The 288358-nt window shown below is 42.3% G+C and overlaps 3 protein-coding genes across 11 annotated transcripts in view; 1 reads left to right on the top strand and 2 right to left on the bottom strand.

Annotated features, from left to right (window-relative positions):
• Positions 1-106211, bottom strand: part of KANK1 (KN motif and ankyrin repeat domains 1) — a 126071-nt gene extending 19860 nt beyond the window's left edge. The window contains exons 1-5 of the mRNA XM_072860258.1: positions 106182-106211; positions 105578-105676; positions 76891-77024; positions 31759-31875; positions 5557-8211 (exon numbers count right to left, since the gene is read on the bottom strand). Of these exons, the coding sequence (XP_072716359.1) occupies positions 5557-8211; positions 31759-31795 (2692 nt within the window). The 5' untranslated portion in view covers positions 31796-31875; positions 76891-77024; positions 105578-105676; positions 106182-106211. The remainder of the gene's footprint in view (positions 1-5556; positions 8212-31758; positions 31876-76890; positions 77025-105577; positions 105677-106181) is intronic.
• Positions 106212-131011: 24800 nt separating this feature from the next.
• DOCK8 (dedicator of cytokinesis 8) lies at positions 131012-225084 on the bottom strand. The gene is given in 48 exon segments (XM_072858859.1): positions 131012-131939; positions 132576-132743; positions 133598-133704; positions 134736-134879; positions 135507-135743; positions 136181-136270; positions 136799-136933; positions 137701-137832; positions 138734-138877; positions 143615-143807; positions 144266-144366; positions 145155-145313; positions 146378-146530; positions 148374-148508; positions 149790-149886; positions 152520-152607; positions 153198-153333; positions 153998-154180; positions 154916-155061; positions 156672-156841; positions 157432-157571; positions 160355-160510; positions 161546-161659; positions 164145-164294; positions 165071-165166; positions 166492-166587; positions 167849-168024; positions 169809-169973; positions 170926-171160; positions 172264-172359; positions 173124-173225; positions 174722-174860; positions 175503-175573; positions 177255-177372; positions 188809-188971; positions 190130-190223; positions 190456-190595; positions 191204-191363; positions 192172-192252; positions 192887-193036; positions 193290-193356; positions 193922-194007; positions 194538-194750; positions 194974-195097; positions 198487-198558; positions 201574-201749; positions 205985-206087; positions 224949-225084. Coding segments are annotated over 48 exon segments (6369 nt in total). The 5' UTR covers positions 225002-225084; the 3' UTR covers positions 131012-131824.
• Positions 225085-233667: 8583 nt separating this feature from the next.
• On the top strand, positions 233668-261950 carry LOC140650637 (zinc-regulated GTPase metalloprotein activator 1A-like). Of its 9 annotated transcripts, none has more exons than XR_012042105.1 (16): positions 233668-233795; positions 233952-234108; positions 235349-235435; positions 236331-236427; positions 237644-237735; positions 238969-239028; positions 240107-240144; positions 243257-243303; positions 244130-244216; positions 245044-245088; positions 249069-249125; positions 252936-252987; positions 257312-257380; positions 257480-257545; positions 259397-259507; positions 260262-260314. XR_012042105.1 is itself a non-coding variant. In XM_072859236.1 (16 exons), exons 2-16 carry the CDS (start codon positions 233997-233999, stop codon positions 260333-260335), a joined length of 1080 nt encoding a protein of 359 aa, XP_072715337.1. In that variant the 5' UTR covers positions 233668-233795; positions 233952-233996; the 3' UTR covers positions 260336-261949. The 9 variants fall into 9 exon arrangements, 6 of the variants coding, with proteins under 6 accessions (XP_072715337.1, XP_072715335.1, XP_072715338.1 ...); XR_012042103.1 differs by lacking the exon at positions 260262-260314 and adding an exon at positions 258742-258833 and having other exon boundaries at positions 259378-259508; XR_012042104.1 differs by lacking the exon at positions 260262-260314 and adding an exon at positions 258742-258833.
• Positions 261951-288358: the final 26408 nt, after the last annotated feature.

Here is a 288358-nt window from a genome sequence, read left to right as displayed (position 1 = left end):
AACGACTGATATTAAACCATCCACCTGATAAATGTGTTACCTTCAGAAAACTAAGCACAGTTTCATTTAAAAGGTACTTTTGAGCCATTCCAGCTTAAAAGTCAGTGAATTTAAAATTTCAGAACAAAAATTGCCACACACGGACTTTTTATATGATAAACTAACAGAACCCAGATTCACTTGCGGCCCAGGTGTAGGTGAATGTTGCAACTACCATTTGGCTCCAGGAAAAATGCTCCTTTCAACAGGATGGCTCCTTTAACAGGATTGCAAGAACAATCTCAATTTAATTTTCACTCTCGCTTTAACCATTTTCTTTGTGTTGAGAAGCTGCTTTCCATCCCCAAACTAGCTTGTGAAGCCAGTTTGTTGAAACTGGCAGTCAAACCCAATTCCTTTAATTGAGTAAGATTGAACACAAAAAATTACATGTCTGTAAAGTTGTTAATCATCTTATTTATGAAATGCTCTCTTTTCCAAGACCACTGCGTGTGAAGCTCGGTGAAAGCCATCCTTAATTTCCCTGATGAGTAGTGGATCAAAGCATCTCATGATGCTGGGCAGAGCAGGAAGGTAATCTCAGAGCTTTTCTTTCTCTCTCATTTATGAGGAGCTGATCTCCTCAGCTGATGCTTTATTGTTGCTGAAATACGATAACACTTCCTTGGAAAAGCGGAAATCTCCTGCCATTAAACATTCATAGGTGTGCCTGTTACCATGGGAGCTGAACTCTGAACAAAGCGCAGTGCCTGAACATCGCGTCCCTGTGCCACAGCGCGGGGAGGGAACCGGGGTTTTACCAAAGGCCCTCTAACAGACAGGCTAGCAGGCTGGAGCTTGCCACTCTCTAAGCAGCAATAGATCTGAAAGAAAAAATTATTTATAGTGTGGCAGATTATACTTTTTATTAACTGAAGCAGAAATGAGGAGATAGAGCAGCTTTCAAACACTCCATGTACTGCTGCCACAGAACGAAAACAGCAAATATTCTAATGATAAGAATGATCATAGCAATAAGCTTGTGTTAACACATGACCAGGGGAGGTACATCAAACCTCTTTAAAGAGATTTATGGAGTTCCACTTGAATAATGTCTTTATAGGACAATTACTGACCAAGTCTCTGCTTCTCTTCTGATACAACTGGGTGTGTATTTAAAACAGAAAAAAAACCCCAGCTAGACACCTCAGCTCGTAATACAGAGGTCACTACCATTTTCAAACACATAAGCATTTGAGCTTTACATGTCACAACTAGCAGGTCAATAGATACCACCTGCCATACGAAAAACGCAGAGGAGGCAGTGTATTCTTTGAGATGCCAAGCAGACACATGTGAATAAACAGTACTCATCTGGCACACAGATGGGACCATCTGCATGACCGTTTTGCATCATGCACTACCTTCCAGGGAATATTAAAACTGCTTCACGTACGTTTGTCACCCTCTCCCCGGCAGAGAGATGGATTGATCGTGTTTGTTACTCAAACAAGCACATCTACACAGAAACTTAACCTGGTGATTAAGGCATGCATCTGTGGCAGAGATGAAGCTGAGGGCTTCATTCACTTGCCTAGACATAGACGACCAGTGTGATTTGTAGGAGCCCACATCTTTGCAGGGTCCACTGACATGCCTATGCCTTGAACCGCACCGGCTCCTGAGCCTCAGGCAAGCCTCAAGTCTTCCACTGCACTAGCATGGTCCATGCTGCCAGAAGGGGGGCTACCAACCCATCAAGCTACAGTCTTCAAGAGAAATGGCTACAAACTTTGTCAAACAGAAGAGCTATAAAGAGAAAACAGCTTTCTCCAATTCTCTGCTGGTTTTGCATTACGAATGATGACACAGAGAGAGACAACCATGACCACGATACCTCATTAGTCCTATATACCAGCTTTGGACAACCAGAGGCTTCTCGCACCACTATCATTCCTTTGGTCTTTCCATCGTCCCTCAGCCTGCCTCCCCAGCTCTGGGTGAAAGTCAGAGTTGAAAACCTTGAAGGATCTTTCCACCAGATGGCACATCATGTTTTCCTAACCCCCACGACTTTCCGAAACCACCCGCTTCCTACTTCCTTTCACTCCCTCAAGGCTTAATTCAAGAAGTTGCCTCCTTCCTCACAATGATTAGTGTAATGCTTTCAATGGGGTGCTCAGTCAGGACTGCTCCAAAATTTGACCGTAAAACTGATACTCCAAAGATCAGTGAGGCAAAATAACCATGCATTTTCAGGTCAAATACGCTCTGGTAATTTTTCAGGGCAACAGTAGAGCAGTTGTTTTTAAATACCATCCTTGCAAACTCCTTGCCTGTGAAAGACATCCATCTATAAGACTTGTGAAAAGTCCATGTAATTAAAACCCCTGCAAGTGACATTAGGCCTCTGGCTGATATTTTGCAAAAGGCATCACACACACACACTCAAATGTAACTTTCTGAAAGTTCTCAAAAATTCTGTGACAATAAATGGAGAACCTGAACGCGCTTGCCTCTCTTAGTCCTCCTATATGCTGTCTAGTCTAAGAATAAGGATCAGTTAGCACCTAGGTTTGTAATCCACATCCACATGATCCAGCTGGACACAGACAGGGTGCCAAAGCTGGCTAACATAACTTTGCGGAGTGGAAATCAGCTTATCTGGCCAGTGGATTTGATTTCCCTGACACCACTAGGGCTTCAGAAAGACAGTGCATATGTAAATAGGAGTTGCTTAGTTACGGAAATGAAGATGTTTATTTTTCTACAAGCAATATACTAATTGCTAATAGACCCGGTTCAGAGACCATCTCAGATGTCCGCTTGGCTTGCGTCTAAGGATGCCAGCTGCAGAGCCAGCCCGCGTCCCACTCAGCAGACTCCAGCTCTCATGCCTGCGTCCCCATCGCCTGCCACAAGCTCTGTCACGGGCTGTGAGATGGCAGACGTCCCTGCAGCACAGCCCCATCTCCCCAGCACTACCAGAGAGAAAAATCTGTAAAGCTGAGAATTTGACTGATGTGCTACCTCAGGTATCAGAAGCAGTATGGACCACTAACCCTTTAACACGGCAGACTGGTACCCAAATCACACACCTCAAAGCCAGCTCAAGTATTTTTGCCCTAAAAGGACCTGGCTCTAAGAGGAGCTTCCTAAGGATGCTCTTTGAATAAAATATTAAAGACTACACTACTGCCGCTAATCTGAAACCAGACACTTCTGCCTCTATTTTCAGCCTGTTCTTCTAAGAAACTAAGGCTTGAGAGGTCATGCTTATTTCAGTAACTTAAACCCCACTGCTCATTTCAACCAAACCAGACTAGAGACTCGGTGGTCTGAAGGATTTTTATATTCATACAAGCTCTAGAGAAATCACGCTGAGATGCCAGGCCTGGAGAAGGGGTGCTGGCTGAGTTCACACACAAGACACTTGAAAAGCTACATCCAAGAGACCATGTGAGAAAAACTCACAAGCTATCATGAGATACTGATGCATGGAAAAAAAGAGGCTTTATTAGTTCCAGTGCTTATAGTATTATTTAAGTTAGTGCTTCATCCAGCAAAAATCCTTTTACAGAAAAAAGTAACACATGATCTGTAAAACCACAGGAACAGGCAGCAGGACCAGCAGATAAATGTAGTAAAGACAATATTTTCGAAATCAGTAGAAAGACAAGGGGAAACATTTCAGGCTTATGACCTCCTTCCCACTCCAATTCTCCATGGGCCTAAACTGTTATAGCCCAGAGCTTGATTTATGCACGCGGTTCTGGCACGTAGCTCTCACCAGGGACTAAAAATAAAGAGATTTTACACTCAGCATCCACAGCTAAAGATAATGGCATTGCAAGTTAAAATAAAATTATTCCAAAATAATTTTATCAAGAATGTGAAATCTGAATCCAAGTAACAACATCTTTAGTAAAATACGATCCACTGCTCCACCTGTGTCTAAATACTTTCAAGTCTCTAGACTACACATTTGATACTGTGCAGTAAAAGCAGGGAAAGGAATTGACGATTTACAGCTCGTAAAAATTCTGGTTCACTGTTTTTAAGGACACTTCTGGTGTCTGCTAGATACTCTTACTATTATAGTATCATTACTTATAAGAAGCCCAAAATATAAAGTGCATACCACAAAGATAATAATATTGCATATATAGTATCATATTACATGTATGCAGACACGGTATCATACATTTTCTTTACTGCTACATAAAAGTTGTTTATTGCTTTACTATGGGAAGCTAACATTTTTACTTCAGCTCATTTAATGGATGGTTCCATTTAGCACATGAACGTTGAAAAGAATCAGATTTACCAAGCTGCCTTTTTAAGAAAAACAAGTACATTTTAAGACCGTAAATAAGCTGCAAGAGCTTTATACAGCAGTGCATTAGCCAATAATATTATGCTGGCATTAAGTGGTATTTACTCAGGATTTTTTTCCAGTTCAGCACCCACAATACAGATGAATTTGCACAAGTTTTTCCTGTTTCCTTAACCTCTTGTTTCAGTCACTGTATGGCACCAAGAAGATGGTATCTAACAGTCACTGCTAGGCATTACATATTGGTTTCCAGTAAGCCAAGATTTATAAATGTAATAGTAATGTGGTTGTGGTATCACCAATAAGGTATTAGAAAAAATGGCTAAGTTTTAAACTAGACTATCAGACACCCCAAAATAAAAATAAGTAGCAACTTTAATAAAAGTAATAAGAAAATAAAAGTAATAATAAAAGTAAGCAACTTTACCCCAGGGAATAAAGAAATCCCTCAAATTAATTGTATAGATCTTAAAGTTAATAAATAAAATGCAAGGAGTATTTAAATCTAAATTCTTGCCTTTCCTGAGTGTCACCAAAACCTCCAGCAGTAATTACAGCTTATGCCTTTCAAACATGAGGCTGTAATTAGGGATTAGGACAAACAGTTATTGGAACAGAAAAGATGCAAGATGTGGTTTCTGTGAAGCGCTCTGGAGCTGCCTTTTCTAAAGCAATCGGCCCTGCTGCAATGGGGAAAGCACCCCACAGCTCTCTGGCTGAGACACACAAGGAACGAAGGCAATGGCAGAAACACTGCAAAATCCAGGGAAACACCTGTGGAAACGAGTCAGTTGGATACAGACCTTGAACGTGACTTTCAACTCTTGTCAAATCTGACACCACAGTTTTTAAAAACTGCACGCCAAGTGTGAAGGAAGGACAAAATTCCAAATCCCCAGGCATTAACCTCAAATACTCTTAAAGTTATAATATGGAGCAACACCTTGCACAGTGGTCAAACCCTGCATATTTTGAGATACCTCTCTTGCATGGTCAGTCATCATCATCAGGCCCTTCAGAGCCTGCTGGACTGGGAGAGGTAAAACCACCTCTGGTTTTTCAGCTACCAGTGGTGGGCTGGAGAGAATACCCAACGGGCACGTCCAGCAACAACTTTATGTTCTGCGTTTCATCAGGGAGGATTACACGCTTGCTTCCAGACTAAGCGAGAGCCTAGCAGGTGACTGACCTGTGGCACCGGCAAGGAGAGGACCAAACGCGTGTCCCAAACGCGTGCTTACCTGACGCGGCGCTTCTCTCCGTGCACTGCTTCTGAAGGTCCATGCTCCGCAGCTCCTCCGTGCTGGCGTATTTCATGACGGAGTTGATGGAGGTGAGGGTGCTGATGAGCTGTGAATTGAGAGATCCAATCTGGGAGTGGGGCTCCCCAAAGGCTTCTGCCAATTCACTGTAATTTTCGGCAAGCAGCATCTGCTGTTCCTGCAGCAGCTTCTGCACGCACTCGATGTAGTGATCCAAGCCCAACCTCATCTCCGGCGGAGGCAGGGAGCTTTCCAACAGACCACTCACGGGCTCGCACACAGGCTCTCCACCAACACCGATGCTCCTGGTGCCAGCTGGCACAACCGGCAATGGAGGGGGTCCACAGGCAATGCTCCTCATTTTAAGACCAACCAGGTAGTTCTCATGAACGCTTATCTGCCCAACACCACAGTCTTTGGTTTTTATTGCAGAGGGCTTTTCAAAGCCAGGGTGGCTAGAGAGCAAGGTGCCCACTCCCACTGAACGCGTTTTAGCAGACACGTAGATGTCCTTCACCCGTCCATCTCCTACTGCCACGCTCCGCGTCTCCACGCTCTCCGTGTTGGTCTGTTTATCGCAGCTGCTCAGCGAGGTGTTTGTCCCGCAGTCTGCCAGGGAGGCCTCCTCTGTGCTGGTGCACTGGCTCACCATCTCCAAAGCGGTGCTGGTCTGCCGGCTAGCCATAGAAGGCACGGCCATCACTGTTGCCTCCGCCCTGGCCACAGCCTCCGTGGCCGTTTCGCGGGACACGCGCTCCTTGTGGGCGCAAACCACCACGTCCACCGAGCAATCCCCACAGCCCACAGACCTCACCGCTCCGGCCGACCGCGCCGTCTGGCCCGGGCTCGGAGCGCCTGCCGGCTCCTCCGTGTTGACACCTGCCTCACGGACGCTCGTCTCCGCGCCCACCGCCTTATCGCGCAGCTCAGCAGACCTCCCCGTGCCCTGGTCTCGCACCTCTGCCCTCTCCCTCACCAGCCACCGGCTCATCAGCAGCTCGGGGCCCGCAGCTGCGCTCCGCACAGCAGGTCTGCAGGACGTGCCGATGCTGCTTGTCTGCAGGTGGTTTCCCACCGACGAATCGGCAACGTCCACGTGGTCTCCCACCATTTGGTCTCTTGTTTGTACGACGGCCTCCACCATCCTGCTGACGACATGGGGCTGAGCCATCACGGCTTTATCCACTTTTTTCCTAGACCCAGCCGCCTGCAGCTCCTGTTTCAATCTGGTCATTTCCCTGTCATGGGTCGTTTCCTTTAACTGAACTTCTAGTCTGTAAATCTTCTCCTTAAGGGCTTCGATGGTCTGCTGCTGAAGCTCTATCTCCTTCTCAACCTCCGTAGACAAGCCAAGCATGGCCTCTGTCACCCCAACCCCAGACTCTCTCATTTCTTTCTCTGTCCCCACAGCTACTTCTCTGTGTTGCCTCACTGATCTGTTGTATATAATCACATCGTTCATGTTCTCATCAGCACCTACAGCAACAGATCGGGTTTCTTTTGTCAGGCTTTCTCTGTTGACCTGAAAGTTTGTTGGACTTTCATAGTTGCTATCCTGGATTTTTTTCTCCAGGGCTTGCATCTCAGCAGTCAGCTGCCTGAACTCCGCTATCCTCTGAGAGCTCTGCTCCACGCTCTCCACCTCCTCCTCACACTCTATATACAGTTCTCCACCTCTTCTCACCTGAGACATGTGTTCCCACTGCTCTGCATTTCCTGCACTGTAGGATCGCTTTCTGAAACCGTACATGTCATTTGGAGCGGCTTTCCTCTGGTTTTTGAGTTCGGCCATCATGTGCCTCTTCTCCTCCTGTAACACTGAAATTTTGACCTGCAGCACAGGAATGGTCTTGACTTGCTCCTCGAGCTCCTTGAGACGCTTGAGGGCAACTGCCATTTGCTCCCTGATGTGCTGCAGATGCACCGGGCTCACGTTGGTGACTGGCGTGGATATTCCCGAGCTCATGGGGCTGTGACGAATGGAACTGCCCAAGGAGGGGCTGAAGCAGGCGCCGTAGTCACTGTTCCCCTGATACCCATTCTGCAGCTGCTGAGACATGTGGCCGTACCCGCTGGATCCCACAAAAGAGGGGAGGGAGCTCGTGGAGCCCATGCCTCCAAAGCTGGAAAGCCGGGGCCTGCGGACATCTCCAAGCGTGACCTGCATCATCCTCTCCTGCTCAAGTCGCCTCCGCGTTTCCATGAGGGTTTTTGTTACATGGAGGTTGTGCCGGGGAGGCTCGGGGGAGGGAGGCAGAAGATGCTTGCTCTCGGGGATGGTTAAGTAGGAAGGAGATGCTTCAAAGGAAACTGAGGGTCTCGCAGCAACAGACGAGGTTACTTGCCTCCTCGCTGCCAGGCAAGACTGCTTGTTCTCATCACTGTTCGATGAAGAGAGAGACTCCGTGGAGGTCCAGCCACTGCACTGGCCACCAGGGTTCTTGGTACCCGCCGAGGCTGGTATGGCTTTCCTCTTCTTTCGGATGTTTAGTTTCTTAATGGTATTCCCCTTTTGTATATCATCCACGTACTTCAGAAAATCCAAGTCTAGCTGGTAGCCGTAAGGTGTTTCCACAAAATAGGGGTATTTCCGTTCTTTTTCATCTTCTCCATTTATAATAACTTCCTCTTTTTCTGGAAAAGAAGAAACAAAATCAGCATTGGAAAATAAACTACGTCTCAGTAAACTACACGCTGAAACACAAGCACAGAAAGATGGGTGCTCACAGCACGACGGAGGCACAAACTGCTGCTGCAGCTCAGCAAGCAGACCAGCTTTCCGCTGACTGACCCTCAACACTAAATCCCGATTAACTTTTTAAAAGTTAATCAGTAGGTTTTCAAATGCTGCGAAGTGCATACCCACATAAATGTGTACACACGCACATACACAGACAATGTCTGTTAACAAAGGGGCACAGAAGTGGCACAGCTATAGTAGCTCAGAGCTGTCCTTCCCCACCTCCCTCCCGTCTTCCCGTGTCACTCCAAGCTTTCACACACACTACGCCGTCACGTAAAGACCACAGGATTACAACGTACCGCACAAACCGCCCGGAGACCAGCTTCTCCAGAGGGTGCATTCGAGCAGGCGACGGGAACTCCGACCCCGCTGCTTACGCAACCGATGCCGTTAGACTTTACACAGATCTGCAGCTGTTTTATGGCTTTGGGAACTGCTGCCGCAAGAGCAGCAATACCAGCTTGCTCTCACCTCAGCTCACGTTACTTCCCCCAGCGCCTCTGTTCTTTCATGTCAAACTGCGCCAAGCCCCCGCGCGGAGCCGGGCAGCGGGATCCCCTTCCAGCAGGGTCCCAAATCCCACCGCTGAGGGAGACTGCCGCCTCGCACGCGAGGAACACCCGCCTGCCCTCCAGCCGCAGGGCTCCCTGTCCCCAGAGCAATCTAAATAAAGCTTCACCAGATCTCCTGGGCTTCCTTGGGCTGAGTATTTATACGCAGTGCTGCTATACAACCTGCTCTTCCCGTCCCACTTGAGGGGGGGGGGGAAGAAAAAAAGGAAAAACAACTGTTGCGAGTTATGAGCTGGAGGAATAATAAAAGCCAGCTTTCCGGTTACCTGAATTAGCCACATGCCTCTGCCCCCACACTGCAAATTTTCCAGCCACGTATGGCTGCCCCCGCTTCATGTGTCACACGCCGAAGCCCTGCCTCCCTCCCCACTTTCTCCTTCTTCATCCCGTAAGGAAGAGCCGCCCGCACCCGCGCAGCCCCGGCCGCCCGCGCACACCGGCTCCGCCGCCCCGCTCCGCCAGCGCGCCCTGCCTGCCTGCGTCCCTGCCTGCCTGCCTCCCTGCCTGCCTGCCCCCCTCCCTCCCTGCCTGCGTCCCTGCCTGCCTGCCTCCCTGCCTGCCTGCCCCCCTGCCCCCCTCCCTCCCTCCCTGCCTGCCTGCCCCCCTCCCTGCCTGCCCTCGCCCGCCCGGGCCGCTGCCCCCCTCCCGAGGTGCGGGGTCCGCCCCGCGCCCCCCGCCGCCGGGCCCGTCCTGCCCGCGGGGCACGGCGGGCTGCTACCGTGGCTGGAAGCGAATGTAGCTCTCCGTTTCGTTTTTAAAAGGCGAGGTTTGCAAGCCGCGTCCTCTTAAAGGAATATAAGCCTCGGGGAGGCGCGGGGGGGAAAGAGCAACTCTCGACTTACTGCAGCTACAGGAAGTGACTTAATGTTGTACTGAAAAGGTTTAGGAGAAAGAAAAAGAAAAAAAGCTCCTGTTTTTCCAGTTTGCTTGGCATGCTTAAGAAAAGCTTTGTCTACAGACAGGATAACTGCTTTCATGGCGATCCTTTACGCTTTTGGCTACCACAGGACACCCCGAGCAGTAGATGGAATGAGGATGCTGCTCAGGGAAAACCTACCTTCCCCGGCATGGGAAAATAGGATGGAGACACAGACACAGGCAGGCACATGTGAGAGCAAGAGAAGTGGGGCTGACCTGCGCACATGGGTATCTCAGTCCTGCCGTGTGGACAGACTGTTCAGCAGACACAAACAACCCCCCCCAGACCACATGTTTCTGCTGAAAGACCAGAGTCTCAGTATGCTGTGGTATTTACTTACAGACGCACCCAAAATAGCCATCTAAATACCAGAGTGGAAGCAAAAATACATGCATACACACATACTTTAAGCACATAAGCACACACAGCTCCTTCGACTGCCTTAATGTCAGGCAGGGAAAAAGTCTCCAGGACTCCCACTGACAGGGAAAGAGACAGAGCATACTCTCCAAATTACTCCTCTTCCTCCCCAGATTCAGTGCTCTGTTCCCAGATTCTCATCCTGGCTCCGTTCCCTACAGACCGACAACTCCCCTTTCCACACCCCACAGCTCCTTGCCCTAGGTTGGTCACCCCTCCTTCCTGCCTGCACCCTAGGTTTGTCCCCACTCTCACAGTGGCCCACCATCTCCTGTAGTGTCCTGGTCTCTTTCTGCCTTCTTCCCACAGTTTGGATTTCTCACCCATTTTCTCTACTTACATCCATTTGCTTGCTCCACTAATTCTAACCCAAAATCTGGTTATACTCTCGCCCCTCATCCCGGGCTTGGTTCTAGTCACCATGAGTCATCCAGCTCATGTAAACTCAAGCTCTGCCAATTTTACCTGTTCTCCCATTTTCCCCAGTTCCTTTCCTCTGCTTGTCTCGGTCCTTGTCTTCCTAGCCAGCAACATCTCCGATTCTCCCATTGCTACACCAGTGAAGTCAGGCAGCTCCCCTAAGCTGTCCTTGGGCACAACGCATAAGTGTTGGATGGGGGAGGGAGGAACAGACTCTTTGGAAGTCCCAGTACTTAAGAATTAATGCATCTTTGGAAAAATATTCATAAAACCTCTAAAAAGACATGCAAATCTTATGTTAAGTCATAAGAGCCAAACTGGAATCTCAGATATATTTTCTTCTTCTTCATGGAATAGTATTAAGATTGCTTAACAGAAACCCATTAAAAATAAATAATAAGAAAAAAATAATCACACTGACACTGGATCCCTCACTAAACCTCTCCACAACACCTGCAGGCAGCTCAGTGTCTTCACAATGAAATCCCTTTGGTCCTCACCTTAAGCTGGCAGCACTGCCAGGACACAGTTCATATCTGCCGCTCCACAAGCATGAGACTGTGTGCAGAGCTGACTGCCTATTACTTCTCCTTAAAACAACACAGTGAGCACTCCACCAACACAATCCCAGTATTCTGAGGTGATCTCCGGAGACATTTCTTGGTACATTAAGACCAATGAGGATCAGGCATGCAATCTACCACCAACAACACAACACTGTGATACTGTGTGCAGGAGCCGCGCCAAGACTTTGTGCACTTGCTGTCTCAAAGAAAGGGCCAAAATGGGTGTGCCTGTTAAGCAGGGAACAAAGCAAAATGGATGGCTGTTTTCAAGCAATAAAAATTGTTTTGTTGGTTCCAAAAGAAAAGAAAATCTAAAAAAAGGAAATTAATAAACACCTGATAAGAGTGCAGCCCTTCTTCCTTTCAGCCGTTAGGTCCTGGATGAAACATGGATGCCCTTACTTCCTAGCTTTGGTGGGCAAGTACAAAGTGCTACACAAGCAGGTACCTCAGATTAACCTCAGAGGCAGCTGTATCTATTTGCCCTTCAGCCAGAAAGGCAAGCCTTAATGCCCAGAGACCTCAAGCGAGCAAAAGATTCCTACCCCCTTCACCCCAATGCACACAGAAGTATTGCAGCAAATACCGGGCAGTACAAACACTCTTGTTAGGTGTCTTGTCTCATCCTTGGCCAGCTGATCATGGGCGCTGCTAAAATTAGAAGAACTATTCCTCAGTCTCTGTAGTAGCTCAGGCAAATATTAATCACATCATTGTGTTACGCTGAAACAGTACGTGCAGACACATAAACACATACACTTCTGTCTGTGAAAATGGTGGAGACACTCCGGTTTTCTTCTGAAATGTCTTTAAATGCAACAAGACACAAACACATCATGCTTTTCGGCCAGTACCTGTGAAGTAAAACACTCTGTGAAGCATAGAGGCCTCGTTGTGGTGCTGTCGTTATTAATGCATTTCTCCAGAAGTATGCAAAGACTTCATTTCCCTCTCCCTCCTGCAGGATAACCACAGGCAGACACAAGCAGCATTTTAAAAATGCACTCTTCAATTCTCACCTCCTGCACTGCTGGGACTGGCTCTGTCCAAACATTCCAGTCTTGCCAACTTCTATTAAATTACATCCTATCCAATGCACTACACAAGAACATCAGTATATTAAAATATTGAGTCAGCCCTACCCGAGTCCACACTAATCATGTCTGCTCCCAGACCAGGAGAACTGGAAAAAATAGGACATTTAGTTGATGTGCTTCAAGACTTCTGAGGGAGAGAAAAGCAGTGAAAATGGGGGCAGACATAGAGTTTTGGTTCTGCAAGCTAGGAAAACTTTATTGTAGAGCCGCCTTGGAGGGTCCAGGAAGAGCAAAGAGAAGCAACTGAAGATGTATTTCTGAAGCTAAAAGTCTAAGGTGCCTTGAAAAATACAGACATCACATCTAAAGCCTTCTCTCCCCATCTGGTTATGATATCTGCTCTAAGGCATTTTTATCTTGGATCTGACTGCTCTTAAAGAAGTCTTTTCCATTGAAATAATGCTATGAATAACAGAGTCTCCTTCCAGAGTTATGGCATAAGACAATTCATAAAGAATGCTGCAGTGGAAAAATACAGAGGCAATAGCTGGCATAAATGGAGTCAAATCAGTATTTTTACATGCTCAACTTCAGTTTCAAAGGTTACCTGGAGCAGGAAAAGAGGGGATAAAAAAAAGAGTTCTGACTTTTTGATTCTTTACTGCAACACAGAAGAAATTGATGCTTTTCCCTTTCTCCTCCCACCCCCAATACTACTTTTGTTCTTTTCTCTTTCTATTCTTCAGCATATATAAATGAGTATCAGCCTCGCCTTCTGAAAAGAACCAAAACACATGAGGCTGAGCACTTGTTCAAAAAGAAAAAGCAGAATGGAATAATTAATAATTTTTCTTTCATTCTCCTTTTCAGGTGTTGAGATTTCAATGCAAGTTAAAAACAACAACAACAACAAAACCACTTGGAAAACAGACCTTAGCCTTGCAGCACAGTCATTGATCGGCTTTCTCTTGGCTGGCAATATACAGAAGATGCCATGAAATTACTAGCTCTCCAACAATTCAGCCTAGCTCTCCAGTATTTTCAAAGGTGGGTAGAAAAAAGCCCCCAACCCAAAGAATCGATCAGATTTTTATTTTATTTTATTCCAAAAACTGAGAGGGAAAAACTTACAGAAACAGAAAGTTGTTTCTGTACTTTTCCAATACAGCAGGAGCATCGAGTGTCTTATTTCTCCCTTTGCAATTAAAGCACGCAGCGGCAGCGTGAAGCACGCCGCAGGTGCGCAGCACAGACTGCCTCCGTTGGCTGCTCGTCTCCCACAAGGAGGAGAGCCTCCGCAGCAGAGCAGGGTCAAGCCACGAAGCCGCCCATGAGGATGCCGTGGTGCTGGCCTCAGCCACCCTTCCTGCGGTGCCAGGCTGGAGTGCCTGTATGACCCAGCTCAGCTTGTACAAGCCATGGCACAATTGCCCAGCACGCTACACTGTAGTGTAGACGTGGCTGATAACGCCTTCCGCTCTTTTTCCGCTATGGGAAGACAACCAATAAATGCTGCCTTGTAAGAAAGGTAATCTGTTTTGCTATTACTCAGCTACAGCTATGCCCGGAGCAAACGGGTTTTAACTCCTGATGCACCCGAGGCTGTGGGGTATGGGGTACGACAGTCCAAATCCAGCCAGAGAGGGATGACCGACCCTGCTACCAACCCTGCAGTTACAGGTGCGGAGGATTCTCCTGTTACAGAGGAATTGCATTTACTGCGTGTTTTACTGAAGAAATAAATCTCCAGTGTAAAATGTTTGCTGCAAATTTAATCTTAAAAACGAGGAGCAGAAAAATGGTATTTTTATAAGCTTTTTAGATTACTTTTTAAAATTTATGTGTCAATACCCCAACTGGGGAGCTGACTTTTAAATCTGACATCTAAATACTCAGTACTTTGTGTTGGGGGTTGTAATAAAAAAATGGGGATAGCAACTTCTCTGATAATACTAACAACAGAGAAAAGCTGAAGCTACAACACTGTGTAATAAATAGGCTTTTATTTCAAGATGTAGAAGCTCCAGCTCAGATATTTGTAGTGGCAAGCCTCACAGGAGTGAATTAAGGACACCACCTTAAGTCAATGAACATAAGCAGCAGCAATGTTGAAGAAAGATGGTTCAGAGGGCTGCTGTGTTTTGGTTGCACTGTGAATGCAAACACGAGGGCACTGGGCTATGATGCCACATTTACCACACAACGCTGGTAAAAGAAGGTATTTTAAGAATGGATCTGCCGTCTTAACACCATGCTCTTTCTAGAAGAAGAAGGACCATTAAGGGAGTAGAAGAAAAACTCAAAACAATCACAGCCACAATGCAAAAGCCCTTAAAAGCGTCAAAAGTCTCCATTGACTTAACTGTGCTTTTCCATTGACTTGATCAACCCACAGTGAAAACAGTCTCTCAAGCAGTTATGTTCCTCTGAACCTGAAAAATCGTAGTTCCTTAGCATTATACTAAGATTATCATTAGAATAAAAACATAATAAAAATGTATTTGTTTAGCATTATAGCAAAAACAATGAGCCAGCTCTCCCCTTGGTACTGGGGATCAGATGGATGCACTAGTCTGGATGTCCCACTGTCACTTCCTCCTCAAGGGTCAACTCCCGAACCACAGAACCATTTATTAACCTTGTAGAAGAGCCTCTGGCTTTTCTTATTCTTCTCCTTTTGCTGCATGTTTGCTAACTACGTGCTGACTACTGTTCATAGCTACAAAAACCTGAGCATTTTGGTATCACATAGAAAATGCTCAGAATGCTCACCAGTCTGCTGCCCAAAGGCATATATATATATATAAAAATATATATAGATATATTAAAAAATATATATATAGGCACATATATATATAAAAAAAATAGCCTTTTTATGTTAGGAGGGGGTCTTTCAAGTTTACATTACCTTTTTTTACACCATTAGAAGTTTTCTTTCACATAGTAAAAAAAGAGTTACCTACAGAGCTTATATCTGAACATCACATAATCACAATTAAAAATTACTTCTGTGAGCTGAAGGTAAAAACTACCTTTCACAAAACACACCTCCTAACCCTCTCTACTCTTTTTAATGTCTAAAACTTTTACTTCTACAATCTCTGAACTGAGAACTTGCAGCTGAAACAAAGTTAATTTAAAATATAAAATACAGGCTATAAGAAAGTTGTGCAAGTTAATTAACCCCGAATAAAGGATTAATGTTGTTTATGAGAAATCTATTCGGGCGGGGGGGGCGCAGAGCACAACCAACTGTCCTGAGAGTGACTGTAATGTGTCCCCCTACCAAAATTCACAGAATCTGCTTTATATTCTTGACAACTCCCTTATTTGAGTCTGATAATAAGCCTCCTTTTCAACTGCTCTCACTTTCTGGGAATAGCTCTAGATCTGGCAGTTCTGTGGTGGGACATCTCTGTACGTGTACCACCTCAAGGACGCTAACCACAGAAACTCAACACTAAGAGGTGTGTGTTTTGCCTCCATCCCAGTTTCTGACTCACAGCTCCCAGAGGAAATCAAACTACAGCTGGCAGGGAGCAGGGCATGGGTGGGAAGGGATATAGTCATTAGCTTATTCTGCTAACGGTCCCAGCAGCAGCAAGGAAGAGCAGAGCAGAAACCATGGTGGGGGCTGCTGCTGTTGTCAACAGCACTGCCACCTCTGGGTAGAGACTACTCTAAAAACAGTGGCCACTTGGGCAAATTGCTGTCACAAGTCAGCCTGTGGGTGCACTGTGGCTCTGAGCGTGACCAGCGGGTCCACCATCAAGCAAGTCACAAGCAAGTGGCAGCCTTAGTTGCATTGCACTGATGCATCTCCCAAATCATCCTCCGCAAATGCCACTTTAACCAATATGCTGTGTCAAGAAATGTAACTGAGGAAGAAAGAGCTTGCCTTACATTGAAAGCAAACCATTGAACTGGTGACGGGGGCTTAGTTGGCTCAGCCACAGAAAATGCTCTTCCCTCAAAGACGCTAATTTCCTCATAGTAAAGTTAACCTCCTGCTCTCTCAGCTGTCACTGGGAAGAGTGACGAGGTGTCAACATTCATCCTTTACTTTTGGGCTTGAAATGGGGGGCATCTCAGTCCTGTTTACTTATGTTTGAAAACCAGATGCCAACAAGGCAAGTCCAAATCAGTATCAATTAATTCTTTCCAAGCACCTGCATTTGAGAGCATGTGCTCTCAAAAAGCATGTGCATTTTTTTCATCTTGCAGTATTTGTCTATTTGAGAGCTGCCCTTCTTCATTCCCGGAAGCATTTCTTTCATTCACTTTCCACTGCACGCACACTTATTGGCTCCACGCACATTTGTGGCAAACGAAGAGCATTCAATTTAAAGATACTTTCCAAATCAGACTAACTCAGGCCTGGTAAAATAATGTAAGTTATGGCAAACAGTAGATACCAATCACAAGCTCCTCGCAGCCTGGGAGAAAGCCATACGATGTGCTCTACCGACCACAGTAGGAGAGCAGCTCAGCTTCAGACCACCATAGCCCTGCTTTCCAAAAATACATCCCAATAGATCTGGGCTAACTGGTTCAGCCAGCGATGCTGATGAAGGTGAGGTTGAGTCCCAGCGCTGGTAAGGCAGCTTGCTCTCCTCTGCTGCACAGGAGAAACCCCAAAGCTCCCCTGCCTCCCTTGCCAACCCTTGAAAATGTGGCATACCTGCCCCGCTCTTCCAACAGTACATCATCCCCTGTTTACACCACTTCACTGTCACAAGGAAAATGACAAAGGCAAAAATAATTACAAAGACCAAGGCTTGCATCCACATAGTAGGATGGGCTGCACAAAACCCAGATAGAGGGCTGGCAAAGCAGAAGAGGAGCAAACCCCCAAATATTTCTCTTCCTTCCTCACTCATCCAGATCATCTCCTAACTCCCCATGGGGGCCAGAAGGAGTCATGGATGCAAGCCAGGTGTTTGCCTGAAAATGTCTTTTAACACAACTGTGCATCAGTGTTACCTGCTGAAGCCTGAGCAAAGAAGGCTGTGTTTGCTTTCTAGCCAAGAACAACTGAATCACAAAACCAAAATATTTAGATTTATAATGTCATTACCCTTCTGTGCCTATAAATCTCTGAAGAGGTGAGAAGCGGAGAACAGATACATAGGGTTATTGTAACAGGAGTAACCATCAGGAAAGAACCTGGACTCCTGGGATATAAACCTGCCGTGGAATATTAAAACTGATTTACAGTTTCAGTTTGGTCTTACAGCTGTGCACAGGGTGGAAAAAACTGAAGAATTGTCTTCTGCAAGAATAGTTCTACAAACATTTGCATTTATGAGTCCCGGAAGGACATTATTTTGTCACATGCTTACCTCCGTAAGGAATATGGTTTATGCTGCATAATCAGTATGAAATTTCAAATACCAGGAATTGTTCCCTCCTACCCCTTTTTATATTAATCTAGTACTGATTCCTTGTGTGAGATAAGACGTGTGTTGCCTTCCAAACTTCAAAAGCATAAGCAATCTGCATTTTCCAAAAACACTGAAAGCTTTTTCTCTGTCCTTAAAATAGTTCAGACCGATGAACTGATTTTCTCCAAAAAGTTAAAAAAGTGATCATCAGAGAAAATATTGAAAAGGTCATTATTAGAAGTAATTCTTTATGCACATTCTAAATAGCTAAAAACAGTGGCTTATAATTGAAAGTCTATGAACAATATTCAAAATGAGCAACTTTAAGGGTAACAGCTACCTTTCTGCCATTGAAACGGTGCCTTACAGTGAATAGGGGCAGCGCTCCCTTCACATGAGCGTTCACAACACCGATCTCCCACTAGAAACCCTGCATTTGTTGAAGGAAACAAACTACTCTGTATGTAACAACAAAAACAAAGAGGCTACCAGAGGTGCATGAAACCGCAAGTGCAAACTCCCTTCAGACAGTAGCACTTGCGAGACAACCCAGCTAACCCGGCACTGTTAAAAAACAACAAAAAAAAACCCATTCCAACTTAATATCCTAAAAGAACATCGAGGGCTGGTTTCAGCTGTGCTTCCCTGGGGTGCCCCCATCCCTTTTCTCAGCCGGCCCGCGGCGCTAGCAGAGCCAGCTGCTCGCATCTCGCCTCTCCCCACCCCGTTCGAGGGTCTCACTCACCGATCCACCCAGAAGCAAGCCCTTGGACGTTGCCGCGTTTAGTTTTTCAGGAAATTAAGTCTGAAGCACACTTTCCTTTGCCTTAAAGGGAGTGCGTATTCCTGACACATCAGCAGGCAGGGAGCCCAGAGGTTGCTACAGAGCATTTATTTATACTCATTTGGAATTTCCTGAGACAGTCCCAGCCTGGCAGCCAGCCCAGCGCAGCGCCAGTGGTTTCCTTCATGGCACTTCAGATGCTGCGCGACGCCTCCGGCTCCCCAAGGGTTAAAATGCATGAAACGGGCAGCAGAGCAAAAGGAACCATACCAAACGACACACTAACAAGATAATTTTTTTTTCTCTGATGAAGACAGATTTAATTCCCAAGAGGGAATTAAAAGTTCAGGTGACTTCTCTTCCACCCGCTCTCCCTTCTTCCCGAAGCCCTTCACCCCCACCCCCCTCATTTCTCACTCCCACATGTGGACTGAGAGCACAGAAAGGTTCATTGATATAATTTGGGCAGAACAATTACCTCTGTTGTAACCACCGCTGCCTGCAATTCTGCCTGTGTTACATTCAATCTCATTTTGTTTACTCTTCTGAAATGCAACTCATAATTTGACGGTTAAAAATAAAAACTTTTAGTATAAAGTTACAGACACAAACAGTTTTCTTTTTTTCTGAAACACAACCAAAATACATGAGACATCCTTCATGCTGGTACAAGCACTTTCAAAATGATGCACAAACATATTTGATTTTTGCATATTCAGTTTTCTTGTTTCCACATAACGCCAAGTATTAACTCAAAGTTACGAGAACTGGGATTCCAGATGCAAAAAGCGTTGCTTCTCAGCATCATAAAGAGACCCTCAAAGGCCTCAGCTCCACTTCTCTTCACTTCTGCTTACAGTAACAGTTGCTGTAGTATAGCCAAACAGGGACTCCAAAAGTAAATGGGCAAGGGGAGAGGCTAATTTAACACGGATAATGGTCCTAAGACTTCACAGGACTAAAAGAAAAGAGTTTTATTACCGTGCCTTCCCTCCAGATTCCCAAGAACACTTAAGATGAAAGAAAAAAAGAGGCATGAATTGTTGAAATAATTTCCAAGATCACTGCAGGTGGGAAGAGTTGTGCTTCAAACAGAAGTGAGATCTTCTGCTGAAATGACAGGAGAGAGGCTCAAGTCCTCCACAGCGCCTTCTAAAAGTGTTTCCTGAACATGTCTAGTGGCTTCAGTGGTATTTAATATGAAGGAAAGTAATATTTAATACTTACAGGCATCAGCTTTTGGACTATAAACTAGGTCCTGCCCTCTAGGTAATTTTACATTTATTTCCTTGAATTACAAGTCACTGATGCATACACTATAAAACATGAGCTCCCAAAAAAAAGTCCGAAGGTTTCTAGACGTAGCCAACTTGTTACATCTATGGACCATGAAGGTACTGAATTTTAAGTGAACTTGGTTTGGTTTGGTCTTTGCTCTAACCACCCCATCCATAAAGAAAAGCAGCTCTCCATAAACAGTGCTTTGGGAACAGCTTCTAACCAGGCTTTGAAGTTTCTCCTAGAAGACAGAAAAACTCTTGGGCAGCTGAAACCCCACCCACGCTTTCTGTTCAGGGAAACAAAAGCAAAAATTCAGCCCTTGAAACACTGCCCGGAGCCTGCAACCACTGCATTGCTCTTGCTGGCCTTCAAGCCTGTCTTTTCACGTGCAGAGTGAGTGACCAGCCAGGTGAGGACACGCAGTACACAGCAGCACTGGGTGTTACTGGTGGGCATCTCCAGCTCCATTAGCAGGTTCTTCACAGCAGGAAGGGGAGAACATGAGAATACCCATCTAGTTTTCTGCTGTGAAAAAATGCATTACATCCGGGATAAAATATGAGAATAGAAGGTACAGCCAAAACGTCCTTCTCAAGAGTTAGGATTCTGCTCAGAGAAAAAAAAAACAAACCTCTAACATTATATGATTTCATTTTTCTAAAAAACGACAGCATGATATCCTGTTTAGAGAAGAACAAATTTTAGCAGCTGTCTCCACATGCTCGATCTGTTTATCATTACTCTGTGGTTTCAAGGGCTTGACATCTGAATGAGCCCTGCATCAAGTCATGCACCTTCAGAGGACTCTCCTCAAAGCTCGGTCAACACTGCAGGCTGAAAAAGACTTGCCGCGAGTGCAAGCAATAACCCATAATGTGTATCAGCACTTTGTCCCTTGTCCAGCAAATCAAATATGGAGGCACATGTCTGGGTTGGCACCAGTAAAACCTAAAGGCAAAGAGCACACATGTATTTATTCTCGAGGCCTTCGAGACCATTATGGTGCCAAATAAACTCATTCAGCTACTGTTTACAGTAGAAACAAAACTGAGGTCAGAGCACAGCTCCCCAGTGACCAGAAAACCTGGCTTGGTCTGCAGCAGAGCAAATGCAAGATTTGGTGTGTGGGCAGCCATCCAGCTGGTAAATTCTTATCTAAAGAGCAGGTTATTTCACACCCCTTTTGAAAACAAAAGGCAGAGAGGGCACAATGGAAGGCGATGGATGAAACAGAGCTCTTTAAAACACTCGCCCCAGCAGACCATTTCCTCAGCACCAGAGTGGCTCTGCATGGAAAGAATTAAATAATCTGCCCGACGACAATGATCCGGTCTGGGGGAGTGCAGAGCTTGGCCTGACCCACCACCGTCAGGTTTATGTTCCCCAAAACCACAGCTGTTGCATTTTGGTGAAGATTGGATATGGGGTTCTTCTCAGTTTTATTTTGGTGGATTTTGTCTTGGGAGAGAGGGGTGGAATTGATGTGGGTTTGGGTTTGTTTTTTTTTTACAGCCTTTCAGAGTTTCGCAGCTCGTTTCCATAGAATGATTTAAAACCCACTAGTCATTCAGGTCAGACCTGAGACTGATCTGGCCTACCCACCTTCTCCCCCTAGCAGATGCCTCTGGAAGGGCATAAGAAGAAAGCAAACATACAGCAACATTTCTCCTCTTGGCTTCCAGAACACTGCGACCCAGAGACTGCCTGGGCTGGGGGGGGTCCAGGATGGGTTTTAAGTGGTAGCGTCAAATGTTTATTTTCAGGGTAGCTGGGAGGTATTCAATAACTGGGTTCAAAATGTCAGACTGCAGCTAATGTGTTAGTACTGTAAGGAGATCTACCGGTCAAGTGCCTGGAGATAGAGGTATGGATGATTAATCTGACCCAATGACTACGTAACACTCAAAACCTCCATATGAGAGACTTTGCACGCTACAATTAGGTCCCCCACTAGTTAGCATCTACGCACAGAGAGGATGCAACTGAAAAATGAGCCCTGTTTCATTGTTAAGTGTCCACCTGGTTTAGCTTCACACAGAATGAACTTCATCTACTTGGTATTTTGTGTGTCATGAGGCAAGTCATGATCTCTACTGTTCTCCCAACATGACTGCTTGGAAAAGCTTATGGTAAGAAGTCTTGTTGTGGGAGTGAGTAGACCATTCAAGCCTTCAAACTTGGTAAAAATTTTTTTTTTCTTCTTCTTTTTTGTACGGATGGTCAGACATACTTGTTTGTTTCTGTGCAGATGTTAGAACTGCGTGAGCTAGCTACTTGGCATGCAGCTTCCCAGCAGGGCTTTATGGGTCAGCTTTGCTCCCCCATTTTGCAGAGACGAAAAGTGAATGACACTGAACATGAACACAAGAGAAAGGAAAAATCCATGGCTGTAAAAGAAAAATGCGCATTCTCAAATCTGGAAATACATGTATAGGCTTCTAATGCCACAGACAAGGATGCGAAGTTAACTTCTATTGGGTTGGGAACTCAAGTGGAGGTGTCAGCCTAGCGACTGTCTCCTGGTGCATTTGACAAACGCAGGCTGAGTCATTTGGGCTCAGGTGGTGGATCCTGCCAGTGTGGAAGGCATCCCGTGTCCTTCAGTCCTCACCCCCCACTTCCCCAGCTGAGCAGAGGCAGGGGGTGCAGGAGGGAACTCACGGCTTTGCCAGGGAGGCTGCACAGGCTACGGTTTTAGGCATCTCTTTCCCACATGGATCAAGACTCTGCAATCAAACACCATGGATTTCTAGTAACAATTACTAATCCAGAAATACTGCACTTCTACCCATAGTAACATACTGATTATGCAAAAGGCTGAGGCAAGGAAATGTACCACACAAACTGGGCAAAAAAACAAGTGCCATGCATAACTAAAGGAACCCATGGGCAAGACTACGCATGTCCATTATTAATGTGCCATGTAACTGATAAACAGTGCGTGCAGTATGTCATGCAGCAGCAGGATTGGAGAAGGACGGTAAAGCTGGAGCGGAGCAGGAGATGCTACACTCAGTTTCGCACAGAGATGTCTCTCCTGCTGCTGTGGTCTTGGCTGTACCTGGTGTCTTGTCCTACAGGGATACAGGGTGACATGGTCTGGCTGAGCCACGCAAGTGCTTGTAGAGTTGTAGCCTTACAAGTTTTCTCTGCAAAGGGAGAGGGAAGTAATTTTCCCAGAATTGTCAACAGTGCATTTTCCAGAGCACTGAAGATGGGTTGCGAGGAAGCCTCTGAGCGTCAAAGGCAGAAGCGGGGGGCGGAGGAGGGTTGGATATCAAGGGAGAGGTGCAGGCTGTGCTCCCCAGGGACTGCAGCCGGGGAGAAGTCCCGGCGTGTCCTCAGGGAGAGCTGGGGTGAGACCAAGCACTGGAGAAAGGGGCCGAGAGGAATACCAGGGAACCAAGAGGAAAGGACGAGCATCCTGGATGGCAGACACGCTGTCTGAGAGCGCAGGAAGGGAACAGGACTGTAACTAATGATGGCAAGGGAGAATGGTGAAAGTCTAAAGGGCGATGCAGTGGATGCACAGCCTTGTGAGCACGTTCAAGTACTGGCAGCTTAAAAGCTATGTAACAGCCATCTGTCTCCATGTAGAAAAACAGGACAGGAGCAGAAGAGAATGAGTCTAAAATATCCTCTTTTTTTTATCCTTTTAAATTAAGATAAGGAAAAACATATCTAAAATTTAAGGATCACAATTTCTGATAGAGGGAGGGGGAAGAGGGGGAGAAAGGGCTTAGCCATGGACTTCTTGAAGTGAAAAAACACTGTTGATCCTCGTAATCTCTTAAAACATGACTGCTCTGATCTTGTCTTTGTGCTTCTATCATATGCAAATGTCAGTCCACTTTTTCAACCACAACCATGCATTTTATTGTATTTTCTTGCACTGTACTTTTTTTTTTTTTTGAAAGCTGCACACTTTAGGTTTATCAAGCAGTGTACGTAAAGTGTTAAAACTTGACCTGTTTGCTAGGATTAGACCTGAAATTCCAGTAACAGCTAAATTGCACAAGTGTTTTCTTTTTATTATTAGATCTTCTGCAACCCATAGGATGGTGCTCCAGGCAGAGGGGTTGGTTGTGTGAAGAGAGGGTAGGGCAGGGGCTAGGAGTACATCAACAAACATGCCCCTCAGCAATAAGAGACTACTCCAGACCAGCGATGTCAGGTTTACACAGGGAGAACAATCTGTTCCCAATTATCAGTTAATTTGATCCTCACCCTAATCTGACCAAACCTTCAAACCCAGCTATTAAAAACAGTTTCCATCCCCTCCCTTCATCCCTCCCTCTCCTACTTTCAAACAAATACTGAAGGACAATACAGAAATATCACAGACAGGTCCTGCATGTTGAAGGAAAGCAACATATTGTTATGAAGAAAAACCATACAGGAATATACTAATAAAAAAAGAGGATACAATTACATAAAACACTCATTACAGTCTGAGATAACTAGGGAGGAGAAATTGGGCAAGAAAAAAGGATGGGCTGTGAGAGGGTGTAAGGGTCACATTACCTACTTCTACAGGGAAGAAGGCTTTGCAAGTGGGGAAGGATGGACTAAAAGCATGAAAGAATACAATGGGATCTCACACTCACCTATCTATCTCTCCAAGCGTCTGAGCACTTAGTTTTGTCAAAGTCTGTGTGAAGAGTCAGGTGAAGTAAAATCTCAGGAGATTGTACCTAACGCAGACTGAGTATACGCTATGAAGAGTTTTAAAGAGTTAGAGAGACGGGAGAGGGGGAGAGCCCTATTTGGACCCAGTTGATCTGCTAACCCCCAGACACTACAAGCTGCAACATGAATTCCCACAGTGGAGGTCAACCATTGCTTTCAGCCTATATAGCAAGTGCGATTTCCAGATGAAATCAGAGGAGGGAATGGGAGAAAGAAAGGGGAGAATGGCCACAAGCACACTTCTGTCCCGAAGCTGGTCACACGGGGACATCCTGGCAGGAGTCTGTACTCTGCCACCAAGGGGAGTCGTGTTTCCAGAGGAAGGAAATGAAGATACAGCAGCAATGCCAACGTGGGCAGCCTGAGCGCTCCCTCAGCCCCTAAAACTGCTGCAAAAACATGATACGGGAAGGGCTGCCGCTCTGTCATCTCTAATCCAAAGCCTTACAAATGGCACGAAAGGGGGGGGAGGAGAGAGGTGGCCATTACAAGAAGCTTCCCAAGGACTTCTCTGCCCCAGCAGTAGCCCTTCTGCAAGGAACATGTCTAAATGCAGGCACTCAGTGTTCATGAACAGAAGACAACCAGCTGTAATCAGGTTATTTCCATCCAAGCCATTTCCCTGGGGGACCGTATCCTTTAAAGGCAGCAAAATCCCCTCCCTTCCCACAGGGAGGAGATTCATACACATGATTCATAAACTGCTTTCTGCAGGAGAATCTGGGAACAGATTGAGGAATACTGTAGAATAGTTTTGGGGAAAAATACACTCTTTTGAGTTAAATGGCCACAGGAAGATTTGCTGAGTTGTGTATCTTGAGAGTGGAGGGAAGGAAGAAGATGCAGAGGGAATAATTTTTCAAGTCTGGAACAAGTTTATTCTTGGGTGTTTTTCCTGTGACACGTGCATGCCCCGCTACCCGTGCTTGCCCCTCACCCAGCCCCACGGGCTGCTCCTCCACACAGGCACCGACCGCCACCAGATCAGTGCAAAGCAGTGATTTCCATCACAAGACCTAAGGGCTTTTATCACTGTTAATCGCCGCCACTTCAGTGAGGTTGCGAGGTACCATAAACAGCAAGGCATGCCGGTTTAGTCCCTAGAGCGTAATTGTCTTTAAAATACAAGATCAGGACCCTTAGCTATCTCCGAGGATGTAGAGGGCATGTATTTCCACAGGGAGCAGCAGCAGGCCACATAAGAAGGTCCAGGTGCTGCCCATGCAAGTGCATCTCAACCGCTCAGACAAGGAAAGCGTGCGTTACTCCATGAGCAATCCTGCGTCAGAGAAGAATGAACACAGTCCTCTGTCTAGGTGAGATGTAAGAAGCTTCTGGGCAGCTGCAGAACATAATCCAGAACACGACACAACTGCAGTAATCTCTGAACAAAAGACATTAAATCTGTTCTGCGCTTTGTCCTTCTGCACAGCATCTGCATCTTCTATTGCTTTGTGTCTTGGGCCATCTGCTTCCCACCACATCCAATTTCCACTTTTAAGGACTGGGCTATCTGGGACAGACTGCTATGTCCTCAGCTCCTAATGACACTGTATTTAATGTATCCTTTCTAACTCTTTCCTGCCCCTTCCCTTTCCAGCAGATTCCAAAATCAGGCCTGAAGGGCATTCTTCAGGCAACAAGTCCTATGTAAAGGAAGGTGCCTGATCCCTGATCCTCTGTGCTCTAATAAAGGCTTCTAGGCTGGGCAAATGCAAGTCAATGTGTTTTCAAGCTTTCTGTTGCAGTGGCAAATGCACCCTTGGATCACAGGTATCAACTAGCAATTGCAGAAGAAACAAGTATTAATTCATGTAGAAAGTTGGCATTGGCTGTGAGATCATGTGCTCCATCTCCATCCATCTGTCCTTAAGGCAGATCTGGCATCAGTGAGTGTACTACAGCATACTGATGGAAATTTTGATATGCCTTATAACAGAGCTGATGTGAAATCACCGGAGGCTCACTCACCCTTCACCCCACAGATTTCAGGGTCCCACCCCAGCTTGTTTTTAAATACTGGGCACCACCAGAGTGACTCACTAGATCGCTCGTGGGTGAGGCAGGAGCAGGATCCCTGTGACAGCCATGCATGCCATCTGCCCATCCAGAAAGCACAAGAGGACATGGCAATTCAGCAGGCTCTCCTGATGGCAACAGTCTCCCACCAGCTGCCAAGGCATACCTTCAGCATACACCCGTTCCCATTAACTCTGATGGTTATCGGATGCAGGCTTGGAGCAGGGAGCATGGTAGGGGAGCAAGCCCAGGCTTAAATAGCCTCTCGTCACACAGCCCTGACTCAACCAAATTACCATTGCTTGCACAGCTGATTTGATAAAAATACAAACTCACCTGAACCCTGGCCATTTGCATTTGCTAAGCTAAGCAAACTCAGTGCATTTAAGGCTGCTAAGCTCAGCTTGGGGTGTCAGTAGCACTGCAATGATACCTTGGTGACACCTACCCTGCAGGAAGGCAGTGGAGAGCAGCTGTCAGCTGAGCTCTTGTGGCAGGCACCGGCAATACTCGGGACTAAAGGCTCCATCGGATTGACTACTACCTAGCAATCAAACACCTCCAATTGCTAACTTCTTCATGTCTGTAAGTTCCCATTTATTGACTGAGGGTCTGTAATGAAAACTGGTGGATATTCTGCTAAAATTAGTAATAATGGTAATGTTCTGGTGCACAGCACTGTCTTCTTAGACTACACTTCAGATCATTAAGCAAATCAATCATGCAAAACTCCATGCATATTGCCTAAGATGATATACATCAGGAAAATCAAATTGTAGGAAAGACTCTAACACACATAATCCAGTAACTGAAAGGAAAGTGTGTCTACAAATATTTGGTAAGAGTTGTTACAAATCAATGCAGAGGACGTGTATGATAAAAACATTTCCTCTAAGCAAACGTGTGTTCTGTTTATGGGCTTCAATAAAAAGGGTTAATAAGTCAAAACAGGGGTTTTCATAATACTTTACAACAGTTGCTTAAGCATTTATATACCAGCAGATGGAAAACACATTTATTAAACATTTGGTCTTTGAGTCACGCTGACGTTAGTACCTCAAACGACACTAATTCACGCAACAGCCTCTTGTAATGGCCTCATTCTCCAACTAACCGGTGCATAGTTGTAACTTCACTTAGGAGTCAAGAAAACTGCTCAGATACAAAGAAAAATCTAACCAGAGGCCCACGGGGTGCTGCAGAGTAACTGCATATATAAAATAACCAGAGGGACACCAGGCTGCTGCAGGGGAGCCAGCGCTCCAACACAGTTTGTATCTGCCACCAAACCGCCGGCGGTCCCACAGCCCCTGGCACACTCTCCAGCGTGGAGGGGGAAATAATGGGAGTAAAAATGATGGTGAGTTGCTACAATGCCACTGCTTTAAGAACTGTGTAGGAATCTGAAGGAGGTAAAGCACATAGCCGAGTTAAACACGGAGAGAAATAGCTCAAATGAATCTCTGTAAAATATAGTACTCCTGTAAGTAGAAGCACATTAAAAGTGCGACGGGAAGACATGGAAACACAAATCTTTGAACAAGAGTGAGGGGGAAGGCGCAGACAGAAGGGAGAAAAGAGAAAGGATTCAGGGAAATCTCAGACACCGTGTACAGAAAACAATATGCATTTGCTTCACAGCAAAGCGAAGAAAGGGTTTGTGCTACAGCCTTGCTATACTGACCCCTGCAGCCCGTCCTACTCAGGAAAACTGGAAAAGCTTTTCTTGCGTTAAAACTCTTTTTGATGTCCCTGTTAAAGAGATGACTGACAATTCTGCGGTCTCTGGATACAGAGCATGAGGTGCTTAGGGAAGTCCAATAAAACAGATGTTTTCATTATGGTTAGAAACAAACACGGTTTTTAATCCTTTATCTTTTTTAATCAGTCTCCTCTGTTTGTTTTGCTGCTTCCTTGTCTTCTACATCAGAATAAATGGAATTTCACACTATTCAGTGCTTTTCAGAACATGTGTTTTGAAAACAAAGTTTCAGCTAATCAGGTATTAGTGAAAGGAATGAAAATCCAGCCAGAAGTATTTTCAAACTGCGGTAAGTTTTAGGCTGGTGTGCATTGTGCTTTTTGTAGCTGACTGGAGGACCTTTCTACAGATACCACTACAGAAATATTTGCAGAGCCTCATTAAATAGATGATTTATGCATCAGTCCTAGCAAGCACAGAAGCGAACAATTACTGGAAGTTTCACCCAGCGGTTAATGAAGACACTAATACTACTTTGAGAAACAATCACCTCATTTTTTTTTTTCTTGTACTATGCAAAGAGAAATTAATTTGTACCATGCACCAAAACAAGTCCAGCCTCCCAATAGCTCCCCACAGACACAGGGTATTTCCCAGCTCCTGCTGCAGTTCCTTGGACGAGTACATGACAGACTGTGGGCTTCCACTGCACTCCTTAACCCTGCTGAGCTTACCGGACTGAGCACTAAGCTTACATGCCACCAAGGCAGACTCGAAGCAGCAAACAGTTGTGACTACCCAGCACCCAACTGATAAAATAAAGCAAATTTTTCTGCAAGCACCAATTTATCTATCACTAGTGGTGGAGAGACTTCAGCTATTTTCTGAGCAAATGGCTCAGAGCCTAGTCCAAAATCAGTACCAAGTCTCTAAACCAACTTCAGAAATGTATAAAGATAAACAAATAAGCTTGCAGCTCACAGAAATACAGTTCACTACAAGACCTCTGTGCAACGAAACTGGGAACAGAGTGATAAAAATTTAAGTCAGCAGCAAACAAAACTATTGACAAACAGTACTGAAGTCTAAATCACAGCCTCTGTTATTTATTCACCACATTTAAAGTTCACGTCTTCACCGAGATATGCAAGAGGCAGAGAAATTTATGATACGTGGCTTCATGATAAAGTCATCACTTGCTTCGTAGCTTATCTTTCATACACACTCACTGAAAATATTTACAGCAAATGTACTTCCCATAAACATCCTTAAAAAAAATAATCTCTATAGAAATGCAAAATAGCTTGATCCTTTCCTAGAAACAAGTTCCAAATTCAAGCATTCCCCTACAGATTTTATCTGCAGCAGCAGTAGTCCATACAGGCTTGTATACTGAAAAAAATTGACCGAAATGGCACATAGGCATAATAATTTAACAGTACAAGTACTCACATTCTCGAGTTAACCAAAGCAAACCACTGCTCCTTAGTCACCTCGTACTTGAATGCAGCTGAGCGTGTGGTCAAACTTGCCAAAATATTCAAGTAACATAAACGCAGCTTAGTAGTCCATAGCAAGTCTTTCTAGTTCTTTTTCCTGCTGCTGATTGATTCAGAGGGTGCAGAAAACACCACCCCTGAAGTTTGTCTTTCCACTCTTAGAGCTCCATGCAATTAAGAATCTTGCTTCAATACCTCCAACGCCCAAATCGGTTCCTGCTCATCCAAAGGCATTCTCTCCCAGGCAGCACGGCAGGATAACACATCACAGGTATTTGCAGCCCAATACTCTGCCCCGTACGATCCGCTGAGGATTTGGAGACACGGGCGTACATAGCTACATGTTAGAACGCCGGCCTCAAGGGTTTGTAAAGCCAACAAGTCCTGACAGTCTCTGCAAAATGTTGTCCAATTTAGTTTTGAATTAAATACTTGCAATTCATTATAGCGTCTTTCTACGAATAAGGGAACAAACAGCTTCTACCCTGCAAGAAGCCTTGTTTGCATAACAATCTTGAAACTAAAACTTCCATCTTGCATTAACACATCCCCAGTAAAAGCATTTAGCTTCTTTTAGAGTTACATGTCAGCTTATCAACTTTTTCAATAGACAGTTCTACCGCAGGGAGGGTGGCAAATTAGTAAACCAATCAGTAACAGTTCATGCACAATTTTTCTTTCCTTGTAAGCAGAGAATTGTTCTGCACTACTTAAGTTAAAGTGTATTACTAAAAAAAGTCAAGTTACGTGGGGGGTTAGGCAGTAAAGTTCACCTTCCCAAAAGGATTACAAAAAGTTACAAAAGGATATAGTTTATTTCTTAAAGAATATACTTTTAATTGTAGGGGGGGGGGGGGCAGAAATCCCTTTATCAGTGGCCTCAGGATTTAACAACATTGGTAAATTAAGCCTTAAATCATCAACAGATAACAGTAACTCCGATGTTTTCAGGTAACTTCCACTAGCCTTCAAAAAAAGACTTCTTCTTTTGCATAAAATGCAGATAATGACACTCCATATTTCTAATTTCCTGCGCACAAAATGCTTTAATCCCTTGCACTAATTAGAACAATTCTACAGTGAGCACAGTGAGCAATTCAGGATTTGTTTCCATACCAGAACATACTTTCAAAGGAGGTTGGTTCTAAAATCCACCAGATAAGCCAATTCTCAATACGTGTGTGTCGTGATCTAGCAAGTAGCATTTGAACACAAGGGCATGAGCCTTAAGGGAAAAAAAAGCTCAGATTTCGATTTACATGCATAACAAAAAAGATACTTAATGTTCCTTCCCAGGATATTCAAAGTGCTCCCAGCCACCCCAGCCTTCATTGATAAATCCATTTCCCATCATACCTACATTAGGAGGTCTCAAAAGCGGACTCACAAGCTCCTGCCATGCACTTGAAATTTTCCGTGTAATCCCACTGTAGCAGCCTCAGCTGTCGTGGGCTAAAGCTATGTTTGTGCAGTGATCAGGAGAACAGGAAAATATTGACACAACCACAGGAGGAACGCTGCTGCTGTGCTGTTATCAATCGTTCTGCAATCTCTGCCCCCTCCTGACCCGTCAGTCTTCCTCAGCAACCTTTGAACATGCCAAGCAATCTATTTCAAAGACCAGCACCCAACCAAAATAGACATCTCGAGAGCTTCTTAAAATAACGAAAAAGTGAAATGAACTGAACACCTCCTCTTGATGTTGCTTGAGAAATGCTTTTATGTTTTGCTGAGAAGCAAGAAACAAAAATTAGCCTGACCCATAAGGGTGACCAGGAAGGGCTGGGGATTCAATGTGTAAGAGCTGGTTAATCTCACAAGTTAATTACAGACACAGGATAACAACCACATGACTTTTTGCAGCAAACGCCTAGGCCTCTCCGAGTCAGTCAGCGCTGCATGCTGAACAACTGAGTGCCAGCCCTTACATCTTTGCAAACAACTTTCCACACTTTTAATATTTAAAAGATTATCAGGGGTGGTGGTGGGGGAACAGGCAGGCTCTGATCTACCAGGAAGTTAGTTTTCACTGTTTAGTTTTAGCTGCTGCTACTTCCCTTTTCTGCTACTTTCACGATTTAAGAAAAAAGTTTTTTAAAAAATAAATTAATAATCCAAACAGGGAAAAGTGTTCCCGATTAGTTACCTGTAGCACTGCTGTTAGTATTTGCTGGGTAGGCCATGTTTGCTCAGTGACACATCCAGAGCTAGGCTGTTAGGTGTCATGCAAATGCCATGCATCAAGTCCAACCAGACATGCAACCTGAAACAGACAAGAAAAAAGGCAGTTAAAAACGTACAGTTTTAAGAAGTTAGGTACATTAAGCAGTAGGCATTTCTGAGTGTTTACATTCTCATCTTCAGTGCAAACTTCACTGTAGCAGTAAATATATTCCTCTTAATCAGCATCCTAGCTGTCACACATCCCACCGCTGTCCTGGCGTCTGAGGTTGAACTGCGGCGCTCTGATGACCTCCAGGGAGGACTGCTGCTCCAGATCTGTCCTCAGTGAGGACGTAACCAGCTGAATTTGCAATTGGCCTCGGTTTTTTTGTCTACCCTGAGCTTGTTTGCAATTTGTCCGTAGCCTCCCTTGTACCACAGCAGCTTCCTCGCATTTGCTGGCACCTGTGTAAGTTCTAGCCTACCCAAAGGTTTGCGTAGAAGATTTTTAGGTGAAGAGCACCTACGGAAGAGCTGTACCAGCGAGCGGGGGACCAGCTGCAATTTCCAAGCTCCAGTGTCCCCCAGGGAGGTGAGGGCAGGGGGACCCCACCGCAGACGCAGCCACAGCAAACACGTGCATCCCCGCTGCCTGACAAACCCGGCAGCCGACGGCTGCTGCACCGAAGCCTGCGGGGTGGGGTGACCAGAGCTGGCACAGACCTGGGGCTGGAACGGTGCATGCCTGACTGTGAGACCTGTCCCCTGCAGGTCCCAGCGGTGACAGGTTTTCTGGGTGTGAGGCTTTCCTTCAACCCACATGTGGCAGATTCAACTGAGAAGCCGTGCTTGCCTGAAGCTCAGGCTGCGGGTACAGAAAAAGGGCGCTGTCGCCCTGGGCGGGTGGCTGCCGAACAGAAGCCAAGCGAGAGGCAGAAGCAAAATCGGCAGCAGTTTTGTGGCTAGTTGGCTGCTGGCTGGCTCTGCACAGCCCGCCTTGCTGGCTCTGCAACGGGGCTCCTGCTCCTCCTTCCCTGCCCACCATGCGGGCAGCCTGATCACAACCCTCATGCTCAAAGCAACACATTTCACTCGTCCAGGGCTGCAGGGACACCTCCTCTTGGCTCTGCTTCAAGTTTTCTACAATCCAAACAGCATTTCATTTTGTTGACTCAGATAGGTGGAGCTTAGGTGTATGAAGAACACCCTGCTTTGCAGACCCCAGACTGACTTAGGCTGACAGCTCCTCAACAAACCAGTCACATTTTTCCAATTATATTTGATTTGTCTCTGACGGTACATGCATGAAGTATTTGAAAGCTAAGCAGATTAGCAAAGGAAAAGAAAATCCAGAAGTGAATTAGTGCAAGCACCATGTGAATCTGAGTCAAAGGTATACCTACTGAGAGAGAAGCTGGCTGTCTCACAACTGACAGAGCTCTGCCGCGCAGGCTAATATAGCTTATATTTCCCCTTCAAGGAACACAAGCACAAATCACTTCATTTTTAGTACAATCCTGACATCAATTTTCCAAGAACGCAGAAAGACCTCCATTGCAACTCCTCCTCCCCAAGCTCTGCTGTATACTCTTAAATTTATGATCTCTTGTTTAATGGAGGGCAGGACATGAAGCTGTCATAAAGACTGTGCAAAGCAAAAGGCTACAAACAAAATAAAGCAGGCATCCAACACAGACCATGACGCAGAGAGGCCCATCACAAGATTCCAGGCATAACAATAATTATCAGATTTCTGAAACAATGAAGCATGGCAAAAAAAAAAAAAAAAAAATAGAAAAGCATGTTGCTGGCTGAGTTTGCAGCCAGGACTCAAGTTTGAAATCTGTGAGCTTTTAGGAAAATATTAACTACTTCCTTTCAACGCAAGAGATTTTAAAGCATCACTCCCATCTCTGGCATTGCCATCAGGATATAAAGTTATGGTTTAAGTTCAAGAAAGGCAATTTTTACTGAGTCACAATGAATGCTTACTGAAAAATTATCATCTGTCTCCATGTTAAGTTTCTCGGGACAGCCACTGTCTCAGGGCAGGCTGCCATTAGCTGGACATCAGACTCTACCAGCAGTGCACCCAAGGGTAAACAGGGCTGAATTAATTCACCTGCTTCTAATTTGTTCAGCACAGCTCTGTGCTTCTCACTGGCACTGTAACAGGCGTGCTTCCCTGCTTTCACTATATACGTTTATTGTACGCTGCTGCAGCAGAAGTCTTGCGCTACTGTAAACCTAACCAACGAAGCATGGTAAAATACACACACCATCTAATGTAGCCCTTGCTTTATCAGGCACCTCATGTTCTGCCAGTCTGAAGCTTCCTATCCCACCAGAAGCAAAGAGGGCTCAAGGGAGGCTGCTCAGGAAACCTGACACAAGATTTGCATCCATCTGGCCAAGGTCCTCCAGGGTCTGTCTCAGCAATTCTGCAGGGCTGGATGTTAGCTAGTTGCCTGAGCTTGCTCAGCTCACACCACCAGCTGCACCGCTACTAACACTTGTAGGAGGGGAGACGTGAGAACATGCACCAAGGCATGGGCACGGGCAGATGGGTGGGAGGGGGCCCTGTGGGGGACCCACCTCTTCTAGGTGTAATGCAGTCCCAATGAGAGCAGGTCAACCACAAAAGTGAGCCCCGACTTAAAACCCATGCTGCGGCATGCCTGGAAACCCGTCATGGGTTTAAAGTAAAATCTGTTAAGCTTCATCCTATCAGTTTTAAAAACACTAGTCACCATCACGGGCACGCATGAGGAGAGCTTCCTAATAGCGAGAAGCAAATGCAATTGAGGTAAGAATTGACATAAAATTAATAAAGACACTGCTGAAAGCCAAAACAGGGCCTCAGGTCTACATTTTGTTGTGGCTTAGAGATGTAATTGACCTGGTACAAACTCCCTTCTGGGTACGCTTCTATTGGTTTCAAAGCTGTGCAGGCTTAAGTACCTCCATTAAGAAACAAACTCACCTTTAGTTAAAACAGTGATGCTTCTGAGCTTAAATGAGGATTAATAAAATAATTTAGGAAGCAAATTCAGTCCAACAGAGAGGAGAAAAGAAAAAATAAAGAGAAAAACATAGGGTCTAATAATTTGCCACCTAAGGTAAGTGGAAGAATTGGTTCCTTTCTTTTTTTTAGATGAAATGTAACTACAGCTGACAACCTGCCTATTAAACAGCTGCGAAAGTATGGAAAAAATCTGATCTAGCTCAGCAGACTCATGTAGGAAGGGAATTCATACTGCTTTGAGCCACAACAATACATGGGGAACTGAACCGACACGTACATGGACCATTTTTAGAAAGGTATCGCATGTGATTCTCCAGCAACGCACACCCCAATACATGGACTTTGACAGAAGTCTCTTGTGTGAGGAGGCCAGCTAGAATACACAGAGGAGGAAAACTTAGCCTGCTCTACAGTAAAGCATGTTCTCCAGTACGGACATCTTACAGAAGAAAATTAGTAGAGGAGCTTATATATTCCATTCCCAACTCTTCAACTTTCTGCCCATGTGTTTTTACATGCTCACCCCATGCCTGCCTGTGAATACTGCGATTTACAGACCCTAGGGCAAATGCAAAACAAGCAGAGACTAGCTATATGAAGTGTTATTGCTCAATGAAGCAGTTGTTTAAAGTGTTTTGAATTAGATATTAAAACTCTCTTCTGCCCTCAGGTTCAATACCAGAAACCTGGAACACACATGATCCTCAGTTTCAAAAAACTATCACGACACCCCAGCTTTTACAGGTTTTTCCAGAATGGTGATTCTTTAGGCAGAACATAAAGGCTATGTCCTAATCCTGTCCTAATCACAAGGGACAAGAACCTTGCTCCTCCTTTGTGCTGCATCTTGTCAGGTCACCTACACCTATGCTAGTATTTTTGCACCAGAAATATCTGAGTATATATACACCAGTTCTGGCATCCACACAGCAGAGCTGTAAACTCAAGACCTTGAGGAAAATCCAGGCTCCCACTTTAGTCTGATGTTTGCAAGAGAGGCTTAAAACAGAAAACAGTTGAGGTTTGATCTAAGAGCAGTTGTAGAATGGCATGTTGGCAACACAGTAATTAGAAGAGAAATATAACTCAGCTTTTAACCATAAAAGTCCTCCTGTCCAGGGGCCACAGTCACATGTGGGAAATGGTGATGCACACACACTTGTTTGTGGGATTCAAGAAGACAGGCCTTGGCTTCCCAGGCAACGGGGCTTTAGGCTACGTAGATATGCATATAACTTTTCTTTTTTCTCATGGCATGCACAGACTGTTAAGAGTAAACGGTCACATCAACCACTCAACACAAGCTCTGAATCTGCAGATATCTTGAACTACTCACAGGGTGAGCGTGGCTGAGACACTAAGATGCTATTGCTTAAGATCTGGACTAAAAGTGGGAGCAGTGTGGGGCAGAGCCATGCAGGATTTGGTCAAAGGTACTGGCTCCCAATTCAAAGGTACTGGCTCCCAATTGTTCAGATGAATGCAGTCAGAGGATGGTCCCAGGAGGGAAACCAGCTCTGCAATCCTATCCAGCAAGTGCAAAGCAGTGGTTAAGTAGGCCTGGGATAGAGGGGTTTGACAGAGCAAGCCGACTCACGAGATGCAACACTCGAGAAAGAACTGGTACTGCTCCATTCCTGTTATGTATCAGTGCACCAAGACTTCTCCCTGACAATTCCCTCTCACATGTGGGTCATCACGGCAGTAGAACTCGCCCAGTTTCATTCTGCAAGATACTGATAACATTTGCAAACATGACCCAAGATACATGCAAAACCCATCTAAAAACATGGATGGTAATTTCTCTAGCTGCAAGAAGAAACTGGCACTGGAAATCCCTTCTCCTGCTCAGCCAGAGGGGCAAGCACTTTTCAAACTTGTGTGGCTCTACAGGAAACAGGAATGTCTGCAACCTAATTTGTATCCTCAAACAAATATGCCAGGTGCAATTTAAATGAAGCAAGGGCTGAAGCCAGCAACAGCAAAAGAGAAAGTATGTGGGGAGTTGCTCTGTGGTTGGGATCTTCCCTGGGAGAATGACTATCTCACTGATACTTTCTTTTCAATCTTACCCCTACTGTGGTTGTGTCCTTCTTATCCATATGTTTATCAAAACAGGTGGCCAATAAACTGGCCAATAAAATTTGTAAAGGATAAATTTTTTTGTTGTTGTTTTTTATAATTAAAGTTAAAAACCAAGTAAGAATGCAGGCATATGAGGATTTTTTTCAGGTCAGACAGAGCAGTCAACTTTGAGATAAGGGTAAACTGTGAATGATTTTAAATTTCACTTAATTATTTAATCATGTAACAATTCACCCATTCACATACTTTCTCGAGCGAATGTCTTTTAAATGTTGCATCCAAATAACAAGCAAAACTATGCAAGTTCAGTTGCTGCTTAAGTCTCACTAACTGAACAAAATAAATCACTAGCGCAGGCTGTTTGCCTGGGCCACCCTAAAATGCAAAAGTAAAAATTCCCTGGGATCACTGTTTCCTGCAGCCTCTCTCAGGCAGCAGTCTGTGTGATTCAGCCTCCTCCATCAACAGAGATGATCCAGAGACAATTCTTACTATATGCAATATGACAGGCAATTTATTTTGGACTATGTTTAAGCAGGCGACCAAAAAAAAGCCACCTCTCACTATGGTATGTTTTTTTTCTGCAGGATCTGCAGTACGATGGGAGTGAAAGAAGCCTTGTAAAATCCTTTCAACAGGCAAGTTAATGAACAAGATATGGCTACGGTCAGCATGAATTTACCTGCCTGCCTTCCTCACTCCCTCCACTTATGGCATTGGCCTGTAAAAGGTCTCTCTTTACAGCAGAGCTCCAGGCAAAAGCTGAGCTAAGCTCTGTTAAGAAAAGAGTGATGGCTCAGAAACTCTGGGACCTGAGTCAGCAAGCTGAAGAAACGAACAGCCAGAGTGCTCCCAGCCAGAGCACGTGCTTCCCTTCTGCCACAAAACCAAAAAAAATCAGACCTGACTCTGAGCTTCGTTGCTTTTGAACAACATACTCCCAACTACTGCAATGCCAGGCTCCAATTCTCAAGTTATGTTGTAATTAACCATTAGTCACTTTCATGGGGATGTCCTAAACTGTCTTCCCCCCCACATCTTAAGCAGACTTGCATTAAGCTGTCTGCCTGCCTTGTTATTTCTGCAAGCAGAGAATAAATGTACAACCTTCAGTAACATAAGGGTCTGAGGGGTTTTCTTCTGCATACTTGAAAATGGTCTTCTCCTCATCTCCTAAGCTGAGCTTCTACCAAGCTTCTACTTCAGCCTCCCAAGCCACCTACCTCCTGGACAGGAGCTGGACTTTACTGAACAGCTTTCAGTATGCCTCAAAAAATGGACATGTATGAAAATCTTTCAAAGGCATCGGATCCTTTGAGCTACCCTAAATAACCAGCAATTTTTTTAATTTCCCCCAGTATTGCTTTGTCACGTTTGTTAGCAATGACAGCAATGCTCTACCATCAGCTGTTGGGTTTTAGTTTCCCTTCAAATGGAGTTATCCCAAGTGGGTCTGGAGGATCCAGAAAAGAAATCAGCTGTTCTACACAAGCCACTCGTTGACTTGCCGGTACCAAGCAACAGGGGAAGGATTTCAAAATACTACCCAACAGACACAAACATAACAAGCATCCTGTGGAGCCAGACAAACGGTCCACCTAGACTATCTTGTTTTCAATAGTGGCAACAAGAGATACTATTTAAGGAGAATACACATGCCTGATGACAAGTCCATGCTTCTGTGCTCTCCCAGCACCAACAATGATTGGACTGGGAATATCTAAAAGTATATCCTTTCTGTGTCATTTTAATATCCACATAAGCCACCTGTGAATTTGACTAGCCCCTTTCTGACCCTGCTGATGCCACCTGCCTCTGCTGCCTCATGAGGCAAGAAGTCCCAGGCTGTCAATACCTACTGCATACTTTTTTCTTGTTTTAAATTGATGTCCTACAAACTTTACTGAGTGCCACCAAATTCCTGCATTTCAGGGCTTGGTGAACATCTGTGCAGATTCAGCTTATCCACACCATTCGTGATTTTACAAACCTCAGTCTTCTCTCCCAGCTCCTATGGCAACTCCATCCCCAGATCATTTTACTTGCCCTATTTGTACCGTTTCATGTATACTCACCATGCGGAAGACCCTTGTCATGAATAGCATCTTACTAAAAAATTGTCTGCAAGAATGATCTTACAAAATGCGGTAAAGTACATTCAATACTTTTCTTAGCATAACTGAGCTTGGCTCTAACAACCAGCTAATACATGGAAAGGAAAACCTCAGTTTTAGTAATTTTTGTCAAGCAAGTGAAGAGTTAAAACAAAACAGAACTTACCTGCAGCACTAGCAGCTTTCCCTAGTATAGGGCAGAGGTTGGACACAGCCCTCCCAAGTATCCAAATGCACATCAGGTCAGCCTAATGGACTTTAGGTAACCATACCTGTTCTCCGAGATCCAGCAGACTCACTGTCAGCCAGGAGTGGCAGCTCTCGCTATTTTCTCACTATCAGGATCAGCGTTCATTGGTAAAAGGAATTCTTTGTATGGATTCTGTACATCACAGGTGGCATGCTTTTGTCACTCCTGATAAAGAGGATACCCCATCTATATAGAACTGGGCTAAAATCTTCTTGCTTTGTCCAGTCTGCTGACTTGGTGGCCCATGTCTAAAGTGCCAGAGTGTGATCTTCACTCACATGCTGTGAGCCTGAACACGGACAGGTATGTTGGGATGACACCCATCACACAGTGCTGCGAGGTCCCCCACACCCTGCAAATGTTCTCAGACCACCCATCTCTTCTGGAAGTCATTCCTGACAGCATCGCTGTCATCACGTTACATTACAGAAGCAAAAAAAAAAAACACCTTCAGAAGGCTACACAGTGTTGTAACTCAGAAACCACTTTCTGTTTATATGAGAGAACAAAAAAATCAACTAGAAAAAGAAACACAATCCAGGGTAGAAAGAAACAACTTTTTTTATACCTGAAATTCCTAATGGGTGATGTAGAAGACACTCCCTTTGGTTTATGCCAGTGAATAATGAGTCACATGAAAGTACATGAATTCAGGCCAGTATGATATTGCTATGGGTTGTAATGCTTGCTGTGACAGGGAGCCCAAAGGATGCAACTGGGCTATCCACATTTTTCTTGTGGAGAAGCGAGATGGCTGAGACTTCCATGGCTTGAAGTAGTTCAGTCTGATGATTCTTCAAGACGGAAATGAACCAACATGTGTGCTGAGCAGCGTTTTCATCCACCGTGACAAAGACCTGAATCCAGCACGAATAACAAATGAAAAGGCTTCCAAAACAGGTGTTAGGTTAGGAGAGGAACAAATGCATATTGGGGATGATGCGTGCGTGCCAGCTGCAGTATACCTGTGGCCTCCCAGTACTGAGAACCCTGGAGCTACTGTGCCTGGCACAAGAAGCAGTTTCACCTTCTCCTCTACAGCACGTACATAAACTGCCCATCACATCTGTTCACTCAGTGGGGCAGGACGAAACACAGCATCCTTTTTGCTCTCTTGGCTTTAAACATTAAAAGTTGAGTAACAGTTGTAAAAACACATCTGCAGATCCCAATACTTTAAAATGAATTCACTTATTTAAAGTGAATTTAAAGGTAGGTGAAGGTTGAGATTAATAAACCAATCAAGGAAGTTTATAAACAGCTCATGAAATGCACTATGATCTCATTTAGACTTTGCATCTAAGACAAGCTGCAAGGCTTTTAAGGCACAAACTCTGGTAAATAAAAAAAATTAACTCTTTTACAACATGCCCAAGTACTTAGTTTTCAGTGACATTTCATACATAGTGGCACAAGCATGAAACATTATTTAGAGGTAGACAGCCAAATCTCAGTCTGTCTCTTCTTCTGATTTTAGGTCTGAGATGCTATACATAGTCAGAGCAACCATAAATCTGCTATGACAAATGGGTGGCATGCATTGCAACCATGATCCTGTGGGACAGTTGGCAAGTTCAAAGACTTGTCTAGCAGCATTTGTCCATGTAGCTATTCCATGGTGGTCCCAGCTGAAGGTGCATCTTTATGTGAGACAGCTCCAGCAGCAGATCAGCTTTGTCCCCATCTAGCCCTAAATGCTGCTTCCTGACCCAAAACAAGACCTAAATCCTGTAGCTCTTTTCTTGTTTTTCCCACTAATAAGGGTAGTGTGGACTTCAGTATCAACCAGTCCTTACCATACAGGAACAGGAAATTATAGGCTTTTTGCACAGTGAAAATGGAAAACTCTAGGGTCAAGGAGACAATATTGCAAGGGCCGGCCTCTCACTTTTCCTCTATCACAGTTTACAACAGAGGACTGTGAAGTCCTACTCTCCATGCAACTCTACAGCCCACACTCTCAACATCCATCACTACCAAGTGCTAGACTGCATCTACAAACTCAATATTAACATGGGCCCATTCCTCTTTAAGTTGCTGTGGCCCTTCGGAAACGCAGGAGGACCCCACCCCCCCGCAACTTTTCCATTGAACTGAGACCACAAACACACAGCTTCAGCTTGGCCAGGGAAGACACTTGAGACATCCTCCAGGCTGCTTTCCCCTCCACCCCATCACACAGCATCCCTCAGGAACAGCCAGCATGTATGCACAGTTTTTCTTGCCTCCTCCCCTGGCCACAGACCATCTCGCTGAGGCTTTTTGCATTCATCCCAGGGGTGAGCAGGTTTCTCTGGTCCCTCCTCCAAAGCCACTGTCTCCACACCACAGCCTGTGGACTGCAAGCCTGGATGCTCTGGTGGGAGGGACATGGGATTTCATGTCAGCAGAAACCTGCCAGCCACCCCACCACATGCAAAATTGCCTCTCGTTACTGAGCATGCAAAGAGTCACCAAACCTAGCTAACATTTTGATCTGGAGCTGGCATGAGCCAACTGGAGACTGTCTGGCAGCACCTGCAGCAGAGCGCGGCAGAGCCAGGCTAGCTGTGTATTTCCAAGCTCTTCCACAGCTTGCAGAGAAAGACTTGTCAGCTTTCTGCAAGTGTCACACTGCCTCTGCCTTGCATGAGGCCAAAAACATCTTGCTGCATGTGGCCACCTGCAGAGAACTTACCCACCCAAAGGAGGGGACCACAAGCTGGGGCAATGCGCTTGTCCCTCACCGGGAGTGTTCCTCTCTGCTGGCTAGCCAAACCAACATTAAAACAACCTGTTCCTAATGCTCAGGGATTTTGCCATTTAATCCGAGTAATTTAAGTTCACATAACCTGTCTTCCTCCTTCTCAGTGAGAGGGTGAGCTAATGCTTGTATGAATTATTCAAAGCATCTTCTCATGCTCATGCCCCTCTTCTTTTTCAAGCAGCTGTACAGTGGCAAGTTCTGAGAGTGCCAGTGCACACGGAAGCGTGCCGATCAACTAATTGCACAAGAACTTTTCACTGTAGGAAGCCAGGCATTAAAACTTGGTGAATTATGTCTCTTACCTACAAATTCTAATCTAAAGCCCTGTATGTGGTTGCTGGCATGAGGCACACACCGCTCCACCACAGGGTGCCAGGAAGGAGAGGTGCTCACAAGCAAGCGGGTGTCCAGCTGTTGGGACATGTGTCCTACTACTGCCACGTGCAGCACTGAGGCTCGCAGCGCTGATGCTCATTTTTGCACCAGTCAGTCACATCCCAACAAACTCGGCTTTCATTCAAATTGTCTGTCAGCCAAAACTACATCTCAGCACTGACACGAGCAGACACGCTCTATGAACAAGGGGACATCTATATATTACAGCACACGTCAAGCTAGAATCAAATTTGTAATTCCCCAAATGACGCATGGATCTGAAAGTCACCTTCCTATAACCCTGAGACAGTGGATCGAGTCCAGCACAAACTACAAGAACCGTACCTTTCTATGGAGATCCATAAATACGTTACCTTTAAAATTTTTTTGGTTGATTTATTATTGGATAGCAGCACATTAACAAAGAAATAGGAAAATAAGATGTATCTTTATCAGTCACCATATGAGCACACAGGCATAAACAGATGGCAGTGCATCTTTCACCACTAAACAAATTCTGGGAAAAAAACAATACAAGAACTTAATCTTCTGAAGAGCAACACAGCAGGACTGTCAATGAAACAATGCATCTTCAATGTGATTCATGTGTTTCTTCGCAGAAGGCCACTCCTAGGCAGAAAAGTATGTGGCATGTATAAAACTAAAACTAAATCAGATGTTCTTAGTAACAAAAGAATGGCTTTCATATTCACTCACATTATCTGGAGAGCAAAATAAGCCGCTGCGCAATTAGCAATGCCCTCCTCAAACCACACCACCAAGGCCCTAGCAGAGGGGCACTTTCTTTGTTGAGATTAGTTCCATCCACATCCCGCTTCCCCAGGAAGCTAAGCCATATTTCAAGCTTTCCCCAGCCCCAGTGCCCATGGATTTGTGATAAACACCCAGCCATGGTGAACGAACCGATACAGAGCTAAAAGCAGATCCATCTGTCTTCTTGGAAGAACTGCAAAACAGAAAATATACAACTTACTTATACCTGTCCCCTTTTCCCTCACTCCATGCATAATCAAGAACAGAGCAGATGAATTTGAACGAGGTCTGTCCCAGTCAGATAAAAAGGAAAAGTTTTTGAGATTTAGGTTCTGGTTTTCTGGGTCAGAGCAGAACTTAAAGGTCCCTTCTGCAGCCAGTGTAATTTCCCTACAAAGTCTAAAAATACCCTTTTTTAGTGATACAGATAATATTTTACTGATTCTAAATCTTGAGAAATGTTTTTATAGGAGAAGGGTGTTACAGCAGAAGTTCTCTCCCCATTAGATATGCTGAAGCTCTTTCCCCCCTACCTCACTTATTTGGATGAACTACTTATTTTCACTATTTCTGTCACCAAGGATGCATGCACCTTATCTAGGGCTAAGCAGCCCTAATTTTCATCTGCTCCCATTCCTCAGAGCAACAGATCCAGTGCTGAAAAGCAAGCAATGGGAATTGTTACACTTCCATACATTTTTACTGAGAAGGAAGAGAACAGACAGCCGAAAATGTTACAAGGCAGCACAGCATGTTAGGATTAAAGACCTTTGCAAATACTTTTCCTCCTACTACTTTTAATTTCTTAATTTCTAAAGCTATGTAATTACCATATGAGGAAATACTAACTTTTACCCTTTGCGCCTCTCTGCTGTACTGGAATGACTTTTTTTTTTCTCCTCACAAAACAATAGCAGAAGCAAGCACAGAGGTTACAATTGAACTTCTGTTGACCATTTAATGCTAATTATTAGTCCATATTTTGCCCTTTGTTTCTGACAATGTACATCCAGTAGCAAAATGTCGCCAAGAAAATTAACAAAAAGAAGGCAGCATGCTGATGTTAGCCTGCAGTGAAGTTTCAAAAGCAGAGAAGGTGTAAGTTAGGCAAAAGTTTCCTTAAGTAAATATTTCCTTTTCCATTCCCTATTTCTAAATGCCATTATATATCTTATATATACATACTTACACATAGGGCATATCCCATGTTGTATGATTAAGCAATACAGTTAAATAAAAGACTAAGAAATTGGATTGCACAGTATTTAGAAATATTCTACATTTCCCTACTCAAAAAGCAGTTCCACTTTCAGGGAGGAAGGCTGCCACCAAGGGTGAAGCTCTCTGCGATCGTTTAAGCTGGGGAAACACCTTGTTGAGAAAAACATGATCTGATTTTCAAAGACCACAAAAGTACAGCATACAAAACCTGCTAGTTTACCTCTACCAGTACAGAATTACCAGTACAAAATACTAGCTTGTAAACAGGATAACAACTTTTCCAGCACAGGTATTGGGTTTGCGTGGCAAGGTTTTGGTAGCAGGGGGGCTACAGGGGTGGCTTCTGTGAGAAGCTGCTAGAAGTTTTCCCTGTGTCCAATAGAGCCAATGCCAGCCGGCTCCAAGATGGACCCGCTGCTGGCCGAGGCTGAGCCCATCAGTGATGGTGGTAGTGCCTCAGTGATAACATATTTAAGAAGGGGAAAAAAACCTGCTGTGGAACAGCAGCCAGAAGAGACGAGTGAGAATATGTGGGAGAAACAACACCCAGATCAGTGAAGAAGGAGGGGAGGAGGTGCTCCAGGCACTGGAGCAGAGATTCCCCTGCAGCCCGTGGTGAAGACCACGGTGAGGCAGGCTGTCCCCTGCAGCCCGTGGAGGTCCACGGTGGAGCAGATATCCACCTGCAGCCCGTGGAGGAACGCATGCCAGAGCAGGTGGATGTGCCCAAAGGAGGCTGTGACCCTGTGGGAAGCCTGTGCTGGAGCAGGCTCCTGGTGGGACCTGTGGCCCCGTGGAGAGAGGAGCCCACGCTGGAGCTGGTTTGCTGGCAGGACTTGTGACCCCACGGGGGACCCACACTGGAGCAGTCTGTTCCTGAAGGATTGCACCCCGTGGAAAGGACCCACACTGGAGCAGTTTGTGAAGAACTGCAGCCCATGGGAAGGACTCATGTTGGAGAAGTTCATGGAGGACTGTCTCCCGTGGGAGGGACCCCACGCTGGAGCAGGGGAGGAGCGTGAGGAGTCCTCCCCCTGAGGAGGAAGGAGCGGCAGAGACAACGTGTGATGAACTGACCGCAACCCCCATTCCCGTCCCCCTGCGCTGCTGGGGGGGAGGAGGTAGAGAATTCGGCAGTACAGTTGAGCCTGGGAAGAAGGGAGGTGTTCTAAGATTTCATTTTTATTTCTCATTACCCTGCTCTGATTTGATTGGTAATAAATTAAACTAATTTCCCCAAGTGGAGTCTGTTTTGCCCATGACCGCAATTGCTGAGTGATCTCCCTGTCCTTATCTTGACCCACGAGCCTTTCGTCATATTTTCTCTCCTCTGTCCAGCTGAGGAGGAGAGTGATAGAGCGGCTTTGGTGGGTTCCTGGCATCCAGCTTAAATAACAAAACTCCTACGGAAACTTCCTGAGTTTACCTTGTCTCCCCTCCCACCAAAATTAGGAAAGTGGATGGTAAACTCGGACAGATGTAAACTGTTTTTCAAGCCTTACTGGGCACCACCATGCACCTTGCAAATTGACGTGCCAAGTCACACCACATTCTTCACTGCGAACTATGCTCACAGCCGATAGCGAATAAAGAACTGAATGATTGCAAAATTTATCCTTGACTGAAGTCCTGTAGCTGCAGCATAAAACCTCACAACTTTGTATGCATGTATTTGTTCAACTAAAGCCAGCTGTCAGCTACTTTTAAGAGAATTGTGGTATTTGTCTTTCAGTGCATAAATCACACAGCAACAGTTGCTTTAGAATAATAACTAGGTAGCTATGATTTGCTAAGACTTGTAGCAGGTGGCTTTTTTTTTTAAAACACAGGTTGGGGCTTAACATGCTGCAGAGCATCACAACAAAGTCACCAGCCACTACCTTATATTACATCTCAGATACCAGAATACGTTCTTGAATTAGTGTGATAGAAACAGGAAAAGTTAACTTAGCAGTGGACAGTGCAACTACAAAAAGTAGACTGCAGATCTTCAGAGGTATCTGGCACTTCATTTGCCTTAGGGAGTTCATGCAGGACTTGCAGAAGCAGCAGAGGACTTTAAAAGCGTACTCAGAGGACTGCTGACAATTACAGCAGGAAATCCCCAAGCCGCAAGAGATGGGAATATCCCTCTCTGTGACCTAGTCTGCTCCCAGGTGCAGGGAAAGGAGTAGCATAAAAAGCAGTCAAAACAAATTTCTTAGCACCGGTGTTAACAGCAAGATTTCTTGTTCCATAACTAATGGCATTTTTGTCTCAAGTAGGAGGTGACCTTTCACACAAGAGCTATAAAGATGCATCAATATTTTCAAGGTGCCTCCCACCATCATCTCCCCATGAGCTCAGTGACACCCACAAATGCACTACATGGTGTTTACCTCTTTCTGCTGAGAGCTCGAGGCAGCTGGCCTTGCTGCAGGTGCAGGACAGGCACGTAAACCCTGACTCCCTATATATATATGGTGACCTACAGTTGCTCTGGTGGTGCTCACTTATGGTAATGTATTTTGGAGTTTGGCAGTTTTTAGCTCATATCAAAATAAACACAGCTGTGCATGTGAACGCCACTCTATCACCTCCCCTCCTGAAGCATTTTGCATGCGGCTGCTATGCCCCAAAGAGCTACAGACACAAACCTTCCCAAAAGTGCCAATTAGCAAGTATGTGGGAAGGTGAAACCTGAAGAGGCATCAGCTCTTCACTGGGAAAGCAAAAGCATTAAAGGTAAAAAAAAAAAAGGCAGCTTTAAGAAATTCCACTTCGTTTTATTGACTTGCAGCAATGAACAGTGGCAGAAGGAGTGCGACCATCGGGAGAACATTTGGTTCTCAGCAGCACAGAGGTTGCTGAGGCAAGGTGGGACAGAACAGCAGAAATCACTTCATATACTCTCCAGACCTGTGAAGATGCCAGCCAGCCCCTCCCAGAAGCTGCGAGATTAGTACGTATTTACATTGCTACAATAATAAAATAGCGTTCAAAAGCAACAATGAAGATAACACACTTTAGAAAAATATCTCTAGGAATCACAGCTGCTCTATGCATATGAATATTATCTGTAAATATAAATTTCATCTTATTAAAAAGTGTTGATAAATACTGCAAGTTAGTGTTGACTTATGATGGAAAGAGACAACCACTGTCTAAAGACGTAATTAATTTCTCCCTGTCAACAACTTTCAAGGCCTTAGTTACAGTAAAAATAAATATTGCAGACTGAGTTTTGTAGTTAATTAAAAATTATACGTTAATCAGTTTGCCTGTTTCTGAAGGAAGGACAAAATAAAATCAGAGACACAAGGAGCAGCTCAAAGATATTTGGACACTCCTTCAGAAACATCATTAGTTTCATCCATTCATCGTGCAGAGCGAAATACCTGTTCCACAAGCCGCTGTGCTCATCCGTGTTATCACTCGCTATGAGGATAACAGATGCTTGAACTCTTTCTTCTGCAGCACTGAGAAGCGCTGGTATCGGTACAAGCTGCTGCACAGCTGAGTACTAAAGAGAGCTCATCCTAACAACACCCAGTTGAGGCTACCAAATGCCATCCTCTCTGCAAAAATGGGACACACTTACTCTCCACAACGCACTTATAATTCTGCATGCTATCACTGAGTGGTAGCTGTATGGCTTGTCTATGTATAAATGAACTTTGATAAACCTGACCACAATGAAAAATAGCATCTCAGAGTAAGATTTCAGAATAATACCAAACCAGAATATTTCAGAACAAAAGAAGATAGTGTCCACAAGAACAAAAGTTATGTCCCATGTACCCAATGGTGATCACATTTTCTACAAAAATTAGCTTTTTAAACATTTTTAAACAAACTTTCTTAATTCCAGAAAGTGACCTCATTAAAAAGCTTATGGTATCCTCCTCTTCGGTGTCCAAACACTGATTAATGGCAATAAAAATTCACTTTTAGCTTTCAAGCCACAACACTTGAAACCTGTTTGTGGGACACTATGAAGGAATTAAATTTTATTTTCAGCTTCTGGTGTCAAGGCAGGTGGCTTCTGATCACCATCAGATGGAACCTACACAGTTTATTCCCAAATTTGCCAAAATCTATCAGTGGGCATAGCAATGCATACCTCTACACAGCAGCCACTAAAGGGAGTGGGGGGGGAACAGACATCAGACTTCTCGATATTCCTCAGAGCCAGCTGTGTTTTGCACCAGCTTGTTGTTACAGCATGGGTGGAAATTTGCATTAGTTAGAAGTAGGAGGAATAAATAACAGGAATAAAAGGTATCTCCCAGTGAGTGTGTTTTAATTATTTCCTGCCAACTCTCTCACACCAACCTCTAATCCTAGACGAGATTATTTATTAATTTTATTGATGTAGTCTTTATTCTTTATGTCCTAATCAGTCCTATTCTTGACCTTACCAGATCTGCTGATTAAATTAAGGTTATTTATGTATATTACAAAATCACAATACACAAAAAGTGTATCACGTTGACCTGTGGCAGACTTGTGCTAGATTTAGCAAACTTTCTTCAGAAAATTTCTGAGTCTCTATATGGGTGTAATCAGGAAAATACCTCTGCTCTTGGCAAGGCTGTAGCTCCTGCCCCTACACCACAGGTGCTGCAGTAGACTGCCTAATATTCCAAGCCAACGCAATTCAAAGTAAAACAGGATAGGGAGATGTGTTGCAAGCCAAGACGCATGCCATTTTTCCCAGGAACATTTTCTATGTGAATATGGAGACTCCTCAGCTAACAAGGGGCAGATTTAAAGGAACCATGAGGACCCTGTTTGATTTTCAAAAGGCAGGAATCCACTAGAGCAGTTGCATGTTATATAGAAAGTGATCTTAGGAGAGTTAGGCTAGTAACTTGCTAGGTGTGCATGCTACACCATTACACTCCTAAAAGCCTGTGAATTTTGGCCCAAATACCTACAAGATCTGTAAGCCTCCCCTGGCTTTAGGGGGGGGAGTTTCACAGGAGATGGTGAAGAGATATTGCAAGCGGTCATCACCAAGACCAGCCCCACTCCAGCCTTCCCAGCTAGCTGCTCCCATGAAGCTTGCTGGTGGGCTGCACCACTACTAGTTTGCACTACCTTGCCTTCGCTCCTGCAAGATTATAAGATCCCACAGCAGGCTCATTCCGAGAGTGAAAACAGCAGCAAAAAAACCCACAAGACACTGCTCATTTAGCAATTGAGTAATTTAGTTTCCTGACCAGCCTGCAGCGATGGGACCTGCTCAAGGCAGCATTCACGATGCTGCTCGCTCCGCATACACCCCGAAACCAAAGCCTGTGCTGCCCAGTCCTGCCCCCAGCCCAGCCATTCCTTTTAGCTTAAGCCAGTGGGTACTGGGAGCTGATAAACTAAAAGCTAACGGCAAGCGCCAAGGTATTATTCCCACCTATTTCACAGAATGTCCTGGGGAATATTAACAATAGGTAAGTACAGGATGCACAAACACCCAACTTTCCCAGGCATTAGTGGTAAAAACGTGCAAGCAGCGACCCATGCCAACTGATAAGCAGCTGTTTCAGGAAATTCACAGCAGTGTCGAGCCTAGGTTAAGAGCAGTCGCTGTGCACACACTCCGCTGAGATCAGAGCTCCCACGTGAACAGCACGGCGGACCTCATATGGGTCCGTTTCTTGGTATATAACCCACTCTGAAAATGTTTTAACTGCCCAAAAATTCACCGATTGATTGAACTCCATTAAGTGAGGATAAAACTTTCAGACAAAGTCTCTCTCAGCTGGCGAAGAGAAGTCCTCAAAGTTGTAAACCCTGACTTTGCTACTCACTTCCTAAGCTTGGTCAGCCCCTCTGGGCAAAGCATTGAAAGTGATGACCAACCAACCCATCCAGCTGCAGATGCCTCTGACATTTTGCAAGGTGTGACCATTTTCCACTAAGTAGTCTGAGTTTCAAGACTTAGAAAAATAAAAGGATATATATATACACACACACATACATATATATCTATTCTCTGATCAGCCTGGAAAATAGGAGTTTTTCAGTACAATTTCAACTATTGAGGACAAAACTGGCTAAGGCAGTGTAAAAACTGGCAGTAATATCAATCTTATTTACTGCAAAATGGTGAATAATCAACAGATAGGTGAAAGGACCACAAATCTCCTTTCCCAGCATTGTAGATACTCCCTCAGGGAACTGTATGCTCCTCTCAGTTCAAATTAATTCAATCAGTATTGAATCAAGACAATTTCCTAAAAATCTGTGCTGAGAGTACTGGGCAGAGTTTTCTTTGGAATAACCCAGGCTTTTCCTACAAAGACTTCACTTCTGCAGGAGGCATCATATCAGCGAGACACAGCTGCACAAATCAAGCTTCCTTTTGCTCCTGGTCAAAGCACTGGCGTTTAACAATTGTTCCTGTCAACAAATTCCTCCTCTCTTACTCACAGGAATATACTTGGCTTCGAGCACACTCAGCCCAGTGGTTATGGCATAATATAAAGCAGTCATTACCCAATTTTCTGTAACTTTTATATTATAGCATGTATGTATTTCCATTTATCTTTGGTAGACCACAACCTTTTCATTGGCACTGCTAGCTCTCTTTAAGGTCATCTGTCACTCTAAATTGGGAGGAGGGGTTGAGGTTTCTGTTTGTTTGTTTAGTACTGCAGTGTGAAACAAATAGCAATGACTCTTAATAAGCACCCCTAGGGAACCAGTTTTCCAGAAATATTCCCCTATAATGGTTACAGTGCAAATAATGTACTGGTGGAGGAGATCATGAAAAAGAAATAGGGGGGGACCGTGGGATTTTTTTTTAAAACTTAAAAAGGGGTAGGGGAAAAAGTAAAACATACTAGCTTTGTTACCCTTTTCCAATACAAGACAGGCAGAGAAAAGAGAAGGTTAGTATGAGGTGAAAACTTAAGCACCTTTTCTCCAGATATTTTTTTTTAAACTTGGACATGCTATTCAGTTTATGGACAAACCCAACCGCATTTTCTTTACCCAGAATATCTTTCCTAACTTTTTCTATGAAACCTGTCACTGCTTATTCGCTTCAGAAGGTCAGCTGGACACTTACATAAATGTACACTAATCTGACTACATAATATATTGTGGCTCTAACCTCATTATCTATCTCAAAACAAGACAGTAAGGTTAAGAGATTGTTTTATTCCGTATTTAATTAAGCAAAATCCTGGCTATTTAAAAGAAATAACGCAGTCTCTTCTCATGATGACAGCTGAATGAATTGCACCTTTGACTAAACCACAGCATCAATTAGTTTAACAGTTTAGCAAAAAGAGACATTTGGTAAGTGGTTGGAAGCCCGATTTTATTGGTAGCATGAAGGACGGCAACTTTCAGCGTGGCTGTGGATTGTGGCAGAGACAGATTTAAGGAGCGAGCTAAAGCAGGGCAGTGATAAACTGGGCAGGTACCAGCAGTACCACCCAGGGACTGATACCAGCCCTCTGCTCAGGAGCCTGCAGAATTGCCAGAAACGTTAGCTGAGGCTGCAATCACAAACTGTGCTTAGATGTGACATGCTCCTTCATCGGGAGCCTAATCTTTGTCTATGTTTTCAGTTATCTCCTACTTAAAACAAGGGGCCTTTTTCAAACCGCAAAGATTCCCTGGAGTAGCAAGATAAGAGTTTCACGTTCAAGTGGTAATTGTTTTACATAGTCCTCTAGCTTTGCTACTCAGTCAAAGCAGAGAAATTGCATAAGAAGTTCCTTTGTAAAGTCTGTGCTCCTAATTTGCCTGTCATGTCTTCCCACAGCTATACTTTAAATCACTGCCTACGAGGACAGAGCTGTGACAGAGCATCCGCATTTTGTAAATTTTCGTTCAAGGCATTGTAATCCAGACCATTTCACAGCAGTGCCCCTTTCAATTGCTTAGAGAATGCAAGTAAATGTCATCCAGTTTGCTCTCTTCGCTTGAAAGAAATGCAATTTTTATCTGCATTTGGGTATCTAATCCAGCCTCTATCACACTGTGATTTCTGCCTGATTAAGAAACTTAGTATTAAGAAACTTAATAAAAAATAGGCAAAGATCAATGGGCAATAGAGAAATAACTACTCATTCCAATACCACACGTTTGTGGATAAACTCTCAATTGTATTCAAATTAATGAATAATCCAATGTGTTAACTAGCAGACATCTAAACAAGACAAGCAAAGAATATGGACCCTGCAAATAGGGAAATGAAGCTTGTTTAGTCAAGCATTCTGACCATTTTATTCCTACTTAACTGGCTTTAAGGATTAAAACATTTTTGCATTAAATGCATTGTCCAGGTCAAGAACTTCAATTAAATAAAATTATTTTTCCCAAACCTGCTTGCTTTCCTCTCAGTATCACTACAAAAACAAGGTGCATTTTTATTTGAAAGCTTTTGTTATATAGACACACATAACATTACATGTATTAATTAGCTTTTGCTTAATAGATGTCAGGTTTGATAGTCTACAAGCCAAGGCTTATTCCTTCTGTTGATTGTCTGCTTTTTTTTTATTTTATCTTTTATACTTTAATCTCATGCAGCTAGCACAAGTCATGGAAAGATGCTGTCAATTCGGCGTTAAGAGCATCTGGATACTGGCTGCCTCTTTGCAATTAAAAATTTCGTAATTCTCTCTCCTACCAATGTAATTAACTTGACCTTAAAACCTTTCTGATAACCAGCCTCAAATCACTAATTTTAATTTCTTATTTGTGTTATGTATGAGAGCTAAAGGACATACCACAAAATACCTGATGAAAAATACACTTTGCATATCTAAGACAAATAAGTTTTCCACAGAAGTGCCTGCATGGTACTTTTTCTACTCAGGCTACCTCTTGTGCATAATTAGAAACAGTTTCTTACACTTGATAGTGCCTTCTTTTCCTAACTCATAAAAGATTGCCAGTGTTCACCAGGATTTTACTCTCATGTTGATGCTCACGTACAGGACAGGCACCTTGTTATTTAACTAAGCTTCTATTGTGCTTAATATGTTCAAATCTAGAAGGATGCCATATTTTTCTTAACTACGGCTTAATTTTGGTAGTTCCCTTCAAGATATCTGCACTTGATACACCTATTTATCCACTGCTAATCCTTGGCCAGGAATGTGTAATCACAGCCAATAATTTTAGCATAATTCTCAATGTTTAGCAATTGTCCCTGTTCCTTCAGCAGAATCCCCCTCAGGGGTTATGCATGCAGACGGCAGCAATGCATTTCTAAAAGTGAACAGCTGAACACTCGGCCCTCCAGGACTTTAGGTCTTCTGAGATAGAAGAGGAGGAAATGAAAAGTAGAAAAATGCAGTAATTTACAACTCTGAGAATGGGCACCTCCTACCAAAGCTTTTCAGACCTGGAATACGCATTCCTCCTCAACATGGATGTGTGGCGGACAAGAAGTGAAAGGTGCTTTTGTCATCACTACAGAGTGCTTTTTATGCTGAATACTGTTTACCATCATTCTTACGATTTTTGCAAATAAACCAAGTTTCCTACAGAACCATCCACACTGCCATCTAGTGCAAAGAGTTGCTTTTTAAAAAAAGAAAGATGAAACTGCTAGTTTTAAGGGAGAAGGCTGTTAGTGTGTTTCTCCCATACATAGCAGCAAAAGCAGATAAGAATTGCAAAACTCTTCTCTCCTTTCTTTTCAATGGCCAACACAGATACCTCCTACTGTTGTAACTGCAGACCACAATACCCAAAGATATGAGATGAGGGTTGGGAAGAAAGACTTGTTCACAGACAGAAATGAGAATTTATTATTAAATCAGGTATTGGGAATAGAAAAGGTTTTTCTGTTCCTTTTTAATAAGCACATCAATTATACAGAAACCAGGGTGTGTCTGGGAACCTAATGAAATGCATCCAGCAAGTGTCAGCCCACGGGGAAAACACACAGCCTCACCCCAACAGGGTGGCAGATGTTACGACAAAATTATTATTTGCGTGTTACGCTAATCATTATGCTACATCTGAAGCCAAAGCACCGCTGGCTGTGGTTGCTGTCAGAAGCAAACTGCACAGGATGAGGCTTACGCAGCTGCTACATGGCAAAACTCAACGCCGGGGCTCGGCCGTGGCTGCTTCCCGCGGCAGTTCGTGAGCCACCACTGCCAAGGGGACAGAGGGACAGGAATGAGCGCCCAAGGCAGCGAGCAGGACGTTGGGCCGGTTTCTGCCCCAGCTACCTGCCAAGGACGAGGCAGAGCCGTGGGATGCGGCGCTCGGTGCCCCACGCCCTGGCAGCCAGGTCATCGTGGGATGCTGAGGGGTCCACACCAGCTATTTGGCCTCCTTCTGGTCAGCAGGATGAGTAAGGAAATCATATTGCCTGGCATATCATAGGTCTGGCTGCTTCAGTCATCACTGTCTAGTACCCAAAAATGTGCATCTTTTTAGTATGGACTGTTTCCTAACCAAGGGATTTTCATGTCTCTAACATTTAGCACCCCACTTACACAGTTAAGTGTGGAGGCCTGCCTCGGTCCAGAGGAGGGGGAGATGCAGCTCTTCCCAAGAGCAGGAGTCAAAACTTCCAGTAAATGCTGTAACTTATCCACTGCAGGAGTCTGTCTGCTTCCCCCACCAACTCATAAAGGGAAAATAATGAAACCCATCTCTTTGATTAACTGCCCAAGTTACATTATGTTAATATGCCATGAGGTTTGCGTTTCACTTGGGCTTGAGTGATACCTCTGCAGGAGCCCTGAAGGCATCCAGTTTTTAGCATTTTGAGTTTTTCTAGATGAAAAGCAGCAATGTTTGCACACAAAGTGTGATGCCCTCCTGCAGTACTGCATCTGCAAGAGACACCTGTAAAAATGAAAAAAAAATCCTTAAATCAGCAGCCTCCTCACTGTCATTTTTATTATTTGTTATGCCCTGGATTAGTCACCAAAAATTATTCCAGAAGATCTGGTGTCCAAATAAACCTGCCTACCCACGGCTCTCAGGCAGGACGCTCACGCAGTTACTTTGCTCAGCACCCCTGTGAGACAAACCAGAGTGGTTTTCCTGCTAGGGAAAGACAGCTCTCCTTACTAGAGCCAGTCCTGTGCATGAGTTTCCTTTCCACCTTGGGGCTGGAGACCTTGAGAGCAGCGACCCAGTGATGCTTGCTCTCTCAACGGCACCCCAGAAGAGAATGGAAAGTTCTTTGGTTTTGTTATAAAGAAACAAGGTCCACCAATTTACAAAAAAACATACAGGTGTGGAGCCTAAAGCTTTTTCAAAGAACAAATACTTTGCTAGTAGTACAGTCTGAAGGAGACTCTGCATTTTGATCAACTGCCAGAGGTTTTCTGTGTTGTGCCCTAAAAATCCTTGCAGAGGAACCCATGGAGCCCATGTACATTTGTACACCATGGAAAGTGGTTGCTTTCTGTGCTGCTTAGCTCATCCGCACTGCTAAACAGCCCTGAAAGGCGAGATCAGCAATCAGCAGACATGCCCCAGTCTGGCACCTTTCTTTCAAGTGGAATTACAAAGTTTTTTTTTCCTTGGTAATAGGAAAGAGTTCGCTTCAGGGGAGTGGATGGCACTGCAGAGAGAAGTAAACTATTCCCCAGCACAGACAGCTGCCTGGTAAACCCAGTCACCTTTGTGACCAGCACACCAAGCCTTGCTGCGTGTGGACAAGGCAGCAGTCACTTCTATCTACCCTTCCTGCTGTCCTTCAGCAACAGAAAAGCTTTGTCTAAAACCTAATAGATCCATTACCTACAGCTGAGCCTTTATCTAAAAATAAAAAAAAGACTCACCTTTCCCAACTTAATGAAACGTAAGGGGGGAGGAGGCTAATGTCCAGTCTGGAGGAGGCTAACTTCCAGTCTGGAAGCCACCATGGTAAGAAAGATGATAGCGGTAGCCTCCCAAAAGTGGTCACCACGCATTGTGCCAGCTCCAGGGGCCATGGTGGTCATCTGTTACAGCCTCTCTCAAAGTCACAGTGGTCAGCTTATGCCGTGAATTTAGGAGGCATTACCTTTATCTGCGGCTCCACTCTGCTGTACCTGGGTCCAGGCTAGCCACAGCCCATCAGTGGCCACCTGGTCACAACCCAGAGGGACAGTACTCGGGTCACTTGGTACCAAGGAGACTTCTCAGCAACATTTTACCCTGCCAACAAGTCCTACTGAAAAGTTGATCAGCCATAAAGCTGGCACGGAGGGAAACAGTCTTTTGGTCTGGGAGGAAGGAGGACTCGGCAACTCCTTGGCCAGCTCACCACATTGGCAATTCAGGTCTCACCATCTGAAGGCAGAGTAGATGAGTAGTGACACTGATGATATCATGGCAATTAAGAGACCAAACCTGAGCAGCAAGGAAGGAGAGGAATTTCACCAGCAGAGAGTAATGTTTCCTCCTCTCTCAGACTACCAAACGCTATGAAAAAAGAAGCAAGTCTTTGTTAAATATGTAAAACCCCTTGTCTCTGATAATGTATGCACAAACAGAACAGGATCTCCTTGATTCCTGCTCTCCTCGATTCCTGCTCTCCTCCTCCTTGTTCAGGGCTAGAAATACTCAAAAGACTTCAAAATGGAAGACAAAAGAAATAAATTTAAAAGTTCCATGATCATATTTGCACCAGTTTAACAACAAACCTCTGGCAACAGCAAGGAAAACCAGGTATTTTTCCCAGTAGTCATCTATCAACACAAGATTGGGCAGGAGCGAGAAATTCTTTACAATAAATATCAACACCACCCACCCCCCTGCCTTTTCAGTATTTTTTTAAATTTAAATTTCAGTCATTTTTTAAATTATGATTTGGGTTTTTTTACTGGTGTATCCATCTGAGAGAAAATTGAAACTTTAATTAATAAAAAGGCATATTAAATGTGTGGCTTGAAAACTATGAACAGGGACCAAATGTTTCCTAGGTTTGCAAAAACTAGGGCATGTCAGGCAGGATAAAAAGAGACAGTAAAAATTAGGTGCATTCACACAACCTAAGTAACCCATGAAATATCTTGCCACAGGATGTTGACAGATATTTAAAAACCCTGGATGGAAGAAAAATACAATGTATTAGTCCACCAAGGGCTATTGAAACAAACAAACAACCTACCTGTGGCTTGAGAAAGCTCTGGACCACAGATTGTTGGAGGCTGGTGGTATATTCTGGGAATGCCTTATGTGCCTGCCCTGTTCTTATATTATATTCCCTGGGCACTTTGGTCACCACCAGAGAACAGACTGAACCCTGTGGCCCTTGACCTGATCCAGTACAGCCACACCTGCATAAATAAAACAGAATAAAGTGACAGAGGGAAAGCACCACTTCAGATCATTTCTTCCACTAGTAGCAGCATTAACAGAAGTGGTTTGAAGTGACTGTGTTATTTTTAAGTATTCAACCTCATCTTTTTATGGACAAATGCATGCTAAACTCTGCAACTCTAGAAAGAGCCTAAGGATAGTGTAGCGAGCTTGCACTTCTCTTAAAGCTTTCCAGACAGCTGGCTTTCTGGTTTTCTTTTTTTAAAATCAACACTTAGCATTTCCAAGCGATTTGGAACGACATTTCAAAGGAGACGCAAGCTTGGTATCCTATCTCCACAGACACATGCCAAAACTTATCCAGAATTGCTAACTAAATTTCAAAGGCATGGAAATATTTGACTAGCTCTCCATCAGGTTGTGTGAGAGTGCCCACAGACAGAACTTGTTTATGGGGGTGTTGTTTGTCTCCAAATAGGGCATTTTGCTAAGGAATGCCTAATGTAAGCTACACATTTCTTGAGAGAAGCCTAGCAAATCTATGGATTATCACTGACTAGGAGATAAAGGTCCTTTTCACACCCACAGCATATTGTGCTTCTCGGAGAAGAAAATCTGCTCACCTTTCTAATTAGCATGATTTATTTATATACACAGCATGTTATGAAAAACAGTGTTTGCAAAGGAGGCCATCCTGTTGAACAGAGAGAGAGAGAGAGAACATCCTTCAGGGCATACTCATGCAGATTGACAGAGATGTTACCTGATACCTTAGTCCTAAAGCAGCCTGGCTCTTGAGAAAAACAGAGGTGCTTGCTGCCAAACTGCTGTGGCTGCTCACCCTCGCGACTGTTACAGAGACTCCTGGGAACCTCTGGAGGCTGCTTTGTTTATTCTTGGCTTTTCTTCCTCACTTTAACCTGTATATCTTGATGATACGCTCCATGCAGCACCTTCTTCTCTGCCGAGCTACCCACTGCACACTCCAGGACTTTCGTCAGGGGAAAGGCAGAGCCCTAAAGGAAAGCCAAGCCTCTGGAGTGTTTTCTGCCAAGAATATTCTAACATTTAAAAAGCAAATACTTTAACGTATTTCTGAAAAGACTGTTCACGCAGGTTTACCAGGAATAAAGCATGAGTCCCAAACTGCATCACCTTCCATCCACTGAAACCCCCGGGGCCCCACAGCAAAAGCCCGCTGGGTTAGGGAGGCACTGCAGCCCTCTGATCAATGGAGGCTGTCCTCTCATGCACAGCCCTCCCTGGAGACTTGTCACAAGCCCTTTGGGGATGTAGGGATGCTGCTCGTTTCCCATGGGGGCTCCTGAGGCAACTGTTCAGCTGCCCACAGTTCAACTCTGCAGGCAGATGGGCATCAGGCAGCGGACTCGGATGCGCAGTGGGGGATTCTTACCCCAACATCAGTTGTGTCCTTGTCACAAATGCCACGGGCAAATATCTGGGTTCCAGTAACTGCGCTTACTGTACAAGCTTATGAAATCCAACTACTCACCTTTCTGCCCAGCTTGGTCCTTGTGGTTTCTGTACTAGGAGATGGGGAGGCTAGGAGGAGACTTTGATTAATGAGTCACATCCAAATCCTTGGACTAATTCTCTTGCATAGGATATTGAAGCCAATGCAGAATGATTTGTACAGTATTATTGACACCTATTCCCCCCTCCCCCCCCCATCCAATGCAGACTAGGTTAAGAACAATCCTACTTCCACATGAGTCAAAACTCTGGCAGTCCTGTGGGGCATCTGAGCTAATAGATGGGTTCATGTGGACTATCTTTCTTGGGGGCTGTACTTCTTCCCTAGACGTGTTCAGCACATGTTGGGAACACTGACCAGGGACACTCCACCCTGTAAAAGAGACTGCTGGGATGTGTGGGAAACACTAGGGTGACAGAAGGGAGGGTGTGTGGAGCAGCCCTGGGGTAACAATGCATTGAGGGGATGCTGCCAAGCGCAACGGTGTAGGCTATGCCCCACTGCAGCCAAAGGAGGCTGGGTGGCCTATGTAGGGACCATGAATTGCTACATTCATAAAGACACGGCACTTAACAAAGTACTGCACAGTGATAAGAAAACCCCATGCTTGTCTCATTGGGTTTCCAGACTTACTCTGCAGGCAAGCACTGAAGGGGACTTAAGGATGACACAGCATTCAAAGTGCCTACCAGTAAAGGGCTGTCATGCTTGTGAGGCACGCCTTTGTCGGGAGCTCTGAAGGCGCCAGGAATTAGAAGAGGTATTGAAGCAGCATGACGGCACCAGCTCCACTACAGAGCAATTGTGCCAGAGAAGGCTTTGTGTAACTCCAGGGACAACTGCAGCAGTAGGCTGGGATCCAGCCCGCTCGGGCATTCCTGGGCTGAGGGGAAGTACCACAGCGTACCTCTGACTTCCTTCTAGTTCCAGGCTGTAAGCCTCAGTGGTCCATAAAGGAATGCCAATGTCCACCTGCTCCCCTCTTCCCCCTAGCAAGAACATTCTTGGCAGTGTTGATATGGATGGCTCAGAAGCCCAGGAAACCGTCCCACTGTATATCACTGCCTTTAATGCTTTCAGCGTGACGTGAACCATGCTTCTGAAACCTAACAGCCGAGTTTCAAAACTTGTGACTATTTTCGAAGCAAGTTGTGCTTTTATGCAGAAATACCAGGAGACAATAGAAAGACTGACAGAATTCATTAAAGAAGCCAATAGACACACCCGGAGACACTGCTTGGATGACACTTTTAAACTTCTCATTACTCAAAACTTGGACACACAAATATATGCAAAGCCTAATACAAAAAAAAAAAAAGTACAAGGAGATTTCTCTGATATCTGTTCTTGCTGTCATCAAAACCCTAGAACAGCACTGCCAAGATAATTCTCTTTAAGGACAACGTCTGCAGTAAACACAGAAAAATGAGTTTCAACTCACCCAAGAACATTAAAGCCACCAAATTGTCTTTCCTGTTTAGACAGAGTTTAGACTAATTTTCCCATAATCACTGTGTGCCTGAGGTATTCCGTTCCCTTCATACATTATATGCATCTGATGACAGGCTTGTAACAAAGATTTATGAAAACGCTCTTGAGCATGAAGTATAACACTGTTGGGATTAACATTAAATTCTTATAACAAAAGAACATCCCACCAGGGGAACCGTTGTCGATTACTAACCTGCAAGGACTGAAGCTGTACAGCAAACTCCTATTATATTTCCATATATCCTATGTAGAGTATCAAATAAGGACAGAGTACACAAGCTGCCTTTTAGAAATTAAACCATTTTGGCAGTGCTGCATAGAATGTGCATGTGTGTGTACTGTCACAGAAGACACATGGGGAATCATATATACCAGATCCGGTATAAAATTTGTATGTTTGCTGAAATAAAAACAGCAGTTAAGTTTATCTGCATACCGTCTCTCAGTAAGGCACCAAACCCCACAATAAATAACACTATTCCTTGTAGTTTGTCTCTACTTCGCCACCGATATGTGATTCTCAGGATCTCAGTTTCTCTAAAGCTTATGTTCTCCCTTACCCAAGCCACCAGCCCTACTTTCCTTCAGAAAGACATTTGATACAAATGGCTGAAAAGGAAAAAAGTCCCCGTTTCCTCTGAGACTTCTTCCTTCAAGAAGTGTGGCCTCTGCACAGGCACATGAGTTGCTAGGAAAGCCACCATCTCTGCTCCCTGGACAAAGCAGGAGAGCACAGCAGACAGCAAGGAGTCCCCTTGCAGACAGCCAGCAGCAGTCCTTCAACCAGGAGTCCGGCAGCACACCTCGGCTGATCTCACCGCTGGCTGCTAAAAGCAGAGGTCTTGCCAAACCCCACCACTCCGCCCGGATCCACCTGCTCCCTGGGCACCTCACTGTAAGCTGATCACACAGATGAACAGCTAGAAAATATTGCGTTTTTTTCCCTGTAGTGCTGGTTTTATTCCCGTTTAGTCCTCTGACCCAGCTCACACGCAGGCAGGCAGATGGGCTGGTGTCCTGGCACACAGGGAGGTCACAGAGCTGCACTATCTGGGGAGGGTTTAATCCAAATTAAATCTGAAAGGCTCAAACAGGTGCCCCTCTTCACCAGCCAGATCTCCTACCCGCTCTTCCGTGTGTCTGCTCTCAAGATGACAGTGAGGAACCCAGCAGGAAACTTGTGCCCTTCCTCCCTCCACTGTCCACCAAAAAGGTTTGTTTTTCCTGCTTGCAAAGCACGGTCAAGGCAAGTCAATGCTTCCAAGGCTTCTCCTTGGGCTCCCACAGATATCCAATCTGTGGAGGGATCTGCAAGACGTAGAAATAAAGCCTGTGGCTGTGCCGTATTGCTGCAGCCTCAGGGAACGGGGGACTATCACACACAGCCTTGATCTTATTCCTCTCTTCCACAAATCGTCAGAGCAGCACCCGTGGCAGTATCCACAGTGTTGTGGCAGGCAGTTTCATCAGCATTTGCTTTGCATGGAGGACAGCATCTAGAAATCAGCCTAACCATCATGGACAAAGCATGTAACCGTGCATGTGGTAATTATCATGTATTTGAATTGTAATAATTATTCTCCAGGATTAATTGCCCAAGGAACGGAAAGGGACAGATTAGTCCACTCAGTGGTTGCTCCAGCATGTCTGCACATTCAAAAGTGTGAATATCACCTGATGCATTGAACGGGGCTTCCTCATTTCTGTACCAGATTTTAATTTAAAGAGCAAACAAGAAAGCAGCTTGAATTTTGCAGCAGCCTTGCTCCACTTAGGAAGGAGTCATAACCCCCATTAGTGCTTTCGTTACCTTTTCAGCTTCTTATGAAAAGGATATTTTTCATAATGAAACCGCATAATCATTTTCCAGTGCCTTGTAACAGACAGTAATGCTATCTCCAATCGTCTTATCTCACTTGTGAGAACAGTTTATAAACAGTGGAAGCAAGCAGAGATAGGGCAGTATTTGCAGAGCTGTTCAGGATACCAAAAGCTGCCTGCTTTTGAGAAAGTCTGAATTTATGGCCTCTTGATTTGTTCCAACTGCGTGGCAAGACACAAACACAGCTAATGCTTTTTAAAGGTAGCCTGCACGTAGTTTAAAATGCATGTACCGTAACCGAGAGCCACCTAACGGACACTGCCTGCTACATCCGCCCCGAGCCCAAGTCCTAGCCTCGAAATAATCATCTCCTTTATAGAGCAGACATAGGGTAACCCCCCTGCTCCTGCAGAGCTGTCACGGGTTTTGTGACTTTGGGAACTGTGACCTCAAAATCTCCTGAATTCCACAACAATTTACCACTTTGGAAAATAGACTCACACAGATTAAGCGACAAAAGCATACCAGTAGTTTGCTGGCAAAAAGTTTATTTTCTTTCTAAACATGCACATTTTTATATGCACAGAGTGTTAGAGTCAAGAATAAAATAATCCCTTGCTTCCCAATAGAAGCGGGAAAGCAATCAGACTTAGAGTATACTAATAGCTATTAGTACCCCAGACAGAAATGCCTGAAAAACCTCTGCAGGGATTCTAACTTTTCCTGATCATATAGGAGGAAAGAAGGTCAGAGGTCCCCAAGATTAACAGTAGTCAGATGAAAACAGCTTTTACTGGTTACAACAAATGAACAAAAGAATGAACCCATGATCTTCCACACACCTGAAGGTCTTCTCTCTAAGAGACTGCGTTTATGGACTGAAGCATGAACAACTACTGCCTCCTAAAATGAAACTGAGTAATTTTACATTTCGCTTTCCATTGCCTAAGAACTAAACTGACTTTTGCAACTGCACACTGAAACGCAATAGGCATAATTTCCCTGAATTCCTCTATGTGGAGAACAAAACAGTGAGTGTCAAAACAGAAAACAATTAAGATAAATTACCATTGCCATGCAGTTCTGTCCTATTCCTTACCCAGGCTCTCCCTCTGAGTCTTACTCAATTGATTCATTTCACTAACACAGAAGAAATCTTTCTGTTGTCAGGTTAGTTTTCTGCTGAGCAGCACGTTGAGTTAGTGTTGCTTGCTTTCCGAACTATGCATTTCTCCTGCCCTCCTTGTCTCTCCAGGGCACAACTGTCCAGCCTTGACCCAGAGTGGGAAACTTCTCCAGCTGAAGAATAACCTGCTGTAAGCAGAATTCTTACACATGCCTGCTTTCTGTTTTCCCTAAAGAAGAGTTTTTTCTAGTATTCCTCTCTTCCTTTGACACCCCCCCACCCATCTGTTCCTTCCAAAACCACAATACAATATAAACATGCATTTCCTGTACCAAAATCCTGCACTGAATAACAGCTATATCTACTCCATCCAAAAACACGACGCTAAACATATGCTAAATATTTACAGGGAAAGCAAGGCCATTCTAGTTTTAAAATCCAATGCTAAAGAAAGGTGTATGTTTTATAACCTCAGTAACTATGAGGTTGTCAGTAGGGTAGGATATACAACTGTTAGGCCTCATTAATAAGTTCAAGAACAAGAAAAAGCCTTGCAAAGATCATGAATCACTGGCCATCTGCTAAGGTACTGTCACCTGAGGCCACTCATCCCCCTACCCACTGAAAAGCTCATAACCAAGGCTGACCTCCCAGATCAGTGCTCCCCTGTCTTTGCAGCACCCATGGCTGAGGGCACTCAGTAAACACTGGGCATGAAGCTGTGGGGGGACAACTCCACACATGACCAATGCAGCAAAAATTTTACTACATTCTAATGCCAGGTGATTGCTTAAAATCTGCGTTATTGCTTTCCTGCACCTGTTTTGTGATACGGTGTACTAAGAGAGATAGGGTACTAATACAGCTCTGTGAATGACAGCTCCTTTAACTTATTTGTTAATCCACTTTATGGCCACTGCTTCTCACTGCTCTACAGGGAACACCTGCAAAATATCATCCTGTAGCAACATTAATGATAAAATACAATTACTGAAACAGAGGGCCTTTCCAAAGCACTTGGTGGAGAAAATACGAGGAAGATTGAGAGATTATAGAATATACAGAGAAAACAGAAGAAAAATTTACGGAACATAGAAAATCTTTTACTTCCCCCCTCTTTTTAAACCTAAATTATCTCAGGAGGAGGCAGGAGCCATCTGCAGCAAAACAACAAATAAAATCTACTGCAAAGTTCTGGTGTTCTCAATGAAGCTTTTTGCTTTTCCAAAGTTATTAATTCCTCTAGTCCAACCATTGTATTTATTGAGGTTTACAAAGACAAAAACAGCTGCAGGCTGTACAGATTAACCAAGTATCAACACATTCCCTACTATAAACTTTTTTTTAACTGCATCATTACTACAAAGAAACTCTCATAACTTACATTTGGGATTTACAAACTAGTGACAACCTGAATAGCTTTCATAATTTTAAACACTTTTTTTTTCTTTTTTTCAATTCCTCCCTGGCCTGATCAGAGACAGTTGTTCCCTCTCTGAGGAGGCATCTTCCCCCACTGCTAGTAACTCATACAAAAGACAAGGTCATCTCTGTTTTGCTATACTTTACTTTGTTTTTTTTAAATTTATGATGAACTGCTTACCTCCTAGGTAAAAAAAAAAAAAAAAAAAGTTTCTCCCACTTTATCTGAGAATTGTTCCACAGAGGCAGGGAAAAACCCCATTAAATTAACCTACAGAGAAATGTGCAGGGAAATGGGGAAGTCACCGTCTAGGCACAGAGTGATACTGCACCACTGGGAACTACTTTTGACTTTGTTTTTTGCCTCAAAATTACTGGAATGGGAGATTAATGGACTATGACCTATTTCATGTTTATTGGGATTAAAATGCTACATAGATTTTTATCTTTTGGATCCTTAATCTCTTTCTTCTCAGTCTCTTTACAAGCTAGCTGCTGCTGAAATACTCAGTGTGTTCAATCTTCTATTTCAAGTCCTGTAAGGAAAGATAGAAAACTATCCCCAACCTTCCCAGAAGACTGGTTTTCCACTATGATCCACACACCATCACAAGCCTTACACTGCATCAAAAAAGTCTTCACAAGTGGAATAGTATTGTCGTTTGCTGTCTTCTCTGAAGTCCTGTTACCTCCCACATATCCTTCCTTCACACCGGTCTTCTGGTTTTACAGGCTTTCACATTGTCTTTTTATGTATGCCTGTATATTCATTACTCCTATGTGAAGGGCACATGCATTTGGAGACAAAGGTTCAGAGTGCAGAGTTCTCTGGATAACAACTGCTGTCATCAGCTCATATCTGACTTAAATTAATTATCTGTACCATCACTCTGAGAGCGCCTTTTCAGAAGTGCCCTAGTCAAGAATAGAAGATTTTGTAGTACTATATTAGACAACCCTTAACCACCTACACTAGAGAAAGCATTCAAGTCAACCTCTGAAGCTCTTTACAGCTGAAATAATGCTTATGATATTCCTTTAAAAATCTGGACTTTTATTGCTAATATATCGAGCAATCTCGAAATTAAAAAACCAATTACCCATCTCTAAAGCACATGCACAAATCTTTACATAATTGATATTCAAGTCACTTCACGTGTTCAAAAAACGCTGTGCAGGCAGGTTAGCACCACAGCTAATGCTGGGCTAGCATGAGTTAAGCAGATACTCCTCCTCTGAGGGGCAAACCTGATACAGAAGACGTGCTCAAGGCTGCAGAGTGAACCAGCAGAAGAAAGCTCCTTTTCCTCTCTCAACTCCTCTCTCAACTACACAGTTCATTCCCATGCACATCCCCAAGTTCTCCTGTGTTTGTAAGACTCCTTTGCCTTCAAAATTCCTTGAACTTCTGAACACTTTTTTTCCTAGGGGTCTAAAGAAAAAACCTATTTCCAACACGGTTCAAACAATTACGCAGTGACCACTGATAGATCATAATTTGTTTCAGATACCTAGGAAAGTACACAATGCCTCAGTAACCCCCCCTTCTTTTTAACATAAAGAAAAATTGCTTGTGCTGTCCAAAAGGATATTTCAGTTTTAAATAAATTACTGATTCTTATTTCTATGCATTTTCAATTAATTGAAAGCCAAGCCCAGTTAACCAACCTCAGCCAAGCCACGCTATTATGCATTTAAACCGATGCTTACCTGCTTAGTCTGATCTCAGCCACGACTAAAAGGAATTTTACAGGCACCTTAAAATGCACAGCCAAAAGTTAAATAAATATAGACACATAAAATAATGAGATGCATACTTCTGCTGCAAAATTACCCTAAACAAGCCAAACTCCTCCCTGAATAGAAAGCCCATCAATTATTGACTTTGAAAGGCAGTCTCTTGGCCTCTCTATTTCTCTTTAAAACATCAAGAATCCTGCTGAAAGACAACTTTTTTTTTCCTTTTAAAGCAGAGGGAAGTTGGTACATAATTTTACACTATAGAATTTGGAGCAAAATGAAGGGAGCAGCTAACTTTAAGTGATGTGACAGAGAAACAAGTTTCGGATGGTAGCATTACTCACAAATCAGGGGTAACCTGGCAGAACACACTTTCCTTCTTTCCTACAATTTTTAATTTGGCCAGTACAAGCAATAATCCATCCTTTGCTGAGGACAGATTTAAAATGAGATGTCTTGCCACTCTTTTGAATTTGGCATGGGAACTCTTTTACCATTTGGGAACCATGGACACATTCCAGCAACTCTGAAAATGGATTTTCCACTGACCCTTTTAAAGTTATTCTGAAGTTTAAAAATTGGTTCAGAAAGTAAAAAATGCCACATTACCTGTTTACCTCTCAGAGAATTAACTTTGAGGTTTTTGAGGAATATTTCAAGCGCAGTAGCTATTAGCCTTTCAGCAAAGTCAATGATAAATTTTCCTTTTATGCCCCGAGGACTGACAGCTACATTCAGCTATAACAACTTCGAAATGCCTGTGCCTAGATCTGTCTCACACGCCCATGACATTGTTAGCATCTGAACCTTCACACTGATCTTTGGGAAGCAACAGTACGCATCTTTCCCTTGCATCCTTCTTTATCAGGGAAGATAACCATAGGCTCCATCTCAAGGTGGTGACTCCTTAAAAGTTGTACTTACCTCAAAACTACTGGGGGGGAAAATTCCTTGGGTATAAGACACATTAAGCCCTATCATTCATGATGTCCCCTTAAAATGGAGTTCTCCAGCCTATTCTGTAATTTTTAACCTCACCTGCCAGCATTGCCTTTCCTATAAGCACACTACACAAAGCTTTCAGGAATACAATTTGTCTAGAAAATAAATAAAACAATACAAACAAATCAATATACACAAAATTCTGCATTTCTATAGCACAGTATTCCAGGTGCACAAGAATATCCTGGGTTAAACAAGAAGGAGGAAGGGTGAGGAACCCTGAAGAACAGCTTAGGATCCTGCTGGATCCAAACTGTATTTACTCCATTTTCCATTTCACAGCAAACTTCAGCACTAAAAAACAGATCATGTTTGAGATACTTAAAGCTTGCAGTGAGGCAACACATAACTGTTTATTCAATCATTTTGTAATTAGTCAGAGGCGCAATCATTTTCCCAAACAACATAGCTCAGTTTCTACCTACCCAGCAATTCTTCTGCCATTTCTAACTATGTTTGTTTATACTGCATACAGCTTAGCCATGTTTGCATTGATGCATACTGGGAAAATCTGTGCAGCCATCCCTGAGCACCTCATTAAGAGCAGCATGAAAGGGAGGAGGAAAAGGGGAAGAGAACGGGAAAGCACCCTCAGGCTATATGTGCTATACATAGCAGATGGGTAACATGCCTTGGCACACCACATTTCATGGAAACTGCATGAGAGTTGCCAGCCAAAATGGTTGTTGGGAGAAGAAGGGTTAAAAAGTGCTTGCACTCTGCAAAAAAGAAAGGCCAACTTCATCGTGGAAAGATAATCAATAGAGGCCTCTAGAAGGACAAAACATGACTAGTTATCATGATTACAGACATTAGGCAAGGACATAGCTCTACTTAAAGCAAGTTTTGCAGAAAATTAATTACTTTTACAGCTGAAAGTTAGTTTGGGCTAGGTATCTAAGTGAATGCATTAGATGGTCCCACTGCAGAACCCCTCAGAGCAAACAACAGCATTGTTATCATGGTAATTCGCTAAAATCAGCATGTAATTCATTATCCTCCCCCTCTCTTTCGAATTAGTGGAGGGCGATACAGCATAACAACAAAAAGAAGAAAAAAACAAAGATTTTGTTCATGATGATGTCCCAGTGATGCACAGGATGAGCGTGTCCTGCAACCTAGCCAGCAGAACTGGTGTTGGTACTGCAGACGGGCTGAACTACATTCTGCAATAAGCACTAATCCCACCCAAAGCTTCGCCTGGCTGTGTGGCAACGGCTGCCACACTGCAGATTTCAACGGTGAGGTAATCGGAGCACAAGCCATCTGCGTTATAACCAAGACAGGTTTTGCAGCACTGATCAAACCTGGAAGAGGCTGCTGAAGTTTGTCCCACCCAAACAAGTTTTATACATCTTTTTGTACCAAGAGAAGGGAGAACGGAAAGAACAGGAGTTTTGTTTCCCTTATAATAGGGCATGCTGCAACTTGTCAGAGACAAAGTGCTTGGCGTTACACCTGGGTGGGGATGGATTCAACCACACACGTTTTACCCTCCTGCCCTATGCTTTCAAAAAGAGACTATTTTAGGCAGTACCTTTCAAAAATAATTGAAGGATGTCTCACACACACACACCTTAATTCTTATACTGGAAGAAAAAAAATTTAACATCATATTTTGATGCAGTTGAAAAGGAACTGGAAATACCACCTTAAAAGTAATGGAAGGTTGTCAGATAACTTTTGTTCACAAGCCAAGCCCACCTGCCTCACTGCTCCCCTACCACTTTGCATTTATACTGACTGTTAGGAAAGTCTCTCCATGTTTTCCCTTGGGAAAACTATATATATATATATTTTTTTTTTTTTTTTTTCATCAACTACTTTCAGGTCCTTTTGTATTATGCCATTTCTGCAAGACCTGCACTGGCTGTATGGGATTACAATCAAATGCTAATTTTGTTCCATTTCTCTTCCTCATATTTTTAAAAGCCATACTGATAGGGGATAGGAAGAAGATTTTGCTGTAGCTGCCCCTGTATTTTGAGCATGGCCTGCAGAGATCAGTCACGTGAGGCTGATCTCGTAGTACCTCATCCATCCCACTGTCAAGGCCTCCTCCACAACTGCTTTCCCCAGGGTAAAGAATTTGGGATGGTAGCACGCAACACTCAGGTCACTTCCACAGTAGATTTCTAATCTGGGTAACTTTCTGAAAGTCACTTGACCCTTCTGGACTAAGGCATATTTTGTTAGTATGAAGAAATTAAGAAATGTCAAATTGCATTAAAGGTCTTTTGTGTTTGTCGGACTACTTCTGATTGACTTCCAGGGGGTAAATGAAGAGGTCAGAGTAACTTCAATCCATGCACTGCCTGCGGAGAGTGTGCAGACGCAGAGGAGAATCCATCCCCACTGTACTTTGTGATGTTTCCTTATCTTACAGTTTCTCATTACAGTAGCCACTAACAATGCCAGTGAAAGACGCTCTTTTAAACAAACACCAGGAACAAGGAATTTTCAAAATTGTATTTCACTACCGAAGTATACTTGTTTCAGAAAAAATTGCACACACACACTTATAGTCCAAAACCATCTGAATAGAAGAAGGTTGTAACAAACTCAGAATCGTAGTAATATGTCTGAAGTCTGTCCTTCCTTATGAAAACACAAGCAGCTGCACACTTGCTCCAAAAACAAAATCACAGGCATGTCAATGTCCAATTGTTTCTATTTTCTGTAAGATCAAAAGTATCCTCTTCAACCAGCACAGAATTTTTAGTTGCCCATATTATGTCTGAATTGCATAAACATTTAAACTACTGGGAAATTTGCCACTTTGATTAGTCAAGTGAATTATCGCAGACCTATCAGATGACCTATGGAAAACCTCCCATTCACGTTCCACAACAGCTTTCTATGCATCAAGCAAGCCACAAAATTAATGATCTTGAATATCAAAATAGTCTTCTTCAAGATGTTGAAGGTTTCATTTAAATCCTCACAGCCCCAAGACCCCTTTAAGATAAATGATTTTGTATTAGCAGTGAAGTAGTTAGAGCTTTACAAAGTCAGTAGGAAATCATAACTTTCGCATTTTAATCATTCATAGCCACCGTGTTTGATTTACCCCACAATTTCCATCAGAAAATGAAAAAGTTTTGAAGAATGAATTATTTTCAATGTAAATCTCCAGCAAGCCTCTGCCAATCATGTTAGTCCTTTCCCCGTTAGTTTTTCCTGCCTGCCGATTGAAACTATACAACCAGTTTAATTACTTCATTACTTAATGACTTCTTACCTTAAAAGGCTGTAAATACATGGAAAGCTAAACTAATACACAGCAATTCTCCATGGAAGAGAGGAAACCATTATAAACATCAGTATAGCTCGTGAAGATCAACTATATTCATACTTTTCACTACCTTAACACTTTTACAAAGGAAAAAAAAATAATCCATAGAGGTCTGGAATGCTTCTACCAAAGGATATGTATGCGCACACATAAAAGAGGGAAATAAACAATTCCATACTCAAATACAATATTCACTTGTCACAAATTGTACATTCTCTCTGCCGTATTAGAATAACAACCTGTGGGAAGCTACCATTCCAGAAACTATAGCTTAAAAAGAAGTTTCAGTGTTGGACATTTGATGACAAGACTAAGCCTTTGATAGTTTTGCTAGCAAGTTTTATTTTTTTACTCATTTATTTATTAATTTCCAGTGTGTTGAGCAGCTCATTGTACCTTTGTTCAACTACAGGGAAAGAACCATTTAGTTTACAGCAGTTTTATATGCAAATTATATTCAGTCAACTCTCTACTCATCATAAGTGTCAACAGGAAAAAAAACATGACAGATTTAAGACTGTTGAGATTTTTTCATAAACTTTGAAGGAACACTGAAATTACAAAGCATGCCTAACTCACTGTAAAGCATTTTCTCTAAGCATGTGCCAAATCATGTATATTAAAGGATTTTATTTTTTTTTTAAATGTACTATGACACTTTATGCTCCATTTTCCATTTCTAAATATTTGTGACGATTAAAAAAGTCCTGTCTTCTGCATACAGTCAGACTTACTGTTTGCTTAGCTCTCCCAGAAATGAAGCTTGTTTCTACTGTGGAAACATTTCCAGTAGATGTAGTAGCACTGGAGGAAAAGCAAGTTTTCACCCCCACACAAATCAAAATTCAGGAGGAAATTCAGAGTTCAAAATGAAGCGATATTTTACTGCCAACAGGGGAAAAAAGTCTTAACAAATCAGCCAGCTGTTGCACTAACAACATCAAATAAAGAAATTGTAGAGCTTATTCTACCCTTTATCAATAATGCATGGCTGTGCACAGACAATTTATAGCTGTTTTCCATCACTGGGTATTGTGTAGTACTAAATTAAGTCTACAAAATTCAAGGACAGTCCACCCACACAGCTACTGTAAGCCAGCCAGGCCACTTTGAATAAACATTTTAAAGGCATAAAGTGAGTTTTATTAGCATGCTGAGCCACAGTTCCTAGTGGACAAAGCATCTCCTTTGAAAAAGTAAAAGTACATTTAGCAGGAGAGATGCATTACTCTTGTGCCTTAAGTGTAGAGAAATAGCAAAAAGGAAAAAAAATATTTACATGCAACAACTCAAACCCTGAACTTATTAAGATTAAAACATGAAGTAAGAGAATTTATTTTCTATACTAGAAACTGATTGTCAGTCTCAGAAAATCCTGAGAGGTGCTGAACAGGTCAGGTTCTTAACAAAAGAGCTAAAACCCAGAGACGGTTTTGACAGGTTTTGCTTACATTTAGGTAGCTCCGAAGATTAATAGACTTATTTTTTAATCCTTCACAAGTCATATAAATCAGAATAGCACAAAAGGCTTTCATCAAGATAAAGAACTAGTTATCATACTGAAATAGCCTCAGCAACATTTACGACACCAGTAAAAGAGTGAGAGGTGGGGTCCCTTCCACAGGCCTAACCAAGAAATGGTATGGCACAAGTTGGTCACTTGCAGTCAGTCCCACCTCTTCCTACCACAGCAGTCCCAGCACTTGAATGCCTGAAACACAAGAAAGCGTCAAGGAACTTGGAGCGCATGAGCTGGCCACCAGCAGCAAAAGGATGCAGATGCCAGGTCTATGCATCCAACAGTTTTACCCAGGCTCTGCTCTGGCAGTGGCCAACATGCCACCTGGGTCCTCCACCAGGGTCCTTGCTAGCTTGGTTTCGGGTGTGGAGTCAGGTATAATCAGCCACAATGTGGATGGCAGCACCACCAGGAGGTGGGTTTGGGTCACACTGCAGACTCCTCTTGCTGTTTCTTTTACAGTCGTGCTGCCCAGCTCCCCTCTAAAAAATATTGGCAGGTATGAGGTTTGTGACAGCCTTTTTATAACTAAAGCACCATTCCAGGCGGGACTCTCCAGGTCCCTTTGGTAACTGGCATGACAAGATGATGTGCCTGCCTGGGAAAACTGCTTTTGTACAATGCAGGAACGTGGAGGATGTAGCACAACGTGGCTGGGCAGCTTAATGGCTTTGTGAGGTATTTAAGCACAACCACAACTAAGAGCAGGAAGGATGCAAGAGACAGGACTTAAGCCACATCTGTTGTAAGTCAGTCAAGTGAAAATATCTGGCCAAATAAAAACAACATGACTGCATTTATTGTGCAGGTGTGGAGAGAAAAAAATAAACTCCAATCAGTGGTACTTGGATTTGCAGACACCTTTAATTTTCTAGTTACGGCGTATACTACTGTACAGCAAAGTTTAACTTCACTTACAATAGGCGTGCTTTCTCAAAAATCAGATCCCCTTTGCAGATGCAAGTATCTCATGGACCTCTGAAGCCAGCTAATCAGTGTGTAAAACTCTGATTTAACTGCTCCAGCAAGCCCAGAAAATACAGAAAGCGAAGAGCCAGACTTGACTAAATCTTCTCACTACATTGCTGTGCCAGGGTAACCATCCCCCAGCTTTTGGTGAAGCTTCTTCACCCCTGTGAAAGCAGAATCCGTCTGCTCTGTTCTACAGGCAGAAACTATCCCAGATGAAGCTGTACTCAGATCTATTAATGCTTTTTTATAAAATCTTTTTTAAGATTTTCAAGATAAGCAGAAGTCTAAAGAACCTACAGCTTGAGACTTAGCTAAGGAAAGCAACTGCTGGGTATTTGTATGTTCACCTGTCAGTGCAACATTTTCTTCAGAGGGTTGGTTGGGGTTTTTTTTCCATTTAATAGGTTGAGTTTCTGCCGTGAAAAGTGAAACTGCTGTTTTGAAGTCTGATTATATTGCAGTAAAACCCTTGGCTAAATCAAGGCCACAGCACACAGCTTTGAGAAACCCCAGACAATCCCACTGAAGCAACCATGGCTTTAGAAATGGAAATTAATTTTAATAAGTGCGTTGCTCACCTCACATTGCCAAAGTCTGTGATCCAATTAGAAGCGCACTGCTTTAATGACCTGCACAGGGATCACATTCAGTGAAGTTCAGAGACACACAAAATGCTCTCGGGCCCTCTCCATGAAGTATGTTGCTCCAGTGGGATGCTGGCTTTGTAACTCACAGGCAAAAAGCACTGAGGTGGTCCCGTTAGTATTTCAAAGTAGCAGTTATCTGTACAAATGCAAAATGCCTTGAGCACAACGAAATGTTACTGTGTTACATGCAATCGTAGGCACACATGGTCTTCAAACACTGTATTTTATGAAGACAAATTGAGCCCACTTCTCCAAAGACTTGCTAAATTAGTAGCCCTAGTGTATAGACATTTAATTTGTAGTACCTCTCTACAGTGATGGCTATTGCCATTGATGCCTATACTTTCCTGTCCTCTGTAACACCGAGTTCCAGCCCAGCACTACTCAAATGTACAGCAGGACAGTTTGCTATGCCACTCGGTGTAAGGATATGCAAAGAAGAGATGTATGTATGTATATAACATGAGGGGTACTTAAATTCAGAGCATCTGAGAAGCCCGTCTCTTCATCCTGCTCCTCTCCATAGCCACAGCCCTGTGAAAAGAGCTGACATTAGGAGCTGCCTTGACTGTCCATTTCTTAGTGACTGTACATGGTGCTCCCGTGCTTTCTGAGGAGCCGTCAGGCAATCAGCAATCATTGCTGCTTTGGCTCCCCGACAGCAGATGGAAGTCTGCTCTGGGTTTTCCAGCCTTTCTGCAATCATACTCTTCCTCTCTGTCCGCATGCGTTTCCTCACAGCCTCCTCCCCTCTTCTCCAACCCTGCACCTTGCACAGCCACGCATGCGTCCCGCTGGACATCCAGGCTGTGACTACACTAGTTTACTGACACGTGCTGCAGTGCACTGGGCAGCCAGGTCTGGGGACATGCAAGGGCAACCTGAGAGTCCCTCTACACATATATCCACATTTCCTTCGCTTAGAAGCCCATGCTTGGCTGAGGGTGCACAACTCCACAGCCAGGACATGGCTGTGGCACACAGCCACACAGGAACTGGAACAAGCCTCGTCACAGTGATAATAAGTTTCCTTATTTAGCCTTTTCTAAGCATTTCTCCTCCCTGCCAGCTACAGCCCTGCCTCGGGGCCCAGAAGCAGTTGGGGCTGCTTTCCCCCAACTCCTGTACAAAGCACTTCTTTGCCACCAGCAAAGACAAAATTCACCTACAAATGCTTTTCCCAATGAAAAGGAGAAGCTCCGGAAGAGTGAAAGCCCTGGTATGCTCAAGTGAAGAACAGCATCCTGCAGGGAAGGACAGGCACCGCTCTGCGAGCAAAAGCCCAGGGCCAATTTGAAACGTGCTGGCATGAGGTCTGCAGTGGAAGTGCAGGCAGTAGACAGGTCACAGTAGCTTGCCACGGATGCATTGCAGCACCCTCTGCCCCCTCTCTGAACTGAGTTTTGCGCAAAAGAGGCAAAGGGAGAGATAGTGGCATTTGGCTGCATGCACGTATGCGCCCGCCATCTAAATGGCAAGTTCAGGGAGTAAGGAAGAAAGGCAGGAGATCTGCTCTTCCACACTTACTGACTTTTGCAGTTTGGGAAAAACAGCTGGTACCCCTGCATCTTTGGGATCACTAGATTCAGTAGCCCTCTACCTGTCCCAACAGCTGTCAGCAATTCAAGGCCACATCTGTAAACACAAGATTTACTCCACCCTCAAAAGCCAAACAAGCCGTCCCTTGCTGCTTGGCTTCACTGTGATTAAAGCAGTGAAAGCAGCATGAGACAAGAGTTAATCTGCAGTGAGCTACCCTAAATAGTCAGAATGGCCAAGGGACTAAATCTCTGCTCTTCAAGAGATGAGTTCAGTTTTAGGTGTGTCTTATCTCTCACCTGAACCTGTAGCACATTGCAGTGCACATAAGGTGAGCAGCAACAGTCACGGACAGTAAATAAAAACAGGCGTCAGCTACCACTTCAAACAGCAGCTGTCAAACCTGAGGGAATCCAGGAGCCAGTAGCAAAGAGAGCCTTTACACAGGGATTACCCGTCTGGATTTCTTTTATTACAGATTTCATTCAGGCCCTCCCTTTGTTGTTGCTCTTAACCTGATTTGTGTCATTGCACAGCAGCATTCTATATAGCCCTGTCCCGCCGGGGTGCTTACACCCAGTCCCTGGTCACTGGAATGAGTCTGCAGCAAGAGAAGACCGTGCTGTGCACTGGGCATTGCGCAAGCATACTCTCCGTTGGTTGAGTCTGTGGCTGGTCTACTGTGCTACTGAGAAAAAGCAGCGGCAGCACTACAGAGCAGCAGACAATCCAGCTGTGAATCTAAAAGATGGGCACAAAATATGGGTAATTAATTAATTAATGAAAACGACAGCAGCAGCAACTGTCGTCAAAGCAGAATGATCACTTTTCCAGCTACAGTTGCGTTTAGCTTCTTACCCATATTTTTCCTGGTGAAGAATTTGTCTCAGCCTGACACCCCACAGGGTGTCAGAAGACTAAATCTTTTCACTACTAAAACATTTTTAATACATAGATGAAGGACTAAGGCATTCTAATGGAAAGGTATACAAGCACTTAAGGATGTAGAATTGGTGATTTAGGAAAAGAAACCAAGTCGTTTCTTCATTGCATCAATTTTTACCTTACTGAAGTCAGTGAATGTAGTCATAACTAACAAATACTGATAGTCAGGTCCAGCCTAAGACTTCATGTTAGTATGGTTTATTACAGAGCAACAGGTGGAGCTGGGACAGTCCGTGGGACCATGTCTATCCTCTTCCCTCTGCCCCCCGCAAAAGAAGTCACAGCGTACCTTAAAACATTGTAACAGAAGTGCCAGTCCTCTACTTTCCTTTAGGCCTTTTAAAGCATCAGAAATAATGCAGAGGATTCAGCTAGTTCAATGCTTCAGCATTTGGCAGCACATTCAGGAACCTGAGAGTCATCCTACAAGAGAAATGAAAAGCACCAATTAGTCATTGTACATGTTGGGCAATAAGCTTGAAAAGGCTGATGCCTGATAAAGTCATGGTGCTAAACAATAACGAAATTACCAACAATCACAAATAGGAAAGGCTATGTCATTTTTCCTTCCACGGTGAAATGCACAAGCAATATTTTGGTTACAGCACTCCGGAAAGAAAGCATGCATCTTGCAATAGATATGTCACCCTGCACTGCCTTCCCAATTTAAATTGTCTTTGTTCAAACAACAGTTCGTGTGAATGCATGGAAACAAAGCTCCAGGCACGTCAGGATACACCAGCCATACCAGTTACAGAAACACAACAGTAAGTTTTTACGGAAAGTTAACCTGGTACTAGTTTGAACTGGGAAATGCAGTAGAAGCCCATGTGAGCTAAGTAGTAGCAGTACATAAGCCTGGATGTTGGTGTACATGAAAAGACACATGGAAGTATTTTATAGACTGCAGTAAAAGGGGAGACATCTACAGAATGGTTTGTCTCATTTCCCTCAATAGGCTTTTTAAAAAATTCTCATCTTGCAAGGACTCACACATACTCTCAACCCTTACTGAGTCAAGACACTCCAACTGCAGCTAAGTTCATGCCTGCACCACTACAGCACATAAGACAGGTCTTTTCCTCCACAGCAATTCATCTAAGATGTTCTGTGGGTTTAGACACTTATTTTTCGGTTCCAACTCACTTGGCATGTTTAATCCCCCAAACGAGCAAACTTCCCCAAACCACAGGCACACGCCTCTAGAGACACGGTTCCCGCACCAAGACACCCCGCCTCACAACCGCTCGCAGGTACGGTCCAAGCCAGCTGCGCTGCTCCCTGAGGCTGTGCTGATGCTGAGTAGTTGCACAACGACCCTGCTAGGACATTTGACAGCTTTGGAGGGATGGGACGGCAGAACAATTTATCTATATCTAGCATGGTTACTCAAGAGAGTTTTGCAGATTATTTTCAGGGAAAAGACACTTCTTATCAGCCAGGTTTTAATTAAGTACTTCCCTAAAGCTTTGACATGAAAACACATAGTGATCGTTGTCCCAGTCTATAAAACTATAAAGGTGTGTGGGCTTAATGCAGTACTAGGGAATCATACCAGGTAAGAATTAAAGAGTTTTTGTTGTAAATTAATAAATAAACTGGCATGTCACAGACCAGTGCCCCTACATATAAATACTGTTCTAATCCTACACTGTTTACAAATCCCTAAAACAGCCTCCTAAGGGTTAATTCTCTTCATAAACCAAAATATATAACAAGTAGCACTTGAAGGGAAACTACAACAGTCTGCCTGTGGGAGGAGGGGAGGGGGGATTAAGTGGGAGACCTTACACTCTGGAAAGATAAACCATAAATGTAATGTCTGTTACAAAACCAGAAATCCAAAAGCCCCAAGCTTAGGTGAGCTTTAAAATAGTATCCAGTGCTCTTAAGTTACCCCAAGGAAATGGGAGTCAATTTCCCCCCTCTGTCTAACACTTCCCCAATATGTTTAGTTATACTTTCAGCTATATATATAAAATATGAACTTGTTTACACTGCATGTTAGCTATTCATGATACCCTAAAAATGCTTTTCTTGCATTTCAAAGGGAGTGCATTCCAAGATGATTACAAGTATCTCCACTTACATAATATTAAAAACTTTAAGATATTAGGAAACTTGAGATGATAGAAAACAAATTATATCCTTGGAGCTATATATTCACAGATAATAGGAGGTACCACAATAATTGTATTTCTGTATATCCTCCTGCTCTACTCTTCTGTTTAAAGTGTTAACAGCAGTTTCCTGTAAAAATTCCGAATACTTCAAGACTTCAGCCTTTATCTTCAAGTTGTTCAGTCGATAGTTACACATCCTGGACCACTGTTCAAGGACACCACAAAACTGACTTTCAAACTCCTACCACCATACCCAGCATGCTGTGTCCCCATGACATGGTGTCAAGATCATTCAGGTATTTCTCATGGGTTAATTTTTCTCCAACAGATTTCACCTTTGCACATTGTCCCACAGCTAGCATAAACTCTATACCAGCTACTCTGTGTAATTCAGCTGAAGGGAGTGTTTATGCCCACACCTGACCCAGATCAGTTTGAAAGCACAATAACTGTGCAACACCAAAGGCCAGGCCTAGGACATGGCTTGAGCTCCAAGGTGAACTGGTGACAATTTTGTGGCAGTTGCTCCTCTTTCTCAAAGAGGGCTGAACAAAAGTCAGAAATCCTCCGGGAGCTAAGATTTACCACATACCTTATCATTTTCCACACCAGATGGAAAGAATGCTTCAGTTTTGCTTTTTACCCCAAACAAATCATAGCATACATGCATACACAGTCATCTGACTCCTACACATCCAAGCCCAACCAAAACAAAAAACATTACGCTGCACACCCATTTTTTCCCTTCAGGAGAGAATAAACCACACCTAACAGGTATTAACAAAAACACCAAACATTAGAAAACATTCTGATACAATGGGGATTTAAAAGAATATATGTAATACTGTAAGCAAAATTTGAATCTGTATAAAATAGATTTACGTATCTCATATCAAAAACTAATTGTTCTTCTAAACTGCCTCGCAAATGGCAATCTAAATGCATTCCCAGGCAGAAAACTGACGCAGTGATTAGCACAGAGTGCTAAGTAGAAGCAAAGAAAAGCAGAAATGAAAACAAACATAGTAAAACAGTTAAGCAGAGATATTACATACACAAAGGGAGCACATTTGCTGATAAAGTTGTCATTTTTACAGGAAGCTTTAACCTTGATAACATTTTACATTTAAACAAAGCTTGCTATGCAACAGGTATTTCTTAAATTCCCAAAGACATGGTTTCACCAATTTTTCATGGAAAGTCTACGTACTTCACAGCATACTCTAGCTTGACAAGTTCTCCACAGGCGGGTAACACACGTATTCTATCTTCTCCCCTTTTCCATTTTAATATTGTTCAACACCTCCTCCCACACACTCCTCCAACACACGCACCTCCCTCCAGCAGCCAGCAGCCAGATTCACTTATCTAAAGAGGAATTTATGCTGGTCTGAAAAAACACCAGCCCCCTCAACTGCAAGGGCATGCCTGGATAACTTATTGAGATATGCCTCAGATGTTGCATCAAACACTTCAAAGTCAGTTAAAGATGCACTGCATCGCACCAGATGGGTAGTTACATTCTTGCTGGGAAGGAGACATTATTTAAAAATAAATGTGAATCCGAAGGTAACATTTCCAGTGATAAAGACACTATTTCCTGGTGAATACATTCTAAATTTTTGGATAGAAAGCCTTTAAGTAGTGAAAAGCAATATTCAATCTTGGTACACCTCACTGGCATAAGTTCTCATAATTGCTAAAGGAAATAAGTAAGCCTATGTCTGCATGGCACAAAGCACCATGCTAATTAACCCTGCAGAGACACTAATTAATCTGGGCAGGGTGCCAAGGTAACATGATGACTCTGCTGCCTCGGGAATCTCCCCGCGCCGATGTATCGTGCCATTGGGTTACCCCCACCGCCCCCCCAAGCGGTCTCTGTCACCTGAAAGAAGTCTTACACCAAAGATGAACCCCCCATGGAGGGGTGCTTCCCCTCAGAAGCTGTCATACAGCTCTTTTTTATTTAAGCATATGACCTGCAGCAGACAATACCGGGCTGCATGTTGCACTAATTCTTAACAAATAGTAAAGTAATTGACCAGTATTGCTGAGGATCCTAGGCTGCTAGGACAGGGTCTATGGACAGTTTCCCTGGCCCCAGCAGAGGTGGTCCAGGACAGCATCTCAGAGGAGCGATAAGGGCGACTGTCTGCCCATCACCTGCGGCAACTCACCCCACAACAGTTCAATTTCTCAGCTGGTCTCAAAACAGAGCAAGGAGAGACCCTGTAGTGCTAGTGTAAATGTTCGCGAGTTAGCAGGTTCTAAATAGCAGGTAATGGTGTGGTTGTTAGCAGATTAAAAAAAGTTAAACTGTTGCCAAAGCAACTTTCCTTTCAACATTCCGGTGATAAAACAAATCTCAGGCTAAAGCCAGAACACCTTATCTGCTGTACCTGATGCCACCTCTTGGTACAGAGACCAGCTCTTCACGTACTGCAAATGGACTTTGAGCTTCTTGTGACTTGTTAAAACACATGCCATAAGGAATAATGTACTCAGCAGTAGCCTGAAGTGCCTGTCCCAATACGAACTGGTTTTTGAGCAGCCAGAGAGCAATGAGGAAGGGGAACATCTGACATACAATACAACCTGCAGCAGAACGTAGCCTCGTAGCCTGCCCAACAACACAGGATGGAAAGGTGCAGCAGGGTCATTCACTGTGGCACAAACAAGCCAAAGTCAGAGAAAAGTGTTTTACTGCCAAGCAGAACAGGCAATTTCAGAGTCTGAACAGCCCCTGTCCAGTCCCCGCTTCCTCCTCCCCACAAATCCACATCTAAAAATGAGGCATTTCTGAGACAATCCTGTTCGTATGGCCTCCCTCAAGAAATGCAGACCTTCTGCAAAGCACAGCTCCATGAATTTATGCATGAGTTCTTTAGCGAGGGGACTCACGTTGCTGGTAAATGGGATACACAGCTCAGCTAGAACCTGGTGGGCAAGGCTGGCTTCTCACATTTCAGTCCCTTTGCACAGGCAGAGGTCACAGCGTGAGAAAGGGTGGCTTCACCTTGGTCCAGGGTTTGCGCTACAGCAGTCAAAAACCGGTGACCGGTTTCAACAAGTAGGCTGTTTCTCGTGGCAAAAGCACAGGGACAACTGTTAGTCCAGTATATAGCGTGCTGCATTGAGGCAGGGAAAAACCACATCAAATAAGCAGCATCAAAACCCTCTTGAGCCTTTCATGCTCTCATCAGAGTGGACAAGTACTCAAATAAGTCTGCCAGGTCCAGCAAGGATGAATACAAATCCTACACCATTGTAAAAAGCATAATCATTAACTTATGAGAAATTAAATTGCATTTGATAAGTAGGTGTTAAAGCAGCAGTTCTCACACTTAGACCCAAAGTACATCAGCTTGTGAAAAATGGAAAGGTGTCATAAGAGACACATTTGCTACCCAATTGCTTTCAAAAACAGTAAAACTTTTTTGCAGGCATCTGGTGCACATGTAAGTTTGAGACTGACTAATAAAAGGCTGTCTCCCTCAAAACATTTAGTTTTGTTTTGTTTTGACCCAAAGGCTGAGTGTTTGTGAATCATACACAGCAAAAGTGACAATCTAGGTAAACACTTCGGTCTCCAACCGACAAAAAGTGGTCACGATTGTGACAAAACAGTAAAACCCAGCAAGCCATAAAAACAGATGTGCTGAATCTTAACACCTTTAGCTGACAAGTCAGGGGAGACTGACTCACCATTCACTGCACCCTCAAGGCCAGATATATGTCCCACTCCCTCCTCCAGTACCTTCCCTATACAAACTGTGGAGTTCACCATGGGCTTTCTGAATGGAGATCTTTGCGTGGCAGGACAAAGAGTGCCATGAGACAACCACCACTGCAATGGAGATCTTCAGCTGGCAGACCGCAGTCCGAGCTATAACCAGACACGGGCAAACTTCTGAAAAGAACTGGCACAAATATCCACTCTAACAACTGAGGCTGCTGCATAGATGAAGCTTCACTGACAGTGCCAGAGCTCACCCAGTGCTTTCTTTTATCCCATCTGCAGGGAAATCTCTGCTCATGGACTTCTTCACCCATATATAGGGACTCATGTCCAGAGAGTAAGAGGAGGTGAAGTCATTAGCACACCCAAGTTTTGTTTGTGGGGATTTTTTCCCCTTCTTTTCCAAGTCCCCTTCTGCAGACAGACCTAATTCTTTGTTCTCTGTCTGCAAGACTAAGTTACCAAAACTCAGGCCAGATTTAAAAACATAATGCATTTCCTAGGGTTCTAAAGCAGGATGGGCTTTACAAGGCCAGTTTAGTTGAGATATTTGATGTTAGGCAAGGAATGGAGGGAGAGGGTGGTGTCACAACTGAAGCACTGGTGTAAAGTTACCTAAAAGTGCTTCAAGAAAGAAGGAAAACTGGGAAGACCTTCAGCTACAGATCGTCTTAATTTCACCTTTCTCAATACTCTGCTTATATCCTATACTACATCCTTTATCCAGTTATATACTTTGCTTGTTCATATTACCATATCATGAAACAGCTCTGACAAGCAACAACACACATGATAAATCTGTGCTTGCTTCCTTAAGGAGAGCAGAGATTAGGAAAGGGCATGAAGGTCATCCTTTTGTCTTGCAATGAAAAGGAACTGGAAAGGTGGAGAATCAAACTGAAAGGGACCATAAAACACTATCTTGCTTGCCTGGTTGCTAGGTCAGATGGCCTCTCACCTGCCTGTGGGACACAGGCACAGAGATACAAGCTGCTCCTGATGAGAGCCACCTGCTTACTCCTCTGGTCCCATCCAAGCTGGGCACGCAAAGGAAGGGAGGAAAAGGGGCCTGCCAGCTTTTAAAAGGAAGAAGGCACTTCACCAAGTAATCTTATCCTTCAAAATTAAGTTAAAGATACAGAACTGATTGCCATTATCTCCAGAAACAGCAGCCCAGAAACACTAGTAACCTTGATGGACCCCAAAAATTCTTAATTGCTGGATTTCAAGTGACAAAAGCCAACCTCTGTAAAAACTGTGTTCTTTCTTTGTGCTATTTCCCCATCCTCATAGAAAATGAAAACATTCCCCAGCTGTCAAGCATCACTACATATCTTCATTCACTACATATCTCCATAGTGAAGCTGTCAAGCTTCACTACATGTCTTCCACACAGCTATAGCTGACAACAATGAAATAGGCAGTTGATATGCTCTAAAACCACGCCAAGAACCTGCATCTTAGGGAATCCATATCCCTCACATATCCATCTCCATATCTAGGCCTGGAGGCTGAAGCTCCCCTTACTTTGGGACAGGCTACATCCTGAGGCTTCAAGTTGGCAGGAAAAAGACAACAGGACTCTTGTCCTCCTCTGGCACCAAGGCAAACCTTGTACCAGGTCACTTGGCTTTGCAGCTCAGGCTTTCCATGTGCACGGTGCCTAGATGCCTTTGGGATTTTCAAACGGATCTTACCACCATCTCCCTAGTGATATTCCAGAGCTTAAATTCCCAAAGGATGGGATTTTGGGGAGGACTGTGGTAGACCAGCCTCCAAAATCCAGGACTGTTTTGGAATGACCCTCAATGCCCACCACACACTCCTGTAATAGCTCTGAGAAATTTCCAGTACTGAACCAAGGTGAGAATAAACCTCTGTCATATTTCAGCCTAAAGCTTTGAAAATGCAATGAATTGATGAACCCCAAGCTGCACAGTGCTATTGGGTGGTATGCTCCTTGCTACAGCAGGCTACAATGAGGGGGATCCTCAAAAGTGTAAACATAGTCACATATCACTGAGGGCTACTGTCACAGCAATGCTGTTTCCCTTGTGCAAAAGGAAAAAAAAAAAAGGAATATGACAGCTGTCTAATCAGATGTTCTGAATCAATGACTTGAACAAGAAAAGCTAAAAATAAAGTCATGTTGAATTTACCTCCTGTGAAGCAAACTAATCCAGAATAACCACTGTATGTCCTTACACCTTCAAGAGCACCACATTCTAGACATGGCTATTCATTTTGGACAAGGGGTGGTAGACAAAACTGAGCACTTTCAGGGATTCAGTGACCAGGAAAATTAAGCAAACAAGCATGTGGCCTCCAAAGGAAAGGAGAGATTATTCTCCAGAGTCCCACCGCTAGCTCTTGAGAGATGGCTTTCCCCAATTTCATTTCAAGGCCTATCACTGTGCAAGACATTTGTCTGTGTCCCTCAGAAGTGAAGCAGGAGAGTAGCTGGTCCTAGCATAAGCTAGAAAGACTAGCAAGGGGAGCACAAGCGTGAGACATGCGGTGCCGGTCAGGATGTTCTTCTCTGCTGAAATTGTTATCATGGCTCACATATTCAGCAATGGCACAGATTAGAAACTCCACAAAAGAAGGCATATACAAACAGCAGTATTCCTGTCCCTTCTACCAAAAGGGAAGTAGTACACATTATATGTATATATATACACATACACACTAAAGACCGGATTTTCAGGCTCCATCTCAGACATTAAGGTTGTAATCTAACAACCTAATCTCTCAAACTAGACTGGGGGAAAACACACATGCGAACTGTGTGATCTTCAACATACGTTTCCATCGAACAGCCAAAAGAATAATATAAAATTGCAAAAATGCCCTCTATGCACACAGTCCATAAAACACGAAGGTCACAGAGCAAAGCGACCTCAACCGATTCCGCCTGAAAAGTTGCCTGAAAAGAGACTCTCATTTGCAAGCGCAGCCAGCAGAAGGCGGGGGAGGGAGAGGACGGAGTGGAAAAGCAGATGAAAAAGCCAGTGCGAGCTTTGCAACACTGCTTTATCATGTCAGTGTGAAGGCTCAGCGTGCTTGCGGCTACTCAGGGTCACTGCGGATGAAAAATCGCCAACTTAATCGTCATCCCGCCACGGCGTCTGCCTAGCAGACTTTGATTTGTGTGGGACTATCCGGGTTGTTGCAGCAGCGTGCAGTTTGTCCACCAGAAAGAGATACTCACAGAGGGATTTCACACACCCATACACACTCTCTGTAATACTTCCTCGACATTAAGTACTGCCATTCAAAAACAAATCACCACTTCAAGCCACAAGCACTCTCCCGTTTAGATATATATTTAAATAGTCCATTAGATTGTAACACAGAAACCTACTCAGCGACACAAACCAGATCAGATTTTACTATTTCATGAAAAAGCAAAAAAAAAAAAAAAGAAAGACTAAACTTACAGGGCTGTTAGTCCACCGTTTCTCTCTAGCACACCGTACATCATTGAACTGCAATGCCTGAAACAGTAACTTGACCTCTCTGGGAAGGTGGGCGGTATTATACAAGCTGAAACATTAGAAACATGCATAATTACGCTGGGTATTTGCCACACATTCTTTCATCCGTGAACAAATATGAATGGAAAAGTCACACTGACACTCCAGGCTTAGATTATGTCCGAACCATCAATTAAGAAGATTTTTCATGAGGCCTTGGGAGAACAAAATTTTTTAGGGCAGGAGAAATTTTCTTTGGACTTAAGCTGTGCATACGTTACAAAGACACAATGACAGTTCTGCCAGCTCAAAGCCATGAAAACAGCGGGCTACAGCAGGGATTTTCAGCTTTCTTCCCCACCACCAACAATGTAGTGTCACTTTGTTCTCCTCTGACCCCATGCACCCATCCATGCAGCACTTCCGAGGATGCCTGCCAGGGCATCAGCTGCATCGTCACTAACCATCCACCCGTTCCTGCATGGTGACTCCTCTCTTACACACCTGTGCAGTGCCTGCCTGCTCCTCAGCACAACCACGCACCTCTATCAGACCAAGGACCTTTAGCAGAAGCTGTCTATCCATAGGGCTGGTTGGGATGAAAACACCACTGGAAGCACAAATGGGGCAGATGAATGAAGAGAAGAGACCATGCTTGGTCCTAGCTGCATCGGCAACCACAGCTCACATCACAGCTGCTTACGCTGATAGCAGTATCCCCTTCACACCAAGCATACAGAGTGCCCTCTGTATGTAGCCTTCTCTTCCCTTCAAGGAAAGCAGCATTCACCTTTTGAGTTTTGGGTGGCAGAATCAGAAGACGACAAAATACCGCAAGCCAATATTAACAGCTGGAGCCTAGCAAAATACACACTTGCAGAACTTTTAAGGCTAGAAGACAACACAAAATGCAATTTTTTCTTAACAGGGAGAAAATGCTGTTTCCAAAGGCAGAAGAACTCTGCACAGGTGTCTAACTACAGTCTTCTCCTGTTACACTAAGTTCTCCTATTCCTCAGACTCAAGACCTAGCCACCCTCCTGACCAAGTGAGATGCAGCAAGATCTGTAGTTGCTGTGATCCTAGTTGCCTCTCAACTTATTTTGATACAAACATCCACACATTGCTGTTCTGGGCAACTAACTTGCCCATCCCCTTTCCACAATGAAACACTTCCAGCGCTCTTGATTCAGCCCATTTCATTCCTGGTGCTTGCCACAAATAGATGTGGCATACACAGTATTTATTTCAGCTAATTCCCCATGCACTAGGGACAATGCATGCATCTGGAACACTGTTCCAGCAGAGACACATGAATAATTCTAGAATAATTCTTCTGTTTTGTACTTCAAGCAGCCCAGCTCCCTCTGTCTTTTCCCCCTCATTATATACTTCCAAAACCTTTGAAGATTGTAGCAGTGCATATAGTGAAATACCTCTCAATATCTGTAAATCAGATTTTGCAGTTTCCAAGATCTTATGCAAGATAAGATTTCCCCTTTATGCAGGATAACCATATCCTGTTTCCCTGTTATGCAGGATAACCATATATGTCAGGGAACGTGAGTTGCCCCAATGACCACATGGAAAGAAAGGAAAAACTTAAGAACAAATTTTTTCCACATGTATCTGAAATTTCAAGATATGAAAATTGGTCAGTGTCAAGTTATTAAGACAATACAAGCAGAACTTGCTAGAGATGTTTTTTTGTTAGTTTTAAACCTGCTTTTGCAAATAGTGGTTTATTTAGGGTTAAACCCTGCATACTTTCTTACACACTTCTGAAAACTGCGGGCAGCTTTATTTTGAAGTTTCTCTCCCTCTTCCACATAACCTAAAAATCAATTAAAAGATGAAAGAGCAACTCTCTTAAGCCTTACCTAAAGTATCTACTCAAAATGTCTGAGCTATATGATGAAAATGCTTTAAGTCAAACAAATGTGATTTGTGGTGAAAAAGAGAGGAAAACTGATGTGCATTTCACCACAGAAACTGCTACAGAGCAAAGATCTGAGTTTGTATCAAATCCTGGTTGGAATCATTTAATTGCCACTATGTAAGAGCAGGAATTTCTCAAGTCGTTTTCATTGTTTGCTTTTCCAGTAAACATAAGAGAAGGGAAAAGTCAAGACTATAGTTTAAGATTCCAATTTAGAAGTGGTTTGATAGCAACCTTCCCCAGGTCATTCTCCTGGGAAAGAGTTGTTAGAGCACAGAGCTAACTAGGGCTCGTCAGTTAAGCTCCTTCTCCTGCTTTGTTCAGAAAACCTAGACAAATAGCTTATCCATGGATAGAGCTGGGGGCCTTCCACAAATATTTTGTATTCCACTGCAGGCTTAGGCACATTACATAAACATCTGGCGTACCCACTAGAAATGTGAACACCTCCTCCTCTGCCCTGCAGTGAGTGTCTTCATGACACTGTTTCATCAACAGTGACAGAAAGAAAACAATATTATAGAGTGCTTCCATCCAAAAAAATGCTGTAATCTATAGCTTGTCTATACATACATGAGGGTTTGGGGGAAAAGGGAGGAGGGGAAATTCAGGTGCATAAACAAGTTTTCCAATCCTCCTTAGCAGTGCTTAATCTCTGAGAAAAAGAAAGAAAGAGCCTTGTGTCATTTTCCTGGTTTTGGCTGGGATAGAGCTTTTTTTCTTCCTAGTAGCTGGTATAGTGCTGTGTTTTGGATTTAGTATGAGAATAATATTGGTAACACACTGATGTTTTAGTTGTTGCTCAGCAGTGCTTACAGTAGCCAAGGACTTTCCAGCTTCCCATGCCCTGCCAGTGAGAAGCTGGGAGGGGGCACAGCCAGGACAGCTGACCCCAACTGGCCACAGGGCTATTCCATACCATAGGATATCATGCCCAATATATAAACTGGGGGGAGTTGGCCGGGGGTGGTGACCGCTGCTTGGGGACAGGCTGCACATTGGTCGGAAGGTGGTGAGCAATTGCATTGTGCATCACTTACTTTCTATATTCTTTATCATAATTATTTTCCCTTCCTTTTCTGTCCTATTAACCAGTCTCTCTCAACCCACAAATTTTACTTTTTTTTCCCCAATTCTCTCCCCCATCCCACTGCAGGGGAGTGAGCAAACGGCTGTGTGGTGTTTAGCTGCCTGCCGGGTTAAACCACAACAGTCCTTTTGGCGCCCAGCGTGGGGCATGAAGGGTTGAGAGAACAGATCTGACCAGACCATGTTAACGCAAATTTGCTATAAGTATTCATTATATTGGTTTAATAGTCGCTGGCCACACTGTTGATTTATTTGCTCTCAAAGTTGTTGTGCTTGCCCTCGAAGTTGTGCTATGTAACACCTTACTTGCAGTATATGCTCCCTGTTGTGCTGTTTATCATCTCTGGGGGCTGGATCCAGGTTATTGTTTTGCTGCACTAACACTGGCTTATCCTACTATAAAATTATCGGTCATGAGACTAATCTGGTATTTTTACTCGGCACTGCCATCATCTCCGTACCTCGGGAGCCACCTCTCAGAAACTATTAATAATTATACTCTTTACCTTTTCTCCTCAGAGAACCAATCTATGGGGGAGACGGGGGGATGCTTTCCCCTGCTCCTTCACCTTCCCTTTTTCCAGTTACAACAGCTCTTGAGAATTTTGAATATCCTTGGGATGCTCAAACCAGCTTGTTCCTCTTGCTATGACTACTCAATGTGGTTCATGTCTTGTTTATGGTTAAACAACTGTTTAAGAATACCATCCAGAGATCTACCCCCCTGCAATGGGCACTATGGCTACTCCAGCCCCGGCGACAGGCACTGCAGCTGAACCAGAGAATGAACCTGTGCCGGTATCAGTCGCCCCTATACACAAGAAGAAATACACAAGAAAATCAGCTCATTTAGTAAGGGATGAAGATGAACCAGGGTGATTAAGAGAAGAGGCAGGACTCAAACGAGACGGTAACCACCCGACCCCTATCCCTGAGTGAGCTGCAAGATACGCGAAAAGATTTCAGCTGTCGTCCAGGTGAGCACATTGTCACCTGGCTGCTCCGATGCTGGGATAGCAGGGCCAGTAGCCCGGGATTAGACGGTAAGGAAGCCAGGCAGCTGGGATCCCTTTCTAGGGAAGGGGGCATTGACGAAGCAACTGGAAAAGAGGCATAAGTCCTCTGTCTCTGGAGGTGAATCCTGTCAGGAATGAAGGAAAGGTATCCCTTCAAGGAAGATGTTATGTATCACCCAGGCAAGTGGACCACCATGGAGAGAGGTATCTAGTACTGGAGGGAATTAGCCATGCTGTGGTGATTTATGATGACCTGAACAACGAGCAGTTACCCAAAGATCCAGATGAAGTCAAGTGCACGCCACCCATGTGGTGGAAGTTTGTACAGAGCGCACCATCGTCGTATGCCAGCTCACTGGCAGTAATGACCAGGAAAGACGGAGAGGGACAAACGGTGGATGAATTGGCTGGCCAACTCTGGCAATATGAAGAAAGTCTCTCTTCCTCCCTACGGGCCTGTGTCTCGGCTGTGGAAAGAATGTCCGAAAAACTGTCCTGGGAGTTCCAGCAACTCAAAGAGGATATGTCCTACTCCCCACCTGTATGGACCAGTATCTCAGCCATTAGAAGTAAATGTCCCTCTGCTCAAGAGAGAGGATGTAGTGGATACACACCACTGTGTGTTTTTACCTGTGTGACCACGGAGAGGACATGAGGAAGTGGGATGGAAAATCTATGTTGACCCTAAAGGCACACATGTGTGAGCTGCAAGGAAAAACAATCACACAAGGGGGTTCTTCCAGGAAAATTGCTGCTCCAGTTTCCAGTGAGCAGCTCCCCAGACATTAAAAGGGCTAATTTTGCTTCCGATCTTAATAAAGGGACTTCTGATTTGCATTTACAAGAAGTGAGTAATGAACACTATGAGCAGCACTAGAGGGGCCCTGCCTCCAGCCAGGTGGAGGAAAGGGACAACCGGGTTTACTGGGCTGTGTGGATTCAATGGCCTGGCACATCAGACCCACAGGAGTATAAGGCTCTAGTGGACACTGGTGCACAGTGTACCCTAACGCCATCGAGCTACACAGGGGCAGAACCCATCCGTATTTCTGGGGTGACAGGGGGATCCCAACAGCTGACTGTATTGGAGGCCAAAGTGAGCCTAACTGGGAATGAGTGGCAAAAGCACCCCATTGGGACTGGCCCAGAGGCTCCGTGCATCCTTGGCACAGACTACCTCAGGAGAGGGTATTTCAAGGACCTAAAAGGGTACCAGTGGGCTTTTGGTATAGCTGCCTTGGAGACAGAGGAAATTAAAGAGTTGTCCACCTTGCCCAGTTTCTTGGAGGACCCTTCTGTTGTGGGGTTGCTGAGGGCCAAAGAACAACAGGTGCTGATCGCTACTACAACAGTGCACTGGGGGCAATACTGCACCAACTGAGACTCCCTGATTCCCATCCATCAGCTGATTCGTCGACTGGAGAGCCAAGGAGTGATCAGCAAGACTCGCTCACCCTTTAGCAGTCCCATGTGGCCAGTGCAAAAGTCTAACGGAGAGCGAGGACTAACAGTAGACTACCATGGCCTGAATGAAGTCACGCCACTGCTGAGTGCTGCTGTGCCGGACATGCCAGAACTTCAATAGGAACAGGAGTCAAAGGCAGCCAAGTGGTATGCCATAACTGATGTCGCTGGTGTGTTTTTCTCAATCCCATTGGCAGCAGAGTGCAGACCACAGTTTGCTTGCACTTGTAAGGGCGTCCAGTACACCTGGAGTCGACTTTGTGGCAGGATGGACATAGAGCCCTACCATTTGCCATGGACTGATCCAGACTGCACTGGAACAGGGTAAAGCTCAGGAACACCTGCAATACATTGATGACATCATCGTATGGAGCAAGACAGCAGAAGAAGTTTTTGAAAAAGGGAAGAAAATAGTCCAAATCCTCCTGAAGGCCAGTTTTGCCGTAAAACAAAGTAAGGTAAAGGGACCTGCACAGGAGATCCAGTTTTTAGGAATCAAATGGCAAGATGGACGTTGCCAGATCCCAATGGATGTGATCAACAAAACAACAGCCATGTCCTCACCAGCTAACAAAAAGGAAACACAAGCTTTCTTAGGCATTGTGGGTTTTTGGAGAACGCATATTCCACATTACAGTCTGATGATAAGCCCTCTCTATCAAACGACCTTGAAGAAGAACGATTTCAAATGGGTCCCTGAGCAATGACAAGCCCTTGAACAAATTAAGAAGGAGATAGTTCATGCAGTAGCCCTTGGGTCAGTCCAGGCAGGGCAAGATGTAAAAAATGTGTTCTACACCACAGCCAGGGAGAATGGCCCTACGTGGAACCTCTGGCTGAAAGCACCAGGGAACACTCAAGGTTGACCCCTAGGATTTTGGAGTCGGGGATGCAGAGTATCCGAGGCCTGCTATATGCCAACTGAGAAAGAGATATTGGCAGCATATGAAGGGGATTGAGCTGCTTTGGAAGTGGTTGGTACTGAAGCACAGCTCCTCCTGGCACCCCGACTGCTGGTGCTGGGCTGGATGTTCAAAGGGAGGGTCCCCTCTACACATCATGCAGCTGATGCTACGTGGAGTAAGTGGGTTGCACTGATCACACAACGGGCTCAGATAGGAAACGCCAGTCACCTAGGAATCTTGGAAGTGATCATGGACTGGCCAGAAGGCAAAGATTTTGGAATATCACCAGAGGAGGAGGTGACGCGTGCTGAAGAGTCCCCACTGTATAATAAACTACCAGGAAATGAGAAGCAGTATGCCCTGTTCACTGATGGGTCCTGTCGTATTGTGGGAAAGCATCAGAGGTGGACGGCTGCTGTATGGAGTCCTATATGACAATTCTCAGAAACTGCTGAAGGAGAAGGTGAATCGAGTTTGCAGAGGTGAAAGCCATCCAGCTGGCTTTGGATATTGCTGAAAGAGAAAAATCGCCAGTACTTTATACTGACTCATGGATGGTGGCAAATGCCCTGTGGGGGTGGTTGCAGCAATGGAAGCAGAGCAACTGGCAGCGCAGAGGCAAACCCATCTGGGCTGCAGCACTGTGGCAAGATATTGCTGCCCATGTAGAGAACCTGGTTGTAAAAGTACGTCACATAGATGCTCATGTACCCAAGTCGGGCCACTGAAGAACATCAAAACAACCAGCAGGTGGATCAGGCTGCTAAGGTTGAAGTGGCTCAGGTGGATCTGGACTGGCAACATAAGGGTGAATTATTTATAGCTCAGTGGGCCCACGACACCTCAGGCCATCAAGGAAGAGATGCAACATATAGATGGGCTCAACCATGGACACTATTGCACAGGTTATCCATGAATGTGAAACATGTACAATCAAGCAAGCCATGCGGTTAAAGCCTCTCTGGTTTGGAGGGTGATGGCTGAAATATAAATATGGGGAGGCCTGGCAGATTGATTATATCACACTCCCACAAACCTGCCAAGGCAAGCGCCTTGTGCTTACAATGGTGGAAGCAACCACCGGGTGGCTGGAAACATATCCCATGCCCCATGCCACTGCCAGGAACACTATCCTGGGCCTTGAAAATCAAGCCCTGTGGCGACACGGCAGCCCAGAAAGAACTGAATCAGACAACAGGACTAATTTCTGAAACAACCTCATAGACACCTGGGCCAAAGAGCATGACATTGAGTGGGTATATCACATCCCCTATCATGCACCAGCCTCTGAGAAAATCAAAGGATTCAATGGACTGTTAAAGACTACGCCAAGAGCAATGGGTGCTGGGATGTTCAAACATTGGGATACATATTTAGCAAAAGCTACCTGTTTAGTCAACACTAGGGAATCTGCCAATCAAGCTGGCCCTGCCCAGTCAAAACTCTTACATAGCGTAGAAGGGGACAAAGTCCCTGTAGTGCATGTAAAAAATATGGTGGGGAAGACAGTCTGAGTTATCCCTGCCTTGGGCAAAGGTAAACCCATTTGTGGGATTGCTTTTGCTCAAGGGCCTGGGTGCACTTGGTGTGTGATGTGGGACGATGGGGAATTCCAATGTGTACCTCAAGGGGATTTGATTTTTGGTGAAAATAGCCAATGAACTGAATTGTATTATGTTAATTGCTATATAATACTGTACGTCATCATTTCTGTGGTGGCTATATGCCATATCAATGCAAAGTGTAGCGATGATAGAACCAGAGAAGCACAGAATAATGGAACCAGAACTGGCTTCAGCATGCAACAATCCAACACCACACACCATCTCTCCTGCCCTGAAGGACTGTTATGACAGATGGAGCCCAAAGTCATGGACTAAGTGAACTCAATGAACATTTTCTAGGGATGGCCCATAGACTAAGGGAATGATATTTGTGTGTATATACCAAAAGGCAGAAAAAGTGGTGGTTCCAAAATTGGAATGTATTGGAAAGTGTGGGACCTGGGCATGACATAGATGGTATAGAATAAGGGGTGAATACTGTCCTGGTTTCAGCTGGGATAGAGTTAATTTTCTTCCTAGTAGCTGGCATAGTGCTGTGTTTTGGATTTTACTATGAGAATAATGTTGATAATAGCAACAATTAAAACATCAGTGTAAGTAGTGCTTACACTAGCCAAGGACTTTTCAGCTTCCCATGCCCTGCCAGTGAGAAGCTGGGAGGGGGCACAGCCAGGACAGCTGACCCCAACTGGCCACAGAGCTATTCCATACCATAGGACATCATGCCCAGTATATAAACTGGGGGGAGCTGGCTGAGGAGTGGCAACCGCTGCCTGGGGGTGAGGTGGGCATCAGTCGGCAGATGCTGACCAATCGCATTGTGCATCACTTACTTTCTATATTCTTTTATCATTATTACTATTATTATTTTCCCTTCCTTTTCTGTCCTATTAAACTGTCTTTATCTCAACCCATGAATTTTACTTTTTTTCCCCAATTTTCTCCCCCATCCTGCTGTGGGAGGATGGGGAGGAGGGGTGGGGGTCAAGTGAGTGAACAGCTGTGGTGCTCAGCTGCCTGCCAGGTTAAACAACAATAATCATTAAGAGGCTGTTTCCAGAAGGGTTAGAAACTAGACTGCTCTGGGGGGAAACAGCAGTGAGAATCAGGTATGTTAATCTTTTCCGTGGAGGTGCAGTCCAGTTGGAAGTCCTCTGAGCATCCAGAATCTAAGACAACGTCAAGTCATCCTGGTGTACTCTGACACCACCGCAGACCAAGAGCATAGAGAAAAGCACAGACACTGTATGAAACATGGGCATCTACAAAAGCTCCCAGCTGCATTGACCATGCTAGGGCCTATAATTAATAAACCAGTTGCTCACAGTGCAGCAGATACTTTGGTACCACATTTCACAGCATAGCTGGATTGGAGCCAAGGAGGTACTTGCTGTGTGAGCCAAGCTATAAGAAGGGAAAGGCTTGCAGTTCTCTCTGGGATGCTTTCCCCCAAGTCCTAAAAAAGAAACATCAGCACCTTCAGATTAGACTACAAAGATTCCTGCAGAATTGCAGCTATCAAGCCTAACCACTGGGCAATTTTTTATGTATTTGTTTATTTTTTGAACCTGTAGAGAAGCTGCACCTTACTGTACATTTCAGCAACTGCGTAATAGGTGCAGCTTAGTTACCTCAAAGCAATCCCTTCACAAAACCGGGGAAACAAAATCTTCCTCTTCACTGCTACTCCACGGAAGAGCACTGAAAGCTTCTGGGGAGACAAAGGTAGTAGCAGACAACCAGTGCTGTAAACTATCATTCACATTTTATTCCAATGAGTAACAACCACATGGTTTGAAAATACACAAAATCCATGCATATGTTAAACATGAAGGAAACCGTCCTCAAGAGCTAGATGCTCTGAGATCACATTTCAAAGCAATGTGGTATCATTCTGTTAATCTTTTGGGAAAACCAGCATGGATATTCTGCTTCAGTGTGATTAACGCAGGAATTCCAGCCTCTCCATTGTGACGTTCCACAGAAACCTCAGGGGTCAAGCGTAGCAGCTTGTATGTGTCATGCTCCAATGCTAATATATCTGTACTATCAACAAAAGCCTTCTGTAACGATAGGATCAACAAGTTTCAGAGGGGAAAAGGGAGATCTATATATACATGCTCTAAGACTGCCACAAAAGAAGCTTCTATGCAACCATAAGTGAAGAGTTGCTCTTCTAAAGGTAGTTGCAGTAATTTCATTTTTGCTATTATGCAGTTGGAAAAAAGTTTACAGATTTACTTCCATGTTTTATTCTCAACAAATACCCATACCCTATCAAAACAGTAACACATAAAAGACTGCTTTCTTAGAGCAATGGTTAATGAACAAAATGAAGCCGAGAGAAAGGCTACTTCTTGCTCCAACAGTGAAGTGCTAGGCAGAGGGAGGGCGGATTTGGGGGAAAGGCGTTGGGTTTTTTTCCCCTTGAGCCATATCACAGTAAATCCTTGGTGAAACCTGACAAGCACAAGCAAACCTGCAGCAACAATGCTGGTTCTTGCCCTTCATAACAAAGTGGTCATGCCCTCCTCCCAGCACCTCTCAGCAGAGTGACCGACAGGGACTACTCCAGAGGAAGGGAGCAACGTGGACAGGCAAGGAGGCAACAGCAACTGCCCTGCTCTGCAAAGGCCCTGGGCTCCATGAGAACAGCCGGTGAAAATTTAAACTGAACCCCACTCAGCGTGCCTGGCATAAATAGCCTTAGGATGGCCAGGATCAAACCATGAAAAGAGATCATCAGATGAGTTTCTTCTCCACATTCTTACCCTTTGCAATCTGAGAAGGGTGAAAGAGGACACCAGCTAGCAAGAGGGCTGCTAATTAATTCCCCCTCACCTAGGCACTGCAAAGCTTCTACCTGCGAAATACCTGCTTACCTAGGAACAGGCACTTGACAGCATTTTAAGGAGGCTTGATTTGTTCTGAAAAATGCCATTAAGAGATGCAATCATCTCACAAGATCAGTTTGTAACATTTTCCCTATCAGCAGCGAGAAAAGATGAAAGAAAAGCAGACTCTTGCCTATGTTATTTTAAGCCTGGTTAATTTTCAGAGCACCAACTTCAGTTGCACAGCAATTTTGATGAGAGGTCAGCATGCCACAGGCATAGATGCTTTCAAAAGGATGACTTTACATGAGGAAGAGTCCTCGCATCATCTCTTAGGTGAACAAGTTTTCCTGAAATAAATTATGTCTGAATAAGTTGCAACAGGGTAGAAATGTCTTGCTGTAAGGGCAGGACCAGAATGCAGATTGCAGGTGACATGCCCGTTTAAGACACAGGCAGCTAAAGCACTTTAAAGCTAAGGAAGCAGGACTCTGTTGTCTTAGGTGCCCAGTTAACCAGGATAAAAGGCTATAAAAAGCTCTTTGGAAATAGCACTAAGACAAGAGATAAGTCAGAAGGAATAATGAAAAACACACCAATGGACCTCAAAAAGAGATTTCAGCACACTTTAACACTGAGGATATCAAGGTTTGTGCGACAAGCAATAGTTTGTTCACCTAGCAAGGCTGCTCTGTTAGTACTATCACAATACAAACAAGAGAAGTCCTGACAGCAAGAGTTAAACTCTTGGCTGTCAGTAGGCAGATACAGCCATAAGTCAAGTATCATCTGGAACAACTGCAGCTCCACTGTAGCCTTTTGGAGTGCCAAAGGGACATCACAATAATTAAAACTTTAAAGAACAAATCCACCTGCAAGCACCAGGACTCAATAATCCAAACAACTTTCATCCTTCTCACTCTATTTATGACTGTGATGTCCCTCATTTTAGGTAGGACACAAAGCATGGAGTTATTTAAATTAGTATTTTGGGTTTTCGATGAGGCAGGACAAGCTATAAACTTATGCAACACCCAAAGTAGCTCTAATCTCATAATCCTTTTCCAGTGATGTTTAAATGCTCCCAACACTATTTCTCTTCACTACCTGCTTCTACTCAGGGCAAAGTGGGAGCACCAAGACCACCTCTTCACACTGCATGGGTACAAGTGGGCAACAAGCCAACTGGACAAACACAGGCAATGGAAAGGACTTTTTTTACTGTGTTATCACCTCTTGGGTGCACAAAGTGCATGTTGGATGCATGCAGATGTGCAGCCTAGCCAGCTGTGTCTTCTCACATCAATTTTTAATCCCTTTGTCCCCATCCTGAAACAGCTTTTCTTCCTACCCACACAGCAATCTCAGCCACATATTTTCCCCTGAAAAAAAGGATTATAGGTTCTGGCCTTACCACAGCACACAAACTTCATTGAAATCTGAGAAGCAAGAATGTTTTACTTGGTTTGAATCTGAAGACACCTGCAGTTCTATCTCAGGTGTGCAATTCAGAGCCAACAGCAAAATAATGGAAATGGCAAGGACCAGGTACTTTCTTAAACATACCAGATTTTGCTCTGGGCAAACAATGGGAATACAGTTTGTTTTGTTTTGTTTTTCTTTTTAAAGCAGAGATCCTCCAGAATGTAGGATACACCATTGTAGGTTAATCAGTTCCCGTGTACAAGCTCCTCTCTGACGAACTGGCTTCAAGCCCTTCTTTGGACACATAACCTGGAAGAGGTCAGCCAGAGGACTCTGAAGATGCAGACAGGCTGGATCAGGAATGCCAGTGGCCAGAACCCAGACTGGGTAAGCAGGAATTACACAGCTATCCTCTGGGTGGTTACTGAGCATTTCACACCAATGCTATCAGATCTGAAGCACGGGACAGAGAACAAAATGCATGGGGACACATTTCCTACTAAACCCTGTTGCTCCTTCTCAAAAGCAATAAAATGCCAGTTTTTGAGTGTAAAAGTGAGGGCGAGTCCTTCCCTACTTGGAATAAACACACTTGTGCACATTCCTTCCTTTTATACTGTGTACATCTCTACTTGGCATTGCAAGCTGTTGCAGGATGACTCAGTTTGTTACTGATTAACAGCTCACTTCAAGCCTTTCCTGTGTGCCTCAATCCAAGTCTGCTCCTATCAGTCAGGCATCCTGACACCATCTATTTCTTACGACTTTGCCCTCAGGGGTACCAGACAAATACTAACCCAACAGCCTAGAGTTCACCATGTACCAGCAATCTTCTCCCTCTCTTCAGAGAACAAGCCCCACCTCCTTGCAACTACATAGTCCTGCAGCACAAGCCTTTCACATCCCCAAAGGCTCTGCAGGCAGCAGAGCAGGGCTGTGGTCTTGCTGCCATCCCAGATTGCCATGCATGAAGAGACTAAGCTGTGAGTCAAGAAGAGGTGTCCTGCCAAGGGAAGGCTCTGCCTGCTCAGGTACCTGCAGATACCTGACAGATACCGGTAGATGGTAGACGGCTGGACCACCATGCAGTATATCAACCATTGACTTCTGGAGAGCAGGGCCAGGGCCCTCCTGACCAGAAAGGGTGTGTGTGCATGAACAGGGAGGGGAGTTACTTTAGGGTGACTGACAAACACAGCGCTTCAAGTCAGACACCAGGGTCAAACAAGGTACTTCAGTTTTGGTGTATTTGACCCAAATGACATGTATTTTTTAAAGAAAAAACCCACCCTTTTCCTACATATTGAAGACAAGGTGTCAGTCCTTCATAAATACTGGGACTGCTGTCTTGAATAGTCATCCAGAGCTATGTCCTGGCATGGACAAAAGGCAGCACCCCCCAGCAAGCTTTGCTGTAACAGCTGCTGAAAGGTGATGTTATCCAGCTGGTACCTCACTGCCTTCCACCCTGACCCCCATGACCACCACACCTTCCCCCCAGGCACCAACACGACCTTATTCAGCTTCGTTTGCTCGCAGCACACAGCCTCTAACCGAAGACCACCTCCATCAGTGCCTGCAGCTCACGCTTCTCCCACCAGCACTGCCACCTGCACGAGCATGCACACACCTGCCCCTACAGCAACACCCTACCTGCCTCCCACGGAAAGAGGGAATCCCAAGCACAGGATCTCACCCCTTCGCTCACTCTTCTTCCACAGTGTGGTATTTCCAATAAAATATTTACAAACATACACACACACACAAGCTGTGCACACTGCAAAGTCCTGCCCAGGGGTCTTACCCTACCACATATTTCCATCGCGCAATGAGTGTTCCTAAGCACTGCCATTGGCACAAGCCCTGAAAGCAGTGCAGGGGTGAAGTCACATCTTCATAGCCTCACAAAGCCTCCAAAGGCCAAGGCAGTGCCAAGTGACATGCAACTGTCTTTCGGAAACGGAGGCAGAAGAGGAGACAAAGAGACAAGTCGCTGCCAACACTGGAAGCCTGTTTGCTAGTTTAAGAGTTGTATCAGGAGATAAGCTAAAAGACCTTCTCCTGCCCATCCGCATGCAACTACTGGCACACCTGGTCTTATTCCCAAACACGATCTCCAACAGTCCATGCAGGCTGCTCCATGCAATTAGTCATGCCAACCCCTGGTTTGGGCGATAGCCAGAAATCACTCCTGTGTCAGGAGCACTGGTAGTCCCTATAAAGATCAGGCAATATTTACATCTGTGTCAAACTCGTGGTTTGGCAGAAAAAGTTAATTCACCCAAGAGCGCTTTGATCCTCTGACAAATCATTTCCTGATTCAAGTTGAAACAACACAAAGGATTTTGGACACCAACCAGCTGTCACCCTTGTGTTGTGAGCTGGCGCTAAATCCCACACAGCCGGAGAGGAAAGATTTAGGTGGTGGGAGGGGAGCAAATAGTCCATTTGCATTCACAGCATGTGAGAAGTTCCTTCTGGAGAAGCGATTCCTTCTTTTGCTACATATCTGATGTACGGTGACAAAACAGGGATCCATCAAAACTCAAACAGGAAAGCAGACGCAGGACACTTCGACAGTACTGAAGTACAGCAAAACCTGTTGGATGTACTACAACCAGGGGGGCTGAGAGGAGATGGCTTTTCTTTGCTTTGCTCTCCAAAGGATGCTTAGACACTGACAGATCTCCAAATGCAATGACCCCTTTGCGACCTTTGGGCCTGAGCTGAGTGAGAGAGAAACAAGAAGTGATCTTAACAAAGATCTGAGACAGCAGCTGGGAAAAGTGAAGACAGAGCTGAGGTTTAATAGCCATCTCCTTTTGTCCTGTTTAAAATGAAGCATTCATACACTTACAACCTAAAAAAAAAAACAACACAAAAAAAACCCACCTGATGCTAGCAGACTGCTTTCAACATCCTCCCTCAGATATTTTTTCAGTACAGATATATTCATATTTTCCTGTGTTTCTACTAGCGAATACAGCATTTTGCAATTAAAAAGAAATGCAGCTTGGAGGGAAGCAGATTAGAAGCATAACTTGGTACATAGTTCTGGTATGACGAACTCTTAATTAAAAAAACATTATTAATTCAAGGTGCTGAAAGAAACAGTCCACAGAACTAAGTAGTTTCTTCCAGTCTCCATCCTCATTTTAACTGATGTGTTTTATTACCAGGCTTTGAGAAACTGATTCTACAATCTCGTTGAATGAACAGGCCATAATACACAAGCCAAAAAGAAGTGACTGACTAACCCTTGAGATGCTCTTGGTGTTTATTAACTTATTTTTACTACAGGTGGCATAAAACTGAACTCCTGAAACTTCTTGTGACAGACTTGTTACTCTTCTGTTATTTCTCATTAAAACAAGTTTTGGTGGCCAGGCCACTCTCAGGTGTGCTGCTTGACCTGCCTAGTTCCAGCTGGATCAGTGTCTTCGAACTCAGCAGCACAAAGGGATCAACTTGACAAAACTCATGCCTGGTGCTTTGAACTGCCCAACGCCAGATCCAGAGCTGACATGACTCCAAGTCTCTCATGGGGCTCTGTTGTGATGCAAATAACGTACAATCCTCAGACAAAAAAAAAGTCATTAAATTGGAATTAGGAGTTATAAGTAACAGGCAACTTGAAGGAAAAATCAGGGTTAAATGGAACACCGAAGAAAGACGTACAAAGAAAAAAGTAGGAAATGGCTGTTTACAACTACACTTCAGCAAACACTAAGGGAACACAGGTACAAGGACAGCACGGCTCTGCGGCAGGCAGCCTCCACCACAGGCTCAGCCTGCTTTCCTTGCCCAGTGCAAGGCGTGCACCCACGTCACCCTTCTCCCCCCACACGCCCAACAGACTTTGCCATACAGCCCTGCCTGTGGGCCGAGAGCACCAACAGCGTTTTAACTTTGCAGCCTCCTGCTCAGCCCGCCAGTCACGTCGGTCGGCAGACAAGGCTAATACTAGCAACAGGCCAGCTCTGTGTGCTACCTGGAGCCAAGGCCAACCCATCTCCAGCCAAGCTCCCAGCAGCTCCCCAGCTGCTGACCGAACAGGGAATTGAGCAAACTGGGCAAGAGCAGAGGAAACGCTCGCATGGTATTAGGTCAGGAGTTAAAGTATCTTAATGACCTGCAACTTCCATCATGAACAAGACTGATGAATGCCAGAGCCACACGGAAGAGAAACTCATCTACAAAAAAAACCATCCAGCCTCTGATGCAATTTCTGTCACTTCAGATAGCCAGCAAGGTGAAAGTAAAGAAGGGTCTCCCCCTTTCAGACAGAAATTAAACCATGACTTAAAATGAAGTTTTCAAGAAACAATCAAGGAAATGGATGAAGCTAGTGCAGACTTCCTAGATCACAGAGAAGCTCAGCATCTCAGTCCAGCAAGACAAATATTACCCCTTTTTCATGATAGGAAAGATAACTAGGAGCCTTCTTTGCCTGTAACTCCATCTTTAGCTTCAACGTCAGCACTGACCATCATTCACCTCAGGTGACGTCAGTCCCAATCGGGCCATCCAAGATTAATTATAAGCCAGTCATGGAGCACAACAGCTTCTTTCCACAGTAAGAAAACACAATTCGTACAGGAATGTACAACACAAATTGTGGCTATTCTTCATCCAGAATGTAAGCAGCCTTGTGACAACCAGCTCTCAATTAAAAGGTTAACAGTGAAAGGAAATCAAAAGTTCAGTTAAAAAAAAACATGCATAAATCAAGCTAGAAGAGTGTTCATAGCTAAGAAAATACCAGATTCCTGCAGAAAGCAGGAAGAGCTTAAGAGAGCAGCTGGCAGAGCAAGCACATGCTTTGTGCTGCAGGCTCAGCTGGTCACAGCCCATGGCCAGAGGGGAGGGCAGCGAGCGGGCTAGTCCACAGCCCACACTACCCAGCTGCAAACCACCAAGACTAGAGAGTACTCAAAAGCACCTGTGGCACCTCAAATTGTCACCTCGAATCGTACAAAAGCATTTGCGTGTTGTGACCTCTGGCCACTATGTGGTTTATCCCAGGTTGGATTCTGCTCCGTTTCTGAGAAGATGACAAAAATGCAAGTTCAGACACGCACAGACAAGACAAGATTCAGGCCAACATTCCTTGCCAGGAAAAGTTTCCTCTCTGCAAACTGCCATGAAGTAGTATGTGTATCTTTTATTAGATAAACATAAATTTTCTTTGCAATGCTGAGGCTTGAACTTGGTACCAAGAATAGCCCAGCATGTCGTCTTTTTCCATTTCCAAAGCAGAACATCTTGTAAGACTGCAGCAGCCTGAAAAGTCACGGTAGTTGCCCGCTGCTTCTGCGTTACAGTGAGAGGCAGCTATGTCTTCCTCCCCCGCCACCCTTGCAATGAGGAAACAAGGAATTGCATGGCTGGCTCATCACCTCTGCTCCTGCAATAGCCCCCGAGACAAAGTTCAAAACTAGTGGAAGTTTGATGACAGGCTGAAAATGTGAAGGGAAGGAGAGTTTCTCAAGAAAGTTTTACTTGTCAGATTAGACAGAGGAGCTTGAATTCTGTCAGGGACAGCTCTTTCACTTCTCCCTTTTATTTCTTCCATTTTCTTCTGTTACCCTCCTTTTCTGTACTGTCTTAGAGACTTTGAATAAACAGAGCGAGCATTCAGGGGCAGGGTGAAAGAGGAGGAGCAGGCACAACTTGACGGGCAGCAAACAAAGCGTGCGCTAGATAGAAAAGTTACAGGAAATAAAAGGAGTCTGGAGAGCTGAGACAGAGGAATAGCAAAAGCATGAGAACAGCTGAGATGTGAGATGCTTCACAGACACGTCTGGGCAAACATTCAAGGCCACGAGGTAAAACTACCAGAAGCCAGGAGTTACATCGTGCTTCTTCGTACTGCAATAAAAACTACCTTGAACATCTCCCAGGAGGGACCCACAGGCAACCCACAACTTCCACTCCAGCGACTTGTTCAGAGCTGGGAGAAACCAGTTGTGTTAGACATCCAGGCCTCCCCTAATCCCTCTTAATCAATAGGGGTCTGGTAATCAACCTGGCTTAAATGGTCAAGATGAGGCGATGGGCACACATGGGATGATGAACTCTCAGGCTTAGTCAGGAGGGCGGTCAGCCAGCGTGGACCAGTTAGAGCTGCACATTGAGTATGTTTAACCTCCAGTATCGAAACTAGTATTTCTAGCAGGGATATTTTAAGGACAGTCATAAGCTTCCTGATGACTCTCCAGAATTATTCTCCTAATTCTCCAAAACCAGCGGGAAATTGATTTCAATTTTTCTCAGGACACTGTGCTGAAACCCACATCTCCATGTTCAGCCATCCCACTGTTGGCAGGTAGCTCTTGCTGAGTGGCAGGCTAAGCAGGTGAGGGGAAGTACCATTTCAGCTATCTGACTTTAATTTACCTCTGCATGCAAGTCAAAACCATCTCAGCTAAGGCCAATCTCTTTCTAGCAAAAGCTAGGATAATATACAGCAGTTAAATCCTCACCTGCAAGCCACCATGCTTTAATTAGCCTCAGTCAAATCCAGGTCTTTGCAGTCTAGACATGGTTTGGCAAGTGCTTTTATGTGAGTAATTCATTGTGAGAGAACACAATTCTTAAAGGAATTAGTAAGATAACTCATCACATGTGAAGTTTTATCTGGAGCTTACCTCAGTTTTTGGCAAAGAAAACCTCACTGGATTTTGACAGGGCAAAGACAGCCTAATCTAAGTATTCAAGCATCAGTCCAAGTGAAGATTTTACTTGGAGAAGGAAGGAAAAGAAAATGTTCCTCTTTGAGCCTAATGCTTTTCCAAAGTTTAGCCAGCCGCAAAAGGCCTTCTGTTCAGAGCAAGAGCTTTAACATTACAATTTTGCGACACAGCACAGAAACATGAATCTTGAGGCGATACAGAATACAGACTTCCATCCCTTACTCTGGCCCCTTCTGTAGACTCTGTACTACTCTGGATTTTAGGCAAAGGTACAAAGATTTATACAAAGGAGAGAGAAAAGGCACATACAGAGTACCTACTGCTTCTGACCTACAGTACAGATACACTGGTCACGTTTTCAAGGATCTCCCATGCTCACACACCTATTTACAGAAACTTAAGGCAGGAATATCAGAGCAGCTTTGTGGCTTGACAACTTCTGTGTTGAAATCAAAGTGATGAGATGCTCCAGCTCCACCAAAGTCAGTTTGACTAAGCTTTAATATATATATACAAAATGGCTGTTGGATGACAGAAAATTGTAAGTGCCAGCACTACTGTGCTCCTAGCTGTGCATAAATACATTATTTTATTGCTATTTTTTATTTGCTCAAAGCTCTGGCATAGCATTAGTAAGACATGGGGAATATCAGCCCAGTGTTTCTGAAGACTGGATGCGCAGGAGAAAAAAGTCCTTACATACCCAGCTAGTTCTTCTACAGGGCAACACCAGTGTCACAGGCCAGCCAGTCCTCCTCCTTGCAATGAGACTCTCTCAGCACTGATGCAAGAATGGCTGTAACTGAACATTGCAGTAATACAGTATTAACCAGTTCAATTAGCAATTGTACTTGAAGGCACCAGTAAGCATAAAGCAACCCATAAATCGTCTCATTTTTACTTAAACAGTTGAAGAGATCTTATTTTCTGCAGCTTACTAAGGAGACAACCCCGGCTCACTTTTGTGATGCAGATCAGCAAGTTGCTTGGAGGAAGAGGGGGAAAAAGGGTCTTTTAACTGACATTACAATGAAGCTTCCTCCCTATACAATAGTCACAGAGACACCAGCACCCGCTGAGCCTCCTCCAGGACTCCACTGCTCTCCTTCAGACCGTGCGCAGCCAAACCTGTGGCCCTTGATGCACACTCTCCTGACTGCTGCATGCCTGTCACCTCGCTCACCTGCAGTCACCAAAAAGACCTGGAACCACCCAGAACCAACACCAGATGTGTTGAACTGCGCTTGAAACACGGACGTAAACCACTGCCCTTCCATGAAAATATAGCTACAAAGAAACTCCTTTACCAAGCAGTAACAGCCTCCGAAGTGCGGCTCAGGAATGTGAGCTATGTGGGCAGGGGGGCTCTGATGGATATTGAGGGAGGACAGGAGCAGGCAGGCTGCTTTCACAACTGACAGTGGTTTCCTAGCCAGAGCAGAGGACCAGCCTAGCTGCCCTCCCTTGCCCCACACGTGTGCACACACAGGCACGCCGGCACACGCAGAGCTCGGGAATGTCAGCAATGTGGACCAGGGCCCGGGGGGGCTTTGCTGCCTGGGAGGGAGGGATGGGAGCGGGTACGAGGGAAACAACACGAGACCAAGAGGCAGCTGGGGTTGCTGCAGAGTTGCCGGACTCCCTTTAAGGGGGAGTCTGTGGAGAGGTCGCAAGGCTCGACTGCAGGCTACAAACCAGCAAAGGTCCCTTCTTGTCCCACTCAGCCCATGCTTGTGGAAACAAAACTTTACATGCAACTTTGCAATAAACCTGTCTCATTAATTTCTTCCAGCTAAAACAAACTGCAGGTCCCCTGGTTTTTGGCTAGTTGCTGACATGAAAAACATACCAGCATTAAGAGTAATAAACACATGCACTTAACACTTCCTGAGCCAGGGATCTGATATCCAGCTGTACAAGCACAAGCCTTTTCTCCCCCAGGCTAACAGTAGATGGAATTGCTACAGATAAAACAGACCTGAAACCCTCCCAAGTCTACTTCAGCCAAAACCAACAATTCCTTACAGCGTGAAGAACATACTCAGTCACCTGCTATTTTTAAGGTTCTTGAAGAACTCCATTTTATTTCTACCATATTTTCTTGGTCCACAGGTCTCGGTCCAAACAGAGCCAGTGAATGAGCACTGCCTATCTGACTGGCGCCGCAGCTACCCAGGAGGGCTCATGCCTGCAGCCAGTGGCACCTCCCGCCACCGGGTGAGCACCCACTGCATCTCCTTAGCACGCCTGCCGCAAAACTCGTGACAATCATGATGTGTGCACGGACACAAAGAAGGGTTTGTTTTCCTTAAATTTCCCCAGCTGAGAAGGCTCCCAGCAGCCACTAGTATTTTCATTGATTTGACCGATCTCACACATTGCTTAAAAACATGACAGTGGTCACAAGCAGCAGCAGTGATGGGGTGAGAAACTGCAAGAAAAACACAAGAGAGATAAAGACCGAGTGATAAATCACACATGGGATCAGGATCAAGACTAAGGCGACTCCCACTCCACACACAGGCACACATCAGAGCCCTTGTCTACTCGAAAAAAAACATGAGTAAAACAGCCCACAACACTGCAAGAACAAAGTAAGAAGCATGAATTGTTTGTCAGCCTGGTTAAACGATGCTGACAAGATACATAAACTGCAACTAATCATGCCTACATCATTTTCAGCACCTCCTGGTTTCAGAGAGATTCAATTCCAGGTCTTCTTGCAGGTGATTTTATCTCATCTGGGAAAGTTACTGACTTGCCATGCACAGAAAAAAATCCAAGCAGACTGCTGATAAAGTACACGTGTGGAGAAAATGGTCAATGACACCAGAATAAGACTAGCATTCATCTGAGGAAAGAAAACTCTTCAAGAGCTTACCATAAAAAAAAACAAAAACCAAACAAACAAAAAAAAGCCCAAGTCAAAAGTTTACGAACAAGTTCAGCACCACATGTCAGGAAGGAATGGAACTTAAACTAAACTAAAAATCTCTTCTTGTGTTGCTTTTTGTAAGTCTTAAGATAAGTCTAGGATAAAGACTGTTGTTTTAAAAGCAAAGTTGTTTATTGAAAAATGTGAAGTGTGGTTTTAGAAAAATACCACAAAGCAGCTTAATTCTAATCACACTCATGTAAATCCACACTGAACACCTGAAAAGAGCCAGATGACTTAATACCTTTAAAAAAGAAACGAAAAAACTGACTCCCCTGCTCAAGAACCCTAATGTTTTACAGCTTTTTCTTTCTTTTTTTTTTTTAAATACTAAAACTGGCTTTTCAGCAAAACTGTCCAAGGGCTAGAACTGTGAGAAATTATAGTAAAAAAGGGGATTTTCTGCTTTTTGGTTTGTCTGTGGAAAACTGGAGATTATGAACAGAGTTTAGAGCAACTTTAAAACTTACATTTCTATTAACATCTTCATTATGAAGTGGTTTCAAAACCAAGTGACAACTGCTCTTCACTCAGCAAGCTCATTTTTGGTTGCCAGTCTCCACAAGACAAGGTGTTACGTTTGGCAGGTGCTTCCTGCCAAACGGACAGAAAGCTGAAGAACACAGAGCGGGTTTAAGAGAGCAAGAGAAGGGCTCTGAAAAGCACAGGCGCTATAGAAATCCTACTTTGATATAGCTGTAAAATCCCACCTTGGTATAGCTGCATGAGATTCCATAACATTCATATGCAGTTTTGACAACTGTCCTCCACTTCGTTAGGATTTCTCCAGCCATTCTGCACCCATCTTTTACTTCTGCTCTTCTGTGCACTTAGAGTGCACGGAACAAAAAAAGCTAAGCCTACCTGGCCTGCCAAATTACTTCTGCTTCCTGTCCCCATTTGCCCCAGAAACCCAATTACAAAGTTACCTCATGCTAATGGAGCCTGAAGGGTTGTGCACTCACGCTCAGCTACATGACAGGTCACAATGAATGAACAGCCTGATTTTCACCCTGGTTTGGTATCTGAAATGTAAACAATGCACATTGAAGTTATCTATTGCGGAACTGCAGATACATCTTGATCTGTCTGTGGGTAATTGGAGTGAAAAGTCATATTCCAATAGATGAGTCATTATCCATTAAAGTGCTCTGCTCAAAAAAAAAACCAAAACCCAAACAAACAAACAAAACCAACCACAAACCCACAGTAGGATTGACCCCAGCATTGGTTTCTACTCTGCAGAAAGACTCAGCTAAACATCTTCTCTCAACAGATATTTTGCTGTGTCTATTGAGGTACATCCACTCAGAAGAAAAATAAGGCTCTGCTCTAGTGCAGCCCTCCACAAGCTGGAGTGCAGTGCGAAGTGGCTTATGTCTTAACATACCAATCTACTAACATTGCAAGGATACTGAAAAGAAGGAGTTGAAATAGTACATCCTGTCTACTAGTAGCTGGGTTAATAACAAAGCACTGGTGAGAAAAAACCCAAAGGCTTAAAATTGTGTTTTCAAGCTGCAAAACAGAGAAGACCTATCAACTCTTTTGTTCCAATTTCTCTTCTGTCAGAAGTCTGGAAATCAGAGACAAACTCTGCAATATCGTTTCAGTTAGTAGTTATGCATGGGTCATGTCCCCATACTTTTGCCTCATAATCAATATCTTGACTGTCCTTTGTTACTTTTTATACTCTAATTTTAAAACATTCAAAAGCCAAAAATAGAGAGAAAGGCTCTCTAGTCTGAATCCAAATATTCCCACCCCCGCCCCCCCCAATCACTGCACTTCTTGGCAAATTCTCTCTGGAGAAATATTGAAAAGCCACATAAAACACTCATGTATCTTTCTTTCTCTGTCCAAACCAGAGCAGTTTGGAGTTACTCTTAGAGATCCTCTGCATCACCATATGCCGAGACAGGGATGAAAAGAGCAACATTTGCAGAGAGTTCACTATTGTCTGAGGTCCCTGGGGTTTTTTTGACACAGCTGTTGCAAAACAGCTCAGGAATGAGCCCCATCCTTTTCTCATTTAACAGCTCATGAAGTGAATGAAAACACTGTGACGGAAGCCCCACCATGCACAGCCATGTTTATGCACCTAAACAAACATATTCAACCTCTGACACTGTCTCACTCCAGGGGAGACTCCCAGCCGTTAAACTGGGAAAACAGTTGCAGTTAAAAGAAAAGGCAAAGAGTCAGAATAACTCAGGGGAAATAATTGTTTTAAACTAAACTCTTCCATCTTTGAGACTAACAAGTTGCAGGCCGGTGGCGTGCATGAATATGAAACACAAGGCAAGGAGCTTTGCCAGTCCCACCCATAGAGCAGTATGCTTCTGATCATCATCTGCCAAGATGGGCCTAATGGACCAAGTTTTAGAACAAGTCACGTTGGTTTCCAACAGCTCACAGGCTCGAGAGGGAATCATAGTACCATGATTTCATGCCTATTAATTTCTGACACAACCCCATACTGCCTCTGAGAGGCTTCCCACCCTCTCCTGCTATGCTGGCACAGCGCGTGGGATGCTGTGCACACAGAGAATAGCCTGGGGGGGGGTATTTTAGCACGTTTGTTTCCAGCCAGATCAGTGCTCCGATCTGTTTCGTCCCACAGCCACATAAATCTTAGCACCATCACAAAGAACCTGGCAGCAAAAGTGCAAGAGGAGAGCTCGCTGCTTTCAGCTGGGCACAGATTTACTGCCTACCTGCAGCCCCTGTAAGGCCCCTGTGGCACAGGCAGCTGCAGTCAACAGGAAAGAGCCAGGACGTGCGGAGATTCATACGGATGCCGAATAAAACAGAAACAGTTCTGATGCCACTTTAGGAATTCATGGTGCAAAATCAACTGAGTCAATCTGGGCAGCATCCTCCCCCTTAATAATGACACTGCAGAATCGGGAAGGGATCAGAAATATGTAGAAATCATTAAAAAGGCTTTGAAAAAACACTTCAGTTTTTAACAAACCAAGCAAATATTATTTGGAAGGGGCTGGATAATTAGATAAAATAACAAAAGGCGCATAAAAGCTAAATCAGTGTTTCTCCTTATCTCAAGAATGAGCGATGATCAAGCTATGTAATTAGAAGGCTGAAATGTGTGCACACACTCTACAGAAGTCATTATCACTGCACAGCAGCCATGAAGGCTACCAGCTCAGCAGGACCAAGAGAAGGATTGGACACTTGTGTGGGTAACAGCTCTATCTGGAGCTACACTTAGGAATAATAATTAAAGTCTTCAGGAAACAAAAAAAAAATTAAGTCCAGGGACTTCGGGCTTAAAAGTCAATGTCCACTAATTACAGACCCATACAAGACATAAGGTAAGGGACAGATTAGCCCTCATCAGTCTTAGGTGTATGTATATTGCACATTTCTCAAAGCCTCTGGTACAAAACCTCTCAGCATAAAGCAGCCTTACGAGGGCCGGCGCCTCGTCCAATAATGAACATTTTGACTGTTTCCGCCTCCTTCGAAAACACAGCACCAAGGCAATCCACTCCTGCCAGGGCACTACTGCTTCATGTCACTTCACTGGTCACCCTTTGGGCTGAGAAGATGGTAGACCAGTAAGAAAATCCCAGGTCCTTGGGAAAAGGCATGAGTACGTTTGTGCAGTGAAGAACTCGACACCAATGCCAGCACTTCAGCTCTGCAAAAGCAGCTGCAGTGAAACCCTTTTGTATTTTCTCGGCATCCCCCACCAACAGCTCAGGGCACCTGCAGCCAGGAAGGGCATCCTTCAGAGAACTAGCACATGATGAAGCAGGTTTAAGAGATCACCAAGCCAGAGCAGACCAGCAATCCATCCTGGGAAGTGTGGTGCTATGAACATCTGCCCAAGAGACCCAACGAGGTGTCCCCACTGCCCTCCTGGACATCAACCACCACCAACCACCAAGTCAGAGATGCCTATAGCTCATGGCATACACAGCTGCAGAGAAGATGGGGAAACAGCCCGCATTTTGCATGTAAAAGACTTTTCTTGCCCTGCCATTTCTTCCTCCTGGGCTCTGCGTGCCATGCAGCAACACCCCAGTGCTTCAGGACAGCACAGACAGCTCCCTCCGAGAGGAATGGCACGGAGGCACCATCCCTGACCCCAGAAACAGGCTGGGACACCCCCACCCCCCAACACCCTCCCACCATCACCTTCACCAGAACATTTTCTGGAGGTGCCTCGTTTCAGGGAAATACGGTTACAACCTCCAACCCATCAGGGCAGGTATCTGGGTCTAGTTTTGACTCCTGTGTGCAATAGGGAGCCAGTACACCGAACAAGTACGTGAACAGTAGTCGGGCTTATAGGAAGGCCAGACTCACTTTGACAGATTTGCTTACCCACAATTAAGTTCCAAATGTTCTTGTTGGACTCCTCCATCTTCAGTCTACTCACATCTCTAAAGAATTAAAGGGACATTCAAAACACACATTCATGACTCACATTTAATTGTCAGCTGTCCTTCCCCAGTACAGCTCTAATTAGAAATCAGAAACACATTTTTGAGCACAGAAAGACACAAAAAAATTGGCATTAACTGCCAAGGGAAGCCTGTGGGAGCATTTTAATTCTAACAGGATGCCTTCTTCTAAGTTGTGCTTTAGCCAAAGTAGTTATTGGGCTTAATACAGGGGTAAGAGCCTAGGGCCTGTGACAGCCTGGAAGTGAGATCAGACGCTTTTGCCATCCATCCTGAATGACAGAAGTCTTTTCATTACTAGCAAAGCTCAGAAAAGATTTTCAGTATTCACTACAGCACCTTAAAAGTAATTTTGTCTTTTCCTCATCACAGACAAGTACATCTTTAATGCTGAAGAAGTGTCTATTGCCATAGACATCTTTCTGCTATTTTGCAGAGTTTGCCAGGGAACCTTTGGCAAAGTAAAAATATAAATATAGCCTAAACCAGTATTCAGATTTAACTACAAGTCTCAACACTGCTGTCATGATTGCAGACACAATTTCCCAAAGTAAAATACATGAGCAGCATTTAGAGTTAGAGAATGAGCTAGACGTTAGAGTATAATTCACAGTACAACACTGCTAGGAGTAATCTGCATAAAACATATAAACTGCAAAAAAATAATAAATTGTGCTGGTTGTTCATTCTTGATGTGTATTATTACTTCCCTTCAGGTCCCTGGTCTTTTTGACAGCTGGAAACAGCCATATAATTTGCATGTTACTTCCCCTCGATATGTAGCTTCTATAATGGGAGCAAGAAATAACTGTGGAGTGTCAGAGTTGACAAGCCTAAGTGGTTTCCCCGATTTCTCCATGAGATGCCTAAATGCCTTTTTACAGCACCGCCAATTATTCAACCACGCAAACAGATACTATTAAGATACTTAAAATGAATCATTTCCCACTAGAACCAAACACGTTATAAGTTTGATCATAAACCTCAATCTCTAGTCAAGTCAAACTTATTTCAGTGCTTACATAAGGTTTATAAAAAGATATTGTGACTTCATATATTTTTATACAGCTTGAACAAAAAACTTTTCAAGTAAATCCTGTTAAAAAATCACAGCTGGCATTTCAAACCACCTGTAAACTCCATGTGCTGCATCTTTAAGAAGACAGGTGGAATCAAAATGTTTCACAAGTTGTCCATTGCTACTTCATGTTGCAATTCCACATGAACTTCTCCTCATCATTATGACATAACCTAGTTATTAGCTTAACACTTGTCATCTTGCCACAACCCAAAAAAAATTAGATAAAATTCATACCTGTGCATGTGTATACACACAAGCTTTCAAGCCACTTCGCAAGTTCTGTGTTTCTTCCCTTTCTAAAGCCCAAAGGCAAATTCAGATGGATCGGACAGTCTGAGCAGTAACACCTAAAACTTCTCCTATGGCCCATTAGTCAATTCCATTAGCTAAATGACTAGGAAAAAACCCTCCTTCTCCATGACCTACCACTACAATAGGTGCTGACACCGCAGGAAAATCTGCAACTGTCCTCAATTAACAACTAATGCTTTAGTAACTAAAAGCACAATCAGCTGCCTGATTCTGACAGCTCTTCACAGTGGCTCTGCATCATTTGGAAAAGAGACTCTTCATTTAGATGTCTTCATTTCACTTTCAGCATCTATTATTTAGACATAGAGGACACTGCAGAAACTGAGACCACAAGCTGTACCAGAGGCTTACAAGCCTGAGAAAACTGCTAGAGTGGGAAAAGGCAAACAGATACTGAGGGGGAGCGACTGAACAGACTCATCTCATACAGAAGTCATTCGTGGTATGAGAAATACCTCCATTGCCAGGTCTCCCAAGGAGGTGACTCTCAAAGAGACCCACTAAACTGCCACCTAAAAACAATCCACATTCAGTTTTCTATCTAAGGACCCCATTTTATTCTCAGTTTCTCCAGTGCAATTTTAAAGTAAAGCTTAATCTCAAAGCAAAGCAGGTGTGTACAAACTTAAAAACTAAGACAGTGGGGACTCCCGTATAGGCTGGAGTGCTGCAGAAGTTGTCACCAAATTACCCGGAGTGGTCATCAGTAATTTATTTAATGGCAGTATCGTGTTTGCCACTAAAAAACCATTCACCTCAGTTGATAAATTTCCATCTAGTTAGAGCTCTGGCAATAAAAAGGGAAAAACGTCACTGTGATGTCAGACAAACAAACCAAGAGTGCACCGTGACATGAAATCCCACCAAGCACAGGGTCGGCAAAGTCACAGATTTTGAGGCGCACAAGAGCCTGTATCCACCTGCACTTCTGCCCAAGCTGCTCTCTGGCAGCCGGAGTTGTAATGCTGCTGGGGGCTGCTGCCCCCACCATTGGTGTGACCCACATTTCCCCACATCCAGCACTGTATGGGATGCTCACGCAACAAGCTCCCACACCCAAGACCCCTCACACCTCGTACAGTAGAGCTGGAACCTCTCTCACTCAAAATGGATGGAGGCAGGACCCAGGCTTCCCTACCACAGGGCAACACCTCGTCTTCTGTTGAGGAGGCAGTTTTGGGGTTAAGATCCCATTTTACCCAGTCACTAATATGAGGCAGGTGTTCCCAGCCAGAAAAGAGACAAGACTTCAAAGATGGCACTGGCAGTATGGATTGGGAGCAGCCCCACTGCTGCCAGCCAGACCCACTGTCCCCCACTGGCACCCGCTCCCTTTGGAAAACTGATTCCAGACCTGAAGACCCAAGCAGCACTTCCAAGGGCTTAAAACCCCATCTGAATGAAAATGTCAGGGCTTTCTTTGCACACCTTGGGCACTTAATAAATTCGTTCAGCCTTTCTAAAACTCACATTAACCTGATCAGCCTCCTCTCACTTATCTCATATTTTCCTTTCTTCACAACATGCACCCACACAACCTTTAATCAGATCCAGTCACCTTGCCAAAAGGGGTGAAATAAAAGGGTAAGGTACATCTGATATTTTTAATCAGCAAATTGTCATGGTCACCTTTCTCAGCTAGCCAAGATGCAAGGTTGTCAACTAAGCTACAGAACTGCCAGATGGGCTTTGCTGTTAATTAAATGTTTGAGAGCTTTGATTTAACAAAAAGCACACTACACCTGACCTTAACGTCAGTACAAGAAAGTTAAATTTAGCTTGGTCTTACGTGAAACCCAGGGCCAAAGAAGTCACAAGAAAGTCACGGTCGCTACTGAGCGTTATAATTATGCCTGAATCAATTTTTACACATAACTGTGTACCAAGCTATAAGGCCTTACAATGTTCTTTGTTTCAGAAGAAATAAGACAGTTTTCAAATATTTAGGGATGTCTTTAAGAGCTTTTTAAGATCCATGAAGAACAGCCAAAGTTAAGGCATATTCATAAGCTAAGCATCAAAGCCCAAGACACCCACCCTACCCCCGCCCCAAAAAAAAAAAAAAAAAGAACATTCTCTACGGTCTTTTTAAAGTGCCAGCTCACACGTTAGCCTATATCCAAGGTAGTCCATTTAAACAAAGCACCGACGAACACAACTCCCGCCGTGGATGTGACCCAGCCCCACACGCCGGTACCCGCTCTGCCTCCTCTCCCCCGCACAGCCGCTCCCCACCCCGCCTGGCCGCACTTCCATCCCCCGAGGAGCAGGGAGGAGGCAGCCAGCGCTCAGGGTCGGGGGGAACGGCCGACGCCTGCGGCGGGCGTACCGCGGCTGCTCCGAGGGGCTCACCGGCCAGACCAGCACCCTGCGAAGGGGCGGGCTGGGACGCACCTTTGCCGCTCCGAAGGAGAGAGGGGATGTAGCGACGCACGGAACACGCCCCTCCGTGCCCCCCCAGGCGAAACCACGCAGCGTGACTCAAGCCGGGAGCGGGTACCGCTACCAACAACTCTGCCGCACGCCCGCAGACCGCTCCCCCGGCACCGCCGCCTTCCCGCCAGCGGGGCACCCCGCGGCAGACCGCCCGCTCCCCGCGCCGGACGGACCCACAGGCCCCCGCCCGCCCCATCCCCATCCCCATCCCGATCCCCATCCCCCTCCCAGCCCGCCGCTCACCTCCGGGCTCCGGGCCCCGGCGGGGGGGTGGGGAGGCGGTGGTGGGGCGCTCGGGAGCCCCGCAAAACTCCAGCGCCCCCCCGCCAGCCCGCACCGCCGGGAGCCCGCAAACTCCTCTCGCAGCCGCTTTGTACCCGCCGGCGGCCTGCACTGCGGCTGCGCGCTGCCCAAAATCAACAAGGCGCGCTTCCAAGCCCCCCGCCGGCACCCTCGGCCCTCCCGCCCCCCCCACCCCCGCGCATCAGGGCCGTCCCTCCGCCCAGGGCCATCCCTCCGCACCCCTAGCCGTGCAGATCCTCCACCCCCGCCGACAGCAAATCCTCTGCCCCCGGACAGCGCAAACGCCGCAGCCCCGGACCATGCCCCTCCGACGGCGCAAACCCTCCCGCACCCCCGGCAGCGCAACCCCCAGCTCCCACCAACGCAGCCCTTCCGCACCTCAGCGCACCCCCGATGCAACCCTTCTGCCCGCCGCGGGAGGGGGCACGGTTTCGGGCCGGTTTGGGTCCCCGGCGGGGCGTGGGCGCCGCACGTCTGCCCCGTGCCGCCTCGGGGCTGCGCCGGAGGGCGAGGGCCGGCGGCGGCTGCCGAGAGGAGTTTTCTCGCCTCCATCCAGCAGCCCGGGTCAGCGGGGTGCGGGAGCTCCCTGCCAGGGAGAGCAGGGCTGCCGTCGGGGCTGCGGCTGAAAATACAGCATCCTTGGGAAACCCCGTCTGGAAGTCTACCCCGAGCTCGGGCTGGAGGGACTGATTCGAAGCCCGCAAAAGGGGCGTTGGCCTCGGCAGGGTGTGGGTCAGATCCCATACCTGGTCAAGGCCGGCGCTGCCCGGTGCCAAGGGCCTGGGATTCCCCACCGGGGGCTGGCATGGGAAACGCTTTTTTCGGTGTCAGAGGCTCGGCAGAATGTGCCCACCCGCTGCCAGCTATTCTGCTGTGCGGGCCTGGACCTGGATGGGGTCCTCAGCCAAGGCTGTCAAAGGAGAGCAAAACGTGCATCAGCTCCCTCTGCATCGCTTTGTGAATCTCAGCTTGGAAGCAATGTTTTTAAACTTGTGCCTTGACCTTCAGTGGCCAGAACAGGCTGTTTCTAAAGCCTTTTCAGCTGTGGAAGGTTACAGTAGTCCCTGTTTTGAGAGCCTTGAGTTTTTTGCTTAACAGTTTGAATATTCGGTATGGGTTGATGCATGGTTTCTTTCACTCCTCCCACTCTTATCTCAGGTGCTATCCTCATTGCCCCGGGGCTCCCAGATCCCTGGGAGCAAATGCTTCAGAGGCTTTGTGGTGATGCCAGGAGGGGTTTCACAGCTCAGAGCTGGGCAGTCCCTCCCAAACACAGAGAGGTCAGCAAATGAATCCACAGGCCAGGAGTAAGCAAGATGCAGGAGACTCAGCAAAGTCAGGAGTGATCTGACTTGATCTTCTTTTCCAGATCTGGACGTGGGACCCTGCAAGGTGATTATTCTGAGTTACTTCACAGCACAAAAGGACGCAACTGTGGCACATCTATCCTTGCTTTTTCTGGTTTTCCCTGTAGTCTGCTGTCAAACACTGGCACCTCCCTTCTCATTTCCTTCTTTCTGTGTCTTTCCTCTGCTTTTCTTCTGACTTTCCCTGGGTAATTCTGCTGAAACTCTGCATATTTCCAGATTTTTTTTTTGCAGACATGATACCTGAAGCTCATGAATGGAGACCAGCAAAGATTGGCTCAATGAATATTGATTCCAGAATAGAGCAAGGAGGATATTAAGGAAATTTGAAAATCTCTCTGTCTGTTTTTCCCAGTGGACCACACTCAAGTAATGGCAGAAAACAAATGGTAGGGTTTTCTTGTTCTATAAAAAGCTAACAGGCTTGGTGATATTTCCGCCTAAATCATTTCCAGTATTTCTTCTGAAATCTCTGAAACCATTAAAACATTTTAGAAATTAAAACACATCAAGTATTTTTGTAAGTAAAGCTGCTATGACATTGCTATAACCATGTCTCAAACCACTAAGCTTTTGTTAAAAAAAAAAAGCTTTTATAAATTTCAGTTCAAGAGCACATATTTTTAGAAATATTTGCAGTCCAAATCTGTGACCAGACCCTGTGGCTCTTTAAGATGCTAATAACTATTAATCCTGACAGTGCTAACTTTTCATCCAGAGGCTATTTTTTATGGCTGAGTTACCAACCCTAGAAAAAATGGGGGACTGATGAAAGAAATAGTTGAGACAACAGTGTAAGCACCACTTACCATTATTTATATTAAGAACCAAAAAGAAAGTATACTCAGGCCAACAAACAACTCCTTAGCATCAGTTTATTCATCTGAATAGTTGGGTCAGGACCATGTTGTACCAGAAACTGTATAAACACAGAATGAAAGCACTCCAGACTATGGCAATGAACAGAGCAAGCAGATAGGGCTCTTTCCACTTCTCCCACTTAATCCTTTCTTTCAGGAGTTGCCAGCTCTTGACAGTTTAAACAAGTGAAATTAAATAAAGAAGTCAATTGTTGCGTTACCTGCATAAGGGTGACAGGAAAAGACTTTCAGCGTGGTCATGGAGTAGATGGGGCTTTTTTCTTTGATGGTGCAATTAAAACTACCAGGTCTTGGGTCACCCTTCAGCTCCTTGGGGCTTGTGTGGCACTGCAAAGAGCTTGCAAAGTGCACTAACCAGGAGCCTGAGGATTTGCCAAATGGGGCAGAGGGGGGATATAAAGGAGCAGAAAGTGAGGAGGGCCAGTAAGCACCTGCTGCTCTGCTCCGTCCGCCCCGGCCCCGTGGGCACATGCACATGGGGGAGGTTGGGAGAGCAGACACAGGTGCTCTATAGACTCCCTGTAAAGTACCGAAGAGAGAAGCTGGCTTCAGTCTAAACCAACCCCGGCAGAGCCTCAGGGAGAGAGGGGGATGAGGATGTCAGTGTGTTCCTACCCCTCCACAGGTGGGAGCGGTGAGGAGCAGGGTGCTGCTCCCCAGCTGGGCGTGCCCTGGCTGGGGCACTGCCACTGGCCGCGTCACCCTCGGAGATGCCTGTGCAGCCCCCACCGTCCACCCAGGGCTGTGGGAGTGAGTGAGTTTGCCTCACCTAGACCAAGCACCAGAAGCAGCACAGAGCAGGGAATAGGTGCTTTTGCAAGGCTTTTCCAGCTTCCTGAGGTGTTTTTCATTTGGGTCTTGCTCTGGCAGGTAGGAAGGCTGGACATGCCATTACCATTTAGCAAAAAAACCCCCATCCTCCCCAGAAAAACCCAAACTCACCTATTTCCTTCGAAAAGCCAGTTGCCCCATGTCTGTGAGTACGTAATCATAAGTGGCATGTCCAGAAGTAAGTAAAGGTAATACTGGAAGAGAGAGAGCACGTTGTATTTTTTCATGATCTGGATCTGGCCCAGATAAATACTGTGTATGCTTTGGCAGAGTTTTCTGTGACATTTTAGGTTTCACAAAATACAGATAACACCTATGCACACATAGCACCTATGTTAAAAACAAGAAGGGCTTGAGAGATATCATCCCACCCAATGTCATTTTTGGTGCATTGACCAGGGGCTCAGGCAGAATGAGTTCCTGGGGACTCTCAGGCCCCATCCCTCTGGGTTTTAACACTCACCATGCCTGAAACCTGGTTTGTGTTGAACATCCCTCACAGCTTACTCAGGAGCCATGGGGCTGCTAGAGCATGAGAGTTACATCAGCAGCCTCGGAGGCTGGAAGTGCAGCTGAATGCGGGTGGTCTGGGGGCTAAACTTAGAGGCAGGTTGCACCAACCCTACCCCCAGCCATGGCCCATACCCGGTGGAAAGGAGAGGGATGAGGCGTCCCCCCTGCTGCTGATTTGGCAGCAATTCTTCACTTAGCTGCAGCCATACAGGAGCACAAGAGGCTACACTTATCTTAGATGAGTTCCCCTAGGTCTTCCTCTAACTGGGATGGACACCTGTGGCTCCACAGCAAGCAGCTCCTCAGTGGGACAGGGTGGAAAAGGCTGAGGCTAACTCACTTTTTGCACAATGCCCCCCTCTCCTGTCTTCCCCCAGCATTCCCAAAATCTGAGATGCCTCCAGTCCCACAAGGCTCACAGCTCCAGGGAAGCCCCTGAAGCCACAGCAAACTTCACTTGATTTGTTGGGGTAGTGGAAACAGCCCTGCCCTCTAAACAAAACAATCCCATTAAAATTTTGTAAACAGAATAATTCTAGTTTTGCCAAAACAAAACAAGATGTTAAAATGTTCTGTCCATAGGAAATGGCAATGCTTTCCTGTGCCTTATTTTGTCCAGTCTAGAAATACCACTTACCTGAAAAAAACCCCTTATTTTTACCAAAAAGAAGCTTTGGCCTCACAGCACCTGCCTAAGCCTGACCAGACCGCTATGACTCCCTGCCCCCGCCAATTCCTCCCAGCCTTTGTAGGGTCTCACAGAGAGGGGGGCTGAGAGGGGCAGGGCTGCACTGTTGGGAGCACTTCTGCCTGTGAAGGACACTTTGAAGTGCCAATCACTGCCAAGCAGCTGCAGTTGCCAAAGCTGAGTAGCAACCTAAGGAATTAAGTAAAACCCAATTTTAAAAGCACTGGACCTTTGCTGCCCTGAATATTCTGCAAACCCTTGTGAAAAGGAGGGGTAACACATTGCACTGGTGTGAATGACCCCACACAGTGGGCATGGCAGCTGAGAGATTAATCCTCTCCACTGGCAAGCCTGTAAAAGCCCAGCTTTTTCTCTCTGTGCCTCTGCTGTGGTGACTTGCTTTTAGGGAAGCAGTGGTTTCAGCAGGTGTACACACCGTTGCTCTTTTCTCAGCGTAGCACACCGCTAGCAAATCACACCACATGGCTTGTTTCGGAGCACCATCTGCAAAGGAGGGATGTTACACAAACACAAAAGAAGGCAGAGCATTTTTTCTGCCCTGGTTCAGGACTCACATCAGTGGCAGCCTGGAAATAGTACCACATGTTTGTCTGTCTGTCCAAAGTGGAATGAAATGATGCAGCATGCGGCTGAGGTTCCATCATCTGAGTTTTCAGTGCTGGAAGGTATGTGTTGCTGTTTGTCACACATTGTCTTGGATCTCACCATTAGGCCTACAGATATTTGAGGCACAACAGTGTTCTTGATTTGTGCATGAATGCACAGGAATGCAACTCCAGAAATCATTTACTAGATGAAAAGTAGCACTTGCCTTTCCCCTTATCTTTAAAGGAGCAGTGTCAAAATACTATACTCCCCAAGGTCTGACCAGCTCTAATAAGGTAGAGGAAAAGTTGCCACAACTTTGCCTTCTAGATTTTATCTACCTTTTATGACGGAAATATTTTAAAGAATGCTTGATTCTCCAGAGCTCCGAGACCTTTATTTTACCTCTGAGCTGGGTGAAGAGGCCACTGCAGTTTAAGTTGAATCAACAGGATCATGCAGTTGTATTACCAAGCTTAGTCTCCACAAAAAGCTTTACTTGGACTTGATGTCTGCCATTAGTTGTCTGAGAGATTAATATCATAATTTCCTTAATGGGTATGTGCATACAGCAGCTGGGGTCTAGAACTACATTGGGGAATCACGCTAAAACCTAAAGTTACCACCAAAGTTCTATTCCAACACCTGTGCTGAGGGAGATGAGCAAGTCCACATGCCAGCTCATGAGAGGGAGAGTTGGCTTGGACGAGTTCACAGGATACCTGTCTCACATGCCAGGGCAGGCAGAAAACATTTCACAGTACCCCACCAGCAAACTTGAGACCCATAGTAAAAGACAAAAGCAACAACTATAGGAAGAAAACAGGAGATAAAAAGCTTTGGCAATTTCTTGCTAGACCAAGGAATTTGTTAAATGAACTCTCAAAATTAGACTCAGTTGGCGTGATCCTAGATTTGTGCATGTTCACCCCAGGGAAAGGCAGAATCAGGAAATTAACGACCCCAGTATTCGTCTCCCTCGTGCGTGGCTCCTTGGAGGAGTTCCTCCCTCATCATGGATTTTGGCTCCACAGCAGGAGAGAGGTAGGACCTAAGGGACACTTTGAAGGACCCGTGCATTTTACATACGAGACATTTGGAGTTTCCTTTCTATCTTTGTACACTGCAAGTTCTCAAATTAAAATGTGCTCTGTGCCAGAATTGGGCTAGCAAGGACCGCTCTTATGCACAGACAGATTAATTTACTTTGTATAAATGGTGATTTGATTTCTGTGATGATGATTTGATTTCATCAAATTCATTAGTCAGTTGTCCTCTTAGACTGGGGTTTCTCAACCTTCATCCTAGTTTCAAATTCATAAGGGAATTTTAACTTAGAGGCATGGTACCTTTTTTTTAATAATGTGATTAGGATATGGAGGGCCTTGATTGTAAAAGTGCAAGCAAAAAAACTTGACGTACTTGGGCATTTTGTTGAGAAGGGTGGTCAAGCTATCTTCTCCTGTTTTTCTCGCCTGCTGACTGACTTAAGAACTAAGGGCTCATCTGATGGTTATTCAGTGACAACTCTGAACACCAAACATCTCATCTTGACCAGTGATCAAGCTGAAGAAGGGAACAGGTTCTTTGTTCCTGTTTCGCAGATATCAGTGTGAAGCTGCTTTGGCAGAGACTGGGGAAAGTTTTAGCTGTTCTTGAAATGCATGCCTTGCTGATTAATCTGTGATTTATAGTGCTGCAGGTGGATGTAGATCCTCTCTCATAACTCACAGAGATTCTTCATCCTGAAGCATCTGATACTGGCTGCTGCACGGGTAGGAAACTGGACGAGCTGAACAGCATGCCAGGTCTAATAACTATATTTATGTTTCAACAAACTCATGACTACCAGTGGAAGTCTTCAGCCTTCCAATGTACCTCCTGACAACACAACCTGGCACAGACAGTAAGTATAGATTCCTCCATAAACTAAGCTGACCTACTGCTTTATTTTTGCTAGCCAGAGGCTTAATCTGGGATCTGGCAGTTGTTATATAGACACAGGTACCCTCTCACTATTTCAGACCATCCTGGAACATATGAAGAGTCCCCATTTTTAATGCATGGTGTGCAATTCTCCTCTCTGGATGCAGTGAGTGCACTTTGGTATTCTACTGATGCAGAGCGCTGCTAAGGATTCAAAAAATGTGTTAATCCCCAAGGCATTTCTTGGGTTTGGGCAGTTTTCTGCCCTTCTTCCAGCAGTGGCGATGAGCGTTCCCTCAGTGGCACATGCTGGCGTGTCCCAGCTCTTCTGCGCAGTCTCACAGTGCTCTCCTGCAGCCGTGCCTGCAGAGCTGAGAGCCACACTGACGCCTTCGTGGCCGCTCCCTCCTACGCTGGCCTGTCCTACTCAACCCATGTGTAGGTTCACAGTGGTCAGGTACAGGGATCTTGGGCAGGGGGTGAGTTACAGCAGCGTCGTGGAGAGCAGAGATGGGAACTGTTTGAAGGCGAACTGCTGAAGTTAAACAGAGGATTAAACAAGCTCGTTTTGCAACCACGAATACTGTGTGTTAAATGCTTTTCCTTACCAGGCTGTGGGAATGATCAGCAGTGAAGGAAGGCTTAGCTGGCCTTTCTAGGAAGATTGCCTCCATCAGTGAAACACTCTGAGCGCCGGGACGGCAGCTGGGGCCGCAGGGTCAGTGTCCTGGTGATGGTGCCTGGCTCGTGAGCAGGATCCCAGTAACTGTGAAGCCACTGGTGGGTGCATTTGGGTGCATTCTCCATTGGTTAGTAATGGAGAAGATTAGCAGTGAACCAAAATTAGCAGAAATAACAGGGCATTGTGTCTGTGCCCTCTGTGTCCTCAAACTATGCCTGTCTATGACTGTATTTCCAAGCTGAATAACTTCTGTCCACAGTATCCCTTTTGTGCACAGGCCATGGAACCAGCAGTCACTCTCAGCACCCATTACCACAGGAGGTGTGCAGGGCCGTGCTGCTGCTCCCAGCCGTCCTGAAACCCTCCCTGGAAGTAACAATCCTGACACTTAGTCTGCCTCCTTCAAAGGAACAACGGGAAAGCATAGTATGCCTTTTGTCTGGTGCTTTTGCAGTTCCCCAGGTCTTGATGGAAACTGGCAAAATCCAGGAAGTCAGCATTAAAAAACCACCACCCCCCAATCCACAAAATCCTCCCAAAACCTAAGAATATTTTTATTAGAAAAATTAGAGTTCTCACTATTTTATTGTTATTACTTTTTAATCTTTCGTGATTACTTTTTGCCTGACAGCTTCCATTAAAGCACAGCAGCCCTCGATTTGGTGCTGAGTGCCCCACACGGTCTAGAAAGTGAGATGCATTCAGCGCTTTAACCTGCCCTTAATTTCATTTCCATGGTACTACTCCCTTTGTCCCCGCAGTGTGTTGGGTTTTTAATCTTTTGCTCTCTGATTGCTTATTTATTTCTTTATGGATGGATTTCTTTCACTCAGCTGCAGCCTTTGTCCTAGGCTGCAGCAGGCCTTGGGGGCAACTGAGTTTCTCTACAACCTGAGCTGAGTAATCCTTTCTACACAGTCACGGAGGACTGGTTTTATTCTCTTTAACCTGCCCCAGATTACAAGAGTTTTGTTCTTCCTAATTTAATCAATGCTTGAGGTCTGTTACATAAGCCAACCACTTTGAAATATTTTAGACCCTGTTGATTTAATATTATTCTGCCAATGTTAAAAGCTGGCAGCAGGAAGTTACAGTGAAAATGGCATCCTTCCAGGCTGCCGAGAAATCTCCAACCTCTGAGGCAAGCCCCTTCCCTTCCCTTCCCTTCCCTTCCCTTCCCTTCCCTTCCCTTCCCTTCCCTTCCCTTCCCTTCCCTTCCCTTCCCTTCCCTTCCCTTCCCTTCCCTTCCCTTCCCTTCCCTTCCCTTCCCTTCCCTTCCCTTCCCTTCCCTTCCCTTCCCTTCCCTTCCCTTCCCTTCCCTTCCCTTCCCCTCCCTTCCCTTCCCCCCACTGGGAAAAATGCCACCCCGAGGGTTTAGGGTTTGAGCCCAGGATTTTATGCCTTAACTCAAGAAGGAACACACTCCTTTAGGAACACTTCCAACCTTTCTTTGATACCTGAGAAGGGATTATTCATTTCTCTTAAAGTTGAGCTGCAAACAAATGAAAGGATATGGTTTTGTGCCTACTTCCTTTCTTCACTGTTTATTAAGTCCAGAAACACTTGTTTGCTTGAGGTTTTAAGATAGCTTTCTGGCACTTTCAAGTTCTAGATGTATCAGCAATGCTAAGTGTGCTTTTCCTGTTTTTTCCTGTAGCTCTCCTTGGGGAACAAAAATTTGTACAGACGTTCACATTTGGGAAAGTCAGAAATGTGTGGTAAGAAATCTTCCCTTGCAGTTGTTTTACAGGTGTTTGTTAAATAGTGCAAGACATAGTCCTCCTGCCATCCAGCTGAAATAGCTTGTCCTTTTGGTTATTAGAGTTTAACTTTCTTTGTAATTTGGATTTCACCAGTCCTAGTAGACATCTAATACATGTTTAAAAATATTCTGTGAATAGAGGCAGATAGGGAAAAACCTTATTCCCGTAAAAATAAATAGTTCTAAAAGAAGTATTAGATCCACAGATAGAAATATAAAATCAATTTTATAGCATAGGGAAAAAAGTGTGTAATGATTTAGGGCATTTACATTTGCATTTAGGTATCTTTTCATTCTGTACATGTAGCACTTAATCAAGTACATAGTAACTTTTCTTCTCACAACTGTTTTCATTTAGAAGGTATATAGCTTATAAACAGTGCATCTGTGTAGTAATCGGGACTAAATGCACACTTAGCTCTGGACCCCACAGCACATGCTGTGTAAATTAATTAAGGGAAATTTAAAAAAAAAAGTATAATTCACCTTTGCCTTTTTTTTCCTAAAGGGAAAACTTTGTTTTGAAGGGTGCAAAGCAGCAGATTGCTTAGAACAGACAAACAGAACAAAACGTTACAACTTTCAAGGCTGGGTAAACTAATCCTAGAAAAACTACTATTGAGGGTCTTCAGGTATTTGGTTTATTTGTTCCGATCAGCTAAACATTTAGTTTGATGTTTTCAGGATTTTTTACTGAGCAATGCTGAGTGACTACATTGTTTTAAAAAACTTCATCAAGGTTAGTTTTTTAGTTCTTGAACACTTGGCAAACAGTCAGTTTTTGAATAAAAATGCTTCACTGAAACCAATCCCTCACTGAGAACATAAGGAGTCACAGAAACGTACTCGATTCACTATGTCAAGCACTCAATTAGTGCCAGATTTTACTGTTACCTTCCCAAATGCTAATTGAGCTCTACTGTGAGTGTGCATTGCCTTTATTCATGTAACCAAAAAGGACTTTTTCTACAGGGGCCCTTTCTCCTTTCAGTGCACTGATTAGACTGGAGCATTACCCAACCTGAGATGACTTATCAAGACCTGTTGATTATTTTTTAATCACTTCGTTTAAGTGGTTTAAAAGGTCATTAAAACATAGTCAGCTGAGCTACTCCCCAAATTACCCCGCTCCCAAATTTAGCACTAATGGCAACACCCTATGAACACTCCTTGTATATGTTTCTGTCTTGCAGAAGGCAGCTGCACTGTAGTGCAGTAAAACATGGTAAAACACTGTTATCATGTGCTTAATTTTCATAACAAGCATCGCTTTGAGAGATTATAACACCTTAAAGAGTCCTAGCTGGCTCTACGTCATGCTGTCTGCTAAGCTTTAATTCCTCTTTCTGAAATATTTGAGATGATGATACTTTAAACAGACAAAAAGGAAAAACAAAAAAAGGAATTAAAACATTCGCTTTCATTTTTCCAAGTCTTCACATCAGTGGGAAACCTAACGAGGAAGCGTTCAGCTTCCAGAGAGAGGTCATGTAACCCAGACCTGCCAGTTTTAAGTGACAACACTGCATTTCTCTTTACCCAGCACAAGTGTGGCTTACAGCTACTCACAGTCATGCCTGCTGAAGCCTTGAACGCACAACTGGAGTGCGGCGATGGATGGCTATAAACTCTTCAGGAGGGATAGGTGAGCAGGAGAGGTGGTGGGGTAGCCCTATATGTTAGGGAGTGTCTGGATAGTTTAGAGCTCGATGATGGTGACGATAGGGTGGAGTGTCTACGGGTAAGAATCAGGGGGAAGGCCAACAAGGCAGATATTGTGGTGGGAGTCTGTTACAGACCACCCAACCAGGATGATGAGGCAGACGAACTATTCTATAAGCAGCTGGGAGAAGCCTCACGATCGCTAGCCCTTGTTCTTGTGGGGGACTTCAACCTACCAGGTGTCTGCTGGAAATACAACACAGCAGAGAGGAAACAGTCTAGGACGTTCCTGGAATGTGTGGCAGATAACTTCCTGACACAGCTGGTGAGTGAGCCAGCTGGGGAAGGTGCCCCGCTGGACCTCTTGTTCACGAACAGAGAAGGACTTGTGAGCCATGGGATGGTTGGAGGCCGTCTTGGGCAGAGTGATCATGAAATGACAGAGTTTTTTATTCTTGGAGAAGCAGTGAGGGGGGTCAGCAGAACTGCCACCTTGGACTTCCGCAGGGCAGACTTCAGCCTGTTTAGGAGACTGGTCGACAGAGTCCCCTGGGAGGCAGCCCTAAAGGGCAAAGGAGTCCAGGAAGGCTGGACATTCGTTAAGGAGGAAGTCCTAAAGGCACAAGAGCAGGCTGTCCCCAGGTGCCAAAAGATGAGCCGGCAGGGAAGAAGACCGGCCTGGCTGAATAAAGAGCTTTGGCTGGAACTCAGGAAAAAGAGGAGAGTCTACGACGTATGGAAGAAGGGGCAGGCAACTCAGGAGGACTACAAAGGTGTAGTGAGGTTGTGCAGGGAGAAAAGTAGCAGGGCCAAAGCCGAGCTAGAGCTCAATCTGGCTACTGCTGTAAAAGACAACAAAAAATACTTCTTCAAATACATTAGCAGCAAAAGGAGAGCTAAGGAGAATCTCCAGCCCCTGGAACTGGGGTTGTTTAGCCTGGAGAAAAGGAGGCTGAGGGGAGACCTTATTGCTCTCTACAACTACCTGAAAAGACGTTGTAGTGAGGTGGGTGTTGGTCTCTTCTCCCAAGTAACAAGTGATAGGACAAGAGGAAATGGCCTCAAGTTGCACCAGGGGAGGTTTAGACTGGATATTAGGAAATTTTACTTCACTGAAAGGGTTATCAAGCATTGGACCAGGCTGCCCAGGGAAGTGGTTGAGTTGCCATCCCTGGAAGTATTTAAAAGACGTTTGGATGAGGTGCTTAGGGACATGGTGTAGTGGTGGTCTTGGTATTGTTAGGTTTATGGTTGGACTTGATGATCTTAAAGGTCTTTTCCAACCTGTACGATTCTGTGATTCTGTGAACGTGTGATTTTTTTCATGTGGTATGAAAGGTTTGCTCTCTTTACGGCTGTTTTTCTGCAAACAGGAAACCTAGCGTTAGGGCTGCCCATGTAGGATCAGTAGTGCTGACCAAAAGCACCCACCTTGACTGTTCAAATGTGTTCAAAACATGTTGACAGGTTAATTTATACTTCTGGGCATTATTGTTGGTCTTTTCACAGCTGGCATGGACTCTTTATGTATGCATGTTGTCTGCACGCTGGCAGACATGCGAGTGTGTGCTCACACCTGATTTGGATCAGCTATGCTCTGCTGGGTGATGGGGCTGTGTACAGAATCAATGCTGCTGGTCACAGCGTGCCGCTGCATGGTTGCAGTGGGACGCAGCACAGCTGGGGTGGTGAACAGAGAGACACTCGTGCTGAGCTAAAAGGTTCCAGCCCCCAAACCAGCAGCTCACACCTTAAAGCTGGTACTTGCTGATGGTAAATGCAAGGAGTAAGTGAGCTATGGTGCACTACTCCCAGCTGAGATGCCCATGGGAATCTCTGGACCAGGATGTGGTTCACTGCCTCACTTGCTGGCTCCCCTGTGACAGCCTCAGTAGTTTAGCCCTGGACCTAACTAGCGCGGTCACACGCAACTCTCCCTAGTCTTGAATCACCCAGCCAGTGTGTCGTTCAATAATGAGGCATGTTTCTGCTCTGTGTCCACACACTGGAGGAAGAAAGGAGGGCACTACTGTCACTTGAGCTTCCCACTGCCATTCTTCATGGACACTGAATGAAAAAAGAAGTTAGGAAGCAAGTTGTTGCCTGTTACCCATGCGACAGACACCATTTATCCTAAAGACAGACCAAGACCTCCACTGCCCAAATCTTTGTATTTTCTGCTGAATGATGCTTCTACAAGGAAAGGTTGTTCCTACTGGAATTTTCTTTCCAGCTGGATTCTATTGAGGGATAAGGCGCAACACAAAGGCACTTCTGAACATTCTGTGAAACAGTCACTTTATTGCTAAATGAATATTGTAAGGTAGAAAATTTATGCTTCACATAGTTCAGCTCTGGAAAGAAATGTACAAACCATGTTTCATTTGTAGAAGGGATAACATGAGCTACAAACTGAGGGCAAGACTGGCCAGCTGGTTGAGGGGTGCTCAGCTTGTAAAATGTGAGTGAAGAGTCCTTCAGTATTCACATTATCCTGAGTATTGTTTTAGTTCAATGACCAGACAACATGAAACACTTCATTACTTTTACCTAGTATATTGTACACCTGTAGGGATTTTTTGTTTACCTGAGGTTTCTGTTATTTAGGCTGTAAAGGATAAGCATCTTGTAAACAATGACGTTAGATTATGGGGTTGATAGATGACAGTATTCTGACCTTCCTCCCGAACAGGCTGTTAAAAACAAATAGATAAGGGGCTAGGTTTTGATAGGCAGAGATCTCATAGCTTCAAAGCTTTGGGAAATTAATCATCTTTTCAACTTAAAACTGTTTCAAAGCAACTTGAATATAGAGAAGCCACTCCATGGAAGCACCTTTTGCTTTGAGCTTTTTATACCATTTGCTTATGTACTTTGGATGCATTCACTTAAAAATCACAGGGTACTTATTCCTAATTATTACATTTAACAATACTATGAATGAGGAGGGAAATGCTTTCTTATACTCCAAATGCTGTGTAAGTACAGGGCTTATTTCACCTCTTTCCACATCTCATCTTGTTTGATCATGCCTGTGAATCTTCTACATAGCACATTCAAAATCTGACTTGCTTAGATGTCAACGAAGTGCTGGGAAAATTCCTATTATCTAATGGCAAGGCTGCAGATGACCATAAAAAGTCAAAATGTTTCCACTAAAAGCAGCAGCCTCAATCTCCCTTATACTTTCGGAGCAAAGAGGCTTTGCATTTAGAAACACATGGCATCAGCTCTGAGAAAGTTCACTGTAATTTTCTAAAAGGAAGTACAAATGAACAACTTAATTCCACCGCTTCATTTAATTTTAACATTAAATTCTGTGTTTGGGCAAATGGAATTGGTTACTTTAATCAGCATTAAACTATAATTTCCAAAACCCTGAAAAGGTGGAGGAAAGGAAGTAATATGGAGGGATGCTTTCATGGATCTTTGTTTCAAAATACAAACATTAGATGGTAAGCATCGTCACAATACAAATTGTGGCTCTGCCATTTCCTCACTAGATGAATTCCGAAGTCCTAATCTCTCTCTCTCTCAACACCCTCATCTGCAAAATTGTAATAATATTTCCTTACTTCAGAGAAGTGCTGTAAAGATTATTTAGTAAAATGTTTGCTGAGGGCTCAGAAAATATTAAGTGTTAGGTATTATAAATTATGTGCTAATTTCTCTTAAGCTGCAGTAAAGCCTGAGTGAAGTGCTTTGTAGGAAATCCTCACTGTGCGCTTCTGTAGTTAATTTTGGATAAGGTTATCTACAAAACAGCATTGTATAGTAAAAGAATCACTCATAGCTTAGCATCTTCTTTTTAAACTATTACTTGTTAGCTCTGCTAAACATGACACTGATTATCAAGAAATCCAGCTGCACATCAAGTAGTAGTCACTATACTTAGAAAAAAATTTAGAAGATCTATTAAGAATTATTTATTGCTGCTTCTTGCTTTCCAAGCTTTGGTTGAGAAAACTTGTGCAGAACTCTCCCTGCAGTTAAGGACTGTGATAGAAATTGGTGACAGAAACTGATTGAGGAAATTATTCCTTCCTACAGCTCCAGCTCAGCAAACACTGAGCAGGGGACCATGTCCCTGCTCATTAAGACAGCATTTAAGCACGTGATTAACTTGCAGAATGTGCTCCATTGCCAAAAGCACAGGGATAAATGCTGTCTTGGAAAAGAACCATAAATAGACATAATTTGTCAGTGTCCCTTAGACATGTTATTTGGATTCACGTTACACCTCAACCAAACCACATGGAGTTCTGTGTCTGTAAGCTAGTGGTGACTGACCTCATGCCACTGACCACTCTAATGGTCCACCCCTCTGTGTCATGTGATTATTTTACAATATATGCAAAAGTAGCTAAAAAGTACCCCCTTCCTTCCCAAGCTCTCATGAGATGTGGTTGATTTGGAGTAATCCCCCAGCTTTCATTCAGTGATCTTGTATAAATGCTTTTCTGCATGCTGTCCAGAAAGTGCACATGCTGTCTTGTGAGAGATTTCTGATTTCATAGATGTTGAATACCCTGTCACTTCTGGCTTGCAGCATGAAGCTCTTCCTTGGCCAAAGCAGCTAGTCCTTAGGTGCTTTGTGAAGAAGTCTGGGCGTCGTATTTCCTAAAACTGTGGTTACGAAAAGATTCCCTGCAATGAAATGGATCCATAAATAAAGTTGACAAATGAAAAAGAATCCAAGAAATACCTGCCTTGTGAAAAGGAGCAGCTGACAAATCATCAGCTGAAACATGTTATGAGATGCTCCTTCTTCTGCTCCCACCCCACACTGGACACAGTGGCTTTGTGAAGAAGTGTATATTCATAAGTAAAGGACATAAGTTAAGACTCTTCTGTCTCAGTCATGGGACTAAGGCGGATTATATTATGTGGGAGTGAAAGGATCACTCTTACTTCATGCTGGCTAACACCACATGATGCCATGCTTTCAAAACAAACACATACCTGTTCTATCTCCTTCCTGACTTCAAATGTTGAAGAAATGGCAAGATGTTTTGCAATATCTTTTCATTAGGGAGAGGGGGAAGTCTTCTCTAATGATGCATTAAAATGACATAAATCCCCTACCCCAGGAATGAGCAGCTTGAGAAACACAGTTAATACTACATTCAGCTCCGGTGGAAGTCAGCAGACTTCTTTAATCAAGTATGAAGTTGGCAGTGTGTATTATGGCCTGTTTTGAGCTGCTAGTAAAACTGCTTTTCTTCCTTGCAAAAATGGCATCTTTTTGTACAGCTACAACAGATAACCCTGCCCTAACTGTACCTTGTGCTATGGACTTTCACTACAGGTTTGTACAGCTCTGGGATCTTCCTCTCAATCATGGGCCTAAGGTTCTCCTTCAGCTTCCCGTAGTTCTTTCTGAGCTCTAGCTGATATTCCCGCTGGTCAGCAGTAATAAGGCGCTTGTTTTTCTCCACTGCTTCACCACACCTAGGCAAAAGGAAAGAAAAAAAATCATGACGTATCACATACTTCAGTTAAACTCATTAACTTTGTGTTAGGTAATCTGAATGGTCAAGGATCCACCTCCCCTGAGCTAGGCATTCCTCTGATAACTTGTCAAGTCCAAAATGATAATGAACTAATAAGAAACCTCTGTCTTTTCCAAGTACACAAATTGAGGTGATATTTTTAAAACATTAGAAATGCGTGAGGGAGCTAATAAAAAACAAATTTAATGACTGCAGAATACTGAGCTAGCTGCCTACTTACTGTAAACAGATGCAGTGACAATAGCAGAGAGTTGAGGGTGTATCTTCTGCATAAGGCTCATTTTTATTTAACTCAAACTTATCCTTCAGCAATTATGCTTTGTTTGGACTAAGGAGATGAGTATCTTGCTATGTGAGTATGCTTGTTAAGATTTACAAGCATATCTAAAGCAAAGGCCATATGTGTCTACTACTAGCAATATGTCTGCTTGACAGATTGGGTCAAATGTTTTCTTATGAACAGCTTCCTACATAAAAATGTCATTTTATTAAAAATAAAATCAAGGCAATAGTCTGAAATGCTTGATTTCTGCAAAATGTCAAAAGATAAAACAAATGGAAGATCTTAATTTCTACATAATTAGTTTGAGGTGTTAAAGTTTGCTCCCATTTGGATTGCAAAGCATTGGCCATGAAGCAGAGAAACAAGTCTGAACCAAGTGTCTAAAGCGTGAGATGCCAAGATTCATGATCCTAACTTGCATAATTAATTACACAGTCATATTATCGTTGCATTATTGCGATTATTGGCTTTGCTGATGCAATTCAACACTTCAATTTTGTTTTACTGACCTCATTATAAACTCTTTGAAGCACAACCTCAGCTTGTTGTGATGTCGATAAAGTTTGGGGTCTGCTGGAATTTCAGCCAGGAACACTTGCGCTACCTCTAGCGGTCCCTTATAGGAATAACACAGGAAAATGTCAAAAACACCTGCTTAGGCTGAAAATAGACCACACGTTTGGCTAAGCTGTTTGTTATTTCCTGAGCGGAATTATGAAAGAAAAGAAAACTATGCATAGTCACCATAACAGGATGGTTTTTTGCCCTTTTCACCCCCCGATTTTTCCTTCGGCAAGCAGAGTTTTTGCCCATAATATTTTATCCCCTCCTGTTTTTATTTCTTCTCCAGCCCCGCAAAAAAGGGAACAGACAAATTCTACTCAGCTGAGAAGAGCTCGGATAGCTCTACTGCCAAACCTGGTTACATGAGAGAAACACAGCTCCTGTGGGTGGCATTCCAAACCCCAAGGGAGTTAAATAAGCACGGTGCAGAAAAGGACCACTCTTTCCAAAGCTTACAACGTGTTACTTCAGACTAGAGACTTTGATTGATGAAGAATCTGAAGAAACTGAGAGTATTTAGGCTTACAGCAAAGAAACTAACCTCAGTGAAATTGTGGATAATGCCAAATTTTCTCTCAGTTATGTCTTCATTCTTTTAATTTTTTTTTTTAATTACCTTTTTTTGTTAGCAGGCATATTTATGCTATAATTATTGCATCTCAACTTTCTTTTGGGGCACTCAGGTCTTGACTTCATGTATTTTCTGTGAAACTGTGAGTTTGTGTGGACCCACAGCAGAATTTTTATCATTATTCCCCTTCCCCAAGGATATACCTGGAGTTCATAAAATGGCTGAGATGGATAGTGTGCTAGAAATGGAAAATCCTTGGATGCATTCACAAGGCTTCTGTGAGTTTCTGCACCTACAACCAAGACAGCACTTCCACGAGCACTTTCACCAAAAGCATACCTAATGAACAGTATACAATCACTAAATATCAAGGGATGAAGTTTAAATGCACATTATGACTAAATGTGTCTGACTAGATGTACCACTTCCAGTGCAAAAGATGATAGCAAAAAAGAAAGCACAATGAGAAAAGTATGCAGAAACTCTTCATCTGGCTTATTTGGATCCTTTACCTGATTCACAGTGGCTCCAACTGAGCCCTGCAAAACCATCTGGAGCATTTTGGCATCTGGTGGTTCTTGGTTGGTGGCTGCAGTCAGTTCCTGTGTTTTTTTCCGCATATCTTCAATAGCAACTTCAATTGGGGTTAAAATAAACTAATGGAAATGGAAGAAAAGATGCTTCATTACCTGAAGCATGCATGCAGTTGTCCTGTTCTAAATCTGGCAATGCGACTATCATTCTCCTGTGCCAAAAGCAGTAGTTGTGAAACCCAGGAAGACTGCTCAATCTAAATGTCATCGTGGTAGATGCTGCATCTGATTCAAAGCTCTTTGACATCTTATCATTTGCAAGAACAGGATGTAGATGTGACTCCCTGTTTGCATAAACTCGTTATTACTTTAAGTTACTGACTTCATGTCTGAAATGGTTTTGCACTTTCTACCTTCCCTGTCTCTAAACCAGCTCTCAGCCCATTTTAGTTCTTTGACTGTACTTTATCAGCTAGAAGTACAGCCATAAATAGAGCTCCACACATCCTCCTACACAGCATTACAACCAGGAGGTCAAAAGAAGAATATACACTCGCTATCCTCTCTTCTCTATAGTAAATACCCATCTTGCATTTGTCTATCCATTCTATGCCATTCCTATTTATGAGAGTAACTTGTTTGAGAAATTCAGCCTTCTTTTTTTCTGCCAAGCAAAGAATTTGAAAATCTTCCCACCCAGAGACTGATTCAGCCCTTGAGAAATTAGATATGTCCTCAAAACCCAATTACCTCTTCTTTTTGGATTACATTAATTCTAGTTTTGATGTAGGGGAAAGCATGCATTGTGGTTAGGATGGTGTTCCTCTTGTATTGCTCGCTAAGCTCTCCTCTGGGGCGCCCATCCATGGTGAAAGGTGTAGTATACATGAACCGACAGAGGTTGAAGTTCTTCTCAAAATAGGTTACCCTGTCTTTCATCTCATATTCATCAAAATACGGCTCCACAAAAGTAATTTGTATGTATGCCTGAAGAAAGAGGGAAGAACCATTACAGTACTTTACAACCCAAGAAGTGTAAAAGGAATGGCGTATGTGAAATGTCCTGTAGTCCACATTGGCTAAGTGTGGTCTGGAAGTGCACAGAGCTGCAAATCCTTCAGGGCTCCTTCTTTTCTTCAGAGCTGAAAAAATTTGCCTCTGGGAAGGGCGCAGCTTAGCCCTGGGGATCAGAGCCAGAGCAGGCACCAGAGATCAGAACTTCTAATTTCCGCACTCTGTGACAAGCTACCAAACTAAGCCTTTCACAGAGGCTTTAAGGACATCCCTGGGCACAGAGATACAGCCAAGTTGTTTTTTTCTTATGGTGCCTTAATGTTAGAGCATAAAAGTTGCAAGGGGATCCCCCTCCCTTCCTTTCTCTTCTGTGACAAAGCACTCAACACTCTCAGTAGTACTCTCCCCACCTTATTGGGATCCAGCTTTCTTTTGTCTACCGGAGCAGAGTCCTTAATCACTTCCACAGCATCCTCCCCAAAGCACTGGCCATAAAATCCCTGGAAAGGAAACAGAATTATGCTGCAGCGTTAGTCCTTAATACCATGCTAATGATCTGTATGCCTCTAGGACAAAGGAGTAACCATGACAATTTCTAGGCTCTGTACAGTCAATATACTTCTTCATGAACCACAGCTGGCCAGGGTAAGGCATCTTCTGACAAAGATTAGTGTGAGTTGCTCACACAAGAAACAGAACTCGAGGTAAAGCAATCAGAAGGGAACATCGCAGTTCCATGAAAAAGCTGAAAAGATACCAAAGCAAATATCTGGCATGCTCAAATCCAATCATTCAATATATTACAGGCCTGCCTATAAAAGACATGGCCTCAAGAAAAGGGATCACTTTCATCATTATGCTGTAAAAAGGGCTACAATGGAAGGGATACACTCAAAGAAAATAATCTATGGTACAAATCAGTTTGTTACTGATTTTTATGTAGCAATAATACTGTTGAACTGTGTGGGTTCATTAGAAAGTATAATGTAACATTGGAGATCATACTAACACTGTATTTTTTTCTTTACCTCTAATCTGTGAGAAATCTCAGGAAGTTTGGTAATTGCAGGCTCCTTATAAACAAATTCCTGTTCATCCAAGTCCCCAAATTTGGATCCATAGAAACCAACACGGAAGTAAGTTCCAAACATTCGCTTTTGACCCTAATTGAAAAAAGAAAGAGAAAATTTTTTTATGTCAGCGTTGTAGTATTTGGATGCCTTTTTTCCCAATTGATGTATAAGAAAACCCACTAATCCTACATTTTCCCTATTTCAGAGCCAGTTCTATGTATCATCAGTGCTGATGGATTAGAAGCACATATTCATGAAGGAAAGCATACAAATTAAGGGGACATTTGACTGAAATGTAACTTAAAATTTAGGCTAATCATGAAGTGACTTGCAAAACAAAATAACTTATTATTTTTTAATTCCATTGGATACACATTAACAAAATTAAAATTCTGCAATGAAAATTGATAAGAATTTGAAACTGACTAGACTCAGCAATAAGATTGTTCTGGAGAAAGAAGGAAAGGGGCAGTATGAGTGCTGAGAGTTTAGCCAGGCTTTTGTATTTTTTCTGTTTTATAACTGAAAACACTAGTTAATTGACAATGAAATTATTTTTCTGAAATAGATGTGGCCAGGTGGAATCATGCATGTTTTTATTCTAAGTTTGACCTGTTCAGCTATTTTTCCATAGCTCTAAACCAGTTTTATATTAATCTCTGCTTTTTCCTGCAGGGACGATAGAGCTCTCTTTTCACTGTAGACTACCCTTTGTAGGTAGGCCAAAGCAGATGGAGGCTTTTGTTAGAAAAAGGAAATGGATCTATTTCACATGAACAGTTTTATTATCACCAGTCTTAAACAAACAGTGCAACCCAGCAATGTGTCTTGCTAGCAGTGCTTTGCCTCATGAGTACCTTATTAATAATGCTGTCAAATGCCTTCTGTAGCTTGCTGTGTGTCAAGGTAAGCTTCCTGAAGTCTCGATGTGCTTCCAGTATGGGGATGACAATTTTGTACACCTCGTTCACAGTTTCATACAATCCCCCCTTGGGACAGAAAAAAAAAAAAAGGGAAAAAAATAGAAGAAAAGAAATGAGTCCTCATGCAGTTTGAAAAGAGACTAGATCTCCATTAATGACCTGGCTGAAAAGGGGATTTATGGGACTCATATTTTCTTCTGCTGTGTTGCTTGTTTTAGCTTTCTGAAACCTAGTAATAGTAAATGGATAGTTCTGAGCTGCAGGCAACAAACTGGATCTAATTTGGATCTCTGATCTGTTGGGCTCTCTAGCCCAAATTCCTGTGTAAAGCACATGGTTTCTACTTAGGGGCTAGAAGAGTTAGAAATATAGGTGAGCAGAAGGAAATGGATTTGTTTAGCATGTTCAGGGCAGCCAGAGCTGCATCTGGACAAAAGGAATCCAAATGATATCTTCAGAAATGCTAAATAATATATCCTCTTTAGCACTACAGCAATATGACGAGCTACTTGAGTATTAACATCATGACTCTTTACATGGTAAGTGTAGATTAGGAGGCTGGTGGTTGTATGCTGTGTAAAAGTGCAGGAGTAACTCTCACATGCTTTCTAAAATCTATAGTTTAAGCAAGATATTTTTCTTAAATGTAGTATCCCATGAAAATACCAATCAAAAGGCTTTGTTCGTGCCTGGGACAATCACTTTCTCCTGATGCTGCCTGTAGTCTGCACAGTAGAGGTGGGTATATGGCTGAGCTAGGCTACCTGAAAAGCCTAGCTTAGCCAACCTGGCAGAGGCAGGGCTGGTTCACCCAGATGTGTCTCTGCCTCTTGTTGTTTGCAGTGGGGCAGATCTGTGGAGCCTGGTTTAGCAGTAAGACTTTGTTTCCTCATGTGCAGGAAAATAAGCTATGGATCTGGCCCAGGTAGCTTCCCTCCATTTCCCAGTGATTTTGGCCCTTACTCACCGTGCTGAAGAGCTCTGCTGCTTGTTCCAGCAGCCCTACCAGGCCACTTTCTGAGAAATACCTCCCAGAACATATACCATCTTCATCTGGAGACAAAACATCATCTGAAACAGCAGATTCCTCCAGCACATTGGATGAAATGTTCTAAAATACATCAGAGCAGAGAAATCAGAAACCTAGATCAATAGGCTATCATAAAGATCGAGGCAGAAACAGTTTCAACATATTTACGTGATGGGAAGAAGAATGAGATCATACAAATGCAGCCAGGGGATACACAGTTAAATTCCATTTAGAAGCAAATGTAACATCATAAATCTCTGCAGATGGCAGATCAGGAGTTTCGCTACAAGAATCCTAAACTTTCTTTCTCCCCTCAAGTTTAAAATGCAGACTCCTGTACGTCACACACTGGCCTCCCTCTGGTGGCTGGACTTCCATGAAGCTGCAATGAGGTCAATCTCACATGCCGCAAGGGTCACAACCAATGTGCCCTTCCTGCTGCTGGTGCCTGGGGGTGGGAAATTCCAAGCTGCACCCCGGACCTCCTGCCACCTGCTTGAAGAAGTTGAACTTTCAAGTTGTTGATTTGACTTTTGCAAGCAGAGGAGAAATAGTATATAGGCAATATTGCTCTAAAACCTGCAATAATTGAATGCTGCTTCTTGTTTCAGCCTCTGCCATATTACACCTTGATCCTGCAGAATTTACTCGGCTTCTTGTTAAAGTTACTGATTTATTGGGTGTTTAAATAAAATTAGATAAAGTACACAGTGTCAGTCACTCTTTGAGATTCTAGACCATGAAATAACAGCTCTACAGTTCTTCAGGATTTTGAATAAATGACACCAGCTAGAGTAAAAATTAAAAATTTTATAGTACATAGAAATACATGTAAATGAACATTAAAATATGTGTACATACAGTATGGAACTTGCATATGTAACTTTCAACAGCAGCAGAAATGCTAAGCTTCGATTTGCTAGTAATTAAAATGAGTTAAATTAGTGTCATAGTGTCTCACTTCAGCAGAAACTGGCAATGACAATCTGTCTGAGTGCAGGATAGATGCCAGCTGGCTAGCTAGCCAAGTCCTTAAAGATATCTTTATAAAATGGCAGAGACACTAAGGACTGTTACTATTGATCAGATTTCAGATAAAGAATTGGCACCACACATCACTAGCAACATGGGACTTTCCCCCTTGGGTTTTCGGGATGTATTTATTTCTCCATGGGTGAAATTTGCTCCAACCATGCTGCCATCACAGTGCCTAGTCTGCACATCACATCAGCTCCACTGGAATGGTGAGCACAAAGCTCAGGACAATATTTGCAGGAGTTAAGAACTTCAGCCAGAGGGAAAACTGCAGCACATTTTAGCACACCCATGACACTTTTAACCTACCAGTCTCATTGAAGATAGTGACTTCAACCAGAGTTAGCCTCCCTGGCACATACCTAAGGCAACTCATACAACCTATGCTGCAGCTCAGTTTCTGGTTTACCCTTTCTGTAACAATAGTCATTAGGGACTGTTTGCACAGAATGCCATGTGGCCTTTGGTGGCTTTTTTTTTTTTTTTTTTTTTTTTTTTCTGTAGCAAAGGGAAGAGTCCAGAGGAGTGATTTATTTATGAAAGTAACCAAGAAAGTCACAGACACCAATTATCTCTTCTTTAAACCTGTAATAACTGATGTCAGGTATGTATTTCCATGTATTACAGTACATGCACTCCAGTAGGAGAGAGCCTTCATGACGTATTCCTGGTGCTTGCATGATTTTTTGCAAAGTGGACGTGCCTCACCCACCTTTTGCCTTGATCTACCTTTTGTATTGAAGAATTTTATATGTCCTTATATAATAAAGGCAATTCACAATCTACCATGTATATCATTGGCAATTATTTTGGACCTCACAAACATAGTTCTCTTCAAGGAAAAGAAACACTTGTGTAAACCCAAGGGGCTTTACTGTGATCCCCAGCCCTTATCACCATGTCAGATCTGGCTAGGAAAGTCTGCAACCTAGATCCCCAAAACAGCACAGTCAAATTAGGCTACTGCTGAGCCCAGGCTAATTAGCCCTGTGCCTCAGCAGGTAGACACACACACTAAGTCCTTGTCCGTGGTAATATAAAGTGGCTTTAAAGTCAGTACATATGCAATTCATACTCTTTCTAAGTCTGCCTTAACACTTGCAAAGGGGATTTAGTGTAAACACGAATTAAGCACAAAGGCAATTTCACTGAAAGTGATTCTGTCTGATTTCGAGGGATAGTTTTGATTGCACAGAGGGAAGCATATACAGTTTTGTCTGGCGCAGTATAAGGGAAAGTGTTACTCTACTGACAATCAGTTTTCTGGACATTAACAGGGTCACTGCAGAAGACCTAGGTCAAATGATTTAATCCTTTGCTGCCTCATTTTACTCATCTGTAAAAAGGAGATAACGCTTCTGCTCATCCAGAATAATCTTTTTTTATACACATTATTATCACCCTCAATTCCACAACTAAATGTGTATCACCAATATTGGTTAATTTCATATCTGAGCTAAATGAAGAAATGGACACAGAAAGAGACAGTGAGTGAGATCTGGAACTCCAGGTAAAGTCAAGACAGTCTGAGTAGTGTTTCTCTCCTTTAACAAGGTCATCTGAACAAGATCTTCATAGGTGCTACAAAACACAAACCTGTTTGTAAAGAATGGGAGCTCTTCTCTTGAAAGGCTTTGTGAAAATGCAAAGTGTTATTATAGTTAATTATTGTTATTGAGCAAACTGAAATTCAAAATTATGCTGTCAGGTAAAGAGTTATGCAATAGGGTTTCTGGTCATTAAGGCATTGCATTACCTCTCTCCTGTGGAGCAACTGTTCCTTTGGTGAACGTGTATTTACACAAGCATTTTGATGAGAGAGACTCATTTGTTGCTTTTAAACTTCTAAGTTTTTCCTTGCCTAGTGCCTTGTAGAATAGACTTCAGTTCTCTAAAATAACTGGAAACATACCCATTCATGGCAATCTGCATAATCTGGGAGCAATGGAAGGAGGAATTCCATTAGGGTTAAGTGAGTGAGATTACAAACATTCAAGGCAGTCTGGGAGCAGGATGACATTGGGAAGGGAACGTAGATTTCACCTGTATCTACATGATGGTAGTATGTAACAGGGAGAAAAGAAGAAAATAGAAGTAATGAATGAAAGTTAGAAGTTAGGAAGTATACAAAACTGATAAGGGATCCAAAATGGCAGAAGTATAAATCCATGGCGGGAAGTTTAGCCAGTAAAAAGAGTATATACAGCTATCTTAAGAGTAAAGGAATTTAAGAATAACACTAATCCATCACCTGATTGCTACGGTGGAATTGCAAATACTAATGCCCAACGTACTAAACTCAATGCAAAAAGCCAGGCGGTTCAATCATGTTCACATTTACTGTTCTGAAGGGAAAAAAAACCCCAGGTAGTATGGTTATTTACTATTCTGAAGGGAAAAATCCCCAGGTGGTATATTTGTATCAAGGGATGATGAATGTACCAACTACTAGTGTTAGCCATTTCAAAATCACCTGGACCATAAAATGTGCTCCTCAACAGTTTAAAAGAACTAAGTAAAAGGGTATTCAGGCAGCAAATACTGAGTTGCCATATATTTTAGAAAACAGGGGAAGTTCCAGAGGAGGCAATACGCTTTGGGGACCAAATTTTTTTAAAAGTAAACACGATGAGCACATAGTGGTATGTTTATCAGCCTGCATCCAGGACAAAGGAGTGGAAATACTGATACAAAATTTTACTAAAGAAAAAATTAAAGGTATTGTAATTAATCTGAATCAACACCAGACTATAGAAACCTGATACTTTTAAAGATATTACAATCTCATAAAGGCGATAATGCCCAAACAGTAGATGTCTATACAACATCTGAGTTGATTCTGCAAAATATTTCTGCTAATTAGTTGGAATGATTCATAATCATTGCAGCAAACACTCTGTAAATGAACAATGGTCTTCACTGGTCTTAGAGAATAATGATAAAGGAGGAATCATCAACACATGGGAATATTTTAAGGGTTCAGCTATTTCTATTTTTAACAATGTGTGAAAAAAAGCAGTAAAATCACTGAATTTGCACATGAAGTCAGTTCAGGTAAGGGTAACCAAAACTGCATAATCTGATAAACTACACATAAATATCTACATTTCAGAATGTCCAACTCTAACAACAAAGAGTTATGCTTTCATCTATGTGATGTAGAAAAGGATGGTGAAAAACCCAAGAAAACTCTCTGGAAAATATCAGTGTATTACTGAGTAAAGAGCTCAACAATGCCAAAAGAACCAGTGGAGTCTTTGGAGAGATAAACTGAGAGATACTTCCCAGGCTTAAAGAACTTATGGAACATTTTTACTTGACTTTGATGTCACTGCATATAGACTATGGTGATTGTGTCATTCATCAATCAAAAAGGTGTTGGTTAGTAACTGGAGGACAAAGGATTGGAGAACATGCCTAAAAGAACTGAGTGGCTCCAATTACCTAGATTATGAGAAAGAAGTTTGAAAGGTGCATCTGTCACAGTTGATAAGTAACAGCCCTAGGAAAAGGAATGTGATAATAGAGGGGTTCTGCTTAGCAAACAAGAGATTCCAGTATCCAGCTGCTGGAAATAGAAGCTAGAGACAGCCAGATACTAAAGTACCAGTTTTCATCAGTAAGCGTAAATCATCGGAACAACCTACCAGGAGTGGTGATGGATACTCTTTTCTTTCCCACTTTTCCTCCCCGCTTCTACTCTGCTTAACACAAGAAGGAATACACACACCAGAACAGGCCATCCCAGCCTTATGCTGTCAGAGCTTGAGAGCATTTACTTACCTGAAAGCTGACACTGCCCACTGGGAGATAGTTTCGATCTTCAAGCATGCTGAGGTACTCTGCCACCAGTGCTGCAGCATGGACCAGACACATGGCTGCTTCTGTGTAGCACTTCCTTTTAGTGTGCTTCTCTGCCATGTTCTGCAGCCAAGTCAGCCTCAAGTCGGGCGATGTCTGGTATCCTTTGGCAATTCTAACAACACAGGGCAGAAAGGAGATGTGAATGATCACTTCTTCTCAAATAACAGAGAGAACCTTTATAATTCTCCACCTGGGCTAATCTGAAGGAGACATCTCTGTCTTTATTCTGTATAATTTGCTAAGCACAGGGCAAAAGAAATGGTTAGGTAGGGGTAGGCAGGACACACAGGGACTATGAGGAGAGTAAAACTGCTGAACCCAAGACTCTTCAGTGTTCATCAGGCGCTGACTCCCATCCTTGCCCAAGTCTGTGCCCATCTCCCAGTGGCTCCACTGCAACATGCTCAGTCCCGCAGCCTGGGACCCCTGTGACAGATCAACTGTGCTAAAGCGGGAATGTACGCAAACAGAACAGCTAGAGGGTTTGTCCACAGCTTGTCCCTAAAACGCACAGTTCCTGTGCTCACCTCACTGCAGAATTTCCTCAGTAGCAATTCTAAATGGATTCACCTGTACATGAGATCCATGAGCATCTCCGGATCTTCCTGAAATTCCCTCATTTTCACTGTATCTGACAGGATGCTGTTCAGATTACACAGCAGCTCCTCTACCTGCAGTAATATAAAGATCAACATGCATTTCTCATGTGTTTATTTTTTCCCTTCTAGAAAACTAGCAGCATCTGCACCAAATGATGTTATTCTCTTTTAGTTCTTCTTACCCAAGGAAATGTCAGGATGCTGAATTGCTACAAGGTGTTTTCCCAACTCTATTCAATGCAGCAAAGACTGCTGACATAGCAAATATTATACACACATTTTAATTAATCAAAATGAGCTGGAATCCTTTGATCTGTTTATTTCTGAATGAAAAAAAAATCAAACCTATGTGCTAATGTTCAGCTTTAGTTGATCTGTGATGTGATGTGATAACAAAGCAGATGTCTTTGTAAGTCTTCAGCACAAGCTGAGTTACAGGAAGAATTTTAGCAAAGCATCTGACAGTTGTCTGAAATGTTTTTCATTATTGCTGCTGCCGCCTTATGAACTGAAAAAGAGAGAGAATGATGCTACTTGTCTGAAAACTGAATGAATAAAATTCCATCTTGGGAAACTCTTACAGGGTACAGTTCCTGCTGGGGTCTAGAAGAAAGTTGTACACAAAGCTAAGAGATTATTCTCCTGTAATGCGATTTCAGTGGAACTTCTTAAGAGTTTATTCTATGGAATTATGTCCTTCACTTCTTCCCCGCTTATTGTTGTGTTAGAAATAAACTTGTGCAATAACCTCTGCATCCTTATTTTCATTGCTTTGGAAGACCAAGATCTAGGACTTACTCCAAGCACATTCCTATGTGAAAGCTCCTTATAAAAGCCACAGATGTCATAAAAGATTTGACCTGAATGGGAAATGGAGTTGCCTGCATATCTGCATCTTCCTCTGCATAGGCTAGGATGGTTCGCAAGGATCGTCGAAGGAATTCCTCATTAAACTCGGGTGATTTGCCAACCAGAGAGGCTAATGACATGGTCACCTGCATCTTCACTCTTGCAAAATTCTTTCAGAAGAAAAACCAAAAACATTAGAAAATGATGGCTGCACTGCACCATGCATATAATTTCACATATGTCTGTCTACTGTATAAACCAAACCCACTTTCTCCTGCCCACACTGAATGCGTTAAACTCACTGCTCACACAAGTGGCCTCTGGTGCATCAAAGCCAGTCCTATTTTACCTGGTTAAGCCAAAGTTCCCTAATTCTGACATGCCTGTACTTTGGGGCAAGGTTGTACCTTGGAATACATATGCTTGCTTGAGACAAGGGAAAGTCAGAAGCACCTCTTTCCCCCTCGGAAGAGGAAGCAGGACTGGGAAAACATTCTGGAAACAAGTCTGGGAGGCAAAAGGCCTCTGAGGGCTTCACGTGGTGGTGCACTATGCCTTGCTGATCATGGTGTCTCAGAGGCACATTTTCCTCCTGCAAAGCCAACACTTTTTACATATCCAAGGCTTTTAAAGTAACAACTAGGGAAGAAAATGCTGTACAAGATCAGATGCTAGCCAAAATTCTAATGCATTTTGTGCTAGGACATTGTAAACCTACATGCATTACATATGCGTTTTGCTGCATACGTGTGGTAAGAAACAGAGCCAGTTCTGAGACCAAGGGGCCAGTGAAGAATATACATACAATTCATACAAGCATACAGTACTTCCGTATGCTTCTGCTTCTACTTAGGTTGTACTTGCATTAGAATAGAACTAGTCTAAGTTTCAGTAGTTCTGACGCAGGAGTGAAAAAAAAAACATGACAAATGAAGAGTATTGTTTATGCATTGTATAGTCCTTGCTATCAGAGGCCTAATGCTGTTCCATTTGAAGATGCATTTACAGATGTTGCAGAAAAAGTTACATTTTCCTAAACAAAATAATGAACAATAATTAAAACTACTTTCCCCCTCCACTTCTAGCACTTCTTCTGGCTCAAATGTGTGAAACAGCATCACATATGACTATTTATCTACGGATGCATTCTATTTGCTATCACAACTTCAGTTTCAGTTTCAACTGATCACAAAAAAAGGTGTCACAAAACATACTGCTGTTCTCAAAATCTTACACTGGTAGAGCTGAAGCTGTATCTCATGAGGAGATAGAGAGTGGCACAGGCTTGAGTCCGCGTAATATCTATGCTGCTGCTGCAGTGATGGAGAACTCTTTGACATAGGTCAGCACACTGTTCGACCTCCTCTTCAAACAGGAAATCTCCAAACTAAGGGAGATAGAGTAGAAAGTATTCATTACTCCTTTTTCTGGCCATTAAAACATCATTAGCTTAGTGCACAAAAATCACAGGATTCAGGCAAAGACTAAAGTTTGCAAAAACTACATTTTATACTTTTTTAAATTTGGACTTCTGATTCTTATGATGCTATAGGTTCCATTTTCAAGCTTTTCAAAAGAGAAGAAGGCTTTGAAAATAGTCTTTGGGTTTAGAAAAAGAGTGGCAGAAAGAAAGAAAATTTTAAAAATTCTCAGAGTCGCATGGCTCCAGGTGCTTTTGAAAACATCAAATATTGCAAAATTCTTAGAAGCATGGAGAGTTGCTATTTTCAGAATATATAATTGTTGATGAAACATGCAAATACTTCCTTAAGCATAAAGAGCCATTACTAGCTTTTTGCATCAACACCCTACCCTTCCCCAGCCCTCCAGCACATTCTTCCTCCTACAGTGTGCCACAAAACTTCCATTGCCCAGCTTTCATGCCAGACCCTCCTTTACAGTGTCTCCACAATGCACCTAGCAGACAATAAATCCAGGGGGCAGGATGTCTATCCTAAGAAACTCTCACCGTAGACAGCACTGGTGCACTAGTACCATATGTACATACATAGGACTGATAAAGCTACGTGAGCAGAACACAGGATATTATTTCTCATTTGCAGGCCCATTTCCCAGTTCTCAACCTTTCTTCACTCCATTATCTCACTGTTTTATGTCTAATTTATATTACAAGCCTGCTGGCACAGGATTCTATCATTTTTATTTGTAAAATAACATCTGTGTAATAGAAATAATTGGAATGATTGCTTCATAAAATACAGAACTGAGTCAGCTTAACTAGAAGATCTACTTCAATGAGAATAATGATTGCTTCACAAAATTCATTATTGTAATTGGAAGTTAGCTTTCAAAGATAAAGTACAATGAAAACATAATTATGAGTTTCATAACTACTCAGATATCTACCCTGTAATTAGACTTTGTCAGCCAATCTGGATTTAACAGCAGACAGGCATTAATTGGACAGGAGTATCCTGTTTGTTATTTGCATTTTAGAATAGTTTAGGGAAAAAAAAAACATTTCACGGATTTTTCCTTTATGGAACTGCTTTTCTTTGTAGGAGAATAAATCTTAAACAGATTTTAGAGTCCTCATGATGCACCTAACCCTTATGATTCATATTATAAAAATGTTGGGTCAAATTCTGTCCTCATATAAATTTTAATTTTTTTTTTAATTGGTGATACAGAAATGGAAGAGAGATTAGGATTTGACTTAGTTTTCAGACAGAACGAAGATGAAATCTGTCAACATCTTGGAATCTTCTTAGAATTTTGGAACCTATCTTAGAAGTAGAACCCTAGAATGATCCCCCTGATCTCTGATGAGTTAGCTTTGATTTCTCTGCTGCCCAACTGGTTGGAAACTAGTCCTGATGTATAATAACTTAAATTTGACTTTATGGATTCTGTGCAATCCCTGGCATTCAGATTCCTAATTAAAATCAGAATGTATTTAAAATAAATATAATGGGTGAAATTTTTTACCTTTTTATTAGTAAATCTTCTATATTTAAGAGTAGACTGCTAAAACCACAAGAATATTCAGATTCAGTTATTCCATCTTGTGTGGTCAATGAAATAACCTTACAACAGCTGTAGAAGTCCCTTAACATCCCTATAGATAGACATTTGTATTTACATATGCAAAATATATTTAACGAATGCCGAAGGAAAAGTAGTAAGTGAATGCACACAGCTCTGCTCTAGAAGTGCTGCTCTAATAACTTGATTGGAAGCATGAAAACAGAAGTATGTCAAGAGCATACCTTAGCAATGAGCGCTCTGAGTGTGGCAAAGCAATGAGTCAGGTAAGTGGTGCTCTGATCACAGCCAAGAGAATTTACCAGGACCTTCAAAACTCCTCCCAAAAGATTATCTCTGCACTCTGCTGCGAAGCTTGCCTACACATGGAGGACAAAACCAACAATAACTGCATGAGATAATTCAGCAATGAACTGGCACAGAGGAAATGAAGTTCTGCTCTCCTGTCCATGAGACACATCCAGGAGTTTAGAAGTTGCGATTTTTTCATTTGTTAACGTCTGCTTCAGCGGAATTTCAAAATGCTTTTGTAGTGATCAGGAAGACAGAGGGGAAAATGTCTCAAACATTTCTCAATATCCGCAGACCCTCCAATGCATTTTTAAACTCCCCCAGCTTCTGCAGTGACTCTTGAAGCTCTGTCCACTTTCTGTCCAATCTTTCACGTACCTTTGATCAGGAAGTGATCCTGTGGTGGACAAGCACCATCCTTCCCCTTGCCTCCTCATGCTCTGATTTCCTGGGCATACGGGCTAAACAGGCATACTGGTATGCTCTGATCAAACCCACAACCCAAACAGTGGGGAGACTAGGTGCTATGAGTGGTGTCATGCAAAAATCATGCCCAGTACTACAAGAGTCTAGTAGCTAAATGCTTTTCTACTAACAGGTTTTCAAGAATGAAGTTTTCTCCTTGCTATCTATGAATATGCATGTTGCTCCAACAGTAGTATTCCCATACGCATGAATTTGGAGTGTTTCTCCTAAATCAGAAGACCATCTTTAAGTAGAGTCAACTGCCAACTGCTGTCAAAGGATGTGTGAAATTTTACTACATCTGACTCCTAGAAGTTAAGTAAGTTCTACACATTACTTTGCTCTAGGAGGGAATATCTCTTTTCAGAAGGACTCCATGCAGGTGGAAGATACTTTCCTGCACTGAGCACTCTGTGGGAGTCAAGGCTAAATTCTTTTGTCTCACAGGATCATACATGCAAGTATGACCAAAGGCCACCCAGCAGTCCATTTCCAAATTACTAGTATCTTCAGATACATTCCTAGCATAAATGAAGATTTTTCTTCCCTTATCCCCTCCAAACTCTCAGATCATAGTAAGGCAGTGGAAATGGCTTTCAACAACGTCTACTGAAAACAAGGGCGTACATTTCCCTTTCATTCACAGTAGTGCAATGCCCTCAAGTAGAAGGGGCTTGTGGCATCAGCATAAGGCAGGCAGCAATTGTATCTTTGGATTCATTCTTCTTCATCTTTTTTCCTCCTTCAAGATTATACAAGTTTACAGAAGATCTTTAATTAAAACATTTTGCACTGCCTAAGAAACAAAAGGAGAAATGAATTTTGCTTCCACTGGCTTCTGAGGGAGCAGGGATTGGTACCAAGCCAGCTCTGCCATTTCCCACCTGGATGATGTTCTCTTGCATATCAAGAATGATCAGGTTAGCTTCAGTTGCCAGGTTTCCACTGATCAGAGCTTCTTGATCTAGCTCAGCTTTTGTCCTGCAAAGAGGAATTTTAATTAAAGCATGCAGAGAGTACTCCAAGAGTTAGATGGCCTGCTGTTCAAAGCCAAAATACGAACAATACCATTCTGAACAATCCTGTAAGAGCAAACAATTAAAATAGTGGTCAGAGGTGTTTCTCAAGAACTATGGAGTCAAATGAGGAGAGCTGATATAATAGAACAGAAGTTCCAAAGTGGAGATCTGAAAACTAGGCCTCTGGATAGTTCAAATAGATGCTTCTGCTTCCTTAGTAGCAATCTGTGTAATGGCTACTCTGCCCTCAATATCACGTTCAATTGTTCAATAAGCTGTGCAGTAATTTCCGAATGCATTGCCTGTAGCAGGACACCAAAACTGAAAATGGAATAAAAGGCAACTGATCTAACACTTCTAGAAAAAAAGTAAAAATAGCAGGCTTGGGCAAAGGGGAAATTGCTTCAACGCCATAGCAGCAGTATTTAATTTAGGCAATTTAAAATATTGATTCTTGAGACTGTTGACAACATAAGGCAGCAGGTCCAACAGTTGTGGGGTCAATACAGCAGTGCCCCAGGCCATTTAAGAGAGGACCGAAATATTTATAAAAGATGGAAGGTGGTGGTAAAGCAATGCATGATACCCTCTTAGTTGAGACTTAAGGACAAGGTCTGGAACACAGCTCCTCTGCAGCTGAATGCTGTAAGCATAGATGCAGCTCCTAACACAAGTGTATTTTCAGAGGTTCCTTCTATGCGAGAAACACAAAGAGAAGGCTTTGTTCTTTTTCCTAAACTGCTCAGAAAAGGGCTGTTGCATGGCCAGAAGCTGCTCTCTAGAGCTGGAGATTAGAGCTGCTCTGACTTGGGTCAAAGTTCCTAAGGTGCACTTCTGTGGCTGGAGCAACACCCTTACAATCACACTTCCGAGTGACTTCAAAATCTGTGGCTTTTCTGCTACGTTCACTTAGCTTTTCTGCCTAGTGAGGTCTTACCCAAAAAGAAAACCAGAAAAGTAAAGAGCCATCCTTTTGGGCACAACCAGATAATTCTGGGAAGGGCTAGGAATGGAAGTCAGGGCAGTCATATGATTATTAATTACAAAGACTCAAAGCAATGAAGAGCAGAAGGGCTTGCCAAAAGGCTGGTGCTATAATCAAGCCAGAGATTACTAAATATGAGTAAGAACTGAACAAATTAAGCAAACAGCATAGCAGTTTGAACCATTTCCAGCAACCACTCAGCCCTGCACATTAACCGTGCTGACTGGATCCTCTCTGACACCACACTTAGCTTGTAACTGCAACTACAATCCCAAAGCATGCTGGACTAAGGAGAAGCAGGCTGAGTGAGGCTGAGCGGCGACCTGTGCAAACCTGCTGTGCCATGTACTACCTGCAAACACCTTACTTACGGGACATATACAGTAAAGGGATTCACAAAGGGTGAGAGCAAAGATTTCGCATACCACAGTGATGAATGCTGGGTAAACCAGAAAGGCCTGGACAGCATGCAGAGTTTTACTTATGTAACCAGAAGTTTTATTTTAAGTGGTTTAACTGAACTACTGTGAAGAGATATTGTAGAGCTGCTGCTTGAGGACTGTTTTATTCTGGTTTCAGTGAAACTGGCTGGGAGAAAGCAATATTATCAGGGCAAAATAAGAATATCCATACAGGATCTATACCTCTTCCAATCTAGCGCAGAAGATGGAAGGATTCTTTTTTTAAAGTTTGGATGAATTCCAAATTAACAATCTTGTGTTCAAAAATGTATGTGATAATCATGGATGAGTGCTAGGCTACAGTAACGTAGTTGCCACATAGCACAAGCCAGTGTTCTCAGTTCAAATTCGCACATGTTGAAGGATATCACAGGAGCTCACAGCAGCTGGACTGGTAAGAGGCCACAGTCTCTATCTGATACACAGTAACCCGTTTAGATAGTCAAAATTCAAGCAATTACCTACGGACAAATGACACATCTCTTTTAGGGAAAAGCAACAAGTTCCATGCTTACAGAAACTTAGCACACACCATGTGAAAATGCTGTTAGTAACACAAATCATTCCCGAAAATACAGTTTTTCATAAACCTAGACACTGACTTGTCTACTACCATATAGTGCCGATAAGGTGAAATGTACTGAGACATCATAACTTAAAACCTGCAACAAGAAAAATATTCACTACAGAATTATCTTCCCCTACTCCCGCTAATAAGTCTTCTCAATTTTAACATACCACGTCAAATCCAGCTCAACTGATTTAATGTGGTAGAACTTATACCACAGTACTGTATACAGTGAGGAGCCATAGCAACACCAAAATAAATGTCACAGCAAGCCTCTGTGGAGTATTTGATACAACTTGTATCAATAACTAGTGTTTACCACACTGCTAATCAGGAGGAAAAAATGTGTAGATAACTATTTAAACTTCTCATTCAAGTATTTGTGATCTCTTTGTTGTGTCATATCAAGAGTTGGATACTTTTGCTACATAAACATTTATCTTTCTTTCTCTTTGACGGAAGAGGGAAAGGATTGAAACTGCTGATTTTGTAATAAAACATCCTAGGAGAAAGAACAAAACATAAAAAACCCAAACAGCTTGGTTCAAATAAAAGCTATATATATATATTAAGTGACTTACTTATCTTGTCTCTCATTTGCCTGCCGCCAGTGAGTCTGCTCCTTTCTCCAGCGCAGGTTTTCATTTAGCCCCGCTGATCTGTCATTCCCTAAAAGTGCAACATATATCAGTGAGATTAAAGCAAAAGGGGACACCTGAAGTCTGATAGCTTACGGAAAGAAGGAGATACATGTCTGTAGCAGTCTGTCAGAACTAAAACCATTCAACTTCACAGCCTCAGGGCTTTAGTAAAAGGACAGGACCCCATAATTTTTTTCATCTAGGATTTTTAGAACATGAGCTTGCTTAACGGATGTCTTCAAAGACTGAAACACAAATTATTCCATTTATTAAATGATACATTTTGCTATGAACAACTTGTTCTTACTGATAGTTTTGACACCATTTCTTGGCTCTTAATTAGACACTAACACAATTTCTCTGAATGTCTTAAAACTTTTTAGTTGGCCTCATATTCTTCACCTGAGAAGAGCTCAGTCCTTCCTATACCTGGGATAGTTGAAAGCTAATTATATTTTTATCCACAGCAAAACCAAGAAAGGTTTGCAAGGGAGAGGACTGTGGGTGAAAAATATAAGCATGAAAATAGGGAGTGTGCATAAAACCCAACAAACTCATTTATGTCTACAAACTCTTGAGATCCTCTCAAAAGACACAGGGGAGAGGGGTATGAAGTACCAGCTGGTATTCTGCAGCGCTTCATCATTTCTCCTCTGGCTCCTTCACCTCTCAGTAAAGCCTCTTCTAATCGGGCCTTAACATCTCGTGACTTCTGGAGTGCTTGCGTGCTAACTTTATCTGAGCTTTGTTTGCCCTGAAAGTAAAGTCAAAGCAATCAAAACCAATGCCTCCATCTTTGGACATGAGTCCAAATTAAATCTCCAGAACCAGACACAACAGGAGAGACTTGTAGAGGGGGCAGAAAGCAATGAATATGATTGACTAACATATAAAGGCTAATTAAATGTTGCAGATGAGTAAAGAGGTAGTATATGTACTGCTAATAAACACAAATATGTAGCTCAGTGCTACACAGAGAGAAAATAAACTTCAGAGAGAAGGTTATTTGATCCATTTCAGACAGACCTTGTCAGAGAGGGGGAGTCCTGATGTCCAGTCCCAGCTCTTAACTAGGGTCATCTACCATAACCCTGCTTTGAAATGCATAGAGTATAGGGAGAACAGCTCCACTACTTAGAGGAGCTGTCAATATATTGCCCACCAAAAATAGCCCCCAAATCCCCAGGAAAATGAAAATAATAAAACAATTTAAGCCAACTTCATAGGACTTCCTCAAAGATTTTGGCTGCATTTTGCTTAAAGGCTAGTGTCAGTTATTTTATCTGAATTAATTTGTCCATTTTAGACAAGAGCTAATTTAACAATTGTCAATTACAAATTTCCCCCGGACAGCCGGAAGGTAAGGAAAAAAAAAAAAGACCAAACAGGACAACAAAATCAGGCCATGTTTCACTTACCTTGTACTCAAAGCATGAGACACAAATGAAGAGGAGATCTAAAATCCTGTTCAGCTGCATGGATGGAAGGTCTGCAATCCATTTCTGTATTAGATTCTGATCAGCATTTTTCATGATCCAGAGGAAACAGATCAAAAGGTTGCGAGTAGTATCAGGACCTAATGTGGCACTCTGTCTGTAGGGCTAGGAGCAGATAAAGTAAATGTCAATTGAAAGAAGAAGAAGAATAGGGAGGTCATTCAGGTGAAGTAACATTATTTAAATTTAAGTGAAATCAAATCTCAGGACTGGACTTCAGTATGTTTAACCTCTTCCAGGTTATACGGTTGTCTTTTTTGAATGTATGTGTGTGTAATTAGTGACAGGACCAGTTGTATGCCTGTGAAAGACAGAAAGAAGCACAAGAGCATTGTTTGCTAGATGCTTGTGTTTTAATTTCCTTAGAATAATGTAGAGACAGATTCTATAACTGTTTGGTTCCCTCTTGCCACACAGTTGTGTCAGCCAAATTGTATAGAAGATAAAACCAACCATGACAAAAGAGAGAGAGAGAGAAAAAGAAGGATCTTGAGTCCTAGATCCATGGATTCAGGTGAGACTGGGACTGGGAGGCAGTGGGGGAATCATAGTGGAATTTGCTGATCTGGAAATGTTGATCTGGATCTAGGTTGGGTGTGGAAATGGAAATAGGCACGTGGGAGAAAAAGTGGAACTACTAATGGTAAAGGAGTAATAAAATGACTAGAAAAGAAGAGGAGGAGATGACAGGAGGAATATGAAGCATTCTTTGGGGCTGGAGGAAACAAGAACGCAGTTTCTCATGACTGTAGTTATTAATCACAAGAAAGGATAACAGGAGAAAACAAAGAAAGAGGAAAACAGATACAAGAAAGGAGCCTGGCAGAGCACTGGACATACCAGGGACACCAGAGATATTCCAGAGCTCCTGAGGTTGAACTGATTGCCTGCAATGGCAAGGGCCACATTTTGACTGATTGCACCCGCAGACTCTTGTTCTTCTTCTGGGTTTCCTGTGCGTCCCTTTCCGCTGCGGGCATCTGAAACTAGATTTGAAATATCCCATTGGAACTTCAGGAGCAATCCAGTTGTTGCCGCTCACATGTCACAGCCTTCCATTGGGCTGTAACCTAACAAAACAGTTGGCACCTCCATCCCTGAGACTGTTGGTCTGGCTGATGTACCAAGCAGTGAAAGAGGTGCAGCATTAGCAAGACAGATTGCAGCCATCTGTAAAGGCTGCCAAATTGTTCAAATAAACACAGGGAAAGGAGATGTGTCCAATAAGCTCCAGGTGTTCAGAGAAGCTAAATTAAAAGCAAAGGCAGTAGCAAACATGATGTTGTCTCTGAAGTTCAAAGCTAAGCCAGTGCTTCATAAGACTTGGAACCATCCAGTTCCAGTCCATTTCAGGCAAGAGGATCAATGCAAAAGCCATACGTGGTTTTGGTGATACTCAACAAAGTATGTAAGTCTGCTAGCAGCTGACAGAGCCAGTATTGCCTGCTGGCTAAAGAAGGAGTTTAATTTCAGGCATCTAGATGTCATCACTTTCAGCAAATAAAGTTATTTATACATAAGTTTTGTAAAAATCTGCTCTGATTCTGAGTGCCCATTTTGTGTTTTGCAAGTCCTGTTTTTCAGAGAAGCTGAGTGATCAGCCAGTCGCAGTGTGTCCAGAACAAGACCAACAGCCTCTTGTGACAGATACTCAAAAAGAAAGACACTAAAACCTAGCCATACTGGTACACCTGGACTTCCTCATGTCTCCTTTTCATCTGTGGTATGAGGATAATACTTAGATTAAAAGAATGGGGTGAGATCTGATTAGCCAATGCATAATAAATGCTTTAATCCTATTAGACTGAAAGTGTCAAATAATGCCTTCCTAAGTTTTTTGGCTAGGCATCTAAATGCAAAATATTTTCAGAACCAGTAACAAAAGTACAGTCTTCAAAAATTATACCTTTTTTTTTCTTTATAGCCTTTATTTTATTTATGGAAGTGAAATGTAGTTTTTCAAGTAGCAGAGACCTACTACCTCACAAAAAATGTGAAATAGCTACTTTCAGCACTATCATATGAACACACATGTAGCAAAATGGAAAGAAACAGCTTAGATAATGTGTTTTTAAAAGGCTTGATGATGGCAAGCAAAGTTTATAGTTATAACTGATGATAAAAATATATTTCCTGTGTGATGATTACATTTGCCTGAGATTAATTTTGGTGTCATGTTAATAGCACTAAAGAGCAATAGGAAAAGATAGAAAGAATACAATGCAACTTCTTTCATCGTGATGTAACACGATGTCAGTATCAGTCTTGTTTTCTTCCCTACTGTCTGTTAAGCCTACCTACATCTCAATATTTCTTGCAGATCTTGCAGGCTTTATTTGCAGGATCATAATATTTACACTAAGAGATACGCAGGAGTACTTATAGATACATCTCTGGTCTATCATTTGCTCATGAAGTGAGGACACTAAAGTTTCTCCTGTCTTTAAAAACCCAGTTTACTTCTAAGTAAAGAAATACTCAACCTTACTAGACAGTGGGGAATTTCTGCACTTAGCACAATCTCTTTTATGTTTGGTAGATTGTTTAGACAAGTCACTCTAAGAAGCTGAAAAATACAAAGGGGAAAAGGTCTTACTTGTAAAATCATGGAGTTGTGGCAGTGAATCCAAAATGATACCAACCAAAGGGAGGTAGAGAGCTGCAATTTTAATCTTCACCTCTTTTTTGGAGCAACGTGGGTCTAGGTCATGGGAACTCAGCAGGCTAAGGATAGCACTGACAGCTTTTCTTTGCACCTTGCTAATCCTGTTAACACAAAAACCATCCATGAGCCCCATTAATGGGTCATGCACAAATTATTTATAAATCAAAGATTTAAGAAACAGAGTGGAAGTGAAAGAAGCAAATTAATACACCAATATTCATTAGATAATCTCTTCCATTCTGAGCAGAGACTCATGTTCCCTGCAAAAGATAGCGATCTTACATCTCCAAGCCACTTCACCACAATCAAAGACCACCCAAGTCTTTCAAACTTCCCCTAAAAATTCAGTATGGTGAAGAGAGGTGCTTAAAGAAAAGCATCAGACTCTGGCCAAAGTTCAGCTAAACTCTCAAGCTCTGACAAAGGCAGAGGTGTTTTAGAAAGAAGAGCAACTGAAATTTAGTGTTCTCAGTTTGTGTATTTAGCCAACATTACTGCAACAAATAGTATATTTTTATTCGCTGAGACCAACATACTGCTGATAAAACAATGACTGGGTATTGCTATGTTACAGAGTGACTCACTGAAAAGAGTAGGGGAAACAGGACTGCCCTGGAATCAAACTATGACCTTGCCAAGAGTAATAGTGTGACTCGACCCCATTCTAAAATCTGCAAATCAGGATACTCGCCCCTCGCTGTCTGCATCCAGCGCTGCTGCCAATTCAGTGAAAAGTAAGCCGGTCAGAAAGTGCTGCTGACGGTATTCGGCTGAGAGGTCAAACATACCAGCGATTTTCTGGTCCTGGAAACTAGAGCAGGAGCTAGAGTTCTGCAGAAGTATATTAGAAGTGTTAAAGAATGATCAGTGAAATCAAAGCTTCTTAAAGAGGTTGTAGTCACAGTCCATGTAGCTAACAGAAAATCTCTACCAGAGGAAAAGCACAGACTTTGAAAGACAGTTGGACATTCTGGAGGAAAACAGCTGAGTGTGAAATAAAAAGCATCTACTTTCAAATTAGTTGCTTGCTAGGATGCAATCTCATCCTTTCCATTCTGTGCGAGCAACTCATTTGACATTTTTTGAGATGTAAAATTCCTACCCTGTATTCATTAGTTTGGACAGGACACAAAGTCAGAATTTCCTCCACATTTACAACTCTTTAAATTGTTCTTACTGTTGCAGAGCAGCCATTGGGCATTGTACAGCAAGAGGCTACCCCTACTTGCAGAGGGACCTTGGTGTCAGAAGCTCTGCACTGTGCATTCTTCAGCATCCATGATGTCTAGCAGGGAAGTAAGGTCAGGAAAGACGTGTGAACAGTGTTTCCTTTCACCCTGGAAATCCTTGGCTGAGCTTGCTGGCAGCTGGCATAATTTAGAGCAGCCTTCAAACTGCTGTAACTTACAGCTATGACTGATATACAGCCAGCCCAGGAATGGAAAGTTGCCGCTATATATGTGTTGTGAACTTCTTAGCTTCTCCAATCATAGGTCTGTGCCACAGGTCACCTGGAATGTTTTTGTCCCCTGATCGCATGAGCATAAGTCTTAGATTCTACTCCCCAGTGCACCTACTGGGGTTTATGAGTCCAAGTTTTGCTTTTAATTTATATTCTTCAATATTCTCTCCCAATATTTCTGTCAGTCACCTGGGAATAGTCCCAGAAAACAAACACATGAAGTAGCAGTATACCACACTGTGGCAGCTGTCTTCCAGCATATTGGGTCAAATGAAACTCATGTCTCTGAGCAGCCCCATATTTTGGATCCACGTACTTAAGCCCACTCCCATTTCAACCTCAAGCAGACAGGCATTGGCTGTACTATGTTTGCCTGGAATAACGTTAAAGTGTAGAGCACCCAGTTAAGTGAATTTGGCTTCTCTCCAAGAATTCCAAAAGATTTATTCACAAGGCCACATTTCTTACTGAAAATCTAACTCTAGCTGGGCAGCACTCCTGCAGACAGATCAAAATTACTGCAAGGGTGGTCAGCCAATATATTAAATCATCCAAGGGCCACAAAAGCCTTATTGATTTACGCAGGTTGCACTTCATAGGTTACTCCTAAAGGAGAAAAAGAGTTGATGATGTTGCTTGAAGGAAAGAATGATTAAACTGGTGACTGCCCAGCTCTGACTTGCTAGAACTAGTTGCAAGAGCTATGCTGACTTCTTTTTTTCCCCATAAGCAGAAGAGTCCATTTCTAGTTCTTTGGCATCCAGGATTAGCATTAAGCAAAGCTATTGGGAAATCCTGATTCTTAAGACCTTCATGCTTTGCTTTTAAGACTAGGAAAAACTTCAAGAAAATATTATTTACTATTATTGACCTGTCAGAACCCTTAAGGTATGAGATGTAGCACATCTTAGCATGCAACAAATTCTTTGGCAATGACACTTGAAAAAGAAACCATGAATTTGAACTGCTCTGTTACTCAGAGTGTTTTTGTACCTTTCACCATTCTTAGCTTCAGTTCCATTCCCCTGCGTCCAAGGGCTGTGGCACTTATGGGGCATTGTACTGAAATGCTTCATCCCAGTCCTGACCTCTGCAAGACCACTGAGGTGGAAAACAGGGCTAGCACCCTTTGTTAGGGGGTCTGCCCCATGGTAAAAGCAAGATACTATCTAACTAGAATGTAGAGGGGAAGAGCACAGGAGTGGCAAAATGGGGTGTGGTGTGCCAAACAACAATTTATTTATTGAATGTGTTTGTGAACTCCATGCCCAGGATGATGGATGGGAGGTCCTGACAGTCAGGAAGTCTAGAGCTGTGTCAGTATCAGGTCAAGTCACAAAACATGTACATGTACTGAGAATGACATCCTGGGAGAAAGGAGAAGTGATGAGGAGGGCCATTCACAAAAATTGTGTGGAGAGGTCTACTCAGGATACCTGAGTGTTTCCACACAGAAAAATCATAAAGTTCAAATAAAAGGGAAAACACTGCCCAGAAAACACAGAGGAGTCACTGGCAAAGTCATAGCATCATCTGTACCACTGGCGTGGGGGGGAAATCGGAACAAAGAATGCTGCTATTTGAAAAGGAAAGTGTGATAATCCTGCTCAGAACAACAGTAAGGCTCAATAGAAATCCAGGATTCCAGGATACCGAAAATTGCAGTGTTTTAGTCACTAACTTACATAGTGGTAGCATCTACATCCACTTGGAGAACAAGAAGTTCAGCTAGAAGGCAAGCACACAGAAGTTTGCTATGCACAGCTGCATGCCATAATTCTCCAAAACAGGTATTGAAATACATATTTGTGGTTGTGTATGTATGGCATATAGGTCCGCCTTTAAATTAGCCTTCAGAGCCTTGTTCCTTTTAGATGTTTTATGTCTACCTTAACAGTAATTTTCTGTTTGCATGTTTCTAGAGGGGTACATATCTGTGTCATGTTAAGTTTTAACCTGTGTAGATGCAGTTTTGCAGTAGTACTCCCTTAGTCTTTATTCTTCTGCCCCTTTTCTTTCAAGAGGGAAGTTGTTCTCCGTGATCCAACAGTGCTAATTCTAACCTAAGTATCTGAATACAGAGCAACATAAGTCTTTCTCTACATGTGTGCTTCATGCGACATTCATGCAATATCATCTAATGGATGCCTACCTGGGAGGATAAGGAGGGGGAGGGGGATGCTGGAGCAGACACAGAGGTCATGAAGAAGAGGTTCAGATTGAGGTAATGCTCATGGCTGCAGAGAATTCTCAGGAACTCCAGTCTCATGGAAATCAGGGTGGAGAGTGAATTCAGCTTGTTTGAGAGCTAGAAAAGCAAACCAAAAAAGTGTCATGTGATGGGCATGCACTATTTAAATTACCATGCTGTGAAATATCCTGCTTCCTGAAACAGAAATAGATAAACAGCCAAGCATGCATTAAAATGCTCACTGGTTCCCTGTACCTAACTAGTTTCCATCCATTAGCTGCTCTTTTTTTGACAGTGGTGGTGTCTCTCTCCCCCCTCCCTGGCTGACTTACCAACTTTCCAAGAGACGATAGTGTGTTGGGTTTTTTTCTCCCAAAAGAATAACATACAATATTTTTTCCCTTTTGCATAACACAAAGATTAAAACCAAACAAAACTCTGCTGAGTCTGTGACAAACTCATAAAAAGTCCTGCTAGGCAACACAGAGCATCAGTGGTCTTGTCATTTCCCTTCATATCAACAATGACATCAGTGGAGTACTGCACATACTATAGGAAACCAGGGTGGTAGCCACCTTGTGTTCTCCTACCTACCATCAACTGACAGAGGGCCTTCCTTTGGCAGAAAAACTACAGCAGGTATATCAGGTCACAAAACAGAAGGAAAACTTTCCCCTTCAAATACAACAAGTAATTTCATAACAACATCCTGCATCATCATTTATTTTTAATTTTGGGAGGCTTGTAACGCAAGAAGGCAGAGATGGATCATTTTGATTGAACCCCCCAAATCTAAATACTTCCCATCACAGCAGTGCACTGGAAGAGTCAGAGACCAAAAATGCTCTGTATGGTCTGCAGACCCTGCTGCTAAGGGCTGTAAAAAAGTAAGGGAAGAAAAGTGGCTCCATGGATGCTTTGCAGCAGTGCAAGGTATGACATTTCTAAAAGAGTCTTGACCTCCACTCAATTTTTTTCTGCAGACCACAAATCAAAAGAGGTTTAAAGTCTCTGCGTATGCAATAGGAAATAGGAAATTTACCTGGCCCTTTAACACAACTCAAAGGATCATGATGGATAAATTAATTAAACAGAACAGAACACTGGACTGGCCAATAGCCAAATGCAATCCCAATCATGCATGGTGCCTACCTGATTACAGTAATGTTTGATGAGATTAAACACAAATCCTCGGTCCATTAAAGAAAGAAGATCATACAAGAAAAATGCCAGGCTGATATTAATTTTTTCTGCTTGCTCACTTTCCTTTACAAAAAAAAGGAAAAAAAAAGAATTGCAGTTATGATGTATAAAACTTATATAAAGGTGGAAGACGTTTTAGAATCATTAAAAAATAGTGTAGGGGGACAGCTCCCAGAACCATCTCATGGAACATACTGGACAAGACTGTTTCAGTTCTTCAGTTTATGTGATCTTGTTAAAATTATGCAGAATCACTCCTGTAAATTATTTCAACTGTTGTAGCTTTCGCAGAGGAATATCACAGGATGAATGAACGAGTTTATCTATGCAAACCTTTGGACTGACAATTAAATGGAATTTGAGACCTATTCTGAATTTCCTATGGGCTGCAATCCTGCATATGCCATTTTTTTTAGCTTGAATCTTTAACATCAGAGAATGTTGGTTTAGGTACTTAAAACATAAAATATTGTTTTAAAATATTAATAAAAATCTGCACTGGCTCTGCTGATGGAATGCCAAGTATTTTGTTTAGAAATTTTAAGTGTAAAATTGATAGTAAAAAAATACTAGTAAGATAAATTTGTGGGTTTTACCATTTAGCAGCTAAGCTCTTGCACACTCAGAATTGGCCTGATTACCAGAGATACTCAGCCCGCAAGTAAAAATCATGAAGAACTTCACAAGCCCTCTAAAATAAGGCTACAGTTACTTCAAACATACCAATTTAAATCATAAAATCCCAGTAGCAAATGTAGTTCACCAAGAGGAATTCGTGGAGGTGCCTGAGGGATCTGCACACATTTAACGCTCAGAGCCCTCAGGTGGGTTTGCTCAAGACTGACAGAGGAGATGACTGAGAAAAACGTTGCCCCTACTCATGTCTCTGACTAGTGAGAACAGGTGTGCAGCACCTCAGGGTGGTTATGATTTAGTTTTTCATTTTTCATTATTTTTGTTGCTGTTCAGGAACATATAGATATTTCCTACGATCTGGAATTTACACAGCAAAACATTTTTCTACTGGGAAGAAAAAATTAGTTTTCCACTACCTTACTGGGTAGGCTGAAATATGCCAGACATATCACTGTAGAATCTGAGGGCAATCTGACATGCTCGACCATGTATTGAAATATAGATTATTACTGTTTGGATTTAAAAATCAGATAAACATTACCTGCTGCTACTCTGTACAAGTAACCAATGGCCCTAATTCTGCAAACACTGCAGTGGGATTTTCACACATAATCAGGTTCTATACACTCAGTCTATCAAAATTGAATTGAATTAACAGCCCATAAAAACCTGTGTATTTCTTGTGAGGAAGCCATAAAATACTAATCTCTTGGCAAAACCTACAGTTCTGTTAAAACATTTTTAATGTAACAAATTTTTTTTACACAACTTATTTAAGTAAACATTTGCCTTAAGTAAACATTTCTGTGGAAATGATTTCTCTGCATGTGGCTATCACCAAAGGATCGAGCAAAGGGTAAAGCTTCAGGAACAACTTCTTGGTGGACAGTGACAATCACTTCTGCCATTCTCTGCCCTCAGTTGTCTGGTCTTGGCCCTTTCCCAGTTTCTGCTCCTCAACAGAACAGCAAGGCACACATGGAGAAGTGGATCAGGAAACTGACCTGGTTGAAAAGTCACCCAGCAGGCCAGCTCTCCAGCCTCATCTGCCCTGTGGCAGAGCACACTGCTGGGCTAGCACAGTGCATTTGTCAGCTCTGGGGCATGAAAAAAAGTCGGTTGCAACAAACAGTAGTCACCCAGTGCCTAGCTGTGGCCTTGACTTTGTTTATTGGCCAGTGCGGAGTGACATCAGTGATGTAAGCAGACACTATAAATTACAATATAAATATAAATTATAAATATAATTACAAATTATAAATTTATATTGTGATCCTTTCAACTTTATAATCTGTTATATCAGTGCAACTTGTTGAAATATATCAGGATAAAGAATTTAATGGTATTTAGGACTTATTTATTGTCTTTCATTTTCATGTGGCCAGTGCCTCTTTAAAGAGATCTGGGGTTAGATCACTTGTGGATGGATTTTGCAACCCTCAGGAGGACTAATGCCTTCATATAGCATAGCCCACTGCTGTCAGAGAAGTCAAATGTGGAATAAAACACTGTGAGGTAGAAATGAGGGTAACAAGAAAGGGGGACGAAAGGAATAAGCCCTGCTTGGGTTGCAGTTTGATATGCTGGCTAACCTGGCATAAAGCAGCACTGCCACAGAAAATGGGTGTCCAACCTTTCCTGTTGATGGGAAAGAGGATTCCTCCCTGCACCCTGCAGCCACACTGAGAAAACAGGCTGGGGAGCTGAGCTGAACAAAAACAAACCGTCTGCCAGGGGAGCACAAGGCTGCCCCTTGCACAGCCACAACTCTCCCTTAAGGTCCATGTGAGAATACCGCCTCAGTTTTGGCCTAATTCCAGTGACACTGCTGAAGGTGAAATGGGATTAAATACAGCTCAGTGTAATACAGGGTGAGTAGCAAGGATTCATGGTGCTTATTTCATGCATTTACCTTCTGTGGTTTGACTAAAAGTGCAGCAATCTCTGAAGTAACCACACTAACTATAGTGGTAATATCATCTTTGAAGCGATCGGAGAACCGGCTTCTTCGTGGGTTGTCTTGTTTCTCTAAGTTGTGAACATACTGAGCCATACTCTTTATCTGCAAAGCAAAAAAAAAAAATTTAAAAAAATGCCCAAATTGGAGGTAAAAATACTGCTTTAAGTTAGTCCATGGGAGTAAGATTCTCTACTTGTTTTTTCCTGAATGTAATCACTCTCATATTCTCAGAGCTGCTGTGATAAATCCTACATGTATTGGCAATGACTACAGAGAGCCTAAGACTCAAACACAGACAGACAGTGATTCTTGTTCATGTTCATGCAGTTGGCTACTCTCAGCACCTAAAATCAGAATCACCCTCCCCATTCCCTTGCATCTGCAGCTCTGAAATGCTGCTGTTTGCAACTTTTGCCCTTCATGATGACAGACAGGGAGTGACACTTCTGGAATTAATTCTTATTTCTTGACTTGCTGTTGGGTTGCTTATGTGCTGCCAGTGGAAATCAGTATGTTTTTTCCACTGATATCCATCACCTCACGGCTCTGTGAAACTGTGAGTTTGGGGAGCCTTGTCACTCCTCCCATGTTGTTAACAAAGTGGAAAAGACAGGAACAGGTATTCACAGAAAAGGAAGGGCTCAGTTTGATGTCTGTCTTTCAGCCTTCTGCAAGCTGCGGACCACTGTGCATGTAGTTCATGCAGGAGTTTGCCATCTGTCAGGGGGGAATGGGGGTGAATATGCAGAATTCTTTAGTCATACTTCCACTATTTGGGATGTCTCCTTTTCACAATGGGGCTGAATAACTGAAGAGATCACCACTCATTTCACCATTTCACCATTAACTTACTATGAAATACCACTGTCAAATCTTACCAGGAGCTCAAAGAAGAACCAGGCATACTTGAAGACAGATTCTCTCACCATGCCCGTGCTCACCACCATCTGCAGTGCCAGCTCCTCGTGGAAATGCTAGATAATAAACACAGAGTGTTGGGAAATGGCTTTTCAAACAACTCATCTTCCAGTTTCAACATCCCCCCTCTTCCCTGTGGGAAACTCCCCCACACTGGAGAGTCAGCAGCTGGATGGGGATGTGTGGACATCCCTGTAGGATGAGAAGGCAGGTTTGACCAAAATTATATATAAGGAATGTTGGTGGCAAACAGACTTTGTGACCTATTTTTCTGTGGATCCAGAGCCCTGGATAACTAAACTGGGAAATGCCCTTGGTCTATCCTCAGGCCATTGGCCGTGTGCATGGCAGGGAGCAGTCACATTCCCCACTCCCCCCTAAGCATTTCCATTTAACACATCCATGTATTTTGAGAGAAGGTAGAAGTAAGATTGTCTCTGGTGGGAGAGAAGGACACAGCAATAACCACAGCAGAGCTTGTACAGAGGTTTGTAATTGGAGACAATATGTTTTGCAGTGAGATCTGACCATAAGACACCCAGTTCCAATGATCTAAACTTTTAGGAAACTCAAATATGGACTAAAAATTTATTGCAATGTCTATTGTCCATTCTTGACACAAACAATAAAGCTAATGAGATTCCTAAGCATATTTACATCAAATAGGACATATTAATCCATCCAATATTCAGACTGGGTATAAACCTCTATGCTTTTTGGCAGAAATCAAACCAATAAACAGGAGTAAGAAAGGAGATTTTCTTAACTGTAACTCGGATTCTGAACTACTCATTGCAGTGTTTTTCCCCTGCTTCTTCATCCAAAGCCACTGCTGCTGATCAATGTCAAACACAAGATACAGCTCTGGAATAATTATATATGTGATATGGTATCTTCTATGTTGTTAAAAAGCTATTTGGGAATACATACTCAAGATAGGAAGGAATTTATTGGTTCTAAAAGCTACAAAAAGGGGAAACGAAAAACATTCTTTACAGAAGAAAGAGATGGCAAACATTTCTGAATGCAGTTTACTGTAACATGTAAAGGCAGGTATCCAAAGGCAAACAGCAGTGGAAAAAGACAGAGGCCCTAACACCTTGAGAAAGAGAGCAAAGGGAGGATCCAGGCAGGCTGCTACTTGTCTAAATCTGTCCTGGAAAAATAATCTAAAGACTCTGGAGCAGAAGCAGAAAAATTGGGATAATATTTACTCACTGATTCAATATTCCAGCACAAACTCCTTGTTTGATAAAACAAAAAATAAAAAAAAATTGTTCTCTCTCTCCCCTCTCCTCATTTAGAAGTGCTAATTACCAGCACTGCCTCAGGAGGCTCCAGGGTCTGTTAATGTGCACCCTCACACTTAGTAGTAGGCTACCTTTTTATTGGATGGTCTTGGGCTTGCACAAACGCTTGGCATGTCATTTGTTCCTTCAACATAGAAAGACATCCGACTGGAGCTGTGATCCATGGGCTGGAGGGCATAGCCAGAAGAAATACATAACAGTAATAAGTTAATACATAACTTGAGCTAATTAATAGAGAAGAAATCAGCAGCGGTGGCTTTTTTGGAAGGTATGCACAGATGTTCACCTAAACAGCTCTTCTCTTTCCTTCTTCCCATCCCCCTTCCCACTGGAGGCCAAAGACCACCTGAATGCAGCAGCCGGAGGAGGGTGCAAATGCCAACACTGCCATCACGTGCCCAATTTCAGCATTGCAGCTGTACTTTGGAAGCGCTGCAGTTCACCCTTTCAAGGGTAACTGTCCTTTAAGTTTATCCTGTGGCCATGAAATGGCAGTAGCCGATTGTAAATTGCTACATTTATCAATGTGATGAAGCTGTAATACCTGTAATATTAGCTGTAACAAAAAATACATTTTAATTTTGTATTAATTTGGAAAAAAAAATGCCTTGAGCTCTGTTTTTTTAGGACACAGTACCTTAGAGTAAAATTCATAAAGCTATTAAGTTCAAATCTACATTATTAAAAATTGCTATGGATGAATACGTATGCCCATACAAACACATCAAATAGATTGGCAAAGTCTGTGCATCTTACTAGTTCTGGTTTAATTTGCTGAAGACAAGCACCCGTTCACTTTAACTGGAGAGGCACGTGATCATTCAATGGAGAAAAGACTTCAAAATGTTTCTGAAAATAACCTGCTTGAGAAGCAGTATTTTACGTATGTAATAGTCAAAGAAAAGGGAGGGGAGATATAGTTCAGAGCTCAGCAGACATGGTGCTGCGGAGCTCTGCCAGGGCTGCAGCTAGGAGCAGGCTCCTTGCACAGCGGAAAAATCCTGCTTTTGTCAGGCACAGCTTCCCAGCTCCTGCTGAATGAGGAACTCTAGATTTTGGTTTCCCCAGAGAGGGGAAACTCACTGAATCTGTGCAACCTGGACCAGCCCACATACCAGACATGAACAGAACCTAAATGTCAGGAAGAACAGGACAGTGAGGCACGTCAAAAAAGCAAATCCCTCTGTGGAGCATCAAAGACTCAAACAAGAGACAGAGTTCTTAGTTCTTGTCTCTTCACTGATAACAGACATCACAATTTAGCAATGGGATTTAGCGTGTGCCTATGCTAGATCGGATAAACAGCAAATGCTTCTGGTGATACATACAGTGCATTTACAAGAAGCAAAACCAACCCTCAAAGAACAAATCTAGATTATTAGGTTTTGGTCCATACAGTTCTCCAGATATTTGGCTTCGTTCTCTTACCTTGGATGACATGATGTTTTTGACCTCCTCATCAGTAGCAGTTTGTGTAACAGTGATGTCAGGATTGCTGCAGCTTATCACTCGGCTCTGCAGGAGTTTACTCCCAACAGACACTGCAGAAGTGCGTCCAAATGTGTAATAACGAGACTCTGTCAAAATGGCACTGCTGCCTGCACCTGCCCATAGGGAGATGTTTGAACTAAGACTAAAGGACATATATGTGAGACAAACATGAGATTCAAGTGAGCTTTGCTCAGTGCTGTTACAGCATCAGCATTTTGAATAGCACAAAGGTCCTGAAAATCTCACCACCAACTGCTTCATTAACAAATTACATAGATATTGAATGATAAAGTGCAGATGTTTTCCAAATCAACAGCCCACAGGGTGATTGCACAAGCAGTAACAAAAGATTAATGGGCTACCTGAGCAGCAGCACTATTACAATAGCTCTTTCTTCTTCCCATCAGCTCTTTTTAATTTGCTGTAGATTAAGACAAGATTCACAGGCCTAAACACAAAATACCACCTTCAACACATAACATTTAACACCACGTTCAAAGTATCCAAGGAAGCATGGAGCACTGCCTGCAGGAATTTCACTAAATGATTACCTAGTTTTCAGTTTCCCCATGGACCTTTTTTTTCCAGGATAAAGAATTTCCAAGTGTAGGCAAGCTCAGAGATTTTAGCACATCCTAACATCAGTCTAAATGCCCCTCAAGGGGGATTTAAATGAATATTTGAAAGATAAAAGGGCCTACATATCTTTAGCTCCCACAGCACAGCTGCTTGGTGGTAAGTCAGTTAATAAATAGCACTTGATCAAATGAATCCTATAGGCTTCAGGACAATGGACTGCACAGAATCATAGAATGGTTGAGGTTGGAAGGGACCTCTAGAGGACATCTGGTCCAACCCCTCTGCTCAAGCAGGGCCACCTAGAGCCAGTTGCCCAGGACCATGTCCAGATGTCTTTCTAATATCTCTAAGGATGGAGACTCCACCAGCTCTCTGGGCGACCTGTGCCTGTGCTTGGTCACCCTCACAGGAAAAAAGCGTTTCCTGATGTTCAGAGGGAACCTCCTGTGTTTCAGCTTCTGCCCATTTCCTCTGGTCCTGTCACTGGGCACCACTGGAAACTGCCTGGCTCTGCCTTCTTTTCACCCTCCCTTCAGGTCTTTGTACACATTAAAGATCCTCCCTGAGCCTTCTCTTCTCCAGGCTGAACAGTCTCATTTCTCTCAGCCTTTCCTCATTGGAGAGATGCTCCAGTCCCTTCATCACCTTCGTTACCCTTGGCTGGTCTCTCTCCAGTATGTCCATGTCTCTCTTGCACTGAGGAGCTCAGAACTGGACACAGTACTCCAGGTGCAGCCTCAGCAGTGCTGAGTGGAGGAGAAGGATCACCTCCCTCGACCTGCTGGCCAATATACAGGATTTTATCCTCTGATGACATCCCTAATGCAATGGAGAAATTGTCAGAGCTTGGTCCTATGCCACTTGGCAGTAAGGTAGTTTGCATGGAAAGGAGTTTACTGATGTACAGGCCAGTAAGAAATCGGCATCTTAAGACCATTTTAATTTCTGAAGGAAATTCCTCTAAAGAAAGCCTCAGTTTAGGAGATGTCTCTCACTTTCATCTTCATGAAGCTACAGTGTTGCATATAGCTGTGGAGTCCTCTCTCCTCAACCCCGCATTTTAAATGAATGACTGAGAGATAGAGATTATGGGAGGCAAACCCATGTTGCTATTTGCAGCACTGAGATCCCTGACCTTCCTCTGAGAAAAATGATATATCTGAACAGTGCTGTGCTTAAAGAGTATGCAGTCTGGGTCAGAGAAATTGTGTTTGCTATTTTATAGGGCAGTTTCCTAAGCCCTTTTCTCAGAAGAACCATGCTGAATAGCATGTATCAAGAAAAAAGAATACTTTTGCAACCCTTGCACCAATATTACCTGGTTTGACTACTTCTCTTTGAGGGTCTGGCAGACGAAATACATAGTAGACATAAGATGCCAGAAGGCAGTTCCTCCCATGCTGGTCTTTGCTCAGGTCTTTGCTGTTGTGGAGACTGTTCACTATTGCAACCACAGATTCAAAGGCAAACTGTGAGAAGTTGGCTGTGAAACAAAGGCAAGAGTTAGTCTCAGCACTGAAGGGTGTAATATAATCAGGTGAGGGCATTCTTTGTACCTACAGGAACTAATCTTACATGCTTTAATTCAGTCCTTAACAAATTCAGAGCTCTAGACAGCAATTGCTATACCTGACCATATCCGAGGTCTACATAGGCCAATAACCACTCTTCAGTAGACCCACTGACTTTCAACCCAATCAGTGCTACTCTATCACTTCGTGCTACATAAAAGCAGACCATAACTGTCAATTACCATTTCTACCAGCCTTCACGCATTTCCTATAAAATACCTACTTGAAGAACACTAAGACTCATTATTCTCCAGCTGACAGACAAATAGAAGCTAGGAGGCTTTTCCACAAATATTATAGTGGATGACAAGTGTTGATTACCAAAATAAGACAGGAAATAAACTACACCACTGTATCCAAGTATGCCTTCCCTCCAGAGTTAACATATGTGATAGGCAACTGGCAGCCTCAGTAACAGAAAAATCTGTGTGCTATACCCTCTCTGTTTTTGTGCTCACCCAATTCTGTCTGAAGATATTTGGGAAGAGGATATTGTGCAGTCAGCAATGTCAGCTGTAGGATAAGTGATTTTGCTGGTGTTTTCCTTGCAAAACAATTGAATTCCAAACAAAGTTAAACCACAATCCACTTTATGACCTATATTTCCAGATAAGTAAACCACTACAATTTAATGTACCTCCCAACCAGGGTCTGAGAGTCTTATACGTAGGGGGAAAAGGAGAGAAGGCAGGAACTCAGTTAAACCTGATTAAATTGTGCAGTGAAACTGTGTCTTGAGAAGCACAACTCTTTCTGAAGTGGACTACCCCAAATACTAAATCTGAGCCTGGATATTTAGCAATCACTTCCCCACATCTCCAGGTTGCTTGTGCTAACACTCCAAGGCCATGGACCAGTAAATACCTGTCTGGCCAGCTATGACCATGGGCTGTACAGCCAGCTGGAAAAGTTTATCTAGTACCAAATGTAAAAACAAGACAAGAGGTTCAAGGCGTGAAGAATTCAAACAGATAATGCTGAGTTTCAATTCATGTTCCAGTGTAGCCTCTGTAATCTTCTGGTCCATCAGTCGAATGGGGAATGTCACTTGACTTTCCAGAGAATGGCACAGAGTGAAGAACTTCTCCAGGTGATTGTCCTGCAAATACAGTGCACTCACAATTAACAAAGTTGATATAGTTCAGGCTGCTGCTAGCTAAGCAACACCTGATTGTCCCACCTGATGGGATGAGAGAAAATATTTTCACCCTTCTGGCTTGCAGTGGTGGCTAGCCCTAGAGATCAATTTGAAAAGCAGCTGTCACAGCCTTTCGTTTGTTTCTTTTCATCTGGCTCAAATTCAGACTCTGGTTAAACCAGATTAAAAGCAGAAAAGTTAAAGCCCTCACTGAAGTGATTGCTTCATTTCATGAAAATACTATTCCCTTGGTCTGATAAAACTCTGCCACATCATAGGTCTAATAGTCCCTCTGCAACCCACACCTAAGTTCCAGCTACATACAAGTTATGTGTCTTATGAGTATGCCCTACTTGTATTTAAAAAGCATGCTGCAAAGGGGTGATGGACCTGCTTCAGACACAGGTCCTCCAGTTGTTAGGACATAGCTACCAGGGTTAACTAGAATGGGATGATGGGTAGGAGACACTGTGAAGCAGCAGAAACAAAATAAAGCTGCTCTGCCTCAAACCAGTAAGTATCCCAATAAGATGGGCAAAGCTCCAATTTCCTATCACATTTAAATGACCAGAATTGTAGAGTTCTCATTCAGCGCTAAACTTGTGTCCCCACACTACATGGCACTGAAGGCTGAGCTGCCTAAAGCATTCTGGCAGTATAACCTGTCCCTACAGGTGGGGAGGTGCTATGTCTCTGCAGATGTAGAGTCTGAACTAGCCTTGCAGAACAGAAGATGCAGACTACAGAAACTGGCACTGTGCCCTGCCAGTGTCTTTCAAACACAGACTAAGCAGACCCTTGCTGAGCTGAGAGGACACCAGGCTCCCTATTGCTTGATGTGACTTGCTGCTGAGAGTGCTCATTTGTTCACCTGTACCAATAGATTTCATTTCACCAAAGGATTTCATTCAGTGAGGATACCAGCTTATTTCCATAGCTATTAGTTGTTTTTAAAGCTGTGTGGGCTTAAACATCTCCATTTCATAAACCTCCTAAGTCTTCCTGGACTTAACGAATTCTCTTCGAAATGAAACTACAGCTGTGTGTTGCTTCTGATGCATTACCTGAGTGTGAACAGATGAAACAGCTTGCACTTCAATGTTGAAAACACCCTTGTGTCCTTCAACCCATTTAATAGGTGGTGTCTGAGATGGAACTTTCTGTGATGGAAAAGAAATATAGGAATCATCATCTTCCTTTTAACGATCAAACAGAAAGTCTGTTTACACAGGGGTCTATAGAGTATTCGTGCTATTCAGTTCATTTTAGATACCCAAATTCAGTGCCATACAGAGGACCACAGCTAGGCATCTTCTTGTTCTCATAGCCTAGATGGAGGGGAGTTGATCCATCAAACAGAGAAATTGGGAGCACTTCAGCTGGGTGCCTAGCACCATAGTGCAAATATACATCTTCTGATGGGATATTTTTAAAGTTAGGAGTTCCCAGTTAAAGCACTGCCAAAGGTACTCCATGGTGATGTGGTCACATCCCATTCAGTTTTAACCCTCTGTGCAGTTTCCTACTTGACACATTTACTCAGAGAGCACAGTTTTCTGCTCCAATAGCAGCACCCGATTCCATTTCTCCTCCCTCTCCCACACAGCCACAAAAAAATGAGCAAATCATCCTATGGAAGAAAGCAAATTGTTGACTTGACACACTCTAAACAAATGTATCCCTGATTAGATAATTTACAAGGATTTGCTTGGATAACTAACTTTTAAAAACACAGTATAACAATGTAAAATAATAATAATAACACCAGTGACAATAATAACAACATTTTTCTCCAGAGCTTTCCTCTTCTAAAGTACAAAAAGGAGGCATTATCTACAAGCAGACAGCAATGTTAGTTTGTAAAACAGTTATGCTGTTCTTCTACATCAGGAAAATATTATCTTTTCATAATTTTCTTTGTTACCTCGGGAGAGTGAATTGAATAGTGGAAAGGCAGCTTATCCAATGCAACAGGAAGACAATAATGTCCAGTTTGAAGACGATCATTTAATAGAATTGGCAGCCACTGAAACAAATGAAGAGAAAACACAGCAAATATTCATGACTATATATGATTAGGGCTATTTATCTAATTCATTATGTACAGTCAACAAAACAACAAATGAGATATTGACCCAGGCTTCTCTGCTCTAATCCATTCAACAGTAATTTCTTTGCATTTTAAATTAACTGATAGCTACTGTAGAAAAATGTACAAGACTTCTTTACAAACCAGCCCTTTTGAAGAAAACAAACACAGAGCTTTTCATGTGTGACATATGTTTTTCTAATGAATCCTACCAGAAGGATTTAGTAGAGTCCATGGTTTTATTTAAAAAATCATGTATCTTGAATAGGCTGCTCCTTGGCTTTGAAGCAAATCAACAGTGTTAAAGTTCCGCTAAGGATAAATTGAACATCTTGGTTGTGATCACCATGAGTATTAAGGCCAGAATGACTCATCATAACTCTGTATTGATATTTGGACACACTTGATTTTTCTCTTATTCAAGTCTGAAAGAGCTGTGCATTTGAGTATCACAGGGCAGAAACATTTTGTATTTAGGTGAAGAGACTCTTGAAAATTAAGTTCCCATATATGTCAAGTCTTGCTCCTGAACTACAAACTAACTTATTTCTTACTGATCCCATTGACATTGGTGGAATATATCTGTCCATAAAGGAAAGCCCATTTGATAGGATTCTCAGTACTGGGATCACAAACAAATACAGACTTCATAGCAGGAACATATGAAAAGCACTCATCTGGCCCCACAGCTCAGTTGCTGACCATAGCACTAAAATGTTTTCAAATCTGAAGTATTATCATCATCTGTGCTTTCCTCTTATTTTAAAATCTCTCCAGTTAAAAATATCAATTGATAAAGAAAAAGGTTAAAGAGACTGTGCTACAATACGTATTTCTTAAACTAAAACATGCTAGTCTCAACATGAAGATCATGAATGCAAGGAAATTACATTTTGCCTTCTAGATTCTTTCTGGTTTTTTAATTTTGATGTGGGTAAAAGACATTTTAGAACATAAATGATATGCCATATAAAACCTAATTGACAATATTATATTAGTTGTTACCTCATATATGAACATGTTAGATAACAGTAAATAATTGTAATTGCATATGGTTTAGGGTTTTTTTTGCAATAAATAGAATCTAATAGAATTAGGTGATATGCTATAAAGCATTGCAGTTGCAAGTATTTAGGTGTGTACTTAACTTCAGTTGCATCAGGTGAATTAATCAACTTCAAAGACACTTAACAATATAAAATTACAGGACGAGGATGTAACATAGCACAGATTGCATCTGATTTCTGTGAATTAACATTAAGACCTTCTACTGGTTTTGATGCATTAACATAACCAGAAAGGGATTATATGACAAAATTCTTGACAAGCAAAGGGTCTGTTTGCATAGGATGTAGATACATTTTTTTATATATATATATATATATATATACACACATACACACACACACACTTATATATCACATGGAACTTACTGAGTACCCGAGGAGGGTTTCCACAGATGCTCCTTGCTTTGGCTGGCAACTGATGTGATAGAATGTGAACAATAGATGGTGTTTCTCTGTGAGTTTTGCTGGCAGCTTAATTTTCACTTCTTCATAAAAGTCAGGGGACCTGTTAAAAAAAATGCCAAGCACATTTCCAATGTAAGTATGAGACTGAGCAGAAGGCAAATTTGCCAGTAGGCTTTTAGATGCTATGGTTATAAAAACTGTATAAATCCTGAAAACAGCTTCTGAGCCGAGTTAAACAAAGTACCTATATATACAGCTATATTTATGAACTATCTACAGCTTTGAATCAGGAAGAGCATAGACAGTATCAGCTGGAATGTTTCAGCTTTCACCCATCTCTATACTTTCAAAAACATTCAATCTTAATTTTGGGTTCCAGCATATTTATTGTGTAAATCCTAAATCCCCAGTCCACATTCACAAGAATGAGAATGTCCCTCCAGCTCTTTTGGATCTGTGAATTCATCAAAGTGAATGCTGTTGCAAAGTTATGCTGGTGCTTCCTGCTCCTGCTCCTTCATCTTCAGATTAGGAATATTCTCTAACCTCTGAAAAGCTCATGCAATGGTCACTTACGCAAATGCATGTAGCAATCCAAATTAGATATGACAAATCCACATAAAATGTAAATGTTTAAAATGGATTAGTACCAGCATTCCTTGATGAACTATGTAGGCTAAGAATTATGTTAAGAGGTCATGATTAATACTTCTTAAGTCATACAAATAGTAACAATACTTACTTATTATGATATGTGATAGCTGTGTATATTTCTTGAACAAACTCTGGACCTGAAGATTTCCCAAAAATTACCTACATTAAGAAGAAAAGAAAGTAACAGCAGTCACGTCTAAGGCATTTAATTGTCATAATCTTGTATAAATTTTAGGACAGTATCTGAAGGCTGAAAATGACTCTCCAATTTTATCTTGGCATATTGACACAAATGTCTTATTACCAAGCATCTTCCCCACACACCATTCAGGGTAAAACACCTGGAAAATGGAGCAGAAGTCATTTCTGGAGCAACTGACTACCTCACATCACATTCTCCAGCATGAACTAAAAAGTCAGGAATTGCAGAAATAAAGTTATGGTAAGCCTCTTACACATTGTCACATTGCCTTTAACTAAATGCTAAAAAGTTAAATTAAAATTGTTTTTAGAAGTTTGTTTTTCGGTTGTAGCCTGCTCATTTAGGGTGTGATCCACCTCACCTTACTTTAGAAGTCCAAAGTTCCTTTACAGTCAATGAAGAGAAATAGGCATTTTTGGTGCTTGATTTGCTTCCCTCTTTTCAGACACAGCCTCATGGCAAGGACCTGGAATCCAGTAACCTTAAAGGGAGCCCTGGGAGATGAGCCTAGACAAGGATATCTGTACAGCACAAGTCCATACATATTGAGATGAAGCTCTCTCATAGTGGAGAGGGATGCCAGACGAACTGTGTCTGTCCTAATAATTTGTCAAAACCTAGTCATAATATGGGCAGAGCTTAAGGAAACTAACAACACAGTATTGTGTAAAAGACGGTGTTACATTCACATGGCACAGCTCCAGCTCTGGAAGAAATGTGGCTTGGGAAAACACTGTGCTTGTGCTCTGATTTCAATTCCAGAGCTCATGTGGAGTAAGGCTGCAAAGTATGCACTCTGCAGTGTCAGCACGCTGACAAAGGCTGGTCAGGTGCCAGTCCTTGCTCCAACATATCATTGGATTAAAGTTTCTCAAAGTAATATTTTCACTTATTCTTTCCCCTTCTAACACATAAAATCACAAAAGATTTTATCCCAATGTCATTCTCAAATAGCCAATTACTGTCTGAAAATTTCCCCCAAAATTCAGGCTGAAGCATACGTCTGGGTTAGAACACTTCAAACTGAATGTCTGAAGCTTGGTAAAGCTGAAGAGAGTACCTTATAAAGAGAAATGTTGGACAACCTGAACATAGACAGCGCTGTCTGCTCTGCTAGTAGTGCACACACATGCCCTAATACACAGTCTGTTTCAAACACGGAAAACTCTACCTACACTGCATGATTGTGCACTGGTTCAGATTCAGGCAATGAAGATCCCAACTTCTACCTTCCAGTGTTACACCTAGTATTTGGGTACACATAGTGTATACGGAGGAGTTACACTGGAAGATGGACTACATAATTTTTAAAAGGTCTCTGAAGCTCTGTGAATTTTGCCATTAGGGTTTCCAACACAGCATTGATTTAATACAATATCACTCTTCTGAAAATAAGGTAGGAAGACTTAGATAAGAGGGAGCAATATGCCTCTCTTCCACTCAAGTGACAAGTCTTTCCTGTTGTGGGTAAGGACTACAGCCCTGCTTTCTGATGAGAATGGCAAGCTTCACAAGCTCTGTGACATTAGGCTTCCTAAGGCCCTACTAGAAACTGTGGTGATGGGAAGTAAACAATGAGTTATCTCCTCAGGAATGCATGTAAGCAAAAGTCTGCTAAGAAATCTCAGCATTTATTACCGGCATTGCACAAGATGGCTCTTCACCACACATAAACTGGATCTTGATAGTAATGTTTCTTGCAGAAGCCGGTCGGTTAGCAAAATTCAGCCTCTGAGGATAAACATAGAGGAGATTTCTGGAAGAAAGAAAAGGAAGAATAAAATGGGTAAATGGAAAGCATTTGTGTTTCAAAATGAAGTGCACAAAGTAGTGTTTTGCTGATTCATCTCCCTGTCTTTCAATTCCACCTAGATAGTGAAAGCTTTGCCAGAACTCCATTTCAAAAATTCACAAGGAAAAGGTAAGTTCTTGCTGTGACACACGGAACATCCTATGTTTAGGGTTTCTCATACAGTAAGCTATGTCTTTGAGAAGGCAGTCTTCCTGTCTGTCTTTTTTTTTTTGAAATATGTAATTCCCAGTTGCAAATGAATGAATATCTTTGCTTGATGTAATGAAAAGCAGGAATCTCTCAAGAAAGCAGCTCCATTCTCAGCTGTGAAGAATCAGATTTTGGAAGGGGTAAGGAATCATGCAGGGGTGATAAAAACAAGTAAACCAGCAAATAAAACTGACAACTGAACTTCATACATTCCCAGCTTAAAGCAACAAAATTGCATATTCTAGATTATGCAAATCAAAAAGCAGTATCAATGAACCTGAGTAAATACAAACAAGAAATTTTGAACTACAATTCTAGAAACTGACATTTTTTAATAATGAATATGAATAAGGCTTTATAATACAGCATACTTTGCTGTTTACTAGCTTCTGTACATGGACAGATCACTAAACTTAAAAAGCACCTTTAATTTCTGTGGGGAATTTGGCAGCATAGATTGTCTTCCAAGTCCAAAACCCAACAATTCAGGTAGAAGAGTCAAAATGCTAATAGAAAGCTTTTTCTCCAGTCAAGTCTATGTTAAGTCTGACATTTCAGCTAGACCTGGATTACACACATTCTGGCATCACGATTATGTCTATTTAGTGTCTCATTTTCACAGTCTGGTATAGGATTCTAACTGTGTGTCCTCTGAGTGTAAGGAATAACTAGTGTTGGTGGAAGCATGCTGGCTTCCAATGAGAAACAGTGAGAACTACTCATGGGCTTTCATGCTTTCTTTTTGTCTGTGACAATCAGAAGCTACACACAAAATCACCCTGTCCTTATCACAGATATCTCCTCAGCACCATTGTCAGCCAAAAATGCGGAACAGCTTTGGAGAATGTTGTCATTAAGTCAGACAGTCCATCTTCCATTTGCTGTATCCCAAGACCTGGAAAACTGTGGTTGATTCTCCGCATTGCCATGTGTCATAATGTGACAATACTCTTCAGCTACACAGTCCAAGCTGCTTTGCTAACCAACATATATTACATGGGCCATGGCATGCCTTAGCAAACAAACTAGCATGTAACTTGCCTTTCCCTTTGTTCAGAATAGTACTCCTGCCTGCCACTCTACTGCACTTTCTTCCTTACCTTCTTAAATGCAATTTTTGCTCTGCCAAATTCTCTCCAAGATGATATTAGGAAAAGCTAAGTGAAAGAGAGAAATATATGGGTAACCTCCACTGAATTATGCTTGGGGTAATGACATATTAAATGAAGGATATTATCAATATTGCATCTGCCAGAGGTGAAGAAATACATGTAGGGGAGGCTGCATAATCCAGTCATTGCTTCATTAATCTGCAGCCCAGCAGAAGATGTCACAAATCCATATAATGTCTCTGAGCACTGGATTTTACATTTAGATGTGACTTGAGATGAAAGATATGTAAAGTCACAGACAGAGAGCTCTCTGCTGACTATGCAACCAAAGAAGCATTATTCCAGCAAGTACTGTACCGAAGAGCTAAAGCTTGTGCCATTTATGCTCAAGCAGTTTTAGGGATCTTGCTTACATGTGTATTAAACCCATCAGCACTGAGGAAGAACAGAGGCAAATGCTGACTCTGGATATCCTGCAGAGATGAAAGTGATGACTGATTTTTTAAAGCAGGAGGGTGGGGAGTTGATCAAAAGAGGTTCCTTCACACAGGAATGAATTGTAGACCCATTGCAGACCACTGCATAAGTGCTACTGCCTGCCAGCATCCGTACCCCCAAAAGCCTGAGAGGAAGCAATGACAAGGAGCATTTCCACATGGCAGTGAGCAGGGGTGTCAGGGCAGCACATGCTGCTGTCTTTTAGATAATAGGACAGCTAGCATGCCCGTTAAGGACGTGGTGAGCTTCAGGAGGCATTGTGTCTCCCTTGAGGCCCTGTGCTGAGCAGAAATATTCAAACAACATGCCACAGCAATTACTTTTGGTCAGTGTGATTAAACTTCTCCCCTCAATCCCCCTACCTCCAGTGCGCTCCCCCTACCTCCAGCCATCCAAAGTGCAGGGCTCTACCTCCAGATATAGTCAGATGTGCTTACAAAAGGCAAAAGAGCTATTCGGGAATCAGTATGGGTCTACAAAAGCCATGGCAGAGTGCCCAGCTTCACTGAGACCAGAGTTCCATAGGACAGCAGAGTCCTGGGTGAGGCACGGATCCAGACAGGTTCTCTGGGTCAGAGACTGCCCCAGCAGAGGGATGGTAAGATAAGAGGTTATTTCAGAACCAGTTACTTGCTGGGAAAGGTAAGGGTCCACCTAGCCTGACACAGGACACCATTCAGCAATTCTCATTTGAATTTGCTGACTTTCCTACACTTTAACAGGATTTAGCAGTGGTGATTTGATCACTTCCCATGGCCAAAGGAATGCAGACCTATCTTCTGCCAAAACAAAATCTATTCAGAGATTCAGGTCTGTGACCCTTCTCATTGAATATTCCCATTTGTAATTGTTGGTTGTGCATATGAGTGACATAATAAAATCCTTCTCCTTGCTAAATTACACAATGTGTGTGGTGTCAACAAATGCATCTCAAACTTCAAATGAATATTAGGCAAGTTCATTGATCGCTGTGACAAGAATGCCATACATAGCAAAAGCCAATTGTGCTGGTTTAGGCTGGGATAGAGTTAATTTTCTTTATAGTGGCTAGTATGGGGCTATGTTTTGGATTTGTGCTGAAAACAGTGTTGATAACACACTGATGTTTTAGTTGTTGCTGCACTCGTCAAGGACTTTTCAGCTTCCCATGCTCTGCCAGGTGCAGAAGAACTTGGGAGGGGACACAGCCAAGACAGTTGATCCAAACTGACCAAGGGGCTATTCCATACCATATGACGTCATGCTCAGTATATAAAGCTCGCGAAGAAGAAGGAAGGGGGGGACGTTCGGAGTGATGGCGTTTGTCTTCCCAGGTAACCATTACGTGTGATGGAGCCCTGCATTCTGTGATGAACACCTGCCTGCCCATGGAAAGCAGTGAATGAATTCCTTGTTTTGCCTTGCTTGCGTGCGCAGCTTTTGCTTTCCCTATTAAACTGTCTTTATCTCAACCCACGAATTTTCTCACTTTTACTCTTCCAATTCTCTCCCCAGTCCCACCGGGGGGGAGTGAGTGAGCAGCTGTGTGGGGCCTAGTTGCCGGCTGGGGCTAAACCATGACACCAATATATGTGCAAATAGTCACTACTGGTACAAACCACAAATGTTCTATACGTAAACAGTAATGTATGGGTTAACATTGCCATTTAATAATTGAAGTACTGGAAACAAAAACTGATACACTCACTAGTTATAATTTTCAGTCTTTGTTGATTCCTCTACACTTTTGTCAGTGTGGGTGAGGAATCATCAGAAAAAATGGTTGAAAATTATAATGCAAATCACAAGCACCTTACCAAATATGGAAACCTGTTCTAGTCAGCCACTGACTAGAACAAACGGCATAATGACAGAACTTCAACATGTCACATTCAAGAGGGTGTATATGTGTAATATATTCTGTATCTTAGTGTGGATAATTTGGATAATAGTTTGAATGATTTTTCTCATGCTGCTAAAATCAGGAATCATCTAAAGAGTCAGTAGTCAGATCCTCATTAAATTTAGGCTGAGAGTGATTGTCACTTTATACTGTCTGTTAACATTGGTGGGAAAACCTTAATAAATTTTCTATTAAACTTTTAGTCAACACAAAAAAAATGTTGCCGGAAGAATTGAGTGGAAGGCTGACTCAAAACATCAGATTTCTGCAGATTCAAATCACAAAATTACGACAAGAAAATATATATTTCTAAATTTAAATGTGTCCTAGAGCTTAGAGTCAAGTAGACTCTTATAAGACTATAAAATTTTAATAGTTTTCACTCCAGGACTCATAGTTATTCATTATACATCATTGAACTGACCTACCATTAGTTCAAATATCAAATATTGCAAACAAGTAATCAATGACATAATGTGTTTGAAAACCATGATCAAAGGCAAATAATGGAGATTTTGTGAATCATAAAAAAAATCACCAACAAAATAATTTCTTACCTATCATATTGATTTTCTGGTGTGCAAATGTAAGGAACTTTTTGACCCACAATTGCCTACTTTACATCACCTTTTTCAGAAGTTACTCTTAAAATGGTTTTAAAGTTTTCAAATATGAAAATCAAAGGGATTATACCGCCTTCTGATGTCTCTGTCCTCCATGCTTTTCTGTCCTCTACCAAACTAAACCCACTGTGCCATTGATAATACCCTCACTTCCCCTACTGGTTCCAGTATTATTAAATCCTGAGTGGCAGTGTTATTAAAGTGGGGAAAATGAGTGGATATCCACCAGGTATCAACTATTGCAACATCAAGACACGGTAATAACAAGATGGCAGGTCACACATAAGGCATTGCCCACTTGCCCAAATGAAGTACAAAAAGCTGAAAAATGGAAAATAATAACTATACCATAGAGCTGTATTTTATACATCCATTTGCCATTCCAGGACCTGTGATTTCTCCAGCTGTGTACATAGAGGTAAAGCTCTACCCCAAAATTCTCACTGAACCCCAATAATCGAAGAGTGAAATTTCTGACATAACAGATTTTTACACATAATAGTGAACCTATTTGAAATATGATGATACAGCTGAGAACTGTGTTAAGATAATTTAGTCCTGATACATTTAATTAATAAATGACACAGTGAAGGAGTGCTAGTAAATACAATAGCATACCATATCTTCCCAAAATACTGGTAACGTGCCCCCCTGAAGTTACATGTATTAGGTAATGTGAGGCAATATTTCGTATTTCCCAGCATCTTCTTGTTGCCATGGACCCTATGCATTTCTAAAATGTCAGTTGAAAATGCTTAAAAACCTTAGTGAATGACATAGGATTCAGCAGCATGCAAGATCTACGCAGCTAGAGGTCAATGGGTAGAACCTGGATTTGTTTTAATTGTCTCACTGATGCATTTACACACTCCCCAGTCCTGACCTGGGAGGCTGGAATCTACAAACTGCACTGCTCTTGAGTGATGCCTCTTCTCTAAATTCAAAGTAACCATTTATCAAGCGAGAAGGAAAAAAAAATCCAGTGAGAAAACTGATGTCCTCTCTCTCTAAGTGACCTGCAGACCTAACCTAAAGAAGTCACCTGTTCTTACCAAAAGGGGAGCCAGCTACTACTACCAGTAATCCAGCATTATTAACAATTCTTGGATGAAGTTGCTGAAGCATTTTCATCCCAGTGAAAAGCAGACAAATGGTTTGAAGGAGAAAGCACATTGTGGTGAGGCTAGCAAAAAGATCTTCAGGCTTGGAAAGGAATGTTTTGGTTCGAAGAGTCCTGGTTGGGAGCTCTTTACAAAAGGACAATATTCCACACCCTACTACCTAACCAGAGGCAGTACCAGTGATCAGAGAAGCTTCATTTTTCTTAAGACATGCATGCAAGACCAAAGCATAAGCCACTGTCTGTTGAAGTGGAGCTGCAGCAAAACCAAATCAGTGAAGAAGATGCTTTCATTCAAAACCATCTGGAAAGGTAGGCCCCTCACACTACTTATGTCTTTTGTGTTTTCAGTTATATCTTCTTTCTTGAGAGGAAGGTAAGCATTCAGAGTTGCACTGACTGCTAATGATAATGATTAACGAGCAGTCCGTTTTTTCTGGGAAGATAGATAATGAAGACAATCTAGAACAGATAATTGAAGATAATGAAGATAATGAAGCTAGATAATGAAGTGCTTTTATCTCTACATCCTAGAGAAGCAATAGTGATACCCTTTACAAGACAGGGAAAAGGAAGTGGGGAAAAAATGGCCTCAAGTTTGGGGAATTAAACCACAACAAAAATGCGCAGCATTGTTTGAACATAGTGTATAAACATTAGTCTAAACCTTCTAACATTCCTGTGTGGTAGGTATCTTGCTGTGGATTTGAATGTGCAGTTAGAGAGTATGAGGTACAATCGATAAGCCAAGACTCGGCAGAAAGTCAGTGGTAGAACTGGAACTGGATTTAAGAACCGCCATTCAGTCCCACGTTCCTTATACTTTAGGAAGTTGCTTGAGCTGAAATGCCTACATGTTAATTTAAATCTTTAATTCCTACAGGTCTCTGGAAGACTCAGTTTAGCTTCTTGTGAAAGAAAAGAGCACTAGCTTACTTGGTATACATTATAAATGATTTGCATTTACTTTCTCTTGTTTTAAAAGCTTTCCTTAATAAGATTTTCTTGCTGGTAGCGCTCTTTTGTTTCCACACAGTAGACCAAAGAACAAACTAATATGGAACCTGAAGAACAATGGCATGAAAAATACAACATCAGATTTGCTTGGAAGGCAAAACATAATATTTATCAGTATATGATAGATTTTAAATAGTATGAAAGTGCTCAGCAGAATGTGAAAGCAGATATTATACTAATGATTTTCATACAGAGAGCTAGCAGCTATTCAAGACACCAAATTGTCAAGATTTTTTTTAAATGCTGTTGTTGCATTTTGAATTATACTTGCTTAAAAGTCTGCTGAAAATAGTTTTCAAGAATCTAATTTGTAATGTCAAATTATAATTAACCAAAGTATTTTGAAGAACCCAAAAAACCCCTCTAATTAAAACACTTGCATTTGATTATTTTTTTAAAGAATAATTACACATTTCTTCAAAGGCTTTGCTTTCATCTGGAAGTTTAGACAAATCCATACTTTATTCAGAGTTTCTGCTCAGTGACTACACAGAGATCACCATGCCATGGTGGCATGTTTTCCTCTCTGCCTGTATTACATAATTAATGAAGTTTGTTACGGGGAGTCAGGTGTAATAATTCATCTGAAAGCACTGTCACAAACAAGGTGCCTGTGGGGAGGGGCACGCACTCCTAGAATCCTGTTTGTGAAGTTTTTGTTTTCATTGTTTCTGCTTTGTTAGGCAGTATTTGACAAAGTCATTTTTATCTGAGTAAAAGGAAAGAAAAATTAGGAGACCTTCCATGAAACCTCTGACTGCTGAGATAGTATAGTAGATGCGCAGGAAAGATTACAGAGCTTGGAAAAGAGCAGGCAGCTATTTGCATTGGAATGAAATCATGTGTACTGAGGACCAGAATAAATTAGGACACACTCACATCTTTGTCTGAAACTGTAGTAGCTAACTTAAGCTGTTTCCTTCACCTTCAGCAGTGCAATACTAATCTCCACTTTATTTACTCTGAAAAAGAAGTTAGAAGTGCTAGCATCTCCGACCAGCACAAAACTAGAGCAATGATCCTGTAGAAGATGCACAGGGCTATCGTGCTCTCTCCAGATCCCATGGGCAGAGAGGCAGAAAGGAGTAGATAAAGCTGTGACAGCAGTAACTGGAGTAACAGACGATTATACACCAACAGCCTTTCCTCACTCAAAGCTAGTCAAGGATGGGTAGAATGATTACCACCAAAACAGAAGGCCTCCAGCTCACACTGCAGACTACAGCAAGTCTGAGCACGGTGCCAAGTGGTTTGCAATTAAATGAAACAAAACGTAAAGGAAAGAGTTTTTTTCCCCTCCCTCTGAAAATCCCCTAAGTGTTAGGCATTTCCCCTATCAAAGCAGGACTTCCTGTGCCTGGTTAAGCTGAGTTACTGCTGAAGCGATGGGACAAATCCCTCTTCCTCAGCACCAACATTTCATAGTGGCAGTAAGCAACGTCATTTTAATTTATATTTCATGAGAAAATAAAATTATAAACAAACTTTAAATTATATGATTTTTCCTATTAAGAATAGAAGGGTATTGAAAGAAATAAATCTTGGAATGTTTTGACATTTTCAGGGAACTATTTTTATTAAAGAAATGTAGGTACACAACAAAAAGAAGTGCTCAATTTCACAGTGCACAATGAAAGTGGGCCGGTTGATCTCTCTGGCATAAATCAGAAATAGCATCATTTAAAATAACGGCATTACACCAGTATAAAAACTAGCAAGAGCTAAGTTCAAAGACTATAAGAGGAGATTCTGCTTCTCTTATCACAAAGGAAAAAGCTATTATTTTAAAAAAAGAGATGAGTTTTTTCCTTTGAAATATTTTACATTGGCAAAAAAACCCCCCAAGTAAACAAAATCTTTGCATTTCTTTTAAACATTCAGGAGAAAAACTGAAGCTAGATGTTTTGTTAGTATTTGTCTGGACATGTGTAGAGGTATTATTATGCCAGTAAGAGCTTATCAGACTGTATTTTTATAAGTTTTCATTTATTTGTTATTCAAGTATATTTATATATGTAACCCTCTCCTATGTTCATGGTAACATTAACAGAAAACAGGTAATTACTTTATCCATTTTTCATTCTTTTAATACCTAAATCTACAACACTAGTAAAAAAAAATTGGTTTGCAGACTTACAATCAAAAATTAGGAAATATTAAATCACCTGTAACACACTAGCAGGCTATGACACTCAGTTATGACTAAATGCTAGGACGTTGCTTAATTAAGACAGGATGGTTCTACTTTTCAGATTAGAGGAAAGGGAATAAAATAACATGAAACACTTAATATCTGGCTCTATTCAAATTCAGAGCTCCTTTGCATAGGTTAGTTTAATCTCAGGCTAAAAACAGGATTCACCATGCAAAGAACTAAGCAAAGAGAATTGCATGACAGTTAAATTAAGCAAATACATTGGCCTACATTCCCTAATTACGCTTTTGCTCACCAAATGCAGCACTGGCATAATTGTGTGGCAAAATCATCTCAGGTGTGGCTAGGTGATTCTGGCTTGTGGGAAAAGGAGATGCTTTCAATGGCACTGCGCAAACACAAGTGTTACTTCCCAGACACCACCAAGTTCCAGACTTGGCTGTTTCAGAACTTTTGCAAAGCTGCCTCGTCTGACTTTCTGGAGTTCATTAACAGTTTCAGTTGGCAACTCCCCTTTCTTGCTCCATACATGTTTGTTGTCACAAGGCAGTCGAAACATGACCTAGCATTTCTGCATTTTTTTCACCATTTTCCCAGTGTATCTAACTAACCGTCTTTAGGGTTTAATTTGGGTATTAACTGATTGAGTTTCCAGTTTACAGTATAACACTACTTATGGCATGTCAGCTGTGTCATCACCATTGGTTCACTAACTAAGGTAAAGATTAATGAGGGAAAATATTCTTTATATATATTCTCTTCATTATTACAAGTTAGTCTGCACAGATCCTACTTTGTTTTGCTACCATGACTTTTACTTAGGGTGAAAATCAAAACACAGCCCAAAAAGCCTGAAGAGATTAAGTATGCTGGGTGTGAACTCTTGCACAAAGAATGTAACTGTTGAGCTATAGCAAGCATTTCTTCTAATGTGGGTGTATGTATTCAATACAGACACCCTAGCAACTGAAGGATAGTGTGGAGACACCCAAACTTGCTTCAGGAGATGCACAAATTAATTTTCAGCATGGTGGCTTTGGTATTCATGATGTCTGGCTGCAGAAGTTTCCCTTGGTGAGGACTAAAGAGAGAATATTCTGTGCAGACTCAACTCTCTTTCTAGCTCAGCGACACAGCCATTACTAATGCCTTTCATTTTCAAAAGCAGACCTTTAGACACTACCAGGCTGCACACTGGAGTTGACTCATGCTCACACTAGAGTTGACATATTGGGGCCAGACAATGAATAGGAAAGGCAAAATTCTGTCTTATTTTTTAATTAAAAAAATAAAGCATCATTACTCAAGTTCATTCACATTTGCACTGTCAACTGTATAAAAACTACTTCCCCTATAGAAATGTCTGCATAAACCCCCTAAAATCTGGAAAAAAAAAAAGAAGACATTCACTTATTCACTTCTATCTTTGATACGCAGGGAAGACAGAAGTACTGTAACACTCTGCGTTTTAGCATTCTGGTGCCGAGAGTGCAAAGAAATTGCCCGCAGGAGTTTGAATATCACAGGTTCACAGCACAGCCCAGGAATAACTCCTCCAAAACTTCTAATGAGGCTCTATCCAAACTGGTTTACTCATTTCCCTGCTGACACCACATTGCAAGTTGTTATTGTAAGATAAGATGCCACTTCCTCTTTTTGCTTTCCTTAAAAGCTGAGACCCAAATCCAGGTGTCACCAACAGCCCCACTAGCTCCCCAGTTTCCTGTGAAGGTGCGGAGCATCTCCCCAGGATAAATTAGTCTGCAGCCTTGCAGTTCTGAGTTGTACTAAACCACAAGTCTTGCCCTTTCCTTCTCCCTTCCTGGGTGGGGTCAGGTGAGTGGGTGGGAGAGCTGGCTCTTTGCTAATCTCTGCTGCAAGAAGTGAATAAGCTTTACATCCTTTTATTCAACTTCTTCGTTCTGTGATTCCTTACTGATAGTCACATCTTTGCCACTAATGCAATTCAGTACCTAGCTACTGTTTCAGGGATCAGAAAAGTCTCCTAGAATAGTGTCAACTACTGTTGTAAGAACCATTATGCTTTACTTCCATGCTTTCACTAACACAATGGTCACATGAAAGCTAGTACCTCTAATACTGTGAGACACCCGCTTTGAATTATTGCTAGTTAGCTATTACCAGTATCACTGCTCACTAGCACTACTATGCTGCACAGACATGTTGAAGCATATTCTTTTGATATTCATTTCTTCTTGGAGACTCAGATGTGCCAGACCTCTAAGAAATTATGGGAGCTGTTGAGTTGCATGCTGCTGAACACTGTGGTCTCTTTGAAACACCCAGAATAGAACAGATGTAAGAAGAGAAACAACATAGCCTAGAGTCTTTGTTCATGGTGAAAAAGTACACAGAGCAACACATTACCTCCTCAGATGCTCAGATGACTCAAATTAACAGTAGAAACCACCCAGCACAAACATTTACCAAAACTGCTAAAAATGCGAATAAGATCTACTGAGAAAAAACCACAGAGGAGGAAAGTCCAAGTCAATGCCAAGTCAATGAGAGTTGTTAGGGGTTTTTTTAGACATTTTAGAAAAAATTTCATAATTTGGACAACATAATTAGATTAGTAAACACACTATAGAACATCCTGCAGGGGTTTTATCTTGTAATGGCTAGTAAGATTAAATTATTGGCCTAATGCATAGTCTTTAACTTTAAAAAAAAAATTTTTAGTTTCTATTTCTGAAAAACAAAATTGCAATTATTTTTGAAAATGGATCTTAAGAATTTTAAAAAGGTATGGTATTTCTTACCTATAAATAGTATGGGGAACATACACTTCTCTAATAGGGAATTCCAAAATCTCTTTGTGAGGACGATTACGGTTTTCTGGAAATGGCTTCACTGGTAGTAATTCTGGTGTCAGACAATAACCGAGGTTTTCTGGAGCTGGAGAAATCTCCAGTTTAAGTGTTCCTTTTAAAAAAAATCACAAAATCTCAGCAAAAATATAAAAAATAACCAATGTATAATAACACAAAAATGAAAACAATATGTGAGGTTACATAGCAACAGTGCAGAAATAAGAACTGGATCTTTGGCTTGAAGGCTGCATGAGAATGAAATCATAGGTGTAGAAAGATACACAGGAAGTAACCTACACACATCCCTACCCATCAGGCCAATATATAGCTCTTCATGTCTACTCTATACAATTTCAAAGAAACAGGAAAGAAAGAAGGAATACTATATGCTGGGTTGATGTTCTAGTATCTTTTACACACAAATAATATAAAATTTGTCTGGGAGACAAATAAAGGATAAAAGGGCTGCTGTCTAATACAGTTCTCTCTCACTCCCTCCACTCAGATTCTGCTCTGATTAATCTCTGCCAAAGCAGACACCACCCACCAGGAAAGCCAGGCTTGCTGTGGTGGGCAGTTAAACAGTTAATACTGATAACATTTACGCAAGTATAACTAGACTTTCAATTTACGTTCTCTGTTGTGATAAGTGAAAACCGTTTGGGGAACTCAGACTTGTCATTTCTGGCAATCAGCTAAAAAGGCAAAACAGCTTTGCACTCAGTTCATGTTTTTTAAGGTTCCTCTACAACCCAGAAGAGCTTGAGCTGTAATTCATGTAAAAAGAAAAAATAAGCTGGACAGGTTTTTGACAGTAGCCAAACAGTATCTCAGCTTCTCCACTTTGTTAGCTAACACTGACCCAAATACCCAAATAAGATGAAATATGTACACATTTTAATCTCCCTCTGTAATATATGACCCATTTAAAAACATTGCAGGGAAATATCAAGTGTCTTAGAAATCTGCTTTAAAGCACTGTCTTCAAACAGTTTGAATAATAAAAAAAGACATCCAGTAGATACCCTGTAAATTAGGGAGGAAAGCAAATAATTTTAGAAGCTAAATATACATCTTCATACTCACTCATACAGAGAAAAACCTCAAAAGCATCTGTGCTTAGGTAGACACTGGGAACCCAGGAAGTTCCACAATAGCACATACTATAAACTTAAAACCCAAGTTAATTGTATTTTGGGGTTGGAATTTACAGAACAATTTAGGGGTGAAAAGTACATATATCCTTTTCCACCCAAAATTAATTATGTACCTGGTAAAGTCTTAATTCTTCTCTGCAAGGAAGATGATCTTTTGAAATCAGCTAAAAATTTGAACAGATCTTCATCACTGAGCCTGTCTCCTTCCTATCAGGAGAAAGACAAAAATCAGTACCTTTATAACAATACTCCGTAACACTGAGAAAAGCTTCTGAATGAACCATGCCCTTGAGGCATGCAAAAAAAGTGGATTACTGCCTGCTTGACAGCAGTTATCCTCTGTCCCCACATGAACATCACTGGTAACTTTTCCCAGCACAGTTCACATTACATAGATGAAAAATGTCTCAGGCAATCAGAAATAAGGAGTATCCAGTACCTGTTTAAAGAAAGTGCTGAGGGTCAGAGAGATTGTTTTGAAGTTTGATACTGGATAGCTGTCCTCTGAGCTGAGACTTCTCTCAGAAAGTCTTCTCGCCTGTAGCAATGTTGCCCTCTTGTCACTAGTGGATCCCTTCCCTTCAAAAGGAAATTAAATGAAACATCAACTTGCTTTGTGTTGCTTCAGTACAAAGACTATCAGAATACACTAGAAATCCGCAACTTCCCAGCACCATCAGAGGATAGAGAGTACCTAAAACATTCCACTACTTTTATTTCAGACTATGTGAAAGAGTGGAATGCCAGGACACACCTAGTGGAGTGATATTATTTCTGCTGCAGAGCACAAGCTTATTCAGATTTTTAGTTCATGGGTTATAAAGCACATTGGTCAGTGTTGTTGACCAATGGTCCTGTATACTCTAGGAACTAAGATGATACGTATTTTGATTACCCTGTATTGCAAACAAACTCCATATGGTAAAGGGAGTTTTATTTCTACAAAGTCAGTGTTCAGCCAAAATTGGGCCTAAAACATGTATGAATATTTAGCATACATAAAAATAAATATGCAGAGATGAAACAGTGAGCATATTAAGTTGTGTTTGTAGCACCGAAAAGGAAGGCTAAGAAGACGTGACTTTGAATCTGTTGTTCACTCTTGATGCCAGAGTGAATGACATTGTTTCCTGTGCACAGTCCTACTGAAGAGTCCTTTCCATTAGTTAGAAAAGTTAGACAACTACCGTTTAAACCTTCAGCCTCAGGTATTTCTCGTTCAAGTGTTGAAAGGTTGAAGAAATTAGTTAGGCTTATGGGAATCCAGGCAAATGGCATTCTGTATTTCCCCAACCGCTGACAAAAGGATTCAGCTTGAGCTTTCAGTTTTTCAATCTTTTCTTTTGTCTAAGACAAAGAAAATAATGACTGTTTAAAAAGCAATCAGTAATTTTAGTGTTGCTATAGATAAAAAATAAAAATTACATATTTACAGTTCAGTAAATAATTTGCATTCTTATCTCTCGTGTTTTCTTGCTACACCACTGTTAGGATCATATCTGTTTTGATTTGTACATTCACATCTCATTTATTTTCAGTGAGTTCATTTTCATTATAGAAAAGGAGAATGCAGATCTTTTTGCAGTGACCCTCAAGCCCTGCATGAACAATCACCATGAAATGTTAGCAGGTTCTACTTCCTTCATCACATATAGAGACAATATTCTGCTGAAAGCAATATTCTAAAGGTGAGAGACGTGTGGAAGTCCAGCAAACATTGTCAGTCTGCTCCAGGGACCACAAATTCCTTGAACAGAGCTCATGTTATCTATGGATAAGAGCACTGAACTGGCCGTGTACACACTACAACAGGTTTTTTGCCCATCCAAATCAATAACATGTCTCTGAGGTCCAAATATTTCTGCTAACTCCACATTGCATTGTCATCTCCTTTGGTCACCCCTATCTGCTTCATGAGTCAAGACTTTGTCAGTGTTGATTTCCAAAGGGGTCAGTGATGAAAGTGCACCTTGCCTTCTCATGACTTCTTCCTTTTGGTCACAGACACCAGACTGTTTGCACCATGGATGCACCAAGTGGCTTCCTTCCCAGTGTGCTTGGGATTCTGTCTTATTCCAAAGGGTCTGCTCTTTCTCTGTTTTTTTCTTGTGCATGCATTTTTTCATCTTAACACTCATTATAGTTATTTACTTACCTTGCCAGCCTCACTTTCTTTAAGAACCATGTAGGGTTCTGCACAGTCTCCAATTTCTCCTTGCTGAAGCACTTTTTCTATCTACAAAAAGCAGTAAAATAAGTCACTCACAAAGAAAAAATATCACCCAAATAGTAACATGTTGCTTCTCTAGCAATATGAAAAAGCCTGCCTAAATGCACAATATAGAATTATTAAAATTGTCTTTATGGAGTAACCAATACTAAACATTCTCCTAGTTTTCCATCTGGTTTGTTAGAAAGCAGAAAATACATATGTGACAACACTGTTAATCAGGTACTACTGCATTTTCACTGAAATCAGGAAAATTAACACATTCCAAATGAAGTGGTTAAGGCTAACTCAGCTTCAGAATTAAATAAACAAAATTATGCAAAGTGCACTAAACCAAAGCCAAAAAATCTCCACAGAATGTAATTAAAATTTTCAAAAATGGCTTATTTCACTTTACTTTAAATTTCCTTTAAGCAGAGATAGGAAATTATAAATACTTAGTAGAACTAGAACGCAGGGTATCAATATAACTTCTTAGCTTGGGAGTGAGATATACCAGTGGACACCCGCACATGTACTGTTTAAAACTATCAGAATTCATCTCAGCTACAGGAAACTCATATTTGTCAGCTCCACAAACTCAGACAACAGGCACAGCTGGGAACAGGAAGAACGATGTTGAAGTAGCACTGTAACATACCTTTATTACTAGGTATATATCTGATGAGGGATAAGTGACAGAAAATACTGCTGATCTTGCCTGACTAGACAAATCAATGGAGGGTGTGTGAGAACGCAAGAATCCTCTTAATGAATCAGGGTTGAGGTCACAATGAAAATTTTCTGAGATCTTGAAAAGAAAAAGAATTAACATGTATTGTAAAGCAAAAATGTATAAATTTTTATTTTAAAATAAGTCAAAAGTAGTAACCAGAACTACAAAATAAACAATTGAAAGCATGCAACTTTGACTGAATAAAAAGAATCCTGGATCAGACTGCATGTGTGAAAAAGTTGCACATTTTTTTGTAATTTTTCCTAAATTATTACTCCAGAGATGAAAACCCAAACCAACTGAACAAAAATACTGTATGCACACTTACCTTTTTTCTTTCTTTTATATCATAGAGAGCTATGCATGCAAACAAGGGTTCGATCTCTATATCAAACCTGTTAAGCAAAGACACACAGGACACTGATTAATACTTTACTCTTATGACTTTGTATAATAAAAAAATGAAAGGACTATATTTTGACGGGCACTTCCATTAGAAAATAAGGATAAATATTTAGTTCCAGATCTTGGCTCTCTCAAAGCCTGGAGGATTTTTTTATTAGTGCATTTTATTAGATGATTTCAAGAGGAAAAGAAGGGAAGTGATCTGCACACAATGTATTTTCTAAATCTGTCAGAAAGGTGATCTCAAATATCAGTTAAAAACGATCATTCCTTTCTTCAATTTTTTTTCTGTTTATCAAGTCCAGTAGCGCGTACTGAGACCAATCTAGTTTCTTGGAAATATATAGTTTGGGCTCATTCCCAACTCCTTTTCACCCTGACAAGTTAAAGACTGCTGTAATGACGGATAGAAATAGTCCTCCGCGAGACTAAGAAAGAACAAGCAAGCACGTAAACGCTTGCTGAACAGGACACCTGCAGTGGTGTGGCGGGGTCAGCAGCACTACGCTGGTGTGAACTGAGGAACGGCGGGCAGGGCTTGTGAGGGATACTTACTTCAGAGTCTGCAGCTTCACCAAAATCCTGTTGCCCAGATGTTCCTTTGGGCGATCCGGCACCGGCCGTATCTCCACTGCATCTTCCTATCATTAAACAGTTATTCTAGTCATACTCGATTAAAACAACTGTAAATTTACATACTTACATAAAACCTTTATGTGACGTTAACTGGGCCACTGCTACAGACTAGCACCTTCCCCCACTCAGCAGGCATTTCCTCTCTTCAGAGATGAAGGAAAATTGATTTGTGTTTATGAATATTTGCACTTCTGACCCCCATCTGGCATTTACATTGAATATTTACACTTCTGGCCCCCAAGCAAGCGTTACAGCGAAGGGTAACCCCCTGACACCAGCACGGGGCTTGATCCGCACCCAGGGGGGTGTAACAAAGCCTCAGGCCACACCGTGAGTCCGAGCACCACTCCCTGAATGCACGTTCAAGATAGCTGACAGGAGCCCATGGCGATGTGCCTTCACCGTGTTATTATCCAAGGGAGACACATATCCAGGCCACAAACCCTGTTTCTCGACCACGGTGCAGCTTTAACCTTAAACATGCCGGGACAGCCAGCTCGGGAAGGCTTGTGGGCCAGTCAGCCTCCGAGCTCACCTCATCCACGGAGGGGTAGAGGGCGAGGAGCTCGGCGTGCCTGTTGGTGCGCCGCGCCTCCTCGTTCTGCCTCTCGAACTCCTCGGCGCTGACGTGCCGCAGCAGGTTTTCCAGGCGGGGGTCCGGCTGCAGGCTGCGCAGGTCGAAGTCGGAGGAGGCGAGGGTCGTCCTCGAGGCCTCCTCAGGGAGCACGTGGACATGTCGGGGCCCCGCCTGTTGGAAAACAACAAAATGGCGAGCTGTGCCTTGGACACCGGGGTGTCACGAAATGTCTCTCGCTTGTCTGGCAGAGACGGCCTTAATGCCACCTCTGCCATGAGGCCTAATGGCAAGCATGGCTCTCCGCTTGACGCCGTTGCAGAGATCCTAGGATGCTTCCTTTGAGGAAAGAAAGCTGCTATATTTGATCACTTTTCCCAAAGTAGAATAAATGTACCTGAAAGTTTGCATCACTGGAATCCAATGTTTCTGATTCAAATGTTTGTTTTTGAAGCGTCTTGTGAAAGTCTTTTCGGGATCCCTTGTTTTTCAGGCTACAAGTATCTGAATTCCCTTGGTTCCTTCCACAGAGAAGCCCGAGCAAGTCAGGACAGCACGAGGAGGAGTTAATGGCAAATAAAACAGAAAAGACAAATTAAAAAAAAATATTAGGCAACTGGAAACATTATTGTGCAAAAGAGCAGCGAAGCACAGCTTTTATGCAAAAATGTGACATTTCACAATGTTTAATTGTTTTATCACACCACTGCTACCCTATCCTGTATATTAAGAGTGGTTTTAAAAGGAAGAAAATTCATTCAGGTCACTTCTGCATAGACTGTGAGCCCGAGACAGCAGCAAAACCTGACCTAGCTACAAATTCAGCTCTGAGCTCCTCATCAGACACGGCGATTATTGCAGTGACCTTAAGAACAAGGATTGGGATTGCATATCTCCTGGCTGGATCTTTGCTCCTGCAATTATACGTCAAGGAGCTTACTGCTCTTGTCCTGGACCCAGCTGTCCCAAGTCGATCACAAACAACAATCTACACCTTTCAAACAGTGCCTGGTTTTGAAGAGGGCTATTGCAATGGCACAACGTAACCCTCTCTGCTGGCAACTTCCCGAAATTTTGCAGCAGGGTACCAATTTCAAGTTACATTTTTGTGGCAGATGGAAAAAACCAGCAGGTACCCTGAAAAAAGATACCAGATGCATCCAGAGCTCTATTTCTTCCACATTAGTATGCAATTTGCTAAATCCTGTGATGGCCTTTTTGCAATCAGCCTCCCTAGTTACAGTATCCTGCTTCATTCATTTTCCTTTCTGTAACACTGCCAAAGCAATGTCTAAATATCTGAGTACTTTCATAAAGATTCCATGATAAGCAATTATTGATCAGGGAGACACCTTTTTATTACAATTTGGGAGTAACTGAATTATATGCTCTAATGTGTTTTAATTTTAATTGTTTGCATTTTAATCACTTGCCAGTTCACTGCAAATGAAAACTGAAGTCATAAAAGAGACAATCCCAGCTCTCCTTGGATGTGACCTTGTTTTGGAACCACCTTAATCATCCAGAATGAAAGACAGAAATTCTGCACGAATTTACTTTAAGACATTTTGGCATCCAAAAGAGGTTTTGTTGATTATTTTTTCACTGCCTCTGGTGGCAAACAAATGATTAATGGAGAGATTTATGTACCTGAGATCATGCTTTCCCTGTGGTGCACAAGCTACATTAGAGATGGCTTTCCCCTAAAGTATTCCTGGAAAATTTATTTATATGGTTTATTTATTTTGAAAAGCATGGTAGCAATTAAAACGCACCAAGAGGCAAACCCTGCTTTTAGCACACTTGTCAATTTAATGGCCACACATTGAATTAAGAAAATGAGATGAGGAAAAGCAACAAAGGACAACTGAAAGGAGAAACTGACAGGCACCGGAACAAGCCTCCCATTCAGCCTCTGGCAAAAACACATGGACCCCTGTGCTGTGTCCAGCTCCTCTGTCACATACCTCGCCCTGGGGCATGAGGACCACCTCTGCTCATGCCGCCCACTGAAGACGCTTCAGTCTCCTGTTCTGAACCTTCACAACCACAAGTGGATAAAAGTCACACACTCTGCTCATCCATAGCTCACCAGACCGTACGTTCAGCAACCTGTCCTATGAATCTTTGTTTCCCAAGTAGGCAAGTACAGTTTTTCCAGCCTTTCTCAAAACAATGCAAAGCTTTCTACAACTACTTTTTCTCACTTCTCTCTTGATGTCTTTTCTTCCTCTGATATCTGTTTTGAGAATAGTGTCCAAGCATAACATGAGACTCCCAATAACAATCTATCACTGGTTCATGTGACACTGCAGCATCTTTTACACTCTGTTCTTTGCAATTTTTACTAACGTGCTCGCTTTGTTAGCCACAGCCATCAAAGTCAGCTCTCTGGCAGGGCCCTTCATCATGTTTACCGCACACTCAACTGCTCAATAAAGTTTCTGAATGCAAATTTGCCTTACCTGAATGAACAAAATAGTAAAACACACAACAAATCTTTTCACACATGTGTATTTCTACGGCTCCATTCAGATTTCTACAAGCACATGTAAGTGCAAAAATAGCTATGTTTTATTTTTCACCTCACCTACTTTAGTGGTCACTCCCTACTTGTGTGCACAGACAAAGCTGCACACTGGCTTTTTATAGCACACTCAGAAAAACACTGCGTAAAAGAGCTAGCGCCCATGCTCTGAGTGGTGCAGGTGGAGAGCCTGCAAAACCTGCTAGCTTGTTTTTAGTGACTCACTGTGGAACAGTTCTGAGAACTCAATCAATTTCATCAGCACCCCCAGAGGAAGTCTGTTAATAACCCTCAGCGGCTGCTCTGTTCCTGCGCAAGCTGCACGACTAGACAATGCAATTCCTTTCCGATCACCAGGAGTCAACCTGTGATGCACTGACTGCTGATGTACATCAGGTCAGAAAAACAGAGGGTAGCAAGGGTGGGCTAAGGGGCACAATTAAATGGCAGCAAATGTGCCAGCACTCTATCACTGGCTGCTACTACTGCTTCTGAAGAACAGGGCATGAGCGCAGGAGGGGATGAACAGGAAGCAGTGCAGAAAAGCAGAGCTCCAAAAACCTCTTTCTGAAGAACAAGAGGGGGTGATGGGGAAGGAGTTGAGCTCCACTGGCACAGCACATCCCTGAGAGGCTGGGGACAGACACCCCTGCACAGAAAGCACTGACTGAGAGTTCCCTTCACATTTAAGACATGAAATGGAATGAAATGAAATGAAATGAAATGAAATGAAATGAAATGACAAAATAAAATAAAATAAAATAAATTGTAAATTAAATGAAATGAAAATAAAATAAAGGAAATTAAGTGACTCATAATGACTACAGGTCCAATTCTGTGTGTTGAATTACACTGACCCTAAAATGCACAAATCACTTACTGATGTAAAATAGTAAAGTTGGATGTTACACTAATAATCCCGTGAACACAATCAATCATTGCTGGGAAAGCCCATAATCCTTGTGGTTTTGCTACTAGCACTCCATTTCATTTTCAGACTCCATTAGAAATCAGACCAAGTTGATTTTTCAGGGCATGGAGGGGAAAATGAAGAGCATACAAATGGAATCTTTATCCCTGTTATCAAATAGTAGTCGTATTCCTGATTTAGATAAATCATCATTACAGACAGTTGATGTGAATTTCTTCCCAATTAATTCCCAGAGTGCCTGATAATTAAGAAGCAGATGCAACAATATTTAGCTATAGCCGACCAGCTCAAACAAAACAATATAGTTATATATACTACTGAAAAGTCAGTTCTTGTCTTCAGTCACTGATTCAGATCATTATTCTTTAGAATCACTTATAACAGCATGCCTCTCCTCTCTGACAAATAAGATGCAAGGTATTTTCCATTTTATTTACTTGTATGTAGCTTACTTTCGATTCACAATCAGCCACTCCCGGATATATGTCTGAACACAGTCTCTGACATGTGAGTCCAGTTCAACCCTGGGGAAAAAGCAACATATTGTAAATATTTTAGTACCTAGGTCATACCTTAAGGACAAAGAAATTAATCTAAACATGCTGTTCAGATAAAGGCTTCTCTATTAGTCCTCTCCTGTATATTTATTTTACTGCTAAACTATTGTTTGAGGTTTAAAGAATTCTGTGTACTGCATGAATTGCCTGATGCAGGTTTTTGTTTCTGTGTTTATAAATTAATAAACATACATTTAATAGAGGTAACCATTTGCCATACTATCCATTTAATGAATATAAGACCGATGTTGCTATAAAATACAGCAAAACAAAATAAATTATACCAGGTACCCATCTTTGTGATTTTCAAAACTTGATAACAAGTCTCACCATATAGCAATATTTTTCCAGACGCCTCAGCTCCTGGACTCTTGCAAGTACATAGTCTCTTGTATGTTATTGATGTAATTTTCTCTTTCTCATAGAAATTAAGAAAATTCTAAAAAGGGACCCTAAGCTTTTAATCAGATAGCATAATAAAACTTTAAGATCTAAGAATATGTTATAATTTAATTTTATGATTTTCAAATAAGTCTCATTTAATGTAGGGGGTTGTCAGTGCTGCCTGATAGACTGGATACTGATTGGAACTGAAATATTATAAGCTAAAGTTGATGTCCGTGAATTTGCTGTCATGATGTTGTAGCATAATTCCCCTATCCCTATTCTAAAAAATTTTAGTGACCTGTGCCAAAATCACTTGTTACGTCCTCTGAGACAAGTGAGTAAAAGAGTAGGATACACATGCAACACAGGAATGGGTGAAAGGTATGACACTTTTTAGCAGTTTCCACCCAGAACTCCTAACAGATTTGCAACTGGTTACCAAGACCAGGTAACAACGGATTGGGGTTCACGCGTGCACCGCAGGACAGAGCCTTGGCCGATACCAGACTGCTGTGTGTCCCCGCCACCGGTGGGCTGACACAGCACGTGGTCGCTTCCTGCATCTGGTTCAGGTGGGATGTATGTTTGAAAGCAGGCAGCACATTAACCCAGTTTGGTGGGTAGCATCAGTTTCCTGCTCTGGGTGCAGGGAGACACCACAGACTGCGTCGCCTGCAGGCAAATCTTTGGCACATACCCCTCCTGTGCTCTCCTCTTCCCTAACACACCCTGGCACCCTTGACCAGGATTTTCTGTGAAAGCACTAATATCGATAACAGCGGTGTGAACAGCCTAATGGGAAGCTGCTGTGTAAAAAAATCTGCTGAAAGCATATTTGTTGGTATTCACTATTTGAGCTTTGTCACAGACTCCTTACAAAACTCTTGATGTCACTGTTGTGCAAATCTGGCCTAAAACTGATTGTACAGTGTGAGTCTACATATTCTCCTACAGGAAAAACAAATAGATAACTGCTGTTTTAAACAGCAGGCATGCTGGGAAATAACCTTGGAAACAGGGGAGACGTGGTCATCTTATCTTTTAAATCTCATTTCAAAGTTGGATAATTTTTTACTATTTTTGTCCATCGTTTAAATAAATGGGAAATTCAAGCACCAAAATATTCACTGTCTCCCACATGCATTCTCTCCCCAGCCCCCAGGAAAACAAGAATTCATGATAAAGATGATTGAAACATTTTCTATTGGTAACTTCAAGTGAAAATCACTTTTTGTGCAAATGTTACAAAATCTCCTAGGAGCTGTAAGATTCAAAGAGTTCTCAGGTGACCTAGCATGGCACCTCGCCTCCACTGCCTTTGCTCTCCTGAACTTCCTGAGAGATGCATTGGGCCAAGAAGGAACTTGCAGGCTGAGACCTTGCTTAGAGTGAGGAGTTCTCAGCTAGTCCACAGCTAGCAAAAATCATATGAACTGTGGTTCCTGCTTAGCCTCATTGCATTTGGTACGTTGGGCAGAAAACACTGAACAAATACTGCTGTTGTATAGGGCTCTTAGTTTATATAGCTGGCCAGCATAAATTAGAGCAGGCTGTAACAACTTTTGCAGGAACAGAGGGGGATGCAGGCCTACCCTGTGAGCCAGGACGCCATAAGCTAACCTGATTGGCCCCTTCAGCGTTCAGGTTCAGCACAGCAGAGAATATAGGCTATGCTGTTCATTTCCTGAATATACTGGAAGGAGCCAGCCCCCCACCCCAAACACGTTGCATGGTTAGCTGTCTTCACAGACGTAGCAGTCTGGGGCTGAACTGGTGCTGATTCCACGCTCATCTGGCTGTTACTGCTTGCAAAACTCAACAGACCTTTGTGGTTCTACTTGAAGGTACTGTTTACAGTGAAACAATCCTTGAAGAGTATTTTGTATACAATGCATAGGACTCTCCTAAACCACATCAGAAAACTCTCCAATGCATCCTTTTTCTCATTCCGAAAAATCTGTTGTCCATAGTTTGCCTATTTATCAAACCAGCTTAAATATTTTCAGGATGGCCGAGCACCAGTATCAACACATGCTACCTATTTTAATTTAAAACCTTTTGAAAATAGTGGAATTATTTCATTAATGTCAGCCTGAAACCAAAAGTGACTCCTACACTAGAAATTAACACTTTTTTTTTTACCCAAACCTTTTGAAGTATGAACTATTTCCTCCTGTTTAAGCAAGAAAGGTACTGAGAAAGAAATGCTTAGTGATCTGATCAATGCCATGTAACACATAGCTGGCAAAAAAAAAAAAAGAAATAAAGAAATAAACCCTCAATCCTATGCTTACTACGTGATCAGAATCAACTTCCACCTCTGGGATCACAGCTACAAAATTATTTTTCATACTACCCTCCTGCCCTGCTGTACTCTTCTTCCTGGCCTACGCCTACCTCACTTCTGCCGCTACCAGCTAGCTCAGGAAGTCATGTAAGCGCTTGCATAATTTTAAGTGTGCAAATAGGCCTAACAGAATCAATGGCAAAGTTCAAATGTTTAAAGTTCAGCAAGTCCATAATGGATGGATGGATGGCAGTGAGGTGCCTGGATCAACACCTTCAACATTTCAGAGGGAGAGAAAGTCTCCTTACCCATCTTCTGGCATAGAGGGTTGCAAAGTCCTGCACTCTTTGGGTGTAAAGACAATGTCCAAGTCATCTTCAGGAAAGTCACCAAGTTCTTGTGCTAGTTCTGAGTCCAAGTTGTTCAGCCGTGTCATTAGGAAGCCTTCAAAATCTACTGGGTCTACTGCGTCATAAAAGGAAGGCTAATGGAAGAAATAAAGAGGTATTTATTTTAGCAACAGAAGGTTTTTCTTAGTAGTGTAATTTAGGTTTATTTATTTAATTCCTGTCATTGTGCTATTATTTATTAAACATTGGAAAGAGACTTCTAACCTTATATACAGTGCCACTGCATTGCATATGCAGTGCAACGTAGGGAAAAGTTGCTAATGAAACATTCAGCTAAAAAAGAAAGGGAACAAAGACAGAAAAGTTTTAAAACACAAAGAAGAAATGGAAGACACTACACTTAAATCCAAATTTGCACCTGTTTTCACTGTTGAGCTTTCCTAGATGCTGGTAGAAGGAGGGCTGACTGAGGTACATCCTGGATGCCCTCAGATGTGTTCTGCTGGCTTCCTATGAAGTGCACTCAGTTCCCCTTGTTCAATCCATGGTATTAATCAGAGTTATGAAAAAGGCAGCAGTGGGTAGGAACAACAGAGGACAAGGGCAGGTGACCAAAATGATAGTGACAGGCAGTGCCAGCTGGCAGGGAGCTGCCAATGGACTCTACAGTACATGTGATGAAAGGCACTAGCAATAGCAAGGCCAAGGCAGTAGGTCTCAGATGTTATACCGAGCTAAGGACCAACTATAAGCACCATGGCATCATGAAGATGCCACTCATTTGAGGTGCTGTGCCTGAAAGATACTGACTGTTAGAAATGCTGTGTGCTTTCAACTCCAAACAAAGTTGAGCGCAAGATATACCAAAAATCAGAAGAAATTATTATCTTCCACCTCTGAATTTTGTTGGTTTGCATATTATTGGAGTTCTAATTTTATTGGATTTTTCAAGGGTTAGTGCAGTAACTACACAAAAGATTACATGGAATTACTAAAGTTATTGCAACCCACCAAAGTTATATATCCACCATTTCTACAGCACATGGCATTACACCTTGTTAGAGAGCAGTTGTATCTGATTACATTTAGTCAGCCGTTCTTACACAGAACATCCAATCAGAACAAAGTTAAACAAGTACAAGCTCTGCCACTCATACATGCTATGAAGCTGTCTGGCCCTTTTTATCTGCTTAGTCTCAAAAACAGAGGCAGAATATCTTGTTTGATATGGTAGGTAGAAATGTTCCACACACATGTAAATGTGACTTCATATGTTAAAAGCATATGTTATTGTATGTATAGATAAAACTGAAAATTATTTTACTTGCTATATAGCCAACAAAAATAGCCTGTATATGTTTAGAAAATAAAACATCTGTCCAGTTGAGTACAGAGACCAGCATTTCATATTGTTAATTTTCTTGACAGGTAACAAATGGATCTAAGAGCTACAGCTTTAGAAAACCTGTAGTTTATGTTCTGTGAGTTCCAGAAAGGCCGAGGACACCTCAACGCAGTAAAAGCACAGAAAAAGAGTTAGAGCATTAGAATAACAGCACTGGAATAACTTATTTACTAGAAGGAAGAATTCTAGCAAAAAATAGCTATCAAATGATCCTTGTCTGTAAAGAGCAAGGATTGCATTGCACTGATTAGCCCAAATACCTTTCACAAGACTGCCTTCTGAAGCTGCCAGCAATAAATAGTCTGAACATACATCAGATAGTCCACCTCTATGGTGCTGTTGATGGGGTGTGGGGAAAATAAGGCACCCAATGTCCCCGATATCAGCACTGCCTTTATATTCAATGTTACTGTGGCTGCTGTCTCATCCAACATATGTTCTGGAGCCATCCTCCTTATACTCAAGTGTTCTTCTCCACAAATACAATCTGTGGGCCAAAACCATGAAGTCTTCACTCATTAGTACTCAGTCCTACTCGTGCAAGGCTCTCATGGAAGTTGACAGGATTTTCACCTCAGCATGAAGTGACCTCTGCATGTAACAGTGTTACACCCACAGCATCAGGAATTTTAGCTCAATAGGACAATGAGGAATTCCACAATTTACAAAACATGCAAAGGTGCTCAACAGTGGCAAAGCTCTGGGTAACTCTGAACTAAAATGGCTTACACATAATATGCCATGTCAGTCACTGTAGATAGGAAAATGAGTTAAAGCTGATTAGTGGTAAATATGAGTTTTGGAGCCTTTTTAGTGTTCTGCAAATACAAGTGAGGAAGTTATTCAGCTAATAAAAATCCAGAAACATCTTGCAGAAAGTGAAGCATATTTAGAAGGAATGTGCTAAAAACATCTAGGAGAAGAAAACCAATTTAAACTTTTGAAAAAAATAGATGTGGTAAATACTCCTGCAAATGATGTAGTAGAGACCTTTGAACACAACCAACCACCAGCCCCTGCCCCAGGTTCCCCTTTTATAGGGAAACTGTATTGGTCTCTGCCTAAATAAAGCCTCTGAGCTCACCCCTCAGCCTGTACATTTAAGGGATTAATTGAATTATCTCTTTCCTTGCTCTTTTTATACAAAGGAAAAACCTAAAACTGACAGTAAGTCCAGCAAATCATGAGGCAGCCAGCTGAAGAAATACACTGGGCTGTTAATAAATTTTTAGGTTAAGCACTATCTCTGGTTTGTACCTAGTATAATGCTGAGCATACTGGATCAACTGTTATGAGTAAATAGTGACCTTTATTAGCTATTGATTTTTTATTAATTGTCAGCATAATATCCTTGAAGTTCATTTACTGTACTGCCAGTGGGTAAAACTTTACTTGTTAGTATATGTATATATATATGAAGATCTATTAAAAAAAAATTCACAAAAGATTAAAGTAAAATACAGTTTAAAGCATACAAAAGCATATTACATCTTCTCAGTTGCTGAAGATGTAATGTTTTGCATGCAAAATATTTTTGCTTAATACAATCTGTTTTTTGATTAAGCATTGCACTTCCTTTCAGAAATCACACTTTTCCATTCTGACAAGTCAAATCCATCGCATTTCATTGTGTCATAACTTTTTCTAGTTGAAGTGTTAATAATAATCTTTAATCATTAGAAATGCGGTTTTTTTTACTATCATAAATTAGACACAAATGTAAAAAAGATGGTGAAAAAGGTAAAAATGCAGATGGAGGGTAATGGTCTCCCTAACGATTGGTGCAAATTATCAAAGGAAACAGAGATACTGTTTCAACCGAGAATCCAACACTTCTTTTCACACACCATACAAGTGTGCAAAGCAATTATTTTACAGAAAATGCCACAAATCATTACTGCAAACATACCTTCTTAAGGATGATGGATTAGAGGCATGTAGATTGTGACAGCACACAAAATGGCAGCTACGGCGTAGTACTCAGTAAATGAAATGTTATCAAGTTTCTCAAGGGCAAAAGCAGTTGTCTGCATGTAGAAGAAGGGACCTAGCCTCCCCAGGCTGAATAACCGCAAGGAACAAGTTAAACACCACAGCATTTCAGATTAAGGAAGTGAGTAGTGGCGGGAGGCCCTGACACACAGGAAGTAACTGCTTACATCTAGTGTTTTACATTTTTCATAATCACTAGTGCACAAAGACTTTTCCCGCTTCTACTTACCGGGTCTCACAAAAATAAGAAAAAATTAAAAGAGTAGGAAGAAGAACAGTACCAAAATCTTAGTCAGTTTTATTTATGGCACAGTATGTTTGCAGAATACCCATCCTCCTGAAAGGCATTTAAAAAGATCTGGCATTTTTTCCCTTTGGCGTAAGGGCAGTGTAATATGGTCTGACTTCTTTAGAGGGGGATTGCACATGGAAGGCTGAAGGTGATTCGGAGACATGTAACAGTTGACTCAACTGTATCTATGCCAATCAGGGCATACTTCAACGTTTCTCTCTTAACATGCTTTACTCTACATCACTGAAAAACAGGTCAGTGTGCTGTCTGTGCTGCTAGCTCTGGAAACTGTGTATTAAGCTAAGCTAGCTGAGCCACTACCTTTCTTTTTTCCTCTTTATCCACTGACCTCCTTTTGCAAATCATCTGTGAACACCACACAACGCATTTACGAGATGGAGCTGAATGTTTCCAGCAAGGAAAGGATGTAATATACTCCTACACTTACAAATTAACTTTCACTTATAGTCGTATGCAGAATGACTATCTATTTCAGCCTCCAAGGATCATTCTCAGTTTTTTCAAATGTATAATTTGTTTAGCTCACCAGAGAGTATTTTTAACAGCTTCAGGCACAAGCCAGTGGAAATCAAGACAACTTAAGACCACTTAATTTACCTTAAAAGCATTAAGCAATATAGATGCCAAACCTGTGTAAAGAAGATAAACCCCGAACTTACCAGATGAAGAGTAGAAAAGCCAGGGGTACTTAAGCTTCGTTGACAGAACTGTGCAAAGCCTGGTTGGAGAGTAAATTGCTTTCTTATTTCTGCAGAGGAGTGCCTTTAATTAAGCAGAGAAAACCACTTATAATTACAATTATCCCCATACAAATTCAAAATGCCAGACTTTAGCTAATTTAGTCTCCTGTCCCAGTGTCTAGAAATGTATTTTGATGATGTCCTAGACTCCTCCTGTTTAGTTGATGCAAACCTCAAAATACATTTGCAGTCCTATATAATTAAGATTCTGACATTCTTCCAACAAATTTCTGTCAGTATATTGCAGTCCTCACAAGTGGGAAAGGCTATGCAAGAAAGAATAACCTTGCCCTTAAGTAAGTGTGACTGCAAACTGTACAGCAATACTTGCAGATTCATTTCCACAAAGCAAAGATACAGGATAATAGAGCAGAGAAAGAAAAATTAACATCACAGAGGCAAATATTTTAATGAACTAGGAACTGACCAAGGGATAAAACCAAGACAGGACCGCTCACTGAACAGTGTAAACCCAGACTCGTGTTAAGAATGCAGTCTGCTGTAAAAAGCACAAGACAAACCAAAGCATGAATTTAAAAATCATCCCATACTGTATCAGCTGAACATTTGAGGAAAAGACTTCTTAAGTGCTAATTAATTGATTTCAATGGGAGCAGAAAGAGGCTAGTACTGAATTCTTCAGAAATCCCAGAGTGATAGTACAGTCACACGTACCCAGTCTGAAAATCCAGTAATCAGAGGAGCTTGGTCATTTTTCATGGAAACAAATCAATTAATATTTAATATGATTTCAGAATAATCAGCCATGAAATGGTAACAAAACTTCTACAATATATTTCACCATGAACGTTGAGGATGAGATTTTTAAAAGAACAAGATGCACTTAAGCAGATTCCAAGTAAAAAAAAAACCTTCAGCCCACCAGGGCAGCCAACTGGTAGACAGGAAAATACAGAAGTAAGAAGACTTTTCCTTCCCTATGAGACTCTCTTCCAACTCCAGCAAGTATTAATAGGCATCTTAGAATTACCAGATGCCACAGGACAGTTCACCTGTTTGGTCTGCACCTTCTCTCCTCTGTGGCTTCTTGATTTCTACAACTACTATACCTATTCTGTGACACTTAATCTCCTACTACAGCTTTTCTTAACAAGCATGACAAAAACCTAAACTCCACTCAATGCAATGCTGCTCGTGTTAAGAGACAGGCATCTCACAGAAGGCATTAAAGGTATTAGAGGTATTAGGGCTGGTTTCTAAAATAAAAGATGCATAAATAAGAGTAGTTGCTCATAGGTCAAAAGGCCATGCCAGGTGTGAGTGGGACATTGCTCCAATCTGAAGGCAGCAGCAATTGCAGACAGAGGAAAGCCAGAGTTACAGAGAAACAAAAAAGATACATTTGGAAGAGAAATTCCTACTCATCAGTGGTATTGCAAAAATCAGACAGGATGAAATGGAATTTTTTTAAAGGTTATTCAATAATTATATAAACAAGAAGCCATGGCTGGAGAATGAGGAAGTCTGCGCATTCCTTAGATTATTTTTGCCGTATTTTAAAAAGAACAGCTGCTTGTATATCAAGGTTATTGTTACTCATCTTCCCACTGCAAATAATCTCTGATCATGAATGTATGTAGCAAGGTATAACACAAAACTCAGATTATTCAAAATTATTATTTTCCTTCAAACTGAGTCAGTTTCTACCCTGTGCAGAAGTTTCTGTTATTGATGTAAGTAACAGATGTAGCAGCAGATGTTGGCTTAATGTGTGTAAAAAACTGTGTTACAGCGTATTGCAGAAGTTGCTGCTGTAAACAATGATGTAACACATCTCTGAATTACACCAGATATGGGGTCATCAGACTCTTTGAAGAGGAAATGGTATGAATTTTCATCTACAAAAGAGGAAGCATGCATGTGGACGAAGGGCCAAATTTGCTGTCTGGTAAAAGCCTGTGCAAGCCCAGTACTGAGAGGAAATACATTTCTCCAGAGCACCGACATTAGTTCCAGACTCTGCCCAATATTCAAAGAAAGAACCTGCAAAATAAATCGGTCCAACGGAAGACTCCTGTAATCTATAAAGGTGAATTTCAAATAGTTTAAGAGTAGTTCAACTGATCGATTTAATGTTTTTCATATCACTGAAGGAAGAAAGGGAGAAGAAATACAGTAAGAATAACAGAAGACAGCAAAGTTGGTTTGAACCAACTTAGAAATGATTGGCAGGATCTACTAGGAATAGGTGAAGGAAAGACACAGCTGCTAAAAGACGCTAAACCAAAAGCACAAGTTAGCAAGTTAGCTACCTCAGCAGGGAGAAAAGGTGGGTGTTACAGTCAGAGATCAGCACGGAAAGTTTTGAAAACCTGAGAACCAAGGTGGAAACAGAGGTCCTTCTAGATGGCTCTTTGATAATGCCAGAATTGCTGTGGTCTGTGAGATGCCTGTTTTCTGATCAAACAGCTACCTCAGACACTGCCTGGGTACCCGCAGGAAAATGGTGGTCCATGTTAACCTAGCGCACGTGGTGTCCCAGCTTTTATGGAGGCTGCAGTTCATCTATGCCATGGCCATACTTTTACCCTCCCTGCCTGTACAGCAGCCCTGCCTGATTCTGAGGAGAGCTTTACAGTCACCCCTAGCAGCAAGGACAGTCTAGCGATGTGCTAAAAACAATAAGGAAAGAAGGCAAGTGATTAAGGATGAATGCAAAGAAGTCACAGAAAAATCTCTAGAAAGGAGGACTCATATAATCATGGGCCAGTCAGCTGGTCTCTGACACTCAAAAAGATAATAGAGCAACTTACTGGACAATCAGCTTGTAAGTAGCTGGAACATCAGGTCCCAAACTGTGGTCTTCAGTTGAAGCAAGGGGACCATGAAATCATACTTAACATTAAAATGTACATCACCTTAGTAATGCCTGTTTATTAATAGTCTGATGATGAAGTGTATAGTGGGCAACTAGAAACTGTGGACTGTAGTAAGCAGTATGGTCCAAAAAGTCTGGCAATTATTGGTATGTTATCAGCAATTATTAGGTAATGATGAACAGCCAATATGGATTTTTCAAAAGGTAGTCATGTAAAACCAATCTATTACTTTTCTGTGATAGTTTAACTTGCTTCAGTAAGGCTCTTCATAGTGTCCCTCATGACATTTTTATAACCAAAGCAAAGAGATAGTGGCTAGGTGGAATCAACACAGCTGATTCCAAAACTGGTTAAAAAAAAACATATTCAAGGGGTAGTCATCAATAGTTCAAAAGAAGATCGTGAAGAGATTTTGAACAATGTACTACGGTAAGTAAGAAGCAAGTTAATTTTTCCTCAGTCTATTTCCAGTCCATGTTTTATTTTACAACACTGATGGTGGTATAGGTAACATAGTAACAAACTTGTGGATCACAACAGACTGGAAGGAGTTGTGAGTGCTCTGAAAGGCAGGACTAGCACTCAAAATGATCTCATATTTTAGAAACAGTCTGAAAGCAGCACAGTTAGATTCAATAAAAATAAATGTAAACCCCTAAGTTTAGGAAGAAAAAAAAAATCAAACGCAGAACTACAAATAGGGAAATGAACTGTCTAAAGAAATAGCCACGCCACAGAACAGGCTCTGAGAGAGTATACTGGGACACTTACTAACAAAGTACTATAAGTGAGGGAAAAAAGAAGTTATTTCTGTTTATTTAAGCCAACGAGACAGTGCTTGGGCTGACGTATACACTTAGAACACCATAGAGTAAGATGCAATCAAATTTAAAAGGCTTCAAAAGAGAGCAGTCAGAATGCTGAAAATTTTGGGAAGGATTACCCAAGGATGAGGAACGATTGAAAAAAATAGATGTGTTACAAAAGAGATGACTGAGTGGAGACAGCAGTTGTCCTCAACTATGTAAAAGGTAGTGATCTGTAAAGAAAACAGTGAGCAATTCATGTCCATAAAGGGAAGAGGAAGAAGTAATTGCTTAAATTGAAGCAAGAAAGATTTAATAAGCTATTAGGAAAAACATTCCCACTGCAACGGCACGCTGGTAGTGGCCATCTGGTGATGCCACAGTGACAAAAGCACACTGGTGACGTGGCTCATGGCTCTGAACTACCTGGAGAGCGGCACCTGGGCAACTGCAAGCCTTTCAGAGATGAGCAATAGGACTCAGCAATGTTAATAGTTCTACAGACCTCTCGTGTTGGTACCTGTCCTTTTGTTTAGGATAAAGAGGAAACACTGGCTGAAAAGAAAAATGTGTAGGTTTGAGGGAGGTTTTTTTCCACAAAAGTCACTACTGAATTCACAGTTAGTCAGCATTCACATGGCATGTGGCAAGATAGTGTAAACCTGTGGAAAGGTGGGAGATGATGGCAGCCTAAGGCTCTTCTGGACTTTTTAGATCTTTGGCTGCTCCACGGTGTTGGAGCAAAATAACATCAGCTGGAATTCATTGCTCCACTCTGTGGTGCCTTAGCTCTACCTGAATGATGATGCCGTACTCCTCTGGTGTAAATCTTGAAAAAGCTGGAACTTACCAAACTTCCTGATCCACCCTGATGGGACTGGAGGGTAGCCAAAAAAAAACCAAAACCAAAACCGGTGCTGCTTAATCAGAATTTGACCAATGTCTGTTCCACTGGTAGATGCAATCCTCCAGCAATTCTCCTGAATTGCTAACAAAAAGTTGAGACATAGTCTGTATTTCACAAATACTCTCAAACGCAAAGTGTACAGTTTGCATAATATATTAAAACAAGAGTGTAACTGAAGTAACAGACTACACCTGGAGGTTCTTAAAATTAAATTTAACTTGTAGGTCAGCTTCTGAGATGTTTCTCAGGGCAGAGCTCATTGCAGGTTTGGGAGCTTGGAGATTTGGGTTATTGGTTGGGCCTAGATGAGCTAGCAGGAAAGGAAGATAAAATAGCCACTTATTTTCTCTCTCTAACATGTGTTAGATCTGTGGCTGAACACTGCTGGGCTCTATAATTAAAATTATATTAATACTTATAATGCATAAAGCTGGTTCTGTAGTTTCACTGTAAATTCTGCTCGACAATGTAGTTCTTTGAAGTATGTAGTTAAAAGAAGGCACAATGGATATTTTGCTAATATGTAGATAATATGAAAACTTAAACACAGAACAGCAATTCAGAAATAAAAGAAAACAGAAAGAGAACAGCTTTAAAGATCATCTATTAACTGGAAACCAGAAACTTCATAACAAAAAATCTGATTTTAAAAGTATGCTTCACACCCCTACTGGATCAAGTTATCCAAAGTTACCTACCATTAGAAGTTACCTACTAGAGGGAGGTAATCCTTAACACCCTTACAATCCCTTCCAGCAGACTGTGAGAAGCAGTGAGTTCTCTTCTGCAAGAGCTGTATACACAATTAGACAGCAAGGAAAGATGAAAAAATGAAATAAAAAGAGACTATAAGAACTATCCCCAAGGACGGAGAAACATTAACATTTAAATGTATACAGATGGTGGAATCATAAAGTAGAATAGTGAAAACTTTTGCTTAACAGGTAAAATACTCAGTCTTGGCTACCCTGAGGAGTAATCCCTTTCATCTGACACTGACATAGAAAATTCTCAACTCACTTGTGTTCTTTTTCTGAGCCTAACATGAAACTTCTCTAGTTACAAGCAACAAAAAACTCTGGAAGAGAAAAAGGTAACTATTACCTACACCTCTCCTCCACTTCCACACAGAAACACACACAAAGTTTTGGGCAACAATCCAGATCTTTAACTAGCAAATATGTGAATCTTGCTTAGAAGTCCTTTTCTTACTGCCAGTGGAACTGCCTGTTTTTCTTCTAAGTTTCTAATTAGTCCTTAAGGCACCAGAACTCTGCTTTGTTAGTCACTGTTTACGGCAGTGGTCAGTCTGAACTAGCTGCTACTTCCTTGATGGCTCAGGTAGGCTATACACCCTCTGGCACACCCCTGTTTTGAGGACTACCACATTAAGACTGTATATCAGCTAAGGCAATAAAGATCCTATTTGAGTTGGTTGAAATTTGACGACAATTTTCTCAAAGGAGATGATGCAGGAACAAAGAAAGAAGTCTAGGAGAGGAAATCATCGACTTCATTATGCTGGCAGCTTGTTACAACGTAAAACGGGCAAGCGGTCAATTTTTATTTTTGTCCCAGGTCATGCACGCCATCCATTCAGTGAAGATTTTCCAGTGCCACTCTGTTTTGCTGTTTCTGTCTCTGGAAGAGACACAAGGCAGTGTCTAATCATGGCAGTGGAGGAAACAGACAACTGTACTTTCATGCCTCACAAAGAAACTGACGACTTAGGATTTGGGCCTGATGAACCCCGCTTTTATGTGCTTTTTAATCACTGTGCTCTATGAATAATATGGAAAAGCTATGATATAACATTTCAGAAGACATTGTGTATGCATTGTTGACTGGTTGGCTCTTGCAGTGAAAGTGGTTTTAGGAGTAATGTTTCATATGATAGTTTAGTGGTACCTTCTGGAAAGCAGAGAGTATAAATCACTCTTATTTGTCATCCTATTATAGACTTAAACTGATCATGATAGTTGATATATGCAGTACAAAGCTTCTAATGAATATTTCACACGATGCTAATTAATGATGCTAACAGAAGACAAATTTGTGTGAAAACAACAGAATTCTTTTATTGTCCCCATTAGCTTAAAATTTATCAGCATACAGCAGTATAAACACAAAACTTTAATACTGAAGGGATTAACCTCAATTTATCTAAGGATAATTTTCTGTGGTTGGCTCAGAGCACTCTCTGCTTGAAGTACTAAAGCTCACATTGGTACCTCATTAAATCTTCATTTCAACTGAGATGGCTGAAGAAAAGCTTCCTAACAAATGTACCCCTGAAGTCTCCAGAAGACTCTACAGGTCTATATTCCAGGGCAAAACTTTGTAGTTAGGGCCTACCTCTTTTTTTTTTTTCCCCCCAGCTTGTTCATTGCTAAACCGTTTAGATATCTTCCAAAATCTTAGATCTTCTACAACAACAATGATAAGGGCAATTTCAAAAGCATTAGTGATCATACATGTCAACTTCCTTTTATACGGTGACTTGAAAAGTAATAGAACAATACCAGTTTGTGCTTTTAGAGGTTTTTTTTTCTGCACTATCCTACCTATTCACAACAGGGTGATTATGAAATAAATGCAAGGATTTATCTTCTAGCTCACAAGTATTATCTGAGCTTCACAAGGACTTCACTAAGAAAATGCTACCATAATGCTGATAATTTTGTAAAACTCGTACCAAGTTTAATAGTTTATGTGCTTTATTTTTACTTTCTTCCTAATAAACTTCTTCTTAATAATAAGTGAAAAAAAAGCCAGACATTAAGAATAATAATAAAGACCATGTAAATGTTATTCTAGGGAATTTTTTCTTTTTGCTCCTACAGGGTTGGTTTTATTCTTATCAAGGTCACAGCTGGCATTTTTATCAACAAGGAAAAAAAAGTGTATTTTGTCTCTTCCATGACTGACAACTTCAAAGAAATTCACAATATATTCACAGATGGGTCTTTAATACTGTAAGTACTTCAAAAGCCAGAGGAGGAGATAATGCAAATGGCACAGAACTGGAAAAATAATTTGTGTTAAAATTTTGGCCCCTCATTTCCTAAAGCCATGGATTTGTGGAGCTTCAGTGTGACCTTTCTGTGACAGGAAAACCATGAGTTGGGTTTTTCCCAGTTACTTCTTAGAATAACATTTTTTCTTTAGACCTGTAAGTTTAACTAGAAAAAGTAGGATCTTTTATTAGGGCAGTATACCTGAAAAAAATTGTCCCCGTTTCAAGTACATGAAGATATATTGCCATTTTTAGAACAGAGAATTGTGATTCAACTTCAGTGGGAGCCAGAGCAGTAACTAAGATGCACTTGGAAAGCTGGATCTTCCACTCACACTTTTAAAAATAAGAGTGCCAACAGAATTTGGCATATGCTAACAACTATGTTGTTAAAAAGAATATATTTTTCTATCTGCTGGCTATCACTACAGGTACAAATTCCACAGAAATTATATTACACACCTTTGCAAACACATTTGGATGATGCAAGATGTTTTATATCATAAGTTACAAACTGAATTTCACTTTGTGATTCATCTGGAAAATTTCAAGCTCGGGGAAAAGTTAAATTTTACTCTAATAATGTTCTAAACATGAGGTTTTGTTAGTATAATGATTGTAAAGCTCAGATCATGTGACAACTGAAATAAAATACACTCTTACCTAAGCCAGTTTGCTTGACTTTAGGGAAAAATATAGAGTCTGTGTGTGCTGACTCCTTTATAAAAAGTCTCCAGGTCATTATTACTGAAGCTCAGGAAACTGTGTGATTCATCATATGCAAGTATTTTTCTACAAAGGTCGCAAGGAAAAATATTGTGGACTTTTTATCTGAACTTGGCCCAAAAGCTGATCTAGGCCTGGACCTATTTTTCTGTAACTGCATTCATGATGGCAGGCATTTAGTGTGAGTATGTTATCAGGTAAGCACTTTTCACAGGCTATCCTTTTTCCTACTGCTACAAACAACAGTATAGTCTGGTGTGTGTTTTTCAAATCAAATAAAAAAAAAATCAAGTCAGAATAGAAAAAAGGACAACTATGCCGAACTGTGCTCATGAACTGTAATTTTTAATGACCACAAAACCTAGAATTGGTAGAGGGTATAAAATACAACATTAAATACTTCTTCCTTGCTGGTTTTCACTTCATGTCTGAAAATGAAAACTGTTTGGAAAGATAAATAAAGAATGTTCATACGTGGGACCTGGTGGACATAAAGATGTTTCTCATTTGCAACTACATTTTTCTTGGGTGAGCTTAGGATTTCCTGTACTATAAAAAAGAACATCATAAATTGCAGCCTAGACTTCACAATGCACATAGATGTCTGAAGTCTAAGACGGACGTGAGATCTTAAAAAAGGATTTTAAAATGCAGCTTTTCTGCTCAGAGCCTAAAGTCCATTTCCTGCTCACCAGCCATCTTCCAGAATCAAAGCAAAAACCTCAGTACTCTAATCATGTAGCAGACATTATTATGTCTGATTCCAGTGATTGCACAGATATGAAAGTATAGTATAATACCAGTCTTCAACAACTGTAATAGAAGATAGATGGTTGTATTTTAAACACAATTTGAGTAAGCAGTCAGATGAAAAGATTAGCTTCCTGCTAACAACAGCTGTCAATAACATCTGTCTCAACAGTAACAACAGTGTTCTGCTTGCATGACCAACAGGTCTCTAAAGGCTTTGTTTATACAGCTGCCTACTTGCTGATAAAGACTACACTTGTATTATGGAGCCTATCTTTCCTTCACTTGTAATTTTTCATAGAGATTTGGCTGGATGCGCCTGTGTTTGTCACCAACCCCCGACTGACATGGCTACTATCACCTTGATTGTATAGCAGGCAGATCACTCCAGAAAAGGTAAACATAGAGTTCAGGGTAAACAATACAAACCAAAACTAAATCACTGTGAATAACCAAAGGCATTAATATCCTCTGAAAAGTAGTTAAGAGGGCGTTTTCTTACTCTTTCTTTTCTACTTCCTAGAAGTTAGATGTATTTTAAGCAGGAAATGTAATCTTTCGCAGTGTACCAGAGGGAAGGTCTGTGCATTTAGTCTTTGTGATGGACAACAGGATGTCAAATCTAGTAAGAGTGTCCTGAATAATCTTATCTTTGAAAAATGAGCATATACTTACAGGAATCTATATTAGCACTATGAATTAATACCCTATGGCATAATCTTGATATATAATATTGCTTTCTTCCTCAACTTACTCCTGTAACTGATTTATAATCCACCTCTGCTAGAGGTTCACACAATTCCCTATCAGAATTAGAAACATCTTAAGGACACACACAGTTTTGCACAGACAAACATGGCTTTGCGCATTGTTTGCTTTTATTTTTATCAATTTTGTGCTTGTATAAAACACGACAGCTTGCAGTCTAAGCCTAGTCCATAACAAATATTATAGCAGTGTTCCTCCTTTTATGCAGTTGTCTCTCTTATGGCCTCCAGCTACCTTCTAGCTCCTATGGTCTACAGCACAGCTTACTCCCAGGTATAATTCAACAGGCTGTGTGGCTGCAGACAGGGTTTGGTATAGTTGGGCTTAAATGCAACAATTATCAATGCCAGAGTGTGAGATGCAAATCAGCTGATATTGGCTTGAATTATACATAGTGACCAGCCACACTGTATACTGCTTAAATTTGTCATTTGCTCAAGTGTGGTTGTAAAACATGTTTATAACCGCTGCACTGACATAGATTTAGTATTATTTGACTGCTCACTGGAAACACCCTAGCAAAGGCAAATGAATTATTGTTAGGGCTGATGAAAAGATGACCTCACAGGCATTAGGAAGTTCCCTCAATTATCTTTACAGATATTTACAATAGATAGGATCCATCCCTAGCCTGCTTTAATATTCTTGACTTTGTGGTAGATTTAGAAGGTCATTATTCCTGCAGGTCACATCTCTCCCTTGGAGTGGAGGATTACCTGTGAAAATGTCCCAGAAGAAGAGAGATAGATTAATATATCTAAGGAAACAGCCATCTGAGGCATTTAATGGCTGTTCAGTTGTTCACATACAGTGAGCGGTCATAACTGACATAGCAGGGATGAAACCATGGTCTCAACTCCTCCTTATCTTTTCTGTTCACTCAGATTGCCTTCAATACAAACAGTGGTGGGATGGGAAGTAAAGCATCTATGTGCAGAGGCTGCAGTGGGGACTGGCCGTTATGAGTAAGAGAAGGAGCAGAGCTCCCTGCCTTCTCTCCCTCCTCTGCATCTGCTTTAGAGCCATGTACAATCTATTCCTTATGCTGAATACAAATCCAGAAGACACAAAGACAATGATGCCATAAAAATCTAGGAGGAATCAGCTTGCAGTAAGTCAGGAAGACAGGACTGACTTTTTTCCAGGAAGAAGTAACACTTAGGAGATTGGGTTCCTCATATGTCTAAAGGAAACTTATGTCTAAAGCTGGTGAAGTAAGAGCTGGATGAGCAGACAATGAGTTGGACTGAAAACTGGCTGAACAGTCAGGCCCAGAGGGTGGTGATCAGTAGCATGAAGTCTAGTTGGAGGCCAGTAACTAGCAGTATACCCCAGGGGTCAACACCGGGTCCAATCTTGTTTAACATCTTCATTAATGATCTGGATGATGGGGCAGAGTGTACCCTCAGGAAGTTTGCTGATGACACAGAACTGGGAGGAGTGGCTGGTGCACCAGAGGGTCATGCTGCCCTTCAGAGGGACCTCAGTGGGCTGGAGAAATGGGCTGACAGGAACCTCATGAAGTTCAACAAGGAGAAGTGCAAGGCCCTGCACCTGGAACCAATATATGCTGGGGGCACCCAGCTGGAAAGCAGCTTTGCAGAAAAGGACCCGGAGGTCCTAGAGGACCATTACCACATTGGTCCTAGGAGACCATGACTTCAACCAATTTGAACATGAGCCAGCGATTTGCCCTGGCGGCAGAGAAGGCTAATGTTATTCTGGGGGGCACTAGGCAGGGTATTGCCAGAAGGTTAGAGGAGATGATCCTTCCCCTCTGCTCAGTGCTTGTGAGACATGCCTGGGTTCTGTGTCCAAGTCTGGGCTCGCCAGTACAAGAGAGACACGGACATATTGGATACAGACCAGCAAGGGTGATGAAGATGATGAAGGGACTGGAGCATCTCTCCTATGAGGAAAGGCTGAGAGAGCTGGGACTCTTCAGCGTGGAGAAGGGAAGGCTCACAGGGGACCTTATCAATGTATACAAATATCTGAAGGGAGAGCGTAAAGAAGACAGAGCCAGGCTCTTTTCAGTGGTGCCAAGTGACAGGACCAGAAGCAATGGGCACAATCTGAAACACAGGAGGTTCCATCTGAAACACTTCTTTACTATGAGGGTGACTGAACCCTGGCACAGGGTGCCCAGATAGGTTGTGGAGTCTGCCTCCTTGGAAGTCTTCAAAAGCCATCTGGACATGGTCCTGGGCAACCAGATCTAGGTGGCCCTGCTTGAGCAGAGGGGTTGGACAAAGTGACCTCCAGAGGTCCCTTGCAACCTCAACCATTCTGTGATTCTGTGAAAAAAACAAGCAGGTACTTTGTTCAGTTTACAATCTGTCCCTGTAAACTGGAAATGGGAAATACATGCTCTGGCAATTGGGAAAAAACACATGTTGAGCTCAGCTGAAAAACTGGAAAAAATTTAATATAAAAGTTAATGAAAGGTGAAAAAAGTGTAATGATATTCCTGAAAGACAACCACCCCAGTATTTCCTATAGTCAAACTAAAAGGGTCTCAAACAAAACCAGTATGCAGGAACAAGACTGGTCAGCCTTACCTCAGTGCCCAGTAGGATCATGGAATAGATTATCCTGGAAGTTATGTTGAAGTATATGGAATACAGGCAGGTGATAAAGCCAAGATGTCTTCACCTAGGGCAAATCGTGCCTGACTTATCTAGTGGCCTTCTACAACGGAGTGACTGCATCAGTGGAAAAGGGAAGAGCAACTGATGTCATCTACCCGGATTTCTGCATGGTCCCCCCCAACTTTCTTACCTCTAAATTTGAGAGACATGGATTTGATGGATGGACTGTTAGTTCCGTAAGGAACTAGCTGGATGGCCGCATCTAAAGAGTTACAGTGAATGGCTCAATGTCCAACTGGACACCAGTAACGAGTGCTGTTCCTCAAGGGTAAGTACGGGGACCAATACTATTTAATATCTTCATTAATGACTTAGATAGTGGGACTGAGTGCACTCTCAGCTAGTTTGCAGACAACACTAAGCTGAATGGTGTAGTTGACTCACTTGAGGGAAGGGATGCCATCCAGAGGGACCCTGACAGGCTTGAGGGGTGGGCCCATGTGAACCTCATGAAGTTCAAAAGGCCAAGTGCAAGGTCCTGCACCTGGGTCGGGGCAACCCCAAAGATCTGTACAGACTGGGGGTTGAATGGATTGGAAAGCAGCCTTCCAGGGAAGGACTTGGGCATATTGGTGGATGAAAAATTGGACATGAGCCCTTGCAGCCCAATGTGCCCTTGCAGCCCAGAAGGCCAACTGTATCCTAGGCTGCATCAAAAGAAGCGTGGCCAGCAGGTCGAGGGAGGCGATTCTGCCCCTCTACTCTGCTCTGGTGAGACCCCCCTGGAGTACTGCATCCAGCTCTGGAGTCCCCAGTACAAGAAAGACATGGACCTGTTAGAGCAGGTCTGAGGAAGGCCACGAAAATGATCAGAAGGCTGGAATACTTCTCCTATGAGGACAGGCTGAGAGAGTTGGGGTTGTTTAGCCTGGAGAAGAGAAGGCTCCAGGGAGACCTTATTGTGGCCTTTCAACACTTAAAGGGGGGTTATAAGAAAGGTGGAGAGACTTTTTAGTAGGGTCTGTAGCAGTAGGACAAGGGGTAATAGTTTTAAACTAAAGGAGGGTAGATTCAGACTAGATATAAGGAAGACATTTTTTATGATGAGAGTGGTGAAACACTGGACCACATTGCCCAGAGAAGTTGTGGAGGCCCCATCCCTGGAAATGTTCAAGGTCCGGTTGGACGGGGCTCTGAGCAACCTCATCTAGTGGAAGGTGTCCCTGCCCATGGCAGGGGGGTTGGACTACATGATCTTTGAAGGTCCCTTCCAAACCAAACCTTTCTATGATTCTAAGATGCAAACCTGATCTTTATACTCCCTGCACATGCAACTCCAAGTAATTTGCTCCGAAGGTTTTAAAAAATCAGCTTCTCATTTATTTTTATGGAAGTCTAAGAAAACTGGCCATTTACTATAAACTGTTAGTAAGAGATTGTTATATATAACATATAAAACATGTACATCCTACTTTTTTATCTTTAATCTGTTATTAGTATTTAATATTCTCTGTACCAAAACCAAAACCACTACTATTTCACACATGTAGTATGTAAGAAGTAGTCTTTTCCCATAGCAATTACGAATTGGAATTTTTTAACCTCTCTTAAAAGCCATAGTCCACTGTATATTTATGGTATGGATTTTAAATGAAATCAAATGGGTTATTATTTGATAGTTTGAAAAAACTGTCTTGAATATAAACCTGCAAAGGCTTATTAACTTGAGTTATCCTGATTTAGATAGATTCCCAGGGTGCAACTCATTAGAGTAAAGCAGGATTCAACCCCTTCATCAAGTGTGCTCTTCTTTGTGACTCTCCTTCTTGAATCAGGTTGACTCAGTAAAAATGATCACAGGATTTTTAATACTACCACTGCCCTGACATTACATATTATAAAGCTATGACTCAATGATCATACTTAATAAGAAAGATATACCTACAAGCAGCTTTTAAAGTTGATAAAGTATGAATGTGCATTTTAGGTATGCAGCAAACACATGGAAAATGCCTTTGCTATTAGCACACTGCTAATTTTATTAAGGTTTTTATAATGTATTATTTTATGTAAGAAACTTACTAAGAGAATTTACCATATATTTTTAAAAATGCACTAGATCTTTATGCTTACTACATAAATCTACAGTACATACAAAGGACTGAGGTTCTCCCTGCAGCTTATTTAGTCTATTTAAAGTTTAAAAAGAAAAATTAGTTAAAAGAAATTGGCCTATACAATGGAGTCTGGACAACGCTTTTAAGTAACTAACATTTTATTATATCCATATAACAAGGATTTTATTGAAATTCAATCAAAAGATGCTGGCCTCAGCCCCATAAAGGGATCGCACTGAACAGAAGTCTGCTATTAGAGTACATAGGAAATGGCCTGTTCTGCCACTGAAACCAGTTTGCACTGTACCTGACCTCTCTGCAATAGCCTTTGCCATTTAGGGTAATTCCTTGTGAACCTTCAGAACCGAGACTTTGTACAATATCAGATTTAAGCTGACCTTTTCATTTCAGGCAGAAATAATTCAAATGTATTGTCATCATTAATGTAAAGCAGAATTCATGGTACAATTCTGAGAATTAGGTAGCGGTTTGACTTTTATTGTAGGCTTTTTAAAATTTGAAATCTTTAGCTAAATGTTTGCTTTAATATTGGTAGTGTGGGTTGTTTGGTTTTTTAAATATAAATCTATGCATGTAAACTCATCCTTAAGTACATTTCCTAAAACTAGAACAGGAAAATACAATTTTGTTTGGCAACTGGACAATTTCAGGGGCAGGGAAAGAAAATGATAGAAGTAACTTCTACAAATTTGGTTTATAACACTTGTAAAATGTGGACGTTGGTTGTCTGTAGAGACAGTTGCGGAATATGTCTATTGGGAGGGTTTTTAATTGCATGAGTCGCATTACTGAAAGTTAAGTGATATGTTAGGGAGCTGTATTGCTGCTCTTGATAGTTTTCTGTTTTGTAATTTATGTGTTGAAATGTTTTGAATGTATAGCACTGGTGGCCAGGGCCCCAGGTAGGTGGCCCTAAAGCACAATTTTCTTCACTTGAAGTCAAAACAAGTAACTACTACTGCAAGATCTATGTGGAAGATAAAATAGTAAACTACACTAGCTAAATAAAAGTAATAAAAATAGAAAATCTCTTCCGTGAATGTTGTGTTTATCCCAACACACTGCTGAGGCAAACTGGTCAGCTTTTATGGTCTCTCAAACATACACTGCTCAGAGGGTACGTGTTAGAGCTCTGTCTTTTAGCAATGATGAGTTGTTTTTTCTCAGCAGTTTACAAAATTCTTTTTCAACTTTCTTGGTTTCTGGGTATAAATACTGTGATTGGAAAGTAGACACATTTACAACACGCAACCCAGATACCTTCTAATTACTATCTAGGACTCAACTCAACAAGGGTGATCTGCTTTTTCATGTCCCGTGCTGGCTTCCATCCACCACAGACACCTAACACTCTCACAGAGCACCATAAAGGTCTCCTAGTGTTGCACGGCAATGGGGGTTTCCTTTCCCTTCCTTTGCCCAATGCAGGAGGCCAGTTGGAAAGATGGTTAGAACTTACTTTTAAGTGATACTTTAGGCTTCATTTCAAAGAATGTATAAAGTTGGACAGGAATTTAATTTCTCACATAATAAAAAAAATGTTATTTGAAGAGGATGTTTTCTGAGGTCCTGCTCAGTTTTCAGCAACTTAGCTCTGAGTAATACACAGGGAAGTAGTAGGAATGCTGCCTAACATGAGGGACACTAAAGACTTGCTCCTTCACTTCTGCATATGAGATGAACATCATTATACATAAAAGTTATCCCATTAAAACAGAAGGAACTACTCACATACATGCATTAAAAACATATGCGCAAGTCTTTGCAGGATTAAAAAAGGCAGGAAGCAACAGGTTGGGGCAACAGACACCAGATGGGTGGAAGGAAGAATAAAGTGATAGGAAGACATGGTTATATGGGAGGTTGCATATGCAACTTACAAGTTTGAAGGCATTTGAAAGCCTGATTTTAAAGTTTGACCTTGTTTTAAATAAATGTGATGCTTGTCATGTAACAGCTGTTCCTGAAGCATCTGCAGCTCCAGTGCTCATGATCGATAACTCACACTAACTTTAAATCATGACGAGAGCACTAACACAACATTTTGGATCACATAATTGCTAATTTTTTACAGAACAGTGTTTAGCATAGTTCCTAAGGTGGTCAGATATCTATCTTGCTTCGCCGAACACACTGGGGTACACCTTGCATAACTAGCAGGCAGGCGGCTGATGATGTTGTACTGGGGAACCAGTACTGAGCTTAAAATTCTGCTGGTCCTCGTTAAAACAGTATATAGCTTAGTTGAGTCACTGGCAAGAGAAAGAGTGAGAAAGATAAGAACTTGCATGCGAATTTGAGTGAATGGAGAGTAATTATACAGGCAATGTAATAACCCCTGTAAATGATGCCTTCCCAGTAATGTCCAGCTGTCACTAAGAGTTGCATTTTGAAGAAGTGAACTCAGGAACCCTGAAGAAAGAGGAACAAAATTTTATAGCTGTAAATTACCCTTTTGTGTACAGGCAAGAAAGCTAACACACTGACCTATTATTCCTCTTGTTTTGAAAATTCCTTTAAAAAAACCCAAACCACCACATTAAAAACACTTCTTGTGAAGATGTATCACTCTACTGTCAGTAGAACAACTGCACTTGAGTCATGTAAAAATGACGTACTCCTTTTGAAGAAAGGGAAACATGATGTTGTGCTAGCAAATACATGTAATTTCTACCATACTGTGTAAAAGAGAATATTCCTACTTGCAAAATAAATATGCAGATTGTTAAATTGGAATCATATTCAGAACATGATGAATAGCAGGTTTGAACATTTAATTTGCTACAAAAAATACTGAGTATTTACTATTGGATCAAAAGAAAAAGAAATAAAAAAAATTATAACAATGGTTTAATTTCACAACAGTTCTTACTAGCAAAACTTTTGTAAGCCTTTGTGAAATGAAGCCAGATTAGTTGCTGCGATTCCAGTACTTTGTAAGGCTTTAGTCATACAGATGAACAGTGACCATCACCACAGCTGGGAAAAGCTGCCAGAAGGCTGACCCTAAAAATAGGAAGAAAGAAAATAACCCAAACCCTCTAAATATCAGCCAGTTATTTTCTTTATTCAAGCAAATCTCCAAATGATCAGAAATCGTGGCAGGATCCGTAGTGAACTGCTCACCTGATGGCTTCTCAATACGATGTCTCACTCTTGTGAATATTCCACCATAAATTTAAAATGAATTCCCAAGGGATACAGAAAGGTACACTGATGAGTATTCTGCCATGGGAAAGGCACATCACAGCGGAGCTAATTTTATCCTCTGCGACTGCAAACCCCATGTCTTCCAATAAATTGCTGAGGAGGTGGAGTTTCTCTGCATACTTTTCTCCCTGGCACAGAGACTTGTCCTCAGTTTATATTACCATTATGCTATTTGTTCTTTTATGTGTCAGCAAACTCAGTTACCTTGTACTTACATCAACACCCTGGAAACACAGTTTTTGTCTCAGATGACAAGACTCTTGAAAAGGAGGCCTGTGTTTTCCTTCAGCCTAACAGTATGAAAATAATTGTCTTGGTTTCTTACTGCCACCACAGAGCACAGACCAGCTGAGAGTCAGCACTTCCCTGGGAAAAGACACCGAAGTCTAGCAGACAGCAAGCTCAGTCGCAATAGTATGGTGTTCCAGCAGCGGAACTCTAATTTGTTTGGTTTAAGGAGGGAAGGAAGGGGGGAGGTAGATTTATTTTCAATCGTCAGGAGGATTTTTTCTTTTCATAGATGAAAGGGCGAAAAGAAAAAGAAATCCCAGGGATGTGTGTCACTGCAGTACTGATGCCCTACATAAACCCCTCGTTTCCCAGGAGCGCTAATGCAGGCACCAGATCATTTTGCCGCTTCGTGCGGAGGAGGAACCCTGACCCTCCGCCCCGCCGTCAGCGAGCAGCCCCTACCGCAGGCTCGGGGCTTGCTCGGACAGAGCAGACGGGGAGCAAACTCCTGCGGTGAGACTGGACGGTTCCTCCCTGCCAGAGGACACGAACCCATAGCCGGCTTCGTCTGTGTACGCTTCGCCAGAGCAAACTTAGTTGCCGAAGCGCACCCGGGAGCTGCGCCTCGGCGGGGCCAGGAGGGGACCGGCGGGGCGCGCCGGGGGTCGCCGCTTGCCGGCCGCAGGAGCGGGCAGGCGGCGGCCAGAGGGGTGCCCGCCCGAGGGCTGGCCGGCAGCGGGCGGCGGCAGGGGCAGCCCGGCTATCTGGAGCTGGCAGATGGCCCCACGCCCGGGGGTCTCCCGGGGAGGAGCCGTCCCGCCCCGCTCCCGCAGCCCGCCCGCCCGCCTTGGCCGGGTGTCAGGCGAGGAGCAGTTGCGAGGTCCGAGAAAAGCCCCTTACCTGTTGATTTTCAGGGCGAACGCCCTCCTGTCTGCGGCGGGTAAAGTCGCCATGCGGGAGAGCAGCCGCGGGTGTCGGTTGCCGGCGAGGACCGACGCCGGCTGTACGCACGAAGGGCGGCTTTATTTAATTTATTTATTTTTCTTAATTGCATGCTCCGGGCTAAAAACCCGACGGTCTTCTGACAGTTCTGGGTGGCAACTTCCGCATTTCACCTTCCTCACCCAAATCGCCCGGAGTGGGAGGGATCTGCCCCTCTGCACAGCTGGCTTCTCACCCCCGCCGGCGTCTGCCCCTCCGGCCGGCAGCGCCCAGCCCCGGCACACCGGGCGCGCTGCGCCTCTCCCCGGTGGCTCCCACGGGCTCCCCGCCGCGGCGATAGAGCACCCGGGCACTGGGAGGGGGCAGGCATTTCGCCTCCCTGTTTAACACAGGCGATACCCGAACCGCCCGTGGATATTTTGGAGGAATCCGGAGGGAGGCAGCGGGGAAGGCAGGCACTTAGGCAAGCGAGTAAGGAGGGAAGGCGCCTCGTACCCGTGAAGGCGCACAGCTGCGAGCATCCTTGTGCACCCGCCCGACCCCTTTTCTTTTGGAAACCGCGGTGCGAGTGTCAGACACCCCCGCCCGGGGGACGAGCGCTGCTCGGCAGGGGCGGGCGAGGAGGCAGCGGGCACCGCTGGGCGCCGCTGGGCACCGCTGGGCGCCGCTGGGCGCCAGGCCGGCCCCGCCGATCCAGCCCGTCCTTCCCCGGTGTAGCAAGCGCGGCCGCCGGGCAGGGCCGGGCAGGGCCGGGCAGGGCCGGGCAGGGCAGGCCCCGGCAGGGCTGCGCAGGGCAGGGCAGGGCAGGGCAGAGCGGCGCCCACCGCCCTTCAGGCAGAGGAAATAGCCGGGGTCCTTCCTTCGTCCCCGCTGGCAGAGGGATGGAGCTGTTCGGGCAGGTGGAGACAGTAAGGTGCAAGAAGTAAATAGATGCCAGCTCTTTACCTGGGATGATATTTTGCCATCACACTCGTGCACCCAGGATACATGTTTCTCCTACCCCTAAACTACTGGAGTGTGTAAGGAAAACTCACACATACCAACACCAGATACCAGCTCATCTTGGCACAAAGTGGGCACCACTGCTGTTCTCTTCACCTGCACTTACAGCTCAACTTTTTTAAAAGGCCATTTTTAGGGAGTATCTTGTGGTTGTGTTACAAAGGGATGCTTCCTGACTGGTAGTTTTCTCTCAGCCTTGGTGCAGATTTCACTGCTTCTGCAGATAAGCAGAACTCCACCTTCATTTGAAAGGGGAAACAGAAGCTGAACATGGTTTCTACAGATAAATGCTGGGGTAGCAGAGGCAATTCAGTTTTAGGTTGTCCTGTTTTTATTAAATCCATGCCTCGGTGGCCACAACATTAGGATTCACCTGTCGAAAGGCAGTCATAGCTTATCTCTCCATTCCCAGTGAGCTGGGAGGTATCTGGAGGGTATCTGGAGGAAAACAGTGTGATTTGAGGCAGGGAATGGAAGATTGTCAAACACGGAAGGCCTAAAGTTGTGCTGCTAGCAATTATCCCTTACTCTGCAGGATTCACCATTCTCTAGAGCACTGTTAAGTATGGGTGGTCTCATATATGAGTGTTAACCCCTATGGCCTTTGAAGAGCACTGGCTGTGTGCTGTTAGGGAAGTGCAGAAAGGCTGAAGAAGTGAAAGATTTAACAAAAAATGGAAGTAAAAAAGAAGAGTTGAAAATGGAAACAAATACAGATAACTTTTGGGGGAAAAAACCCACAAGGATCTACAGCAGAATAAGATCTCAGGTACGAGTCTGAAAACCTCAGAAAGAAAATATTAAAATCTACTATTAATAGAATGGTATTGACTAACAAACATTTGCTTTGGGAAGAATAAATTAGACACTTTATTGCATGTGACTTACCCACCACACCCATCCTTTCTTTATGTTGCCGGGATAAAGCTAAGGCTGCTTACCTATGTGTAATTTGAACTTAAATATCACTTAGTTACAAATCACTGATACATAGCTATGATCTGGCATGTGTGTCAGTGACAAGAAAACTCTTGAGTGTCACAGATACTGGCCAATGCAAGATACTGGCCGATCAAAGGTGGCTTCACGCCACCATTCTTCTTGTCTGCACTTGCACGTGTCTGTTGAGAAATGGTCACTGCCTTCACAACTCTCTTCAGTGCACAACCTGTCTGCAGTTTTAATAGATGTGTTACTGCTCCACAAGAAACTCAAAGCGTGCCACCTGCCTCCTGACAGGCTGCTGCAATCACATTGTGTCAACAGTGGAAAGAAACAAGAAAAATGTAACCTCTTTTTCATTTTAGTAGACCATGTAATTTAAATGGACACATCCATTTTTGAGAGCTTAATCTGAGACACCCAATGTTTGATTTTTTCCTGGATCAATGGTATGCATTTCTTACCTACTTGGAGTCGAGGGCCTCAGCATCGTTGAAAGCTATGCATCCAAAATGCAGCTGAAATATTTATTTTAACATCTTGGCCTTTCTAGTATACTTAGTCTCTTACAGGAAATTGGTGGAGAGAGGAACTGCTTCTCTCCTATTTGCTTTTCAGAATTTTAGTTTAGAGATTAATATAAACCATGCTCTCCTTAAGACATCATGAAATAGCCATGAAATAAACATCAGTTTGTCAATTTTCTATGCTGTCTAGATCACTGCAGGACAGGCAAGAAACACTTCTTATCTACTCTCTGCACATGTTGAGGTGGGCTCTCTCAGTTCCACCTCATTCTGTCTCCTGTATAAAAGAAGGGAAATCTGAGGAAAAAATGTTCCGCAGTTCTCCACTAGTACAGTAGGTCCTTGCTATCATGTGATATTGCTTTCTCATAGCTTAACCATGCATTATAGATAACCTGACACTAGAAGAGCTGCTCATTGACAGTAGAAAGTCAGGTCTTTTCTGTTTCTCAAACTACTGCTTTTGAAAACCACAACCATCCTTTTCGTTGTTTAATTTCAAAAGCTTCCATGAAGTGCTATGCCTCTGTTTCTAGCAACTTACAAGCTAAGGAGGAGAAAAGTCAGCAATGAAAAAAAAAGCAGGTCACTCCATCAACCATTCTGTACGTTGTCTGGTTGTAGAGACAGTAAGATGACAGTTTTGGTATTAGATAGGTTTCACACCCATCTTTCTGTTCAGGGCAGGTCCCACGAAAGGAATTGGACGTTCTTCCTTTACTGCACTCTGCGGTTAATTGGTTTTGGGGTGTTGTTTTTTGTTTGTTTGTTTAAGAGAGGAAGCTGTTTCTTCTTCTAGCTGTATCTCCAGAACTGCTAACTACTCGAGAAGAAACCACTACCTCATTTTTTATTGAAACTACAAAAAAGAGTCCAGGCTTCATCTTGAAGGAAGTAGGACCTTCCTTGATTGCCAAATCTGGCCACACAAATCGAGCTAGCAGCAATGCAGATAACATCTCAGCCTGCACAAATATACCCATTTATGAATGATACAACTATTTATTTTGCAGTTTCATACATTCTTGGTATGCATGGACAGAAGGATTACTCAAAAATATTTTGTCACATGCAGGAAAAAAATGCCTGAGGAGACACACAAAAGTAAGGCTTCCTGCCTTCCTACTAAAACTGCTAGTATATTCAGCAGATGCAGACCAAACACTTAGATCATTGTAAGTTTTCATCTTTTTGGGTGAACTGAATTATCAGCAGCCTACTTCAGCATATGAGCAGCAAAACTCATCAAATATTCCTTTTCTTCTATTATGTCAGCAATTCCATTGCCTTTTTGGGGGGGAAAAAAAGGAATTTTATCAAGAAAGTTTACATGGTTTTAACTCATTGGAGTACTACCAGATGAGATGTTGGTAAACTATTTTTTAAAACTATCTTATCCAATTAAGTATTGTCAGCAGTACTGCTCCAGCTTATTGTTAAACACTATTGTTTGAATTCCTGCCACAAACCAACCTACCACATACAAGGTCATGGAGTCTAATCACGCCTTTAGAACAAGAAGTAGAACAAGATCTTTCCAGCCAGGAGATTATAAAAATGATATCAATCCAGGTGCCAGTGAAGGCAGCACAAAATCAAAAGTCAAGAAATCAGTGCAACTCAGAACAGACCATGATTTTCCAAACCTAGCTTGCTTGGATGGAAGCAGCTGCTGGTGGGTCTTGTATATGACACAGTAGAAAGCATGCTTACATTCCCCATTTCCTCATCCCCATCCTCTCGTTGCACACACATGCATCCCAAATGGTGGTCCTCATCATTGCTACATCACTTCAGCCCTAGCATCAGCCGTAAAGCTGTGTTTCCCTCTCAACCCACCTGGGCTTCAAATGTTCTCACCATGCTTTGGTCTTCCTCCTGCAACCTGACCTGGAGGTGGTGGGTCCACAGCCGGTTGGTTGCTGTGCCTGGGCAGTCTGAGGAGCTGCAGGCCCAGCCACAAAGAGCAGCTGAGTAGTGGTAACGACAGCACAGCTTGGGCACGGGCTTCTGGGCAGAACAGCTACTGCTGCGCATTGTTTTGAAGTAGTTGGCAAGCTGGGGTTGGGGAAACGCTGGAAGAGACAGTAATCGGCATGTCCATATGCCACCTACCAGGGGATTTTTCTTCTGTTAAGACACACATTTCCAAATACCTTTTTTCTTAAAAGATCAGTCACTTCTTCACCAGCAGTGGTACCCCTGCAAAGAATGCATGGTAGAGTATTAGAACATCATGCCCATCATTAAACACAACTTTGTGGCCCGGAATAGTCATGGATGACAAAGCCCTGCAGAAGCTTTAAGTGTCACATGCTTATTTGTAGAGGATGTACCTTTGATGCTCAACCAGCAACTGAGTTAAGTCCATGGGAGTTTTCTCAATGTCTTTTATAATGGTAACTTTGCATCCTTGGCAAAATACACCAGCAGTATATAACTTCAGTAATGAATAACTGTTATCTGATGACCTCATAAGAATATCTGGAGGTTCACACCAACAGGAAAACTGTGATGATCTCAGTACCTGCCAGCAACACACAATGCCTGTTAATGTTTGCTCATATTCCACCTTCCTACAACATCACTGGCTGGAAAAGTATAATGTAGCCAGTGCAACTAGACACTCTCCCCTTAAAGGAAGCTGACATGCTGTCAAGTTCAGTGCTCTCGCTGGGATGGATCTCGACTGTATCCAATAAAGTCTAAGTGATTTATTCAAGATTGTTTTAAACAAAAAAATGTTATATAAAATTTAGTAGGCTAAGTCTCAGAAAAAGAAGTGTAATTTTCCATTACTCCTGCTGATGTAGGAATAGATTGTCAATGAAATACTGAACCTTCCTTAAAAAAAAAAAAAATCACTCCTAGGTTTAAGTTTCATTTCTGTGTTGGTGAAACAGGAGAAAGGGAACTTAGATCACTTTGCAGCCTTCTGTTTTTTCATAAAACACTTGACTAAAAAAAAAAAAGGCTATGTGAATGCATATCTTCTTTTTCCATTTGTCTGTGCAAATTCTTCTGGAGAAATAAAAGCGTTACTGCCCAGGTCCTCAACAAAGATTTTCTCAAAGAGAAACGTTTCTCTTGTCACCTTCACCGTAAACAGAACTTAAGCAGACACAACAAAGATAAATTTTTCTCTTACTGTCACCATCTTCTTACGTACAGTTAGGCAACTTGCTAGATGATGTATGCTGATATTTAAATCCTGACTGTAAGCCATACCTTTATTCTAATGTTTTCAGTTTCACTAAGTTTCACAGCACAACAGCATATTGAGCACGTAAGTCATAAAAAGCAGCAGTGTTAAAAAGCAGGTGCATGGACTGATGTAATGTTGGTGTTTTTAAAAGATCTTCCTTCTCTTACACGACATGTGAATAATCCGCATTCTTCAATGAAAAATAAAAGTCCTGTTGTCAGGAGAAGCTGTCAATCCAAGTACAGATAAGAAAATAGAGATAGTTTGACATAGAAATAGTTAAACACAGATTACAGGCAAGAAAGAAGTAAATGTACCCAGGGGAGTATGCAAATCATACTAAAGTTATGCCTCTGCTTACCAGCTTATATTTTGAGATATACACGGGCCTGCTCAGCAGCTACTAAGCTGATCACAAAACTGAACTTAATTTCTGTTTCTGCATTGTTTTGCAGGTTAACTATAATTCAAAAAATCTGGCATCACTGTATGAATTTGCAGCAACTCCTTTCTCTGTGACACTGAACTACATTATACTGTACAGGCTAGTAGTACCTTAAAGGAACCTCCTTCTCCAGCAGGCATGATGCTTTAAAGCTGTTATATTCTACATAATATTGAAATGCCAATGATTTTCTTTTCCTGTTGTTTCAATCAGATCATGCTCCCCTTGCTACTGTATCAGGAATCAGTAAGTTGCAATGCTCTTCAGTGCATCCTCTTCCTTCTTTTCATGGCTCTTACAGTCTTCTTCCCCAATTCTCCTCACAGAACAACAGCCTTAAACACTTTCATCCATCATCCAAATCAGTCTGAAGCAAACAGCTTTGCTTACACTGAGATCTTCAGTATTTGGGAAGGGACTAGCTTATTTCAATCGCAGCCACCTAAAGTAATAATTAAATAAGACTTTCTGGTACCCATCAACACTTTACTGCTTTCTGATGTTGTATGTCTGGTCTACAAATATCTTAGAATAAAACACTCCAACTGTGCCACCCAGATTTAGGTTTGCTATGCTCATTTTAGCTGCCACCACAATAAAATATGCAGGTTTTGCATCTATCTTTACAAAGTAGGCTTTATTACACAATTCAGCAGAAAGGCAAAGACAGTTAATACTTACAGCAAAATTATAATGTTTGAATATAAACATTAAAGAAACCTAAAGGAAACTCAGAAACCACAGTATTTGTTTTAGGTACTTTTGTTCAAAAGAAAAATAATGAGCAGTGTCATGTGAACTGATGAAAAGCAGAACAGCTTTAAGAACCAGGACACCTTTTTCTTCCCCAATACCAGATGTCTCACTGACATGTAAATGAAATTTCAGTATTATAAATAGTCTCATTTTTGAAAGACAACTTACAGCCTTTTATATGCTCTGTGATGCTAAGCTGCTAGTTCCCAACACCTTTCTCATTTTTTCTTCCTTTATCCCACCGTTCTCTTGCAGCGAAAATCTTAAAAGTTTTCTTAATCAATCCCTTAATAACAGAACTATGTAAAGTTGAGCAGTCTCAGGACAGCAAAAACATACACCATCGGTCAGGGTTCTAACAGATACAGGTTTGAAATACTGAGCAGGTTTTTCCTTTAAAACAAGATGCATCATACAAGGGTTCAACCTGAGTGGTCGAAACAAGAATTCGAAAAGATGCATTTCCCACGTATAAGTCCTAAAACTCTACAAATCAACAGACTGTATGATTATACCCTATAAGGAATGGATGAGATTTACTGCCTTCCACAGTTAAGGAAACAGAAACTCCACAACTGATTCTTGTCAGCTTCCCTTATTTACTAAAGATACCTAAGCCTTTCACCTTGCTAAACTCAAAAGTTTCCGCTTATGCTGCTGCTGACATTCCATAGAGCTGGCAGAAGATTTATAATGTAGGACAACATGAGTTAGTTTAACTACAACCAAAGCAAAAAACCGCATTTCTCTCACAAACCAAGATTTTAATAATTTGCTTTTGAACTTATTATCTGGACAGTCATGTAGCTGTAGGTATTTCTGTTGGAATAAATATGGTTCTGTCTCCAAGGACAAGGTGAATTAATGAATTATGTAAGTTATTTGATCATTTGTTTTAGACCGGACTTCTACATGCTTGTTATAATCAGAATGACTAAAGTAAAAGCAATTATTTGGAGTGGAATATCATCAAATATCATCAGTATTAAAGGAATGTTTTAAGCTACACAAGCGTAAGATGGTTCAAGGATAAATACTAAGTATATTTACTGCCATACAAGCCAACACACATACAAACAAGATGAAGCCCAACATACTTTATCAGTCTATACTCAAACCTGTGTTACTGGACCTTATATTGAGAGCAGAGAACCACACCTGGGTTTCGAGGAGTATGCATATATAAGTATGCATCAGGCAAATCTCCATGCCTCCCCCAATACTATTACATTTACACCTTTTGACGTGAAGAAACGGAAGATGTATTACCGATTTGCTAAACCTATGGTCCACAAAAAGCTAGGGACTTCACAACACTGTTAAAGTTAATCATAGATATGTCTTATACACGTACCTGCCTCCTCACGGTATCTAACGGAAAACAGAGAAAGCTACCGTTCAACTTGTAGCTTAATTTTATTTGATTATAAATAAAAGACAGCACATCCACCCCGCACAAGGTTTGCTGCCCAGACAGGAACGTCTTCAGCGCGCCCCATGGGTCAGAACCGGCATTTCTCTTCCTGAGACCTGGCTGCGGAGTAGTGGACGGGAGGACCTAGCCCCCTGGAGCCGTGTCTGACGGGACGCACGCCGCCGCTATGACCCACCTCAGGCCGCCCAGCCCCCGGCCGTTAACGGCCGGCTAACAGCCGGCCCGCGCGGCGCGCCCGGCCCCCCGCCACCCTCAGCACCTCAGCGACGCACGGCCGCACGCTCGGCCCGGCCCCACCCCGCCCCGCCCCGCCTTCCCTCCTGCTGCGCCTGCGCGGCAGAGCCCGGCGGGAGGCCGCCGTGAGGGTCAAGGCACATGCGCTAAAGGGAGGTGCTGCCGGCGCGTGGGTGACGTGGCGCATGTCCGCCGTGCTTCTGAGGTGCTGCCGCCCGGCGCCCCGTGACGCGGCCTACGTGACGTGAGGCGGTCGTAGGTGAGTGGCGGCTCGCGCCCGGCCGCAGGGGCTCGGGGAGGCGGGCGGCGGTGGGAGGGGGAGCGCGGGAATGCGGCTGAGGGGAGCGCGGCGCCTTGCGCCCTCCTCGGCTGGCACCTCCGCATCGCCTGCCCGGTGTCCCTCCCTCTTACCTAGCCGGGGCTGGCTAGGCTGCGCCGAGCTGCGGGGGCCCGCGCTGTCATGGAGGACGAAGACTGCCCCGACCTGGTCCCGATAGACGCTGGCGGCGCGGAGGAGACCGGGTCCAGCCCCGGCAGGAAGATCCCCGTGACGATCATCACAGGCTACTTGGGTAAGGAGCGGCCTGCCCCGCTTTCCTGCCAGCGGCGTGCCGCTCTTCCCGGCGGTGAGAAGAGCCGTACGGCAGGCCTGCGGGCTCCCGTTTGTTGGCGTCGGGAAACCCCTGAGTGAGAGGCGGGGCTGCGACGGGGCTCGGGGCTGCGACCGGGCTCTGCGGAGGGCGGCCCGCACACCGGCGGGCGGGCGGAGGGGTGCCCCGGCGCGTCTGACGGCAGCCTCCGTGCCCACGAGTTGGGTGGGTAAGCGAGACCCTGGTGGCGTATCAGAAAGGAGTCCCTAGCGCTGCTCATTCATCGCTTCACGGTGTTTTCAGCCCGGTGTCCTCATGCCGCTCCTAGTACATGCGGTTCCAGTTCGATTTGCAGAACGATTTTCAACAGCTGTGCAAGCTCCTGTTGCTGCTGTTACCACCCCGTTTTCAGGGCCCGATTTGTTCTAGTCATGTTTGACAAATCGCTTTTTGCCACTTAATGTCAGAGTGGCGTAGCGTATTTGCCTCAGTTAAATGCAAACTGAATTGCAGTCTTACAAATGTGAGGTTTGGCTTCCCTCTCTTAAACCAACACAGTTATTTTGAGCTTCAAATATAGTTATATATGGTAAAGATCAGGTTAAATTTAGGGTCACCAACACTGCTCTAAAAGTTGGAACTTTGCCCTGCATCATACTCTCTCAAAAAAACCCTAAGGGCAGAGAAGGAAGATTGTTTTACCAGATTCCCCTAGTTGTGATCTTGTGCATGGGATGAAACTGTTAGTAATGTGGTATTACAGAGGTGGTGAACACCTTGCTTAACAATGCCTCATCTAATGGTAGAGTAGCACATCAGTGACTACTGGATGACAAAAGAACTGGTCAGAAAAAGCATTGGGAGGGGGAAGAATGAGAGCGCCTTTTGTTAAGAGAAACATAAAAATGAGTTTTCTAGGAAAAGACTGCCCAGTTGGTAGGGGACTTGTAAGTTTACCAAGCACTGACACTTAGTGAATGGAAAACTATGGGTCTTTTAAAGCTGAGATTTAATGTGCTGCTAGTTCCATGGGGTCAAATATCTCTACAAATTAATTTTTAGAGTGTTATAATAGAATGCAGGATAGAAGAATGACAACTCATATTTCAGAAGAGATCAGATTTGTCCGAAGTGTGTATGTGCACGACAGTATTTGCTTCTTGATTGAAAATTTAAGCTTTTTTTTCTTAACATTTTAATAGAGATATGATCTGTGTTCTAGGAGCTGGGAAAACAACACTTCTAAATTACATACTGACAGAACAGCATAATAAAAGAATAGCGGTTATTCTGAATGAATTTGGAGAAGGTATGTAAACCTGCAGAAACATTTTTTTAGCTGTAAAATGACAAATGTATACAATTTCTGGAAATTAAGAACATAGTGGTTTAAAATCCATTACTGAAACTATTGACATACCTCATAGCCTTCAGGAGGGCAAAAAGTCTTTTGACTGATGTTCATAAAGTAATGCTATGCATTAGTCTGGTTTGTACATAAATTCAGTCCCTCAGAGTCAAGTAAATGAATATGTCACCCTGTTGGAAGTGCTATACCTCCATTTGTCCTACTCAGTTTCAAGCAAATGGAAATCAAAATAATGTGTTGGTAGATAATATTTTCTTTCCTTTCCCCTCAGCCACTTACAGATCACAAATTATCCTAGACTGAGTAAATGGGGAGATGTGTACTTGGTGTCTGTGGTTCTTTGAACTCTTTGCTTTCCTTCTCAGGATTTTTAACTGTTATGGCTATAATTTCATATCTGTACCATAGTCAACGTTGCTTACAGTTTGCACTGTGTTGGTGGTGGGTTTTTTATTTGTTTGTTTGTTTTCATCGACAAAGATGCATGCCACTTTTCTGGTCATGGAGCCTAAAATAAAATGTATAGACAGAGCCTTTATTTGATATGGAGGTAGAGGCTGACTTCCCTTTCTTTTAGCAAAGTTTGTGGCAGTTATGCTGTACTTTTATCCTCTGGGTTTTGGTCTTTATAGAACCAACTTGACTTTGGCTTTTAAATTTATCATAAAATGGAAAATACTAATTTCTAAAGAACATGTCAGAAACATGGTCTCAGAAGAAAAAAAGTATAATCCAAGAGTAAAAATATATACCAACTTGAATCTTTCATATCTCTTTTGCAGGCATTGTCATGCAAATTTGTAGGTTAAAATTATAGTACTACTTATATTTCCAGGAAGTGCCTTGGAGAAATCCCTGGCAATCAGTCAAGGGGGAGAACTCTATGAAGAATGGCTGGAGCTCAGAAATGGCTGCCTGTGCTGTTCAGTAAAGTAAGGAAGGACTATTGTACAAGTTCTTACAGTGGGTTTTGGGGGAATTGAGGAAAGGAGGAGACATGCAGGATTTGATTCCTAAAACTGATGGTAGTATTGACTGAGACTTCTTTTATCAGATAAAACAAGAATTGGAATTTGGGACATAGAAATTTATTTCCTTTTGCTGCCTCACTGGATTTGGACTTAGTGTCTTTCAGAAAAATAATCTAAATATCACATTATACACCATTGGGGTATTGTAGGGTAGGGAGCTGTCCCTCTTCTGTTAGTATTATGTACTTTTATATAGAGAGCTAAAGGTTCAGGGAGGCTGGGACTAGGACTCAAGTTTCCTAATTTCCACATTAAATACTTAATCTGTGTTTCTTTCTCTGTATGTTTCATTTTCTCCATGAATATTTTGTACCTCAAGGTGGAGGGAGAACCTTTTGATGACCTGATGAAACACAATATTCCAAATTGTAAGCTGATGGTCATGTTAAAAAGCAGGAGTGTATTTGTCTCTTTGACATGTTTTTACCCTGTTTCTTTGAATGCTGGATTGTTTGTGCTAAGTTTGTAATAAGGTTGATGGCCTGTTTGTCCAGAAAATTTGGAAGAACTGGTCCTATGCCTTAAATTGGATAGTAAGTGGAAAACAGAAGACCGTATTGCATTGTGTTCTACTGGGATGTAAGGAATGCTGCCATTGCTGCTATGTTTTATATACATTGCTTTCTTATATAAAGTACCATACACTTCTGCTTCAGGCAGACTTCATCAGCTGAGATTTAAGTAAATGACACATCTTAATTTTGCTGTAGGTGAGGTGGAAAGGCAAGAGAACATGGTTTAGTTCCCCCACCCCCTCCACACAGCCCCTTTCTTTTTGTAATCTTAGCTGCCAAATCAAATAGTTAAATATTTACACAGCCCTACTGTTCTTTACAGGGTTTTCTGTGTTTGAAAACAAATCTTTATTTAAATGACCTTTATTATGTCTGTTGGGAATAGGAAAATACTATTTTCAGACTAAAATGAAGCAGAAAGCTACGATTTGCCTAATATTAGAGCAGCAGCTTGATGACTGAATTTTCATTGTAGACTATAAGTCCTGACTCAGGCCTTTGCTTCGATGATACTGAGATGGTGTTCTGTGTCAGAAGGTAGATGTTTATACATGTTTTAGCTTGTTTTCTCTGTTCTCAGGTTTAATTGCTTCTTCTTACAGGGACAATGGTGTGAAGGCTATTGAGAACCTGATGCAAAGGAGAGGAAAATTTGACTATATATTGTTAGAAACAACTGGTTTGGCAGACCCAGGTAGTTCACATTATGGTTTTCATAACCATGATAATTATTCTGTTTTTACAAAGTGCTTATTTGCTCACCAGTCAGTTCACTGTACAAAATGTAATATAAAGTGGTGAGTTGTCAGGCACATGCTTTGATTGCTATATAGACTAAAACTGAATTGGGTAAGGTGCAGAAGCAGGGTTGTGGGTGTGGTTGGTTGGTTGGGTGTTTTGTTTTGTTTTTTTGAACTTGCTCTAAATTGACTCTAATGCTTAACAGAAATCCAGTTAAAGTATATTTCTGTCAAGAGAGGACACTGGGCTTGGAGAAGAGAAGCACACTCTGAAACTAGTAGTTTTCAGCAGACTTTTGCTGTTCTACATTGCTCCTTCTAAAGTATAAATTATTAGCATCTGATGTATTGTTACATTGGTTGTGATGTGCCTTATATTTTGTGAAGTCATACAGTACGCTGCGAAACAGTCTAATACATTCTTCTGGTAGGTGCAGAGCAATAACAGATCTTACAAATTCCATGTGTGCTCTTTAGTGATATTTATTATAAAAAGGTGTTTAAACTTGAGCTCATGTTAGGAATAGCTACCTAAAACAATTGTGTCTGAACCGTCTCAATTAAAAATGTGTTGTTGATCGAGACTGAAGGAAATTCTTATCAGAAATTCCGTTTTTTCCCATTTAGGAGACTGACACTTTCCAGCTCAAAGCTAAATAGTTGTCATGGTAAAGTAATTTTCTTCAAAAGAAAGGACATTGATTTGGCCTCTGTTACAGACAAATTCTGTTTGAGTCAAATTGGAAAGCTATTAAGCTTTTTGAAAAAAAAAAATCAATAGATACCAGAAAACCATTAGATGTTGTGGCCCTTGCTATATCTTGCATGAGTAAGCACTGCGAACAACTGACAGGTATTTGGTGTTGATACAGAGTGATGTTTGGAGGACTGCATCTTGTCACTTCAGGGAGACAATTTTAGGTGTTAGAATGAGTCTGGTTACAAATTTTTTTTTTCTTTTTTTTTCTGATGTGCTTAATACTCTTAGCCTGCCAGTAACTAAGTGTGGTTGTGTATTTGAGAAACAAATGTGTGGTTGGGTATTTGACATCTATGATGCTTTCTGAATTTGGAAGAGCAGAGTTTCAAGTACAGCACTACAAATAGAGTTTTTCTATGAAATGTTTGAATATTGATATTTTACTGGAAAATGTCAACTTTGCAACTAAATGTAATGCACTTCTTAGGAGCTGTGGCCTCCATGTTCTGGGTTGATTCTGAGCTGGGAAGTGACATCTATCTTGATGGTAAGAAGTGCAAGCTTGTTTTCCAACGTATTGGCATTCCATATCTGGATTTAGTGTAATGTATCTGTATCATTTAAGGCAAGGTTTCAGAAAATGTTTGAAATACATGATCTTGGTTCTCGCATCCCCAAATTTGACCACAGAGATCCACTTGCTTATTCTGATGCTTGTTTATCTACTTGGTGAGCTGTTTCAGTTTGCTAAATGCAACAGAAGTTGTGTAAGGTTTTGCTAAGGGATCAGATATGGAGAGATCTTGATTGAGGTGTAAGGGGGGGAAAAACCTCATTAGTTAGATGTTATAAAACATTATTTAGGATTAATATTACAGCTCTCATTATTTTATTTTTTTTCCAATGCAGTGTTTCCAAAATTGTCTCCTTTTTTGTGAGCTCTTAACTTGTCAACATCTGGACTCTTCTGCTCTTCTGCCTTTTGTTTTCTGCCTTCTTTGCCTATTGTACTCTTGTTAGCTCTAGTATTTGCTGTATTCCATTAAAAATCTGAGTTTACTGTCATATAAATCATCACTATATGTAGTTAAAGAGCATGTTGAATGTTGATTTTTTTTTAAATGTAGGAAAAAACCTTACTTTTTGGCTAAAGAAAATATCCTACTAACACTTTGATCAGTCTGTAAAATACCCATCTAGCCAAGGAAACATTCAATTCAATAGGAAACAGCTTCCTAAGTTTCTGCCAGAGAATTGCAGATTCCTGGTCACTTATCATCAGAATAACTCTATACCTCAGTCAGTCCTCTTAATTTGTTTCCATAACTTGTAAAAGCATACCTCTGCCAGTTTGCTGTGGAACAAGGAGGGGAGGCATCCACCTTGTGAGAATTTCTCTCACCTGGTTAGGTAGACATTTTTGTACCACAGATATGAGTAACGAATAAGAAACTAATTAGGTGACAAGTCTAATGTTCAGATACACTGGAAGCCTTGAACGTATTATAAGCAGTTGTAACAGTATCATCACATTTACTTCAGTAATTTGTACAGGAAGTTTACAAGTTGTTACATGGTTAGCTGCTTTCAGCACATTTCTATTCCATTTTAATGTTCTCTTTTAGGTATTGTATCTGTTGTTGATGCAAAGCATGGATTGCAGGTAAGTTACTGGATTTCTTACATGGTTTAAAACTGCGACATTAGAACAGCTATTGCAATAACGTTCATCTGGATGAATTATATTTTTACAATTGCTTTAATTCTTAAAATGGATGAGGATGTGTTTCAGTTGCCGTGGTACATTAGTACTATATTTTGAATGGGAACAAGGAAGTACTGATATTTACAGGAATTCAGATTCTTACTGACACAGCAGCATGTCTGTTAAGAGTTGTCAGGTTGCTAGATACTTGATTCCTTCTAGTTCTATCACTTCACTCAGGAATCTTGTTTCTATTCCAAATAGGCATTTGGATTACAGTGAAACAGTGGAGAAATTTGTCTTACAGATTATTTCATTACATGGAAGCAGACAAAAAGAGCAGGTATTACAGTAATTGATATAAAGTGTAATGTAAGAACAGATCTATAGAACAGTGAGGTTGAATAACAGCAGAAATTGAGATTAAATCAAATAATTCAACTTTTTCTGTAATAGCTAGTCATAAAAATAATTATTTGCAACTTAACAACTTAGGAAGTGACTACTTTGATTAGGTATTGATTTTGCAGGATTCAAAATAAAAGTGACCATATGAAAAAATGCCTCCATGGTATAAAAATCCCATCATGCTGTGAAAGTATTTTTAATATCTCTGTATTTTACAATGGCTGCAAAAAGCTGAGAAAACTGAAGAATAGTGGTTAAAAAATAAGGAATTGATCCCTCCTTTTTAAGATTTTATTTTGTTTGGACTGTTTGGGTTTCTCATTTCAGTTGAGCTGCTCTAACAGCTGATTTACAGAAAGGGGGCAGTCCTGTCCTCTCTTCAATTTCTGTTGCACCAGGATGGAACTAATCTAACCCCCTAGCCAGCCAGTTTGGAGTTAAGCCATTGTGTTTTGCAAGGACTTTTGCAGAGGAGTTGGGACAAGAACGTGGGGAAGGGGCTGAGAGCTGGTTTGCCATTTTAAGCAGGAACTGACTTTTAAATCAGCTCAACTGTCACAAGAAACCACACTGTCTTAAGTCAGCCCCCTTTTCAGCTGAGTGTCCTCATACTAATCAGATGTGTTTTATTACTTGCAAAAATGTTGTTCTGTTTATCTTCCTCTTCATGCAATGCTGATTTATTGGGTTGAATCAGATATAATTGTGTTGCACACAGCAGCATTGAATTATTATTGTTTAAAAAATAAAAATTCTAATATTTAAACTTTCAAGTAGTATGTCAGAAGCAACACAAATGTTTTGAAACATTCAGCTTTTCTATCCATTATTATCTTTGACAGCTCGCTGAAAACTCTTACATTACTTAATCAGTAAGCTTGTACAACACTGACATCCACTGAGTATAATAGAAACTTCAGACTTTCTGGGTTATATGCCAAGTAAATAACTTTTGCTTTGTATAAAGGGCTTGCTAACTTGTGCAATTCCTGTGGTTGCAAAGCTTGACCTCAACAGCTGCTTGTGATTCAGAGAATTCTGAAAGCCATACAGATAATGACATTGAGATTATAGGCAGCAATTTAAGGGTGTCATGCTTCAAAGAACCAACCCATCACAAGAAAAGCTGACAAATAGTACCCTGTGACCAGTCAGCCAAATTGAAACTGAAGTGGTAATTGATATGATGGGTTATCTCTCTAATGGATTTGTCACCTAGCAATCTGAAATACTCATTTTTTTTAATCACTGGCAAACAGTTGGACAACTTGAAGTGACGGTTCTCTACTTTCCTGCACTACTGGCGCTGTCCTTTTCAGGGTAACAACTCTGACAACATTTAATTCAATAGCTTCAATACACAGAGGATTACAAAGAAAACGTTGGAGGAGAGGTTCCCTCCCAGTCATCTTGTTGTTATGTTCTGCTTAGGTTGTGCACAATCAGGAAAGAGGTGTTTTTCTTTTTTTTTTTAACGTGACAGACTGACAGTATACAATAATCTAGTTTTGTTTTTCAGTCAAATAATAATAGATGCCTGCTTTTATTAAATTTATATATTTCCCAAGACAATTAATTCCACTTTCATTTGGTATTCTTGAGTCTTTAAAACCAAATTTTAAAATAATATTCGTGGTACACTTAGAGCTGATGAAGGAATGCACAGGACTCTTTAATCTTCCCAGAGATGTCAGGCGTAAGAGGTGAGCTTTTACTGGTATTACAGCACCAATTTTAAAGTTTTGCTGCCTCCAGGTGTCTGTGATGCTTGCTCTCCTGGAGATTGCTGCCTCCATGGCAGAGTGGGCAGAAAATAACATGTAGTTGAAACTTTACTGCTTCAATGTTAAGTCTGTTGCTCTGCCTAAATTATTGATGAAAGTAAGGCTTTATGTTGCTAAACTTCACGCTGCTGCTTGAGATGCAGGCATTTTTTTTTCCCCCTTTCACTAATTCTTCTGCTGGGACATTAGCTTGGGCAAACAAAGCTGCAGATGGTTAAGATACTAAACTCCTGCAGCATGACCAGAAGCTTCTGCTTTAGTCAGCGCTGACTGACTCTTCTGCCCAGTTACAGCTTGAATAGTCCACAAACACTGATGTTGGGCAGACTTTCCAGGGAGTAGTGGTTTATTTGTACAAACCCAGAAAAAGTTACGAATCTTTACTATAGAAGTACAGTTTGTCAAATCTTTCAGAGAAAAGGCGTACGCAGTTATGTATATGAAATTCTGTGCTGCAAGCCTAACTCCTCTTTAACAGTCAACATCACACTCATTAGAAAAATTACTGCACTTTCATTTTTTCAGATACATTTTTCCATGGCTACTCTATGTCATGGTGACTTTTTTAACTTCATCATTAATCTGAAAAGTAATTAAAAATAAATACTATAATACAGTTTTCCAATTCTTTAGCATTCTAGTCATAAAAGTCATTGAAAGAGAAGAGTTTTCATAAAAGAAATTATAAGCTTCTGAAACAGTGAATGTATAAATGTACTTTGTTGCCATCATTTTATAGAAAAATTCTAGATGCCATCTGCCTCAGTACCTTGTTGAAAAATATACCTCAGCTGAATTGGTTTTGACTTCCTTTAACTGCAAATGAATTTAAATGTCATTTGAATAGGCTTAATCCAATTGTTTTAATTTTTGTCTAGCACTTGACAGAGGAAAAGCCAGAAGGCCTTGTCAATGAAGCGTCTCGGTATGGATATATAAATTAATTTTATATATCAGAGTTAGGAACTGTGCTGTATAGAAGTTCATTAGAAATGGCTTCTTTTTCTTTTGTTAGAAATAGCTTCTTTTTCTTTTTTAAGCCTTTTCTCTCCTCCTTTGCTTTTAAACCAAGGTAGATCGGTGTAATGAGGTAGAAAATAGAAAAGTGACTTCATGCTTCATTTGGTCTTTTTGCCAAGATCTGACTGTTCTAATACATATTTTAAAAGGGATGGGGTTTTACATAAGTGAAGGAAAACCACCTGTGTTGGGGGGAAGAAAGAATTACATGCTAGAATCTACCAGATGCTTGAAGCAGAACTGGAGATAGAGGAATATTTTTTGCTAGATATGGAGCCACAATGATTAAGGGTAATTGTAACAATAGAAGTCTTCATAAAGCAAAGAGACTTCAAGTATAACTTTGCAAAGAGTACATACAAGAGAAATAGGGGCCTGTGAAGTTCATAAATTACAAAGCACTGCAGGTTAGAATGACTTCTTTAAAAAAAAAAAACAAAAACCAAAAAACATGACAAAAGAAACCAAACAACAAAAAAAAACCCCAAAACCTCCCCCAAAACTAACAAGCCTTTGTAGCTTGGTAGACTCCTTTTATGACACAGAAGAGCACCTCAAGAAGCCAGTAGTACTGTAGTCATACTCCATGATGTTCTAGTTTGATTAATGCTTGCCTTTTTGTACTAACAATGCTCATACTATTTTTTTGGTGCTATGGAGAGATGGTGTTTCTGCCTTACAGAAAAAGTATTTGTTCATGTTGTCTCCTTTTTTTTTTCCTTAATGCATAGGCAGGTTGCATTAGCTGATCTTATAATCATCAATAAAACAGATTTGGTTTCAGGGGAAGAATTGAATAAAGTCAGAACATCTGTCAGGTATGAAACTTCTGGTATAACTATAACACTGTACTGGCTGAAAGGTTATTTTTATTTAAACGTAGTTACTTCCTTCTTGCTGTTAATACAGAAGTTAGATCTTATGATTACACTGACATAAATCATTAGCTCATCAGGGAGAAAGACTGCCCCTTGCTAAAGGCATTTCAATACTTTTATGTGCTTACACAAGCTTAGCAGTTTCCCTATCTAGGTGAGATTTGATGTTGCCTACTAAGGACAGGCCTTTGTCTTAAGCGTCCACATTCTTATATTTTTGGGTAGCTGTTGCCATTTTTCTGAATTAGCATCAGGGAAAAAAAATCTGCTAGTAGATATGAGTTCACTAGGAAATACAAAGATTTATGGAGGAAGTCCCAAATAATGTTCTTGGGTGTAGAAGAACCAGTGGTCTGAATCAAATTAATGATAAAAGGCTTGTCCCATCTTTTTCTATCAGTACCATGATAACCAAAATGAAACACTGAAATTTTGAAATTCTTTACAACTCTCTTAGTGGTTTGAATTCTAAAAGTAAAAATGCTTAGACCCAGCAGAGTGTATCATAAGGAGTTGTGCACAGGAAAACGCTATTCTTACTGGTAGTATTTTGTTGTCAGAACTTGTGAAGTTCCCCAGCCCTTACTTAGGGTGTGAAAAAGTTGTAAGAATGAATTCTTGTTGGGGTGTCTGTTGCTTTGTTCAACAAGTTGATAACAAAGTTGGAGTTGTTGTTCTGGTGTTATTTCTCATGCTGTTTAAGTTGTTCAAGCAATGTATTACAGTTGCCTTTTCATCTAACTTCTGATTTTTCTATTTTATTTTAGGTCTATAAATGGACTTGTTAAAATTCTAGAGACACAAAGATCAAGGTATTAAATGGCCACTATTACTAGGTACCAGATCCTGCTTCTTTTGTGACAGATTTAAGTATGCTATTAGATCGGTTTGGTTAAAAGAAAACTATTGAATTAGAAATATTTAACTCAATATTTATTTTACTAATAAGGATTTAGATAAAAGATTTTTTTTAAAGAAGTAAAAATGTATTTTTCTTTGTTACTTATCACATCCTACACTCTAGTGTATAACTAGTTTAAAAAAAATCACTATTAAGATGTAGCTTAGTTTACAGAGCTTATCCCTAGCGAGTTTTATTGGACTTTGCAATATAACTGTAAATATTTCTTATTTACATGAGAAGTGGATTTTACAAAAGCTCGGGCATTAATTTTTCCAAAACCTGCATTTTGTCTCAAGTTTAATATTAGTATGACTTCTAATTATTAAAGTTGCATTTTAGTCATGTTGCTGTTTATGGAGTAAAAGCATTTGGAAAGTTCCTGAAAAATGCTAATATAGATGTAGCTTAATTGGCTTCAGCATATTCCAAACATGCAGCAGATTTTTGGGAGAGTGTTATAGGTAGAAATTCAACATTTGTTGTAACTTGTTAACCAGATCTTGTAACTAAAGAGCAACTTGTAAGGTCAAGTTGTATCTGAGCTAATCATTGATCACGTGTACTACAATGGTTTTTTTCTGTTGTGTCAGCTTAAAGATTCTTCTCACTTAAGATGGCTGCTGCAGATAAGTTGTTACTACAAAATTACTTTGAAAGCAGTGCAAGGGAGATTATAAGAAGGACAAGTAAATTGCATTGGTTTTGCTATTTTTCATTGAAATTCTGACTCGAATTTCTTCTTTACTAAGGAATTAAATAGAAATGGTATTCCCAGGGACATTAGGAGAGCAGTGTATCTTTTAGATGGCTAGGACTGATTTGTGTGCTATTACATCAATCATTTGACTATATTGTGATAAATGTTCCTATCATACAGGTTCCTGTTTTAAGCAATTTTTGAAGGGAAAATAGTAGACATAATCTTAATAAAGTATACTTGGCTTTTTAAAGTTATTGCCAAATGTAGTTGGAAAGCGTAAAGAAGAATATTTGCTGATCAGATAGGATCAACAAGTAACTGTAGAATATGTATTTTATTTGGTGACCCAGGGTTTTGAAGATGGTGCTTGTCTGACTTTAAAGATCAGCTTGGTTTACATTTCCAAAAATGTTAATCTTGTTAACATTTCTATTGACTTCAACTTACTTGAAATTCTGTCTGCCATCTAATCACTGGAAGTTTTATGCCCTGCTGTTGAACAGTTGCACTAGGAAAAGCATTCTCTTTAGTGACTATCTTGTTAGTTTATAAGGATTATTCTCATATTGTTTTTATTACTTTGTTCAAGGAGGAAGGTGAAATGTTTAAGTAGCTTCGACAGCTTCACACTCCTTTCTTGTTAACTTGCAAATTCTGTTGAATGCTTAGAACAAGAATAAACAATATTATAGAGGGGATCATAAATTCTGTTACTGAGAGGTGTTTCATATTGATTCAGTCATTGCTCTTCTAGTGATCCTCAGTAAATCATTTCTCTTAAGTCAGCATGCGTCTCTATTACACAAAAAGTTGTTTTCTTCAATGGATTTATTGTCATTTAGGGACTTAGGTTCAAAACAGCAGGTGTGGTTAAACTTGTGAGCAATTCTGATAATCAATCTTTTAAAGTTCACCAGCTTTTTTGATATGTTAAGAGTTTTAATGTGTAAATAGTCACTCTAGATTCTGCTGCAAAACTTTAGACTTTTGTTAATTTGTCCTATTCTGTAAATTCAGTATTATTAGGTTAGTATTTAATAAAGTTAAGTCGTATTAGAATAATGCTACTGACATTTTTCTCTGTCTATAGATGGAGATGAGAATGTTCTGGTGACTCCAGGTTAAATTTAACCAATTAAGGTTAAATCTTATTCTGATGGTGAATCTTGGATATTTGCTCATAGCTAATTTCACAATATCCAAATTTGCCTATCTTTTATTTTTGAGACTTCTGTATTATTTACAGTTTTCATTTACAGTTTTCATGACCTCTATGCAGTGGGATATTTCTTCATCTAATGTATGCACTTTCAGTGCAGCATGAAAGATTGAAAGACAAAAGAAGAACAAATACTGCAAAGTGATGGAGTTGGAGAGACACAGTTGTAGCATTTCCGTTTCCTCCTATTTAGTAAACTTTTGGGAATATGATATTAATTTTTAAGGTTCTGGAACTTATTATGAGGAAAGGGAAATTTTACCTTTGCCACAGAATGGGGAAGAAAATAATGAAGGATGATCAGGACTTAGGAAAACACTTATATGAAAAAGATTTGCAACAGAGTGCTCCAGCTGAAATCAAAGAAGTGGCAACATGATGATTTTACTGGGAACGAACAGTGGTTTTGAGAAAGCGGATCAGGACTTCCTTGTTCTTTAGTTGCAAGGCAGAGTACAGAAATGGTCACTGAAATGCTTTGGCGGGGGGAAAGAAGCAAACTGTTGATAAAGTTAAACCACTCATAAATTGCATATGCATGGCTCTGACTGCCCTAGGAAATCAGTGCAAGTTTGAGGCCAAGATTTTTGCAACATGAAATAAAAAAACCCCCAATTTCTGTAAACAAGATGGTGGTATCCAGCATGGCTAACAATTTTGAAGAGGATATTAAACTTCATGCTTTGAGTCTTAAAACAGTATCTGTCCATGTCCACTAGGAAGAGATCCAAAATGTGAAATGTAGTATCCACATCTGTACCATTCTCTGGTGTCTCATGCCAGCCGGCATTAAATTTTGGATATTAGATTAGGTGGACCTCAGATGCAGTCCTCAATGACAACTCTTGTGTTACTAATAAATATTCTTTAGTGAATGACACATACTGTCTCTCCCATGATTAAACGTTCCAAAAGTGAAATAAGCACAACATTAATTTATTAACATGTTATTTGAGAACATAGCTTCTTTAATTAGGGGGGTTTGTCCCTCAAAAGTCCACATGTAAAAGGGACCAATATAGCACTTTCTTGAGTGTTTCTATATGCTTTTTCAGAACACTGCTGAGATCAAACAACTAGCACTGAGTTGGTCTTGAACTTGAGGCATTATTTAGGTGTTTTACATTATAAACCTTTCATCTTAGAAACTGCTTTGTAAAGCTACTGTTGGGTGTAAAAGTTTAGTAATACCAGCTACACTCCAGAGATCTCTTTTTGTTGTTTGTTTAGTTTAGTTTTGGGGTTTTTTTTTGTTTTTAACCTCTCAGATGTTCTTGTATTTAGCCACATACCATTAAATGCATTTAGAAAGCTGTCAGTTCCTATTAGCAGTGAAACCTATAGTCTGTATTGCTTTTATAAAAAAAGCTTCGTACGCAAGTTTGTAGGTAGCTGTTCTTACAAGTAAATATGATCAGTGCTGTGTGTTCCATATTACATTTTTCATTTGTCTAAGTTTCAGATGATAGAGCTAAAATTCTTCATAGTAGCACTTGCCTCATAGTGTATTTCAGTTTTGTTTGCTAACAGTGTGTTAGTAGAAGCCACATATATTCCAGGGGTTTGTGTGTTGAGAGGAGGGTCTATATTAGTAAATATTAAGGTTGCAGAATAATTGCTGGAAGAACTTCAGGGTTCCTCTTCCCATTTAGGGAAAATCAGTTACTATTCAGGCATCCAGTATGAGGGATTTTATCATCTTTCTTGGAAATCTCTTGTATTTTACTATATTTTTTAAAATTATGTTTCTGTGCTTACATATTACTGTGTAAATAAAAACTGCGTTTCCTTGTAGGAGGTGATACCAACCACCAACGTCCAAAAATAAGGCTAAGGATTGATGGCATTAGAATGATAGATAGGAAAAGAAACATAAGCTTCAGAGAACCATTTAAAAAATAATTATTTAAGTATACACAATATTTAAATATAGCAAAAATACAAAGCTTTCTTTCTTCCCCCTGTTTAGAGTTGATCTCTCCAATGTCTTGGACCTGCATGCTTTTGACAGTTTATCTGGAATAAGGTATGGTGATAATTTCACTATCTCTTATTAGAAATAATGTCCGTTTTATAAATACATGCATGAAATAGACACACTCAAATCCTGGCTCAAATATGCATCTGGGTTTCTGTTAGAAATCCTAGTTTAGTCACTTATTAAAATTTTCACTTTATAATTGGTAATCTGAGACTGAGAATTTTGTCCACTTGAAATGCATGCAACAAAAACTTTTTGACTTTGTAAAGTTAAATGAGCCAGAGTGTGTGTGGTTGGCTGGCTTTTTTTCCCAAAATACGAAATTTGCTGTAATAGTAGTAGTAGAGCAGATTTGCACACTCTTGTCTGGTTCTCTTAAAACTTACAGGATTTCAAAGATTTTCTCACTTCACATCATGGTGAACTGGAGGCCTCCTTAGTTTTCACAGAAAACAATGAGAGGCTGAGGTTCCACAGCAAACAAAGCCACTGAAAATTCTGGTTACTATGTTCCATGTTCTTTTTTTTTTTTTTAATGCCAAATGTGAGTTTGGCATGCCAGATGGGTGGAAAAGTAAAATTGGAGGTGAGTGGAGAAGGGCTTTCTGTTCACTTTGTGTGCTGAAATTGTTCAACAAAGAGAGCAAGGAGTACTGGAGCAATTGTAAAAGAAAGGAGGGAATATACAGCTGGGGGCAGTATCAGCTTTGTTTTTCTTCCTGGACGTACACTGTTCGCTTCAGGTAAAGGAATGTAGCCACTTCGTTATTCACAGAAGGGAGAAATTGCAGAAGATGCAAGCTAGTAATCTCTAATAGATGAGATGCGCACATGAGATTTTCTAATGAACTGGTGCAGTACTATCCAAAGGATAGCCTGCTTTTCCTGACTCTTGGCTGCCCATTCATTTTGCTGGCACTGGCTTTTATCTGATCTGTGAAAAGTAGTGTTTGTTTCTTTTGAGCTCCTTGAGTGTACCAGTCAGATCTATACCAATGGCAGCGTCAGGGAGGTATCACGATAGGCATCCAAAGGAAAGTTAAGTGGGGAGGAAGGCAAATATATCCTTTATGCACAATAGATACCTATTAGGTCATAAACCAGATCATAAACCCATGTCCTTTGTTCTTATGATGGATCAGCTAGCTGAACTGACTCATCCTGGAGCCACACAGCAGAGGGAAAGCAGTAAGATGATGTGAACCAGAAAAGGATCATTCTTGACAATGGCAATTCACAATTAGATCTGATTAGCTGTAATATTAGGTGGCATTCTGCAAGGTTGACTAAGAAGTGCTGTGCTCTACAAATCTGAGGAAGTCCTTAAGGAGCTGACAAAAAAAATCTTTCTTTCCTTGGTCTAGTCTTCTCTCTGCTTTCACTCACAGTTCCTTTAGAGGTTCTCAATGTTTGGTATTAAAACAGGGGAAACACTCTAAAATTGCAGCATTTAAAGACAAATTCTAAAAGCACCAAGAAGGTTGTAGAGTGCTTAAATGAAGTTCCATTTCTTTTGATTTTATTTGAGCTCTATACAGTGAAATTGAGGTCAGAGCTCAATTGGGAGGGATTCCATGGGAAGCTTCCATGGAGGATAAAGGAGCTAGCAAGTGCTGGGAGTTTTTCAAGACTCTCCTGGAAGTCTTAAGACTCTCCTGCTCTCCTGCAGGCACAAAAACAGTTCATCCCCTTTAAAGGTAAGGGAAGTAGGCAGAGGAAGAGAAGGGATCTCTTCTTAAGCCTCCCTAAGAAGGGGCTTAACTGCGAGCTTCTGGTCTGCTCAAAACCAAAAGAGAAGTGTACCAGAGATGGAAAAGTGGGCGAATACACGTTAAGAACTACAAGGGCATTGGCAGGGCATGCAGAGATGCAGTTAGAAAAGCAAAAGCTCAGCTCGAATTGAAATTGCCCAGAGCTGTCAAAAACTATAAGAAGGGGTTCTTCAGGTACGTGAACAACAAGCAGAAACAGAAGGAAAATACTGGCCCACTGCTGAACTGGAGAGGTGAATTAGTCACCAGCAACACTGAAAAGGCAGAAGTTCTCAACACTTTCTTCACCTCTGTCTTTACCAGCTCTGTTGGGCCCCAGGCCCTGGGAACAAAAATCCAGGTTGATGCAAACACAGACCCACCATCAGTGAAGGAAGAGTTGGTATGTGAACTATTACAGGAGCTTCACCCCTACAAATTGATGGGCCCTGACAATATCCACTGGGGGTGTTAAGAGAGCTGGCTGACGTTGCGAGGCCACTCTCCATACTCTTTAAGAAGTCATGGAGATCAGGGGACATCCCAGAAGACTGGAAGAAGGCTAATGTCACCCCCCATGTATAAGAAGGGCTTGAAGGAGGATCCAGGAAATTACAGGCCCATCAGTCCTACTTCAGTCCCTGGGAAAGCTATGGAACAAATCCTCCTGGGGGCTATCACAAGTCAAATGAAGCGCATGATTGGGAAAAGCCAGCATGGATTCACCAAGGGCAAATCGTGCTTGACAAACCTGATCACCTTCTATGACAAAGTAACTTGCTCGGTCGATGTGGGCAAGCGGTGGACATTGTCTACCTGGATTTCTCCAAGGCTTTTGATTCGGTTTCCCACAGCCTCCTCCTAGAGAAACTGATGCGTTACGGTCTAGACAAGTGGTCTGTGTGGTGGGTGGGGAACTGGCTGACAGGCTGCACCCAGAGGGTTGGACAACAAACTCAATATGAGTGAACAGTGTGCTGCTGTGGCAAAGAAAGCCAACAGGACGCTGGGTTGCAGCAACAAGGGCATCACCAGCAGAGATAAAGAAGTCATTATCCCACTCTACTCAGCGCTTGTCAGGCCACACCTGGAATACTGTGTTCAGTTTTGGTCCCCGCTATGCAAAAAAGATGTGGACAGGCTGGAGAGGGTGCAGAGAAGGGCCACAAAGATGATCAATGGACTGGGAAGCCTGCCATGTAAGGAAGGGCTGAGAGAACTGGGTTTGTTCAGCCTTGAGAAAAGAAGGCTTAGGGGAGACGTTATCACCATGTTCCAGTATTTAAAGGGTAGCTACAAAGAAGATGGAGTTTCCCTTCTTACAAGGAGCCACATGGAAAAGACGAGGGGTAATGGGTACAAGTTACTCCTGGAGAGATTCTAATTGGACACGAGAGGAAAATTTTTCACAATGAGAAGAATCAGCCATTGGAGTAATCTCCCCAGGGAAGTGGTGGGTTCCCCAACATTGGACACTTTTAAGATTTGGCTGGACAGGGTGCTGGGCCATCTTGTCTAGACGGTGCTTTTGCCAAGAAAGGTTGGACAGGATGATCCTTCAGGTCCCTTCCAACCTGGTATTCTATGATACAGTATTTCACTTAGTGTTACAGATTTCATTCCCACAAGCAACAGCTTTGTACATTTTTTTTCTTCTTGCTTTTCAAATCATCCTTCTAAAGTTATTTTCAAAAAATCAATGTCTAATAGATAGATTCTAGTGTTTTTCCTTTCTTGCTTTAGTTTCTGTAGTTTCTGCTTTAGTGCTGTAGTTTCCCTTTTGTTCCTACACAAAGGAATATCAAGGGTGTTGTACTTGAAGTATAATATTTAAAATCCCAAAGACACTGCAAATCATTATTATAATTGTGTTTATATTTTAAAAACCTAATGTTCTAAATCATTAACTAGATCAAACCAATATAATTAAACATACCTATTTTGAGATTAAAACTGAATTAACAGTTGAAGCTTATTCTGAATATAAACCTATCTTTGATATTTTAGTTTTGCTCTGCAATACTGAAGAGTTTATTTAAATTTTGAAATAATGACATTTTGTCCATCCTACTCAAATGCGATGTTTAACTTTACATATTTTCAGTTTACAGAAAAAGCTTGAGCATGTAAAGACAACACATGCACATCTAGATAAGGTAATTACCAAAACTACTGCTTTAGTCTTTTTGTAACAACAAGGTTGTTCAGGGAATTGCAGGCATTGCATGCTAATCATGCTGCCTTTTCAGAAGCTTTCAGTTAGGGAGTAATGTTTTAAGATCTTTGGAAGATTACATTGAATACATATAGGAGTGTGCTTTGTTGTAGATAGATTCCAAATGGATATAGTAAGTCTTACTTTCCAAAATAGCTTATAGGCTTCCACTGCTCCAGGCAGTCACATCATTCATTGATTCACATGGAGAGTGTTACTGGGGCAGACAAATAGCACTACTCTTTTTAATATTTGCAGAATCAAGTCCTAAACTTGTAGCCAATCTTTATCCTGTAGGTTTTCTGTCCAGATGTTGTCTGTGTATGTAGGTATCAGGGAGATGTTGTTCATGATTTTGCATTCTTTAAAGCTGTAATAAAACTTCACTAAGTAATTAAGCATGTGTAGATTTCCATTCTATGAGTGCTTCCTATTGTTTTCACAAGAAATAGTAACAATTTAACTTGTACCAGTGACATAGATTCTGCCCTGTAAACTAGGTATCAGTCTGGTAAGCACATATATGCTAAAAAAAAGAAACAGTTCTGTTGATGTTGTTTTTAGTATGTCAAATTAAACTCCAAAATGTATTCATGCCTGCCCCCCATGCCCCCAGTACTTGGTACTCAACCCAATGTGTGTTTATATCAGGGCAGAATCTTTTCTCTCCCTGTGTGCAATACAATGATGCTAGCATAATGCAACTGCAAATAGCATTTCTGCCTTTGTGGCTTTTATTTGAGCCAGTACAGTATTTTTTGTGATCAGCATATCTCATTTCAAAGATGAATTTAAGGAAAAAGACTCTGATCCATCATCCCTACAGAATATAAACCATTCTATGCTAATTGCTACTTCTAAGCACCTGTCTTGTCCATGGTGTACAGGTTTTACTAGAAAGGCTCCCTTTTAATTTTCTTTTTTTTTCCTTTTTTTTTTAATGTTATGATCACAGTATCTTCTTCTGCTCAGACCCTTCTCAAAAGCAGAACAGTCTTAAGTCAGGGAATTACTGAATTTATTGCCAGGCAACAAAAATTTACAATTATTGATTTGAGTAGTGAAATAAAGAAATGCAAAACAATTACACAAACACTTAAATGAACACCTCTCCTCTCTCCCTCTGTCCCCCAACTTTCCCTATTTTTTTCAGTCGCTTACACATAGTCCGTCCAAGTTCTCCTAGCAAGGCCACATGTGGCATAGGAAGTTGGGGGTGTTTGTGTAATGATTTTCTGTTCCTCATCACTGCTCTGTTCCTTAGGGTTCCTTCCCTGTGGTTCACACAGGGTCCTCAGTACCTGTGGAGTGCCCCTGCCCTGTGCGTAAACAACAAGCTGCAGTCTCTTGAGTGTGGGTACCCCCTTTGGCATGGCATGCCTCCTCCAAAGAGGCTTCAGTCCCAAGGGGCTGGAGGTGTCTGTCTCTCTAACAGGGTGTCATGTGTTTCTCTGCCTGAAGATGTGTGGGATGGTTTGGGTTTTTTTTACTGTTGTATGCCTTCAGAGCTGGCTGGAATAGGTTGTGAGACACACAAGGCAGCTGATGGTCTCCTCCCACACCCCTCAGCATTGCAGCCCCCTGCTACATAAGTCTTGTAAGCTTACACATACTTAAAGAGCTGTATGAACATATATGGGTTGTAGACTCTACCCTTAATATCATCTGAATGTACACCTAGAACGTATTCCACTCCTTGCCACTGAGAGTTAGACTGTAGGGGTTAAGGTTGTAGCAGTCTGAATATACACATTAAAAATCGTTGCATTTAACCTCCATCTCCTGCCAAGTGGATGATGGAGGCTAGTATCATAAGGGTTTGAATTTACACATTTCCATTGCAGACTCCACCCTTTGGAGATTAGTAAGGTTAGCATTGTGTACTGTAAAATTCAGGCCTTGTTCCTGCAAAACACCAAACCAAGACACTCGGCTGTTTAATTTACTCACCATGTCTTAGTATACAAGCAAATGTTCAAGCAACCAGTTAAACGGTACAACCACAGAGTAGCACCACTATTGGATATCCAGTTGGTTTCTGAGTCCAACAGCTGTAGTTTCATCCAGAACCAAAATATATGGTGACCAATGTTCATTTGGTATAACATGGGCACTTCCCAGCTGGGGAGTAAGATGATGCATCAGATGACTTAGATTTCCCAGAGCTTGCTTCACATCCTGTAACCATATTAACTGAGCTCTGGCCTTTCTCCTGAGCTTGTTATTCCTTAGCTCCCAGGTGTAGATCTTTGAAGGACTTCTCTTCCCCTTTCCAAGTCCCAGTTTGTCGTGTGGGAGCATGGGGATTTTTCATCCCCTCCTGACCCTTTCAGAACTCCAGTTTTGTCATGCTTTGCCTTGAGGCTGATCTCGCACCTGCCTTTGGCATATTCCCCCCAGTATGATACTCTAGGTCACTCCTTGATCAATAGGATGTCCCACCAGGTTATCAAGTGATACTGGAGGGGTAATAGTGACTGTGCCTAGCTGTCAGAGCTTTTGGTCTGTGGCCTCAGCCTTTTTGGCATCCCTTACCCCTTGCCTGTACACTCAGCAGGAGTCAGAGTGATCACAGTTGATTGTCCCTTCTTCTCAGTCCCTCCACAGGGGTCTTGTTTGTGGGATCGGAAGGATCGAGCCCAGCACAGCCCTCCATCAGTAAATCCCAGAGTTTCCTACTTTTGCAAGTGCCCTGCTCCAGCTTCCCAGCACCACCACAGCCACTGCAGAAGCGACCTCTGGGGGCATCAGCTGTAGGTGTCCTGCACTGCTTTAATTACTCCAAGTGAAAGGTTGCAGAGCAGGTGCACTTTGGGGAGCAGTGCTCCCATTTCTGCAGCACTGTAACATGGGCTGCCTGATAGGACTCTCTTAATTTTAAACTGGCTTACTGTTTCGTAGATTGGATGGCTTGTCACACAAGCTTTCCCTTTGGCAGTTCAGTGTTACCAACTGCTAAGTTTTGATTCAGGGTTTGTTCTTGCTGAGCGCTTGCTAGTATATCTTCTAGCAGACCATTAGTTTAACAGTGACTGTCAGTCTGATGGTGATGAATTTTAAGTGGTCCCAGTCTTTCTGAGGCTCCATTTGGAGCATATGATAAACTCTGGCATACCTCCACAGCAAAACAGCACCTCTCCCAGTGTTTTACAGGTGGTGGTTATATCCCTTTTGCAACTCCTGGGCTAATTTTCTTGGATGCTGCACTAGGCCCCATGCCATGGGTGCATGGGCTTGAAGCTGGCACCATCCTGTGTCTTCCCAGTCACCTTCCTGTCCCACTAGGGCTTTCACAGGTCCCTACTTTATCCAACAGTTTATACGTTGTCTGCACACATCCACACTCATGTAACGCGTGCACCACTCACACCAGAATATACAATCACAGATTCCCAGTACCAGAACCAAGGCTCCTTCTGGATTCCCCAAGTCATTGCATTAATGCACTCCGCTCTCGTGAGACCCCACCTGATTCTTACCCATAGACACTCATTTTCTTACCCCCCGATTCTTACCCATAGACACTCATTTTCACCCATTTTCTTAAGTTAGATTAGTCATCTGAAAGCAATAATCATTTTAAAGAATTTTAGGTTGTACAAAACTTAATTCTCTGTATGTTATTCTATGCCTTGAGAGGTTGTAGTGACAAAAGTAAGTTTGACACATTATTTCCTTTATTTTGTAATAAATTGTTAAACTACACTTATTATTAGTTATTGTTATTATTTTGGAATAAAACATCACTTCTGACATCTTTATTTTCAGAATCTATTCCTACATAGTCTATTTATAAAAAGCTTTTCATAACAGGAAAGTATCAATAGGTGAAAAATATGTTGATTAATTTTTGTCTGATAGAATTGTGATGAAGATCAGAAATTGTGACAAACATCAGTATGCCAAGAAAATAGCGTTCTTAAATGTATTTGAAAGGTTGAGCTCACTAGCCTATAAGAATTAAAATTCTTAGGCTTTCTTTGAGAACAAACATCAGCTACAGCAAAGAATTATATGGTAGAAGCTGATGGCATGAAACTATTCAAAGTATTGCATTTGCCCCTTAAGTGCACACCCAAGCAGAACAAAAAAGTATAGCATAATATAGCAAATTAGAGCAGAATAGAAATGGATAATTTTTTTTTTTAAATTTGACATGGGTGTATAGTTGCTTTTTTATGAGGCCAAGTTATAAAGAACACTTTTTGAAATTAATGAAATGTTTATTCAGTTTGGTAATAATAAGTGGGTCTTTCCATTTGCAGGGTATAATTACAGTAACATTTGAAGTTCCAGGAAATATAAAAGAAGAAAACTTAAATCTCTTTATTCAGGTAAGTAATACATCACTGTCAACTGAAAAATCATTGTGGCTTTATGTAGAAAATTGTCCCATGCTGTTCTGTTTATGAAAACACTTTTCCTTTTCGTAGAATCTTCTGTGGGAGAAGAACGTGAAAGATAAGACTGGACGCACCATGGACGTCATAAGATTGAAGGTTAGTCAGAAATGACCAAATTCTTTGTTTTGTGCTTTTTCTCTTTCACACCTAAAAAACTGCGGTGTGCTGTCAGTTGCAGGCCTATCAAAGGCGCGACTGGATCACTATAGCAGAGCAGACAAAATGGAGAATAGCAATTTGTCATTGTTCCGTGTAGAGACAGTTTGTTATGTGCTGGCTGGTGGAACAGCTCAAAAGGAGATAGCTGGCAGAGAAGGAGACATTGATCCTACTTGTTCTGAATTGAGAGGGAATATGTACGGTCCCAAACATCAGTGGCAGAGTTAATAATCAGGACATAGTTAAATGACTTTTTAAATTTTTCACCTCCATTGCTTTGAAAGGTTCCATCCATCTCACATAAATGTCTCCTTATCTAGGGATGTAACTATAGATTGCTATCTGTAATTATAATTGTTGACATAATATGCAGAAGTTGAATTTGGCATAACATAGCAGTGCAATACTAGTTGTGGTCTACACTTAAAACTTTTTACAGTGTTGTCAGACTGTAGTTTTAAAGATGCAGTCCATGAATATTCACCTTCATGGATGAATACTTAATGTGTTTTTCAGTTGCATGGTTTTGAGAGGAGTATAGGTGACAATTTAGGATATATTTTCATTTTCCTTATACCAAGCAGCCAAGTAAATAATTAAAAAACGAGAATCAAGTCTGCCATTTGGTAGGGTGTAAGAAATAGAAGAAAATACACTCTGGTTTGTTTTCTGAGAACACTTGTGCATCATGGATGGCGACATAATTATTTTCATTTCATTGGAAGAAGGGTTGTATTCTTGCTCTTTCAGCAACAAAACGAGAGTATCCTTGCCTTCCTCTTCCTGACAAATAGAAGAAAATAGCCACTGATGCATCTTAAGCTTTCTGAGAACAGTACTGCTATGCACAAGTACATTTTTGTTGTATTGAGCATTGGAATCACAGTAATTCTTTAGGAGATCTGAGGCCTGTGATAAGCTGTGTGCTGGCCCTCAGTCACAGACAAATACACCAAAGCAAATGAACCCCAGGTAATTATAGAATGGGTTCCAAAGTTTGTTGCTTTTATATTTATCTCTTACCTGCAGTCATAATCCTTTTAGCAGTGATAGTCATGGTTTTCCAACTAATATGTCAAATGCAGACCTTTTTTCATGAAATATTTTTAACTCTTTTTTTTTTTTTTCTTTAGGGAAGTATGAGACATGTTTTACAGAATGTGTTCCACTAGAATATTTTATAAAGTTTTACATGAAGTGATGAAAACTCTTAATACAACTTTTGGTATGTGGGTTAATGGGCTCACTCTGACAGTAGTCCCTTCTAATTCTGTTGCTAGTCATTTTACCTCACAAATGTTTGTTCTTTCTCCAGTATTCAAAGATTCTGTTTCAGAATAGTGCAAATGCTGAGCATGAGAGTTTAATAAAATAATCTGAAATCAAACATTTTTGGCCATTTTACATCATCTTTGATAGGCAATCAATCTTTCAGAGACACATACATCATACATCTTGTATATATTCAGAGTGGCATAGTAGCAGACGACATTTTATTTTTGCTCAGATGTGCTAGATACTGACAAAATGAGGAACAGAAGGCAGAGTATGGCAAGCTCTAATTATTAGTTTTTAAAAAAATAAGGAGATGTGAGAATGGATGCTATGAGTCAAAGTGATCATACTACGTTGTTATTTTGACTAACTGGTGCATAGTTGCCAAGAATATTTTTCCCAGCTTGGCTTAGTTTCAAAGGTTTTTTTTCCCCTCTTATATATTTCATTATAAAGGTTTGTTTATATATCCTAACAGTTATTTTTCTGATAAGGGACTGGTATCTATTCAAGGCAAATCTCATCAGGTGATAGTCCAAGGTGTCCATGAGCTCTATGATCTGGAAGAGACTGCAGTAGCCTGGAAAGAAGACGAAAATAGAACAAATAGACTGGTCCTAATAGGTAAGAAGAAATTACGTATCTCCTCATTTGACTTTAAGAAGCTTTTCTTTCAGCATGCAGTCCTGTGACTTGTCTGGTGAAAAGCAATCAGCCTAAACTGGCCAGAATAATAGCAGTATGTTCAGCATAACCTTCAGTCAAAGGCTTATCCATCAAGACCTCCAGCAGTTTTATATTCCAGCTGAGAGGAATATACACTATCCCTTTTAGTGAAATAACATAGCATAACACAGCATAGCATAACACAGCATAGCATAACATAACATAACATAGCATAAGTAAAATACTAAGTATTCATAAATTTTGTTGACGTATTTAATGATATTTTTAAAATCCGTAATTATAAATATGGTGATGGGAATGGTTTGAATGTTTGATCAAATATTCAGTAACTGTCAGGAAGGTGATTATAGCCATTAAAATGTATAAAATCTGGGTTTTTTTCTGAAAAGCTTGTAATGCTGAGGTTGTACATTTCTTATATCCTACGTGTTACTCTCTGCCTTGAAAGTGTCTTTATTACCAAAAAAACCCTATTTTTCCTCCTTTCCCTTACTTGTACAGCTTGAAGTCTGTTGTTGGCTGTAAAATCTAAAGCTATCTTGTTACCTGCAGCTTAATTGTAATACTGCTCTGTTTTCACTCATTGGTATAATAAACATTTTCTTTGCTGAGAAGACTTGCACATTGCTACTTGCATGCATTCTTGTAATATACTGTAAGATATAATTAGCTAATTTATTTCTCTTTGCAGGCAGGAACTTGGATAAGGAGACCATCAAAGAAGTATTCATAGCTACTGTGAGAGAGAAACAAGGAAACAGTTGACATCAAACTACAAAAACCATGAAATGCCTGCTTAACCCTGCAAGCTTTTTATGACAGAAAAGACTGAATGACATGCAGTATAGTAGTTTCTCTTTCCTCTAGCAGTTTACACAACAGTTAAACCCTGAAGTCCTCCTAACAGCTGAATTACTGTTTAAAGATTAGCTCTTATGGTCTAGAGTCAAACACAAAGAATTCTACCATTTTGGATTTGCCTTAAGTTATGTCAGTAACATCATTTACCTGTGCAGAAATGCAGATAGGCAAAAGACTTGTTTATGCTGTCCATGAAGTGTTACAGTAGGAATATGGTAAACATGTTTGAAGCCTAGTGCTTTCTCCAGCTAACTCTTTTACTACTGGAAATGAAGTAACAGTAATTATTGCCAGTGATGCAATCACAGTGAAAAGTTTTTTATGTTTACTATTAAACTGTCTTCCATCTCTTTCCACTTGTTTTGTGATTTTTGAATGTATACATCCATCCCAGGTACTGCTAAACCTGTTGTATAAATGAAACTAAAAATACATAGATAGCAGAGGCTCAAGACCACATGGAATATATACTACCTGTTTAATAGCTATGAATGCAGTGTTCAGTCACATAGCCAAAGTGTTAAAAGATGTAGCTGACCTCATAGGTCTTCTAGGCCATGACCCTGCCAGTTCAGGATTTGGGGGACTGGGGGCAGCACATTTTTACTGTGTTGTCTAGATGGCCTGGGTGGTTTGTCATGGCGTTCTCTGACACTGCGTTTGGGTGCTATCTTGAAAACTTAGTTTGAAGCTATTATCTCTGTGCTCATTACTTTTACAGTTTTGAGTTGAACTTCTTGCCTTGTACCTTCTCCAGTAGTCATCGTTCACCTCTTAGCTTTAGAGGGATATGTTAACTACAGCTGGGTCAATGCAAAATGAGTGAATGCAAGAAGTGTGACGGTGCGCTCTACCCCCCACCCTGCGCCCCCAACCTGTCCTTTATCTCCCATAACCTTGCTCAAGAGATAACCACCAGTGGCGGTTGTAATGATGCGCCTGGTCGTGATGACTGCATCTGGCTCAAAGTGGATTCAGGAGACAGATAACAACACAATAGCCAAGAGCTATTGTGCGATGCGCCCATCTAACCACAGTGAAGAAACTAAAATCTGTGGTTGGTATGCAAATGTGACTATGGGTCAATCATCTTACCCCATAAATAGTGAGCAGCCCAAGAGCCCTTTGAGCTCTTCTGCATGGCAGTGGGCTGTGCGCCAGGATCTCCCCATGAATAGTAACCCTCTCAAGGTTACTCCTTGAGGTTGAGAGATTCCTTGCTGCAACAGATCCTTGGTAAGTGACTACTAGCATGCTAAACTTTGAAACCTTAGCTAAGTGATTTAAAGGATTGATGGTGCATATACAATCCTTTAGACAAACCGTTGACCACGTCTGGGACTAGGATTGGATCCAGCCGCACCTAGACTTCTCTCTGAGAAGGAGTTTAGAAAGCAAGGAGGTCCTTTTCTGAATCTCATGTCTCAATGGGAGTGTCTCCCTGACAGTTATGTCTGACCCTGTCCTCTATGCAGTAAATAATCAAGTGTACCTTGCCATTGAATCTTGTTAAACCGCTGTCACATTTACCATTGATATTAATAAAGTATCTTTTGCTTCTGTCTTACGAGTGAAGTGCATCACTTCATCCACGACAAGAAGATAAGGTGGAATTAAAAATGTTCCAAAAGATAATTCTAAGACATGCAGCAGATATTCTGAAGAATGGACTCAGCTGCAGTGCTACATGGATGCTTGCTGATGTGTCTGGATAAGTAGAAATTTGTTTTCAGTACTAGTGGTGTGTCACTTGTCACATTTGCTTTAGGATAAAAGGTGCATCGAACTAAAAACAAAAAAAAGAAAGAAAGGAGGCCATTCCCTTATTACCCATCTTAAAAAGTTTATTTTTGCTTCTACTAAAATAAATGATCGTGGAGTTTGTTTCCGAAGAGCTGAGGAAAGGGACATTGTTAATCTGTCACTGCCAGGAGCTGGTGTCTTGTTTGATTAATATATGAAGTCATGTGTCCAATACGATGAGAGCTCTTCAGTCTCCCAGTGGATACATTAGCAGACATGACTTAATTCCTCACATCATAAGTAGTTTTAGGTAACTTGAAGCAGTTTCCAAGAGTTAACTATTTCTGTAAACTAAGGCAAGGTAAAAAGAAAGAACGATCTACTTACAATGTTGCTTTCTGTTTAGCGGAGCATTGGTGGCATTTGAGGGAGACGGGTATATTGTTGAGTGACATTGTGATAGTTTCCCTTAGTATTTGCATATATTAATTTTGAAAACTAATACATGTTCTCACACTGATACATGTTCTGGATTGAATAAATGACACTTATTCCTGCATGAAAATTAGTCAAATGATTGCCATCAGTATTATGGATTAAGCTATAAACATCATGTAAATGCAAAATTGTGGATAATACATTTGTATTTGTTGCTGCTTATACTTCCATTCTTCACACAGAAAACAATGAAATACCTTTTATCTTATAAATGCCTCATGTAGTTGAAGAACTCTTATCTTTAGAAACATTAATCTCTGAAGTGCCCAACTGATCATTCATTTTCCATTTGAAATAAATGTTCAGAGATTTAATAAAAGCTTCAACCATGGGTCATAAGGGAACAAGCCATGGATGTCTTTCTTACTGTCATATTTTAGATGCTTATTTTTTATATTTGCTCACCAACGACACACTCAAAAAATCCCACGATGACTCAGTATACTGGCGGTTTTTTTGTTGCTGTTAATGAGGCATCTCTGCAGCTGGGAATCTTCTTCTGTATAGCTCATCTTGCTATTACTCCTTCTTCCTCTGTAGGACTTTCCCCACACTGCTCGCAGAGGTAGCGTCAGAGAAGCTTTAGTCCGTGTGCACAGCTTTGTCTCTCCTCTTGTCTCCTTGCATATTTCCAGGGAGCCCCTGGGACAGAGAGCAGCTCCCAGGCAGGAGGAGGATGTGCACCTCTCCATCCCTGCCAGTGGTCAGGATGCCTGCTCTGCCTTGTCCTCCTCTATTCTGTTCCACATAGTGACACTGGTAATACAGCCAAGGGCTGGCTCTTGATCCTCTTCTCCCAAGAAGATTGCTGTTTTCTTTTCTTGGATATTTATTTAACTTTTTCTGGTCTGCTCTTATACATCCAGCATGGGGCACTAAGTCTTGTTCTTGTGTCATGCCAAAATGAGAAGAGGAGGAAAGGTAAAAGACAGAGCTCCAGTAAAAGCTGCCCTTAGTGAACTGATTGCTGGATGCCTTCGGTATTTATGTTACTGGCAGTTATATCAAGGTTGCCCTTCTCCAGGGAACTGGAACTAGATTAAAGTGACGTTGAGCAGGCGGGCACTGCTCAGCCCTGTCCTGGGATGGCAGTGGCATGGATGGTGGGGCGGCTGAGGGATGCTCGGGGTGGGGGGGAGCAAGGAGCAGTCTGGCGAGGGAAAGCATTACCATTTCTCCCCGTACAGCTCCCAAGAAGGGCACAGCAGGGACTGAGCTGCACCTTCTCATGAGGAAATGGTGGCTGTTATGGCTGTGGGGCAGCCATCCATGCCTGGGCCTGCTTCCAAGCCAAAATAACTCCCAAGATAACAACGCTTCACTCCCCCCACCCCCCAAGACATGCTAAGCACTGGGTACGTGCTTGACATCGATCTTGTCAACAAAAAACATTCATTTTCTTCCCTAGCAGAGACAGAGAAGGAGTTTCTTTCCTAGAGGCAAATTGCAATGATTTGATCACCTCTGCGCCCTCACAAACATCAGACGTCTACAGAAATCACCTTTCCAAAACAGCATTTTCTCCACTGTATTCTACTTTCCACGTGTTTTTACGGGCTCTGTTAAACCCAAAAATAAACAACAGAAATTATCTCCCTCCTTGCACTAACCGTTGTGCTGTTTGTTTATATCACCTGTTGTGTTTAATTTTCAGGAATTAGCCAGGGAGGTGGATGAGGTTTAATTTTTCTGTTTTGTGATGCCCTTTAAAAAGTAAGCACTTCTGAATTTGCTAGATTTTCACTAGATTCTTACTTTCTAATCCTGAAGTATAATGACCTTCCTCGGTGCCCTCTTGCTGCACCAGGGCGGGGCAGTGGCAGGGGGGGGTCATCCATGTCCCGTCCTGTCCCCCGTGGGCAGGATGTGGCCAGATGGGACAGGACGGGTGAGTCTGGGGTCCCAGCCACCCGCTGTCCCCATGAGCCACCCTGCTCCTCCACTGCCCTCATCAGCCCGGCCGCTCTGCAGAGCCCGCCGCGGCAGTGCCTGCACCTCCACCCAGGGTGCTTCCCCTGCTAGCGCGAGCGCTGGCCCGAGCAGCGTCCATCGTTTCTTCTCCCCCACTCTCAGAGCCACTTGAGCATCATTTTTGTATGTTTACTACCATGCTTTGCTCTTCCTTCACTGCTCTGCAGCTCCACATTGCCTCCCAATTTGCTGTATGCATTTACAAATGTTAGATGCCATGCATTTGTTCTCTTTATTTTACCCTTAAACCCAGTTTTATCCAGATCCAGGTTTGCATCGTTTTAACTGACCGTGGGTGAATCCTTATGGGGTCTCCATTGCTAGAGGCCTGTGCCCCATGTCTTGTCACCCCATGCCTGTACTCCTCTACACCACATCCTTGTCTCCACTTCCCAAGGCCACTGATACCCTGTCAGGCATGTGTTTCTCTGCGCTGCATCATTACTTTACAGCCATAAATATTTCATTCTGCACGGAATGGCGGCTTGTTACTGCTAGCTATGAAAAGCTATGGTTGTAACACACAAGGATAAAAAAGTAAAACAAATCAGCAATAGACACTTGGGCAGTTAGAGAAACTACTGTCACAGGTAACCCAAACAACACCAAGCTGTGGGCAGGTCAAGAAAGATCAGCCAGAGCAGCTGTGACAAACCTCAGCAGAGGCCCTGCACACTCAGTACAAAGCTTATGGCCTCTTGCTGGCGGTGGCAGTGCTATGCTGCAAGACCACACGGTTACACTCCCATCCCAATGCCCTACATGTGATCCTTCCGTTCTCCCAGCTGTGGACATGCAGTGGACAAATGGAGCAAAGAGGAAGCACAAGTCCAGTTAGGGCCAGCAGCTTCCCAGAGACATGAGGGCTCCAGTGCAACTTGGTCTGAGTCCTACATCCACAGACATCCATGGAAATTTTGGGAAAAGAACTGAGCTGTAACAGATCAAGCATCAAGCAGACTAGGAAATGTATTGCTTGTTAAGAAATGAGTAAAAGACTTGCCACTTGCATTTACTCATAAATATTGGTCTAAAATATAGACAAATGCTTCCAGTCTTCAAGCATAGTGGAAAGTCTCAGTGATCTTACTATCCTTGCTCGAGTAGTCTGAAATATCTGCTAGTTTCACATGGCTCTCTTAACAGGATTTCAATCCCATCTACAAGCACAGTTAGCTTGTTAATTGGTTTCTTTATTACTTTCTCTGTACTGTTCTTGTCTGAAACTTCTTTTTAATAGGAATTAGCAGCTAATAATGATTTTTGTAGTCTTAAATTACTAAGGTATTTGTATTTTTATAATTTCATTTTCAGTTAAATGCCACACAAAAGACTATAGTTCTCTATGTTTTGTCCAGAGCCGCAGTTTGTTTGAATTCATAATAGGTTGCTCAGACTCACAGCATTGAATCTTTCCTTACAGAGAAAGTTTTTAAAAAAACAACACTACAATTAGCTGCTAACAATGTATAACAACGTAATGCTATTATAACATTATAACAGGGTGAAGGGACCTGGTTGTTGTCCAGCTAAATCCTGCCAGTGGCAGCAGGGCAGGGCAGAGCAGCCTGCGAGGGGAAGGGCTGGCCTCCTGCACCAGTGGGTCTCCTGCCTGATCCTTCCTCCCCCTTTTCTCTCACCACATTTTCTTAGAATGCACTGACACGGTCACTTTCGGGAAGAAAAAAAAAAAAAAGCTGTAATGGAGTGAATAGCTACTGCTCCTCTCCTGGAGATGCCCGTCTTCCCTGCAAAAGGACACCAGCCAGCGCTGCCTAAACCATTTCAGTGCCAGGCCAAGCCAGTTAGGTCAGGTCGTCCTGAACATCAGGCTGGTCTGACACTGCACGGAAGAAGACCATGTTTGCATTGACTGATAAGAGCATTAACCTCAGCTGATGAACAGTAATACATGGCTGGAAAAGATAATATTTTCAACTGTGCTGGTTGAAAGGGGTGGTCTACATTACAATAGCTTAATTCACTATAAGAGCACAACTCTCTTAGGGGCGTTGTTAGCTGGTGCTATTTTTAAAACCACCTTGTCTTCTGGGGCCTTTCTTTGTCAAAAAAGAGCACAAAACAATAACCAGACTTCTCAAAAGGAACATGGGAAAGTCGATTAAATCTCTTTCTGTCCATTGGTACTAAAATATTATTTGGAAAACTGTTCAATTTGCTGAAGAAATCAGAATTTTTGCCCCTTGAGGAAGTGGAGATCGCTGGTTTCTGGTTTTGTCTGCTAGGAACTAGGAAGAATTCACAGCTCTAGAATCAACCTTTAGCTATCAGAATCACCCAAAAGCTTGTGCTTTTTACATTTAGTTTGCTTTTCCCTTCTAATGCTATGCTTTTTGGTTTTTTTGTCTGCACCTTTTGTCAGTTATTTTAATCACCGCTGTGGAAGACTTTTCAAAGATTGAAGTGTTCTTAGTCTAGCAGACCACCAGAACAACCACAGCTGAAGCCTACAGCCGGATCTAGACACATTCAGAGCAGTTGAAAGGTGAAGTTTTCTTTCAGATATTTAACTATTTGAAGCAACCTGGAGTCTCAGCTACCTGAGGTCATCAGTCAAAGTAGGATATCCTTCTAGAGTACGCTCTGTGGTTTGTATTCTTTGGTATTGCATTCCTGGAGTTATGGATGAGATATGATAGGTTGTTTTATTGCAACATGCAGGAAAGTCGGATCAGATATCACACAGTTGTGGGTTTTGGCCCTAAGAACCTATGACTTTTCTTTTTGTTTCTATCAAGTCAGTAATTTTTTAAACGAATTCACAGTGCTGATTCTATATTTTTACTATAAATAAAGTAAAATAAATCTGAAAGAGAAATGTTGGCATGTTCATGGAGTGTATCAAACTAGTCCTCTGCATTGTGTCTATAGTCATCTATTCTGTTTTTTTTTTAGATATGAAATCCATGACTGATTTTATAATGAAAAAACATTGCTCACAGTAGCCAGTTGAGGATAAGCATCACAAAATTCAAAATCTTTTAGATCTTTTGGCATGCTTCAAGAGTGTCTGTGGTATGGAGTTTGTCAAAGTGAAGGACTGGTTCTGTTTACCAGAGTAGCCACCAAACAACACTCATGGCAGTCCCTGGAGGTGGGTGATACTTTCCATGTACTTGACAACATACTTTTTAGAAGATGTAGGTTTAGAAACAAGCCAAAGTATTTGTCCAAGTCCAGCAGTCTCCATCCAGCTGTTTATCAAGACTGAAGACCTCCATCCAGGTCCTTTAAGTAGAGCCAAGTTCAGCCTCCTTTGCAACAGCCAGGCCAGTCACTCCTCCAGTTTTCCCTGAGCTTCATGAGCACAGAGCCCCTGCCCAGCCCATGCCTGCCCCTTGCCTGGCCCTGCTCCCATTGCAGGAGCTCACTGATCCCTTGACTGGTCCCTTGGCTCAGACCAACATTTAACCATTGTTAACCATTGTTGCTCTGTGAGCTTCCTTCATTAATTTGTTGGGTGACTGACCAGCCCTCTTGCCTGTGCACTGTGAGAGTGAGCACATGTGTAATGGAAAACGTGGCAATTTGTAATAGTTTGGTGTGTGATTTAACTTGAATTAATATTTTATTCACCTGTACTATTTGAGTTTTAAGATAACAAACCAATGATAAAGTTACTACAAATAACAATACAATGATTATTAACATTAATCACAGTACATTGGTAGCTTTTAGTGACCAGCCTTTAAAAATATCATATCAATGATGCTGAATAAGGGTGGTTTCCACCTCACTAACTTAATTAGTGTAATACTACTGTATATCATTTTAATTTCTCTTTACCCTAAGCATTTTCCAATTTCAGACAGATGTTGAGTAGCCTTGTTGCTTAGTTTGAGAGAGTTATATAGCATATTGAAGATTACTCCAGTCACGACTGAGGTGTTAAATGGTGCAAACCAAGGTATCTCCTGCTCAGTCACATGAGAGGTTACCTAACAACTTTTTTGGTGGTTTGGTCAAAAACACATCACATAACAATGGCAAATACTTCCAGGTCCAAAATTTATATTGTCTTTGAAGCAAATAGTATTGAAGATGGATGGTCTGCCCCCAAACCATCATATACTCATGTCTTGTTACCACAGACATGTTGCCAGACACCGGCAGCAGGGCAGAGTCTAACTGTGGCTGTGAAGTTGGGTAGTGGTTGTCTTCAATACCTGAGCTGCTCCATGGGCAAGGTGAACCCACAGGAGACTGGTTTTGGGGCTATGCCCCAACGACCAATGTTCCCACAGTGGTCAGGTAACTCCACATTTTCCTGCAAGAGAAGAAAACTTGGACATAAGACTCAGAGGTCTTGGGTGTAATGCAAGCTCAAGTTATGGCTGACCTTCTGCCTTCGGTGTCAGCAGCATCCTGCACTTCTTTTCCGTTGTGAAACAAGGGTCACCTGGTGGACACAAAATTTTATGTTTAACCACAAATTCAGCTCTAGGACTTTGGTGGGGTTATACCTCAGCTTTAACAGGATTTTGTCCTGCTGTCGTCCCCTTGCATGGGACTTCTCACAGGGGTTTGCCACTGGTTTAGCCAGTGTACTACTCCCTATGGCATATTCCCACTGGGAGGTGGGACTAGAGTCCCTCCTGCTGTTATCCCCTTTCCACTGCAGGTGGAAAATCCATGCTCTCCGTCCCAGCCACACCAGGTTTGCACTTCTTTATTCTTGAACCGTGACCTGTTGACAGAGGTGTTTCTTGGGCCTGGGGAGAAGCAGCAGACTGGCAGCTGAGTGAGTTGCAGCTCTGGTGGGGTGCACATCCCCCATGCTGCTATTCCTGCTCCTGTGAGGATGCCTTTCCAGCCTTCTGGTGTACACTTTAAGGGACTAATATAGGTTTTTCCATAGTAGTTTACCTTCCCTGACACTGGCCAACTGTTGTCCTTTTGGCATGTACTCTGCCATTGCTTGGCAAAAATGGCAGGGGTGTACAATTTGCTCAGCCAGACTTTTCGTCGCAGGCCACCCTCTCCTCACTGCCCACCAAAATAAATCATAGCCACCAGTGCCTCCTAGCCGTACATGTAGCCCCTTCCTAGCCATGCTGCCCCACCATTTAGTCCAGGTAAACCATCTGCTACCACTTTCCCTAAGGTTTTCAGGTTTTTTTTTCTTCTTTTTTTGTGGGCATGTACAAGTCCTACGGATATGTTCCCAGATTGCACTATAGCACAAATCTTTTCCTAGTGTTTCCCCCATATAGCTGCATGGTAGTTTTTTGTGCTGCCCCGGGGGAAACGGCTCACTGGTTCAAATGATCAGGAGTGGGTGCACAGAGCTTGATTCCTCTTCAAAGTGTGAATATAAGTTCCAATTTTTAAGTCACCTCAGCCATTATCCCACACAGCCCTGCCCACGCTGCCAGCAGCACTTTCCCAGAGGGAGCCCGGCCAGGATTTACAGCCAGCAGTAGTAGGGCAATCCTTTTCACCTTGCCTTTCTTGTTGCCATCATCCCTGTCGATATTCCATAGTGTAAAGGGGCGGTTGAGAGGACAGGCCCTGTAGATTGGTAAGTAAAAATTTCATCTTCTAAAGCACTGGATGCTTCACAATGTTATCGTTGCCAATTAGACGCTGCATTTTTCTTCAGCAAATTGCACAGGGATCTCACAGGAATACAGACACCTGACACGTGTGACTCCAAAACCCACAGGACCCGGGTAAAGCCCACAGTCGCTTTTTTTTTTTAATCAGAAGGTGCCATTTTGTATGTTTTGTATCACTGCTGAAACAGATCCTGGCAGTTTTCCACCCTCATGTTCATCAAATACCTAAAACAGTTTGGTGAACTATTTCCTCATCTGGACCTCTGATTGGGATATTGACTGTATGTTGATAGGGTGGGAGGATGGTGGATTACAGTTGTTTAACACGGTAAGGGCAATGGTGGGGCTCTGTTTAAAACTTTGGGACAGGTCGTTAAAGATGTATTATATTGCACCCCAGGTAAAAGCAAACTTTGATTTATCTTGCTCTTGTATTGTGATCACAAAGGACATATGTTTTATACCTGGCACTCCCACCCATGGAAAAGCATGTCAATTTATTGCATTGACTATATCTATGATGCTGGCAACAGAGGCAGTGGAAAGGCCAGCTTTTTTATATCAATCCTGATAATCAATAATTTTTTTAACAGGTCATCTTAGGCTCTTATATGGTGACCATTTCTTTTTTTTTTCCTGTAATACCCCATTGCTCTGTTTGTTTCAATAATTCTGTCACAGGTTTTATAGCAGGAGCAAGTAGCTTATACTGATGAATATTAACAGATAATATTAACCATTAGGCAGGGGTGGGGCTATTTGTAGCATGTTTGTAGGCTTAATTGTGTGCAATTACAGAGTTGAGCTAGGGGATACTGAGGCAATAGGAGCCAAGAGGGAAATGCCAGTGAAACGCCTTAAAGCACACAAGGAGTGTTCTTCTATGAAGGAGACACGGACGACAGCCCAGCTGAAGTGCCTCTACACCAATGCACGCAGCATGGGCAACAAGCAGGAGGAGTTGGAAGCCATTGTACATCAGGAAAACTATGATATGGTTGCCATTACAGAAATGTGGTGGGATGACTCGCACAACTGGAGTGCGGCGATGGATGGCTATAAACTCTTCAGGAGGGATAGGTGAGGCAGGAGAGGTGGTGGGGTAGCCCTATATGTTAGGGAGTGTCTGGATAGTTTAGAGCTCAATGATGGTGACGATAGGGTGGAGTGTCTACAGGTAAGAATCAGGGGGAAGGCCAACAAGGCAGATATTGTGGTGGGAGTCTGTTACAGACCACCCAACCAGGATGAGGAGACAGACGAACTATTCTATAAGCAGCTGGGAGAAGCATCACGATCGCTAGCCCTTGTTCTTGTGGGGGACTTCAACCTACCAGGTATCCACTGGAAATAGAACACAGCAGAGAGGAAACAGTCTAGGAGGTTCCTGGAGTGTGTGGCAGATAACTTCCTGACACGGCTGGTGAGTGAGCCAACTAGGGAAGGCACCCACTGGAGCTGTTGTTTGTGAACAGAGAAGGACTTGTGGGTGATGTTATGGTTGGAGGCTGTCTTGGGCAGAGTGATCATGAAATGATAGAGTTTTTGATAGAGATGATAGAGATACATGGAGAAGCGGCGAGGGGGGTCAGCAGAACTGCCACCTTAGACTTCCGCAGGGCAGACTTCAGCCTGTTTAGGAGACTGGTCGACAGAGTCCCCTGGGAGGCAGCCCTAAAGGGCAAAGGAGTCCAGGAAGGCTGGACATTCTTTAAGGAGGAAGTCCTAAAGGCACAAGAGCAGGCTGTCCCCAGGTGCCGAAAGACGAGCCGGCGGGGAAGAAGACCGGCCTGGCTGACTAGAGAGCTTTGGCTGGAACTCAGGAAAAAGAGGAGAGTCTACGACGTATGGAAGAAGGGGCAGGCAAGTCAAGAGGACTACAAAGGTGTAGCGAGGTTGTGCAGGGAGAAGAGTAGAAGGGCCAAAGCTGAGCTAGAGCTCAATCTGGCTACTGCTGTAAAAGACAACAAAAAATACTTCTTCAAATACATTAGCAGCAAAAGGAGAGCTAAGGAGAATCTCCAGCCCTTAGTAGATGTGGGATGGAACACAGTGACCAAGGATGAGGAAAAGGCTGAGGTACTTAACGCCTTCTTTGCCTCAGTCTTTAATAGCAGGGCCAATTGTTCTCTGGGTACCCACCCCCCCGAGTTGGAAGACAGGGATGGGGACCAGAATGGAGCCCCCATAATCCAGGGGGAAATGGTTAGTGACCTGCTACACCACTTAGACACTCACAGGTCTATGGGGCCTGATGAGATCCACCCAAGAGTACTGAAGGAACTGGCAGATGTGCTCACCAAGCCCCTTTCCATCGTTTACCAGCAGTCCTGGCTAACTGGGGAGGTCCCAGTTGACTGGAGGTTAGCAAATGTGACGCCCATCTACAAGAAGGGCCGGAAGGAGGACCCAGGGAACTACAGGCCTGTCAGCCTGACCTCGGTGCCGGGAAAGCTGATGGAGCAGATCATCTTGAGTGCCATCACACAGCATGTAGAGGGTAACCAAGGGATCAAGCCCAGCCAGCATGGGTTTAGGAAAGGCAGGTCCTGCTTCACCAACCTGATCTCCTATGACAAGGTGACCTGCCTAGTGGATGAGGGAAAGGCTGTGGATGTTGTCTATCTAGACTTCAGTAAAGCCTTTGACATGGTTTCCCACAGCATTCTCCTGGAGAAACTGGCTGCTCATGGCTTGGACGGGTGTACTCTTCGCTGGGTAAAGAACTGGCTGGATGGCCGGGCCCAAAGAGTGGTAGTGAATGGATTTTACTCCAGTTGGCAGCCGGTCACAAGCGGTGTCCCCCAGGGCTCAGTTTTGGGGCCAGTTCTGTTTAATAACTTTATCAATGATCTGGATGAGGGGATCAAGTGCACCCTCAGTAAGTTTGCAGACGACACCAAGTTGTGCAGGAGTGTTGATCTGCTTGAGAGGAGGAAGGCTCTAGAGAGGGATCTGGACAGGCTGGATCAATGGGCTGGGGCCAGTTGTATGAGGTTCAACAGGTCTAAGTGCAAGGTCCTGCACTTGGGCCACAGCAACCCCATGCAACGCTACAGGCTTGGGGAAGAGTGGCTGGAAAGCTGCCTGGTGGAAAAGGACCTGTGGGTGTTGGTTGACAGCCGGCTGAATATGAGCCAGCAGTGTGCCCAGGTGGTCAAGAAGGCCAATGGCATCCTGGCTTGTATCAAAAATAGTGTGGCCAGCAGGACTAGGGAAGTGATCGTGCCCCTGTACTTGGCACTGGTGAGGCCGCAGCTCGAATACTGTGTTCAGTTTTGGGCCCCTCACTACAAGAAGGACATTGAGGTGCTGGAGCGTGTCCAGAGAAGGGCAAGGAAGCTGGTGAAGGGTCTGGAGCACAAGTCTGATGAGGAGCGGCTGAGGGAACTGGGGTTGTTTAGCCTGGAGAAAAGGAGGCTGAGGGGAGACCTTATCGCTCTCTACAACTTCCTGAAAGGAGGCTGTAGAGAGGTGGGGGTCGGTCTCTTCTCCCATGTAAAACCATTACCCCTTGTCCTATTGCTACAGACCCTACTAAAAAGTCTATCTCTGCCTTTCTTATAATCCCCCTTTAAGTGTTGAAAGGCTGCAATAAGATCTCCCTGGAACCTTCTCTTCTCCAAGCTGAATAACCTCAACTCTCTCAGCCTTTCCTCATAGGAGAGGTGTTCCATCCCCCTGATCTTTTCAGTGACCCTCCTCTGGATCTGCTCCAACAGCTCCACGTCTTGTACTGAGGACCCCAGATCTGGACGCATTACTCCAGGTGGGGTCTCACCAGAGCAGAGTAGCAGGGCAGATTCACCTCTCTAGACCTGCTGGCCACGCTTCTTTTGATGCAGGCCAGGACACAGTTGGCTTTCTGGGCTGCGAGCGCACATTGCCGGCTCATGTCCAGCTTTTCATCCACCAGTACCCCCACGTCCTTCTCCACAGGGCTGCTCTCAATCCGTTCATCCCCCAGCCTACTGGGGGTTGCCCTGACCCAGGTGCAGGACCTTGCATTTGGCCTTGTTGAACCTCATGAGGTTCACATGGGCCCACTCCTCAAGCTTGTCCAGATCCCTCTGGATGGCAACCTGTCCCTCAGGCGTGTCAACTGCATCACTCAGCTTGGTGTCATCTGCAAACTTGCTGAGGGTGCTCTGGATCCCACTGTCTCTGTCATTGATGAAGATATTAAACAGTACTGGTGCCAGTATGGACCCTTGAGGGACACCACTTGTCACCGATCTCCATCTGGACATGAGCCATTGACCACTACCCTCTGGATGTGACCATGCAAACAATTTGTCATCCACCGAACAGTCCACCCATCAAATCCATATCTCTCTAATTTAGAGAGAAGGATGTTGTGGGGAATGATGTGCTCCTGTAATGGGGGAACTACCAATTTCCCATTTTCCCCACCTATCTACTCAAGATTGTCCCTTCAGAGTACTCACTCCCAGAATACTCATTTTGCCCAATAACAAGGGACATAGGGTCCTGCCTCTGCAGAACAGTAATTTAGCCTGTGCAGCTGAGTACGTGTCAACTGCACGATTCGCACCTACTCCTGAAAGCCCTTGTTTCTGTGAAGGAGCCTTATCCTTCATCCCCGTGCTCTGGCTGCGGGTGCTGCCAGCTGCGCCCCTGAGCTTCAACGGCTGGGGTGTTCAGCTGCCGGTGGGGGATACCCCCGAGCCGTGGGATATGGGGGGGCACAGTGGGTCCTCCTCTCTGCTCCCTTCCGCCCTGCTCCTGGGTTTCTCCTGAGGCTGTCTCAGCACTGCTCATCGCCGCCTTGCTAACCTGGTATCTCTCTATTTCCACCCAACGCGGCCTTGCCGGTCAGGTGCTCTGCCCGGAGGGCTTTTTTCCCCACAGAGCGGGTTAACCGGAGCTGACTGTGGGGGGCACTGCACCTGCACGGTCCCAGACTTCACCTCGGAGCCTTGCATTTCAAGTAATGGCGAAGCAGGCAGCACCTCTATGCTTACTCTGGGCTCCAGGGCGCATGGCACTGCCACGAGTTAGCAGTTGGGATCTGCCCATCCTGACCCGCTGCCTGGGATGTCTGCGGTGGTGGAGGTGAGCAAGGGGTGGGTCTGTTTGCAGTTGCAGAGCCTTCCCCGCAGCCGCACACCTGGGGCCTGTTGGAGTGGATGGTAACAGTGATCCCTACGTGACCGGGCATCGGCTGTGACACCGGGACGCAATGCTGGTTATAAGCACCTCTTTGCTTCTATCTGGGTGCGCTGCATTTTACATGCTGCATTACCTTTCGTATCTACTTCTTTCTCTCCTTCCGGACCACACAGCACTCTCCTACAGGCACATCTCCCTCGCCCGTGTTGTGTTTCACACATGAGATGCATGCCCCACACGTGTATCACACTTGCTCCAAGATCCCACGTATGGATAAGACCAATCCCTAATAAATTTCTGTCCGTACCTTGTGCTGTCTCCCAGGGGCTGAGTCTTTTCCATCTGCAAACCTTTAATTGAGCTGTAAGACTCGTGGGTATGCAAGGGATGGCATGTGGCAGGGAAAAGAAAGCACTTCCACATTTTCTGTACTTACTTAAAATGGACTCTCAGACTTTCTAAACATAAACATGTGCAACAGTTTCACTTAAGCCCTGAAGTCTTGTAGTTGAAGTCTTGAAGTCTTGAAGCCTTCTCCACAGGAGGAAAGAATCACAGAATCACAGAATCGTATAGGTTGGAAAAGACCTTTAAGACCATCAAGTCCAACCATAAACCTAACACTACCAAGACCACCATTAAACCATGTCCCTAAGCACCTCATCCAAATGTCTTTTAAATACTTCCAGGGATGGCAACTCAACCACTTCCCTGGGCAGCCTGTTCCAACGCTTGATAACCCTTTCAGTGAAGTAAAATTTCCTAATATCCAGTCTAAACCTCCCCTGGCACAACTTGAGGCCATTTCCTCTTGTCCTATCACTTGTTACCTGGGAGAAGAGACCGACCCCCACCTCTCTACAACCTCCTTTCAGGTAGTTGTAGAGAGCGATAAGGTCCCCCCTCAGCGTCCTTTTCTCCAGGCTTAACAACCCCAGTTCCCTCAGCTGCTCCTCATCAGACTTGTGCTCCAGACCCTTCACCAGCTTCCTTGCCCTTCTCTGGACAACAGATTGTCCCTGTATCTCACTCACCATTAGCTGAGGGGTCAGATAAACCTTTGTCCATTACAAATTAGTGTTTATCATCTGGGAGATGTCAACTACTCTGCAATGTAGTGGCAGTCAAATATTTCTCTGTGAAGGCCAGAATGTAGCTGTGTGGCTTGTGACAGGGAATCTCTTGTTGCAAGAGCTGTTCCTGGCATCCCAAGTTCTTTGGTAGGGGAAGAGGTTGTGCTGCTGTGTGCTGCGAGGCTGAGCATTTCCCAAGGAGGCATTTCAAGTCCTGAGTCTAACATGAGCTACCCATCAGTTAGGAATTGCTTGCTGTGGTCATGGCATTACTAGTTGCATATGATGGTTTTGTAAACCAGTTTGGGAACCTCAAGTGCAAGAGCAGCAGCAGAGAACTAAAAATCAAGTTGTAAAATCATGGTTTTCACATTTATTCTCTTTGACTTTTTGACATTTGACTCTCTTTGACATTATTAAATACCTCCAAAAAGTCTTTCTCCAGCAGTCCAGAGGGACAATACATGTTATAGTAACATCCACGACATCTTGTGCAGGTTGTGGATTTTGCACTGAGTGAAAGAGCAGTCATCCCATTGCCAGCTTAGGGCTTTTCCCCTCCTGGGGCAGTGAGCCTCAGCCAAGGACAGTAGCCAGCAAAGCTTAGGAATTTCAGCAGCACAGTTGCCTCTCTTGCTTTTTAGGGAGTAAGCTAGGGCCAGTAGCAGCATATTGTTATAAATGTTGTGCTAGCACTCAGAGGCAGTTGTAATTTCTGCCCCCAGCATTTTCTTCTGCCCTTGTTCTATCCCTGGAAACACCCACTGTGTCTGCACCCTATTTTATAAGCAATGACTGCCCGCAGTCATTGCTAAGTCTGAAGTATTTCTGGGTTTTATGTATTGATGTCCTTGATGTTTCAAACTTCATTTCACTTACACATTTCCATATTTGACTCTATGATGTTTTCCAGAAAAGTCACATATGTTATACAGTACCTTTTAAAATTGTCAATATTCATTAATTCATTATTTTAGCTGCTGTCAAACTGATTAGTTTACAGGGCTGAGGAATGGATAGCCTCATATATGACAGCAGACTTTGGGGAGGGGGGGGAATCTGAGCTTAAAAACTTTAAAACCACCTATTTTTACTTTCAGTTTTATTAGAAAACTATTCTTCAGAAATCCAAGTGTGAGACAAATCTGCTTGTGTTAATTTGCTCAGCTTTCCTAAGAATTAACTTTACTTTCCTAGTTTATAAATTGTCTTATGGGGTGTCTTCCCTCTGGTAGGAACACCTTCTCTTTTTTTTGCAGAAGGCAAGTAGAGAAGGTTGCACCTTTGTGGCTGAGTCTTCCTATTGCCAAAACTGTGCCTACCTTACAATAAGCCCTTCTTCAACGTTTTTTTTCTTCCAAAAGCCTTTCTTCTATGGATACCTTTTGTGGCAATTCCTTCCCTAAGACAAAGAAAGGCCAGTTAGCTGAAGTAAAGTCCCAATTCCTCTAGAATCTGAACTTTGGTATTATGCATTTAAGGTTGCTTGTTTTTTGAGAAACTCTGACGCCTTCCTTACACTGATACAGCTGCCATCAATGTATTGGGGGTTGTCTGAAAAAAGGCTATGTTGATGTGACATGAAAACTGTATTTTCCAGAAGGACCCAATCATAATCACAGAATCATAGAATAGTTGGGGATGGAAGGCACCTTTAAAGGTCATCTAGTCCAATCCCCCTGCAGTGAGCAGGGATCAACTACATCAGGTTGCTCATAAATAATAGTCTGAATAAACCAAACTTCTTAATCATAATATTTTTATTTGCTTTGTGAAAATCGTGCTGCTTGGTCCTGAAAACATCACTGGGGATCAGCATCTGCCTTAGAGGAATTGAAGGAAGGTGAGCAAAAAGCAAAACTGACACAGTTTCTAGAGTTCTGGTTTGCAAACAAGAACATCAGAAAGCCTAATACCTCAGAGGACAACTTTTCAAAGTCAGGACTATAAAGCAGCATGCTACTTGGGCTGAAACAAAAAATTTACAGCCCAGTAAGTGAATTTTAGTCAATGAAGAACTCTGCTGCTGTCTCCAGGAGGAAGAGAATTTGTTTGCAAAGGGGGATTTATCCCAGCTCCTCCCTTAACACAGGATTTCTTCGCCTATTTTTACCTTCCAGTAATTGAGCTGCTCACAGGAAAGAAAATGCCATAGAAAACGAGTATTTGCTGTCCTCTAGTGGTAAAATTTATTTTAGCAACTGTTTGCTCTTGGCTCTGCAACAATTCAGTTTTAGTTTTCTCCTAGGAAATTCTATATCTAATTTTGGTTTTATGCTCTTTTCCAGGTAGTAAAGGAGAAGATTTATGAAGAATAAAAAGCCTGTATCCTTTTACTGATGGTTCAGTCTAAAATCATAGTGAGATTTTTTCCTGCTAAATGCTTTCCTCTTTCTTCTAAAACTAAGAGAAATCTGACTTCATTTTTTTTTAATGAAGGATTTTGCTGACATCATTGCAAGATTGAATGATGACATCAAAGGTGCCTGAGAAGACAAGCTTTACCTGTCCACCCCCACCACCATAAGAAGAGGTATAACTTTAATCACCTTCTTCAAACACAATGGAGAGAGTGTTATCTTCATAGTTCTTTTTTTTTCTCACAGGTATTCTTGGTGCTAAAGGATGGACAGCGATGCATGAAATTTCGAGATATCATTCACATCTGTAATACACCACACATGGTGTGCTGAGTTACAGCTCCTATTGCTCAGTTTAGCTCTGTAGATATCAATAAAGCTGCATCAATTTATAGTCTTCGGAGAACTGTCAAAAAAAGCACCCTGCTTTGCATCATTTTACAGGCAGTTACACTGACGGCTGTTAGATGGCACATGCTCTGGACAGGACTGTCCAACAATGCAGCAGAAAACCAGGAAAACCACGAATCTTAAACGTGGGATGCTGCATTCTGCCCAAGGTTTGGCATGCAGGAAAGGATGCATACAGCACTGCGGGGAAAGGGTAGGATGGATGAGAAATGAGACTATGCCATAATACACCCTTGATTAAGAGACAACGCTAAGAAAAAGTGATGTGGGGTCCACAAAGACCCACTTCCAAGTTTATGTGAACCTCTTTTTAACTATCTGTGCTATAACAATGTGTATTGTAAAGGAGAAAGCTAAATTGTCATATGTTTTCAAGTAAGCTTCCAGCTCTTTCCACTTCAGTGTGATCTTAGGAAGGCTGAAAGACAAGCTTGTAAACTTTGGACCAAGATCACTCCAGAATAATTATTTTGTGCTAAGGCAGGGAGAGCTTCAACATTGGAGAAAACCTAAAGATAAAGGCCCAGAAACCCCAGGAAACCACCACTTTGGTAGGGTGTTTGCTGGTTAATCGTGTGGCCATGGGAGAGGCTGGAAGGGAATTGGCATCATTGACATAATCTGATTCAAAGTAAAACCTGACAGGCAAAGGCCAAGAAGAGCAAGTCAAACCAGCACCCTCCGTAAAAGTGGTGGGTAGAAACAGCCCTCCACTTCCGTGCAAGGGGAGCCTCCTGGGGAAAAGAACTTGTAATTCTAGAGTAAAGAAATAAAGCAGCATGTTACTTCTCTAAAAGCATCGTGGTCTAAATAAGACAGAATTGTTCAAGACATTTCCATGACAGATCCATTTCTGCAGCAGTAGGCTCCAAAGACCTCAACCCAGACGTGGACTGCAGGTATAAATACACTAACTCAGTGTCTCTGGCAATCCTAGGAAATGCCCTACTTAACACCTGCAATTGATACTTTATTTTAACTAACTTTCTATTGCAACTGCCAAGTACAGCTACACTCATTTTCCAGAGTGCATCCAATTTTTGTTCCACATACACTTTCACAGAATCTAAATATGCAAATCTGAAGTTACCGCGGATTTATCTGAGGCCAGATGAAAGGTCAGGCAAGACCAGAGGCAGAAGACACACCAAACCCAAAAAGCTAGTTTGTCTGACTGCAAGTGCCCAAAGAGATACACCCAAATGGATATCCCTAATTAAGCACCCTTTCTGGCTTGCAGGTCGTGAGAACTGAGAGCGAACTTCTCGGAGATGAGCCAGAGGATATGGTAGGTTACGGAAGGGAAAAATAAATCAGACCTTTCTTGTGGACAGGTCCTCAAAGAGCAGGTTTTAAGAGAGACCAGACATGCCCACAGAAGGAGGCGCTGCTCGACCACTTTCCACATTGCTTGTGGCACCTGATGCGGCTGGGTTCCCAGCCACAAATCAGGGCTCGGATGCAGATGTCTTGAGGCATCTTGAAATTATACCTTTGACTCATTTAGTCTGATTTTTTTCTGGATCTTGAAGTCAATGGTTCTTTCTGGTTTATTTTTATCAATTTAAAGTACTGCTTTTATGTCTGTCTAACCTCATTGGTGGCCAAAGAAACAATCACAGCCACTTGAATATGGAGAGGTTGTTTAGCAGACACAGTATATTGCTGTAAGAAATTTTTCTTCCTTTCATCAGCTATAGTCATAAGATAAAATAAGTTTCCTGGCAAAATCAATTTGTGCAACTAGAATTTAGAGTATGTATGCTGAAAAATTACTTGACCCTTGATGTGAGAGAAAGGGGAACTCTTAAAAAGAGAAAAAATCCCAAGTGCTTTGTCCAATAATATCTCCCCAAATGGCAGGGCCAGAAACAGCAGGCAGTGAAGAGTGAAGTTAACAATGTCTTTTTCAGTGCAAAAACAAACAAAGGAAACCTTTAAGCAACTATGGAAAGTGTTCAAAACCATGATATTGACACTTACTAAGGAATTGCCGGAATTCTGTCTGGGACCCTTTCTTAAAATAGGGCTTTTTAATCCCTGGGTCTCAAAGTGCTTTCTAAAAGGCCAGTGAACTTGGCTGGTGAACTGAGGGACTTAAATATATTGTGACTTCGCCAAAAACTCAGAAAACTGGTATTAAAATCCTTTTTCCCCCCACATTCCAAGGAGCTGTTTTTCCGTGCTGCTTTTTTCTTCCATTTTCATGGTATTCCTGAATAGTTTTAGTCTTGAGTCCTTGTCAGAGACACTGTGACTCAGAGCAGGGTGATGACAGTTTGCTTTTCCTGCCTTGATATATCATTGTAGAAGCCAGTGTATATAAGACAAGGAATCTCTGTAGCAAACAATCATTATGTTGAGCGTGTATCTTCCTTCAGGTGTGTTTATTATCAGAAGGGGTGTCAGGGGAACATTTCCTGCTCCGCGTTTTTAAACTTTGTATATATGCTTTGACTTAATGTTAAAAATCCTGGGCTTTTTAAATGGATGGACAGTAGATCTGTACTATAAATTCACTCTCTGCTTTGTTTACCCATCTGTTAGTACAGCAAGCAACCCAGCATTTTCCCTGCTACCTTTACTACCTAGCATCCCTGGGGCTGGTAGATAGATAGCCAGGATATATTTGAGAATGTATGTTTCAATTCTATATTATCACTGCCCAGTTCCCAGGATCAAACCATTGCGCCTCAGCTGAGATTTTTATTTTACTCAGTAATTCCACCACTGAAAAGGACAAACATACATAGAGTACGTGCTAGCTAGTAAAGAGTGGACCATGAAGTAATTTGTCTGCCAGGATTCTGCAGTGCACAAGCAGGTGATCATGTGGAAGAGGCCATTCAGCTGGCACTATCTGTAAGGCGTATTTTGTCATGGTTATAGAACATGATGTCACCTGAGCACTACAGCCTGCAGGGCCTAGTCTTGTGTCACTCTCATTGGATGCAGTGGTTGTGCCTATTTCTCACATCTCTGAAAATCAGACCTGAAATCTGCAGGTCTGCTGCAGTAGGACCCTTTTGTAGGTTGTGTTTCATTCTTTGCATATCATGTGTCAGAATGCCAATCATATGGATAAAGTTTCCACTCTTAACTTGTGACATAATTGGTAAATAGCCATAAATGGAAGTGTAAGCCTTCCATAGTGTATATGGACTAAGCTATTGCTAAATCAGGCCTTGACTACATGTTGCTTACTTGGCAGCACAAACAGCTTCTTAAACAGAATATATCTCCATCACATAGTCTAGCAAGACTGTGGTGACTGCACACTTAATTTTACATATAGTAAGATTAATTAACTTACTTATTTGCAGTTATAAAGAGTATGAATCTCTTGATAGTGGACAAAACTGAGTGTGAAGCATCTTTCCATATTCAGCACTTCCACACAGAGCTTGTGTTGGACTCAGAGAATCTGTCACTTTCTGAGCAGGAATTTAATCAGTTAATTACAAAATGTTAATATTTGAGAATGTTAGTATTTTAGATGGCTTAAGTATATTTCCAGATTTTGCGAAGAACTCACACGGGATCCATGTCAGACATCTTTCGTTTTTTGGGATTGCATCACTGCTACATTCATTCTGGGCATTAACTACATTGAAGCATATTTATGGGGTAGCAGGAGGGAATTGTACTGCAGAGCGTCCTCTCCAACTGCTTTCTCCTCCCATGAGAAAGGAGACCACTAGACTGTGTAGCTCTTTCCTGTCCCTAGCCTTTCCCTTCCCCAACCCCATCATAGCTCTTCCCACCCTTGAATCATGTTACTTCCCAATCTGTACTTAATTAAGTGACAGCAACAAACTTTGCATGTGCTGACGGTTCATCATTCTATCCTGAACTTTCTGGTACTAATTTATTTTTAATTCCCAAACAGAAAAAAAATAATCTCACATCTGTATATAAATCGCAACATGAACTCAAGTGAAAAACACAGATTTTCTTCCCAGAAGATGCCCTCTGCATATGTCCTAACTCCTAGTATCAGTGGCTAGCATGTGCGCAAAGAATTGTACAAATTGTACAGCTTATTTGAATAACTGAATCTAGCAGCTGTTAAACAAGGGTTACTGACCAATACTGGTAAAAACTTGGATCGTGTATTACTTACAGCCTTTTTATCAATGCAGCATTTATTCCACCCTTTGTTTCCCCCTGTGCCAATCCAGACAGGCTGCCTAATGAGAAGCTGTAATTTGTGCAGAAGCCTATCCACTATATCCTGGATTTCAGGCATCCAGCAAAAGCCGTTGCACAGCAGTGCCTGTTTTAGTCTACACAGCCATTTAGCAAACCTAGCATGTGGACTAAGACTTTAAAACATCCGTTATTATTTCCCTTCATCTACAAGGAGTGGATAACAGGTGACAGATCTAAGAAAGCTGTGTAAATACGTAGAATGGTGCTCTCGCTAGTGAGGCGGCATACTCAGAGGAGAAGAATTGCATACCCCCTTGCAGGACCGGAGAGAGGGCTTACTTTGACTCCCAGGAATTACATTTTGTTTCCTGTCCCGTGCTGGTGAGTCACATTCCAAGCTGCTGTTAAGGCGATAGGAGAATTAAAATGTCAGCTGCTTCCCCTGCTCGTTCCAGCCCTGGCAGCAGAGGCGAGTCCAGCAATGGAGCTGTTGAACTGTGGCAGGACTAGAGCAGGGACAAAGACAGTTGCTTGGGTCCATGTTCAGATTCTACTTCTTCCCCACATTGGCAAGATCCATCACATGATGGATCTGTTGTTCATAGCCTTGCATAACACCTCTTGGCCTAGCATTCAATGCGCTTGTCTGAGTATTTCTAATTACTTGTCAAAAACAAGAATGATGGTACTGGTCTGTCAGTAACACTGGAAAATGAAAAATTGCTACTGATTCTAAGATATCCAGAGCACTAATTTGAGTAGGCACGTTGTTAAGAGTTTTGAAATGGATATTTATCTTGATTTTCTATGATATGCACAGAACTATTTGAATAAACTTTCTGCAACTGAGTCTTTGGGCATTTTGGGGGATGCACTTTTCACAAAAGTTGCTTTCTCTGTTAGGTTAATGATTGGTGACCTTCCTTCTTCCCTTCCTCAGTCCCTTCCTTCCTTCCTTGTTTCTTCTGAGTTGATGGAGAGTAACAGGGAATTTGGTAAGTCAGACCTGAGTTATACAACATCATGAGTTGCTGACAGAGCAGTAAATCAGTTGCCAATTATGAGAACTATGTTTTCAGGGAATTTTTCCTGTTTGGGCTTTGTAAATCAATTTGCATGTAAGTTTGTGTGAAAATGTTCCTTAGAACAATCACCCTGTTTCACAGTAATTAGAGACTTATAGCTGTAGTGAAATACAGCCTTTTCTGGTGATTAAGTTTAATTTCCAGAAAACAACGTCACTGAGTTGTGGTATCCACCACATCACAAATACTACTTCTCAAATAAAGCTGTGCTACAAGGGAACTAATTTTCCTAGAAGAGTACAAAATACACTTTTTCTGTCTTTTCTAAACGTTATAGCGAGGCTTACACAGAAAAGCTTTCATTTGGGAACTGAAAGACAAGACAGATCAAGTCAGTCAAAATACCTAAAAAATTTTCAATTTTATTTTCTCTTTTAATTTTTTTAACTCCTAAGTAATTTACATTTTGAAACAAAGTCACTGCAAGTCAAAGAAAACAAAGTTTTCACAAGTAGGAAATGCCTCAATGGAAGCACTGGCTTTTAAAACCATTTTTGCTTTTATTAGCAAAACAATACATTAATTGAAATTAGCCATTTTCTTTGAGTGGTTTTGATAAGCCAACATTTTATTTTTAGAACTTTTTTGCAAAATGCTTTTTTCAATAGCTCAGGTTAATAATCTTCATCTTACAATAACACTACTATATGCCATTGGCTATATACCAATATGCCATTCATATGATAACTGCACTATAAGAGTAATTGGAAAATGCAGTTCAGTGGCAGAATGAGAGTTTGAACTGCAAAATATGGCACCATGAGGAATTGCTGAATTAATTTTGAGTAACCACATTCTTATCACAAACACATATTGTATGAAACAATTGTAAAAATACGTTTCCATCTAAGACTCAGGTATTATACTAGTGCTGAATTGTGATCTTAGCAGTGCAACTGAAGGAGCAAAACTTGCTTAGTTAATGGTGCTGGTACAGTTCTGCCGCAACATTTGCAAGCTGATACAAAAGATTTTTCCGTAATGCAAAGTAAGCTTCAGGTCCACAGCGATTTCTTGTATATTAGCATCAAATCAGAGCTGGGCTGCGCTTCCATAATCTACCTTTAAGAAGATCCATTAGTAGTTTCTGCCATCTTGCAGAGGGGACACTTCTGGTCACCAGGTCAACTGAGCTGGAAGTACCTGCGTGGCTATAGAAGGCTTCTGTTGCTGGGGGACATGTTTCTTTCCTTTGAGTTGACACAGACAACAATGCAATGCCCAGCTCAGTGCATGAAAAAAATTGGACCTAAAGGGACAAAGAAAGGCACCAGTACAATGCTGGTAAAAAAAAGCTGAGAAAACACAAAAATTATGGCTCTTAAAGTAATTAACATTGACTCAGTCAATTGCACAAGACAAATGAGTAATGGTTAACATCTTAAGGCTCAGGAATTAAAAAGCTTTAAGAATCAAAGTAGGAACATCATGAAAATGTTCCTGAACTAGACAGCATATGTCAAACCAAGCTTGCAAAATTGGCAGTCAGAAAGCTAATTGTTTTATTTGGAAATGGAACAAATGTGACATGTATCCTATCACTCCATTAAGTTGTTTTTTATCTTAACAACCTTTTAAAAACTAACTCACAACATACTACTACAGTAATCCTAAGAACATATTTAGCTGTTGTTTCCCAAAAAGGCATTCCAGGCTTTTAATATTGTTCCGTATCGATAATTATTCCTTTGTTAGAAATACATAGCAGTAATCACTTAATGAACTGCAATATTGGCCATTTACAGAGACCTCCGCTTTTCAATGAAATCTTCTGAGAGCAGAACTGCTTGTGGGACTTGCATTGCTGTAAAAAAGAATTTGAAGCACATCCCCATGTGTAAATGTATCAACATAATGCTAATACAGGTATTTGAAAACTGAAGCGTTTATTAAAAAAAGTAAAAAATTGTTCCTTTTCTTCAGCTTTTGTACTAGAATGTTCAGGCTCTCTACATTAACTTTTTCATGCTTTGCAATGCTACAGTGAAGGCTGGTAAATTTTTTTTTTTTTTTAAACAAAACCTGAGCCACTCATGAAATACCATGACTTTGGGAACCTGAGTTTTGCAAAGTATTACAGGAACCACAGTAAATGAGGGGTCACATAAACTTTTGCTTGGACTTACCTCAAGCAGAGCCTGAGTTTGAACTAAAAAATTTACAGTGCTCTTTACAACCATTACACTCCTGGTAGAGCCATTGTCAAGGTGATGCTTGAAAAGACTGCAAAACACACTTTCTCTTTATTCTTCAGCACTGTTTATGTAAATGATATGGGTGAAGACAAACACTTCTGGAAAATTATCACTGATTGTCCCTCTTAAACGTACATTCTGGGAATGTCAGTGTTTGCAGAGTTTTTAAAACTGATTCAAACTGATATATTTTATTCCAAATGCTGAACACATTTCCCCTATCCATATGAAAAATGCAGTCACGTCTCTATTTCGAAGACTATTACTTTGCTTCTTACTTTGGTTACGTGTTTTCTTTTATTTGGCATTTGGAACTTATCACCCATTGTTTCTAATGCTTTCAACCTTTGTTGCTGTTTCCTTGTAGGATACTTGCTGTGGTAGATACCGGTTATCTGATTCCATTTCAGCTTTCACTAATGCAGACTATAAGTCATGGCTTCTTTACTGACAGTGCTCAAAATTATTTAAGGTGTAACAACCTAATCTATAGCTGTGCCTTGTTTACATCAGGGATGTCAGAACTGGCATTTCCATACTGCAGAATTTTTCCTTTTGCTATTTAAAATTTGGAATCGGTACAGGAAGCCACAAATGTGACTACAGACTAGGAGGTCTAACAACAGAGAAAGAAGAGATTACTGCTTCCCTGTATCTGTTCTGGCCCTCTGCCAGAGTATATGGCCCAGTATATAGGCATTCCCTCAGCAAAGCTAGAATTCCTATATCTGCTTCCGTGGATTAGTTTATTTAAACTAAACTGTTGGGCCTTGCCTACTGTAGCATGTATACTGTTCTACTGTGAAGGCAGCGGTCACTGCAAAAGGGATGGATGAGCAGCAGACAATCAAAAAACGGCCATACTCTATCTGCTATGAACCACTAGAGTCTGCAGAGATAGGGCTCAAAACCACCACCGAGTTCCTCTGGTTACCTTTCATCAGATGACTCCCACTGACTCTTAATGAGCTTTTAGTCTGTGTAACAGACAAAAGCATTTTACCTCATGTTTGCCTGGCCACCTCCTGTCACGCAGCTAACACGTTGTCTTTCCTGAGCCACTGTGCTTCTGAGCAGTTTATGAGCAGACTCCTTTGTAGAGACCTGATGAACGCCTTACAAAAGTATTTTTGTCTGCTCAGGTGCAGGTCTACACCAGAGATTTTTTAAGCACAAGAATGACATCTAGGTTACATGACTATTTTTTCCATCTCTCGAGCCAACAGAGTTGTCCCGGCAAAATATTGTTGTGTGGGCCCAGTGTGAAACAAGCATTTGGATGGAAAATTTCAGCTGATGTTTGACAGTCATAGGCACCTGTAAACACAGCCTTTATACTGCGAAATGTCAGGCATCTTCGGAATTGCCAGTGCCACCACCTCTGCAGAATCAACTTAAGCAGAATGAACACATATGTCAATGAACTCAGCCTCACCACATCCCCATGGAATACCTTGCAGTATTTCAAAGGGAAAGACGCCTTCAGAGGGTTGCTCGGCCTCACAGGGAGTAAGCGTGGACAGAAACCACCGTAATCCGTTATGCTACAATCAGACCAGACCCTTCCTGTAGTACTCGGCTCCTGCTGTGAAAAAAACAAAACCAAACCCCCTCTGTAAGCTTGCTTACTACACGAAACCCTTGCTTTCGAGCAATACAGTAAAAAAACCCCACCAAACCAAAAACCCAACCGATTCCCCTCGCTTAAGGTTTAGTAGTGAAAGAAC

Source organism: Ciconia boyciana, chromosome 4 (genome assembly GCF_034638445.1).
Source record: "Ciconia boyciana chromosome 4, ASM3463844v1, whole genome shotgun sequence".
Classification (NCBI taxonomy): Eukaryota; Metazoa; Chordata; class Aves; order Ciconiiformes; family Ciconiidae; genus Ciconia; species Ciconia boyciana.
Note: the sequence above shows the minus strand (reverse complement) of the source record. Positions and strands in the feature narration are given on the sequence as shown.

Excerpts from the sequence above, each read along its gene's own strand:
- LOC140650637 (XM_072859234.1), top strand. The coding sequence starts at position 233,997 with ATGGAGGACGAAGACTGCCCCGACCTGGTCCCGATAGACGCTGGCGGC. Across the intron at positions 235,436-236,330 it reads TCTGAATGAATTTGGAGAAG|GAAGTGCCTTGGAGAAATCC; the intron begins GTATGTAAACCT and ends TTATATTTCCAG. Across the intron at positions 257,381-257,479 it reads ACTTAAATCTCTTTATTCAG|AATCTTCTGTGGGAGAAGAA; the intron begins GTAAGTAATACA and ends TCCTTTTCGTAG.